General features: G+C 52.9%; 15 protein-coding genes and 1 long non-coding RNA gene across 26 annotated transcripts in view; 8 read left to right on the forward strand and 8 right to left on the reverse strand.

Moving 5' to 3' along the window:
- The first annotated feature begins 56,154 nt into the window (after positions 1-56,154).
- THY1 (Thy-1 cell surface antigen) lies at positions 56,155-59,110 on the forward strand. Its single transcript, XM_069876418.1, has 2 exons — positions 56,155-56,487; positions 57,108-59,110. Exons 1-2 carry the CDS (start codon positions 56,175-56,177, stop codon positions 57,218-57,220), a joined length of 426 nt encoding a protein of 141 aa, XP_069732519.1. The 5' UTR covers positions 56,155-56,174; the 3' UTR covers positions 57,221-59,110.
- Positions 59,111-60,860: 1,750 nt separating this feature from the next.
- USP2 (ubiquitin specific peptidase 2) lies at positions 60,861-77,266 on the forward strand. Of its 2 annotated transcripts, XM_069876286.1 has the most exons (13): positions 60,861-61,090; positions 65,287-66,026; positions 73,457-73,507; positions 73,788-73,911; positions 74,194-74,305; positions 74,383-74,493; positions 74,657-74,721; positions 74,809-74,912; positions 74,988-75,068; positions 75,188-75,266; positions 75,371-75,478; positions 75,826-75,946; positions 76,262-77,266. In XM_069876286.1, exons 2-13 carry the CDS (start codon positions 65,328-65,330, stop codon positions 76,347-76,349), a joined length of 1,743 nt encoding a protein of 580 aa, XP_069732387.1. In that variant the 5' UTR covers positions 60,861-61,090; positions 65,287-65,327; the 3' UTR covers positions 76,350-77,266. The 2 variants fall into 2 exon arrangements, with proteins under 2 accessions (XP_069732387.1, XP_069732388.1); XM_069876287.1 differs by lacking the exons at positions 60,861-61,090; positions 65,287-66,026 and adding an exon at positions 70,699-70,857.
- A 1,076-nt stretch (positions 77,267-78,342) lies between these two features.
- MFRP (membrane frizzled-related protein) lies at positions 78,343-83,548 on the forward strand. Of its 2 annotated transcripts, none has more exons than XM_069876320.1 (13): positions 78,343-78,562; positions 78,666-78,777; positions 79,007-79,135; positions 79,433-79,588; positions 79,662-79,905; positions 79,987-80,117; positions 80,272-80,397; positions 80,824-80,900; positions 81,037-81,185; positions 81,368-81,498; positions 82,224-82,358; positions 82,515-82,642; positions 82,722-83,548. In XM_069876320.1, exons 1-13 carry the CDS (start codon positions 78,509-78,511, stop codon positions 82,944-82,946), a joined length of 1,797 nt encoding a protein of 598 aa, XP_069732421.1. In that variant the 5' UTR covers positions 78,343-78,508; the 3' UTR covers positions 82,947-83,548. The 2 variants fall into 2 exon arrangements, with proteins under 2 accessions (XP_069732421.1, XP_069732423.1); XM_069876322.1 differs by having other exon boundaries at positions 81,052-81,185.
- Positions 83,549-83,612: 64 nt separating this feature from the next.
- On the forward strand, positions 83,613-87,808 carry C1QTNF5 (C1q and TNF related 5). The gene is made up of 3 exons (XM_069876583.1): positions 83,613-85,084; positions 86,020-86,252; positions 86,778-87,808. The coding sequence occupies exons 1-3, from the start codon at positions 84,963-84,965 to the stop codon at positions 87,293-87,295; spliced, it is 873 nt and encodes a 290-aa protein (XP_069732684.1). The 5' UTR covers positions 83,613-84,962; the 3' UTR covers positions 87,296-87,808.
- Positions 87,809-92,334: 4,526 nt separating this feature from the next.
- RNF26 (ring finger protein 26) lies at positions 92,335-95,927 on the reverse strand. Its single transcript, XM_069876452.1, has one exon. It carries the CDS (start codon positions 95,910-95,912, stop codon positions 94,485-94,487), a length of 1,428 nt encoding a protein of 475 aa, XP_069732553.1. The 5' UTR covers positions 95,913-95,927; the 3' UTR covers positions 92,335-94,484.
- Positions 95,928-102,379: 6,452 nt separating this feature from the next.
- MCAM (melanoma cell adhesion molecule) lies at positions 102,380-118,134 on the forward strand. Of its 3 annotated transcripts, none has more exons than XM_069876283.1 (15): positions 102,380-102,545; positions 110,259-110,386; positions 110,497-110,704; positions 110,817-110,887; positions 110,985-111,072; positions 111,226-111,405; positions 111,487-111,614; positions 111,773-111,935; positions 112,024-112,145; positions 112,811-112,949; positions 113,056-113,177; positions 113,888-114,023; positions 115,292-115,427; positions 115,975-116,092; positions 116,885-118,134. In XM_069876283.1, exons 1-15 carry the CDS (start codon positions 102,395-102,397, stop codon positions 116,912-116,914), a joined length of 1,920 nt encoding a protein of 639 aa, XP_069732384.1. In that variant the 5' UTR covers positions 102,380-102,394; the 3' UTR covers positions 116,915-118,134. The 3 variants fall into 3 exon arrangements, with proteins under 3 accessions (XP_069732384.1, XP_069732386.1, XP_069732385.1); XM_069876284.1 differs by lacking the exon at positions 102,380-102,545 and adding an exon at positions 105,278-105,368; XM_069876285.1 differs by lacking the exon at positions 115,975-116,092.
- A 1,407-nt stretch (positions 118,135-119,541) lies between these two features.
- Positions 119,542-162,470, reverse strand: CBL (Cbl proto-oncogene). Its single transcript, XM_069876282.1, has 16 exons — positions 162,218-162,470; positions 154,399-154,646; positions 139,299-139,445; positions 137,935-138,091; positions 136,564-136,685; positions 135,475-135,612; positions 134,405-134,492; positions 133,750-133,881; positions 132,879-133,082; positions 131,175-131,306; positions 130,102-130,479; positions 129,152-129,246; positions 128,067-128,222; positions 127,070-127,173; positions 126,426-126,608; positions 119,542-123,927 (listed from the first exon to the last, which is right to left on the reverse strand). Exons 1-16 carry the CDS (start codon positions 162,362-162,364, stop codon positions 123,647-123,649), a joined length of 2,712 nt encoding a protein of 903 aa, XP_069732383.1. The 5' UTR covers positions 162,365-162,470; the 3' UTR covers positions 119,542-123,646.
- Positions 162,471-166,556: 4,086 nt separating this feature from the next.
- NHERF4 (NHERF family PDZ scaffold protein 4) lies at positions 166,557-170,860 on the reverse strand. Of its 2 annotated transcripts, XM_069876295.1 has the most exons (10): positions 170,698-170,860; positions 170,096-170,123; positions 169,580-169,644; positions 169,176-169,387; positions 168,849-169,035; positions 168,574-168,710; positions 168,296-168,500; positions 167,932-168,128; positions 167,354-167,524; positions 166,558-167,159 (listed from the first exon to the last, which is right to left on the reverse strand). In XM_069876295.1, the coding sequence occupies exons 1-10, from the start codon at positions 170,711-170,713 to the stop codon at positions 167,115-167,117; spliced, it is 1,263 nt and encodes a 420-aa protein (XP_069732396.1). In that variant the 5' UTR covers positions 170,714-170,860; the 3' UTR covers positions 166,558-167,114. The 2 variants fall into 2 exon arrangements, with proteins under 2 accessions (XP_069732395.1, XP_069732396.1); XM_069876294.1 differs by lacking the exon at positions 170,698-170,860 and having other exon boundaries at positions 166,557-167,159; positions 170,096-170,228.
- Positions 170,861-171,099: 239 nt separating this feature from the next.
- NLRX1 (NLR family member X1) lies at positions 171,100-178,363 on the reverse strand. The gene is made up of 11 exons (XM_069876280.1): positions 178,341-178,363; positions 177,427-177,558; positions 177,089-177,362; positions 176,707-176,834; positions 176,544-176,604; positions 176,028-176,125; positions 174,876-175,492; positions 173,046-174,460; positions 172,229-172,315; positions 171,882-172,133; positions 171,100-171,727 (listed from the first exon to the last, which is right to left on the reverse strand). The coding sequence occupies exons 3-11, from the start codon at positions 177,100-177,102 to the stop codon at positions 171,409-171,411; spliced, it is 2,991 nt and encodes a 996-aa protein (XP_069732381.1). The 5' UTR covers positions 177,103-177,362; positions 177,427-177,558; positions 178,341-178,363; the 3' UTR covers positions 171,100-171,408.
- Positions 178,364-183,090: 4,727 nt separating this feature from the next.
- Positions 183,091-191,105, reverse strand: ABCG4 (ATP binding cassette subfamily G member 4). The gene is made up of 14 exons (XM_069876253.1): positions 190,563-191,105; positions 188,107-188,224; positions 187,894-188,026; positions 187,662-187,712; positions 187,341-187,486; positions 186,895-187,018; positions 186,572-186,686; positions 186,167-186,306; positions 185,773-185,871; positions 185,443-185,611; positions 184,619-184,719; positions 183,946-184,104; positions 183,658-183,776; positions 183,091-183,554 (listed from the first exon to the last, which is right to left on the reverse strand). The coding sequence occupies exons 1-14, from the start codon at positions 190,789-190,791 to the stop codon at positions 183,329-183,331; spliced, it is 1,929 nt and encodes a 642-aa protein (XP_069732354.1). The 5' UTR covers positions 190,792-191,105; the 3' UTR covers positions 183,091-183,328.
- A 4,393-nt stretch (positions 191,106-195,498) lies between these two features.
- On the reverse strand, positions 195,499-203,106 carry HINFP (histone H4 transcription factor). Of its 4 annotated transcripts, none has more exons than XM_069876410.1 (10): positions 202,458-203,103; positions 201,754-201,980; positions 201,473-201,584; positions 200,847-200,999; positions 200,367-200,444; positions 200,162-200,282; positions 199,922-200,060; positions 199,232-199,356; positions 198,056-198,579; positions 195,499-195,656 (listed from the first exon to the last, which is right to left on the reverse strand). In XM_069876410.1, exons 1-9 carry the CDS (start codon positions 202,618-202,620, stop codon positions 198,057-198,059), a joined length of 1,641 nt encoding a protein of 546 aa, XP_069732511.1. In that variant the 5' UTR covers positions 202,621-203,103; the 3' UTR covers positions 195,499-195,656; position 198,056. The 4 variants fall into 4 exon arrangements, with proteins under 4 accessions (XP_069732511.1, XP_069732513.1, XP_069732514.1 ...); XM_069876411.1 differs by lacking the exon at positions 195,499-195,656 and adding an exon at positions 197,225-197,573; XM_069876412.1 differs by lacking the exons at positions 195,499-195,656; positions 201,473-201,584 and having other exon boundaries at positions 197,051-198,579; positions 200,367-200,439; positions 202,458-203,106.
- Positions 203,107-205,223: 2,117 nt separating this feature from the next.
- On the forward strand, positions 205,224-213,792 carry POU2AF2 (POU class 2 homeobox associating factor 2). 2 transcript variants are annotated; one of them, XM_069876414.1, is made up of 5 exons: positions 205,224-205,360; positions 206,983-207,083; positions 211,206-211,248; positions 211,999-212,297; positions 212,878-213,792. In XM_069876414.1, the coding sequence occupies exons 1-5, from the start codon at positions 205,351-205,353 to the stop codon at positions 213,277-213,279; spliced, it is 855 nt and encodes a 284-aa protein (XP_069732515.1). In that variant the 5' UTR covers positions 205,224-205,350; the 3' UTR covers positions 213,280-213,792. The 2 variants fall into 2 exon arrangements, with proteins under 2 accessions (XP_069732515.1, XP_069732516.1); XM_069876415.1 differs by having other exon boundaries at positions 212,107-212,297.
- On the reverse strand, positions 205,333-211,756 carry LOC138730866 (uncharacterized). Its single transcript, XR_011339103.1, has 3 exons — positions 211,591-211,756; positions 207,725-207,820; positions 205,333-205,450 (listed from the first exon to the last, which is right to left on the reverse strand). It is a non-coding gene; the product is annotated as an uncharacterized lncRNA (long non-coding RNA).
- A 2,474-nt stretch (positions 213,793-216,266) lies between the features above and the next one.
- Positions 216,267-223,738, forward strand: POU2AF3 (POU class 2 homeobox associating factor 3). Its single transcript, XM_069876255.1, has 6 exons — positions 216,267-216,343; positions 216,968-217,147; positions 219,399-219,516; positions 221,757-221,814; positions 222,561-222,787; positions 223,314-223,738. Exons 1-6 carry the CDS (start codon positions 216,267-216,269, stop codon positions 223,650-223,652), a joined length of 999 nt encoding a protein of 332 aa, XP_069732356.1. The 3' UTR covers positions 223,653-223,738.
- Positions 223,739-228,738: 5,000 nt separating this feature from the next.
- POU2AF1 (POU class 2 homeobox associating factor 1) lies at positions 228,739-252,290 on the reverse strand. 2 transcript variants are annotated; one of them, XM_069876581.1, is made up of 12 exons: positions 252,075-252,290; positions 242,805-242,932; positions 242,260-242,302; positions 241,902-242,173; positions 240,194-240,465; positions 237,065-237,170; positions 236,319-236,465; positions 233,823-233,874; positions 233,267-233,433; positions 232,786-232,902; positions 229,320-229,484; positions 228,739-228,841 (listed from the first exon to the last, which is right to left on the reverse strand). In XM_069876581.1, the coding sequence occupies exons 1-12, from the start codon at positions 252,088-252,090 to the stop codon at positions 228,770-228,772; spliced, it is 1,557 nt and encodes a 518-aa protein (XP_069732682.1). In that variant the 5' UTR covers positions 252,091-252,290; the 3' UTR covers positions 228,739-228,769. The 2 variants fall into 2 exon arrangements, with proteins under 2 accessions (XP_069732682.1, XP_069732683.1); XM_069876582.1 differs by having other exon boundaries at positions 236,319-236,405; positions 252,075-252,288.
- A 19,689-nt stretch (positions 252,291-271,979) lies between these two features.
- Positions 271,980-276,691, forward strand: part of LOC138730778 (NF-kappa-B inhibitor zeta-like) — a 7,865-nt gene continuing 3,153 nt past the window's right edge. The window contains exons 1-5 of the mRNA XM_069876256.1: positions 271,980-272,455; positions 274,821-274,945; positions 275,493-275,541; positions 275,815-275,858; positions 275,998-276,650. Coding sequence (XP_069732357.1) covers positions 272,215-272,455; positions 274,821-274,945; positions 275,493-275,541; positions 275,815-275,858; positions 275,998-276,650 — 1,112 coding nt within the window. The 5' untranslated portion in view covers positions 271,980-272,214. The remainder of the gene's footprint in view (positions 272,456-274,820; positions 274,946-275,492; positions 275,542-275,814; positions 275,859-275,997; positions 276,651-276,691) is intronic.

Consider the following 276,691-nt stretch of genomic DNA (forward strand, 5'->3'; position numbering starts at 1 on the left):
CTCTAGGTTCAGACACTGCTCACTGAGAGCAGTGTAGACCAAGTTATCCTCATCCTGCTCCTCCTTGTTATTTTCCATTTCAACACTTTTTAAATCCTGATGCAACGTTGAGTTGAATTGACGTAAGTTTCCCACTGGTTTTAAAGGACGGCGACCCAACCTCATGGTCAACAGAGGGTGGAGTACCTGTGATTTCTGTCATTCCTGACGTGACTCTAGATTCTAAAACCTCATATCTAACACAAGCTGCCTGTTCACAAAAAAAGGGAAAAGCCAAGATCATGACAAACCACTTGAGATGGACTGAGAGAGGAGGAGGGAACTTGTGATTTCCTATTGCAATTTACCTAGCCAATGGGCAATGTGCTCTGTGGGCATCATAAGTCTAGTATCAGTGAAGAAGTTGAAGTTAATAAAGCCAGGAGATTCATGCTCTGCAGCCATGGGGGATTTGTTCATTGTATCGCACAGCTGCAGTCCCAGAAAGACTCACAGCTGATCTTCCTGTAGACCTTGGTTTCAAATGTCAGCTACTCAGGGGAAATCTGTCCTTATAGTTACGAGACTGGCTTCAGATAGAGATAATTACAGCCAAGCGTATGGCAATAAGATAGTTATACAAGCAGGGACACTGCAAGAGGCAAAAGAGGCACTAAGACAGGGAGTAGAAGTTATTTTTTCTTTCCCTTAGCCTAGATTTGCTGCTGGAGTTCTTACCTAAGCTGTGGCTGCCCCATCCCTGGAGGTGTTCAAGGCCAAGCTGGATGAGGCTTTGAGCTCCCTGATCCAGTGGGAGGTGTCCCTGCCTGTGGCAGGGATGGAACTGGATGGGCTTTGAGGTCCCTTCCAACCCAAACCATTCTGTGATTGTATGACGGAGCACACAAGGGACTGAATTCCCTCTCACTAACAAATCAAAGCTGCAGTGAAAAGCAGGAGGCTCTGTAGCTTCACTGCCTGGTGTTCCACTGTGCTCACACCTTCCCAGTGCTGTATCAGGCTTTTCCTTCCTCCCGGCAGATTTTCCTGGTCTTCTAAAGCTCCATTTGATTCTTGTCAAAGCTTGCACAAGTTATTCCCAAAGGACAAGCAAATTACTTGCAATTTCTCTTCCCTCTACAACATTTCTTCCTCTCATTTGTGCTAAGGACTGCAAGCTAGCACTTCCCAGCACTCAAATATCCCACCTCCAAATACACTGTAAGTCAATTTGCAAGTATAAAGCTTGCAGGTTCCTACCACTGAGGAGCTGTGGATCTTGCTTGGCCGATTACCACCCCTTTTGTCTCCTTCAAGGACGCTCCTCAACAAATAAACGATGACCATTTAGGAAAGGTGAGCTCGGGAGGGTTTCCAGCCCCAGAATAAACTACATACTGCCATCAAGCCTGTGGCTACCACACAGAGGTCCAACAGGCTGAGAACAGCATAGATTAAAGAACCCCCCGAAAATCATACCTCATCTCCTGTAAAAACAGGGTGAAAAACACATTATTCACTGTCCAAGGCACATAGTAACATTTTAACCATGCTGGAGAGAGAACTTGGAGTTTTGAGAGTGACAAAGAGTTTTTAGATTAGGCAACTAAACATTATTCTAACTTCTACCCTCTTTATCTCTAATTAATCTGGACTCCCACTCCTAGCTGAGATTCACTGTAGAATTTCCTCCCTGCTTAGGTTTCCAAAGGAGATTCCCCCATCCATCGGGGTGTGATAGCTTGATTCATTTTCAGCTCACTTCCCTGTCATGCCTAAGTGATGGACAACATGTCTGGAAGCCAGTGTAGAATAATAACATTAGCTCTGTTTCAAGCAAACAGACTAAACTTAAAAGAAGGCTGCCAAAGAAACCCTGAGGAAGAGAAAGTGATGAAAACATAAATGATTACAAAAAGATAAGAGACAAAGAGACTAAACCTGTCCAAGGAGAGAGGAAATGAAAGTGGGAAAGTGTTATTCAGTGAGTTTAAATCAACTCTCTGATTATCACAGATTGACACCAGCTGAAGATCTGTCTCCCTGGATGCTGCTGGGAGGAGCTCAGCCCTTACACTATGCAGGCTGAATCCTAGCAGCTTTTTCCAGCATTAAGATTATGGAGCCTGAGTTTGTTGTGTCTTGTACCAGCATGTGCTGATCTCTAGTGCAGCCCCTTTGCATCTCGTCTTCAGATGCAGGTGAAAGAGACATGAAAAGAATTTGGGAAGGGCCAGATGATTTTTGGTCCTCTGCTCTCCCAGCTTGGAGGCTGCAGAGACACAAACCCTTTCCCCACTTCCTGAATGAACAGACATGGGACATTGTCAGTGCTAGGCTAGAATGCTCAGTTTGCTTCACCCTGGCTTTTTAATGCCTTCTATCAAAGCTCTTCTTCAGGATGATCCCACTTGCAGCCTTCATCCCTGGGCTCATCGTTGCCTCCTCTGCATCTTAGACCCCAACACTGTGTTCCCTCTTTCCTTGCTCTGTGTGCTCAGTGCATCCTGAAGGATAGCTCAGGCACAAATACAATCAGATTTGTGAGCACATATGAGTGCTTGTGAAGTCAAGTTTTCCCTCAGAAGCATATTCCTTAGACATGGACACATCCCCTCATCCTAGAGGGAAGAATTTATGGAAGTGGAGAAAGTTGTTTTAAATTATTCAATATAAATGTAAATAGGAGAAAGGGTTCCTTTGAATAAATTGTGTTATTTATGCTCAGCCCAGGAAAAATGGGCAGCGGGTTAGGATCTGCTTGCAAATCGAAGGCATTAGTTTTCCTGGTAGTTGATGCAAATAACGTAAATATGCTTTACATTTTAGAAGGAAGCTTATGAAATATTAAAGCCAAATTCCCAGGTCCCATCTCCTATTGAAATAAAGTGCTCTTGAGGGAGACTCAAGGATTACGCTGTGGTAAAGCACAGGAAGGCTGAGGTGTGCGTGCAAGAGTGAGAGAGAGAGAGAAAGTGAAGTACAGAAGACTGTTAAGACTCTTGTGTTTATACAGAGGAAGAAAAAAATGGCTAGAGGGATGGATGGATGAGAAGAGAAGAGAAAGGAGCATATGTAGTATTTGTGCCTCCCATAGGGTCTCCTCTCCCATCCCCTCTGTGTGCATAGTGGTGACTGTTCACGGGGGTGGATTCTCCCAAGGGACAAAACCAAAAAAGAAACAGGGCATGGAAATCCCTTGAATTATTCAGTGTTCATAAATTACCATTCTTTGTTGTTTCTTTGTCTGGAGGATGCGTTTTCATTTTAGAAGATGAAGAAGTGTCATAAAACAGTGAGCCCTGACAGTGCACATGTTGTTCAGGGAGAAGACTGAGAACCAGGCAGGGAGAGAGAACAGAGAACACAACTTTTCAAGATTTCACCACGTTGCTATGGCATGAGGCTTATTTGTTCTCAACTGGAGTATGCAATTCACCACAAACAAGTAAAAAGTGAGGGCAAATCTCTAGCAAAGGGTGGGAAAACATGGCACAGTGGGAGAGAGTTATCAAAAACTATGTTGTTGTGGTGCTTTGCGACATGGCTTAGTAGGCACAGTGCGGTTGGACTGATGGTTGGACTGGATGAGCTTAAAGGTTTTTTCCAACCTTAAAGATTCTGTGGGTATCTTCTAGCAGATCTTTGGCCCAGGAGCATCACAGCACTTGGAGTGCTGCTTCTCAAGAGCCAGAAACTGCCCTAACTCACTCTTCCTACTGACTTTTAAACTCCCCTCTCTGAAAGCAGGATCGCTTTTGAAGTGGAGACCTTCAAATGAAAGGGACTGTTTCCCACAGGAGACTTTCTAGGCTGTTTTAAGAGAGCATCTCTTTCTCCCTCTTACATTTCTCCACCTTGTGTGGTCCTCTCACAGAGCTGGTAAGAGGAGAGCTCTGCCTTACTATCATTGCCACCATCTCCTGCTGAACTGCTGTAAGAGGACAGAGTGTAAAAGGTAGAGTCTATTATCACAGGCTGAATAACACCACCAGTGGTTGGGTCCCAGCCATGCACCACAGCTCTTTTCCTCCAAATCAGATAGACCATCACCATCTACCTTCTCACACTCAATCAGAGAGCCAGCATGAGCAGGGGTGATAGTCGACCCGTCAATTAAATCTGTGCCTGGTGACCAACAGGGTGGCAGTTGCCAGAGCTTGTGGCAGGGGAAGGAGCGTAATTATCAGCTGTAGCGGGGAACAGAAGCAATCGCCTGGCTTGGAGCTGTTTGATTAGCAGGCAGCACTGCCTCTTGAGAGAGCAGGGCCATGAAAAATGCAGGAGAGTGGATGTGCACATCGCTCAATAAACATCATTACTGCACCAGGAGTGGGGAAAGGCCTGTTTGTAAAAGGGGATGCAAGCTGCCCTGGCAAAGCAACCAGCAGTGATTCAGGGAGCAGAGACACCAAGGAGCACAGGAGAAAGGCATCAGGAGATAGGTAGCTGGAAGCATCCCATTGCATCGTCCCCATAATAGAGGGTTGGATTATATGGGACAGGCACATCTGCATGGGGATAGAGCTACATATGCGTAGCATATGTGTACATGCTGCACACCAGAGTACACCAGGGCATGCAGAACCTTCTCCTATGCTTTGCCCAGCCAGTGGGTTGGAGTGAAACGCAAGTCTCTGTCTTTAGCAGCCCCAGCCAAGGAAAGCTGGGATCTAACACACAGGAGCAAAGAGCAGCTATCAGCCATGGCACTGCCCTGCAGCTGAGGCAGGAGGCCATGCACACACTTCTCTAACACGCCTTAAGCAAACAACCCGGCTTCTATTCTGTCTGATTCATTTTCTTCCCTCTCAAGATAGGCAGCATAGCCACTTCTGATATTTCTGGGGCTAAATAAGGACTATAGTAAGAGGCAAGCACAATCTGGGTTTAAGCATCTGCCTTTCTTGGCTGAGTAGGGCCAGAGAGTCTGAAAAACTCCAGGCGCTCCTTTGAAAGACAGCTTCCTCGCTGCAGCAAGAGCAGAACGTCCCTCAGCAGGTCACCTTTCTGCCAGAAGATCCAATTTCCAAAGTTTTTACATATCTGAAACCCTTCATTAATTGCATGTACTTCTCAACTGTAGCACTGCCAGTGCCAACCCTCAAGACAGCAGAAAAGGAAAGGAAAGAAGGCGTTATTTACCTTCTGATTAGAGAGTCTGTCAGTCTAAATAGGGACCTGCAACTTGTATTGAATATTTTTATAACATGCAGCTCTTCCACAGCATTTCAAGTAGGACACCCAAAAAAAAGACGTTAGTTTGAACTCCTTGACTTGATGACTGATTGGGTCATCGCCTATGTCTGGAAGCTGTGTTTGTATTTACCGACAGAGTTTGAGATTCCAGCAATGCAATCATTTGCTTGAGTTCCCCAGGCAATGGCATATAATACGTGGCTGTGAATGGTAATGGATATAGAAGTATTAGCGTAGAGCCTGACAGAGAAAACACACAGCAACTGCTGCAGCTCTGGCAAGGACTGTGCATCCCAGCAGGATGTTCTGCTTGCAGAGGAGCAAGAAGGGAAGGATTCACCTGGAACCCTTGGCTAAATATTGCCGCAACAAGACATCTGGGCATGTGCGTGTTGATGTGCAGGCTCTCCGCTAGCCTTGTGACAGCTTGGTGGGAGACAGGCAACAGCCCCACCAAAGTTGAGGAGCACTCTCTGCAGAGACCAAGCATGTTTGCCAGTGCTGTGCCAGCTAACCAGTGAGTATTGGCACAACCAGGAGCACATCCTGCTTTATGGAAAGGTAAACAGGCTTGTGAATCAGCAGCATAACCATAAAAACATTCTGCCAACACACGCTCACTTTAGAGCCTGTCTAACCATCTCCTTCCCCAGCACATGGGATAGCAAAGAATTCATCCATCCAGCTCCCATTTCCATGCTTCTCTCCTCCCTGGCTGTGATCCAGCACTGGAGCAAAAGTTGCCCAGAATTCACCTGGGCCTCTGGCAGGAGGTCTACCCCTTATTCCTGTCTGTTATCCTCCATCCTCACAGTGCATCATCCCAGTCCCCTGCCATTTAACCCACTCTGGATTAATCTTAGTGAAAAGAGACCTTGCAAAATTAATAGGAAACCTAAAAGAAATTGCAATGGCTTCTTGCATCAATAGCAGGAAAGCAAATATTGCCACCTGGAAAAAACCCTTCCACCTCCTTTACACCTTTTTTCCTATAGGATTGGAGCAGCACCCTTAGTCATGCCCCCCTGGCTATGCTGTGCCAGCCCCAGAGCATGGCTGGATGCTGGAAGTGGATCACACAGGCTCCTCCTGCCAGCTGGATGCCGGTGTTGCCACCGGCTCAGCACCAATTATTTATGAAAGGAAATAGAAACAAAACTGCTTGACATTTGAAAAGAAATCATTACCACGCACTTGTGGCAAATCAGAGCTGGAGTGCTTTAAAGTTCCACCATCCCAGCACTTAATTAGAGACCAGGCAGCTTATGTTTAACTCTAAAGAAAAATTTAACCCCCGGATGCTTTGCTCCTTTCCAGTCAAATCCTGCTTCTGGCCCACCCCCTTCCACTTCATCTCCCCTGCCCAGAGACATCCATCTGAGCTGGAAGCAGCCTTGGGACTGCTCAGGGTAAGGATTTCAGCAGAGCTCCTGACCCTGCAGGAATGGTTTGGCAGTTCAAACTTGTGTGGAGTCTCTAGGATTCTCATTATTTCCTCCCTCTGGAGATATTCAGGCTGTGCCTGGACACCCTCCTGTGCAACATGCTGTAGAGGGAGGTTGGACTGGATAAACTCCGTATATCCCATCCAACCCAAACTGTTCTGGGATCAGAGCCTTTCCCCTTCTCCACATGCTAGGAGAAGACTTCATGCACCAAAAGCTGTAGGCGAATCTGCTTTAGCAAGGGAGTTGGACTGGATGAGCTCCAGAGGTCCCTTCCAACCTCAACCATTCTGGGATTCTGGAATCAGGGCCTTTGCCTTTTCTCCCTGTACCAGGAGAAGACTTGGTGCACCAGCACCACAGGTTCACCATCCCTAGGGCAGAATCAGGCTAAATCTGGCCTGTTTTCTTCCTTCTTTTTTCCAGAGCAGACTTCCACAACTGGCTGACCCCAAGGAGTCAATTTTTCCTCTTCCTCAGCAGCTACATGGGGCTGTAATTTGCACCTGCTTGTTTGGGGGTCTGGTCTCAGGTGCTCTACTCCTGGAGGACACCACTCGCCTATCCCTCATCTATAAAACAGGTGTAGCAGGTGTTGTATGAAGATAAATAGACTGAGTAGCACAAACTGCTCAGATAACGGGATCTGTATAAGCTTGCACAGTAAACGATCATCGTAGCTACAGCTGAATTTCCCTAATCTAGACAAGCCCCTGCTCTCCTGTCCTTCAACTCGCAGTTTAATTTGCATTAAAAAATCCTTCCAAGATTATGTGGATTGCACTTTCTTTCCCTTCCTCCATGCTTTACAAGATATAAACATTGCGTCTTCTCTTTAAACGTAGCCTCTGGGTAGGGATTCCTGTGAAACCGAGAGGCAGGCCATTTTTCAGATAAATGATTTATACAGAAGATGCTATGGATGACCTGATGCTGACCTGTTTGAATTAATTCCAGCATTTGAGCTTCCATTTCTATTAAAACTCCATTTACCAGGGAAGTGAAAAGGTAATTATCGTCCCCAGCTTTAAATCACTCTGCTGCTGAATTATTAAAGGCAAGAATTAAAAATAATCAGGCTTTTTCATTATACTTCATAGAGAGGAAATTAAAGGTGTAAGAATGTATTTTTTGCTTGAATTTAAGTATTCATTTCTGAGATTTATGTAGAAATTGAAATTATTCTCTCTGCGTGCCCGACTCGTTCTCTTTATGAAAGACACACAGACACACACATGGGGGGGAGGAAAAAAGTAAAAAATCTCTTGTACAATTAAAAGAATAGGAGGAAGAAGGGATTTAACATGAAAAAGTACAGGAGAGTGTTTTGCATTTTAATACCCTTTTTTTTCTGCACAATTACACCTCTGAGTGATCCAGCAGAGGGAGATTAAGCTGCTACTAATTTCAGATACACAGTTGTAAAATGCTAGGTTAGTTCTTATCAGGAGAGGCAAGAAAATCTAGCACTGTCAGGCAGTGGGAGATAGCTGATCGCCTCTGATGTCTGGAAACGCAGAGGAGAAATGCTACAGCAGGGACTGATGCTGGATCAGAGCAGCTTGGTAACGTGCCTCCTTGCTGGGAAAGGGACCACTACTTTACACTAACCCACATTTAAATCCTGGTAGGTGATAGTCTGTACCTTTGCAGCCTGAAACTAGGATGGAGACACTCAACAGAGCCAACACACCCATGTAAGTACTCAGTACCTCCAAAACCAGGCAGCTTTGCACAAGTTGCTGTCAGTATTTCACCACACTTCATATCTTGAGGCCAAGGATAGATGATACCTACAAACATGCCGTGCTACGCAGTGCGGTTGTAGCTGCTCCTTCATGCCAGTTCAATAGCACTTTGCCATGCCCTGAAGCAGAAAGACCCTTCTTAAAGAATTTTTCTCCTGTGCATTGAGTGGGAACTAGCCTAGCAGTTGATAAATTCTGTCTCAAAGCACGAACAAGCATCTTTGGGGCTGGTGTAATCTCTTGGGAGACCCAGGGACATTCATCTAAGTAGAAACAAGAAAAGGTGCAGCCCAGAAGGGAAATCTCCTTTGTTCTATTCCAGAGTCAAAAGCAAGTCCCCAAACACCGGGCTCCTTGTGCGATTACCCAGTTCTGCAGCCTCACGTTGTCTCTCCTGGGAAGCATGAAGGCAATCCCATCACTTAGCTCCACACTGCCCAGTCCAGTGGTGTCAGTATGAGACATCAGCCAATCAGGTGCAACATCAAGGTGACAGGAATGTTTATTTAATACTGGGTTCCACCTTCACTCCAACCCATTTCTGGCCATCACAGGTAGCAAGAAAAGGCAAAGGACAACCTTTTTCTACCACCTGCCAGCAGGGACACTGGATGCAAGTACATTCTTGGGACAGTGGTAATTGTGAAAGAGATAAGGTAGCACTAAGGTACATTTGGGTCAGAATAATCTTTGTCATTACAGAATCTGATTTCAAAGGCTGTACCCAATGCACGTGCCAGGGGTGTTTCCAGTGGGTTCTTGGGTGCTTCCATCACATAGAAGAGGTGATTCCCAGTGAAAATAGGGTCAAACAGCTAAATGTGATCCTGAATCTGTTCCAGTTTCAGGAAGCTTCCTGGGACTTACTTTCACCACATTTTCAGGGATGAGTCTTGGTAAAGTCAGCATTACGGACACACTAAACCACTAACATGCCCTGGGGGACATCCCAGCTATGGGGTAAAAGAGGCAAAGGGAAGACAACAGCAAACAGCCCAAGAGAGATGCTTTTACCCCCCAGATTATATGCATACAGAATGATTGCTCTCCTCTCCCCCAGCCATGCTTTCCTATAATTAGAGCTCACACCTACCCCATTCTCTGAAAAAAAGGAAGGAAAATACAGAAAGAAAATGTAAACACAGTGCCTGTATTTCACAACTGCCAAAAGAGCGAACCAGAGGATCTAGGCCAGACAACATCTGTCCCTGGCAAAGTAATCAGAAAAGTTGATATAAGATTCAATTGATAAAGAATTAAAGGGGAGAAATATAATTAACATCAGTCAACATGGTTTTATGGAAAATGGATCTTGTCAGACAAATCTGATTTCATTCTTTGATGAGATTACAAGTTTGGTTGATAAGGGTAGCTGCAAAGATGTAATATATTTAGCTGTTGTAAGATGTTTGACTTTGTATCTCACAACCTTCTGATTAAAAAATTAGCGCGATACAATATCAGTAAAGCTCATGTTAAATGGATTAAGAATCAGCTTTCTGGCAATTCCTTGGAAAGGGGTTGTCAGTGGAGGGGTATCACTGAACAAGGGAGAGGCACAAGAGGCGCTTCTAACTTTCCTACACTTGGACTCAATTTTCCTCAATAATCTTGACATGAAGAATTAATTTAATATTAATGAAATCTGCCAAAGGCCCAAAGATCTGAGACACTGGCACAGGCTGCACAGAGTTGTCGTGGCTGCCCCATCCTTGGGGGTGTTCAAGTCCAGGTTGGATGGGGCTTGGAGCCCCTGATCCAGCAGGAGGTCTCCACTGGGCATAGCTCCAATCAAAGCAATCAAACCCTGCTTCCCACCCTGCTCTCCAAAGGGTGCTGCAAACCTGGAGCCTCACAAATTATCTGACTAGGAAGGTGCACGGGCTAGCAAGCATCCATATAGCAGGAATTCACTGAAGCAGGGCGGGTATCTGGACAACAGCTTTCCCTGGTGAAGGCCAAAGGCGGATACAGAGAGCGGTGATCCATTGCTCCCTGGAGGGTGACAAACAGCTCAATCTGTTTACTTTATCAAACGGAGATTGAGAAGTGACTTGACTAGAATAGAAAAAAAAAACCTTTCTTGGGGAGACAATAGCAGGTACTAAAGGTCTCGTTAATCTACCAAAAAAGACAGGAGAGCAACCCAATGACTTCAAGATGAAGCCAAAGATATTCAAATGAGAAATTAGGCTGAAATATTGGACTAAAATGTGACTAAATACTAACAAACTGCTAGGTGAACAGAACATTCTCAAGCTTCAGACACATTTAGTTTATGAAAGGACTGCTTTAAACAATGCAAAGTTGGTGGGCTCATGTTCATTCCTTTTAGCGAGGAAGGGAACCAAAAGCTTCTTCAAGGGCTCCCTTTAATGCTTCCTAGGGAAAAACTGCTCTGTAATCAAGCAAGATAAAAATTTGCCCCAGGCTGTCCATGCACCTATCTGTCCCCTTTCCAAGCTGCACAACCCCGTCTTCATGGAGGGAATGGAGAGTCAGATCCCAGGACTAACACACAGCACAGCCCAAAGACACACACACGTTGACACTCCCAGTCTCCTCCCATCCCACTGACTTCAACTCAGAACCAGGATAACCCTCAGTTGTGACAACCCAGCCTATATTGCCCTTCCACTCAGTATCAATTTTTAAAAGCTCCTGGTCTCCAGCAGCCTTACCTTTTTACCCAGTTCTGCACAGAACTTATACTACCAGATCTCCTGGGCAATGAATTTATTATCCCTTTAACTGCCTGAAAAGAACTTACAGCCCTTATAATAATACTTTACATGTCTCCAGGGTTTTGCCTTTAAGGATCTCAAAGATCTGTGCAAATAACTATTGCTCCTTACCTTCCCACACGTGGTATTCCCTTCTTCCATCACAGATATGGAAAGCTAAGGCTAAGACGACACAGTTTGCTCTGTGTCATACATGACAGAGGAGGATTAGCTGCCACCACTATTCACCAGGTTGCACAGCCTCTCCAAGAAGCTGCTGTTGGCTGAGATGTTCAGGGCAGCCCACAAGAAACATGGGGACCTGGATAGATATTAAATCACAGGGCTGAAGAGGAAGCTTTGTTTAACCAAGTTGTTTCTGAATTAACAGAAAAATAGGACACAGCTGCCCTCTGAGGAGTCATTTCCCTCACTGACTATAGCAAGGACTCAGTCATTTCCCTCACTGACTATAGCAAGGACTCGGTCTCTGCTGTGATTGAAGTCAGGAAATGCAAATAACCCCACAGCAGAACCTTGTATCACTAATTTGACAAATGTGCTGTCACTGCTGCCACCAGCTCAAACTCTCTGCCAAATCTTACCTCTCTTGCTAACTATGAAACCTCAAACATGCAGATGTGCCATGTACTGTCCCACATGGCACTTACATGTAGTGGTATTTTAGGTTGGACACACCAGCATCCCCACATGCATCTTTCCTATCAAAGTCAAAGCTGTGCACATGGCTTTGTTTTTTGACACTAGGCTGCACCATGCATGAGGTCATGGAGACATTTTCCATGCTTGTTCTGCTGCTTTTCACCTCCAAGACCTGCACATCCATCAGTTGGGAAGAAATTTTGATTGAAAATAGGGAGAGACACATTTTGATAAAGCAGAAGCATAGTTTTGACACTGTTAAGAAGGGACACCTTCATTTTTCGCTTTAAAACTTGCCATGTCAGAACATGGCTTTTATGCTATTATCTTTTCAAGGCACAACTGAGAAGAAATATTGCAGTTGGCCCAAAACAATGTTTCTTTCAAAAAATTGTATTTCACAGAAAAGAGTGACATTGGACGCCAATTCAGAACAGAAAGACATCTGCATTCCCTGTTTGGATGGATGTTGCAGACAGGAATAGACAGAGAAGTTCACAAAGAGGTGAGCAGGTAAACAGAGATGGATGACATTTGTAAATGGATGAATAGATAAATTCCTAACTGGGAGAAATAGAAGTAGGTGGATGAATTGGTGTGAAGGGACACTCATATGAACATACCAGCATGTGTGGAAGGCTGGACACAGCAGAAAGCTCAGCAAGTAGTTACTAGCAAGAAATGTTTTCTTGTGAGGGTAGAGAGAGGCTGGCTCAGCTGGCCCAGAGCAGTGGAGGTGTTCAAGGCCAGGCTGGATGGGGTCTGGAGCAACCTGCTCCAGTGGGAGATGTCCCTGCCCATGGCAGGGCTTGGAACTGGATGGACTTTGAGGTTCTTTCCAACCCAAGCCAGTCTGTCTCTTGGGGATGCTCACTGGGGCTTTAGGTCCAAATGCAGCAGACACTACTGGGATCAACCACCATTGTGGAACCAGAAGGTTTTGTGCTGCTGTAGCAGCTTCCCACTCCTTGTCTGTCTGGTGTTTGCATCCACTGGCTGTTTTACATTTCCCCGCTGTGTGCAGCGGGTTGATTTCGCCTCTTCTCCCTCAGGGTTCCAGGAAACCATTCTCAGTAGCATTTCTCTTCTGTGCTCCTGCTCCTTCCACCCCCGCTACCACCTCCTGTTCTCCAGTCACTTCACGCCACAGCCTGATTAGCGTAAATGTTGCCACCAAACAGAAACTGTCTGAACAGATACCTTTCCATTTACCTCCCCTCCCTTCCCACCATGTGAGTCTGTAATGAATTAGGAGAAAACGCTGCTGAGAGGTGTCAGAACAATTTCTATTAAACATAATTTTCTAATGAAAAGGTTATAAGCGACTGTGTCAGAGCTAATCAAAATTCAATCCCCCAGCCACTGCACAGCACAATCCTCTTCCAGTAAGTCTGACTTGGATGGTTGCAAGCCCTGTGCAGTGTCAAAACATGGTCCTATGCCAGAGCTTGCTTTTGCAATGCCATCCTCTGTAGGAGTTGAGCATCTCCAGCTCTGGGGAGGGAGAAACTAGTGGCACAGTTGCAGGATCCAGTGCCTTGCAAACCAGTCCTCTCCTGGCTCCTCACCAGGGCATAGCCCGCTCTCCAGCCTATGGAGCAGGAACAGAGTTTGCTCCTCAGCAATCCACCCTCTCTCAGGGATGACTTTTTCCTTGCCTCCAGCGCTTCCCTTAATTTATCCCTCTCATTCCTTAGTGTCCCTCCTTCCCTCCCAAGATTCCTCTCTCCTCTGTCTTGCCCAAGCCACTAGAGAGGACTGGAGACAGGATTACTTACTGATAGCAACAGCCACCATCCTAAATCAGTCAGGGATGGTCGTTTAATCCCTTTAATGAGTTGCTTCAGCTCTAGCAGCATGCTAACACCCCAGCTCTCCTCTCCTCCCTAACAAGCTCTGGCCTTCACCTCCTCCCAGAGAGGCACAGATCAGAGGTCACAGACCAAGACATTGACCTTGGCAGTGGGGAATAAGCCTTAAAATACTTGGTTATTCCTTTAGTGCTACAGAAACAGTCTCAGAGAGCTGAAATCACGCTATGTCAGGCAATCTCTCTAGCACCCGGGGCTTGAATAGTGCCCGGCACTCATCAGCCTCGTGGAGGTTTTGTGTATTATGGGAGAGGGGCATTCCTCCACCAAAACAGAGGAGATGCTGTTAAAACTCCAAACAAGCATCAAAACACAGGATTATAAGATTGACCTGAAGCTTTCCTTGGTGACAATCCCTGCTGGGCTCCCCTCCAGGTGTCTTGGAGCCCAGACTGGGATCACATACAAGACAGGCTGCATTTGCAGGCAGGGTGACTTCTTCACCAAGCACAAGTCAGTGTCTTCCCTGTAGCAAGCATAAATAGGGGTGGAATGACCCTGGGCTATTCATACACATGAGGCTGAACTGAACTGCTCTAAATTAGGCTTTGTGCAAGGGCTAAAACCTCTTATTGATTCTGTCTCAGTCATTCATTCCCAAGGCTCTCTGGAGTTAATGACACTTCCTTCACTCCAACAGGCACCTGCTGAGCTGGGAAGGGCTTTTGGCTGGGTAAGAGAGCACAGAGCACCCCAGCCCACAGCTTGGGAACAGCACTCCCTGGAGAGGCACCAACACACCTCTGCTGCCTGGAGGTCTCTGAAAGGAGATGCTTTCACTGCAGGGGAGCAGAGTCCAGGTCAGAGTCCTCATTAGCCTGCTATTAGTCACTGTTCAGTCATTCAGTTCTGCTCAGAAGGAAAAACTGCCCGCTCACTGCCAGCACTATATTGAGATAGGACAGGGGAGGTGGGAAGATCCACTTCCCTTTCCTGCCCTTATGAGGACAGACTGAGAGCTGGGGTTGTTCAGTCTGCAGAAGAGAAAGCTCTGGGGAAACCTTAAAGCCATCCCAGCTCCTGCAGGAGTGTTGGACTGGGTGACCAGGAAAGGTCTTTTCCAATCCAAAGCATTCCATGAGTCCAAATAGACTGGGAAATGCTATTACAACATCCAAGGACAGAGTCTGGCAAGGTGCTGCCTATTTCTTACCCAGCTTCCATTGTCCTGCCAGCAAGGAGGAAGGGGATATGTTCTTCCCTCAGTCTCAAGGCAAAATTTCTCTGCATGGATAATGCATGGCAGTGGCATCATCCAGCCTTTAAGACTGGTTCTTCATTATTTCGCGCTGGTGCTATATTTTGTACTGATGCAAAGGAACAGTGTAAATCAGGCATAAACAAGGGGAGGATTACTGCTCCAGGAGCCTTCAAATGCCCCACATTGGCAGCTTTAATTGCTTTCACTGGGACTAGGCCAAATCAGACACATTCTGAGAACTGTGCCTCACTTATTAAATTTCCCATCCCCTGGTCATAACACAGCTACAGCATTTGTGAGCAGGAAGCCCACATACAAGGTCTAATGCTTCAGTTCTCCCACTTCGGTTACTAGAGGGAGTCTTCACTCCATTAAGAAATGTATAGACAAACTTAAAGCACCCCAATGCTACCTGCTTCCTTTTTGCCCCATAGGAACGGCCCTGTTGCTGTCAGCACATCCATCCTGTCCCTTACAGGCATTTATGCTCCCAGGCACAGCTTGGAGCAACGCTGTCTTTCCTTCTAACGAAGCCTTCCCTCTCTGCGGAACACGTGCCAGCTAGGTTTTTCCCTCCGTTTCCTTATTAAGATAAAGCTGTCATCAGCATCACCATTCCACTGGCTTGCTGGGACTTTCAAAGCCTAGAACCATATTAAATATTCCATCTGCTCCTTTGGACTACATTTCAGAGCATGTATCTGTCCCTTTAATTGCTCTGTCAAGCATAGATGAAAGTTTGATGCCAAGGCTTTGACTGGGACCAATTCAAACACTTTGGGCTCTGCTGATTTATTTATTTAAAGAGAAAATAACTGTATTACTCTGCTTAAATTAGGCCCTATGCAATTGCTAAAGACCTCTTTTTTCATTTGTTCTTTCACTCATTCATGCATCCTTCCATTAATTCATTCTTATCCCTGCTGGGTTTGGTTATGCTGAATTATATGCATGTGCTTTCCTTTATCCCTTTCTGTCTCCACTGTCACAAAGCATACACCTCCTCAAACACCTTTTCTGGAACAGCACTGTGCCCCGTGCTCTCATAAGAAGGGAGATGGAGATTTCTACCCAAGGGGATGCCTCCCTGGGGCATTGCTCCCTCTGCAAGGTAGAAGAGAATTTGGAAAGAACTTGCCTGGTAAAGTAGAAACAACCACAACATCTTCTACATAGCTTCAAAGGCTGGCCTTGATTTATATTCACCCAACAGAAGCTCGTTAACCTGCACCCCATCAATTCACTACCTGTCTCACCTTGGCTAACAGGCTGAGCTCTCAGCAAGCTCTCCAGGGACCTTACCCTCTTTTTGTCTTTCTTGAGAATCTTTGTTCTTGCTCCGAATACTGCTTGCTTCCCCACAGAGAGAGCCCAGCTTTGCCCATCTCCCCAGCACAAGAAAGTAGTTTTCTGTGCATAAATTCATCTCCCTCCATCTATTGTAGGCTGCAGCTGGAAGGAGACTTCGCTTGGGACTTTCTCCTTTGTTTTGTTCTTCTCTCCCCATAGCTGCATCTCAGCTGCTTTTCACTGAGTTCTGGAGTGTGTGGGTGAGCACATCTGTGCTGGGATCAAGGGTACAGGGTCAGCCCAAATTGCAGGGTGGCAAACAGCAGCCACTCCAGCTGCATTGCCCTCCTGGTTCCTTTGATGTAATTAACATCCCTTTGTTATTGTCTGCGATCACGTCTGTCACTGCTTTAGTCATCATCTCCCAGCAATGAGCATTCCTTCTCATTAGGGCCTTAAAAACCTCCATTATAAACATGTAAATGGGATGCAGTGAGGAGGGAAACATTTTACTACTCCAATTTCCTGTTGTGCCATTGCCAGCAAGTCATGATATTATTACCAAGCATCTCCAATCAGCACCAGCATCTCCAAGTCCAAACCTACATTGTGCTTCCAGCCAGCATCTGACAATACACTAGCACCCCATCGTATCAAGGTTTCCAGCCTTCAATGGTGGCTGGAGATTTTTGCTTTGGGGAAAGAGTGGAGATGAGATGGTAGACTCTGAAATTAAAGGAGAAGCCAATTCCCTCTCCTGAGATCCAGCTTTCAACTGGCAGCACGCTCTCAAGAAAAAATGAGCAAACTGTTCTATCTTTATAATACAGAAAGTAAAATCTCAGCCCTTCTGGCATTTAAGGCCTTTGACCTCTCCAAACTTTTCTATGTTGATACCAGCTGAGCTCAGGCCCAGCAGCTCTCCTGATCTGCTGGTAGACCCACGCTAACCACAAGCTCTCACTGCATTCCATGGACCTGTTGGATTCAGCCCACTCTCTTCTCAGCCAACTGCAGAGCTGCTCACAAATCCCCCTTGCCCCTTTCAGCACCAAAAAAAAACCCAAGAGTCTCCCAAGCACCAGCTTTGCAAGAAGAGATCTAAGGATTTTCCCCCCTTCTTTCAGTCTTGTATTTCAGAGGGATACTTATCTCCCCCTTTTCTACCCTCCTGTCCAGCAGGCATTTCACACAAGAAAAACCATGCTCTGTACCCCTGCATAACCTCTCTTACATCAACACAGCAGCAGCGTGCCAGCCAGGTCACTTTCAAATAGGAATTGTTCAACACCATAACATTTACATTGCAAACACCAGTTCTGTTTGCAAGCGTATCAGGCTTAAGGAGAAGCGCACAAGAGAACATACAGTCCATCTCCAAAAGGTGACGGGAACCACATCAAACCAGATGCTGATCACGGAGGCAGAATCACAGAATGGCTTAGGTCACAAGGGATCTTAAATCTCAACCAGTTCCACCCCTGCCATGGGCAGGGACACCTCCCACTGGATCAGGGGCTCCAAGCCCCATCCAGCCTGGCCTTGAACACCTCCAGGGATGGGGCAGCCACCCCTGTTCTGGGCAACATATGTCCAAGTTCTCTCTAAGAGCATCCATAAGCAGTTTAAGCTTCAGGATTCAACATTCCTTTGCCTGAAGCCCGTGTTACAATTTCTGTCCTTTTTACTCTTGTGGGGTTGTTGTAGAAGGGCACCATGGACACCTGATCCGATCTCTCCAGACAGGCTTTCTGCCATCTGCATACTAAGGCCCCTGCAAGCAGAAGCCATAGAATAGATATAACATATTTCACACCCAAGGTGCCTAACAAACCCCTAAAGGCAGAAATTGCAGCCAAGGTGCAGAGAAGAGATAGCAAATCAGACACTAGAGCGCTTTCAACTCCAATCTCCTTGTCCTACCTCCTGATAAAATGTTGCCGAGACTCCTTCTATCTCTCTAACATATGGATTTGGCACCCATGAATTTTTTAATTTCATAAGCCACCAGCGCTTTGCTTTCCCTTTTGCACCCCTGCGCCTTCTTGGAGCTCTCTAAGCTGGGTGCAACCACCTGATAATTCCTTGCAATGCGATCACATCTGCTGGAGCAGGGGCTTCTGTGCCAGAACTGAACCGCGCTGAGCTACAGCCCCAGCTCGAGATGATCACTATTGGTAAAAGAGCAGGACAGCTGGGAACTCAAACTCCCCTCCAACTTGAGCTGCATCACACAAACCACCTCATTCCCAACACATTAACATCCTCCTTTACAACAAAACTCAGCAGGGCTGCTTACCTTCCTTTCCCAGGCTCTGTCCATCTCACCTCCAAGAGCAATAACGCAGAAATGAGGGCTCCGTGGCTCTCTCAGGAGTTATTTCTACCCTCTGCGCACCTGAGCGAAGGGCACGCCCTGCCACTGCCTCAGGTGAAACAACCACACACCTGTTTGCACTTGAGTCATCAAGAGGGGCACGAGGGGATCGTGCTCCCTCGGGCAAAGGGGTGAAAGGCAGGGAAGCTAAAAGAGGTTAAACAGGCAAATGGCTGCTCTCAGCCTTCAGCATGAGGTCCTGTGCTTGGAGGCAACCTCATCAGATTAAATCCTCTTTAAGAACTGCACTTGCTTTGCTCCTGAAGCTTTCTATGTGTTCCCTTGGAGACAAGCCCCGAAAGCTTCTCTAAGAGTGCTGAGTGCTCATAGTTACTGCCCTGCCTGCTCTGACCAGGCCTTCGCCTGCCTTGGCTAAGTTGTGGGGCCGAATAAAACAAGGCAACTGGATGAAGGGACTGAAAGCAGCCCTGAAGAGAAGGACTTGGGGTGGTGGGGGATGAGAAGCTCAACATGAGCCGGCAACGTATGCTCACAGCTCAGAAACTACCCGTGTCCTGGGCTGCATCCAAAGCAGTGGGACCAGAGGTGGAGAGAGGGGATTCTGGCCCTCTGCTCCGCCCTGGGGAGAAACCACCTGGAGCCCTGCAGCCAGTTCTGGACTTCTCAGTATGGGAGGGATGTAAATCTGTAGGACAGAGTCCAGAGGAGGCCATGGAGATGATTAGGGGATTGCAGCACCTCCCGTACAAGGCCAGGCTGAGAGAGATTGAGTTGTTCAGCCTGAAGAAAAGGCAGCTGCAGGGAGACCTTAGAGCAGTTTCCAGTACTGAAAGGGGCTCCAGGAAAGTTGAGGAGGAGCTCTGGATCAGGGAGTGCAGGGATAGGATGAGAGGGAATAGTTTTTAATCTGAATGAGGGGAGACCAAGATGAGATCTTAGGAAGAAATGTTTTTCTGTGAGGGTGGGGAGGCCCTGGCCCAGGGTTGCCCCATCCCTGGAGGGGTTCAAGGCCAGGCTGGATGGGGCTTGGAGCCCCTGATCCAGTGGGAGGTGTCCCTGCCCCTGGCAGAGTGTTGGAATTGGATGGGCTTTGAGGTCCCTTGTAACCCATTCCATCATCCTATGATCACTGCCTGCAGCACCAGAGAAAGCAGCTCCCAGGTCCCAATCCAGCATTTCCTGCAGGGCCAGCCTGGCCTCCAGCCACCAGGTTGGAATTGTGGTGTTTATAGGACATGGAATTGTACTCCCCCATGATACAAGTGCATTACTAGTCCATGAACATCCAATAATGAGCCGTTTAGCTGGGAGTAGAGAGAGGGAGAAAGAAAGAGAATGAATGAGCTAGTAAAGAGAGAATGACTGCGGATGCAGTTAGTTAATAAAGGGATTGCGGAAAGCAAGGTGAAGAGACAGTGGTAATTTTATGCACTGCCAGTCAGGCCCATTTGTCCTGGGAGCAGCTCCAATTTCTCTCTGAGCTGTTCCTTTTCTTTAGAAATGGAGCTGTGAAAAGGAAAAAACCCACTGATTAAAATCAGCACCCAAACTGACAAGTAAAAAAAGCCATTTTAATCTGTGTATCCGTAGATGTATCTTTTCTCAAACATTGAAACAAAGGGGAATTTAGAATATTGGCCAGTCCTGCAGAGCAAAGGCTGAAATCATCCAGACTTTGGTGGCAGTCTTGTCATATCCCAGTCCTAACCACAACTGAAAGCCAAATTTCTTCTTTACAACTATTAATTCCAACTCATCTACGCATCTATCCGCTCCGCCCTCATTCACTCCCCATTAATTCATGATCATTTAAGAGCAAGCCTCTCTTAAAACCCTTAATAGCATGGTAATTTTGATGCCTTATCACTACAACTGGTTCGAGTCTCCTTCCCGCTATTAATTATTCCTCATGCTGTATCGTAACTCATACCCCCTGCCCTGGCCTGAGCTGAACCCAGAGGAAGAGACAGTTGCTACTCTGCCAGCCTCACAGCTGGGCTTCTATTGCTTTTAAATTCACCTTTTAGTGGACTCTTGAGCACCAAGGAGAGAGATGGACTGGGTGATGTTGCACCATCAAGTTCCTCTGGACTCGCTGCTGTGGTAGAGAGGTGCTGCAGTGCTCTGTGCATCTGGTCAAGTCTAAGGGCAGTTTATTTCTAGGATAAAGAGGAATCCTGCCCTCCTATGGCTCTGCCAGTGGCAGGCAGGAAGAGGATATGAACTGAAGTATGCCAAAAGATTCAGCTAGACTAGGATCGTTCCTCTAGATGGGCCTATGAGAATCATAGAGTTGTATTGATTGGAAAAGACCTCAGAGATCATAAACCTAACCATACCTATCTACTACTAAACCATCCTTGAGCACCTCATCTACCTGTCTCTTAAATCTCTCCAGGGGTGGTGTCTCAACCCATAATAGAAAGCCCACAAGCTGCCAGTAGAGTTTAGAAGCAACTTGTTCCTGTGCCCTGCTCCTACAAATGAATCCACTTTCCGTGAACTGTTGTCACCTCTTCTCAGAGTCCCTCACAGCGCCTTGCCATTGCTTGTCCTCATGATTGAAAATGCTGTAATTAACAGCCAACCTCCATAACTGTTCTCATTTCAGCCCCTAAAACCAAGATTCAGACACAACCTCCAGCTGTCAATCAAAGCACACATCCAGGTTGAAGTTCCAGGAAGGTAATTAATTTCTACCCAAAGACTGGAGGAGAAGTGTATTTGTTTAATGAATGCATTAACAATTTGTTCTTCTGCTCAGTATGTGTTCTGGCATTTTATTAAGACTTTTTTTAACTGGGGGTGGGGAACAAAGACTAATAAAATGTGATAATGACAAATACCAGCTGCGTGAAGAGAAGACATAAAAGGGATGAGATGGTTTGTGGGCTGAGTTGAAGGAGACTCTGAATGCTCAGTCCACAAACTGGGATGAGGAAGAGCTGACATCATCCTCACTTGGAAAAGGTGATGGTGTGCTTCTTGTACTTTTAAACCTTGCTTATTGGTGTCTATGTGTGGTGCGATGGCATCCAAAGGAGTGCAGCCCTCTCCCAGCAGATGTTGCCTGCCACTTTTCCTGTCTGGGCAGACCTCTTCTTCCTTGCCCTCATCCACCTCTGGATCCCCATAAACCTTGCTGAAGTGACCATGAGATTCCATTCTCTCAGCTGCTTTGGCAAACTTTCTCCAACCTCCTCAACAATTTTCTGGAGTTCTTGGGTCCCACACCCTTTTACTGACAGGGAAAGGTCCCAGCACCTCCAACTATACCCAGCCATGTTCCTCCTTGACTAGTGTGACCGGTACTGGAGGAGAATCCCACTTCTGGAAAGCTGGTGCCAAATTGCTCTCTGCCTTGCCATGGAAACCCTCTCTTCATTATTCAAACTTGCTGCTAAGCCATGTTTCCCTGTCCTATTAGTCTTAGTGGATGGGATCTAACACCAAGAGTGCTGGTGGGGATCCCATCCTGAGCATCTCCTCTGATTGTTTCCAAGAAGGGACAAGTTCAAGATAAACCCTTGACCAAAGCCCAGCTCAGGTGGGAGGAAAGGTTTCTGCTTCTTTCCAGCTCAACAGCCTCTTAATAGTGCTTCCAAAAAGCCAAGTGAGTTATGCAAAGCTGGCATTGGTCCCTCTGGCCATCTGCAACACTACTCGCAGCTTGTTTGTCCTCTTTGTCTGGTGAGGTGTTACCACTTCTTGCATGGAGTGCTCAGTTTCTTGCTGTGCTGAACAGTTCGCAGGGTGGGCAGGGCACACCCCACCTCTCTTTCCCATCATCATCTTTGCAAAGCACCTGATGGCACCGTTGCATGGTAACATGGAACAAAAGGCAGCAACTAGCCACAGGAACACCCTGTCTCAGAACAAGTGGGGAAAACAAGTGGAAGCAATTAGCAAAGAGCTGGGCCAAATGGGACTATTTTGTTTTCATTTTCTAAAGAAATCAATTCCTGGCACCTTTCTGTTCTTCCTGGACCAACTTCAAGTGGAGAGAAGGGACCAGTTCTGCTTTTCTCATTAAGAGGTTCTTTTCATCAGAGCTTAGGCTGGACTTAGGCACTTGCTTTCTGCACTGGACTGTGCAGGGAAGGAGGGATGGAGCCTATGGAGCAGGTACCCATGTTTGCCCACCTCCTTTTCACCCCATCCCTTGTGTCACAAACCTTTCCTTTCATAGAATCACAGAATTGTGAAGGTTCGGAGAAGATCTCTAAGATTATTCAGTCCAACCACCAGCCCAACCCCACTGTGCCTACGAAACCAAGTCCCAAAGTGCCACAGCCACACATCTTTTGAACTCCTTGAGGGACTGTGAATCTACCACCACCCTGGGCAGCCTCTACCAGTGCTTCACCACTCTTCCAGTAAAGGAATTTTTCCTAATATCCAATCTAACCCTCCCCTAACACAACTTGGGGACATTTCCTCTCGTCCCATCACTTGTTAGTTGAGAGAAGAAGTGACTCCATCCAGCAATGACTCCTTTCAGCACATGGCTTGCTTTAGAAGCCATCCACTCTCCTTACACCTGCTTGCTTGTGCATTCAGTTACAATACTCCAGGGCAGTCTTGTTCTCTTGACCACTCAACTACATCCAGGGTAAATTATAATTTTTCATTTTCTTAATATTTTGTAGCTGACACAACAATAAATAACCAAAATATCCATGTCTTTGTTGCAACAAATATTGTTTTACAGGAGATGAAGGCAGACATGACCCTCAACACGCTGCTCTTCATTGTGGTTATTTTCTCTTCTCTCTGTTTTTTCAGTGAAGTTTTCAAGACCCATTTATAATTTTCCATAGGTCACTTTAAAATCAGAAAGAGCTTTAAAAGAAAATTGCATTTTTCTCTCATCGCAGAGTCTTTGCTTTCTTATTACTCTTCTCTTTGATTTTTCTTTTTCCTAAAGTAAATAAAAAACAAATATTTTATTTTTACAGCACTCTCGAGGTTTTTTCTGGTCATTTCTCATGGTTTTTTTTCCAGTGTTCAATGACAATTATTACAAAAAAAAAGAACATTTTTTTCCAGCCAAGACCTGGAATGAGCGCAGTCATATAAACCACAGTTTCTAAAGGATGAAGCAATCTGGCTGGATTCACCTACTACAGAAATCCTGGGAGCCCCAGTGACCTTGACCACAAAAAGCACATTTGCAATGGCTGAAGAGATCTTGTGGTTTTTAACTTCTGTAACCCCTGCCACCCACAGGACCTTCTTAGTTTGTGCCTGATACAGAGAGAAGCTACTATGGAAGAATGTGAACAGAACATCTGTATTCCTAGCATTTCAAACTGTTTGGAGATGTTACCATCTTCCTCAGTGTTCCTTCAGCCACATACTGGTCCCTATCATCAGTGGGAGGTTAGAATCATACAATGGAATCATTAAGGTTGGAAAAGACCTCTAAGATCATCCAGTCCAACCATCAGACCAACCCCACCATGCCTACTAACCCGTGTCCAAAGGCACCACAGATACGATGCCTCAGCTGCCAGGATCCCTGGGGAGCAAGTTGGTATTTCTCCTGCCAAGCCTACAGAGAAACCAGTCGCAGCCGCAGGCAACCTGTCATTTTCTCAGCATAATGCAAAGCAGGATGAGACCTAGAGCAGTTCATCTTTCCCATCTGGAGGCAGCCCAAAGTTCTGGCTAAGGCAAAGATTGTCCCTTTGGAATCTTACCCTCATCCCTTACTGCCTCTGAGTTGCTCCTTCCATCTGTTGACACATACAGGGGTTTTATTTTAACTGGAAGTTCTTCACTGTTGAAGGAAAGAGTCTGCCCCTTGATACATGCAGCATGGCCAAGGCAACACCTCAGCTTTGATTAATGCCTCCTGCAGGTTCCAAGTGTCTCCCCATCTGTCACCAGCTCCATCTCCTCACAATGAAAACAGATCACCCACCTACATTTAATCACTCAGAATGAAAATGAGCCATGCAAAGCAGATAGGCTAGTCAGGAGGTGAAGCACTGCTCAGCAGTGTTCTCTCACTGTGCTTTGTGCCTTGGGATCCACCGAGAATTAGAACAGAAGGGCCTCAGGTATAAAATAGCATTCAATGAGCTCTTTGCTGCCTAGCCTGAAGGATGTCAAGCAGGAGAAAGCAGGAGGTGGAATAGCAACAGGTCAAAGCATAGCTTGTCTGCTTAAAAAAACACTTGGTTTTCAAGGGAGGAGGAATCAAAAACTTTCTTGTCCATCTGGTGAAGTCAGTTCCCAAAAGAGAGACTAAAAAGTTGTGAATTCAGATGAAAACAAAGCATGGTCGTAAAGCATGTTGGCTGTTCATGTGTGGACACCTCTGTCCTCTCCCAGAACGAGAGGAACATGTTCCTTTCAAAGTGGGAGAAGATAGGTAGCAAATGGGGGCTCTTGTTTCTGTATCAAAGGGCAGGCAGAGTTCCTCAGAAGCAGTTCACTGGGAATTGCACTCCGATGTCAAGCTCTGAAGCCTTTCTCTCCGTCTGGTCTGAGTTTCTAATGATCGCCCCATTACTGCTGGTGACAGGCTTGTGATAACATTGCCATTTCATTAGCTGGGTGTTGTTCAGGAGATTGATGGCTGGCAAGCTAAGAAAAATTGCATCTCCCTCTGCAGCTGTCTGTCCATAGACGGCATTCATCACAGAGATGGGGAGAGAAGAAAAAACATACGGGAGAAGGAACTGGATGGACTGGCATCCCACTGATGTCAAATGTCTGTCTGCAAGCATCCGTGAGAATCCTGGAGTCTAGGCATTTTGCCTTTACTGCTCCAACCCCACGAGAAGGTGTTCCACAGAAAGTAGGGAAAACGTGAGTGCTAGGATCACCAATCTGAGCTCTCAAAGCTGGTCCCAGAGGCCTTAGCTCTCCTCTGTGCTTGAGAATTATTATTAAACAGGCAGTTCTGAAGGAAAGCAAATATTGACATTAAGCATGAAAGAAAGTAAATGCCATTTTTGCTCCTGGATGCTTGAAGTGGGCAGAGAGGGGAGACAATGTAGAACAGTGGGAAATTAGGCTCTGGAAAGTTTTAGAGCCTTAGGCCTGCTTCCAGTCCCTCTTAGCATCTACATTCCCTCCTTTTGCTGGGAGAAAGCTTGGGGCTTTCTGACAACAAGACCGCAGATGCAAAGGAAGGCAGTACAGATAGAAAGCAGGCAGAGAAAAGGATAGAAGTAATATCAGAACATAGTTTTTGTGGTTGTCTCTAACAGTCCATCTTTCTTGACCAGATTCTGCAAGATTCTTCCAATATTGCCAGCCTGGATGACACCAACTGTCCAATTTCCAGAAGAGTTTCTCCCATGCTCAGCACATCTTTTCATGCTTTCAACACCTCTACTGAGCTGAAAGGGGGTCTACGTGGTTTTTCTGCTAGTACTTGCATGGTGTGTGATGCAAGGAATCTTGCATCATTTTGACACTATTCATAGAATCATAAAATTATTTGGCTGGAAAAGACCTTTGAAATCATCCAGTCCAACTGTAGCTGTCCACTACAATAACATATCCCTGAGCACACAGTCCACTCGTCTTCCAAACCCCTCCAGGGATGGTGATTCTACCATCTCTCTGGGCAGCCGTTCCAGTGCCTAAGAACCTCCTCGGTGAAGAAATTTTTCCTGATGTCTAATCTGAACCTCCCATGGCACAACTTGAGACCTCTTCTTCTCATCCTATTGCTGAGGACAAGTTTTCCTGAGTCATTCATCACGCAGCATCACAATCTTCAGCAACCAGGAAATCTCTGAGGTGCTAGAAGGGGCACGCTCTAGCACCGTGTGTTTGTGACAAGTATCTCCAGCTCATATTAAAGCCACAACCAATGCTGCCACTTCTGAACCATCATCCCAGTTTTGTCTGGTCCTTTCCATCCTTTGGGAGGCAGTTTCTGATGTGGGAGGCCTCAGTGAGCTCCTGATGCGATGAATAAAAACCACCTCGCAACTGTACACAAAAAATTAAAACCTCATTTGTGTCTGCTGAGCGAACAAACCACAGCTAATTAAATCCCATAACAATAGGACATTATACAAATGAGTACCGCCTCCTTAAAAGCCCAGCTGGGGACAAGTATGGTTATTCGTGCTGTGCTCCTCCAGAGTCACAGGGTGACAAGTCTTTCATGGCAAGGCTGTGCAGCAGAGGCGGGAGCTCCCTCACGCCCTGACAGATGAGTCAAGAAAGAGGTTTTTTTTAACAAAACACACAGATGCACACAGACAAACAGCGTGAATGCTCTCCCACTGCCTCCCTGGGGGGCACTTGAGCTCTCAGCGATCGCTCCCGCTGCAGGGTGATGGGGTCCTCTTTGTGCTCACAACAGGCTCTGTTTGCAGAACCTCGTGCCACGGCACCATGGGAAGGCTGGAGCCTGGGACGCGCAGGGAGCGGAGGCACAACCAGGTTGCAGGTGCTGCTGAGCACGGCCGTGGGCTCTGTCCAGATCTCTGTGTTGTATGAAAGGTAGAACTCTGACATCTAGGCCCATGAAAACATATCCATCTCCAAGGCCTAAATAATATCTTTTGCCCCTTTATTTCAGAGAGGAAGATGAGAAGCACAGAGAATCTAAATGATAAAACTAGGACCAAGAAACAAATCTGCATCAGTGTCAACGGCTGCATCCAAATCTCATGCTCCATGACTGCACCCTGCTAGTCTTGCTCCTTTGTGCTCTCTGCCATCAGCCTGGTTTGGCTGGCATCCTGCATGGATTGCTCTGCCTTTACCCAAAACGTCTGCTTGAGCAAGAGCATCACACACGAGATGCTCTGCTTCTACCCAAACACATCCACTTGAGCAGAGCTGCTTCACACACAAAGGGAAAGTTTCCCACCCTGCTGGGGACCAGATTACATGTCACAACTGACGCCCCACTTCCCATACTGTTTATTTTTTAACCTATTACCTGGTGCAATGTGTAAAAAGTTTAATGTGCCTGCTCACAGAACTGCCTTTGCAGGGAATGGTATTTAAATGTCTAACGGCAGATTGGAAAAAGACCTGCTTTGTGGTAAAAGGATGAAGTTCATTCAGCTGAGCGCGGTCTGAACTCCTTGAGCAGGCAGAGGACAAGGGCTCCTTTGCTATCTACAGCTGTAGAAGCTCAGCCTTTGTGATCCTTTTAGTAATATCTGTTAACTTATGTTTCTGAGAAAATTATGTCTTTTAATGTAAAGGGGCACACTTTTCCATTTTTGTAATGTTGAAATGGGATAATTCGCCCCTATCTTTCATTCCTCCCCACAGATAAATTTCTTATCAGGTTCCTTGTAAAAATTGCCTTATTTATGAAAGTGTCTTCTGCAAAGAATTTCAGTTTCATTAATGCAGTTTTCTGATGAGGATGAGATAATCAGAGAATACCTGACCTTACCCAGTTCTATCTTCTCTTCCCTCATTAGTACCGCGGTGCTTTTCTGACACCATCTGCCAGTTACAGAAGGGCTGGATTTCTGTGTTAACTCCTGGACCAGGCATGTTGGGGAGTCAAGGAGTAACCAGGGAGACAGAACCCAGCCGAGAACAGGCAGGAAGCAAAGGAGAAATGTAGCTTCTTTCACCTGGACTCTCCTCTGCTGGGAGCGTTGGCAGCATCGCTTCCCTCAGTGGCTTGCACGAGTTTTTTTTGGTCCCTGGGGGAACAAATTTCACTCCTTTCAAGCCTGTGGTTTGAAAGAGCCTAGAAGCTCAAAGAGAAAATTGAAACAGAATGCAAGGCTTCATCTGGGTTTGATGCAAAGCCAAACCAAGCCATGATGCTTTGTACTTTCTATGAGTAATGGTGACTTTGGCTACAGCCAGGTGAAACACAATCCACAAGCACTGGAACCTGGGTGAGTGTATTATTACTTGCTCCATAGACGTCCTGTAATATGCCAAGGCACAGATGCTCCGCTTTTCTAATCCTGCCCTTAAGTATCCACAATGGTGCCTTCTCTTAATGCTTTCCTCAGGACCATTTCTAAAGGCAGGATTCTGGTAGGAAAGGAAAGAAACAAAACTGAGGAACCAAGTGAATGCAGAAGACAAGCAGAATGGCTGTGAGTGAGGTGAGGGGGAAGAGGCTCAATTGTCTGAAATTGCTCTCTGCACTGAAGCCTGCGATGCATTGCCTCAGTTTGGAAGGGACTGTTCCACGTAGCTTTGCATTGAGGACTCACTTGGTGGGGTTTTAAGGTTTTCATCCTTGTTTTACCCTGTTTCTGCAGTTTCCAGGCTGTCTGATTTGTGGCAGAATCCCCAGCAGCCATGCAGAACTGTCTCTCTTCACCACCTTCTCTTGCTCCTAGGACAGCTTAACTAACTCACCTGGAAGATTATTTATTTAGCAGTAAAAGCCACAAATAAAACAGGGCTGCCTAATGAAGACAGCTTGGTAAGTCTGGCCCATTTTTAATTTTAATGTTGTATGTAATCTCCATTCCGGTCTATGGACTTGTCAGTGGTTTTACAGCTTCTGATTATACGAGCACAGTAGGGAGAGACAGCCCGGTGGAAGAGATGGGAGAGCAGCAATAACAACTGTCTCTGGGGAATCCAGCCAAAGGAGCCAAGGATTTGCTACACCATCACTGCAGTGACAGAAAGCAGAGGCTGAGCAAGCACTCTGTTGTGGCGTCCTTTTCACAACCGACTTGACTACTTATTTAAGGGGTTGTTGAGTAGCTCTGGGTTTTAGAGAGGAGACTTCTGCTTCACCATCCATGGGGAGAGGGACACAATTTGCCGGTTTTTTTAGAAGGGCAACTGTTACAGAAGTAAAGCAGATAGTGGAGATTTGACCACAGATATAGGATGGAAGGGCAGCAGCAGACCTTAGGGTCAAGCTTATAGCCAGGTTTGCAATCCAGGGCTATCCACCACTGCCCAACTCCTATCCTTGAGGCTATTTCCACCAGTGAAGGTTCCCATCAATATAAAGCAGGCCAGTCTCCTCTCCAGAGCGCCGTCATGCCAATAAAACCCTCCAGGCTCATTCACCTCCTTCCATTAGACAGGCTTGGTGCTAAACAGCTTACAAATCAGAGAGTAAATCTATTCACAGGCTAAAGATTTTCTGACACAAAGATGGATACAGAGAAAGCAGTTTCCTTCCCGGTATGAATAGAGGCAAGCATAAAAGGGCATGCACATAAAAGCTCAGCGCTGCTTGCGTTCAGAGCCCCTGCCCTCAGCTGTTCCTCCGCAGGAAAAGCCTGTTGGCCCAGGACTGAGGGACTGAAGGGTCTGAGAGCATCTTCTCTGGCCACTTTCCCAGCTGTGTAGCTGTCTGTGAGTCCAGAATCAGTGAGGATGCAGGGGCCCAGCAGGCTCAGGTGCTGTTTAGATGTAGATTAAGATGAATTGTTAATTAAAGCCTTGGTCCTGGGAGATTCTGGAAGCAGAAAATAAGGCAGACGAGGTAGAAACACGGAGATGTGCTGTAGGCTCTACTCTGAAGTCGAGGTTGGTATAGTTTCCCAGTCCCAGTTCTTCTATCCATAAAATCTGGGGCGCTTCCTGCCTTGTCTTTAAAGAACGCAACTCCTGAATGCTATGAGGGCTGGCAAGAGCAGTCTGAGCCCTGAAAGGTTTGCGTTCTTTAAAGACAAGGCAGGAAGCGCCCCAGATTTTATGGATAGAAGAACTGGGACTGGGAACTATACAACTGACTTAGAGTAGAGCCTACAGCACATCTCCGTGTTTTACCTCAGTCCTGCCTTATTTTCTCTTCCAGAATTCAGGACAAGGTTTAATTAACAATTAATTTAATTAATTAAACAGCACTGAGCTGTGGGCCTGCACTCATGATTTGGACTCACAGACAGCTACAAGCTGGGAAAGTGGCCAGAGAAGATGCTTCAGACCCTTCAGTCCCTCAGTCCTGGGCCAACAGGCTTTTTCCTGGGAGGAAAAGCTGGGGAGGGGCTCTTGATCGGGGAGTTCAGGGATGGGATGGGGGTGGGATGGTTTTCAGCTGAAAGAGGGGAGATTGAGATGAGATCTTAGGGAGAAATGTTTTGCTGTGAGGGTGGTGAGGCCCTGGCCCAGGCTGCCCAGAGCAGTGGTGGCTGCCCCATCCCTGGAGGGGTTCAAGGCCAGGTTGGATGGGGCTTGGAGACCCTGATCCAGTGGGAGGTGTCCCTGCCCATGGCAGGGGTGGAACTGGATCTTTAAGGTCACTTCCAACCCAAACCATTCCATGATTCTATGATTCCTGATGCTGGGCCCTTTTTCCTCATGTGGAAATTGCACTACAGTGCAACGAGCATTTGGATAAGGTCCACAGGCATCAACCCCCAGTGAGAAAGCAATGGTCTCATTCCCCTGGCTCCCCTCCAGGAATCAGCATGTCAGCCACACAAGATGCTTCTCTCATGAAGTGCAGAAACTGCCACCAGCTGTGGAGCTGGTGAAAACCAACCCAGCCATCGACGAATCTTCCTCTGGAGACGGCTGACTCAGATGCTGCTCTGCCTCCCAGGCGTCTCCTGTCGTGTAGGGCCTGTCACTTCCATGTCTCAGAATTAGCCAGGAGGGTTTTCTGCCATCTGAGATTGACCTTCTAAGGATGTTCAGCATCTTCCAGCATCTGGCCTGTTAGGGATGTGACACGCTCCACAGATGTGCAGGACAGCAGGCACAGGCTCTGCAGAGCAATAGAGACCTCATTCTTCCTTCTTGCTTGCCATCTCTTTCCAGGGCCTGAAGAAACACAGTCTGCCTGACTCCTTTGGATCCTGGAAGGCATTCTGGGGCAATACACAACAGCATACCCAGATGGCCACAACCGTTTTCCTGAAGGAAGAAGCATTGTCTCACCTTCCCCTCAAATGGTGCTCTCCAGTCTTCACACTAATCCTTCATGACCCTTCAGTCTGGTCCTTCCTGAGAAGGAGTGGTGAAGAGGATGGCTTTTGTTCTGCTCCTGCTATCCTGCAGGGCAGAAAAACCTGCAGTCAGCCCTGCTTTTAGCTTCTCGCTTGCCAGGATGCTGTTAAGAAGCATCTTTCTGCTGCTACCACCCCCTGTTCTGCAACCAGACACCTGGCAGGAGTTTCTGTGGGATTAGAGACATTCAACTACAAAGCCTGGTAAACCTCCCGCTGCCCATGAAGGGGAACCTGCCTCTCTCCAGTGCTGTATCACTGATTCCAGGAGCTGCTTAGTTCACTCCCTTGACACATCTTTCTGTCTCTATCCACAATGGCAATTCTTGTGTACTTCAGGGGCTCACCAACCTGGGCTGCACTTTGGCTTTCTACCAATACCTGAAGCTACTCTGCTGACTGCGCTTCCCAAGGGGCAAGGAAGAGGGTTGTTTGTCTTTACAGGTAATTAAATCCAGATTAAAACAAGATCTTACTAGAATCCAGCCTGGGGAAAACTCTAAAGGGCTTCCTGGAGATCAAGCTCTACAACTAGAATCCAGGTAGTGCGGTGGCCTTTGTCTGTCTCCTAAAAACACAGATTGGGAACCTGTCCATAGCCTAAGACCAGCTTGGATGGTCCGCATAACACTACCCATCACACACAGCTCTGTTCCACCTGGAGGAACAGAGGAAGCTGTAAGAGGGCCCTAACTCATGTCAAACCATGCTGTAATGTCATATGTTTGGCTTTGTGGGGCTCCTGGGAGCAAGGTAGCAACCTCTTCTCCCTTGCATAGCTTTGGAGAGGAACAGTCTTTGTCCCCTCAGCCAGGACCAGCGTGAGTGGAGCACTGCACAGTCCTCACTCCTGCTGGGCAGCTTCGGAGCCTGCTCAGCTGCCTCTCAGCACGGCCACTTCTCCAGCAGTCCCACTGCAGAGGAGTGCTCAGGTCACATCCCTCTCTGGAGGAGGGAATGGCTCGCTGGACCTCAGCTTCTTCAAGAAGGGGACCAGACTGGATTGAAGTGGTCTTCAACTGGAAGGACTGGTTTGCATAAGTGCTGGGCACTCTGCAGTTCACTGTCAGCACAAATGGAAGGCATACACCTTATCCCCAGAAAGGTTTTGCTAGGTGAATCAGTCACCTCCTTTCACCGTGCCTCAGTTTCCCCAACTATAAAATGAGGCATTTGTGGCCAACCTGATCTGGGCCCATTCCTTCCTTGGTAAATCACTTTGAAATGAAATGAAGAGGACAGGCTGCTCCCCCCCTGCAAAGCATAACGTCCAGCCCACCGCTGCCTTGCACATGCCTCTGTCACCAGCTCCTCCTCCTCCAGCCTGCTGGGCATTTTCCATGGCACGTCCTTGTGACCAAGCAGACATCACAGCTCATGTTCCCTGCTGGATTCCCACAGCACCCCCGCCCATGCGCTTCCTCCCGGCTGCTGCATAATGGGCCTGAAAACACAGAACCGATATGCAAATCTGACATTTAATTTGGACATGAGAGTTTAATGAGGCTGTAGAGATTCTGCCACTCGCAGCCTCCACATCCTGCAACCTGCAGTCACATTCCCTTAATTGAACACGTCCCCAGTACACATGTATGAATGCACACTCACGTGCACCAGCTCTCCAACACAATCCACCCTTTGCTGAACATTTGCTCCCGACTTCTCTCTCTGCCTGTGCCTCCTCCCAGGCTCCTGGGGCCATAGGGAAAACGTGGGGACAGTGACTCTCCAACAGCCACATCTGGTCTTTCCAAAAACATCTCAGGTCAGAGCAGATGCGTGTTTTCCAACCCCAATTTTGAGACCTCTTTTAGGATGGTGCTTTGGTTTGGTGCCTCATAAAGCACTTGGCTCGGCTGCAGGGCAGGCAAAGCCTGTTGACTCTGAGCCAGGGAGCTGGGGCATGCAGCTCATGAGCTACTGTGCTATCCTGCTCTTGAAGAGATGGACGATGTGCCGGGGATTGGTTCTGCTGAGAGCTGAGGTGAAGAGGGAAGGGCACAGATCACACCTTTCAAGGCTTCTCCTCCCAGCCCATGAGACCTGCAGAGCATTTTCATGCCAGAACAAGCACTTCAATCAGGTAGAAAGTCTCCCACCCACTAGCCCCTGTGCCAAAGACACCTTGCTGCTGGGAACAGGATCAACTCTTCACTTTAACAGTTCCATACCAGCCTCCTCCCTGACCACTTGTTAGAGCAAAATCAGTGTCTGGCAACCCTAGAGTCCCCTCTTTGCCACCCTGCCCTCCTCTGCAAGATGGGAAAGGAGGAAAAACACATCCATGGCAGAGGTTTGGAACTGGATGATTTTTAAGGCCCCTTCCAATACAAACCACTGTGATTTTATGACTGTATGATCCCACAGGCTCGCTCTGACATGAAAGGCACCCCTGGAAACTAGAGCTGGACTGTAACAAATTGAACTATAATTAATCTGCCTCCTCAACTGCAACAGCCTGGGATGAGTGCATGGCTGAGAACCCCAAATATAACATGCAAAGGATATATTGGTCCTGAAGAGGGCAGCCAGGAATGAGGTACCAGGCCTGATGAAGAAGTCTTAAAACTCCCAGTGAAGAAGAAAGCAAGTAATCAAACAACAAAGCCCAAGCAAAACCCAAGAACTCCTACATCCATCACGGAGATGCTCCTGTGTGCCATCTGTCTGAATGCAAAGGCTTCCACCAGCTCCCAGCGCAGAAACTTTACAGTCTTTTGATGTGAAGAGGGTTATGGAGCTGCCATTCAGTAAATGAAGTGCCACTCTTAACTGGCTGCACTGTGCCCTGCTCTTGTACCCTACACAGCGCCTTGCTGGGGCACAGAAGCTGGAGGCAAGGGCTGCTCCCGGCCTTGGAGCTCTGCAGAGCTAAGTAATGTCTGAGAATGCATGCACAGGAGCCAGCAGAGGGGTGAAAAAGCAGGAAGAGAGCTTCTTTTCCTCATTTCTGCTGCTGCTTTGACAGGTACAGCCAGGGTTTTCTTCTTCAGGAGCCACCTTTCCCGTCAGGTTGCAGCCACAGCACAGAACTGCTCCTCCAGCAACTGAAATACAGGTCCCATTTTCCTTGTTTCCCCGGGAGGGGGCAGAAGGATGAAAGAATATGGGTCATTCCCTTTCCCTGCTGCTTTAGATCAAAACCAGTGGCTCCCAGAACCCATTATTGCTGCTGTAATCACAGCACCCTCTGCACAGGGCTGATTACCCAGTGTCACAGAACACAAAGAAGTGAGCTCCAAGCCCCAGCTCTGAGTGTGCCACGTTTAATTTCCATGGAATAAGATCTGGGGAGAGGCTGTGCAGCTGGTGAAGAGGCAGAGAGACCCAATCTGGAGCTGGAAGAGAGGGTTGTGAGCTCGACCAGGGCAGGAGATCTGTGGGAATAGGCAGATATGTGGGACATGAGCTTTTTTCAGCTTGAACAGGCTCTGGGATGAAATATTAATGCCAGCATCCTGAGAAGGCAGCAAGCAGCCAAGTCTGCATCATTTAGCCATGAATAAAAGATGGTCCTGAAAATGGGGAAGAGCAGCAAATTAATTAATCGAAGCAAAAGTCTCTCCACTCCCATTAACGAACAAGCCTGGAATCCTCCCACATGCAGCTCAGCTCGGGGAACATGCAGAGGCACAGAGAGGAGGCAGAGAGCATAGGCAAGGTCTTCTCCCAGTGACCTGGGTGTCTCACTGCCCAGCAGTACCTTTGAGCTCAAGAACAGGTCCTGGTCTGGATTCCCATCATGTCTAGCCTGCCAGCTTTGAGGGTTCTGCTCACATTCCTCGCCCATGCCCTGGCTCCCTCAGGTTTTAACTCCAAGCCCGTGAAGGCTCCTTCTCCAATTGCTGTCCCTCTAGTGACTCTGAAAAATGGCCATCATACCCTCATCACTCACCTCCTCCCTTTCGCTGGGCCAAACTCCCCAAGACTAAGGTCAGGAGGTCCCTCTGGTCACTGGGGTCCCAACAACCCCCAAGGACTCAGGGCTGTTGTAGGAGGAATGGGAAGGAGCAGCCACAGCTGAAACAGTGACAAGCAAAGGGGTGAAACGGGAGCTGCAGCTCAGATCCTGCTCCTAACCCCAAAAGTGGCTGGCAGGAGAAGGTAGAGCAGCTACAAAGCTGCTGTTCCACTCCAAATATATTGCACCAAGGATTGAAGGAAGGCTGTGGATTCCTAACCCTGTACTCCAAGAGCTGCACAGGCTGAAATAGCCCAGCTCTGAGCCAAGCCTTGCGGCCCAGCTGGCTGCTCCCAGGAGAGCTCGGGGACCACAGGGCTCTCTCGCTGCAGAGTTGTTCCCGCAAAAGAAAATAATCCGGTTTCTCTTCATTCAGAGCTGGGAATTGCCTTGGTGCTGCTCGGTGTCTGCCCTGCCCTAGGCTGATCCCTTCTGCCGTGCCAGTTGACTGGAGACAGAGCAGTGGGGGCTGCTGCAGATGGAGAGCCACCCTCGGCACCGAGAGATGACTGATCTCCTCTTCTGAAGCTTTGCCCATAAATTATAGATTTTAAGCAGTGTTTGTTTAAAATATTCAGCTTGCCACTTAAAAAAGAATACTCATACACACCGGGAACGGGGAGAAGGATAGGAGGTGGTGGCTGCATTCACACTTGGAGGAGGGGGAGGGAAGGAGACAGGAGAGAGGTGTTTCCTCGACTAATGAGCCAGCATCTCTCCCGGTGGATGTGCAGTCCAACACGTGAGCCACCTGCACTGCAGCTCTGCCTGCCCCTCCTTTCGGCACGCAGCAAAGGTCTGCGGGAGCTACAGCTTCTGCTTCTTCCACCCCACATCCCGGTGTGCAGGTCACGCCACCAGCTTCCCTTCGAGCCTGCAAGACAGCATTGTGTTTGCAAAGTCAAAGCAAAGACAACTCAGGTGCTCTAAGGGCAAGAAGGAGGTGAGAAGGTAGGAAAACATCCCCCTCTACACACACACACCCTTCCCTAAAAGCACAATCATTGCTTTGATTAAAAATTCAGCTCTTCAGCTGACACAGCCGAGGGGCAAGGGTGTAAAAGGTGAGATGCAGGGAGCAGTAGTAGAGATATTTCTCATCAATGAAAAATGCTCCTCTTCATCTCTGCTCTGAGCTCATCCCAGCCCTGCCACTCACCAGAGCCTGCATTGCCGCCCGATGGTGAAGGAGAGTCGGGGCCCTTCTGCACTGTGAAAGGATTTCTCCTCTAGGTTGCAGCACTTCCCAGGCTAAGGAAAGCTCTTGAAGTCTTCTGGGGTGGAGTTTGCATTGGAAGAGGCTGCAGGTAGCTCTGGTGAAGAGACAACCGGACAGCAGATGACCGAGAGCACAGCTCAGCTTCTCCTGCCCTAGGGAGCTCACTCATACCCTCAGGTACATCTTGCAGCTGGGTACAGGGAGCAGCAGGCCGGGTGCCTGGTCACATTTCCAGCGTGACAGAGACAGGGGGAGAGGCCCCTGCAAGCCCTGGGGGGAAAAAAGGCAAAACTTCACACACCAGTTGCCTCCAAGGGTGCTCAAGGGCTGAGCCTCCTGCATCCTCTCCTCCTGTAGCGCTCAGAGCATCCTGCAGGGTTGGAGATCTTGGGTCTGCCTGGTCTGCATGCCTTTTCTGGCACTAGCATTTGGGTTGGCTGGGGTCTCCAAGCTGGAACCAGGAGTGTTCTGGCTGGAACATTTTTTTGAGTAGCCAACTGCCAGCTCTGACCAGCTCAGGCCCAGAACAGGGACTCAGGACTCCTGGTTTACCCATAAGCGATTAAAATGCACCAATGAGGCCAGGAAAGGTCTGCTGCTGAATGAGAAGTCTGCTGAACACCTCAGAGATTCAGAAGCAAGGCATGAAAAAAGCCCACAAGATCAAAGTATCTGCGAGCGCCTGCTGATAATTATTACTAGCCTGGCTGCTCCTTGCAGCAACATCTGTCTTCAGGGATGCCCAGCACCTGGACCAGGCTGGAGCATCTCACGTTGGCAGCACACATAAGGAATGTGAACATCCCTGCTGCAGCCCATGTGTCCATCAGCGGAGCCTGGATCCCTTTAGCCTCTCAGCACTACCTGCCTCCCTCAGGGCAGAGAGACCCAGCCCTCCCTGGCCCAGCCGGAGCCCCACTCCCCTCCACGACCCTGGCAGAGACTGTTCCTTGCTCTCCCTCCCAGGAGACACTGACCATTCTGGCAAGCTCTGCACTCTGTTTTTAATGAATTAGCCCCAAACTCCATTTGTGTGGATAAATATAGCAACAACCGCTCTGCCAAGCCGCTTTTCTCTTGGTTAACACATTCATCCAAGCTGCTCTATTTGTCTTTTCTCCACAGACTCATATTCTTCTGGATTCATTTTGTCAAACAAATTGCACAAGCTGGACTGCCCATTTACCCAGTGCTGTTTGATTACGGGCGTTATTTATGAAACAGCAAGACATATGGCATTAAGCTTCTTAATAATAATAATAACGAGAGAAGGGAAGGGGTAAAGCATTAGAAGAGAGGAAGGGGAAAATGTTTTTTTATTATAGACAAAAGCTCCCGCCACGGGTGAGAAATTCCAGACACTCTTTTCCAGTTGCTCTTGTGCTGCTGGCAGGAGGAACGGCACAGGCACCGGCACACAGCTCAGCTGTGGGACCGTGGCCACGGGCGGCAAGGGAAGAAGGGAAGCGCTGGAGCACACGCGTGTGGTGGGGCTGGACGAGGGCTGCTGGGGCCACCGGCCACCACGCAGGTCACAGTCAGGAGGATTCGTGTGGCAGGAGTGGCACAGACCTCGCCCAGCCCCGTGGCCATCCAGCACCTTGCCAGTCCCCTGCTGGCACTGCAGCATCTAAATCCCAGCTGAAGTGATTTCTAGATGATCTTGAGTTAGGGAGCAAGTTATCCTCCAGCTCTGTGGTGGCAAAGCAGGGCCTGAAGAAGGAACAGAGCACAGAGGAGAGAAAGACTCACACTACTGGGCACTGATCTCAAGGTCTGGAGAACAGCAGCAGACTGACTCCCACGGGTACAGAGCAGAGCCCTGCCACACCACCAGACGTCTCCAGGGATGGAGCCAGGGAAAGCACCGGGAACTGGACTTAATACACATCAACCTGCAGAGCTGCTGCATCATCTCATCATTCTCCCTTAAGGAAGCAGCCTGGGACAGGGCTTTCCCCTTTCACCTCTGTCATGACCAAAGCTTTTGGTCTTCTCTTTTCAGCCTGTTCCAGAAAAGGAAAACCCACTAAGTTTGCAGTCAGAGACAGCCTCAGTCTCTGGAGAGAATTCCTTAGCAGCCCAGACTCCCCTATCTGTCTGACAGGGAAGACCCTGTCAATAGGATAAACAAGCTCAAACACCAAGATGAAAGGCTTTTCCCTGGCAGATGAAGATGATGCTGCTGGAGTAGCCTCAGCTTCTGCCTCCTTGTTCCTCAGCTGGCTCAGACCTGGGGACCCGGCAGAGTTAATCAGGCCTCGTTTGCGATTGCAATGAACTCTTACATTTCATGGCCTGCATCCTAAACCTGCTTTCTAAGTCCCCAAGGGAGAGGGATTTACACGTTCAATTTTATGTCTAGTTAGTTAATGGTCCATTACTGTCAAAAGGATCAGTAGCTAGAAGTTAAATCCTACAGGATTTATGATAAGGAAGAACCAAGGGCTGCAGAAGAAGCCGTGCCAGAGAGAGGGCACAGGGAGCAGGGGTGTTCGCGTGTCCTCAGCGCTGTGACACTAGAGACTGGACACTGGCCTGGTGACAGCTCTAGAAGTGCCCCCCTCACTCCCTCCTGGCTCCTTCTCCCTTATACACAGCACCAAGGGTCTCTGTAACCAAGCGGCACTGTAAAAGGTCTTTAATTCCTTAGCAAAAAAACGTCTTCTGTGAAGAGTACACCAGGCTGCCAATAGCAAGAAGTGTCCGTCTGCTTCTGATCCCGTCCCCCGAGATGCTCGGTGCTGCTGCTGTCAGAGCAGAGGTATTACAGCAGCTACACTGAAAGGTCTGTCAATATTACAGAGCTTGCTGTGCAGAGGTTTATAACCTGCCCATAAAACCTCACTGCAGGCTGAAGCAGGGCAAACAAGGTCTTCGTTCCCCGCAAGCAGGGAAGTGTTATTTTCTTTTTATTTCACAAACAAGGAAACAATATTTTCTGCTGCCTGAGGTTTTTCGAAGTTGTACACGGTGCCAAAGAGAGCAAGTTTGGCCAGATAGGGAGCAGGAAAACATTTAAGTGATCAAAGAACAGTTATTGATTGTGTTGATAGGTGCTGGTAGCCTGAGCTGCAGCCAGCGTGGTGCAGCTCTGAGCTCCTCGGCCATCAGGGCAGGTTCGGGGTCATTCCTCAGCCTGGCCCATACCTGCAGGAGGAGGACGTATTAGGTCTGGAAAGACAATCCAGGAGAGCTCCTCACTCCTTTACCACCAAAACAAGGATGCCTGCAGTGCTGGTGACCCTGCAAAGGCAGAGCAAGCAGGCTTAGACACTGTAGAGACGCCACCTGCTTGGCTTCCCAGCTGCTCTACCTGCCTGCAATCCCCACTGAAGTCTACCTTGCCCCTTTGATGCCACCTACAGCTTTGCAGAACCCATTATGCACACATCATTGCTGGTGTTCAGAACTTGGACTGCTGCTATTTTTAACCCTTTCATCTAGTAAGCCTTTGAGATCAGCATTTTGTAGCTCCTTCTCATTCCTCCTTTCCATACAGCCAGGAGCGCTCCTCTCTTCTGAAACCTGCGCGTCTCCACTAAAGCCTCGTTGCAGTTATTTAGGGCTGCTAACATACACACAAAATATTTCTGCCTTATGGCAAGATAAGTCCATAAAGCTCATTTTCTTCCTTCCTATCTGCCCTACCAGGGAAGTCAAGGCTAAATCCTGAAAACAGAAAGATAATAAAAAATACCCAAGCTCACACTACCATTAGAATGCAGTGTATAAAGAAAACATGGGGTTTGGGGCTACTACAATGCGTTTCTTCTCACGTGGAGGAGCAGACCCCTGCAGGAGCTCAGGATGCAGCCTGCTCCAGCCCAGGAATCCTCTCTGTGCTCCGGGAGAGCAGCAGCGCTGGTTCCCTCGAGCTCCAGCACAGGGCAATGCTACCCTCTGCTGCTTCTGAGCAGAACAACCGCTCTGCCCTCTTCCCCAGAGCCAGGGATGCTGCCACACTGCTCCCCCACATCCCTCCACACAGACCAGCTGCCCTGTGGCACACAGCTCCATCACTGAGACCCATAGGACCCCAGAGTCCCTAAAATACGGTGCTAGAACAACCAACTCTGCTGCCCAGCCCACCCCTCACCCCCATAAGAGACCACATTTAGCACGGAAACACGTTAAATACATTCAGTGAGGGGCTGTGCCCCCACTCGCTGGTGCAAGCCAAGGAGCTCCTTTCTTGCCCTCCCCCTGTTAAAGCAGTTTCTGACTCCTTTGAGCTGGTTTCAGTGTAAACTCCCTCATGCACCTCCACCCAAAAGCAATTAATGTAGTAATAACAGCAACAGAGGAAGAAGTTAGCATTATCAAGTCATTTCTTCGTGTGAGGAGGACGCATAGAGACTTCAGGGCAGCCTGTGTTGGCACTTCATGCTTGATTAATTCACATTACCGGGCTTTACTTCTCTTGAATCGAGCTTTTTGTGATTTATTTCTCATACATTTTCAGAAATGCAGCACTGGCAGACAGGAATGGCATTGAAATAGGCTGTGATTTGCTCGCTAGTATTTATTTACTATTCTTGCCCTAAACAGCATATTACAATGTTTGTAATGCTTAATAAATCCCCTTTTATTATGCCAGTGTTTGTATGTAAGCAGACCCTTTCTCTGTGTCTGTATGCATGCATGATTATAATAGCAACGTTTCCTCTAATGGCGCGTGTTTTTCATCTAATTCTTTCCCTCCCTTTCTCATTTTGCCCATCTTGCTGTCTCTGCCTCAGAATTTCACCAGCAGAACTTCCAATTCCTCATTTGGTTGCAAAGAACTCATCATAGAATCACTAGGTTGGAAAAGACCTCTTAGATCATCGAGTCCAGCTTGTTCATAAAGGGTTTGTTATTTACTAATGTGACACCTCAGAATCATAGAATGGTTTGGGGTAGAAGGGACCTCCAAGCCCATCCAGTCCCACCCCCTGCCATGAGCAGGGACACCTCCCACTGGATCAGGGGCTCCAAGCCCCATCCAACCTGGCCTTGAACCCGTCCAGGGATGGGGCAGACACCCCTGCTCTGGGCAGCCTGGGCCAGGGCCTCCCCACCCTCTCAGAAGAACATTTCTTCCCAGTATCTCATCTCAATCCCCTCTCTTTCAGCTGAAAATAAGAAATCCATCCCACAGAAAGAGTAAAATGGCACATCACATTGTGACTGACTCATCACAACCTCCCCTCACTGCTCGCTTAGTAAAGAACTATGTAAATAAACAGTTTATGTTTATATATAAATAAACATAGTAAATAAACTACTTAATCCATGCAATAAAAGGCCTTAAAACTTACTTCTAAAGGTTTCTAAGCCACCAGGTGAACTTAAATAGCAATTTCTTCCTTTTTTTAATATAATCTCATGTTTACAAGGTTGTTTTATAAGTTTTATAATCTGATGCTTCATAATCTTATTTCAGGACACTGAATATCTTAGAGGGCTGAAAAATACAAATCCAACTGCAGGGAGGGGAAGGATGCAGACTGGGGAAGTGGAACTGGAAAGAGACAGCATAAATCTTTTTTTCCCACCTTTTTTCCTACCATTGCACAGGAAGGGGAGAAAAAGGGGGCTTCTTGATTTTTTTTTTTTTTAAAAAAGACCAAGACCACTGAAAACTAGTGATAACTTCCTGGTCATATATTCTACACCACACTTGTTGTGCGTAAAGAGCCTGAAATATTTTGTTTAGCATTCCACTCTAGAATGCTATAAATGCAAGGGTTAAGGGGTTTGCTCAAGGAATCAGGTGGGGCAGCACCTGTGGGCTGTGAGCTCCCTCTCAGGTGCTGCCAATGAGGGTTCCTGCCCCCCAGCACCTTATCAGTAGATCCTCAGCAGGAGATGGAGGTTTCAGTCTGCGGTGGAGGAGCTGAGATGTGGTGGAAGGGGCCTCAGTATGTTCAGGGTCAACACTTTGGAGAAAAACAGCCTGATACAGGTATTTGGCTGGAGGGGGTGGGATGGGTGGGTGTAAAGGCTTTCAGGAGTTCCCAAAGCATCTTTTGGCATTGTTGGCTCCATAAATAAGCTTCCCTTTTACTCAATTGGTTACGTAGCATGAGGTAGGGTATTCTTTGTGTTTTCTCGCTCAGACTTAACAATTATGATGTTGAGGGAGGGAAAGTGAGGGTGGATGATGATCCTGGAAGTGTTGTAATGTCAGTAGGAGCCATGCTGGAGCAGGGAGGTGAGGTGGCTCATGGAACAGGTTCAAGGAGATGGAGTTGAGCTTTAGTTTAGTCTGCTCAGGAGACCTTGGGGGCCTCAGGGAAGGCTGGGGCATGGCTGAAGGGAGGCTGCTCTGCTCTAGAATTAATCACCGCAACAGATTATGATGACGTGCCTTCCCCTTGCTTGGTAAGATTGGAGGGGGGCAGCTGCTCTGTTTGTGGTGTGGTGGAGATCTACTCTCTGGGCCACATTTGTCAGGGAATATAAATGTTTCTGGAGAATCCCAGGGGTTGGAAAAGGCCTCTTAGGCATGTGCAGGGCGCCCACCAGCTCTCCTGCCCACCCTGTGCTGCACAAGCACCACAGCATCTTCCCAGAATCCTGCCCTGGTGGCACCATCTCCCTGCTTCATGGAACATCATCTGTCCCTGCTCTGCTGCCACGTCTGCGTGATCCCTTTCCCCACGAGGACCCTGGCCCCAGCACCTCCTATCTCCTTTCCCTTCCTAGCTAGACCCCAGTGGCATCCCTCTTTTTCCCATGGGCTACCCTGCAGCTCAATTTAACGCCAGAGCCCCTCTCATTTCCTTCATTTATTTTACTCTAAAGACAAAATAAATGATATGTGCTCTGCAATTTCCCCAACTCTTCAGCCGTGCGCACCCACTTAAGATGATTTTCACATAAACACATCCATTTTAATCTTTTCCACATTTGTGTCGCTGCTGCTTTCCCAGAACAAATGCTTTGTCAGGAGCGTTCCTCTGCCAGTGAGAATTCCAAAGGAAGTGTGCTGGTATGTGTGGTCAGAAAGAACTCTAAATGGTAAGGAAATAAGGCATTTTTAAGCATTTTTCTTTCATAGCTCTCTCCCATCAGTGTTTGTATATCCCACCTCCCTCAGTGCAAATCTTGGGTTCAGTTCTGGGGCCCCCAATACAAGAAGGACATTGAGGGGTCGGAGCGTGTCTGGAGAAGGGGAACAGAGCTGGGAAGAGTCTGAGCCCAGGGGTTCTGGGAGCAGCTGGGGGACCCAGGGCTATTTAGTCTGGACAAGAGGAGGCTGAGGGGAGACCTTGTCGCTGTCTACAACCTCCTGGGAGAAGAGACCAACACCCAACCTTCCCCTGAAAGGAGGTTGTGGTAAGGTGGGTGTTGGTCTCTTCTCCCAAGTAGTAGTTGATAGGATGAGATGAAATGCCTTTAAGCTGCACTGTGGGATGTTTAGACTAGACACTGGGAAAAATTTCCCCTCTGAGAGGGCTCTCAGACACTGGAAGAGGCTGCCCAGGGAGGTGGTTGAGTCACCATCCCTGGAGATCTTCAAAAGATGAGTAGATTTCCACGTGGGGATGTGGTCTGGTGGCAGACTTAGCAGGGCTGGGTTGATGGTTGGACTTGATGGTCTTAAAGGTCTTTTCCAACTGGAACTTATTCCATGACCCCCACCAGAGCCAATCCATGATTTGTTTTCTTGAGAGGCTTGGCACTCATATGAGTTTATAAGCTGTTATTTAGAGGAACTAGAATCTTGCATCCAGTCCTCGGCTGCCTGCTACCAGGCTGGAGATACTGTGCCAACATGAAATGCTGAATCAGTGTAAGTTCACCCTGCTGACTCAGGTGTGTTCCAGTGTTTTTTTTTCCTGAAGGAGGAAGCTTTGTCCCTGCAGGTTTATGCCAGCTGGGCTATCATCTGTGCTCCTGCAGCTGACACAGCCAGTGCGAACAGCTCTGCGTGTGCCAGCAAATGGGACTGAAATCTGTCTGTGCGTTGGGCTGGGCAATTCCTTCCTTGCCTGGTGATCCACCAACCTGTGGATCCAGCACTAATCAATGCCAAACTACTATGTGTGGCTATATTCTAATAAAGTACTAGAAGTTTTGTTGAAAGGAAACAGTCTCAAGGTAGGGGGCAGCTTTAAAGCAGGTGATATGCAGCGTTTTTCCTGGTATCCATGATATCTTCAGTCTCCAGGACTGCCCAGGGATGATGTGGATGCTCCCCATCCCTGGAAGTGTTCAAGGCCAGGTTGGATAGGGCTTGGAGCCCCTGATCCAGTGGGAGGTGTCCCTGCCCATGGCTGGGGGAGGTGGAACAGACCTTAAAAGCCCATCCAGTTCCAACCCGAACAACTCTCATCGCTCATGAGGGACCTGGGGCTTTTTAGCCTGGAGAACAGGAGGCTGAGAGGAGACCTCATCGCTCTCTGCAGCTCATGGAAGGAAGGTTTTGGTGAGGTGGGTGATGGTCTCTTCTCCCAAGTGACAAGTGATAGAACAAAAGGAAATAGTCTCAAGTTGCACCAGGGGAGGTTTATATTGGATACCAGAAAAAAAAGTTCTTTACCAAAAGAATAATGAAGCACTGGCAGAGGCTGCCCAGGGCAGTGGTGGAGTCTCCATCCCAGGAGGGGTTCAAAAAACATGTAGACATGACACTTCAGGGCATGGTTTAGTGGTGTTGGGTTGAAGGTTTGACTGGATGATCTTGGAGGCCTTTTTCAACCTCAACGATTCTAGATTGTTGTGTGTTTGTCCTAGGTGCCTCCAAGTGTCATCGTGGGTATCGTGAGGAGGTGCCCAGGTAAGTGACACAGCAATACTACACTGGGTGTGTTACAGGGCAGAGCTCAGGGGTGGCTGGGGGGTGTCCAGAGGTGCTCTGGTTTCTTCCCAGCTGGTGCACAGGGTCTGCCTGGGAGTGATCCTCCCTGGAGGAGTTTGTGTACCCACTGCAGCAGAGGATTTTCTCAAATAGGACGCATGAATTCCTTTTATAATAATAATAAAAGGGAGCATGGCTCCACTGCTGCACTTGGGGATATTTATATACGCCTTCTATTCTGCTCTTGCTTGTAAATAACTCCCAAAGCCTACAATCACAAAAATACTAGAGCAGGTAAGCAAGCAGTGAAACTGCAGCGTTTTGGGGGTCTGGAATGAAATTGCTTGGCTGAACGCACCAGAAAGCAGGTGAGGTTCTGCCACGCTGACAGAGTCACAGCCTGTGGCCGGGGGGGTTGTTTACAGGAGAATATAAAGCTGTGTATTTAATGTACAGGACATTGTTGTTGGGAGCAATACACAGATTAATAAACCATGTAAATGATCTTAAAAGAATAGGAAAGTAAGCTAATTGTAATCAAGTGCCGGCTGGCAGGGTCCCAGACTCCCATTAGGAATAGATGTCTGGCCAAGTGGTGCGGAGTTCCTGCTCGAGCGATCTGATGCCCCGCAGAGAGACTCCTTCCAGCAACCACAGGCGGGAGGGTGTTTACTTTTTGCAGTAAAGGCTTTTGAAAAGTTGCAGAGGTTTATTACTTATGTGTTGTCTTTTCACTTGTTTATTTTTGGTAAGGGTACACAGCCATACAGGTCCCCAGGTGTTGGTATCGGAGAAAAGCAGCTGGGCTTGTCCCAGCACCTGGTGTCCCTGCCTTGCGCTGGAAAATAGGAAGGGATTGGAATAAACCCAGTGTGCTAGGAGTGTCAGCTTTGATGTGAAACTCCCTGGGGAGAGGTAGCCCTGTTGAAGTGGGATCTTGCACAGTGGTGGGGGCACAGCTGTGGGACCCAACACACTTTGCTCTATAGGGATCATAGAATCATGGAACTGTTGGGGTTGGAAAGGACATCAAAGCCCATCCAGTTCCACCCCTGCCACTGGATCAGGGGCTCCAAGCCCCATCCAGCCTGGCCTTGAACCCCTCCAGGGATGGGGCAGCTGCCACCTGGGCCAGGGCCTCCCCAGCCTTGCAGGAAAACATTTCTTCCTAAGATCTCATCTCAATCTCCCCTCTTTCAGCAGAAAACCTTTCCCCTCATCCTCTCCCTGCAGTCCCTGATCATGAGCCCCTCCCCAGCTTTCCTGTAGGCTTTGTTTAACTTGATGTTGGTGATAGAGTGAAATTTAGAGCTAAGACAGATTCTGCTGCCAATTCACACTTGCAGATGGCTGCGCTCAGTACAACAGCCAATGAGGAAATATGTTTTATTGACTATTTTGGGAGCATTCGAAGCTCACTGTGGAGTTGGTTTCCCAAGTTGAAGGTTGGTAACAGCATTGTATGAATTAGGCTTATGCTAAATCTCCAAGTAAACTTTCCTGTTGATAATTCAGCTCCAGGGACTCGAGTTCTTCCAGCATGAGTATTCTCAAAAGGATACTTCTTGGTGTTATCATTTAATACAATGTGGGATATCCAGCCCTTTCCCTCACATCTCCTCTTTGGCAAAAGGCAGGACCTTTAGACCCAGCCTCATTCATTCTCTTTCAGCATCTTAAAGGTGAAGCAAGCCCCATTGTGTCTTGAACCTCCTTCTGCTTCTCTCTTTGGTTAAGTGCTGAATTATGAAGGCAGGGCTGCTCCTGGCCCTCAAGACCACAGCCCTGGCCGAGCGCTGCCTTTCCCTGGCAGGACCCCACCTCTGAGCAGACTTTGGCTCCCTGGAAGTGCTCATTTTTGGTGCTCCAGAGGTGCAGAAACACCTTGGGAGGTCTCAGAACTGTTGTTTTGCAGGGTGAGAGGCTGATGCTGAGCTAAGGCTGGACCCTTGTTCCTGCCTTGAGTGACAGCATAATGGAAAAAGCCCAGGACGGCAGCATTTTCAGCCATTTGATGCTGCACCATGGTTGGAAACCTTCTTCTGTGCTGCAGCATAAATGAGGTGATCATGACTGTTTGCTGAAGAGCCTTCAACTGCCACCTTGGTACCCGCAGTAGCTCTGTGATGTATTGAAGAGCTGTCACACCAGGGTAGCTCTTCAGTGGGTGCCTGGGTAACTCTTCTGCTGCTACAATCAAGGTTCTTTCATGCCCCTTTTATTTCTAACTTTTGCCCGTAGCTTTGGGCTTCTCTTTACAAAAGCTCAATGATTCATTCTGGCTGTGCAGTCTTTATCTGCAGTCTGTCTCCTAGAGACCTGTATTTCAAATCAGAGGGCTTGCCTGGCCAGGAAAAGGGTAGGAATTTCTTCAGGACGTGTTTTTCTGTGGCAAAACTGATGCACAGAGCTATGAAGTGACCCACTTTCCATCCCTGAAGGAGGCTGTAGAGAAGACAGGGACTCAGGCCGCCTAGCTTTGCCTCTGGAGCCTGGAAGCAGGTTCTCCAGCCTCCTCAGCAAACAGAAGCAGACAACAACGGGCAAAAAGCTGCCTGGGAAGCACTCAAAAGACTCCCTCTGCTCCAAACAGTTTGTCATCATGGACTGGGAGGAATTGTCAAGTGACTAAGGGCAGCACAAGGCTGGTCACGCAGCCAGAGGCGGCTGGAGAGATGCTGGTGGTTGTGGATTGATGCTGAGAGGAAGGGAGATGTGGAGAGCAGGGCTTGCGTGTGTTTGGAGCAGGAGAGTGAAGGAGGCAGGCGGGCAGCGCAGCCTTTCTGGCTGGTGTCGGAGCAGAGGGAAGCCCTTCAGCAGTGGGAACAGGCTCTCTTTGTCCCCACTAACAAAGAGGGAGATGAGCGAATGCTGGAGCTGATGACACACACCCAAGTGCGGGAAGCAGCTGGCTGGCTGCTAAAGGGAAGCTCTGTGTGTGCTGCAGCCACAGCTCTGCCCTTCCAGCACTGCTGGGGATCATGCCAGGCCTGGGCATCCCTCCCTCACCAGCCTTCTTGATGTCTCCAGCCTCAGCGTGGAGCCGAGACGTGTTCTGTGCCTGAAAGGGGCGAACCTGCCTGCCTTTATGTAACTGCATCTCTCCAGAGTGAGGAGCTGGCTTGGAGCAGAGCAGGGACCCTGCAGGCAGCTCCTTCCAGCTGCTCTTCTCCTCTGGAAACATCTGCAGGAACCAGTGTGGTGAGGGTTAATGACCCTGGCTTGATGGCTTTTCATAAATAAGGAATGCTAATAAACAGTTTCTGTTCCTTAAGGCCCAGCAGGTAGGAGGAGAGAATTCAGGGAAGCTATTTCCATTTTCTGTAGCTTGCATTATTCATCCCTCCTGAGACAGAGAGAGGAGAGCTTGGCTGGGGATGGTGAGCAGAAGCAGAGCTGTGGTCTACACCCCTTTCTCTGTCCAGTATCTTCCCAGCAGTGCCCCCGATGCTTCTCTTTTCCCACATGGGTAAATTCCCTCAAAACAAAGGGGTCTAAAGTTGCTCTGAGAATTGACTGCCTGTCTGTGGCTTCTGATGCTGCACAACGCAGCATCTCTCCCCATCAGTGCTCCCTTGATTGCCTTCTAAAGGGGCAGAGGTTGCTGTGTCACAGAGCAAGGTGTTCAGCAGGTAGAGGGGGGGCGTTTCACCATCTGGAGTGGCATCTTTTCCCAATCCAAACACTGACAGCTCTTGTATAAAGAGTCCATGGGATATGGCACCCTTGAAAAGGGATTGAATACAGGCCCTCTGGCCACTTGCCCTGCAGGCAAGAGCTGAGTCTGCAAACTCTGAGCTAGGAGCTGAGTTACCTGCCTGGTTCAGCTGGCAGAGGTGTTTCTCCTTCTCCCAGGAATAGGTCTCCCTCTAAGCTCCCCAGAGATCAGGTTTGAGGGGCAAGGGGCAGAATACAGCTCCCACACCCTAACTGCTGTGTAGGAAGAAAACCAGCCCCCGCCAAGCACCAGCAGGATGCATCGCTGGCTGTGATGGGAGGCAGCAAGGAGGAGGCTGGAGCAGGCAGCCAAGCACTGTTCCCACTCAGTCTGGGGAGCAGATGGAGCAAGCTGAGAGCTCTGTGCCTCAGTCAACCCCCTCTTTCAGGCTGAGTGTCCTGGCTGGCTCCCACAAGCATTTCCAAGTGTCTTCCAGGAAGATTTTAATTGCCTTGAGTAGGAAGGGCTAAAGGCAGAGAGAGATGGTGACCCACTCCTCTCAATGGGCAGCAGACTCCAAGGACAGTTACTCTGCTCTGTCTGGGCAGGGAAGCTGCACTGCTGGGATCTTTCCTGGTGGCCCCCAGATTGCAGTAGGGTGGAAAATCAGCAGTGCCAGAAGAATCAGGGGTTAAGAGGGGGATCCTGCAGTGCATGCTCACTGCTGGCAGCCTCCCAGAGAAGCCTCCCTTCTAGGGGAGCCACCACAACAAGCTGGAGGGCATGAAATCCCCATGGTAGGTGTGAGCACAGAGCCAGGGCTTTCTGCTAGCCAGAGTGCGCAGGGAGGAAGGGAGGGATGTTCCTGCTGGCGGATGTGTCAGTGCAGGGTCTGGAGCTAATTCCTCAATTCTAGTCCTCCATCCCTCTCTGCTAGGCTGAGGTCTTCAGTCTCTGGGGCTTCTCTGTACCCAGGGTGGGGCTGTACAGCAGGTAGAGGCTAAGGCAGCGCCCTGCTTGCTGCAGGCAAACCACCCTGGCAGAGCTGGGGTTTTGTGCCCTGTAGGGTTTCTCCTGGGCTGATGTAGCTGCTCAAAGCACAGCAGCCCCCAGGTCAGCGCTGCAGCAGGAGCCCTGCCTGCCCCTGTTTCCCAGGGCTGCGTGCTGGAAGGAGGGGAGCAGAGTCTCCTCCACCCCTGCTCTGCACGGTGGTGCCACAAAGCCCAGGGGCTTCAAATCTGGGCCAGGCTACATATAGCATCCATGGGGCCTCGCTGAGCTCCCAGGGGCTGCTCTGTCTCTCCAGTCAAGGGCAAAGCTCTTCTGCAGCCTCCCTTTCTTGTCCCTCAGAGGTACGAGGACGGCGGGGCCTGGGTTTGTGCAGTGAAAGGGATGAATCCTTTGCAGCCCTGCTGGTGGCTGGAGCTCTGGGGCCTGCGGGGATGTGCAGGCGCTGCGAGGTGAAGAGTTTTTCCATTAGTCAAGCCCAGAGCTGTGATCTCTGCCAGGTCTGTCGGATCAATAGCTCTGATTCTCGGATGCCCTCCCTCGCTCCTCCATCCTGTAACTCCCCAGCTCTAATGGCTTTGGAGAGGATGCCAGGGGTCTCTCTCCAGGTGTTCTGCTCCCGGGACCTCACATCTCCTCCCAGCAACCAGCAGTGGGGGTGTAAATGGTTCCTGGCAGGGGCTGGCTGCTGCACGGGCATCCTGCTGCTGCTGTTTGAGCAGGACCCAGCGTGCGCTGCAGCAATTCACGAGCAGGAGGGAGAAGGAGAGATTGTCTCTCTTCTTCCTGCATTTGGAGGATGCGCACCCACCTTTCTACTAGCAGGCGGCTGTCCCCTGCTGCAGGATGTCCTTGGGGCAAGGCCAGGTTTTAATTGCTGCAGCAGCACCAGACACCCGAGTCATGGTCAAGCTCGGTGCCTCTGCTCCCCGCCTGCCTCCTGCAGCTCCTGGGCATGGTCCTCGAGCTACCAGGAGCAGTGATGCCCCTGACACGCTCCAGCAGAGCAGAAGGACTCTCTGCATGACCTGGCTTTCTCTCCAGACAGGAGCGAGGGGCCGTTCAGCCAGTCTGAGCCCCTAGGAGTCTGTCTGTGCCCTGCCTCTGCCTGCTTGACCATCTGTCCCACCACAGCGTGCTGGTATCTGCGCTGCTGGGCTGCACAGTGCCTGTTTGGCTACTCCCTTGCCCCTGTTTGTGCTTGTCTGTCTCTCTGCCTGACACTGAAAACGCTGCCTGCCCCCCCTCTCTGTTTGTCTGTCATGAGGTTCTCTCCTCCCCACCCTTTTCCCTTCGGCCACTCTCCAGCGGCCTCTGCATTAGGTGTGACTCGGGGACTGATTTTCTCTGGTTCGTGGATGGCAGCCAGGTTGCAATCTGCAGTGAAGGGACTATCCAGCTGGAGATCCTCTGCAAGGAGCCTCCTGCAAATACCTGGCAGGACGCCTGCTGCCAGCACTGCCCAGAAACTGCACAATCACGCCTGTCTCCACAGCACCACCAGCCAGAGATTTAAAGGGAGCTGGAATCTCTTGCAATGGGACTTAGGCAACTGCATGTGCCCCAAACCCCATCGTCAGAGCTTGAATTCCCCGGTTTCCTATTCTCACATCGCTATGGGTGTGAAGGAGCTCATGGAGATGCCGGGCTAGGTGTAAAAGGGACCCACGTGTGCGTGGTGACGTGTGCTGCCCCTACATCATGGTGGTGTTTGGAGCAGACCGTGTGCTTGTGGTTTTCGCATTCTGACAACGTGGCAACGTGACGGTGTCTGTTTGCATTGCGTCTCCCTGCTTCCATTCCTGCACTGGTTTGCTGTGCGTTTAATGCTGTCCTTCACCTGTTGGTTTGTGCCATCCTGGGTTGCTGGTGCTGTTGTGCTGCTGTGCATGTGCAGCTGGGTTTGACCCCCCAGCCTGGGTCTGGCTGATGCAGGAGGAAGGGTCAGGCCTTTGCTCTCCAACTGGCAGCACGTTGGGAACCCTGCTGCACCTCCCTGGGCATCACGAACACCCCAACCAGCCTGGGTCTCCAGCCCCTTTGGGGCAGCCCATGGCCCATGCAGCGAGCAAGCCCCTGGAGCCAAGATTTTGTAGTATTGGCAAATCCTTGCTACACAGCCAGCTTGCAAAACCTCAGCACTCGAGTGTCACTGGGGATCAGGTTCTGCTGGAGCAGAACATGACTTTTCATCTCAACTTTCACAGTGCCAGCCCTTTTTGTAGAGCCTGGATGGGGGCTGTGAGAAGAGGTGAGGACACGGCAGGTGTCCTGCACTGCTCTGCTCCCTCCTGGGGTGGCTCAGAACCTCCGGGGAGAGCAGCTCCCTGATGCTGCCCTCCTCTCCAATCCAGTCCCCTTTGCCCTGAGAGCAGGGCAGAGATCTTTTGCCAGGCTGCTTCCTGGGCCCAAAGACATTTTGCCTGTGCAGAAGTAGGTCTGCTTAACCCCTTCCCAACCACGCGGTGATGGGAGCTTGCAGGGAGCAAGGTCTTGTTTAACTCACAATCATTTGGTAAAGACCTTTGAGATCATCGAGTCCAACTGTACCTGTCCACTGCTAAACGATCCCTGAGCACATCATTTACTTCTGTTTTAAACCCCTGCAGACTCAACCACCTCCCTGAGCAGCAGTTCCAGTGCCTGAGAGCCGTTTCAGGGAAGAAAATTTTCCCCATATCCAATTTAAACCTCCCCGGGAGCAATTTGAGGCCATTTCCTCTCATCCTATCACTTCTCACTTGGGAGAGGAGACCAGCACCCACAGCATCTCCTCACTGCCACCGGCCCTGAGCCTAAATCTTAAGGCTTGTGGCCAGTAGCACCCCAGGCAGGGATTCAGCTGTGTCCTGCACCATTTCCCCCAGGGAGACCTGCATTGCACCGGATTGTGGTGACTTTGTGCACGCTGACCTCGGCAGGTATCTGACCCATAGACATATGGGGAGGGGGAACGCTTCCCCTCTCCTCAGCAAAGCCCAAGATGAGCTCTTTCTTCTTTTTGCCTCCGAAGCATCCTCTCTTCCCAGCAAAACAACTCCCACGTTGCCGGGAAGGATGCAGCTTGGCAGCTCTTCTGCAATATGGGATGTTCCCATGGCAATGGGGGATCTGTCACCTTTTCCAGCTTGCAGAAAAGAGGGGAAAGGGATGGGGGAGAAGGATGGGGAAGGGGGCTGAGTGCAACTCCTGGTACCAGTGGATGCCCTGGCCAGATCTGGGGCTGGGAAGAGAGATGGGGAAGGGTACTAGTGGTACTGGGGGGCATCCTGTCTGGATCACAGGGATGGGGACAAGGGGCTGAGTGGAAACTTTGGTAGCAGTGGGTACCCTGGTTCTATCCTGGGGGTGAACGGTGCCAAGTAGGTTACAGGTTCATGTCCTGGGTAGATCCTGGGAGGGGGAGAGGGATGGAGAGGGGGTTGAGTGAGACCCCTGGTACCAATGGGTGCCCTGGCTGATCCGGGGGTGGGGGAGAGGGATGGGAAGAGGCTGAGTGGGTACGGGTGGGCATCCTGGATGGATCTGGGGTGGGGGAGAGGGATGGGAAGGGGTGTGGGTGCCCGTGCCGGGGGTGGGGGCAGAGCCCGCAGAGGCAGCCCCCCCATACACACACACACCCCCCACCCCCCCTCCCTCGCCGCAGGGCCGGGGGCTGAGCCCGAGTGACGCCTCCCAGCCCTGATTTGCTGGAGCCGCCCGGCCAGCCCTCCCCAAACTGCGGGAGCCCCGCGCCGGCACAGCCCCGCGGGCAGCGGCAGCGGCAGCGCCGGGCAGGTAGGGATGGATCCGACCTACCGGGGGGCCGGGGCGAGGCGGGGGGGCCGGCAGGGGGCCGGCAGGGTCTGCAGCCCCGGGGGAAGCGGCTCATCCCTGCCCGAGCGGTACCCGGCGGGGAGCGCCCCGAGGATGCTCGGAGCGCCCCGAGGATGCTCGCCCCTCCCCGGCAGGAGATGCCGCACCCAGGGACCCGCTCCCCGTTTGTTTTTCGCGTCCCCGCGGCTCCGTCTGCCCCTCCCCGAGGATGGGGACTGCGGCATTCCCCCTGGGCGCACGCGGGCACCGGGAGCATCCTGCATCCCGACCCTCCTGCTCCTCCCGAGGCCCGAGAGGCGCCGCCCGCTGCGCTCTCCCTTGCGCATCCAGGACCCTGTGTGCCCCCCAGTTTGCCGGCAGCCGCCCCTGAGCGCAGCCGGGCTCTTCAGGCGCTGGGTTTCCCTCATCCCATCGCTCTGGCTCTCCCCTTCTCCCCTCGCCACACCCACAGCCTGTTTGTCACCCCCAGCTTGTCGCGGTGGCACGGAGAGAGCACCCTGGGAAGCTCTGCAGGGTTTGCTCTGCAGGCTCTGCTCTGCAGGGGCTGGGGTCCGCGATGCTGCTGTCCTCACCAGCCCTGTCCCTGCGCAAACCCCAGGGATGGGCAGGGGTCAGAGGTACCTGGGTAGCTCTGCTCCAGGCACCAATGTCAGGAGGAGATGGGGGTACAATGGTTCGGGAGCACAAAGCTGAGAGGATCTGGGTGCTTTTCCACCTAGGTGGGAGGAAGCCCCCCACTCCAGGAGCTCATTTGCACTGGTTTTCTGAAGGAAAGCCTGGCTGTGACCTAAATAGCATCCCAGGACATTCAAAGAGCGGGGAAATGACAAAGCAGGGGACAGGGGCCGGTTTCTAGGAACCCAGAAGAGACTCAGGTCGCCTCTTCCAACACGCCTTTGCCTCCATTTGCAACCTCTTGGTTGCCAAGACCAAACAGAAAGGATTTTTTCTTCCTGGGCAGTGATTGGGGTTGCGGATATAGACTTTTAACAGCTTTGGGTGAGCAAATGGGTTTGGAATTTCCTCCTAAATTGTTGTATGAAAGACACAGAAAACGCTAAAAAGAAAAATCCATCTGGCTGTGGTACAGGCAGTTCCTAGCTCTTCCCTGGGTGTTTACCCAGGCTCAGAGAGAGCAAGCTGAGGGTCTGCTCTCCCCTCTTCCAGCCTTGAGTCCCAAAGGGGCGATAATTCAGCTCCTCTTAGACCTGGCACTGCAGCCCCAGCCTGGAGGGCTCACTGCAGGGTGCTCCCTGTGTCCTTCAGCCCTGGCGTCTTCTTTGCGGCTCCCCCACCCTCTCCCTCCATTCCACATGTCTGCGGCTGGATTCCCAATGTAGCTGCTTGGCTGGGCTGCAAACCTTTAATTGATTCCTTTCAGCTGTATTGGACTGTGAGCAGCCCTGGGGATTTGACAGCACATCCCTGGGTCCCTTTCTCACAAAAAAACAGGAGGCAGCACAGATATAGACGAGGGCTGGACCAGGGGCGTGGAGGGCGGACTCTACCACGCCAAAACCCTTCCATCCTGCACCCTGCCAGGCTCAGTTCAGCTCTGGGAGACTTGGTGCCATCCTCTGGCTCCCTGTCCAGCTGCCGGGTCCCTCCTTCTTGCTGCTCTTGGCCCCTTTCCCTCACTGCATCGCAATGACTCATCTTTGCTGAGCTCACCCGCTGGAGCTGCAGCGGGGCTGGCCGGCCTGGTGCTCGCGGGCGCCAGGGAGGGTCCCTCACCGGGCAGCACCCTCGGCGTGAACCGCAGCCCTGAGGTGGGTGCACCCCAATTCCTCCTGCCCATCCCTCGATGGGGCACCCAGCCTGGCCATGGGGAGGAGAAGGGGAGGGCAGCACGCACAGGGCTCAGCTCATTTAAAATCTGTCGTGGAGGATTCAGACAGGGAAAGGAGAGCGTGGCTGACATTGCCTGGAGATAGAGGCAGGTGATGCTGGCCAGACACACAGCGCCCGGTTCCCGAGCTCGTTGCAGAGCCAGGGCTCAGACGTCACAATGAGGAGCAGGCTGTGCAGCATCGTCAGCGAGAGGAGAGGCAGCCTGCACGCCTGTGCCCGCGTCTGCACCACCCGCGTCTGTGCACCAGGGCGACTGCCTGGTTAACCCCCTCTCTCTGTCCCTGCCCAGGCTCTCCTCTCGGTGACGGCCACCGGCGGGCCCCTCCGCGCAGAGATGAACCCCACGGTCAGCATCGCTGTCATCCTGACAGGTACAGCCAGCGGGCGCGCGTCCCCTCCCTGCTCTCCAGCAAGCTTGGCCCACAGCACCGTGCAGGGGCCAGGAGGCTGCGTGGGCACCCCCAGCGCTCACTGATCCCTGTCCACCCCCTGCTTGCCTCTCCCAGTCCTCCAGGCTGCCCACTGCCAGATGATCAAGGACCTGAGTGCCTGCCTGCTGGGCCAGAGCCTCCGGGTGGACTGCCGCTACGAGAACAAAACCAGCAACCCCCTGACCTACGAGTTCAGCATCACCAAGGACAACAGGAAGCACGTCATCCACAGCACCATCAGCGTCTCCGAGAACATCTACCGGAGCCGAGCCAACGTCACCATGCACAAGAACCTGGTCTGCCTCTACCTGCAGAGCTTCACCACCAGCGATGAGGGCGTCTACATGTGCGAGCTGAGGGCCACCAATGACTACACCGGCAACCAGATAAAGAACATCACTGTCATCAAAGGTGAGATGGGCAGCGGAGCCTGGCCTCAGTCCCTCCTTCCCATCTGTTTTACGCTTGGCAAGGCCTACAGAGAAATCCCTAACCTCCGTGGTGACCTCAAACCCTCCCTGAGCCCCAGAAATGTTTCCCACCCCTTACGTGCCCTTCCTGCTGTAAGCAGAGCAGTCAGCCCCGCGGACACTCTCACTCCACCCATTCCAGACTGCTCACCCCTGCTTCCCGGGGTTCCTCCCATAGATGGTGCTTCGTAGTCAGCCTCAGCAGAGGGGACAAGTCTGCTGGTGAAGGATTGAGGATGTTTGTGATCCAGAGCCAGAGCACAGTGGGGATTTTCCACAGTTACATCGCATTGCAGAGCCCTTCGTCTCGCCTGGTGCCCATCCCCTTGCCACCTCAGGCAGGCACAGGCAGGGTTACGCTCCCCAGGGTCTCTGTGCCCCTAAAAGTTCTGATATTCCATGGGTACAAAGTGGGACGGGAAGCAGGCAAGGGTCTAGGGTGGGACTGGCTGCATTCCTGTGGCAGAGAAAAGACAAGAAGCTGAGTCCCAGTACCCCTTGTAATCCCCGGGGGGATTTCATTGCTGCTCTTCTCTCCCTCCCCATTCCCTTTCCTCCCAGACAAACTGGAGAAATGCGCCGGCTTCAGCCTCTTGATCCAGAACACTTCGTGGCTCCTGCTGCTCCTCCTCTCCCTGCCCCTCCTGCAAGCCGTGGACTTCGTGTCCCTGTGAAAGGAAAAGCACACACATGCACGCACACGCACACGCGCACGCACGCACACACACACCGAGTACCCCAGCGAACCCGCCGTCCCCGCCAGAGCGCAGCCCTTGGAAAGAGAAGCCGAAGCGTTTGGAACAAGCGACACCTCTCTCTGTGTTCTCTCTATATAGCCGTGTATCTAACGCTACCCACCGTCCTGTGCCCAGCCCCGTCTCACGCACACGCGCCCTGCTCACAAGCATGGTGGCTCTGCTAGGCAGCGTCGCTTCTCCCATCGCACCTCCCCGCTCCGCAGGCTGCCTGGTTTGCTCATACTGGGAGCACTGGAGCCTCAGCCCCACCCCCAGCCTGCTTCTCCCATCCCTTTTAACTTTTGGGGTTTGCCTGTTCTCACCTGGGGAAAGACAGCTGGACCGGCAGGTAAGAGAGAGAGAGATGATGCGACAGCGTGCGGAAGGGTCCGTGTGCCGGGGGCCGTGCCCGCAGCTCCGGGAGGAGACGGGGCTGCCAGCATCCCCGACCCACCCTGCCCGCTCGCCGGGTGACTCGAGGGAGTTCTCAGCCTGCTCCTCTCACCCTGAGTCACCCCAAGCTGGTGACCAGGAGGGGACACGAGGCGTCCTGTCTCTGAGCGAGGGAGAGCCAGAGGGAGCACGGGAGGCACAGGATGATGCTGGGGGAGAGAGGGGAGCAGGTCTGGGAGCCACCCGCCTCCTTAGGGCTCTTGGGCCCCTGCAAGGAGGCTCAGCGCAAAGTGCTTTGGCACCAAGTTTTTCCCGATCTGTTTTTGACAGCTGAGCTGGAAGTGAGGCTCCTCCTGACATCGTCTGGTACCTTTGTGCTGCCCGAGACACCGCTTGCTCTCCCAGGGGACTAACCCTTAGCTGTGACGAGAGCACTGCTGCCCGCACCCACTCGCAGTGGAGGCAAGCAGAGCCTCTCTGAGCTAGCCACAGCCTTGCCCTCACCCCTGCCCCCCTCCCCGAGGCCCCTGGGGCTGGATCCAGGCTGGTGGTGAGGGGGCTCCCCTATGGGAGTGTGCCCCAAGGTCTCCACAGGGACTCCTGCACCATCGCCCTGTCCCTGAGGGAACATCGGGGGGCTGTGACCCTTCCTTGTGGCACACACCCCGGTGCCTGGTTCTGGGTAGGCTCAGCAGCCTCCCTCCTCCAGCACAGTCTTCTTTCAGTCCCACCACCCCACTGGGGGTAACCCGGGTGCCCCATCCCTTTTCCCTCCTCCCTTTCAGCATTTCCCTGTCTCCTTTTGAGAGCCAAAAAGTTGGGAAGGGCAGCCCAGCTCTTGGCTGCCCACGGGTCAGCGAGAGAGGGGAGGGGGATGCTAAGCACAGCAACATCCCAGACCTGCCTGGATGCCCCACAGGACCCCAAGGAGCTGATGGGCTCCTGCCCCGGCCTCCCCAAAACCTGGTGATTCCCGGGAAAGGAGCATCCATGGGGAGAGAAACCAGAGGGCAATTCCTGCTGCCCCAGAGGGGGGCACGAGAAGATCCAGACAGAAGCATCAGGGTCCACAGAGTAAACCCCAGCCCCGCGGTGCTCCTAGTGCAGCTTGAGCTCGGCCACCACGGCTGAGAGCAATTCCCAGCAGCCTCTCCTTGCTCTTCTCCAAACCCCGTGAGCTGCCTCCTACCTCCATGCCCGTTCCCTGCCTGCTTGCTTGCTGTCTCGTGCTGCTGAGGCCGTGTAGAGCTGCGGGCGGCTGCGCCCAGCGCCCTGGGCTTGCTGGTGAGCACTGGGGCAGGCGCAGAGCCCACCCGGCAGAGCGCGGATGCGTCTCGACTCTCATTTTTTTGTGAACATTTGTAGTTGTTTCCACAGCTTGTCATAAATGAAATTCTGTTAATGGGGAGAAACGAAAAAAAAAGAAAAAAAGAACCCTATGGAAAGCAACAACAACGACAAAAAAAAAGAACCAAACCCCTATCTTCCAGGAGTGTTCCTCTGTCTGCACAATAAACCCTAGGTTGTGTGATGGAGCCGTGGCCACCCGTGCGTGCAGTGATGGGGTGAGGGGCCGTGGTGGGGCTGCCGTGTCCCTGTTTTGGGGGGTCACCGTGCGTGGGGAGCCCCACCGTGCATCCCCAAGGCATCCAGCAGCCCAAACCCTGTGGGAGAGAGAAGCAGGCAGGGACAAGACTTGTCTTCCCCGGGGAGGGCGAAGAGAACAAACGCCCGCACCCAGACCCTTGCCCCCATCCCTGTTCTTACCCTCAGCTCCATCCTGGAGCCCCCGTTCCCCCAAGTCAGCTCAGAGCCAGGCTGTCCGCCCTGCCAGGAGAGGAGCAAGCAGGGTGGGTACCAGGGGCACCCCAGGGCCAGTCCCAGCCCAGCCACCCTCGGAGAAGGGGGTTGCCAGTGCTGGGTGTGGGGATGAACGTGCAGACGTGTCTGGAAGCTCCCTAGAGCAGCGTGCCCACCGTTCCAGCATCCTCCGTGCCAGCACGTGGGGCTCACCAGGTTCCCCACATTGTCCAGAGCAGCCACGTGCTGCTCCCTGCCCTGGGTCAAGATGCTGCCCTGGGTGTTGGGGACCATGGGGCCCTGGGTTTGGGTGCAGGGCTGTGCCACCACCCCCTAAAACCCTGGTGACCGCACAGCAGCCTCCCCACGTCACGCCCAGACGCGTCCCTCGTGCAGCCCTTCCTGTTTCAGGGCCGGAGCTGAGCAGGAGGGAGGAAAATGCCATCGTAATTGCATCCCTCCTAATTATCCTCAGCAGGTGCTCGCTGAGTCACAGCTGCCCAGGTGCCGGCATACCAGGAGGTCACGCTGCTCTGGGTGGGTCAGGCCTCAGGGAGAGGTGCAGGGTGGGAGCTTCAACATCCCTGGGGAGCCAAGAGGGGAGGGTGCCCCAGTATCCCCAGGGAGTCATTCAGGGTGCCCCAGTATCCCCAGGGAGTTGTTCAGGGTGGATTCTCCAGTAATCCCTGGGGGAAATCATGGGGTGGGTGCTCCAGTATCTCTGTAGAGCCATGAGGGGTGGGTGCCTCAGTATCCCCTGGAAGCCATGAAGGTGGGTGCCCCAGTAACCCTGGGGAGCAGGGGTGGGTACCCCAGTATCCCCATGAGGAGTGGAGTTCCCAGTAACCTTGGGGAGCATGGGTGGGTGCCCCAGTATCCCTGTGGAGCCATGAAAGTGGTTGCCCCAGTATCCCTGGGGAATGGTGAGGGGTGAGAGCTCCTGCAATCATCTTTCCTGCAGGCTCACAGGATTTCTCTCCCTACAACCTTCCCCAAAGGGGCTAAAACCCAAACCGCCTCCTCCCCTCCCCTCGATGCTCCAGACCCTACTGGCAGCCACGGGCACCCCTCTTTCTGACTCTCCGACCCCTACGCCATGGTGTGCCCCATCCCACTCCCTCTTCCAACCTTCCATCAACCCTTTAGCTCCTGGATCTCCATCTCCCTCCCCAGATTTCCCCATCCCCACACTTACCCTCAGTCATCCTTCATTCTCCACAGCCTCCCCTCCCCGCACCTCCTCACCACGGGTTCACGTTCCCTTTAAGCCTCCCCGAAGCTGGAATGCGAGAGGAGCATTTCAGCGACCTGTGAGGTCAGATAAAGACACTATATTTATCTGGTGGGTAACCCGAGCCGTGAATTTCTGCGGTGGCGTTTTTACGTGGCCCCACAGCCCTTCAGCTCAGCTCCCTCCAACCATCGTGTCCTCTCCGTGCGGGGGACGAGCTGGGCTGTCCCCTCAAAGACCTTGGGTGCCACCAGCCCCTCCGAATCGCTCGCTCTCCTCCTGACGTCGAGGAACCAGGATCAGCTCCCGGCTCTCATCACCCCATGAGGAGCCCCTCGCCACCCACCCCGCTGGCCTCGCGCCCCTGAGCCGTCACCACGCGGGTGAGTGGGGGGTGAACGTGGGGAGAGGTTTGGGGAGGGGGGTGGAGATCCAGGAGGGAAAGGATGGACGGAAGGCTGGGAGAGGGAGTGGGGTGAGACACAGCGTGGGGTGGGGGTCAGGGAGGCAGAAAAAGGGGGTGCTCGGGGCTGCCAGTGGGGTCTGGAGCAGAGCACCGAGAGGAGCTGAGGAGGTGGTTTGGGTTTTGCCCTCCCTGGGGCAAGCAGTAGGAGAAGACGCCAGCCCAGGGAGGAGGCTGTGGCATCAGAGACTCGGAGGTGCCAGCTAAACTTCCCTCATCTTCCTTCAGCTGGGAAAAAACACAGTGGGGAGGTTTGCAGCCTCTCCATCCCCAGAGAGTGGGTTCAGAGTTCATGCGTGAACACTCAGCAGCCCTGCCAGCAAAGCTCCCCAGCACCCTCCTCCTCCTCCACCCTGCGCAGAGACGCGTGCCCGGGCGCTTCCCTGGGTTCCTTTCTTTTTTTCCCCACTCACAGACCTCAAAACAAAAACACGTGCTGGGTTTTACGTCAGGGTTCCCCATGGGCTTGGGGTTTCAGTGCCTGGGGGTGCTCCGGGAGTGGTGAGAAGCAGGTTCAGCAGCCAGGTGGGGATGTGTCAGCAGCACCGAGAGAGGCCAGGGCGATGAGTCCGGGGCAGTGAGTCCTGCCCAGCACACGTGGCGTGAGTTTGGAGGGTTCTCAGGCCCTGGCCAGGCTGGTTTCACGTGTGACCTTGGGCAGGTGCCATCGCTGTGGGGTGTGTGAGTGGTGGGGGCTGTGCTGGAGCCAGGGCGGCTTCTCCAGGGCTGCGAGAGGGGGTCTGGGGGCAACACTTGGTGACTCCAGGCCCTTGCAGGGAGAGATCATTCTACCCCACGTTCCCCTCAGGGCTGTGTGGGGGCAGCCTTCCTAGAGGGAAATGCAGGAACCTGGGGGGATCCCTTCCCTTGTCCCCCTCGGGGAACGGGCAGGACAGTGTCCCAGCACTGCAAGGTGGACACAGAGCCCCTCCGTCCCCAGCCTCCTGGGGGCTGGAGTGGGCAAAAGGTCTTCGCACGAGGTTCCCCCCTCTTTGCCTCTGTTGTTGCGGAGGGCTGGGAGCACCCGCGTCACCTCCAGGCTGGGACATTGTGTCTCAGGGACAGGGGACGCGGCTCCGAGCCTGCGTAAGCGAGAAGCAGCTGTGCCCTAGCGCCTTGGATGGAGCCCGTGGGGTGTAAGCTGAGCCCGCCTGCGGCTCCAGTGGCTGGAGAAGGAGCGGGGCCTCCTTCTAGGCTTTGCCTCCCAGTTTGGGGCTGAGCTTCCCATCGGGAAGGCAGCTGGAGGCCAGGGCAGGAATCCCCTGCAGCATCCCAGCTCCAGGGCCCTTGGCCATCACGGCAGGCCGGACATTCCTGTGCCTCAGCCTCCCCCGACGCCCCACGAGGATGATGAGGGTGCAGAAGACCTGACTCAGCCCTGCCAGCCCCAGGCAGCAGGTAAGCTCAGCACTATTATGGACAGGGAGGGGCCAGGCAAAGAAGCATGGGAGGAACCGGGGTTTTCTCACACCCCCTCAGCTCCTCCGGCTCCTGGCACGCTCTGCTCTCCGGGGATCCGCTCTGGTGTGACGTGGGGGCTCGGCAGCTCAGGTGGTCCCAGCAGATGTGACTGTGGTAAGACCTCGATTTCCACAATGCAGTGGGACGGCTGCTCTGCCTGGGGCAGGTGCCCATCCCGGGCCCCACATCCCTCCACCGGCACCCTCGCAACCCTCGGGCACGTGCCGCCCCGCGGAGACCTGTCCTGCTGCCAGAAACCACCTCCTGCTCCCGAGCTGGTGGCTCTGCCGGGAAGCAACTTGTGCAGATCCACAGGGAGCCCTGTTGGTGCCAGCAGTGGCAACACACACTGGGCACCACTGGCACTGGGTGATGGCACGGGGTGGCACTGGAAAGCCTGGGCACCGCTGGCACTGGGTGATGGCATCACGCTGTCTGTCCTGAGCCAGACTGGCCAGGGGCAAGCGAACAGCAGCCCAGCGAGGGTCCCTGTGCCGCGCTGCCCCATATCCCAGCAGGGCAGGCAGCCAAACGTGGTCTCCCTGGGAGCCGAGGGCTCCATCGCTCTCGCTCTGGTGCCCATGGGGAGGTGCCAGTCCCTTGGCCAGGGTCCCACATCCCTCTCAGCAAAGTCTCCTCCGCTGTGCATGGTGAATTCTGGGTGGCAGAGCTGCTGCTGGGCAGGAAGAGCTGGGTGTCTCTTGGAGTACTCGCCTGGGAGCAGATTATTCACCCCAAACAGGTCCGTGCACTCCACCTCGCTCTCACTTGCCAATAGTTTTCCTCTCTGCTGCGGGATGGTTGCTCCCTGGGTGATACCAGCAGCTACTGGGATGCAATTGGCTGGCCAGAAAGCCGAGCTGTGGGTCAGGAGGCCACAGTGGCTGGTTGGTGCTTCTCACCACCTCCCAAAAACCATCCCAGAGCATTTCCACGCCAGGGGCCACTGGAGGAGGTGACACCGCAGCCACCTCACCTCCCACCCCAGGGTCTTTGGAGCCAAGGGGTCTCATCCTCATAACACGCAGCTCCCTCCCACCGCTCGGGTTTCATGGGGATCGCTCTTGGCCGCCTGCCGTGGCAATCGCAGGGCATGAACACTGTGGCCATAGCAGGGACACTTTGGGCAGCTCCCATCCCACGGTGGCATTTGCAGAGGGGGTGATGCCACTCCCAGAGGGCAGGGATGCCCAGGGATTCCTGGGGTGTGAGCAAGAGCTTGTGTCCCCCCGGGGTTCAGGCAGGGGATGATGCTGCGGTGGCTCCTCTTGCCCATCCCCAAGCCGGACGCGCCCCGCGAGCTGCCAGGGCTGCGCTGGGCACCGTCTCCGTCACCTCCTGGCTTGGAGCTGGGCCAGAGCCCGCCCCGGCTGGGCTGGGAAAAGCCTCTGAATCAGGGTCATCTCCTGGGTGACTGGAGACTCTCAGAGCCACATGAGCCACTGTCCTGCCAGGGAAGGGACGCGAGACACCCAGGGAGCTGAGCACCAGGACAGAGGAGCCGGGCTGGGGTCCTGCCCACCCCGGTACCAACCGCAGCCCCAGGACAGGTAGGGAACCAGCGTGGCTGTTGGCAGCAAACTTTCCTCTGGCTCTGGTCAGCATGTGTTTGTAGGCACCTGGGCTGCTGGCTGCCACACGGCCCTGTCCCAGCTCCAGGCTGGCACTGCCTGTGCCCTGGGGACCTCTATCCCTGTCCCTCGGTGCTCCTCTCCTGTCCCCTGTGGGTGCCATGGGGCAGAGGCCACCAGCTTCCCATGGGGACTGAGAGCAGGGCTGTCGCCCACCCCTTCGAGGGCTTAGCAGCCACCTCAGCGGGAGGACTCATGTCGGCTTAAATTCCTGTTGGGAGGGCAGCAGGGTGATGCCACGGCCAGGAGACAGACTGGCTGCTTGGGTGGTAAATGAGGGGATCCCTGGCTGTCCCCACCGTCCCCCAAGGCCCCTGGGTGTTCACAGCTGCCCCAAGGTCTTCACCCACTGCCTGATGCTGAGCACCAAGCAGGGAGCAGGGATGGGCATCCAGGACTCCTGTGCTGACTTTCTGACCTTGCCTCAGTTTCCCTCTCAGCCAAACAGGGTGTGTGTTAGCAGTGAGCTGGGAATGCCAGCCCCTTGCCAAGCCCAAATGATCGCTCTGAATAACCAGGAGAAGGTGCTGGGCTGGCTGGATCAGTCCGTCACATCTGCCTATCTCAGCCAGAGTTGGGCTGAAGCATCATGACTGTTACCAGGCAACTGCCTCCCATCTTGGGGGGATGCTGGGGACACCTCTGTGGCCCCAGGAGCAGGACAGCCAAGGGACGGTGTGCCAGGGGTGCCAGGGTTGGAGCAGAAGTGACTGCTGCGGTCCCTTGGTTTTGGTTACTTGGGATGGTGGGTGCCTCTCACTGTGCCCTTGTCACCCTGCCAAGCTTGTCACTGCTGTTCCAGGCTCACCAGGACAGCTGGCAGGAGGCAGGAACCATGGTCGCACTGCACTCCACACACCCCCTGCACCCTCGATCTCCTGGGCTCCTGCTATTGCCTGCTCACCCCTCCTGGGGTCTCCAGGCGAGGCAGGAGCCAACGAGCTGCTGGGTGGGTGCTGATGGTGGGTGCCCCATTGTGCTGAGCACGGCTGGTGGAAGCTGACTCTGGCCTCTTCTCTTGCAGTCAATGCCTCCAGGAGAGCCCCCTGAGCCCCAGCCTCCAGCATGTCCCAGCTCTCCTCCACCCTGAAGCGATACGTTGACTCGTCCCGCTATGCAGAGACCTCCTACAGCAAAGCACCCAGTGGCTACAGCCCCTACACGTCCTATGGATCCACCTTGACCACATCCTACGCCGACCCTGACAAAATTGGCTTCAAAGCCAGCTACCTAGCGTCTCCCCGGTACCACCACACGGGGCTGTCCCCGACCAGTGGCTACGACAGCGGCCGGCTGCCCCTGTACCCCGACTCCAGCATCCGCCTGAGCCCCTCGTACATCCGCACCCAGGCTCGGCCCTCTGGCATCGGGCTGAGCGGGGGCACATGCTACACCTTCGCAGGGACCCCCAGCAGCCCCTCGGGCTACTTGCCCACCTCAGCACCCCTCAGCCGCCGCAAATCTATCAGCCACTCGGACCTGGCACGGGAGTTCTCGGGGCTGCACGCCTCGGACAGCAGCTACGCGCCCACCCCCAGCCCCCCGAGCCATCAGGATGCCGGGGCCCTGCAGGGTCTCTACCAAGCTGCTGCGCATTCCGACTACGTCCGAGGCTACCTGGAGGGCTACGGGAGGAGAAGTAGCCACAACAGCCTTGTCACGGCACCCCTGGGCTCTGCCCTGCCGCCCTCGGGCACCCGCTGTGCCAGCCAGACCTGTGAGAGGAGCGACAGCTGCTGCGACGCGCCCGCCCGGGACCCCACGGTACGTGTTGCCTGCTGGGGCTGGAGGGTGAGCTGGGTTGTGGTGGGTTATCTGGTCTGTGCCCCCACGTGCTGAGCTGGGGAGAGCATTGTGGTCTCTCCTGGGGGATCTCAGTGTGCTGCTCCGTGCCTCGATCTCTGCATCTGTGCCGTGCAGGGCAGCTGCTGCCCCTTCGAGCCGCTCTTGGTGGCACAGCTGGCTGGGATGAAGCTGCTGAGACAGCCGTGTCCTCACAGGAGCTGCGCAGTCCACGGGGCTCCACACAGGCGTCGGGTACCAATGTGCTGGCAGGAGGGTGCATGCTGCACCTTTCTGCATGTCTACATGAGAGCAGGTGATGACACATGGGGAAAAGCTCGCACCCCCATGTGCGCAAACCTGTGCGTGGGGCACACCTGTGCTCACACACCCCTGTCCTCTGCTCCCTCCCAGCTCAGTGAAGGTTCCCTGCTGCCTCATCCCAGCTGGAGATGGTGACATGACTGGGATGGGCACTCCCCTTACTGGAGACACCCAGCTGGGAAGGCTGGTTGGGCTGGTGCTGGCTCTGGCGCGGTGAACCGGTGCCCGGGTGCCACTCGGGTGTTTCACTGCTGCTCGGTGATGTGTGATCCCTGGCGCGGTCTCTTGCTGCTATCCTGGCATCCTGGGAAGCAGCGGTTTCCCTGTGGCCGGGCGGTTCGGGCGCTGTGCATCCCTCGCGGTGGTGGCACGCGGTGCCCCAGGTGCCCCAGAGCCTCGGTGCGGGCTGCGAGCAGCATCACCCGCAGCCAGCTCAGGCGTGCAGGGGAGCAGCCTGGTAATTTTCCATTCAGATTTCCTTCCAAGATCTTGTCAGGCTCTGCCTGTGTTGTCTCCCGCTGTCTTTCCAGTCACCCATGGTGGAGGCTGCTCTGCCCCAGTGCAGGGTCTGACCTACCTTTTGCTTCCCTGCGCCTCTGTCCCCCCTTCACCCGCCGAACTGGGAGGAAAAGGGTTGGGGGATTCATTTCTGCTTCCCCGTGAGCAGGAGAGGAAGGTATTTCCCTTAGCAGCCAGTGCCCCCACATCCCTCCCTGTGCCCAAGGGGCTGTGGGAGCAGCCTGGAGCTGGGGAAGCTCAGCTGGAGGCGCAGGGTTTGGAGCAGAGGTGGCTGCTCCTGCTCACGCGTGTTTCCAGTCAGGGGTGATGGGTTGCAAATGGGAGCAGGGCTGGCACAGGGTGCTGCGTTGGGCACCCGTGCAGGTGGGGCGATGGGATCAGTGACACCGCTTTAGGTTTCCTTGCTGCGTTGATGGGCACGCCTGCTATTTTCCATTCCTCTGGGGTATTTTTCCCCCTCCGTTTCCCAAGCTGGGAAGCAAATGTACCCATCATAAGAGACGTGGGCGCCTGCGGTCGTGCCAGGTGCCGGAAACGAGCGCCTGTCGCTGCCCCATCGGTTCTGCCCCATTACCCGGCCTGGGGGCAGTGCCGGCAGCCACCGGAGCTGGCTCAGTGCCTCCTTCCATCCCTTCTTCCCCAGCCTCCTCCTGCCTCTGCGCCACAGGAACATCGCCCAGAGCAGTTTGCTGCTGGGAGGCGAGAGCGCCTGTGTTAGTTTCTACCCACACCATTGCTTTGTGCCTCAGTTTACCCTCCGGCAGGGCAGAGCGAGGCGCGTGGGCTGCAGTGAGAGGTCCCCAGCTCCACGCGGGACCCTGCTGGCGCCTGGGAGAGGGGGGCTGGCAGGGGCAGGACTGGAGCTGTGCCGCCCCATTAAGCTCTGGGTGAACATAGGGTCAGAAGGGCAGAGCCACCCACAAAATCGCCGGCAGGTCTCCGCAGCCCCATCCTGAGCAGCTGACGTCTCTGGCCCGCAGCCAGTCCTGGCCCTGCCGGCTTCTGTGGTGCCAGCCTGGCCCGTGGCAACCTCTGCCCATGGTAGAAGGTCACCACTGCACAGGGGACATCTGGGGGCAAGGAGCTCTCTCAGCAATGCCGTCCCACTGGCAATCCCCCTCGCTTTCCTGCTCCAGCCGTGCCTCAAGAGCCCGCGTGCTGCTCTGGCTGGATGGGGATTTGGTCCTTGGCCCAGGGTGCTTGATGTCACCGGGGCGAAAGGTTCAGCTGAATGCTGCCTCTCTAGAGATGGAGCTGGCTCTGCCGGGGCATGAGGTTCAGCTGAATGCCACCTCACAAGCGATGGAAGTGGCTCTGCCAGTGCAGCACGTCCCCAGGGAGGGTGCTTGGGGCAGGCACCGGGGCAAACGGGGCTTGGAACTGGATGGTCTTTAAGGTCCCTTCCAACCTAAACCATTCCCTGGGTGGGGAGGCCCTGTCCCAGGCTGCCCCATCCCTGGAAGGGTTCAAGGCCAGGTTGGAGGGGGCTTGGAGCCCCTGATCCAGTGGGAAGTGTCCCTGTCCGTGGCAGGGAGGGTGGAACTGGATGATCTTTAAGGTCCCTTCCAATTCAAAACATCCTATGAGTCTATGGTTGTAAATCTGCAGGGCCGGTGGGTGCACCCCCAGCCTGCACGCTGTGTCCCGGGGTGTTTACGGTGCACACACCGCGGGCTCTGTGTGTGTATATATATACACATGCGCACGCAAGCAGGGATTACGACAAGCATCCTCTTGTGATGCAAAAAGCCCCGGCCCTGCAGATGAATAACGCTGCAAGATGCCTCCTCGGATATTTTTGCTGGTGCCAAAAATAGTCTCCCTCCTTCCCTCCCCCACCCCCGAGCCAGCCCCTCCACTGGCTGCGCCGAGCGCCACGCGCCAGGGAAGCTGCAGCCGCAGGAATTGGGATTCACACAGCCTGCACCAGCTCGGGCTGGGGGGCACTGGTGGGGGCTGGTGTGGGAGGACAGCAGCCTCCGCTCGGTGCCCCCAGCCCTTCGGTGAGGCTGGAGGCTCTGGGTGTCCTTGGAGCAGCCCGACCGCGCTCCCTGCGTCTGTCACCCATGGAAATTTCCCTGAGCAGGCGGGTGAGACACCTGGGCACGCACAGCAGGCGCAAGCCTCCTCGCTCGCCCGGCTGCGGTCAGAGGGGTGAAGTAGAGGGAGATGCAGGACGAGGATGTAGGACTCCTGGGCTCCCTGCCAGCCTCCGCGTCCGCCCTTGCTGGAGGAGAAGAGGCAGAGCCCTGCCTGCTCCGTGCCTCAGTTTACCCAGTGCTCAGAGGGTACCTTTGGTCCACACGGAGTTTTGGGGGGAGCTCTCCCCCAACAAAGGAAGCAAGGCACTGAAATACCCTCTGAGCTGGGCACTAATGCATCCCCCAAAGACGAGGGGGTTGCACCGTCTGTTCTTGCTCAGTTCCCCCCAAAATGGATGTGAGCCTGGCGCTGGCCCTGCAGGGGAGGCAGGAATGTGGGACCTCCACAGACTTCTCCAGCAGCCCCCAGCCCCATACAGGGCCCCGGGCCCCACATGCTCTGGGGTTGTCCTACTTTTACTGAGCCCGTTGGGGCCAGTGACCCCTGGCTGGGCCAGACCCACTCTGTGCCAAGCACCCACCCGGCTCTCACCCAGCACTGTGCTGGGGAGCCGAACCCGTCAGCCCTGGTCCCCGGGAGCATGGGGGATCCCTGGGGAGCTGGCTCTCCTCCAGCTCGGAGCCCCTTGTGCCAAGGTGCTGCTGCTGCCACGGATCCAGGGAGCCAGTGGGACAGGGGGACAGCACTTGGGGAGGGCACCCCCATCCTTCCCAGAGACCCCCGGACAGAGGCGCTGTCACTACCAAGGCCTCAGGGTGTCACGAGCGGTCTCAGGCCACATCTTGGGGTGCTGGGAATATCCCCAGTCCCTGCTCAGGATGCAGGGAACAGCCCTGGGTCTCAGTTTGGGATGCAGGTGGTGACCCTGGTCCCAGCTCGGGATGCAGGGATATACCCTGCGTCCCAGTTTGGGATTTGGGGAGTGGTCCCTGGTCCCAGCTTGGGATGCAGGTGGTATCCTCTGCCCCATCTCGGGATGCAGACGATGTTCTTGGTCCCATATCAGGATGCAGGCGGTGTTCTCGGTCCCAGGTCGGGATGCAGGCGGTGTCCTCTGCCCCATCTCGGGATGCAGGCGATGTTCCCGGTCCCATCTCGGGATGCAGGCGATGTCCCCGGTCCCATCTCGGGATGCGGGCGATGTTCCCGGTCCCAGGTCGGGATGCGGGCGGTGTTCCCGGTCCCAGGTCGGGATGCAGGCGATGTTCCCGGTCCCAGGTCGGGATGCAGGCGATGTTCCCGGTCCCATCTCGGGATGCGGGCGATGTTCCCGGTCCCATCTCGGGATGCAGGCAGTGTTCCCGGTCCCAGGTCGGGATGCAGGCGGTGTTCCCGGTCCCAGGTCGGGATGCAGGCGGTGTTCCCGGTCCCAGGTCGGGATGCAGGCGGTGTTCCCGGTCCCAGGTCGGGATGCGGGCGGTGTCCCCGGCCCCAGCCGGGTGTCGCCGCCCCTCGCGGCCCCCCCTGGGTCCCCGCAGCCCGTACCACGCGGTTCGGGGGGGGTTGGCCGTCACGGAGCGCGGCTGCCTCCTCTCCACCCATTTGATGTCACAGCAGCTCAGGTGCCGTCAGCCCCAGAGCCGGCACCGGCTCAGCTCCGCGCAGCCCCGCTGGGTCCCTGCCCCCTGCCCTCCGCTGGCCAGAGGCGAGGGGTGAATCCTTTGCACCTTTGGAGCCCCCCAGCATCCCTCCTGGCCACCACCTCGCCGAGCCACCCAGGGCCACCATGAGGGACTCGTACACGGTGACGCTGCCCGAGGAGCCCCCCGCGCTCCCCGACCTCCACAAGGAGCTGCGGCCTCGCGCCTCCATGCCGGGGTCCCTCCTGGTCTCCACTTTCGTCGGGTTGGTTCTCAACAAGACCAAGGTACGAGCCCTGCAGCCTCGGGACTGGGGGCAGAGCAGGGGGGTGTGGGGAGGTGGCAGCCCCTGGCCTTGCCGGGCAGCGTGGGGCGCCCACAGCACCCCCCGAGCTGCAGGATGGGGTGTCTGGGGTGCGTGTCCAGCCAGGGTGGCCGTGGGGCTGGGACACGCCGGTGTCCGGTGGGAGAAGCAGGGAGCTGGTGAGAGCACGTGTCAGGACACCTGGATCCCTCTCCAGCCCTACCTCTGCGGTGACCTTGGCCAAGTCTCGTGCTCCAGCCTGCTCGCTGCAGGGAAGGGGCTCGCTGCCCCCTTGGCGGTGTCACCGTGCTGGGCACGGGTGTCCCCAGAGCCACAACGCCGGGCACGTCACCCGCTGCGGGAGCAGCAGGGGCAGGGGGGCAGGGGATGGGCACTTACGTAACTCCGGCTCCTCTGGCCCTCGTGCTGCCGGGCACTTGGCGTGTGGATCAGATGGGGCAGGACGGTGCAGATCGTGTCCCTCGTCCCCATCCCCTTCTTTGCTGTCCCCCTCCTGCAGTGCAGCCTCGGGGACTCCCCAGCCGCTGCCGCGTGAGCCAGCTCTCCTTCACCCCCTCCGAGCAGTCCGTGTCCTAGATAAAGCCCTGGACGGGCAAGGGGATTAGCTGGAGTTGAGTCACCCAGAGGAGGGAAAACCAGGGTGGTGGGGGGGTGGCAGTAAATAAGACCTCAGTGCACACAGGCTTGTGCCACCGTATGGGGGCACCTGCCCCCAATTCCCCCCCCTCCACCCCCCACCCTCCCCTGGGGTGGCTGGAAGGTAGAATCAAAGCATCAGAGAATGGTTTGGGTTGGAAGAGAGCTTAAAATTCATCCTGTTCCAGCCCCCTGGGTAGTGCAGGTCCTGTCCTGGCCAGGACCCTGGCCATCCTGGGTGGATGCCGGGTCCATGGGGAGGTTTGCCCTGTTGGTGGGACATTCTGGTCCCTCCTGGCACACAGCAGGAGGTGCCCAACCAGGGCACCTGGATGAGCAGCGCCCTGGCGGGGATGTCTGGGGTGCAGCGGGGATGCTACCTGCCCTGGCACCATGGGGACACGAGCAGCCAGCCCTTGGGGGTGGCCCCTTCAAGGGATGGAGGTTGTTGGGGCACAGACCCAGCTCTCCTACTGCCTGCTGGGCCCCGTCTGCTCCAGGGTGGGAGCCAGCCCAGCTCCTCCAGCGAGGCACCGGCCCACACAGCCTGCTGCCCCCCAGCCTGGGGGTCCCCGCTCAGGGATAGGCGATGGCACTTTTACACAACCACCCCCTGGCACTGAGCGCCGCTGGGGACACCCCTGGGGGCTGCGGGGGCACTCGGTCAGTTCCACAGAGCCATGTGTGCCCACACAGGGTGGATAAATCCCGGCTGGTGCTGGTGCTGGTGCTGGTCCCCCCTGCGGTGGGTGATGCCTGCACCGTCGCTAAGGAGAATGTGTAACTGGATCTGGGTTATTTTGGGCTGCTGTCAGGGTTGGGTGCTCAGCAGCTCCCACACACACACCAGCTGCTGCTATTTTGGAGCTGCTGGGCCCCCTCCTCTCCTCCTCCCCCTCCTCATCACCTTGGGTGGGCAGCTGGGGCGTTTGCCTCTGGGTCCTTAAAACCTGGGCGGGGGGCCGGATCAGCAGTCTGACCCTGTGAGCCCTGTCCTGCTCCGGGCACAGCTCCGGGGAGGTTTATCCCACCACTGCCCTCTGTCCTGGGCTTGGAGCAGGACCCCTGGCCTCCCACACTTCATTGCCACCAGCATGGGGTCCCTCACTCTGGGAGAGGGATGCAGGACACCCCCCACGCTCTCGGTCTCTCCAGCAAGGACGATGCCTCCTGGCACCAGCACCCAGCTGCCTGTGCCCATCCCTGCGCGGTGTGAATCCAGGAGCACCCGGGGACCTGGAGGGGCCCCAGGCACAGGGACAGCTCAGCCCGGGCAGCGAGCGGCTGGGAGGGCACCGCGGGGCACGCAGCCCCGTGCGCTGGGCTGACTGCACAGGGCTTGGCTTGCACATTCCCAGTGGACTTTATCCCACAGAATGGCTGTGCCAAAGCCCGGGCTGTGCTCATGCAGGACACTGTCCCCTCCAGGACACCCGGAGCAGACAAGGCGAGCAGTGGTGGGGCACTGTGCTCCTCCTGCAGCTGTGGGGCAGGCTCGGGGCACTGCCAACCCCCAGCTTGCCAGGGCACAGGGCTGGGAAGGGGAGGCAGCAAGGGGGGCTGCCCTGGCTTGTAGCCCAGGGCACGGGGCAGCGGTGGCACCCAGCAGGATGGACTTTGAGCCCCGTGCGTTGTCCTGGGCCAGGGAGCCGAGAGGCAGCAGCCAGGCAGGGAGGATGGAGTGGGAAAGGAGGATGGGGCAGACCAGTTGTGGCTTCCCACCAAGTCCTGTCCTGTGCGCAACCAGTGCAGAGAGCAGCTGCGGTGCTGGCTCTGCCTGTGATGCCCGCAGGGACGGGGCCTCTGTTTGCACTTGAAGATCTGTTCCACGCGGATGCCCGTGGTGCCGTGGCCTCAGCGGGCTGCCCACAGGCACAATCCACCTATGCCAGGCACCGTCTCAGCCCTGTTCCCTCTCTCTGCAGAGCTCCAAGGCGGTGCAGGGGCTGACCGGCTTGCGGAACCTCGGCAACACGGTGAGTGCTGACCTAGGCACCGGCTGCACACCCCCAGCTCACACCCTGCTCTTCTAGGGGCACATCTGTGGGGCAGAGAGCAGCCCTGTCCCTTCACCTCGCCCCCCAGCACCCACACACTTGGCCCTGCCTCCCACTCCCAACGATGCTGGCAGAAGGAGTTTCCCTGCCCCGTGCTGCTTCGTCCCCATCCTCTGCCCGCCCGCCCCAGGTGTCCCCCTGCCACCGCCTGCCTCCTCCTGCCTCCCGTTGCCATGGTTTTCTCTTCCGCCTCCCCCAGTGCTTCATGAACTCCATCCTGCAGTGCCTGAGCAACACCAAGGAGCTGCGGGATTTCTGCCTGCAGAACCAGTACCTGCGGGACCTCAACAACAACAGCCGCATGCGCACCGCGCTCATGTCAGGTAACCGCCACTCACCAGCCCCTGGCTCTGCACCTTGTGGGGCTTCCCTGCCTCCCAGCACATCCTCGCTCCCCTGGGCCACCCCACGTCTTGGGGAACCCCCACCCGAGCGCTTCTCCCCAGCCTCGCTGGGGCAGGTGCTGGGCTGTGGGTGCCCAGCCAGTGGGAAGATGAGGCCCAGAGGGGACGGGGCTGGCCCTGGGGACCCCAGAGTGGGATACTGAGCCCTCCCTGGAGGGCAGGGTGATGCCTCACCGCTCTGACCTGCTTCTCTGCCCACAGAGTTTGCAAAGCTGATTCAGGTACTCTGGACCTCATCCCCCAACGAGAGTGTGAGCCCCTCCGAGTTCAAGATGCAGATCCAGAGATACGCCCCGCGCTTCGTCGGCTACAAGTAAGGGGTGTTGGTGTGGGGGCTGCAGGGGAGCTGAGCCCCGTCCCTGCTCACCAACCATGCCCCGTGTCTTGCAGCCAGCAGGATGCACAGGAGTTCCTGCGGTTCCTCCTCGACGGGCTGCACAGCGAGGTGAACCGCGTGCTGGTGCGGCCGCGGGCCAGCACAGACACCCTGGACCATCTCCCGTAAGTGCTGACTGGGGGAGGCAGCAGACAAGCCCCTGGATGAGCTGCTGCCTGCGAGCCTGGCCAAGGGACAGTGACCACACGGGTCCCCTGGGGCGGGGTGGTGGGGACTGGCACTCCCCAGGCCACGGTCAGGACCGCGGTGTCTCCCCTTCTCTTGCAGGGACGATGAGAAGAGCCGCCAGATGTGGAGGAGGTACCAGGAGAGGGAGGACAGCCGCATCAGCGGTGAGCAGGGCTCTGAGACAGGAGGGCTGGGCTGGAAGTGGGGCTGGGAACCTGGGGTCTCACGCTGCTTTCTCCCATCCCCACCAGACCTCTTTGTTGGGCAGCTGAAGAGCTCGCTGACCTGCAGCGAGTGTGGCTACTGCTCCACAGCCTTCGACCCCTTCTGGGACCTGTCCCTGCCCATCCCCAAGGTAAGGGGGTCCCCTGCTGATCCCTGACCCCCTGCCCTGTGCCCCCTCTCTCTGACCCACTCTGTGCTCCCACAGAAAAGCTATGGGGAGGTGACACTCATGGACTGCCTACGGCTCTTCACCAAAGAGGATGTGCTGGATGGAGACGAGAAACCGGTACGGGACAAGGGGATGGAAGGAATTGCCTTGGTGCTTCCCCCCATGGCCAGAGCTGTGGGCTCAGTGGAGCTGAGCTCTGCTTTCACCCTCCTGCTCATGGTCTTTGTCTCCCACAGACGTGTTGTCGCTGCAAAGCCAGGACGAGGTGCACAAAGAAATTCAGCATCCAGAAGTTCCCCAAGATCCTGGTGCTTCGTATCCTTCAGGCAGAGGGACGGGTCTGGGGGGCTCTGGTGGGTGGGCTTGTGGCTCCTCGTGGGCTCCCTCGTGTCCTTCAGCTCCTTGACGTGCCCCGTCAGACCTGAAGCGCTTCTCAGAGGCCAGGATACGAACGAGCAAGCTCACCACCTTTGTCAACTTCCAGCTGAAGGACTTGGACCTCCGGGAGTTTGCCTCGCAGAGCTGCAGTGAGTGTCAGCCCGGCACGGCTCCAGGGGTGGGATGAGGGGGGATGGTTTTCAGCTGAAAGAGGGGAGATTGAGATGAGATCTTAGGAAGAAATGTTTAGCTATGAGGGTGGGGAGGCCCTGGCCCAGGTTGCCCAGAGCAGGGGTGGCTGCTCCATCCCTGGAGGGGTTCAAGGCCAGGTTGGATGGGGCTGGGAGCCCCTGATCCAGTGGGAGGTGTCCCTGCCCATGGCAGGGGTGGGACTGGATGGGCTTTGAGGTCCCTTCCAACCCAAATCGTTCTATGATTCTGTGCTGGGGGCAGCAGGGCAGCCAGCACAGCTGAGCATCACCCTTGCTCCCCACAGACCACGCCATTTACAACCTCTACGCCGTCTCCAACCATTCGGGCACCACCATGGGGGGACATTACACTGCCTACTGCAAGAATCCCGTCTCCAGCGAGTGGCACAGTTTCAACGACTCCCGGTGAGGCTGCGCGTGGGACGGAATGGCTGTGAGGTTGGGGTGAGCAGGGACCCCCTGCCCAGGGCATCCCTGTGCCTCGTCCCCATTGCTCACAGCCCAGCTCCCCATCTCTAGGACGTCCCCATGCCTTGTCCCTATTGCTCTTAGTCCATCTTCCCATCTCTAGGACATTCCAGTGCCTTGTCCCCATTGTCAGAGCCCATCTCCGGGGCATCCCAGTTTCTCGTCCCCATTGCTCACGGCCCAGCTCCCCGTCTCTAGGACAGCCCCATGCCTTGTCCCCATTGCTCACAGCCCACCTTCCTCTCTCCACAGCGTAACCCCGATGTCATCGAGCCACATCCGCAGCAGCGATGCCTACCTGCTCTTCTACGAGCTGGCGAGCCCGTCCTCCCGCATGTAGCCTCCCTGGGCACCCCCGAGCCGCCCCTCCGAGCCAGCCCGCCGCGTGCAGGAGGGAGGTGAAGAGGAGCAGCCCCTGAGGTGGCTGCAGTGGGAAGCAGCCAGGAGCAGACCCCAGGCAAGGACAGCCCAGCTCCGATCCGAGGAGGGCAGCTCGTGGCAGGGCAGGGCCCGTGAAGCTCAGGCTCCTCCTGGTCGCTGGCATTTGGGGTTTTTTTGCCTTGGGGTACAGTTTAGTTTATTTTTTTGTTGGTGTGTAATAAAAACACAGAGGAGGGGACTCTGTGGGCATGGGGACACCTGCCCCATTGACTTGGCCAGGACCTCTGCCCCCTGGGGGAGCACCCGGAGCTGGGGACCCAAGAGAGCATCCCACGTCCCTCCTGGCCTCTCGGCACTCCTGTTCTGCTTGGCCATCTCAGAGGATTCATGAACTGTTCCCGGCCTCTTCCCAGCACTTCTGAACCTTTCCGATGCCTCCGTCCCCACCAACTGCCCCGTGCACACTCCTCAAAGCAGCCTGAGCTCAGGCCCGGACTCACAGACAGGAAGGAAGAGAATATTTTGTGGAATTTATATGTATTTATAGTGGACTTTGCTCATCCTGGAGCACTCCAACGCTTTCTGGCTCTCCAAGGACTTGCGTCGGGGGAATGCTTCGGGTAGGTTTTTACCTGCCTCCTCATACGACGGTGCCTTAAACCACTTCGGGGAGCGGGAGGCCACTGGGGTTCCAAGGGAACGTCCATCCTGGGGGTGAGGGAGGGGAGGACAGTGGCTTTCCGGGACCATCTGCAATCGGGGCTTTCTTCTCCCTGCGACCAGGAGCCCCCTGGGTGCCCGGGGATGCGCGTCCCCACCAGCCCTGCAGCTCAGTCCTCCAGCTAGCAAACGCCAGTGGCCTTTTTAGCCTTTTCTCTAATTTATTCTCCTACCCATCCTGCCTTGCCTGAGGTGCAGCGGGATGAGAGATGGACCTGACCCAGCACCATCCCAGCCCCAGCCTGCAGGGCAGCTACATCCAAACCCAGCAGCGTGTCCTGCTTTGCCCTCGCTGGCCCTGCGGGTGCAGGCTGAGGGCTCTCGCGCATGAGCATCCCGCGGGGCTCAGGGAGGCTGCCCACAGCAGGTACCCGACTGGGGCAGTGTTGCTGCTTGGCAGGTGGCTTGTTTACTGTGTAAGCAAGAAGGGCAGGAAGTGTCTTGTACAAGGGAGACTCGTGCAGGAATAAATTTTAGCTCAACCAGAGCACAGTGTGTGTGTGCTTGTCTCCAGGTGAGCAGGCGAAGGGCTGGGGCTGCAGCAGAAGGGAAACTGAGGCAGGGCGGTAACACCACGGGTGCTGGAGCAGCCTGCTGTGTGTGGCTCCAGAGGTCCAGGAGCACCCACACTCCTGGGATTCCCTGGTGCGAGGGAGATGTGGGTGCACGCTGCAGCCCCTCTCATCCATCCGTGTTGCTCAGGGGCAGAGGGAGCCTTTCCTCCTCCTCCAGCTGCGCGGAGCTCCCGGTGCCCATGCTCTTCCCCCAAAGCCCCTGAACAATGGTCCCTTTCTCCCCTGCTTAGGGATGGAGACGGGAATCAAGGCATTACGGGGCAGTGGGAATGCGGGCGGTGGGGCTCTGGCACCCAGTGCCTGGGAGGTGGAAGGGAAGGAGGGACGCGCTTAGCCTGGGCTCCTCGATGCAGCCTCTTGGGCTGGTGGGGAGCCCCGGGGCAGCGGGCAAACCAACAGCCACTCCGTGCACCCAAAATGAGGATCTCTGGGCTCCCGGCAGGATGGGTGCGAGCACACCGTCCCCTTTAAGGCGCTGGTTCTCCGTGCCAGCGCCTGACCTCTGCATCCTCAGCTGAGCAGGATTAACGGGGCGAGGGGGAAGGGGCCTGCAGAGGGGACCGGGGACGTTGGATTCCCTGGGGCTCCCAGCACTCGTGGCACGGTGGGCATGACCCTCGGAGCTCCGCGGGGTCCGGCGCTGGGGTGGTACGTGTAGGCACAGCCAGTGCTGCTGCTGCCCAGGTGTGCGGGCACCTCACGCTGCCTCTGGGCCGATGGGCGCAGCCGGCGAGGAGCGGGTGGCGGGGCAGGCGGCTGCGCCGGGGGGCAGAGAGCACTGGGGAGGATTTTAGCCGGGCTGCGCTGGAAATCACTCACCACCATGAAAGACCTCACCGAGATCACGCTTTGCCCTGAAGCTCTGGACCACAGCAAGGTAAGATGGGGGTGAGGGTGCTGCCCAGAGGGACCCCTCTTGGCCACCCAGGGGTCCCCACAGGGCGATCTTGGTGATGCTACCCACACTTGCTCTCCTGCAGACCGAGTTCTGCAACCCTGTCTTCGAGGGTGAGGAGTCCCAGGCAGCGCCAAGCGCCAAGCACCTGCCAGAGGAGGATGGGACCAGCCCTGCGTCGCCCCAGGACGCCCTCGGTACCAGCCTGGGGGTTTGTATGCACGCCCCGGTCCATGGGGCCACCAGGAGCAGCCACGGGTCTGGGAGCGGGGTGGTGAGGCAAGCTCCACACTGGATGTGGGGCTCTTTAGGGGACTCACTAGCACCCCAGGGACAAGAGTCCAGGGCTCAACCGGCCATGAAGGGAGGTGGCAGGGTGGGCACATGGCTAGCTGAGCTCTGCCCCCCTTCCTTGCCCTCCCGCAGGCCAGCGGCCCTGGGGCCAGGCGGGCTGGCAGTACCGCCCCGACTGCAAGTTCACCTGGCTCTGTGTGGCTCTGATGAGCACCATCCTCCTCTTCCTCATCGCCCTCCTGCTGGGCGTCGTCATCCACCGTGAGTGCCCAGCGGGGCTGTGACCATGGGGTGGGGGGTAAAAACCAGCTCGGAGTGGGAGAGGGGCACAGGGAGGGCATCCACCCTGCACAGGACCTCACAGGGTCTGCCCATGAAGAGAAGCAAGGAGCATCTCCACCTCCACGGGATGGGGCAAGGACACTGGGACCCGCACATGTGTGGCACAGGGTGGGAGCACAAAGCATGGGATAGGGTGGGCTTCCTAAGCCCCCTGGCTGCCCCCCAGCCCTTTCTCCCCGCTGGGGCTGAGCGGTCCCTGCTCTTCCTTGGGCACAGAGCTGACGACCCCGCAGACGCCCAGCGCCCCCGCTGCAGCCCTGCCCGCCCGGGCCACCAGCCCCGCGAAGCCCACCCGCAGGGCCCCCCTGTCCCCCAGAACCGCTGCCACCCCAACCCAGAGCCGGCTGCCCGCAGCCACCACGCCAGCGCCAGGTGAGTCCCACGCGGGGTGGTACGTGGGGTGGAGATGCCCCGCAGCACTAGCTCACACTGACGCCTCGTGCAGCCTGCGGTGGGATCCTGCGCGGTCCCGAGGGCTCCTTCAGCTCTCCCAACTACCCCGGCCCCTACCCGCCTGACGCCCTCTGCATCTGGCGCATCGAGGTGAGCCCCGGCTTCGCCATCCAGCTGAAGATGGAGACGTTCAGCGTGGAGGGTGCAGCCTCCTGCTTCTTTGACCGCGTGGAGCTCTACGAGGAGCAAGGGGCCAGCAGCTCGGACCCTGCCCCAGCTCGGGGGGGCCCAGCCAGGTAGGTTCTCGCACCTGGGGAGCACGGTAGTGCCGTGGGGAGGGGGGCAGTGAGCACCGTCACCCCTTGTTGTGCCCCCAGGTTTTGCGGCAACGTGGTCCCTCCGACCTTCAACACCAACTCCAACCACTTACGCGTCATCTTCGTCTCCGACAGCAGCGTGGGAGCCCCAGGCTTCAGCGCCCGCTATCGCGCCGTGGCTCCCAGTGAGAGTGAGTCTCCCTGTCCCCGGGGGCTGCTGGGGCTCCTCACCATGGGCAGCAGTCAGGAGCGCTGCTGGGGTCTCCGTCGATGCCCGGGGCACCGCGACACAGAGGGTGCCCCACGGACATAACCCCATCCTGGCCATTCCTGCCTGTGCTGCAGAGACCTGCGCCTGGGACGAGCACTTGTGCGATCAGGGGCTCTGCCTCCTCCTGGGCTTCGTCTGCGACGGGTTCCACGACTGCGAGGACAAGAGCGACGAGGCCAACTGCAGCCTGAAACACAAAGGTGGGCTGGGAACCCGCCTGCAGCCCCCAGCCCCTGGGGCACTGAGGGCACGGGCAGGGACACCTCCACTAGATCAGGCTTTAAATTGGAAGGGGGATAGATCTAGACTGGACATTAGGAAGAAATTCTTCATGCTGAGGCTGGGGAGGCCCTGGCCCAGGCTGCCCAGAGCAGTGGTGGCTGCCCCATCCCTGGAGGGGTTCAAGGCCAGGTTGGATGGGGCTTGGAGCCCCTGATCCAGTGGGAGGTGTCCCTGCCCAGGGCAAGGGGGTTGGAATTGGGTGGGCTTTAAGGTCTCTCCCGACCTAAACCGTTCCATAGTTCTGTGAGAGGGTGATGGGCAGAGGGAGGCAGGGGTGAGGGAGCGGGGAGAAGGGGTGAAGGGCTGGGGTCAGGGGGTAAAGCTCTGTGTGTGTGTCCCTGCAGAGTGCGGGGGGCCGCTGACCACCCTGGACGGGCACTTCTCCACCCCGAACCATCCCCAGCCGTACCCGCACCAGCAGGTGAGAGCAGAGATGGCAGCGGGATGGAGGTGGGGGGAGGGCGAGGGTGGCCAGGGAGGAAGGCAGCCTCCCACGGGAGAGCCGGGGGTGCCCCTGCCCGGCTTCACAGATGCCACCGGCTGCTCCCGCCCTGCAGCTGTGCCTCTGGCAGATCTCGGTGCCCGTGGGCCACGTCATCGATCTGCACTTCCACAACTTCAGCCTGGAGTCACACGAGGACTGCAGCTTCGACTTCGTGGAGGTGCACGACAGCGCGGGCACGGGGGCAGCCAGCCTCATGGGCAGGTACGGACGCACCCCTGGTGTCTCCAGCCCTCCTACAGCAGCCTGGGTGTGCTGGGGTCCTGTGGCCCAGCTGGGGAAACTGAGGCATAGAGCGACCTGGTGAGGAGGAGCCACTGGAGAACAGGTTTTGGTTGGCCCTGCTACCCACCTTGACCCCATCCCACACCCCATGACCTTGGCAGGTTCTGCGGCCACCAGCTGCCGCCCACCCTGACCTCCTCACGCCACGTCATGACCGTCCTCTTCGTGGCAGACGAGGGAGTAGCAGATGATGGGTTTTTCGCCACCTACCAAGCTCGCAACGCCACCGAGAGTAGGTAGCCAAGCAGGGGCGCTGGCTGCCCCAAGGGGCTGTGCGGTCACGGTCATAGAACTATGGGATGGTTTGTGTTAGAAGGGACCCCACAGCCCATCCAGTTCCACCCCTGCCATGGGCAGGGACACCTACCACTGGATCAGAGGCTCCAAGCCCCATCCAACCTGGCCTTGAACCCCTCCAGGGATGGGGCAGCCACCCCTGCTCTGGGCAGCCTGGGCCAGGGCCTCCCCACCCTCACAGCAAAACGTTTCTTTTTAAAATTTCATCTCAATCTCTCCTCTTTCCTTGGGTGTCTCCAAGGCCAGATCTGATAAAGCCCTGGAAAAAAAAGCTGCTTTCACCTCATATCTGACCCTGCTTGGAGCAGGAGGTTGGGCTGCAGACCCTGGGGTCCCTTCTCACCAGAATCACCCTGTCACCCAGCTGATCCCAGCCATGGGAATGTGTCCTGGAAGGGCTCCCCTGCACACGGGCACAATCCATCACCTGAGGGCTGCCCTGAATAACCCAGGGAACCCGGCATCCCCCTAAGCTGGGACATGGGTGCTGGGTGGCTGTGCAGCCACTCACCGGGGTGTCCCCTGGCCAGGGACCAAGCAGAGCAGGGACGGGGTGGTCAGCACGGGAACACGCTGGCTCCTGGCCACAGGCAGCCTGTTGTCTGTCCGTGCCCATGTCCAAGCCCACGTCCTGCCGCGCTGGCCCCTCTCGCCTTACAGAGACCTGCAGCCCCGCAGAGTTCTCCTGCGGAAACGGTGAGTGCCGGGCGCTGGAGTCGGTGTGTGACGGCTGGCACGACTGTCCTGATGGCACCGACGAGCTGAACTGCACTGGGGTCTCCTACCCAGCCTTTGGTGAGTGCTGAGCACCCCTGGGTGCTCCGCTCACCCCCTCTGAGCCACCGGGACCAGGAGATGCACCAGCAGCTGCCCCACGGCTCCCACCTGCCCAGGGCACACCTGGTGGGTATTACCACTGCAATAAAAGTGAATCATCTCCTCTGCTGGCAGGGTCTGTCTGTGAGCCTGTGGAAGTGGAGATGTGCCTGGGGCTGGGCTACAATGCCACCTCCTTCCCCAACATCTGGCTGGCCATCCCGGACCAGGAGGGAGCTGCCGAGGTGCTCCAGGACTACCAGGTGAGCTGCCCCGGGGGCTGCAGGTGAAGCTGCCTGCACCACACCACACGTTGCCGTGCTCACCGCCGCTCTCCCGCAGACGCTGATGGAGCTGCCCTGCTTCCAGCACCTCCGCCTCCTCATCTGCAGCCTCTTCGTGCCCAAGTGCACCCCGGACGGGGGTGTCCTGCAGCCCTGCCGCGCCGTGTGCCTGGCTGCGGAGACGCGGTGCCAACAGTCCCTCAGCCTCCTCGGCATCCTCTGGCCCATCAACTGCAACATCCTTCCCGATTCCGATGACCCCATAGAGTGCTTCCAACCCTGACCTGGCAAAGGAAGAGGAGCAGGGTCTGAAGGAATCTGCGAAGAGCCACCCCTCCACCTCAAATGTCCTTCCCACTCTCCTCCCGTTGCAAACAGCCAGCAGCTGGTGTGTCCAGTGCCAGCAGCGCCCCGTGGCCCCGCTCCGCACTCCACTCGGTGTCTGGAGGCCACAGGCTTGCCCACGGGACCAAGTCCCTGGAGAGCAGGTGCCCCTTCCCAGCCTTGCTCCAGGGAAAGGCTTATGCTGGAGGGGCTGTGTCCCTGGGCTGGAGCTGGGCTGGGGACAGCATGCAAAGTCCCCCTGCCAAGCAGCAGGGCAGTAGCAAGGTCTGGGCACTGTCTCCTATCCTCAGCCAGCCTCGGCGTGCTGGCCAGAGCTGTGTATGCTTCCCAGCTCACTTCTTTCAGCCTCTCCAGGCTGTGCACAGCCTCTTGGCTGCAGCCCTCATGCAGCTGCTAGCCTGGCAGGGGAAGGGTTAATGCTCCCCAAGGCTGGGCCAGGCTGCAGGGAGAAGAACAGCCCTTAGCTGCCCACATCCTGCAGCCCAAAAGCCAGGAGAATAAACCTTGTGAGCAGCCAAGAGTCCTGATGGAGCTTGTTGAGGGAGGGTCTGCGTGGGGGTCAGGGAGACTGAGGCAGGGGAGGGGTGGGGGCTGAGCAGGAATGGAGGGGGCAGAGACCCCCTGTCTGCAGCAGGGAAAGGGTTCTGGCTGTGCTCTCCAAGGGCTGCAGGGCTTGCAGGACCCCAGGGGGATGGTTGGCTTCAGAGAGGGTGAAGCTGGCAGCCCCACGGAGCAGGGAGGACACCCTGTCCCGGCCAGGGCTGTGGTTCTGCTGGCCCTGCTGGCTTTGGGCCACCCCGATGGCCACAGGGCTGGCAGCACCCAGCGGCCACAAGCCAGAGCCCAGCTGGCCAAAAACAACAGCTTCTTCACACCTTGGGAGAGAGAAGGCAGGAGGCTCCGTGCCAGCACCCAGCCTGGCCCCGGGCACGCGGCGAGGACGGCTCAGCCCGCGGTGTCACCGGCACACGGAGAAGAAAGCTGGCAGCACCACGCGCTTCCCACTGCCTGTGCCCACCTGGATGGGATTCCTGGGAGCAGGACCAACTGGGGTCAGCCCATCACAGCCACCGCTGCTCCGGGGACATCGAGCCCACCCTGCTCCCTCGCTCCCCAGCTCCGCAGGCTGGCTGCAGGTCACGAACACCCCACCCCTGGGGCGCCTGACACTGTCCCTTGGACGCACTCCATGCTGGAACAAGTGAAAGGCAAACTGGGAGAGCCCTCGAAAGCCCGGCACGGTCCCAGCTTCGCCATGGGCTGCAGTCCCCAGGGCTGGCCCTGCTTCCCAGCAGGCTGCAGCACTGCTCTGCCTGGCGCGATCCTGCCTGCTCAGCCCCACAAGCTGACCCTGCACCCCACGCTGCCCCCCAATTGCCTCCTACAGCACCCCAAGAGCACCCTTGGGGCTGGCACCACCAGCCTGTGTGTGTCCCGTGTCCCCTTTCCCTCGTCCCTGCTGCCAAGGACAGCCCCATGGCTACCAGGCAGGGGACCCGTGTGCCTGGAGGACTCTCCCTTCTGCTCCTGAGAGCCACGAGCAAGGAACGAGGATCAGAGCAGTGGGATGGAGGGAGTGGGGCTGCCCCACTCCATCCACCCTGCACTGGGGTCACTAGAGCTTGCTGGGGTCTTGGCTCTGGTACATAGGTGGAGGAGAGGCACTTTTCCTCTCCCTGCACTTGCTATTCGTCCCTCCCTTGGCCTTTTTCTTGTTCTGCTTTCACTCTACTGCCTGTTTTCTCTCATTTCCCTGTCCTGCTGCCCAGATGTGTCCAGCTGAGGTGCTTGGCAGCCCGTGCCTCCTCTCCCTTTGCCAGTCTGTTTGTCCCGCTCTCCCTTCCCCCTCCTTGCAGCACTTCTGACACCATGGGATTATTTTCCTTTTTCCCCTTGTCTTGTAGCTTTTGGCTCCCAAAGCCCTTGATTTCCTTTTGAGTTTGGGAGGAGAGACATGAGGAGGAGGAGAGGGGGGGGTGGAGAGGCTGCCTTTCCTAGGGCCTTCGTCAGAGCGAAGTGGTCAGGAAGAGCAATCGGAGAGCAACGAGGCGCTGGGATCGGAGCAGCGGGATCGCGGTGAGTGGGGTTACCCAGCTCCATCCACCACACACTGAGGGGAATGGGACTCGCTGGGGTCCTGGCTCCAGCGCATGGGTGGAGGAGAGACACTTCTCTCCTCCTTTTCCTCTTTGTTGCAGCCATCGCGTCCAGGAGGGGGAAGAGAGCGGCTTTCGCAGGACAGGGCTGGGAGGAAGGGGCCAGCAGGGGCCGGGGGGCTCTGGTGCGGGATGGGATGGGAGCAGCGGGTGGTCCAGCTCAGCCAGGGATGCTGCTGCCCCGGGGACCCGAGCTGCCGGCAGCAGGGATGCTGCCAAGGGTTGGGCCACGACGCAGCCCCACGCTCCCCAACTGCCGCCCCACCGCACACCGTCCGGAGGCAACAGCCCCAGCCCACGCGCTGCTCACGGCTCACGCTGCCGCTGCCACCTCACCAGCACCCCCGGCAAGTCCCGCAGCCGGGCACGCTGCCCATGGAGCTCCCACCCCAAACAGCCCCAGATGAGATCTATCGCCTCCCGTGCACCCTGCAGCTCCCTCCCAGCTCCTTGGCCCCAGCATCCCCCTGAGCCCCGTGGTGGGACGCACTGTGGTGGAGCAGCCGGTGGTGGGGATGCTGTGGCAGGTGCAGACAGCAGTCACAGAATGGTTAGAGTTGGAAGGGACCTTAAAGATCATCCAATTCCACCACCCCCACCATGGGCAGGGACACCTCCTGCTGGATCAGGGGCTCCAAGCCCCATCCCACCTGGCCTTGAACCCCTCCAGGGATGGGGCCCCACTTCTCAGGGTGACCTGTTCCAGCCATGCTGTAGGGAGCAGCCAAAAAGGCAAAGGGAAAGAAGGGAGGAACATTCTCTTGTGACCCCCTGCATCCCCTCTCTCCCAAGCCCACTTCCCAGCCCTCTTCACTGAGGTCCTCAGAGCTGTTATCCCTCTTTGCTCCTCTCCAGCCCCTCCACAGCAGATGAGATGAAGCAGCTCTTCCTCCTCTTCCTCCTCGGGCTCATCGCCAGCTCCTTGCAGATCGAAGACAACAAGATCCCTGGGCTGTGCTCGGGGCAGCCGGGCATCCCAGGGACACCAGGCTTGCACGGGGGGCAGGGTCTGCCAGGCAGAGACGGCCGAGACGGCCGGGATGGAGCGATGGGGATGCCAGGGGAGAAGGGAGAGATGGGCCCTCCAGGTAAGAAGGGAGACCTCCTGATGGGGAGGGGGATGTGCTCTGCCCTGCCTGTGGGGAATGTCCTTGTGCCAGGGGTGAGCCTGGGCTGCTGGCACAGCCCCACATTGCCAAAACAAGAGTGAATCCTACCAAAGTGCCCCTTCCATGCCACCACCTCTGCTCTGGTCCTCCCTGTGGTGACCCTGTGCTCCCTGACACCAGCAAAGCTGCATTTCTCTCCATCCCCACTGCCATCTCTCTCTGCTGCCCTGCAATTATAGCTGCACGATCCCTGCCCTGGCTCCTGGGCTGGTTTTTTTCCCAGCCTGTGAGGGTTTCTCCAACTCCCTGTTGCCACCGTGCCCAGTTAGCAGATCCACCTAGCCCTGCTTGCGCTGGTTTCTCTTGCACATCACTAGGCATGGTGGGTATTCAGCACCCGCATCCCATGTGGTGGGTGGGATTGGGGCTGGGAGAGCTCTGGTGGCAAGGGGTTGTGCTGGTGGTGGCTTGGAGGTGACCCTGTCCCCGTCCTGCGTGCCCCAGGAGCTCCGGGTCCCCGCGGAGAGGTGGGCAGCCCCGGCGCGGACGGCATGCACGGTGAGAAGGGGGCGCAGGGCGAGTGCGCGGTGGCTCCCCGCTCAGCCTTCAGCGCCAAGCGCTCCGAGTCGCGCAGCCCGCCGCTGCCCGACCAGCCCATCCGCTTCGACGTGGTGCTGGTCAACGAGCAGGGCCACTACGACCCCGGCACGGGCAAGTTCACCTGCGAGGTGCCCGGCCTCTACTACTTCGCCGTCCACGCCACCGTTTACCGCGCCAGCCTCCAGTTCGACATCATGAAGAACGGCCACTCCATCGCCTCCTTCTTCCAGTACTACGGGAACTGGCCCAAGCCCACCTCGCTCTCGGGGGGAGCCCTGGTCCCCCTGGAGCCCGAGGACGAGGTGTGGGTGCAGGTGGGTGTCGGGGACTACATCGGCTTCTACGCCAGCGTCAAGACGGACAGCACCTTCACCGGCTTCCTCGTCTACTCCTACTGGAAAAACTCCGCTGTCTTCGCCTGAGCCGGCCCTCGGCCGCGGCCAGAGCCAGCGTGGGAGCCCTTCTCACCCTCTCATCCCCCGGTGAGGGCAATGCCAGGGTCTGGCCACGTCGTAGCCGGGACACCAGGACCCCTCTGCGCTGCTGCTGCCCGGTGCAGGGCAGGAATACGGCCCCTCTGCCTCCCCGAAGGTGGCTGGGAGCATCCCTTCAGCAGCCCTGTATAACGGCTAAGTTTTATCTCGGGCACTGGGTTCTGGGGCAGGATGGCCATGCCAGGGAGCTGCAATAACCCAGTTGCCATGTATGGTCCCCGTAGCCGCCTTGGCTCACAGCGTAGCCCCACTGGCCTGGGCACAGCCCCCACCCTGCGCTTCTCCCCCTGCACAGAGCGACCCCGGGCTGCCTGGCCGCTGGCACGGTGAGGGTCCTGTCCCCCCGTGGTCCTGGCATGCCCCAGGGCCAGCTCCGTGCCCTTTCCACCCCCCCACAGCCTCCCCCTCCTCTTTCACCCCAATAAAGGGCTGCTCAGCCACGTGTGTGCCTGCTGCCTGTGTGCCCATCCCTGCCACCCGGGCTCCTCGGGGGCCATCGAGTGCGGGGAGGGCTCCGGGGGTGACGGGGACCCCGTGAGAGCATCCTGGAGAAGAGGAGGCTGAGGGGAGACCCTGCTCTCTGCAGCTCCCTGAGGGGAGGTTGTGGTGAGGGGGGTGCTGGGCTCTTCTCCCAAGGAACAAGTAATGGGACGAGGGGTAACAGCCTCAAAGTGCACCAGGGTGGGGGTTAGATGGGATATTAGGGAAAATTTCTTTATGGGAAGAGTGGTGAAGCACTGGCAGAGGCTTCCCAGGCAGCGGTGGAGCCTCCATCCTTGGAGGGGTTGAAAAAACTTGTGGATGCAGCACTTGGGGACAACGGTTTAGTAGACACAGGGGTGTTGGTCTTAGGGTTGGACTGGATGAGCTGAGAGGTCTTTCCACCCTTAATGATTCCACGACTCTTCGAGGGGTGCAGGGGGTGTCAGGAGGCCCTAGTGGGGGGATGAGGGGGCTGGTTGTGGCCACCCTCTGCAGCAGCGTGGCCAGCAGGAGCCACTAGATGGAAGCATCGTCGTCCCTTAGCGAGGGACCAGAGCTGCGGCAGCGCCCGTGCATCCTCCCCAGAGCCTGGGGAGGGGAGCAGAGGCAGGGGACCCCCTCCTCCTCCCTGTGAGGACCCACCCCTTGTGAGAGTGAGGGTCCCATGGGCCTGGGGGCCACCCCGTTGGGAGGCAGCTTGCCCAGGGCGAGGAGGGGTCCCTGGGGAGGCAGGGGGAGAGAAATGTTGGGGGGTTATGGGGATGTTGGCTACATGGTCCCGAGATGAGTCTTGGGGAGACCCTTCCTCCCTGCCCCCTGCCCGCTCCAGCACGAACACGGTGACCCAGCTCCGGGAAAAGTCCCTATTTTTAGCAAGGGAATGAAGAGCTTCCTCATTCCTGCCCCAAAATAGGTCCCTGCAGGGACCAGCCAGGGAGGGGGCTTTTTTATTTTTCTTTTGGCCAAGAATTTAACTTCTTAACCCGCTGCACAGCCTGAGCAGGCTGGGAGGGATGCTTGGGGTGGCAGCTGAGCTCTTCTGGCCATGCCAGCAGGACCTGTAGGTGGCCACTAGCCCAGGGCCACCTGCCCTGGCTGCAGAGACACCCTCTCCTCTGGCTTCACTGCCCCCAAGCCCTCAGGACCACAGCCTGTCTGGGATGAATAAACCCTGTATCCCCATCGCCCCCCAAGACTGCCCACAGCCCCCCACCCTTGGACCGGGACCAGGCAGGGACCTGGGGCCAAGGGCATGTCCTGGATGGGACTCGAGGAGGATGCACCCCCCAGCAGTGCCAAGGGCCACCCCCAGCCCATTAGGGACCCACGGAGGTGCTGGGATGGGGGTGCAGCCTCGCTCTGCCCTTGGGGTCCCAGCCCCAAGTCTGGGTCTCTTTGGGTTGATGGCCTTTTCTATAAGCAGAGACTCCAAGGGGCAAACAACCCTGCAGAGCCGATCGATAGCCAGCACTGTCTATTCTGGGAGGAGGAAAATGGCTTTTTCTTGAGGTGTGTGGGGGCTGGGAGTATCCTCTGTGGGGAAGCACAACTGACAGAGGCAGCCACAGCCAGAGCCCCTGGCACAGCAGTTTCTGGTCTCTGCTTTCCTTGAGATGCTCTTGGTCCTCTGGACGCTTTGTCTGGGATCATTGGGGGATGCTGGGGATGCCTGGAGGAGCGTAGGGCTGCCTGCAGCTGCCTGGGGAGGATGAGGAAGAGGACAAGGGGAAGATACGGATAAGGGAAGGAGAGCCAAAGGGGACCTTGACTTCTGGCGAGTTTCTAGTCAGCTCCAGCTGCTCCTGATGAGCTCTACGAGCTGCCCTTGAGGAAGGAGTGCTTGAGGACCCTGGTCCAGCTGAGCCCAGCTTAGGGAGGGGCCAGGACCCTTAGCCAGGGTGAGGAGAAGCCCATATAAGAGCCAGGCTGAGCACACAGGTCTGCAGAGCAGCTGGCAGCGGCAGCGCTTTGTGTAGAAAGGTAGGATTTGGAGGTTTCTGCAGGGGGGATTTTCATTTTTAAAACGTGCCAGTGCCTCATTTCAGAGCAGCACAAACATCTTTGGCACACTGAGGTCGTGGTCCCCAGCAGCCCCTGGAGCTGCGATGCTGAAGGACGCAGCGGGGCCAGCCCTGAGCTGCAGAGGGTGCTGGGGGCCTGGGGCTTCTGCCCCTGGCTGGCAGCGGCGAGCGTGGCCGTGTGCGTCCTGGAGCTGTGCTGACAAGTGGAGGGGCTTCTGGAGGGGGTCAGCGGGCTGAGGGGCATCAGGGAGGGCAGGAAGGAGATCAACAGGGTCATCTCTAGAGCTGCAAGAGCCCAAGCCTTCACCTGCGGTGGTAGAGCGTGCACCTGCCAGGTTCAAAGGTGGAAATGCCTCTGATGGTGAAGGTCATCCTGGTGATTCCTGGAAGCAGAAGGAGGGATCCTGCTCCACCTGAAAACTTGCAGTTGTGGCACAGGTTCAGCGTCCTCGTCCCCACAAGGTGCAGGGAGCACTTTCCAGCCATCTGCAGGTGACCTGTGCCAGCAGGGCGGCCAGTCTGGTAAGGAGAGATTTAAACCGGGATTGGCGGAGGAGGGATGGGGCGGCAGGCAAAGGGCTCGGGGGTGGGAACAGTAAGGACTCTGTTACCAATATAACAGGACAGAAGTGCACAGCATCTAGAGGAGGGCATGAATGTGGTGAAGGGTTTAGAGGAAAAGCCATGTGAGGAGCAGTTTAAGTCACTTGATCTCTACAGCATGGAGGAGATGGAAGGGAAACCTCATCACGTTCTGCAGCTTCCTCGCATGGGGAGGAGCAGGCGCTGAGCTCTTCTCTCTGGTGACCAAGACTGGGACTCGGGGCCAGTTCAGCAGAAGGAAATGCCAAGTCCTGCACCTGGGAAGGGACAATCCTACACACCAGTGCGTGCTGGTGGCTCACTGGCTGGACAGCAACCTCCTAGAGAAGGTCCTGGGGATCCTGGTGGGTCTGCTACAAGCCAGCAGGGTGTCCTTGTGGCAAGGAAGGCCACCACCCTTCTGAGCTGTGTTAGGAGGAGCATCGCCAGACAAGGATGCGCTGGAGAGAGCTCAGCAAAGGGCTGTCCATCCTCTACAGTCAGAGGGATCAATCCCTGGCACAGGCAGCTCAAAGAGGCAGTGAAGTCTCTATCCATGGAGATGCTGAGAACCTGCTGGTCTGCAATCCTGTTCAGCCTGCTGTAGCTGCCCCTGCCAGAGCAGGGGGCTGGGTTGGGTGATCTCGAGGTCCCCAAGGTTTTGGCACGATGGTGCTGGGATTGCCGCTGCGTTCGGGGAGCCTGTGTGGCTTCCCATGCCGAGACACTAATGAGTGAGCAAAGCTGGTGCCTGGGAGCAGCCCAAAGGCCTCCCGCAGCTCGGCTGCTGAGCATCACCTGCTCCCTCCCTGCCCGCCTGTATCATGAGCTGCTCATGCTGCTGCGCATCTGCAGCGAGCGTCTGTCACGCCAGCTCCCTGCTGTCAGGCAGATGATGGCTCTTGTCCCCTGGGCTGGAACTGGCAGCTCATTAGGTCGCAGCTGGGCTGACAAAGGGATCCCGGGGATTTTCCCAGGGCCTGGAGGGGTCTGGTTTCATCAAGCTGTCAGCCCCCACTGCACCAGTGCTTCTGAACCACAGTTACTGAGCAGCATCACGATCCTCCCTCCTTGGGGAAGGGTCTTGGCGTTGGGATGGGCTGAGACCAGCCCACTCGGCTCACGCCTGAGGCTCCCAAGCAAGCTCTGGAAGAGGGGACAGCCCTGAGGACTCCAGATCTCCTGCGCTGGGCTGGCCTGCGAGTGCTGCTGCTGCTGGACACCCTCCCCAGGCAGCTCAGCACCAAAATCCACGGTGCCCGAGCGAGCAGGTCTGGTCCAGCTGTCCATCAGCCCAGGGGCGGTTGCATTTCCCTCCGTAATTGCTCGCTGTTTGGCCAGTAAGCGAGCCAAGCGCGTGCAGGAAGGCTTCTGGGGGAAGGCTGTGTCCTTCGCATCCTGTCCTTGCTCAGCAGGCTCGGCAGAGGTGGCTGAATACCCTCCATGCCCTGGTGGGGGTGGCGGGCTGGGGGCACACTGCCCATGCAGGACGTGGCAAGTTTCCTCTTGGCTCAGGTTCTCCATTTGGCACAGGAGATTCTTTCCTTAACTTACTTTTTTTTTTTCTTCTGAGTGTTTTTGGATGCATTTGGTTGTCTCCAAGTCCTCCTTGTAAACTGTTGTTACTTTGGCTGAGCTCAAAGTAAACGATTGTTACTCTGACTGTGTTCGAAGTGTGGTTTGGAATTTTGAGCATGACTGACCAAGCCCAAAGTAAAAGACTGAGGCTGTAAATCGTTACTTTGACCTCAAAGTAAATATTGGGATTTTGAGTAAACCCCTCAACCCTGCCAAGCAGGTCTGTTGGGCTGGGCTGTAACCTCATCCCTCCAGAGCAAACCATTCCCAAGAATGAGGCAGGAGGCAGCTTTTGGTAAAGTAGACTTTAATCTGCTCAGTATCTAGTTCATAGTGCAAAGAGTTAAACTTAAGGCAAAGCTTTCTCTCTCTTTTTACAAACAGGCGGCAAACAAACGGGCTTTAAAACAGTAACTGTAACTGCTGTAATAGAAAAAAAAGGGTTGAGGGGAGAAACTGCAGTCCTGGGGAGGCATCTTCCCCACCGTAATTCATGTAGGAAACATTGCGCCTCAAGATCTATGGGCTGGTTCCAACCAAACATCACCACCTGCAACCAGTCTGGCTGCGTTCCCGCTGCCGGGTGTCTCCAGAGGCACAGCCAGGGAAAGGCTCCCTGTCTTCTCTTGCAGGAGATCCAGCAATTCCCTGGACAAGCTGGACCCTGGGGAGCCCGGCCTGTGGGGCGGCACTCACTGCTCTGGCAAGGGCTTGGCTATTCAACTCTAAGTGTTGTTGGAGAGAGAAAATGCCAACAGGGGTGGTTGGGAGTCTGGGGAGCCACCAGGACAAGAGGTTGGAGCTCTGCATCTCCAACAAGCGAGCTGACAGTGCTGGGAGCTGGCCCTTCCAACACCCAACAGGAGTCCCTCCTGTCCCCAGCAGATGTGAGGGCAACCAGCCCCAGCAGTGCCTCTCGGAGCAGAGCCCCTCTCCAACTCGATAGCATCTCACCAGAGCTCAGTTTTAGAACAGAGGCTCTCCCAGCAAGGCCCGGCCTCTCTGCTGCCTCTGTTTTGGCTTAAATTGCTAATCAAGAAGGAGAATGGAGAAGGAAGACCCTGCCAGCTGCCCTCAGGCTCTTGGCTTGCAGTCCAGGAGTCAAGACTCTTTCCAGTCTGGCTCCAGCCAGCATTGGCTGTGGCGCGTGGCTGACCTCGGGCAAGCAGCTGGAAAAGGAAAAGCTTATTAGCACAAGGCCCTCTCGCAGCCCAGCAATTTCTGGAAATGGTGCTTGTTGTCCAAGCTGGAATAAGCCATCTCTGGCCTCCCCAGCCAGGATTGGATACCCTCATTAAATTTTGGGGGATGCTTTCAAAGCAAACTAGCTACGTTTCTGAGAAGACAGTAAGACAGAACATCAGCATAACCCTACTTTAACCAAAGATAGCTCTGGTCCCGGTACTGCTCCATGCACACAACAGCAGATCCACGGAACTTGTGCCTGGAGCTGGAATATCTCAGTGGGCTCCTAGAAGCCTTGGGGTGTCCTCTCTCTCTCTCTCCTCCTAAACACTTATTCCCTATAGCCAGCCCAGCCTGGGAAGCAGCAAGCCAGCTCTGGGGTGAACCACCCACTTCCATGGCCTGAAGACAACATGTATCCTCCAGACAGGATGTTCCAGCATGTGCTGCTGCTGCCAGGGCTGCAAGTGCTGGCTGGCCAGCTGCTCCTCAGGTTCCCCAAGCAGCATCACTGCCCCTGCTGAAAGAATAAATCCCTAGCCTTGCACAGGCAACCCGTGGAAGCGGCAGCAGCACTGAGCTCTGCCTGCAGGGAGCCCGCGTCCACCACTGCTCCTCCTTGTCCTGGCAAGTGGAATAGGAACCTCAAAAACCAAAGCTACAGTGGCTGAGATACTGAAACAGCCCAGAAACCCTGCTTTCCTCCAGCTGAGCGCCAGACTTCTTTTAGGCATCAAAGCCTAATACTCTCAAGTGTGCTCCTTGCTCTCCTAGGACATGCTCTTCCCCTCCCAGGGAGCTCCCCAACTTAGTGGGAGGAGGAAACACAGGCTTGAATGCAGTCTGCCAGGTATTTTTCTAGTTACACCTTGGGGAAAATCCTTCCCTTGCTCTGTGTCAGCCCCTGTGACTCCCAGGAGGTCACAGCCTTTAACCTTTCCATTAGCTTTGGCTAAGAGGGCCCCAGAGCATCTTTCTGCACTCTGTTTGGGGTCTCAGACTGCTGCAGGCCCCAAAACAGCAAAAGTTGTCAACAAAAAAACATGGTAACTCTTCAGCCTGCTGCAAAAATCTGTTATTGTGCTTGGTGGCAAGAGCTACAACCTAGTTACATAGCAAAAGTGGCTAGCGGACACCCCCAATAGTCTTTTGCCCTTTCAGCACCATCCTTAGCTCTTTGGAAGCTGCTCAAGGCAGCCCTAGGATGCTCTGCTTCCCAGCAAGAAGCAGACAAGGGTGCCTCTGGAAAAGCCACCCGTTCCGAGGGCTCACAAGTACACGTTGAGTGTCCGGAGGATCATCTGGCGGCACAGTGGGCAGTTGCGCTGGTAGACAGCCTGCTGCAGGAGGACTTCCGTGCACTCCTCGCACAGGCAGAGGTGTCTGCAGGGCAGAAGCACGACTGTCTTCGTTTGGTCCTGACAGATGACACATTTCTTACGTTCCTCTTGTTCTTTCAGGAGCATCCAAGGGTTGCTGTCTGGAGCGCCCTCGCCATCGTTAGCTGCTGCATTCAGCTGCTGCTTCCTCAGAGCTTTGCCCTGCGAGGTACTTGGCTCCTCCCTGGGCGGCTGGTGATGCTGTCCGGCCATGGCACGTCGACTCAGAGCAGGGCGCGCTTGCACTATCTGATCCACGATCAGCTGCTCCTCCAGCAGCTGCTCGAGGGCTGGTGGTCTCACGGTGGGCACCGGTGCCCTTCGCTGGTTGCTTTCCCGGTTCATCGTTCGGCCTCTTCGTCTCCAGTTGGTCACCTGCCGGCTCCAGCTGGTCACCTGGCGACTCCAGTTGGTCAACTGCCGGCTCCAGTTGGCCAACTGCCGATTCCTGCTGGTCAACCGCTGGCTCCAGTTCACCAAACCGCGCCAGGTCTGGGAGGTCACGGCCACCGCCATCAGCGTGAACGCCAACAGATAAAGCTCCAACCGCTGCCGGCGCTGCGAGGAAGGCATCAAGTCAAAGTAGTCCAGCACGTAGTTCGTCAGCGGCCGCAGCAGCCCGGGGTTGAGGACGAAGGTGCCGACGAGAATGATGAGGAGCAGCAAGCCCAGGCCGTAGATATTGACGAAGAAGACTCTGACGAAGAGCTCGGCAACGGACGCCAGGAGCTTGAAGACCACCTGGCAGGGCGACCAGAGGAGGATGGAGAGGGCGATGGCGCTGCTGGAGACGTGGGCCAGGCAGGCGGCCGCCAGCTCCGCCGCCCGGCCGCACAGCCCGGCCAGCGCGTCCCAGAGCGCCGCCGCCAGCGTGAGCAGGTTCTGCGCCCCGAGGAGGCACACGTTGACCAGGCTGTTGACCAGGTAGGCCAGGAGGCTGGTGGCGATGGCCACGCTCTCGCCCAGCTGCCTGGCCAGGGCCTGCCCCGCGCCCAGCGCCCCGCACAGGCCCCGCAGCGCCAGCTCCCGGCCCCGCGCGCCCTGGTGCAGCACCAGGTTGCCCAGGGCCCGGAGGCCCTCGAGGCCGCCGCCGCAGCCCCGGAGCAGCCCCTGCAGGGCGCTCAGCCCCGCGCAGCACGCGGCGCGGCCCGCCGAGCACAGCGAGAGCAGCAGAGCCTCCCCGGCGGCGCAGAGCGCGGCGGGCAGCCCGCAGACGGCCGCCAGCAGCCACAGCAGCGCCGACACCAGCGACGACACCACGAAGAAGTTGAGGTCGAGCAGCAGGGACAGCAGGTCGAGCAGCGCCCGCAGCGCCATGGCGGGGGGCGGCCCCGCGCGGCTCCCGCAGCGCCGCCGCTACCCCCCAGGCCGCGGGGGCCTGGGCGCCGCCATCTTGGCCCGGCGAGAGCGCGCGCCGCCGGCGGCCAATCGGGGGCGAGGGACGAGCCGCGCGGGCCAATCGGAGGCGAGGGCCGGGCGGGACCCGGCCGCTGATTGGTCCGTTCGGAGGACGCGGGGCGGGGCCTGGGGAGCGAGCGACGGGCCCCGCCCACCGCGAGCCTTTAAATGGGCCGCGCCGGGACTGGGCGCGAGCGTGAGGGCGGAGCCCTGGGCTGGGGGTTGAGGGGAGAGCTGCTCCCTCACCCCGGTCCCAAGTGGGGGGGTCCCCACCGCCCTCAGGACCCCCGAGGCCGCGTCTATGATGAGTTTGTGTGGCCCCAGCCCCGGTAGGGGGAGGTTTGTCCTTGCCGGCAGGGTCCCCGGGGAGCTCAGGGCAGGGCCGGCCCGGGGCAGCGCCGCTCCCGCCCCGCCAATCGGTTTCCTGCAGGACATCCCTGAATAAACCCGTGGCCCGGGGTTACAGCCACGGAGCGGCTCCTGCTCTCCTTGCCAGCACCGCTCGGCAAAGGTGTGGGGGCTGCCGGCATCCCTGGCCTTGCTCCGCGGTGCCCCGGGGACAGCCCAGCCCTGGCGGTGACGACGAGCCCTGGAAAATCCAGCCCTGAACCCAAGGCTTTTTAAGGAAGGGGAGAGCGAGCGAAGGGGATGACCCATGGGACAAACATCTGCAGCCCCAGCAGGCACTGACCCAAGCAGGGCAGCGCTTCACCCTCGGGGAGCAAGGAAGGGAGCAGGATGCTGGTGTCCCCATCCTGCAGCCACCTGCCCCCATAACACCCTGAGCTGGGAGAGCAGCCAGGGATCCCGTCCTGGCACGCTCTGCTCGTGCCATCCAGCTCTCCTCGAGCCGCTGGGCTGCCGGGATGGCAGATCGTATGTGTCATGCCTCGTGTGTCCCTGCCTGGTGTCTGTCCTGCCAGCTGGCCCTCCGCCAGCCCTATCCCCTTCCTTCCAGGCCGCTCTGGGCTGTGGGCTTCCTCGCAGCAGGTCCCTGGATCCCCCGGCCGCGGTGTGAGCGCCTGTGCCCACGTGACAGATGGAGCCACGATGCTTTCAGCATTTATGGTAATGTTTGGATTTCTCATTGCTTTACCAAACAGGAGATGGGGGGGAAAAAAGAACCGAGCCAAGGTTGGGTGTGTTCCAGTCATTCCCTGCCTTCGGCTCTGCACCTGCCTCCGCTCCCGGGGCACCGTGCCCCCGTGCGGTCCCCGCTGTGGGGCCAGAGAGAGAGGCGGGGGCTGCAGGTTTTAAAGGTCGCAGCTCCATAGGGTTTCTCCATCATTGCTGTTGTGCTCTTGTGCCTGTTTTCCCTTGGGATATGGTGTCTGGCTCTACAGCATCCAAATCTGACACTGAGGCAGCCTGGCATGGGCCAAGGAGGGGCACAGGGGGCTGGGAGCAACAAGGGGAACGGGTTTGGTTGGAGCAGAATGGAGCAGGGATCCTAGTGGAGGGGCAGCAAGGCTGGGGTGCAAGGATGGAAAAGGCTTCCTCAGAGCCCCGCAGTGGGGACAGAGGTTCCTGACAGGGTGCCCAGCAGCTGGGCTGCGGCCAGGATCCCTCCTTGTGAGGAGGCGTCCCCCAGCTGTCCCTGCTCCATGTGCTGGAGGGCCAGGAATGATGCCACCGTGATCCCAGCTGTGCCCTTGTCAGCTGCCAACAGCAGGACAGGATGGCCCCCACTTGTGAGTCCCCTCTCCAGCCTTTTGATGCCCATTTGGCACAGGATAGATGAGGCTTTGCTCTAAACTGGGCTGTGCTGGTGCTAACGGGGGCCACCACAGTCCATCTTGAGGGTACAGGAGTCCTGCTTGGAGACCCACTGCCAGCCAGGGGCTCAGCCATGCTCTGGCTGCACTGGCACCAAGCCTGACTGTAGGGCTGCTGCTGCATCATGCTCTGAGCTGCTTTCCCGCTGCTGAGCTCACTGCAGCCGGGCAGCTGCCCACATTTCAGGAAAGACAGCAGCCACAAGAAGTCAGCTACAGGGCTGCCTCGGCTCCCGTAGCCACTGTGTCCTTGCAGGTTTTATCTGGGAGCAGAGGGAGGGTCGGTGTCTCAGTGCTTGAGGAGCTCTCTGCAACCACACATGCTTGAGGGGGGATCAGGACTCTGTGTTCTGGGGTCCAGGCGAGTAGTGCTGGGGCTGCCTCACATGGCGTCCCAAGCAGGTCCCAGCAGGATGGCTGGGAATGGCTAAAACTAGCAGAGGAATTAGAAAAATGAGGCAGACAAAGGGCTGGCAGCAAAGCCTGCAGCCACAGAGATGGGAGATGGCGCTGGGAAGCACTGTGGCCTGGCTCTGCAGGGGGACACACGGCTTTTCCAGCATCTTCCCTGGCCTCCCTAGGCCCTGGCAGCATGGGCACAACCTGCCCTTCCTGCAAGCATGCTGGGGCAGGAAGGGTGTTTCTAGGTGGGTCCTGCTGGCATCGCACCAAAGCTCCCAGCATGCTTGCGGCTGCCCGGGAAGCTGAGACCATCTCAGGGTGCCCTGGTCTGCGGACGCCCAGCTGTGCAGCATCCACAGCGCCTGGGAGAAGCAGCCAACGCAGTCCTCCTGGGCGCTCCCAGCAGCCTTACCCTGCGTCCCATCAAGATGCCCTCCCTGAAAGCCAGGCAGATGCCGCAGCGCAGCAGCCGGCGCCTGCAGCCCTGCGCTCATGGGCCAGGCTGGAACAATAGCTCGTTCCTGTGCATCCGCTCCAGCAAAGTCCCCCGTCCCCACTCGGGCTCAGCTCCAGGGCGGTGTGGCTCACTCTTCCTCTGGCCTTCGCCTACCCTTGAAGGTGCAGGTGCTGGTGTCTCCCACCACATGCATCCCTGCTGACAAGGGAACAACAGCCGACATCCGTCCTGTCTCCTGCATGGCTCTGGCTGCTGGGGAGAGCCTGTGGGAAGGCTCAGGAGCCAGAGGGTGCCCATCGCCTTGGCACCCTGACTTTGTTCACCCTGCAGGCTGGTGGAAGAGTGGGAGCATGAGAGCAGCCCTACCCACCATGTTTCTGGAGGGCTGCATGGCTCCTCACGAAGGGAGCTGGGATATCTCTCTCCTCCTGGAGCCTGGCCAGATGGCCCTGGGAAAAGCAAGTCCTCTTTCATGGGAAAGTCCCGCAAGGAGAAATCCCTGCTCAGCCTGGCCAGCCTCACAGTTCCCTTGGGCCCCTGGTTCTCCAGGGCTGAGAAGGGTGCAGTGGCAGGGGGATGTGGCATGGAGCTGTGCCCTGCTCGCTGCCCTCATCTGCCCCTGCTCCGTGTGCCCTCACAGCACTGGGGAACCTTCCCCAGCCCCGCCAGAGGGATCCTCCACAGCCCATGGGTGCGAGAGGGGGCCCCCAAAGATGGGACTGGCCTCGCCACCAGCCTGGGGCTAATTTCTCATTATGCTTTCTTGCAGATGATCCTAATGAGCTGTCCTGGGGGAGCTGCAAGCCCTGCAGACAAAGCCAGGATAGGACTTCACTGCCTGGAGCTGCAGGAAAGCACAGGGCGTGATGCTGGGCACCCATGCTGGCTTCTCTCCCCTTCCTTGGCGGCAGGGAGCATGCAGCTCAGCAACATCGCAATGAGGTGGGAAAACTGGGTGACACAGAGCGTGGGGCAGGGGTGTCCTCCTCCCTATTTCTCCAGGAAGCTGTGGTGTAAGCAGGGGTGATAAATAAGCGTGTCTGAGACCTCTGCTGCCTCGCTCTTGGCCCGGCAGCCTGTGCTGTGGGGTTGCCTCATGGGCGCTGGTGGCAGCTGTTCTTCCCGAGTGTCCTGCTGCCATGCCCCTGGTGCCAAATCCCCACCACCGCGCTGCCGGACCCCGCCAACCAGGCACACAATCCACCCCATTGTGTGCAGGAGTGCCCAGCCCTGGTCCATCTGGCGCTGAGATAATGGAGCCTTTTTCCAGCTGGCGCTGGGGAGAAATGAACTCGGAAGTCTTCCGGAGGAAAAGGCCGGTTTATAAATAGCCGTCCCTGTGCTTCCAGCTTCTCCCCACCCCTGCCTCCACTGTCCCACTAGCCCCCAGCCTCAAAGTCTGCCCAGGGCTGGAAAAGGAGCCGAGGGCACAATCGTGAGCAGCCCATCCCAGCTGCGGGCGTGCGAGCGAGAGGGCAGGACATGGCTGTTTGCACGCAGTCCAAGGGCTGCACCTGCTCTGAGCCATGCGGAGCCTGTACCCCCAGGATGCCGAATGTCAGGTCATGGAGGGCTCGCACGGAGGGCTCCTTCCCCTGTGCCTTGGCAGTGGCTGTTAGCTGGCTAAGGTTTCCCACAGAGTGCTCGTTCCCCCAGCTGTCCTTGTCCCTCTGCCCTGCATACAGCGAGGATCGGGCTCCTGGGCAGGGTGCAAAGGGAGGGCTACAGGGCTTCATAGCTTTCCTGGTCACCCCAGCGCTGCTCACAGCTCCACAGCCTTCCTTGCCACCCCTGCACTGCTCCCTATGGAGTGTGACCAAGCCTATGATGCTTGCGTGCCACCGGCCAGCCCTCACAGAAGAGGTGGAGCGCTGGGGCTCCTGGTTGCATCCTCTGGTAGTGGCACCATCACTGCGATGGGTGCTGGGGTCTGCTCTTTGGACGGCGTGGGGCTGGGTGACCCCCGCTGGCTTGGTTTCTTTTTGGGGCTTCACCACTTCTCTGCATGTGAATTCCTGGCCACCTCTGGGCAAGGGCTGTGTTTTGGATGGCGTGGGGCTGGGTGACCCTCACCAGCCTGGCTCCTTGAGTCCCTGGCCATCGCCACACAGCTGCCTTGGGAGATCTCGCTCCTCCAGCGCAGAAATCCAGATGTCACCTTCCTTCCCCCCTTCCGCTCACGTCCTTCCTTCCTCCACCCACCCAGCCCTTAGTCCAGCTCCTGCTCCTAAACAAAGGCCCCGTAGCCATGGTTAATAATCCCTGCAGAAAGGCCCTGCAGAAGAGGAGGGGAAGGAGAGGGGGGGCACCAAGAAGCCGCTGGGAGCCCAGCCCAGGAAGCAGGAGGTGCAAGAAGGCGGTTTCCTGAGCTGTAGGACAGAGGAGTCAAAGAGGTGGACTGGGATGGGGTGGAGGTGCTCCAAAGCATCTTTGCCCTTGTGGCAGATCTTGTCTTCCACCCAGGGAATGGGGAGCTGGAGATCAGACAGCCCAGGCTGGTCCCTGCACTTACCCCAGGCTGCAATGCATTGCTTGAGCCCCAAAGTGCCCCAAACTGTGGCACCAGGGGTGGGTGGGAAGGTGTTCCCGTGATTTCTGCCATGCCCCAGCGGCAGGGAAGCAGTGAGCTGTTCCTGGGCAGTGTGGGAAAGCACGGCGCTGGCTCGCATCCTGTCCCTTCCCCAGGGAGCAGGGCCCCCCTTGGCTGTGACGGTGTTGTGTGAAGCCGTGCAGACCCGTGTGGATGCCGCAGCCGCCTTCCGTCCTGCACATCTGCCTTTCATCCACCCTGGAGCTGTGCAGGAAGCCCGCGCCAGCCCACAGCTCATTGCTCAGTGGTACTGGGCTTGCTGGGAGGCAGCTTGACGCACAGAGCACCCAGTAAACCTCTCCTGAGACACCCACACCACTCTGGGACACTTTGGCATTGGTTAGAGGCTGGGGAAGTCATGGGGCATGCTGAGTGGTGCATCAGGGCAGAGAGCAGAGCAATCACTGGCAGCACAGCTGGTACAGGAGCATCAGCAGCACCCAGTTGACCCGAGGGAGCTCACTGGGAGGGCAGGGAAAGGTGGAAAGGGCTGAGGTGTGTGCTGGGATGCAGCCCGTGCTCAGCCTCAAGCCCCGTGCCTGGTTCTGCATGCTGGCCATTGCTCCCCTCTCGTTTTGGAGAGCCAGGCTCAGCGGGAGCCAATGGAGAAAGGGAAATGCGATTACACGCTTCCAGGTGGATGCTCAGATAATACCAGGGCAATCAGCCCTGCCCTGGGCAGGCTGTGGCCGTGAGCTGCCTTGTGCTCCTCAGGTTTCCAACACGGAAGAGCGGCTGTCCAGTAGTTCTGCCAGGGGCTGGCAAGTCCCACAGCTCCAGGAGGAGGAACGCTTGCCTGGGCACAGCCTCTCACCTGAGAGGCACAGGAGGGTTGGAGAAGGTGAGCCCTTGGAGCCATGGGGACTCAGATGAGCGCTTGGAGCCACAGGGCTCAGAGGAGCACTTGGAGCCTGGGGGACTCAGAAGAACACGTGGAGCCGCGAGGACCTGGACACCTGTACTCCTTCAACTGCCAGAGGACGAGAGCTGCTCTGCGCCTCGGTTGGAGCTGGACCTGTGTACCCTGACCTTCCCACCCTGGCTGTGCGTGTGGGACTGCGACACGGGAGCCTCATCCACACTGTTTGTTTGCATAGCAGAGAACGGGGGCCGAAGCCAAATCCATTAAGAAAGCAAATAAATAAGAAGGCGTGAGATAAAGCGGCAGAGAAGGAAGATGAAGGTGATGAGCGGCTGCGCTCCCCAGGCGGGGACCCTGAGCCCACCGGGTGCCGCACACAGCGTGTCGAGGCAATTTCATTCCAGCTGGGAGAGCAGCGGGGCCGTGCTTTCAAATCCTGCCCATCTTCCCCAGAAGCACCAGTTTGGTAAGGGGAAAAAAAGACTTTTTCTTCTAAGTTAAAAGCAGAATCCCCACCAGCTGGAGGGTTGGCCCTTGCAGACGCAGGAGAATGCTCTTTCAGGGTGGCAGCTCCCCATTGCAGTGGTTTGTCAGCCTTTTTTCTCCAGGGAACAGCGTTGCCTTTTCCAGCTGCTGGGAATTTTCTGCAGAGGTTTTATTAGCCATGTTTTGCTTTGGTTTTGGACACAGAATGAAAGTTGGGACCAGAACAAACTGCACCAAGCACTGCGTTCTGGGTTCTCCTCCTTGTTTATTTGACTCAGTGGATACTTTCCTGCAGGAAAACAGGGGCTCCCGTGCTCTTTTCCATCACAGGGTGGCATTTGTGGGGCTTAAATCATGATATTTTGGTCAATATGGGCTATTCCTTTCCCTCCTCCAAGCAGAGCAGAGCCTGAGGCTTCTCTGATGCCCTTTGGAGGGAGAGGAAAGCGTGAGCGCCTTGTCAGGGGATCCCCAAGGTGTTGGCACCCACTTGGAGGGTGGCTTTTTGCACCACACAGGGACCTCCTGCCATGTGAGAGCGTTCCTCTCCTGCAGCTGTGGGGCTAGAGAGTGGCTCGTGAGTGACCTGAGCGTGAGGACCCAGCTCCCTCGCACTTGTTCTACCCAGCAAACACACAGCCTGGGAGGAACCTCCCCTCAACCCAGCAACGTGAAGGCTACGAGCCTTATCACTGCCCAGTGTTGCCATTTTAAGCAGCTAATCTCATGGGGAAAAAATGGAATCATTTCTGATTAATCACGGCTATTTGGCTGGGAAAGTGGTGTGGAGGGGCTGGGCAGGCACAAAGCTGAGGCAGGAGGAGAGTGGGGAGTCGCTGCATGGCACCGGCCGGGGCGCGGGGCTGGGGGCCAGCACGGGGTTGCTGGAGCGGGAGGAGCTGGCAGGGTGAGAGGATGCTCTGGTTTGACCTCAGAGTGGCTTGGGGTGGTGGGAGAGATGCAACTCACGCGGCAGGAAAGGGAAACAGAGGAGAGAAGGGGATCTGCAAATGTTCAGAGCCCCAGCGGTGAGAGGTGGAGGAGAGCGCTCTTGCTGCTGCTGAGAGGATGCTGGGGCAGCCCTGGGCCTGTCCTTAGATGGGGTGAACGTGGGTCAGTGAGCTTTGGGAGTCTTGTGTGAATGGGAAGCGAGAGTCGTGGAGGCAGAAGGGCTTTGAAGAAGAAAATCCCAGGGCTTTGTCCTCCGGTGCAGCCCCTCTGGCTCTGATTGACCCTAGAGGGGAAACTGAGGCACGGAGCCAGCGGGGGGGCAGTGGACCCAGCTGTTCTGCATGGTTGTTTGTGGGCAACTCACAGCACCTGGGGGGGTTGCTGTTCTCTCTCGGGGCTGTGTTTGGGCTGGATGATCACCCCCGGATAATAGCAGCCTTGTGCATCGCCGGGAGCCCCTCTGCCCCCGGCCAGGCGTGCAGCCCCGGCCACCGCAACGAACGGCTTTTCCACAGCCTTTTCCACAGCCACCCTGCTCAACAGCTGCACGGGGGCTCGGGATGCAGCTCCCTGTGCCCCACAGAGCGGGGCTGAGCCTTGGGGCCCTGCCTCGGGGATGGGGCTTTGTGGGGATCTGGGGGCACCGCAACAGGGAAACTGAGGCAGAGCAGGACTTGGGGTGCAAACCCTGCAGACCTTGGTGACCTGCGTGGGATGGGACCTCCCTTGTATCCCTGGGTGTCTCTCGGAGCCCAGGCAATGATGAAGAGTGGCTTTGTCCCCTGAGTCCACTTGTGTGGCTTTAAGGGCAGCTAAGAAGCTGTGGCTGGACTTTGGAGCAGAGCAGTGAGAGGGGCTGGGGGAGGGGGGTCAATTCTGGAGCACATCCAGGCTGGGAGTGTTGGGGTTGTTCAGCCTGGAGAAGAGAAGGCTCTGGGGAGACCTTAGAGCAGTTTCCAGCACTGAGAGGGGCTCCAGGAAAGCTGGGGAGGGGCTCTGGATCAGGGAGGGCAGGGATAGGATGAAGGACAATGGTTTGCAGCTGGAGGAAGGGAGATTGAGATGAGATCTTGGGGAGAAATGATTTCCTGTGAGGGTGGGGAGGTCCTGGCCCAGGCTGCCCAGAGCAGGGGTGGCTGCCCAATCCCTGGAGGGGTTCAAGGCCAGGCTGGATGGGGCTCGGAACCCCTGATCCAGTGGGAGGTGTCCCTGCCCGTGGCAGGGGTGGGACTGGATGGGCTTTGAGGTCCCTTCCAACCCGAACCATTGCATGGTTCTGTGAATTCAGCCGCAAAGCGCTTCCAGAGCCAGTGCTGCTGGAGATGTGGGACCCCAGGGTGATGCAGAACCCATCCCCACCCCAGAGCTCTGGCTCTGCTCAGTGTTTTCCACCTCCAGCGCCCGGCTGTCTGCTCCGAGCCGCCCCTGCAAGCCCGGGCAGGCGGCACCTCCAGATTCCAGGTGTGCAAGCAAAGCCGGGAATGCACGGAAACCACAGACCGCTCGGGGTTGGAAGGGACCTCTGGAGGTCACCCAGCCCAACCCTCCAGCGCAGAGGCAGGGGAGGGGGATTCGCTCGGGGGCTCCGGGCTGGGGGGGGCGGGAGAGGGGCCGGTTCCCTCTCCCCCCACCCCGGGGCTGCCCGGCGCCCGCCCGGCTGCCGCTGGGGGGGTGCGGAGGGGCGGGGGGCAGGCTCCTCGCCTTCCTCCTCCTCCTCCTCCTCCTCCTGCTCCTGACGTCAGCCCCGGCCCCGCTCAGTCGGGAGCGGCAGCGGGCATGGCCGGGGGGCGCGGGGCTGCGGGGCTGCTGGGCTGGGGATGCTGCCTCCTGCTCGGCCTCCTGCTCGGCTGCGGTGAGTGGGGTGGGGAGGGGCGGGGATGCTGGGGCTCGACAAAGCCCCTGCTCTCTCCACCTGCGGGTTTGCAGCGGTGTTGAGCCCTGCGAGCCCCCGGGGTTCCAGCGCTGTTGGGGTCTGCAAGCTCCTTCCAGCTCCACCCCGGCGTTTGCAGCAGGTTTGGGGGTTGCAGCAGGTTTGGGGGTTGCAGCGGGTTTGGGGGTTGCAAGCCCCTGCCCTCTCCGGCCCCGTGTTTGCAGCGGTTTTAGGGTCAGCAAGCCCCTTCCCCTTCCACCCCTGAGTTGCATCAGCTTCGGGGTTCTCAGGCCCCTGCCCAGCCTGTCCTGTCCACCTCCGGTGGTCTGAAAGCCCCTGTCTTGCCCGCTCCCGGCTTTGTTGGGGTCTGCAAGCCTCTTCCCTGCCCACACTCGGGTTTGCAGCAGTTTGGGGGTTTGCAAACCCCTGCCCTGCCCACCCCCGGGCTTGCAGCAGTATGGGAGCCGGGGAGCCCCCTGCCCATCCCCTCCCCAGCCCGGGGGAGGCAGCCGGAGGGGTCTGTCCGTCTGCAGAGCCGGGGCAGGCAGCAGGGCTGACGCCCTTTGGGTGCCGCCTGGCTGAGGGCCAGGAATGCTAAAATCGCAGAGCTGGGTGGGAGCAGCCCCCTCCCTCCAGCGATATCGCCTGCCGGCTCGGGGAGCAGGGAGTGCCCCGTCCTGCTCTTGGGACCCCCCTAAAGGTAGGGTGAGGGGTCCCCTCTGCGTCCCTGGGGAGCCAGGAGTGCCTCGTTCTCTTCTTGGTACCCCCTTTGCAGGGCAGGGTGGGGGGTGCCTTCTGCACCCCTGGAGAGGCTGGCACGGGTCTGGAGGTGTGGGGGAGCAGGGAGTGCGCCGTCCTCCTCTTGGGACCCGTTTGCAGCCCCCCCCCTCCATTGCAGGGCACGATGAGGGGTGCCCTGTGTGTCCCCTGGAGAGCCGGGAGTGCCCCTTCTGCTCTCGAGACCCACTTTGCAGCCCCCCCACCTAATGCAGAGCAGGGCGAGGGGTGCCCTCTGTATTCAGGGAGGCTGGTGTGGGTCTGGGGGAGCTGGGAGTGCCTCATTCTCCTCTCGGGACCCACTTTGCAGCCCCCCTGCCTAAGACGGGGCAGGGCGAGGAGTTCCTTCTGCATCCCCAGGGAGCCAGGAGCGCCCCATTCTGCTCTCGGGACCCTCTTTGCAGGGCAGAGCAAGGGGTGCCCCGTGTGTCCCCCAGGAGGCTGGCACAATGGCCAGGAAGGGACTGTCACCGTGCTCCATGGGGCAGAGGCGTGCGGGGCGCGATGTCGAGGTGCCCCGATGTGTGTGAATGGTGAATTATTGGGTAGCATCCACCCCTTTCCTTCTAAGGAGTTTTCCCCGAGCACTCTGTTTCTCTTGGCTTTTTTTTCACACTTTCTTTTTTTATCCTTTTTCCAGTCCATTTTCATCCTCTCGGGGGGCGGGGGGGCTGTGTTTCCTGCCCTGCCCTGCTCCCTCTCTGTGCCCTCCCCTCGCCAGGGACCAGGGAGCGTTCCCGCTGCGCTGGCTGCTCCCCGACACCTTCTCGCTTCGTGGTGATGATTCCAGGCGGTGGGGAGGCTCGCTCTGGCCAAGGCGTTGAGCACCCGAGCCAAAGGTGGGCTGCTTCCACTCCCAGCCCGTGCTGGGATCCCTTTCCTCGCAGCACATGAGCCGAGCGAGGCGTTCATTTGTTGGCGGCATCGCTGTGTTTGCGAGCCCAGCCGCGGTGAAAGCGTTGATGCTTCCCAGAAGCACGAGGAGCTGCGGCCAAGCCGTTCGCCGTCGGGCTGGGGGCTCGCGGTGCTTCCAGGGCAGTGGGCTGGGCTGGTGCCACCTTGGCCTCCTCTTCACTGCCGTCACCAGCTGATGGAGAGGTCTCTTGGATGTTGTCAGCTGGATGTAGCCCTGAGCTTGGAAACCTTTCCTCTCCTGGTGCACAAAGCTGTGTCCTGATGGGTCGATGGAGGGATGTTTGGGGTGCGTGGTGCTGATTCCTCCTGGGCTCCCTCCCCATCGCCCCCACCGCGAGGGCTGGGTTAGGGCAGAGGCTGTTGGGTGTTGGTGCTCCCATCTCCAGGACTGGGGCTTTGCCCCCTGTTTCTCCTGTCTCTGAGGAAGAAGGGGTGCAGGTGATCCTGCTCCATGATTCACCCCGGTTCAGGGGTCCGTGCGGGAAGTGATCTGCCAAGGCAGAGGAGGGGAGCATGTGGTGGGAGCAGGCAGGATCTGGCCTCAGCTGGTTTCTCTGAGAGGGGAGCAGAAACCTGCGGAAACCTCAAGCATCCCATGTGCGGCTCCAGACCCCTGTGGTGCCCCTCATCTCGCTGCTCAGCGCCGGGGGCTCAGCGCCGCCAACGCAGCCGCACTCCTCACCGGCTCGGTTCCACAGGAGGCTGGCGGAGGGGCTCCCCACCCCCTTCCCCGTCTCTAAAAGCAAATCTTTGTTCTTGTGGAGCTCTGGCTGCCGGCCGGCTGTTGGCCAGCCAGATGGAAAGGCAAGGGGGGCTCTCCTCCCTTCCCTGCTTGCTTGCTTGCAGACGTCCTCTCCGGATCTCGAGGTCTCCGGCTGGAGCTGTGCCAGACACAGGCTGGAGCTCAGTTCTGCGGCTGAGCTGCTCCACGCGTGGCCGGTGGGTCTCCAGCCCTGACCAGGTGCCCTCACCAAAGCGGTGGCTGCAGCCGTGCTGGGTGCAAGGAGGAATCGCTGCAGCTGGCGGTGCCAGGGTGCTGTGCCCCATGCCTCTCCAGCCTGCCCACGCACATAACGGGCTGGGAGTCTTGGAGCTGCAGGAGGAAGCCTTGTGTCCCCAGGGTTGTGAGGGGCTTTTGTCCACCAGCTGGCCACGGTTGCGGCATCTCTGGGTGCTCCTTCCAGCCCTGGGGAGGGCTCCTATCAGTCTGTCTCGGAGGAGGAATGGGGCAGCGAGCCCTTGTTCCAGGCAGGGCTGGGGCTGCAGCGTCCGTGTGCGCCTCCTCAAGGGCAGGGGGTGGGTGGGAGGGCGGGTGCCTGATGCCAGCCCCAGATGCCAGCCATTCTCCAGCTCTGAGCTCAAGGTTTTGGCTGCTCTGCTGCCTGCATGAGGGCTCTCATGCCGAGCAGGTCAGCGGGGCGGGCCAGCAGCAATCCCTCTCCCCAGGGCTGACTCTGCTCAGGTCGCACGCGGAAGGTCTGTAAATGACAGGGGGCAAAGCCTGGCCTGGCTGCTGCAGCCCAGAGGTGTTGGGGGCCCCAGACACATCTGTGGGTGCCGGCTGTGCCAGGCAGCCCAGCTATCGCCACGCAAGTGCCTTGCTGCAAAATTATCTCTTCCCACACACTCGGTCTGGTTTCCTGACCCCAGAGCGTGCTTCTCTCTGGGGTTTTCACCTGTTTTTCTAGCACCTCCTTTCCTGTGCGGTGCTTTGCACGTCCCTCTGTGTGCCGATGGGATGGGTGAGGGACAAAAGCTGCCTGGTGGAGTGTCCTCTGAGCTGGGACCTTTGCTGTGGCAGAAGAGCTCCTGGCTGTTTTTTTCAGGGTCAGGCCACCACATGCCTGCTCCAGATAAAGAGGATTTTGTGCGTGCGGTGTTGCCCTTTGAAGTCGCTGCCCTTGCGAGGCTCGGTGGCTGTTACCGAGCGGTGCTATCAAGGGAGCTGTTGACACAGCTGGCTCCCTGCAGCCTCTTGTCCCCGTACCTGGGCTGGGGGCGCTGAGCCAGCTGGTCCTGTTGCTGGGGCACAGTGCTGTTCCCTCCCGTGAGGTGCGCAGACGTCCCTTGCTGTGTCACCCAGCAGCGATGCTGTTCCCAGCCTTGCCGTGACTCAGCCCTTGTCCGCTGTGCCCCCTGGCCCCTCACGATCTGCTCTGCTCCGTGTCCTCGATCGATAGGCATTACCTTGCGCTGCCGCTCTGGAGCGTGGCCAGCGGCTCCATTATCGCTGCGGGCAAGTGGACAGGCTCCGCTAGTGAGGGTGTGAGTCCCTGGGGACACTTGTGCCATGGGTGGCGAGCAGAGCAGCAGCAAGGGGTCACCTGTTGTGGATGCTCCAGCTGCTGGGTTTGGGGTTCCAAAGGGTCAGAGCTCAGGGAGGGACTCGAGGGGTCCTGGTTGGGGACCTTCCTGACCAGCACTGCTGCCTTGGAGGGGGGAAAGGAGCAGGAGGCAGCCGCACAGGCTGGGGTGCCGCTCCAGAGCTGCTGCCCGCGTGCCCCAGCCTGCTGTGGGGAACACAGCACCCTGTTCACGCCCCAGCTCCTGGGGCTGCTGCGGGGGCAGCACCAGCTGACGTCAGGGCTCGGTCCCAGAGCGCGGGAAGGTGCAGCCTTTGTCCTTGCCAGCTTCAGGCTCCAGCACCCAGCGCCTTCCCCCACCTCTGCTCCCCATCTGGCACCTCCTTTTGCCTGTGAGGCGCAGGGGGAGCTGCTCTGGGATGCTGATTCGGACCGGGGGGTCGATCCGTGCTGCCCTGGACTTGGATGCAGAGCTCCGGCGAGGCCATCTGCTCTCTCGTGGGCTGTGGAGATGCGATCCCTTCCATACCTGTTCCCAGCTCCCCACCGTCATGGTGTCAGGGGATTTGGAGGCACAGAGGTCCTGCTGCCCACGTCCTGGGATGCCGTGGGGACTGACGGCAGTGGGTTGTCTCCAGGTGTCCTGGACGATCGATGGTGTGAACATGGGGTGCCTCGTCCCTCTCTGGGAGCAGGTTGGTGGCCTCAGCCCATGGCTTGCTGTGGATGCAGAAGGCATCGTGGTGGCCAGAGCGGGACTGGGATGCAGTGCATCCCAGGGGATGGAGACGGGTCTGGGCCTGGGCTCAGCTCCCTTGCTGGCTAAGACACTGAGGTTCCCTCGTTCTTCCTGCCCCTGACGGGCTCTGTCCCACAGCTGCAGCCAGCAAGGTGGAGGTCTCCATGCCAGCAGTGGTCGAAGCGGAGATCGGGAGCACGGCCAGGCTAGAGTGCAACTTCTCCATCCCTGAAGATGGTTCCTACACCTACATCAGCTGGTTCGTTGTGAGTGCTGGCGAGGGAGAGGAGCTGTGGGTGGTGGGCTGGGGTGGTAGCTAGTCCAGAGCTTTCTCCTGGGCTCCTCATTAGCCCAATCTTGGTCTCTCACCTTACAGGTTGACCGCCACAGCGAGGTGAAGCTGTGCCACATCACAGACGATGTCGTCCTGGAGGACACGGAGTACAGGGAGCGGCTGTCGGTGGGGGAGGACAAGGCTCTCTCCATCAGCAAGGTGACCGTTCAGGATGCCAGGACCTTCAAGTGCCGGGTCGGGGCGGCTGGCTACGACGTGGGCGAGAACCACACCGAGCTCCACGTCTACAGTGAGTGATGGACAGGGCAGGAGAGCAGCGCGGCCGTGCATCCTCTCTGTGGGGCTGGCGGGGGATCCCGTCCCATCCCTCCTAATACAGTTGTGGGGCCTTCTCTTTCCAGAGGTGCCTGAGACCCCTGAGATCGTGGCCAACACGGGAGGCGTCTCCGTGCAGAGCAGTGAGATGCCGCAGGTGAGGAGAGGCCCCACGGGAGGAAGGGGGAGGCTGCAGCCCTACCAGGCTCCCTGCTCTCCTCTCCCCATGCTCAAGGCTCTCTCTGCTGCTGCAGATCGCCCTGTGTGTGAGCAAGAACAGCTTCCCACGCCCCAACATCACGTGGCACAAGAACGGAGTGCGCCTGCAGGCGGAGGAGAACAGTGAGTGGGGCGGTGATGGGGTCGGGGATGAGGATGGGGATCTGTGCCTGCTCGCTTGGGAGAGGGGCTGGGCACATGTGCTATCCAGAACCTCATTCACGGTCTGGCAGCCCATGACCACCCATGGTCCCAACACTGCTGTGTCCCCTGCAGAGGTGAAGTTCACGGCCACGCGGACCCGCGAGTCGAGTGGGCTGTTCACAGTGAGCAGCACCCTCTTCGCCCATGTCACCCGGGAGGACCGCGACTCCCGGTTCCACTGCACGGTGCACTACTGGCTGCAGGGGCAGAGACGTGCCGTGGAGTCGCAGCCGGTCAGCGTCAAGGTCTTCTGTGAGTCGGGGGCTGGGAACTGCGCCTGCTGCCTGGTGCTGTGAGACAGGGGCCCCCAGCCAACCCTCCCTCCTCCCGCAGACCCCACCGAGCACCTGAATCTGCGTGTCACACCGTCCCCAGCGCTGGTGAAGGAAGGGGATGACGTGAAGCTGTTCTGCGAGGCTGATGGGAACCCGGCACCTATCTACTCCTTCTACAAGAGAGAGGTGAGACCAGAGGGGGCTGTGGCTCCTCTCCCGTGGTAGACATCTCGCGTCGTGGCTGCTCCTTGTCCTCTGCCCACAGGGTCCTGGGCAGTGGGACACAGCAGCTGGGCTGCAGCGGGGCGGCACTAAGGGCTCTGATTTCTCCCCATTGTCTGCAGCTGGAGGACAGCTGGCAGGACCTGGCGTCGCTGACGGACGCCAACCATGGGGTGCTGTCCCTGCACAATGTGAATAAGACCAGCAGCGGCCTCTACAGATGCCAGACCCTGGACTTGGATAGTATGAAACAGCTGGAGAAGGACATGGAGCTTGTTGTGAACTGTAAGGCGGGGGACGGGACCCTGCGCACCTCGTGCTCAGTGCTCTGTGCCCCCTGCTCACCTTGCCCTGGTCTCCATCCTTCTCCTAGACATTGAAGAGGTCCACGTGGAGATGGAGCCGTCCTCGCCTGTTATTGAAGGGGGCAGCGTGAAGCTGAGCTGTGATGCCGACAGCCCCTTGGCCCTGGAGTACCAGTGGAGTGATGCGAAGGTGAGCAGGCGTTTGGCTTGATTCGAAGGAATCGACTCGTGGACGGGCTGTGAGTCAGTGCCTTTATTTAGCCAGCCTGGAGGGCAGGATCTGTGTCTTGTAAAATGCACACGTGCACACCCATAGAGGAGTTTTGGCGTAGTTTATATAGCTTTTTAATCAAACACTCCATACATCTTGTGGTTAGTCTTGATAATCAAGCAGTTAGGTTATATAACTTGTAGGTCCCCCTTCAGCCCCCCTTCTTACTGAACTGTTTGCTTCAGAAATTGCTGCACTGTAATTTTACCCCTTCAGGTCCCTGTTTGCAACAAGCCAGTTACAGAAATGCTAAAAGTGACCTAATTTTGTCACGTTATCCCTTAATTTGGGGTACTGTCACGCTCAGGCTTGGTGAGCCTGGGCTTTGTAGCAAACAGGGCAGAGTCAGGGGCTTGCTGAGTTGCTTCTGAGAGAGGCCAAGGGGCAGGTTTTCCCCCCACATGGACCTGTGTTGCCCATCTCTGCCTTTTCACCTCCTGGCCAGCACTGCAGGACATCCTGTGCTTGCCGGTTCCGTTGCTGTGCGTCAGAGGGAGGTTTGGGACCCTCTAGGAGCCTCGCTTTGGGTGCAGAAGGGTCTGTTGCTCCATACTTGTTTTGGGGGGGGCATCCCTTCCTAACAGGGCAAGAAGATCGGACAAGGGAACCAGGTCCTTCTGAACAACGTCACCTTCGAAACCTCCAGCAACTTCAGCTGCAAAGTGATGGCACCAAGCGTACCAGGGCTGGAGCAGAGCAAGCAGGTGGCTGTGGCTGTTCAAGGTAAGAACCAGCACGTGTGGGCGCACTGCCCTGCGAGAGGGAGCCCCATCCCGCCCAGCACCGTTCTCCCCAAGAGCCGTGGGCGCTAGAGGTGCCTTCCCCACAGGGAAGCCGCGGATCGTCTCCATCAGCTCCCCGCTGTACGTGCGGCATGACCAGGTGGTGAACCTGACCTGCAAGGCCATCGCCTTCCCCAGGCCCTCTGTCCACTGGAGCATCAATGGGACGGTGAGAGCTGGGGAGGCTGCTGGGTCGGGGCTGTGGGCTCTGAGACAGGCTGTGCCTGTTAGTTGGCAGCGGCTGAGCATGAGCCAGCAGTGGCCCAAGTGGCCAAGTAGGCCAGTGGCATCTTGGCTTGGATCAGGGAAATGATTGTGCCCCTGGACTCAGTGCTGGTGAGGCCGCACCTCAAATCCTGGTTTAGTTTTGGGCTTCTCACTGCAACACTGAGTGTCTGGAGCACATCCAGAGAATGGAACGGAGCTGGGAAAGGGGCTGGAGAACAAGGGTTATGAGAGGCATCTGAGGGAATTGGAATCTGGAGAAGAGGAGGCTGAGGAGAGAGCTCATCACTGTCTACAACTGCCTGAAAGGAGGTTGTCATGAGGTGGGTGCTGGGCTCTTCTCCTAAGTGATAAGTGATGGGATGAGAGGGAATGGCCTCGAGTTGCACCAGGGGAGGTTCAGATTGGACATCAGGCAAAATTTCTTCACCATAAAGGGTTCTCTGGGCACTGGCAGAGGCTGCCCAGGGCAGTGATGGAGTCTCCCTCCCTGAAGAAGTTTAAAAGACAGGGTGGATGAGGTGCTCAGGATGGTTTAGTAGAGGACAGGTATGGTTGGACTTGATGATCTCAAAGGTCCTTTCCAAACGAGTCATTCTATGATTCTATGATCGCCTTGGACACTGAATCCTTTGCTGCCTTCCCCACTCTCAGGCTCACGAGTACATTGAAAACCAGCACATCGCCAGCAACCTGACGGTGCGCGTGAACCGCGACCTGCTGCAGGCCGGAGCCATGTGCAGGGTCTCCAACGAGCTGGGCATCAGCGAGGAGCGCATCCAGCTGCTCGGTGAGTCTTGCGCGCTGCCTTCTGCCCCAGGAACCCAGGGAAGTATCAGTACCCCTCGCAGAGGCACTGCGTGTGCTGTGGTGTGGCTGAGCTCTGTCTCTCTCCCGCCTTTCCTGCTCTCCCAGTGGAGTCCATCAGAAAAGGTCAGTCTGCGTGGTGCTGGGTGCGTGCGTCTGGGAGCGCAGGCTCTGGCAGGAGCACGCCTGCCAGCGGCACGAGTCACGCTCGCCTCTGGGGAGGGAGCCTTGGCTGTTGGCTCTTGCACCGCATCTGTCACAACTCCTCTCCCCGTGCCAAGCTGCAAGGGAAGTCGAGGCTCTGTTTCTGCAGCAGCATCAAAGCTCCCTGCTTGCCCTCAGCCCAGCAAGGCCAGTGAGAGCAGCTTCCTGCAGCCCTGGCCCGCTGGGCACGGAAGCAAAGGGGTAGCCTGATGTCTTGCAGGAAACCTTGGAAGCCATCATAGAATCATGGAATGGTTTGGGTTGGAAAGAACTTCAAAGCCCATCCAGTCCCACCCCCTGTCATGGGCAGGGACACCTCCCACGGGATCAGGGGCTCCAAGCCCCATCCAACCTGGCCTTGAACCCCTCCAGGGATGGGGCAACCTGGGCCAGGGCCTCCTCACCCTCACAGCAAAACATTTCTGCCTAAGATCTCATCTCAATCTCCCCTCTTCCAGCTTAAAACCATTCCGAAAAGGAGGTTGTACCAAGGTGGTTGCTGGTCTTCTCCCTGGTAGCCAGTGACGGGACAAGAGGAAGTAGCCTCAGGGTGCACTAGTAGGGATTTAGGTTGGACATTAGGAGGAATTTCTTTACTGAAAGAGTTGTGAAGCATTGGCGGAGGCTGCCCAGGGAGGTGGTTTGAGTCGCCATCCCTGGAGGTGTTTAAAAGATGAGTAGATTTTGTACCTGGGGACATGGTCTTGCAGCAGACTTGGGGAGGGCTGGATCGATGGTTGGACTCAGTCTGAAAAGTCTCTTCAAACTGAAACCATTCTATGATTCCCGCTTGTCCTATCACTTGTCCCATCCTCCTGTGCACATGGGAGCACGGCAGCCGGGAGCAGAATGCAAAGTGCATTCCTACAGAAATTGCTCTAATGGAGCACTTTGCATCCTGCAGGAGCTGGAGAAGCATCAGAGCCCCCGTGGTGCTTTCCTGGGGGAAGGAGCTCCTTTCTTTGCTCAGGGAGGTACAGGAGAGCAGAAGCTGGGGAGCATCGGGGTGGGACTGGCATTAACTTCTTCCTCTCCTGTTGTGTTTAGAGACACCAGAGAGCAAGGGGGTGATCATTGTGGCGATCATCGTCTCCATCCTTGTGGTGGCCGTGCTGGGGGCCGTCATCTACTTCTTGCACAAGAAAGGCAAGCTGCCGTGTGGCCGCGCTGGAAAACAGGACATGTAAGCACAGGCACGCACCCTCTCGGGGACCCGCTTGCCATCACTCCTGCTTCCCATCTCATTGCACTAGCCACCCCCTGCCCGACGCGGAGGGAGGCGATAGGGCAGCCTCGGGGGCACCGCGCTGGGCTCTCGGCAGCGCTTCCAGCTTCCCACAGCCTGGGGTCCGCACAGGGAGGTGATGAGGAGGACAGCAGAGTGGTAGAGCAGCCAAGGGACCCCTTCCCAGCAAGGGGCTGGGCAGCCCAAATCAAGCTTTGGGCTTGAGCTGGCTGAATGTGAGGCAGTGGTGGCCCAGGTGACCAAGAAGGCCAGTGGCATCTTGGCCTGTATCAGAAACAGCGTGACCAATAGGACTAGGGAAGTGATTCCACCCTGTACTTGTCCCCTGAAACTGGAACCTCTTTGACCCCTGGCCTTCCTGTGCCCCATCCCCACTCCAGAGCATCCCCAGAGATGGAGCCCCAGGGCTTGGCCTCACTCAACAGGCCACGTACCCTCCTTGGTGTCACAAACATGTCTCAAAATTGTCACCTCCCTCCCCTAGCACAAAGCCAGAGGCACGTAAAGACAAGATTGTAGTTGACGTTAAGTCAGATAAACTTTCCGAAGAGGCGGGGCTCCTGCAGGGCGCCAACGGTGAGAAGAGACCTGCCGCTGACCAGGTAGGACAGAGCGTCGTGCGCTGCCCTTCCCCAGGCTCAGGGCTGCTCCCGGGGCTGGGCGCAGCGGTGAGGAGCGAGGTCGCATCGAGGTAACGCTTTGCTCCTCTCCCAGCACTCCCCACCCTGCATGGGCCTCCATCATCCATCATCAGCGCTCGAGAGGGGCCGAGGGAGGGAGGGGAGGTCACAAAGCCGCCCGAGAATGTAGGAGCAGCCTTGCTCTGCGTGCACACGGCTCCGCTCCGTGCCAGCCCCTGGCACCTCCTGGGAGCGTGCTGCCCGCCCCGCTTGGCACTGCCTCCTTCCGCGCCTCTTGGAGCAGGAGCCAAGTTCCTGGGTGGCTTTGGGAGAAGGAACTGTATAAACAGCTCTGGCCAGGAGTCAGAGCAGAGGCTGCAGGACCAGGTTGTGCTTTAACACCTCTGAGCAACGGTCAGCACTGGGTGAGATAGATGAGCTGCTGCGTGCCAACCTCTCATTGAGGGCAGGAGCTCACAGTGTCAGTGCGGAGCTGTCACCGTGCTAGGGCAGGGCTTGCACATCCTGCGGAGCCACAGGATGCAGCATCAGAGCCCACTGCGATTTTATCTGCCTTAGAATCATAGAATGGTTTGGGTTGGAAGGGACCTTAAAGATCATCCAGTTCCACCTCCACTCATGGGCAGGGGCACCTCCCAGTAGATCAGGCTGCTCAAGGCCTTAACCCACCTCTGTCTATGGTTCTATGATTCATGTTCACCCCTAACTTCTTTTCTTGCTCCCCCCTCCTCTTTCTCTTTCGGCACACTGAAGAGCGAGAAATACATCGATCTGAGAAACTAGAGGGAATCTACCTAAGTGCTTTCTTCCTTCAAACCTTTCCTGCTCTTGGATTGCCTTGTCCCACCCTTGCTCTGGTCCCTGGGGAGCACGGCCAGAGACGCTGACCGCCTCGCAGCGCTGAGCGCCAACGCGTGGGGGACCCCCCGACTCACCTCTCTGTTACCTCAACCGTGGGCTTGCAGGTTGTCGACTTCGCAGCAGCAAAGCTGGATTTGCTTATTTACTCCAGAGAAGCCAAGAGCGCTATTGGAAAACATATCCCGCTGTGCTGCCTGGGGGAAGGACTGGAGGCTGTGTCGGGAGATCTGTCCTGGATGCACGTGGGAAGGTTTTGATGTGTTTTGCCCCTAAACTTGTTCAGAAAGCTGGTGAAATTTGTACTTTTTGGGCTGTCCCAGGCACCTTAGATGTAGTGGCGTGCAGGTTAGATGAGCGAAGAGTGGAAGTGGTTGTGGTAGAGTGGAAGTGGTGTGGCAGAGCGGCGATGCCGGCTGCCAGGGAGGGCTTAGTGCTTTGCTTTTCCTTTTGGAACGGTGTTTTGGTTTAATCCGGCGCGTCCTGGCGGCGCTGGGCACGCAGGGAGCTCTGCAATGGGTGGTCGCGTGGGGGGCGAGTGCCTGGCAGAGCACAGAGGGGCTCCCGGTTCCTGGGCAGAAGCCACATCAAGGGGTTAAACTCTCTGGTTTGTGGTAGCGTGAGGGCTTCTCCCACCCCACGCCCCAGGGAATTGGATCAATTCAGGGGGGGCTGCAACAGCAGGTCCTGGAGCCCCCACCCAAATTCAAACCTAAGCAATGACTCGATCGGGGCCAGTCAGTGATGTCTCAGGGTTTTTATTTGCGCCGAGCAGTCCCCACCCCCTGGTCGAAGTGGTTCATTTCTATGCTTGGGTGGCACCTCTGAGTGACGGAGCAGGGAGCCCAAGCAGCCTTCGCCTCCCACAGCCCCAGCTCTGCCTCCTCCTAAGCCAGAAGATCCACCAGCCGCCTCTCCTTCCTCCAGGCCCCCTCTCCGTGCGCGCTGCCCACCAGCCTTAGCTCCCGGCCGCCAGGGCCGCGTCCCTGTTCCCGTGTTGTCGGAAGCAGAAGCTTTGGGTTCTATATATATATTTTTGTTGGATTGTGTGTACATTTCCAGGAGTTTTTGTCTGATAACTTGCCAGGTTGTTGGGTTTTTGTTTTTTATATATATATATGTGAAAATAAAGTACCACGTTCAAAGCCGGGCTTGGAGTTTGTTCCCACCAGGATCATAGAATCATAGAGTAGGTGGGTTGGATGGGACCTTAAAGATACTCTAGTTCCAACTCCCCTGCCCTGGGCTGGGACACCTCCCACTGGATAAGGGAGCTCAAAGGTCTTTTCCAACCCAGCGATGCTGTGATTCTGTTAAATAGGGGCAGCTTCTATCGCTTTTCATCGTTCTTCATCAGTGATCACGGCAGGGGGGTCAATCACCTTCTACAGGGGTGACCTCAAGTAACCCCTGTGACCTCAAGTAACCCCAATTAACCTCAGGTAACCCCGTGTCCTCGTTTGACCCCACGGTGTCGTTTTTGCGGGGTTCCTTAACCTCAAGTAACCCCTGTGACCTCAAGTAACCCCCGTGTCCTCGTTTGACCCCACAGTGTCATTTTTGAGGGGTTCCTTTGACCTCAAGTAACCCCTGTGACCTCAAGTAACCCCAATTAACCTCAGGTAACCCCGTGTCCTCGTTTGACCCCACGGTGTCATTTTTGAGGGGTTCCTTTGACCTCAAGTAACCCCTGTGACCTCAAGTAACCCCAATTAACCTCAAGTAACCCCCATGTCCTCGTTTGACCCCACAGTGTCATTTTTGAGGGGTTCCTTTGACCTCAAGTAACCCCTGTGACCTCAAGTAACCCCAATTAACCTCAGGTAACCCCGTGTCCTCCTTTGACCCCACAGTGTCATTTTTGAGGGGTTCCTTTGACCTCAAGTAACCCCTGTGACCTCAAGTAACCCCCGTGACCTCAAGTAACCCCCGTGTCCTCATTTGACCCCACAGTGTCATTTTTGAGTTGTTCCTTTGACCTCAAGTAACCCCTGTGACCTCAAGTAACCCCAATTAACCTCAGGTAACCCCGTGTCCTCGTTTGACCCCATGGTGTCATTTTTGAGGGATTCCTTTGACCTCAAGTAACCCCTGTGACCTCAAGTAACCCCCGTGTCCTCATTTGACCCCGAAGTGTTATTTTTGAGGGGTTCCTTTGACCTCAAGTAACCTCTGTGACCTCAAGTAACCCCAATTAACCTCAGGTAACCCCGTGTCCTCGTTTGACCCCACAGTGTCATTTTTGAGGAGTTCCTTTGACCTCAAGTAACCCCAATTAACCTCAGGTAACCCCGTGTCCTCGTTTGACCCCACGGTGTCATTTCTGAGGGGTTCCTTTGACCTCAAGTAACCCCTGTGACCTCAAGTAACCCCAATTAACCTCAGGTAACCCCGTGTCCTCATGTGAACCCACAGTGTCTACTTTGAGAGGTTCCAAATGATTCTGTGAATGCAGAAACCACCTCCACGCTCCCTCACAGCCCACACATCTCGGGCCAAGCTGGAGGTTCCTCCCCAGGGCTCACAGAACCAACACCACGCAGACCATCAGCTACAACAAAGGAGATTTTATTTAAAAATAAAACTTTTGTTTTCGCTTTCTTTCGTTTGACGTAGGGAATCCCGAACACAGGAGCTCGCGGGGGGGCAGCGTGCGAGAAGGGGAACAATTAATAAATAACATTAGTAAAATCTCTAAACGTTAACAATGCACCTGCAACCGAACCGAGGACTTTAAACCGAGTGAACCTTAAAGCTCAGCTACTCCGTTAAGAATATTTACCTTCTGTTTTGCCTTATTCTTTACAGATCTGAAAGGATTAAATACTGCTGTTATAGTTTTATATTAACGACACTATTATAGCTTTTTATTTAAAATAGTTTGTGAAAATCTCAACATTTTTAACACTGACATCACACAAAGCGGTCAGTCGAGAGGAAGAACCAACTTCTCCTCTCCCGCTGGGAATTTCAAGAAAGATTTCTATCCAGAACGGGAAAAATAAGCACTCTTATCCCCCTCTTGTTCCCAAAGGGGCACCTGGGAGCCGCGTTTTTCCTTGCTGAACCCAGGAACCACTGTGAGGAAAGGGTGCAGGGAAGGGCATGTGGAAAAGGGTGAGTGCCTCGTGGGATCCCAGCGGAGACGCGAGGGAGCACAGCAGGCAGGATTCACCCCAGCCCTCCTTTCAGCTTCCCATCCCGCTGCGGTGGCACCGGACAAACTAGAAATCCTGCTCGGAACAGGCAGCACTTCCTGGCTTTCCCAGCTCCCTGCTGCTGTGCAGAGATCCATCCCAGTCCCGCAGCCAGCTCCTCCCTGCCTTCCCAGTTCCCTGCTGCTGTGCAGAGACTCCTTCTGCTCCCACACACCTTGTGCCCTGTGCCTTTACTCTACAAAGTATTTTCTGCTTGCCTCGTGCCCACACTGGGGGAAAACCAGCACATCTTACGAGCAGAACTCATATTTCCTCACAAACCGAACCTGTCCTACAATTCCATCATCTCCACGCCGAGCTCAGCACGGTACCAGCCCAGAGAAGTCACCGGTAGTAACGGATACAGTAGGAAGCCTCCACAGTTAAAATGCTACAAAACGCAGAGTTGAAGTGACATCCCTCTTGCCCCTTTTTCCCCCTTTCCAAGCAGCCTTGTGCTCAAAGGCATCATTACAGCTTGTCCAGTTAGGGCTTCTCAGACCCAGCCTAGCGACATGGTGTTCCCTTCAGAAAGGCACTAGATATTTGGGGTTGTATTTTTCTTCTTAAAGTAGCATCATAAAGTTAACTTCTTAGGATTAAAGATCAAGGAAGTGAAGGGGAAACAAAGAGAAATCCATCTCAGCCTTACCCTTCTGAAAGAACAACAAGAAATACACGCTGTGCTGCACAGATCACGGTCAGGACTCTGCCGCGCTCAGCAGTACCAGCAAACACATCTCTAAGGAAGAAAAGCCACAATTTAAGTTTCTTAAACCAGTTTTGAGACATAAACAGTGCACAGGAAGGAGACATGCAGAAAAATCAGTGATACATGCCACAAAGATTGCTCTCTCTAAGCTCTAATACCTGAAAAATACACACAGGAACGCCTCTCAGCACACAAACCCCAAAGACCAGGCTGTAACAGCTCTGCTCGGCCTGATCGAACTCAACATCACAACAAGCCTGGAACAAAAGGCTTGTGCGGGACAGGGCAGCATTAATCTGATCACACACACTGTGCAGGACAAGAGTTAAGGGTTTCTAGCTGTCTGGACTTGGCTCTCGCGCAGCCTTGGCAGCAGCAGGAGTCACACATCGCACTTGAACACACTTCCACAGAGTTCGCACATTAAGTCAGAAACGAAGTGGCTCCAAACTCAACACAGAGTTGAGTGGCAGCTTTGTAAAGAGTAAGAAAAAGAGGGAAATAAAACCATAGTGCTCCCCCCTAAAAGGGTTTCTACCAGGTTCTCCAGGACAGAGTCAGCAAACACCTCTCATGCACCAGGACTGAATGCTCGGGCTCCCCAGTGTAACACGTGGAACTGCAGAGACAACAGCCAGGGCTGCTCCGCGTTCCTGCCGCGGGAACATGAGTGCTGGGCTGCTTCTCCAGCAGCTCCCGTGGACACAGCAGCCGGGGCTGCCACGCAGAGCCCTTCACACAGAGCAGGCACTCGGCACTGCATGTGTGGGCAAAGGAATGAGAACAGCTCTTCTTCCTCGAGTGCAGCATGCGCTGACATCACCTTCCCTGTAAGGCAGCTCCTTCGCTGCGGCCAGACCCCGCTCCTGGCTGTGCCTGACCTCTCTCTGCGCTGCTGCCGAGCACCGTGCCCACCGACATAAATCTCTTCCGTGCGCTACACTGGCAGCTTTCAGCTCTGGCCCCAAAATAGCCGCGGTGGTGACGGGCTGTAAGTGCGGCAGGAGATCTCCTTACCTTTCCAAGAACATTTTCTTTGCTACAGGAAGGAGGGGAGCGGAGAGACACTTCATGCTTTTACACTGCCGAAACACACCACGTCAATTTATAAAGTTTCAGGGCTAGAGAGAAGCCTCTGCTCTACGAAAAACAAACATTTCATGCTCTGTTCCCTTTGTTAACACTTAAGTCCTCTCTGCCAGTTCCAAGCTGCGTCTCTGGGGCCAGCTATGAGGTTCTTCAGAAGCCTAAACTGCATCCAACTGCCCTCAGCACTTCAACATCTCCAGCTGCGACCCTTTGCCCAGTGGCTACTGCTGCCCACAGGGAGATGCAAACGCCAGACACGCTTCGGAAGGCCAACAGCCTCTTGGAACACACAGAGCACTTGTTTCTCTTGTCAGGCTGTGATCTACAAACCCTCACTTCATTTAAATCCTCTTAAAAGGAACCACGCTCTTCTCACACAGCAAGTGTGTGTAAACAGAGTGAAGTTGCCGAGCACGCAAGTCAGGTTTTCCCGAAGTCCTGACTTTTAAAGCTGTGTGATCACTTTATAGACACAGAAGTTTCCCAGAGCTGTTTTAACACCAGCTCTGAAGTAATGGAAATGGAAAGAGGACCCCCACGCGTTTTGATAGCCATGCAGAGAGCTGCTGCACTTCTTTTACTGCAAAGCAGGTAAGATACCAACAAACACATCGGCCGCACCTACCAATTCCACAAAACAGCCTGGCACAAAGACAGTTGGCTCCTGTAGGAGCTCTGGAAGGAGACGATGGAATGCACGTGAAGGCCTCTCATCTGCGACAGCCACCATGCAATTAAGATAAATAAAACAACCTATTTACCAGATGCAACATTCCTAGAGGAAGAGCACATGGGAGTGTCCAGCGATGGCTGCTCAAGCCCTGCAGGGCCACAATCCCACCTGAGCACCGAAGCGCAAAATGCTCAAGGCTAAAAAAGGGAGAAGCGGCAGCTGGTTTTTTGCTCCCACTTGAATTCTTCCCACCCTCTCCCAGCCCTCAAAAACAAGCAAAATTTTCAGCACATCCAGCAGCCTGGAATGTGGTGCAGCCAGTAAGAGGACACGCATGAGAGAAACTCAACTCCCGGCACGGCCGAGATCGAAATGCCTGACAGAAGCAAGTCACGCTCTCTCCAGGCCAAATGGGAAGGCTGGACAATAAATGCTATTACTACAGCTAGGAGGGAAACGCCATGGCCAACAGGAAGCAATCGCAAGATTCTTCCAAGGTCTCCTATTTATTCCCAGCAGAAAATGACCTCCCGGCTGCTCTAAAAAGCCTGAGCCAGACACACAGCAGCGAACAGAGCCAAACCCAGTACCATGAACCACAGGACACACCACACCGACCTCGAGACTTTGCTTCTCAGAATATTCACTTAGAATTCACAGCACAAAACGCTCCCCCCACAGCCTCCAGGGCATCAGCTCAGGGATACCTTTCTCTGCCAACACCCTGGAAATAAATCCGTTCTCTCAAACAAGAGATAGGGGGAAAGGACTCCAAGACATACACTGTATAAAACACCATTCTGCTCCATTTCATTCCTCTGCTTTGAAATCTGGAACCACAAAAACCTGATAACTGATTCTCTGAAGAGGCAGGACCGACCTCAGCACGAAGTCTCTAAAGGAACCCCCTTCCCCTTTGGTGCGTGGCTGGGCTACGCCCGCCCAGGCAGTTGGTCCACAGAAGCTGTAGGTGTGCAGGTAATGTGCTATGTGGCCACATGCGCAGGGGAGGAAATGGAAACAAACTCCCGGAGAATATTCTTGGCCATTTCAATATTGTTATGTGCAATGACCAGGGCTTTCTGAATGTCCTGATATGAGTAGCCTTGGCTCATTAGGTTCTCGATCTCGCTGGAGAGCTGCAGTGACGTGCTGGGCCCGCTGCTGGCTCCTCCTGCCTGGCAGCTCCCTGCTTTCCGCTCAGAATTTATTCGCCGTGGTAGAGGTTTTGGCGGCCTTTCTGGAACTTGAGAGCCGTCTGAAAAACCTGGAAGGAGAACCAAAGGCAGTACTTCAGAAAAGAACATGTGATTCTTGCTTGGAACAAAGCAGGAATGACATTAGACTGATAAATGGTGCTTTAAAACACGCCACTGAGAGCCACGCCGCTTTCTCCAACCAGCCTGTCCTCCCACACAGCAGTACAGATGAGCTCAGCCTCCCGTCTCATATGCAAAAACAGTTATGGAGATTTATTTTAATTAGGAGGCCACTTCAGGCTCATTTATTAAGATAAGACCATGTAAACAGAAAATCCTGACCAAGGATGTATGTGTGTGTGTGAAAAGAGCTCAGACATCAGTCCCAGAATAAGCATCATAGAATGGCTTGGGTTGAATGAAACCTAAAAGGCTCCAGGGAGACCTTAGAGCAGCTTCCCAGCACAGAAAGGGGCTCCAGGAAAGCTGGGGAGGGGCTCTTGATCAGAGACTGCAGGGATAGGATGAGCGGGAATGGTTTTCAGCTGAAAGAGGGGACATTGAGATGAGATATGATGAAGAAATTGTTTCCTGTGAGGGTGGGGAGGCCCTGGCCCAGGCTGCCCGGAGCAGGGGTGGCTGCCCCATCCCTGGAGGGGTTCAAGGCCAGGTTGGATGGGGCTTGGAGCCCCTGATCCAGCGGGAGGTATCCCTGCCCAAAGCAGGGGGTGGGACTGGATGGGCTTTCAGGCCCCTTCCAACCCAAACCACTCTATGATTATATGATATAGCTAATGCCTTGAAGAAAAGACACATTGCTTAACGTGTGCATCCAGCATCTGGTAATTTTTGAGTCCTTACCTCCTGTCCCATTGCAGGAAACATTTTTTCCTACTTTACGTATCACAGGAAACTTTTCCGCACAAATACTTGACACGACCTTAAAGAAAACACTTGTCTTCTTGAGAAACTCCTCAGGGCACTCAAGATAGAGCTCTCTAGCAGGAGAACGGGGGTACAAGAGACAAAGCCACAAGACTAAGAATGTCCAAACCATCCCTTTCTACGATTGGGCAGTGCAGCACCACTCAGAAAAGCAGCAGTCTTTGTGAAGCCCTCCTTATACCAAAAGCACTAAGACACAGAAGGCTCTTCAGGAGACAAATTCATTGAAGCTTTCTCACCAACCACAATGCAGTCCAGCTCCCCAGTCTTCAAACTACAAGCTTCTCATGCACAAAAAGCTTTTTTGTGCCTTGGAGAGAAATGACTAGTCTCGTCTCTCCCCTGAATTGTCTTTTGAAATAGCTGTTTCAGCTTGAACTGGATTGAGTTTCACAGTCTGTGTCTCAGTTTGAAAGAACAACTAGTAGCACAGCTTTCATGGTTGAAGATTAAGAAACTAAACTGTAGGACGCAGTGCAGGAGAACAAATGTGTCCCATACTGGTCAGGCTCGCTTAACACCAGGATTCAGCAGTGGCCAATACCCAGTGCTTCAGAAAACCACATATGCTTCCCAGAGCTGTAACAAGCAGAAAGGCCACAGTGTTTTTCATCGCTGATCTTTTAACACTGCAAAGCAGGACAACAGCACTGTTATTTCAGAAAACAAAGAGGGGTCAATGATTAAGCTGAGCACTTCATCTGGAAGCAGGATGTGAGCTCTCTCTGCCCCTAATGCCCCTCAGCTGCATTCTACAGACACAGTGAGAGACTTAAAAAGTGAGGCAGGGAAGAGGGGTAAAAGCTAAAGATCTCCCTGCACCAGTGAAACCTGAGAAAAGGGCAAGCTCGGGGAGTGGAGGTGGGGAAGCAGGTGAAGAGGAGACTCTGGAGCAACGGTCCCAGGTGCAGGAAGCTCTGTCTCCCACCTGCCTCCAGAAGGAACGAGAAACTCACTCCTCTTACTCGGAACATTGCCAGGGTGTCCAGGCATGCTGAAACCCCCCAACAGGAAGAACTTCCTTTAAAGATGCTGAGCTGTTGTAGGGAATAAGTCAAACATTATTCAGAAAGGCTCTTAGAGGGACGAGGCTTTGTTTTTTCCCTTCAGAGAATTTGCCTTGCAGCCAGAAGGACAAGATGTCCTCTACTCCCCAGGGACAAAAAGATGACCTTGCAGAGCAACCGGGTCCCTGCTGGGAGGAACTGACAGCAGCAAACAGCGCACTTGTGCCATCTGCTGACAGCTACCACAGCCGAGCCTGAGCCAGACAGAAGCTGCGCAAGGCCGGCCACGTCATCTTTCACTTGGAACCCTGATAAGCAGTAATGGCCTGAAGTCCTCTTTGGTACGCCCTCGTACCAAGCTATGCCATGCCCTGTTGGAAAGAGTGGCTAAAAGAATAGTCTTTATGCTGAGGAAAGGTTCTCCTAACAGTGATTTAAGTGTGATTTGATAGCTCTGTGATTAAATGACAAAGGCAGAGCCTTACAAGTTGTAAACCAAACTGAACACTTACGAACCAGTGCCTTGGTTTATAGACAAAACTCAGAGCCAGTGGCAGAAGTTTCAAACACTCGAAGCAATCCATCATTTCTCACTACAGCAGGTGTTTCCTAACCTGTTACGGGGTCATTTTCCAAAGACATTCGGCTGAAGGCAGGCGTGGCATTGGAGATATCAGACAGTGTGCGACGAGCAGTAGCAACCGGTAGCGGTGGTTTGGGGATATCATAACCATCTTCTTCATTTTCTGACTCTTCAGGGCCATTGCTGGCAGTGGCTGCTGCCAGATCCCCTTCATCTGGAACAAGAGGCACACTCTGAGGCGCTGGGACTGAACAGAGCCTCTGTCTTTCAAGGCAGATGCTATTTCCCTGCAGTCCACAAACACTGATGGGACACAGGACTAAGGTTTTGCAGCCAAAGACCCACAAGCTCTTTCCAGAAGGTAGTATTAGGTTATAAATACTTGAAATAGATGTGGGCTGACAACTGCTGCCCAGAAAATAAATGTAATCTTCAAACCAGCTTTTTTTTAAACAACTGTTGAAAATTTTTACAGTGCATTCCAACCAGGCTTCTCAACAACATTCCCACATGCAGCCTGCAGTGCACACACCCAGATGTTTCTGCACACATCTTAGCTATTTTAGCAGCAAAAGCAAATAACATTTACATTAGCCTAAAATGCTGTTCCACTTGGGACAGGGACCAACTGTTTTTATCTCAGGTTCACAGTTGTTTTTTAGGACGCCCACTCACCAGAAGCATTGACAGTCTCGAAAGCAGAGGATGCTGCTTGGGAGTGAATGTTGTACATTGCTTCATACATACAGCCATCAGCCTGCAGGTCGCAATCTAAAACTCTGAGGGAGAGAACACATATTTCATAGAATCACATAATGGTTTGGGTCAGAAGGGACCTCAAAGCCCACCTGAAAACCAGCTGAAAATCATTTCCCCTCATTTTATCCCTGCCCTCCCTGATCAAGAGCCCCTCCCCAGCTTTCCTGAAGCCTCTTTCTGTGCTGGGAAGCTGCTCTGAGGTCTCCCCAGAGCCTTCTCTTCTCCAGTCTGAACAACTCCAACTCTCTTCTCAGCCTGTCCTCGTATGAGAGGTGCTCCAGCCCTCAGATCACCTTTGTGGCCTCCTCTGGACTTGGTCCAACAGCTCTGTGTCCTTTCTGTGCTGAGGACGCCAGAACCGGATGCAGGGCTTCAGGTGAGGTCTCCTGAGAGTAAAGGGGCAGAATCCCCTCCCTCACCCTGCTGGTTCCACTGCTTCGAATGCAGCATTTCCCTCTAGACAAGTGACAGTGGTCATCCACCACCACCCCGCCTCTGCACGTGAGTTTCTGCACAGATCCCTGCTTCAGAGTGAAATCACTGCTGTTCTGCAACAGAATATTTGTTCCAGAAAATGCTCTGGCTATGTTTATTGCACTACAGCATATCAGCTGAAGAGAGTTCAATTGATACCACCAGAACAGAACCCCTTAATAGAATTTTGAACTCCAATTTCTGCTGCTCTCATACAGTTACCGGCAGGAAGGGGTGGGAGTGGTTATCTGATTTCTTTGATACTCTATAAGGGTTCTGCAAAAGAGCAGCAGTCACATTTTATTTACAGTTAGCTCCACTCATCTCAATCTGGTGAATATCACTGGGGGAATTTAGCAAACCCTGCAAGCAAAATCTCCACCCCAGTAAACAAATATGCTGGGAAGAGGAAGCACAGCACCTACAAACAGAATCTCACCGTAAACTCTGAGTCATTTCCAAAGGCATTTTGATGTCTGGTTTTTGTACAGCAGGACCTGGAGGCACCACAGGCAGGGAGGATGGTGACATGTATTCAGTGTCTTCATCGCTTTCAGACTGTTCCCCAGGAGGCAGTTTTGGTACGGGCAGTGGTCTGGAGGCAGAGGAAACAAGATATAAACATCAGAAAAACATTTAGCCCTAATCTAATTATTACCAAAGTAGCCTTTAAAATCCACAGCAGACTTAATGAGCAGTCATCTTGCAGTGATTCTGTCTAAAGAGATAACCTGGCTTTCAGGATTCTGCAAGGTCACGCTGGCATAGGGTCCTTAGGCAAGAGGAAAATGTCAATTTCAGACACATTGTACATCACCTACAGCACATAAGGACCAGTTCAGAAGTGAATTTATTAAAAAGAGCTAATAGCAAGCGTAGCCTGCTTCCCACTGCCACAGCCAGCTACCATCACGATTCACAGACCTTTAGGAGGCTGATTCCATAGAATCATTTGGTTAGAAAACACTTTTGAGATCACTGAGTCCAACCCTACCTGTCCACTACTAAACCATCTCTGAGTACCTTGTCTGCCCAGCTTTCAAACCACTTCACAGACTCCATCACTGACCTGGGCAGCTGTTCCAGTGCCCGAGAACCCTTTCAGTGAAGAAATTTTTCTTGATATCTAATCTGAAATTCCCCCAACGCAACTTGAGGCCAGTTCCTCTTGTCCTATCGCCTGCCACTTGGAAGAAGAGACAAACACCCACCTCACCACAACCTTTCAGGTTGCTGTAGACAGCAATGACGTCTCCCCTCAGCCTCCTTTTCTCCAGGATAACAACCCCAGGTCCCTCAGCCACCTCTCATAAGGCTTGCTCTCTAGCCCCCTCTCCAGTTTCGTTGCCCTCCTCTGGACTGTTTCCTCTAGATCGTGTACTTGAAATCTGTCAGAAATTGAAACTTAGACTGACAGAATTGTGTCCAGTTCTGTCCCTGGCACCAGCATGGAGACAGCCCCGCGATTCCCACTCTGTAAGTTACAGAAGTAAGTTATATCACTTCTCCTAGAAAACAACAGACCTGGCAGCTAAGGAGTAGATCGCATTGGCAGATGAGGAGGGTTTAATTTTGGGGTGTTCACACTCCGGAGTTGTTGGAGGACCACTGTTCAAGCTCTGAAAGAAAAAAAAGTCAAACCATGAATCAGAAATACCACACACAACACTGTAATGCAGTCGCAAAGGAACACATCCTCTGGGGGAAGGAAGCACCTCTGTCATTCCAATGCATTTACTGCCACCTTAGAAACCCAGTAGGTCTGTGACAGTTTTCCCTCATGAGGACGCAAGCAGGGTTTTCTCCTGTAGCCAACAACTTGTTCACACAAAATATGCAGGAACTGAGATCTCTCGAGACTCCAATGGCTTTGGCAAATTCAGCCAAAATTGGCCTGTTTCCAAACAGGAGCACCTCTGCTACGAGGCCAGGCAAGAGAGTTGGGGTTGTTCAGCCTGGAGAAGAGAAGGCTGCACGGGGACTTTAGAGCAGCTTCCAGTACTAAAAGGGGAATGGAATCAAAGAAAGCAAAATGGCCTGGGATTTCTCTGAGAGAACAATATGCTGGACTACTAAGTTACGCATCATGACATTGGTAACAGGAATAGATTCAAATTTGACTCAGACTTTACTGTGCTAAACTAAATATGTGCAGGTTTTACAGCCCTGAAAACTGCACTTTTTCAGCAGGCCAGCTCCCAATACAAAACAACCTCAGTTCTACAAAACTGAAAGGTGACCAGTGATCCGGAAATTATGGCTCCAAACAGGGATTTCAGCTTTGCTCCCAAGAGGCACAAAGCACCTCCCTAAGAAGTCATCCCATGATTCTGCTTTCCCTGGCATTCACCAGTTCCTTTCCATCTCTCCCTTGGCACAAGACCATCCTATTCAGATGTAAACTATAAGAAGAGGGCATCCTGGAAGACTTAATTCCTCATGAATTACTTTGGCCACCAAGAGGCCTAACTCACCACTTGGTTGTCCAGGCTGAGCGTGCTCCCGAGTCGATGGCTGTCAGCCCTAGAGTCCATCTGAGAGGGCAGGGAAAAGGGAAGCGAGTGTCTGTTTGACAGTTCTCTCCCAGCCCAAGGGTCACCAGGGCTGAGAGCTACAGGTGGGGCTTTTGGCATCGGCCTGGACGGCCACAGCTCGGCCTGACGGTTGGAGGGCACAGGGGGTGGTTTGTCTCTCGAAGGACAGTCTCCCGGCGTGCAGGGCAGGGGACGCCTCTGAGGTCGGCCTTCAGTCCCAATGGAATGTGGCCTGTCCGGAGGCGGTGGCGGCGGGAGATCTCTGAGCGTGGGTGGGATGGGCAAAGGTTTATCCTTGTGAAGAGGACCAGGTGCAGCCTGGAAGGCAGAAGAATGTAAAATATTGCTTAACAAAGGTATTCTATCAACAAAACATAAAAAGGAGGGAGGCGAGAGGCAGGGTAGTGAGTCCTGGTTTTCATTTTATCTTTTTTTACAAGAAATTATCTCAAGAGACGTGGAGATCTCCACATCTTCCCACAAGTTAATCCTGCAGAGACACCTCCTCTGCAGGCTGGGAGAGATAACAGAGTCCCTACGTGCAGCTACAGGAGGCACTAAACACCCCAGGTTATTTTTTCTTGAAGGGAAAAACAAACCTTACAGCAGCATTGGATGGGATTCCAAATAAAGGACACCCGTTGTATAAAACCAAGATTCCATCGTGGTTACTTATATATGTTAACGGTCAGCAGTCAGCATCAAGTATTCATAGAATTGGATATTTTCTTCTACCTGAACTTTCAAGCATGAAGTCCCATCCGACCTCGCCTTTAACACCCCCAGGGATGGGGCAACCACAACTTTCCTGGGTAACCTCTTTTCGGGACAAACTAGACTCGTGTGGGGAATGGACGGAAAGTGGCCTAACAGGACTACAGAGAAGGAAGAAGCACAAGTCTTGTGTGAAGGTACTTAGGAATGTCACAGAGAACATGCAGGGTTCACCAGAATGCTCTCTTCCTGCCTGCCCCACCAAAATCACAGCTGAAAGGGCAAACAGTGTGTTTGACCTTTGAAGTGGTCCCAGGACTGGAGGCTCCAGGTGGAATGGACACTCGCTGCTGCAAAAGATCCAGCCGCGGCGGCACAGGAGGAAGGGTGGCCTGTGGAGCCACTGAGAATGGAGAAGGTGGACGCTCGACCTGGAAAAGAAAAGAATGGGAAAATCAACAAATGACAAAATCCTGCAAAACCCATTATGTCTAGAGAGGCTTTTGAACTCTGTGACCTGTATGGGTTTAATGTCACTACTGGTAATAAATCACTGTATTGGTAAGGATCACAGATCAGTAAATGAAGGCAACGTTACAGCAAAACAGCATTCAAATTGCAGCAAGCCTTGAAGATCACCAGCGGATTTGCTGTACACACAACTCAAGAGCACAATAAACGCAAGCTGAGAGGCTGCAGTAACAAACCTGCCTCGCCCAGCCCTGCGCAGAAGCAAGTTTCGTTTTGACACAAGAGGGCAGGATCTGCTGCAAATCCATCTCTGCAGGCACTGCTGTGCAAACCACTGCACAGCATCAGCAATCGCCACTGTGCACCAAACCCTGACTTCTGTCCCCGGAAAGCTGTTTTTCCCAGAACAGCACCTGTTCTTCTCTTTTCCATAAATGCTTTTCTACTAGCAAGGCTGGTGCTTTCTAATGCTGAAAAGCTTTGCACAGGTCCAAACTCACAAATACGGAGTACTGCAAACCAGGACAGGGTGTCACACTGAGGAAACAGCTTTGCTTCCCCTAGAAATGGAAATGGCTTTGCTATGTATACAAAAACCAACTCCAGAAATAGAGTTTACTGTTCAGGACGCTATTTCTCAAGGTGGAAGGTAAAGAGAAAGTTGACTATTGGTAAAACCAGTAGAGAGGATTCTTTCTATCCAGGAAAGTCACTTATTTTAGTGAGTTCAAACGTTAAAAATCAGCCAAATTCATGGAATCATAGAATGGTGTGGGTTGGAAGGGAACTTAAAAGATCATCCTGTTCCAACCCTGCTGTGATGGGTAGAAATACCTTCCACTGCATCAGAGTGTTCAAAGCTCCATCCAGTGGGTTCAAACTCACCTCCCTGTGCAGTAAAACCCTGCTGGGTGCAGATGTACAAGAGCAACACACTTTTAGGAGAAAACATGCAGGGATATATAAAGAACGCCTGTCTTGTACCTGTCTCCCGCAAGGAAGCAGCACTGGAAGAGTTATCACACCTTTATCATACAAATTTATCAGACACCATATAAAAAGATGACAGTCTAATTGACTTCCTCAGCAGAACAGCCTGCCCTCCACCCCATTAGTCATCAGGACCTTGGGAAGGCTGTATCTGTATTCATCACTGGAGAAAACGGATCAATTTTTGCTGATATGAGTGAACTATGGCTAATAGATCAAAAGCAGCAGAGCTAAGCACGCAGATAAGTCTTATAGACACAGATCTTATGTTCCAATAGGTCACTGTTCTCAGAACTCTTTGAAGACAACACACAAAAGACCAAAGATTCTTACCAACTGTGGTCACCATTGCTTAACAGAACTGACAGTGTGTGCAGAACTGATAAAACTGAACCTAAATCTTCATTTTCCATGGAGTAAAACCTTTCCTGTTTTAAGATCTGACAACCCTCACAAGCATGAATCACTAACACCACAGAAAACTGATGGAGAACATGTGAGCTTTGTACAAACTGCCACATCTCCTTGCAGCATCTCCTTACCTTGCTACCAGCGAGTTCCTTCATCATGAAGAGGGAATCATCAGCTCTGTCATCATCGTCATCGTCATAATTGGGTGAGGGAGTCCCTTCTGCCCCTTGCCGGGATAATCCTCCTCCTCCTCTGGGGTCAAACGGGTCTACTACAATCGGCTCCGTGCCTTTAATTTCACAGCGGCAAAAAGGGCAACCCTGGCCTTCTGATTCCTTCAGGGAAGAGAAGAGATCTGTTAGGACAGTCGCTACGATGCAGAAATTAAACACAGTTAACATACAAAACAGTTCGAACCTGCATTTTTGGCAGGTACCTTTCAACTGAGAGGAAGACAGAAAGGCAAACTGTGCTATAAATATGGAGTATTTTCTCTCTGAAGTAAAAATCCAGTTTTTTAGCAAGTCATAGAACGGTTTCAGTTGGAAAAGACCTTAAAGATCATCAAGTCCAACCATCAATCCAGCTCTGCTAAGTCTGCCACCAGACCAGGTCCCCAAGTACGACACCTACTTGTCCTTTAAACCCCTCCAGGGATGGCGACTCAACCACCTCCCTGGGCTGCCTCTTCCAACACCTGACAACCCTTTCAGTAAAGAAATTCCTCCTAATATCCAACCTAAATCTCTCCTGGAGCATCTTGAGGCCTTTACACTTCTTGCCTTTCCCTAGATTAAGAAATCAGGCATCTCAGCTTCTCCCTGCATGCGTGAAGCTGGCACCGATGCACTGATAGCAATGAACAATGAGCTTTCATCCTCAGCAACACTGTTTTATCTCCCTACCTGAAGGAGACTGGACAGTTTTGAGAAGAGAATAAATGGTTTCTGTAAAAGAGCAACCAGTTTCGCTTGGTGAGATTAACAAGAGGAGGTGCCTCACCTGCCACGCAGTGAGACAGGACGTGCACATCAGGTGGCCGCACGGTTCAATCTTCACATCCTTGTCATTCTCAGCACATATTTTACACAGCTGGAACGTGGAGCCCATCTCACAATACAGTTCATATTGTTCCTTTGCGGAAAGACAGACAGACATGCTTCATAAATAACAAGCATGATTAGGCAGAGCTACAAGAAACCCTGCCCAGGATTTGCAGGAATAAATTAATTCCAAATATAGGAACACAGGGCAAAGAAGAAGAAAAGTCTGCAAAGATTTCACTATGGTTTTATGTATTTGATACCTCTGCCAAGCTCTGAAAAAAGTAGACTTCAATTATCTTAGACTTTCATTTAGGTGTCCGAAGAACAGCCTAGGAAAGCAGGGCTCAAGACACGCTGGATGGCATAAACTAATGAATATTTGGCAGAACACTCTAAATAGTAATCTTAAATCTGTCAGCCCTGCATAAAGCATGACCCAGCCTTCACAACCTCCTCTGCCCATTCCTACCACTTCAAGATTCCCGTGAAATTCAATACATCAGCCTTACAAACAAGCCTTGGGGATTACAAGTGAGACAGAACTGTGTAATAGCTAAGGGGGTAGAAATTAGGAAGAAAGTGAGTTTGATGGGACAGAACACGTTGCTCACCTGCGTAACTTTAATGTGGTCCTGAGGTGTGGGCTCACACAAGCCAGTCAGGTCAGGATTCTGATTCCGGCCATCAGGAAACAAATAACTGTAAGCAGTTGAGGGGAAAAAAGATCTCTGTATGTGAACACGTACACACACATATACACACACAAAGAATCATACAGTGGGTTGGGTTGGAAAGGACCTGAAAGCCAATCCAATTCCAACCCCTGCCATAGGCAGGGACACCTCCCACTGGATCCGGTTGCTCCAAACCCCATCCAACCTGGCCTGGAGGATCCCCAGGGATAGGGCAGCCGCAACATCCCTAGGCAACCTGGGCCAGGGCCTCCCCACCCTCATTGTGAAGAATTTCTTCCTAAGGTCTAATCTTCTCCCTTCCAATCTAAAGCCATTCCTCCTCATCCCATCACTCCATGCCCTCCGCAGCTTTCTTGGAGGCTCCTTTCAGGAACCATAAGGCCACTCTGCGGTCTCCCTGGAGCCTTCTCTTCTCCAGGCTGAACAACCCCAACTCTCTCAGCCTGTCTTCACAGCAGAGGTGCTCCAGCCTCTGGATCATCCTTGTGGCCTCCTCTGGACCCATTCCAGCAGTTCCATATCCTTCTTAGTTTGGGGATTCTAGAAGTGGACACAGGATTCCAGGTGAGGTCTCACCAGAGCAGAGTAGAGTAGAGGGGGAGAATTTCTCCCTCGACCTGTTGGCCACACTTCTCTTGATGCAGCCCAGGACACGGTTGGCTTTCTGGGCTGTGAGTGCACATTGCCAGCTCATGTCGAGCTTCTCATCAATCAGCACCCCCACAGAATTAACTGGTTTGCTGAATTGAGGTTTAAATGTAAAGGAAGAGCTGAGATGTCCAAAAGGGGCTCGGTGATGTCCATAGTGATTGTCTGACTCCTGCAACATCCTACCTCTCCTGTGAGACGGACAATGTGTGATGGCTCCAGAGGTTTTACCTTCCAGCTGACCTTAAGACCTCACCACAGGATGAAGATTTATAAAAAAAATTCACACTGAAAAAGGGCAAAACGGCAAAAAATGTAATTTTGATGAAGTTACTTACAAGCCTTCCCTGAAGCCATCAATCAGTGCTTGAAAAAGAGGTTTGTTGTGGGGGATTGTCTGAAGGATGTTCCCATCTGCAGTGACATAGCCGATGGCCCACTGCCCGAGGCGTGTGCAGCTCAGTCGGAAAATATAACTGAAAAACACAAAGGAAAAGAAACTTCAGTTTGGACCAGAACAGACAGGAAAGATTAAATGTCAAGTAGGCAGCCTTTTTCTGGCTATCTTAAGACAGAAAATAAAAAATAGCAAGAATAATTTAATGATTCATAACAGCTTTCCTCAATTTACCTCCAGGCAAATCAAAGGAGAACCTTGAATCTGATAGACAGTGAGAAAAGCATCCAAGCATGGTGAAATTAAACCAGAATCCAGAGCGAGAAAACTCAGAATCATTAAAAGAATTTGTTTCAAATTAACTTTACTCAATAAACAAAATCAACAGACCCCACTTTTAAAACCAGCACAAACTAACAGCATAATAACAATCTTCAGGAATGCGTGTTTGGCCCTTCCTGCATAAAGAGAAATCTGGTGCATCAGGTCAAGCCCAACATGGGATATCAGGAAGCCCGAAACTGCTCAGCTCCGCAGCCTCCCGAAGCAGGTGTTGCCCTTCCAGCCTCTGAAGTCACCCAGCCTGCAGCATTATTTTCCAGCCTACTCTGCCTACCACGCTGCTTTCTGCCAGAGCACACACTGCTCAGCTGCCTTGTCTGCCTGAAGTTGGCTTCAAACGTGTGTGATGCTTCTGGGAGCTGCGATCCACTCCTCAATCCGGGATTTATGCATATACAGCAGAAAGTGATGGGACCTATAGACACGTCCCCTTATTCATGGTCTGACAGTGTCTGCCTCTGCGTTCCACTCATGCCTGGGGCAGCTGTTGTCACAGCTGGGTGATGAGCAGGAGGGAAGTCTCACCCCACAAGGATAATCTCCAAATATAGGACAAACTAGGGTTCTTCACCCTTTAAATTTCTAAGGAAGGAGGACAAAGACAAAATAAAACCACTCTCCTCAGCCAGGGCAGAAATTAGCGATGTTAGCAAGAATGATCAAAAAGCCACTGCTGCCAAGCACCAACCTGCCAGGTTTGTGAATGAATTTCTGAAGCCGTGCTTTCACCTCGTCATACGTTAGGAATGCCATATAACCAGGATGAGTCACTGCTAGGCTATTCCAGTTCCTGAGCAGAGAGGACCACGGCTGTAGAAACAACAAAGAAATACATTAACTGTGCACTTCTAAAACGTATCCACACATACCCCCATTCCCTAACCAGAGATATCAGTTCTTCAGTCAAAAAAGCAGGTTTCTCATCCCACCATAAATCCAGTAGAGGAATTAAAACCTATATCCTCACGCAGCAGCCTTCACGTTTGAGTTTCTCTCTTGCCAGTGATAAAATCACCACCTAAGATAGCCCTTAATCAAAACACCTTTAATGAATGTCAAGGGAGAAGTCAGTGAGGTCACCAAAAGGCAGCTCAAGAACAGCCACCAATTTATGCTGCCTCTGCAGAGACAGTGACTCATTCCCGAGACAGGGATAAAGCCAGGAGCTTATAAGGATTATTCACAGGACCAGAAACCATGACGAGTCTGATCTCTAACACTGACTTCCTTCACGGCCTCAGGAAAGTGACCTCCCTTCTCTGTCTTGGTTTCACTGGGTGTAAGAGGCTTGTGACTATTCCTAAACCACCAAACCCCGCTTGGGCGTGGCAAGGACAACTGGTTGGCCTATGATTTGAATGGATAAACAAGCAGATATGTGTTAAATGTTCTTCAAAATGATGCACATAGAATCATGGAACGGTTTGAGTTGGAAGGAACCTTAAAGCCCATCCTCCTTTCAGCACTGGAAGCTGCTCTAAGGTCTCCTCAGAGCCTTCCCTGTCCAGGCTGAACAACCCCAACTCTCCCAGCCTGTCCTCGTATGGGAGGTGCTTCAGCCCTTGTATCATCTTCGTGGCAATCATGTGAAAGCTCTCAATCCTGAGAAGGGCTTGGATGTCTACATCTCATCCAATTTCTCCAAATTTCTCAGCCTGTCTAGAAAATATTGGCTTTTCCTAAGAAATGTGCATCTCCTGAAACTGCAGTGGCTCTTGATTTGCTCTTTATACACTACAGTTGGAAAAAGTACTGAATGAGATCAGCTACATCGCAACATTGAACATGGGAATTTTTCATCTAGGCATATCTTAATTACAACCCACCCTATCACATGGGAAAAGGCAAGTCAGAGCCAAAGAAATAAGTGTTTGTTCTTGTAAATTCCCAATTGCACCACGAGAAGCTGTGTTTTTGAGTTTAGCACTATTAAAGACTGTAGCTTAGAATTTTATCTTCTATTATTATCACTTCAGTCATATCAATATCCCTTGTGCACAGAACACAGGTGTGTTCACAACTTCCTGGCTGCACCAGATTCATACCTCTCAATTCTTACCTGAAAGAGTCGTGTGAAGATATCGAATTCAAATACTGAAATGTAGTCATTGCACGTCAAGTCAATCGTTGACTTCAAGGCCATGGCTTCCAGCCCTGAACTGATTGGATGCACTTCGTGCAAGGCCTGACGGAAGCTCTTCCAGGGAACAATAGTCCTGGGGAAAACCAAGGTAAATGTGACATGTTCAAAGACCACCACCATGCACACACCTTATTTTATTTATTCATGTCCTGCAAGCACAGGATTACTTGGTACTGCAAGAAATTAGCAGCCAAATGAACGTTGGACAATTTTCTCTGCAAATACAAAAGTCTGGAATCTGAAGTCAGCTCCATGTTCTCCTTTCCCTTCCTCTGCAGTCCTACCATGACAATGTTTCTCTGTACCCTGGGCTGCATACATCACTGCTTGATGGGAATCCTGGCAGAGGAGGACTTAACTGCAAGGTTACAGCTCAGTGCAGGTCTAGACAGTTAATAAAAAATTAAAAGAGCTGCAAACAATTCTCTAAAGAGGGATTAACTGGAGAAGTCAGATAATCAGAAGCCAAAACAGAGGCTCCTGTTTAAAGGAATATTTTCCTTCTTTTAAAATATCAAATGGAAAAGAAACATTGAAAGAACTTCCCTAGCTTCAGATGACTGTGTTATTCCTGAGTAAATAATTACTGCTTTCTGTTCTGACAGCTACTAATTAAACTCCTGATGTGTACCTTCATTAGAAAGCAGTAACCAACTCCATTTACTCTAATCCTCCTCATTTAGCCGGTGTTTTATTAGATACAAAACCTAAACCTGACATTTCAACACTTTGCGTGCAAACATTGATGGCACTTCACTTTCTCCTTCATCCTATCTTAACAAAGCCACTACGCAAGCTGACAAAGTTCAGAGCAGCCAGAAGAAAGGTGGTGAAGTGATTGGAAAGACAAATTGGAGGGAAGATTAAAAGAATTTAATATAATGACTTAGCTAAAAGACAACTAAAATTGGGAGCATGGTAACCTTTGAAAGAAGAAAGCAGATTATTTGGCATACTTAGTGGCGCTTACTTAGAAGTTAAGGCATTAAATTAAGGAGAGGAAAATTCAAGCTGAATAATCGAGGGAAACTGTGACAATACAAGAGTCTCGTAGGGAAATATCCACCACTTGGCACAATTAAAACAAGACATGACAAAGAACTGGGAAATGTAATGTAGGAAAAATCCCATATCTCACCCAAATAACAAGCAGGTCTCGCTCATCATTCAGTATAATCTGACAAAGACCTTTCTGAACAGCAAAACAGAGTTTATAAACACGCAGTGCTGCGTGCAGCGTGTTCCCAGGGCTTTATTTTTAAGCACCATTGGAAACTTACTTTTCACCAAATGCCTTTCTCCAAAACTCTGCAGCATCCGCCTTGGTGATGCGGAAGGTGTCTCCTTGGAAAAGGCCGCTTGGGAAAATGCCTTTGAGTTCTGCCAGCATGTGGCTGAATATCAGGGACAACTTGGTCAGGTTGCGCCTACAAAGGACAAAAAGAAACAGTTCTGTTAACAAAGACAGGTGCGGTTTTGCACTGAACAAAACAGAAACGGGACCTATTGCAATTCAAGGAGTCTCCCAGCCTAGAAAACTCCTTTTATTTGGGATCACCTTCCAAGTGCTCGCCCGCCATTCAGAACACACCCATCATAAGGTACCTACCAGCAAGGCCTGTGTTTGTCAAGACATCTTCTACCAGGAATAACTGTGCACAACCTCATGAGGTGGGCAGCTTATTTCCAAAGCAACCCCTCCCCAAGGAAATATATCCACGGAAAATGTCCAAACCCAATATTCAGACCCTACCTATTAACAACAGCATTATCAGAGCCAAAATAATCATCAAAGTCTTTTGCTCGTGGGTCTGGAAATTCCTTATGAGAGCACATAAAACTACTACTGACTCAGATTACAGAAGCTGAGTGTCTTTCCAAGTCTCTGGAGGGTCCCACCACAGTAGGTTTGCTCGGAGAACATCTAACCGATAACAACAGGCCCAGCTCCCAAAGGAAGGTCAAAACAATTTGAAGTACAAATTGGTACCCTCAGTCCTTCTCCACCTGAGGACATTCCTAGATCAGAAGTGTTCTAGTCCTCTTATAAACCGGAGAGGGAAAGTGGGAGAAGAGATGTTCTGTGCTTTGGATTTATTCAATGCTCAAGATCTCCACTACAAGAAGACAGGAGCATCGGTGCCTGTAGCACTACAGAATACCCAAATAACAGCCTTCCAACTTAGGAGCTGAACAACAGCACTATTAAACACCAGAGGTCATCTTCTACTCACAGATGGAAAACCAAATCTATTCGCTAGTGGCACCTCTTTCTCTCATTCCTTTATCCAAATAAAGGATGACTCTCTTCTCCTCCAATCCACTGCATTCTCCAGACCATAGGGAAATGAGTTCCTCAAAAGAGACAGGGATATTTCTAGTCCAGAGGCTTGTTTTCACCCCCACATCACATGCTTGAAGGTAAAAGAAGGAACCAGTATCATGTGGGAAAGGCCAACTTCCTAGTTATGTCCAACAGACCGGAGACGGTCAGAAGTCGGTGTCAACCACCAAGACACTGCACAGCCTCAGTTAAGGTGTTGAGCAACAAATTATTTTGCAGACAGCAAAATACTGAACCAGAGGCTAGAAGCGTTCCCAGTCCATGGTATTTCTTAACACCGTATTTTCCAAGCTCTCTCACCAGTTATATGGCTATTGCCGTGGGCCATCTCCCTGAGGATGGCTCTCTTTGGCAGCAAACTTTGCTCCACCAGCTTCAGTCCTTCACCAGTTTCTAGTGTTCTGATTGGACTGGTCCCAACTACTTAACCTTGGACATTTTTGAGAGAGGACTTGCTGCAGACATTCTATTCCTAGCTGAAGCACTTATCCTGTTAACCTGCCTGATGGCAGAACTGACCTCCTCCTACTGGAGGCAGGTAACTGCCTCAGCCTGTCTGCAAAGACTTCCCTGGACAGCTGGGTTCAGGTCTCTGAGCTTCGCGTCACACTGGCACAGAGTCTGAACACTGGAAGTGACCTGCTTTGCTTGACATAAACACTACGATTTACTCAGCTCCACCCGAGCCCTTTCTCCACACAATGATACAGTTGGGGCAGACTAGAAGGTATGCAGGACTACAGACTATAAATGTTCTTTGGCAGTAGTTCTCCTCTCTTACCTTCATTTATTCAACTCCATTTTAATAAAAAGCTGATGAAAGCATCTACATAAGGTGCCAGCCATACAGCAAGGGAGTCTGGGTTTTGATATTTCATACCTGTCCAATAACAACAGGAGCTCAAGGCGAACCAAAGTAAAACCCCCTATGCTCTTTGTTGGCTGCCCCACGAGGCAGCTCTCTGCTGGATGGATCCAAGCTGTGTGTATGCAAAAGCAGCGACAAGGTTTGGTTGTTTGATTCTATAAAGCTTTGTTGTTGACCACTCTTTGTAGTTAACTGGCCTCCACAGAGAGGGGCTGAAAAAGTCCCCTTGTCTTCCTCGTGCATCAGCATTTCCAGCCTTTGTTAAACCTTGGGAGTGTTACTGCAATTCATCAACTTCTGCTTTTAGCAAGGTTTATTCAGCACCTCTTAAAATAAACTATACAGGATCCTGTGTGTAGGAAAAACTAAGCTGGATCAGAACAGCAAAGTAATGGCTTCCTGTGCAATCACAATCCCCGTGCCTCAGGACCTGGATGTATGGATACACAAAGAAGTGGCAGCAGCACAAAACCAGGCTGTTACCTTATCAGCACTATCTGTGCATCTCCCCACCCTGCTGTAATGTTAAGTAACCCAAAGTTGTGTGTTCCTCTTTCCAGGACCAGATAAGGAACTTTGCATTTACCGGAGGAAGGCTCAGCCACTGCCTAATTCTAATCCTCCAGAGAAGATGATTTCAGTAAACTCACACCCACTTCCCTTCCTCCCTCCAGAGTCGATTGCCACCTTGTCCCTGCAACATGTTCGGCTGAGAAACACTACAAAAAAGGCAAATGAGAGGTTATAGATTGGGAACAAGTTCCAAGCTATCTTCTGAAAGTCCTCACTTCCATAAAACGACAGAAAACAGGAGCATTTACAGCAGCACAAGGGAAAAAAAGCAAACACCACGCTAATAAAATTCATTTAATCCATCTACAACAAAAGACAAAAAAAGATGGGATGGGTTTTTACTAAGTTTGTAAAAACAGAAGCCAGAGCAAAACCCGCTAATCAGTTTGTCACACTGATGCGGGGCTAGGCGAATTAACCATTGATGAACAGGATAACCATTGTTTAGCAGCTCGAGATAAACACAAAGAAAAGACTAACACTTAAGGGTAAACAGAATAGTAATAATTTAGCCGAAGCAACTGACACTTAAAGAATAGCGGAATAGAAGCTGCTCACACTTAAAGAATACACAGGATGACAGTTGTTTAGCTAAAGCAACATATTTCTATAAGCCTTTATGTAGGAAGGGGGTCTGTTGCTAGAAGATTTCTGATAAGCAGGACAAGTCATCTGGACCTGTGATAAGAGCAAAAACAACACTGATAAAGATGACAACGATCCGGAGAACACGGACGCAGACTGAAGCTAAAGAAAGTTAAGACAACTGACTCCATCCCTGAGAAAACCCTGCACAGGCACAAAACAGGAAGAAGACTCTTCTCAAACTCATTATAATAAGAAGTGGGGAAAGGTTATGAATACGTATAGGCGTTTTTGGGAATATCTAACAGTTTACTGTATAAAGCCAAGACAAGTTGCCACAATGGGCACGCACGTTGTTTTGGAGAAATAATTCTCCCGTGCGTCTCAGTGCTGAATAAACATACCTACTTTATAACTTTATAAGTTAGAGTCTTGATTCCGCATGTCAACACTAACATGGAAGTAATTGGTAAAAATTCAACTCTGACTCATTTCCTGGAAGGCTTAGCATGCGGTATTTATGTGCAACCTCAGCAGGTGAAGTGGCATCTCGCAGCACAGCATTAACGTTAGCGACCCTAAAGCTGTTTGGGTTCATGGGCACAAGCCAGCACAGACTTGCTCACACTCTTAACACTTGAAAAATCATGTTCTATTTGTGAAAACACTCTAATTATGCTTGAAACTAAAGTATGTGATACTGGGTAGATAGAAGGAAAGTAATTTTAGGTCTCTAATGTCCTGTTGCTGCCCAGCACAGTGAAGATTTGGGTATTACCAGGCAAGTGTTCAGACACTGGAACAAGAAGTTAAGTGAACAAGTGTGTGGTTTCAACAAAGCAACAATTATCACTGCAAAGACAAGGTATTTTCCTGTGTCCTGCGTCTTATCACGTCTGCCTGAGAGCCTTCTCCCTTATCGGAGCTTCAGGAAGCGCTCGCCCTCAGTTGAGCACATCACTTGAGCGAGAGAAGTAAGAACTTCCGCAGGCTTTAAGAGTGATAAACAAATGATTTTACACACAAATATGTACTGAGGGACTTGGTTTCCAAAAATGTTTCTGATACCTTAACATTTTCAAGTCTTATAACATTTGTTAAAAATACTCAGCTGTATCTTAGGTAAATAACATAAAAAACACAGGAAGTGAAAATAAAGAGCAGCAGAGTACTTTATGTTAGTAACCAGCTTTTATATAGAGCAACCAGTTATGGATCCTCTGCCTCTTTTAAGAGCACACTCCTTTATTTTAGCAAGCCAAGTTACACACTGGTAAATTAATACAAGTCAAATAAATGCCTGCAATTACAGCACACGTTTTTATTGACATATGGAAGTTCAACGATTAAGACTGCATTTCCTTTTCAGCACCAGCAGCAGCTGTCCTCACTTCCACTGCTTCAACTAAACAGAAGCAAGAGTTCTCCCAGAAAAAGGGTAATATTTTCAAAGAACACTTAAGTCACTACAACCAGAGATTCCCAAACAGCTTTGACCGCAGACTTCCAGCGATCTTCCACATTTCTTCTACGCCAAGATGGCCTTCTTCCAAGCTTTTGGCTAAGCACAGGAATGAACACAAGAACTGCTCCTAAGAGTTGAAGCAGAAGCACACCAACCGCAGTTTGGGAATCACTGACTTGGGCACCTCAATCCCATTGGCAGCAGTTGGTGGAATTTAAACACCTGTCACACGAGCACTTTTGGCAACGTTGGATCGGGCTTGGAGCAACCGGATCCAGTGGGAGGTGTCCCTGCCCATGGCACAGCTGGAACAGGATGGGCTTTAAGGTCGCTTCTAACCCAAACCATTCTAGGATTCTTGCCAGACAGTGAATCAACCGTACATGTGAAAAGTGAAAGCTTAGAAAGCCAAATACTTTTCCACTCTACACAGCCACCAAGTATTTCACTCAGAAACATTTCAGTCCTAGCATGGAGGTGTTATTCCTTCTGCACACCCAACATTAACAGAGAATGGCTTCTTTAACAGCTGAGAAACACCAACAGAGCCTGTTCAGCTGCAATTACAGGTGCCTGTAAAGCTGGGCTACCTTGACACTGAGAGCGTTCTAAAGATGCAGGTCTGGAGCAACCGTTTTGGGGAAGAAAAACTAGCATGAAGCAAGAGTGTTTCTTCACACTCCCAGTGCTCCCCAAGGCTGGGTCTGCCGGCGCCTCTGTGGGCTGAACATGCATCTTCCCTCGTTCTCCCTCCTCTGTGCCCCCTCCACTGTGGTCGTGCTTCTTCCTTCCTCTTCGTGACTGTGTTTGCTCCATGCATCTTAGCGGAAGGCGAGAGGTCGAGCAGGCACTTCCATGTGCACCGCAGCCCCTTGGGTTTTCTGCTGCCGTTGCCTCCCCCAGACCTAGGGCAGATTTTTTCTTCTCCAGCTTCCTGTTTGCTGGAGAAAAAGCGGTTTTCCACCGTAGATGCTGAGCCTTGCAAAACCATTAACAGCAAAGGAGAGGTTTAATCACAGCATTGCATCTTCCCGTTATATTGACACAATTAGTTAAATTAATGCAAGTTGAAGTCTTACAGCACATATTGCACTTCAGGTTTAAAATGCCTTTCTTACCTCAAGGCAATTTTAATACAGCATGACCGTTTCTGCCGCTTCCAGCTGAAATATTCACTTTTCCCCAGTATCTCTCCTAGCCCCTTGACACAGGATAATTGTGCTCCTCATACAGACCAGGGTAATGGCCCCACTGGATAATTTAGTTACAATATTGTACTCAACTGCCACCCCTGTACAGCTCATTCTGTTGAAACCCCACTACAAGCACTGCTCCGCAGGGAATTAAGGGCTGTAACACAAGACAATCAGCTACAAACTGTTCCCGTTTCCTAAGTTATCATGCGTGTTTCTTATATATGACTGAGTTTTCAATGGGATTCTTATATTTGCAACTTCAGTTACACTTGTGGACACTGAGTATGAACAAACAACGTTCAGCCTCTCCAAGAATGGGCTGCACTTAACACAGATCCCTCACAGGAGGCTCAGGCAAACAGAGTCACACCTCCACCTCAGCCCCAAACCAAAACCAAGTGGAACATGCCTCGACAGATTTCACTACAGCACACTTTGGAGAAAATGCTTTATTTCATAAAATCAGCCCCAAACTGGCTAAAATTACACACGGAATGGTTTGGGTTGGAAAGGACCTCAAAGCCCACCCAGTTCCAACCTCTGCCATGGATCAGGGCGCACAAAGCCCCATCCAACCTGGCAATGAAGATTCAAGAGGGTGAAAAGAATTCAAGCCATAGGACCTACGTTACTGTAAAACCACCCTACCTGAAACACTCTCTCTACATGGCAACTTGGCTGTTTAAAGGGCATGACTCAAACACGCAGCTCACACTGAGAAGTGCAATCTCAGTCCACTGTAGGAGTGACCAGAGAGCATTTTTTAAACAGTATATCTGTTTATTCTACTGGAAAAAGCATTACAAAGGATGTGGGAGTGTCTGACAGCCCTAAACTCATTGACTGGAAGTCAGCGGCTCCTAGAGCAGCTGGCACAGTTTCTAACAGCTTCTGCCCTTTCAGCACTGCAGAACAAACCCGTAGCCCAGGACAAGGCAGAGCCACCGCTTCCTTTCTGCACAAAGTCTGTGCTTATTTGATGGAAGAACTACAAATTGATGGCTTGGAAGCGAGACGATTACTCAGTTAACCTGAGAGAAACCCCACTCTATCTGCTGCACCGTTATTCACTGCTGCTGCAGAAAGCTTGTATTAACTCACAGCTCCAGACGGCTTCTGGGGAATCGCAGCCTTGAGTTTCCAGTGGCTCCCCATGTGAGCTCATGACACACAGAGCTGCAAGCACACCCCAACTGTTCTACTTGTTGAGCAATTAATGCTTGCTTTTCTGTCAATCACACCTCCACAACCCTATTGATGCATAAAACTTCCTCCAGGACATGAGATCACATTAAATGTTCTGAGGTTAAAAAAAAGTTTTAATCTAATTTTGCAGCTGAAGGACAGAAAGAAAGAGAAGCTAGAATAACAGGTACGGAATTCCTAATTCCTCGTCTCTTTATTGCATAATACTACCCACTTATTAAGTGCTACTGCAAGAAACAATGACTAAGGAAGAAAAAGCTTCCAACCTTCTTACTTCTGGGGTTACTGTAAAATTACACCCCACTAGCTGATGCCTGAGTGACAGGGTCAGCATCCACTGCAGGTAAGTGCAGGCTCCAGTACTTAAGGAAAGAAACCCCACAGTTCCTGGATCCTGCAAACAGCTAAACATTATTTCTTCCCGGGAAATACTTCATATCTTAGAATTCTATACTTTGAACATTTAAGAGCTAGGAAAAAAAATATCAGCTTTTTTAATGAGTCTCCAACAAATAAACTGCACCTTTTTGAGACCACAGAAGTGTGAGGTTACCGCATAATCCAGGCTGTTCAGGACCATGCAGAAATGAGCAGTTTGACCCGATTTCAGCAGAACTGGATCCTACACCACACCAGCAAAGGCCTCTGCATGCTCAAATAAAACCCCAGACTGTGCATAAAAGCTCTAAGTGAAAATGTTTGAGGTGATCCCAAGGCGTCTTTTATAACTCTGACAGCTTCATCATCCCCCACACAGCGATTGGGTTTGAAAATAGCAGCAGCGGAACTACTTTCAACAAAACTCGCAACACAGGAAGCGAATGAAATTCCATTTAACTACTACTGGCGTAACAGCAGCCACCTTTGAGCTACACTGAGCCCCGCTCTCTTATAGCACTTCCACAGGACAACCAATATAGCAAAGCAGATAGTTTAGAATCAACAAATTAATTGCACTGTCCAGTTCTGCAGCATCAGCTAATGTTACATTGATTTTGTAGACTCATCTCAGCACCCTTTGGGAAATGGGAAGCACACACATATAACATGTTTATCACCTCTTGTTAACATGAGGTTCAGCTCCAAACATACTTTTCTATTTAAAGAACTACAGGCTTTGCTGTTTCATTCTTCGCAGAGCAATAAAACCAGCTGGCTGTTTCTGCAGCTGCAAGGCTTCTTTTCCCAACTTACCACAACCACCTTATCCTCCATGGTAATTTCAATTCCTTCAACAGTGACACCACCTGAGCCAGCTGTGAGCCCCACATGCCACTGATCCCCCTTCCAGAGACAGAAACAGGGCAAAGCCCATTTCACAGACTGACACAACAGAAGGTTTTGTTTCAAACTGTTGGGAAGCAGCTGCCCTGATTTTATTCAGTGCCTTTATTAAGAAGAGTTTTTTTCAACATTATCTTAAAGTTGAGAAAAGCTTTCATGCACCAAACCACAATCCATATTCTGGCTGAAAGGGCCACAACTACAGACTTCTTCAGCTCAACAGAAACCCAAACCATGGCATGTCAGCCCTTAACACGCAAGCCAAGCACTTGAGAAATACATTACGGTTGCCAAGTAGCAGTAACATTTTTGCCAGCACCAAGAAATCTATCCCCATTTCAAATGATAATCACTACAAATGAAATAACATGCTTGCACTTCCATCCACAATCTCGCACCCACTGTTAGTCTTCCATAACGTTCTATAACTTTATGGGCACTGAGTGCAAAGAATAATAAAAATCTCATTTCCTCATTACACGATAATCCAAAAGCTTACATTTACCCATAAAGGGATTTTCAAGACAGTAATCCCATTTTTGATGGAAAGAAAGCTAAAATAACTGCAAGCTCACGCCAATTATGCTCAGTGCTACTTAAGTTCCACAGCTATCACCTAAACTAGCAATTTAAAGCCAAATCAAAAAGAAATAATTCACATTCTTCTCTCCAACAACATTTAAATGATAATGACTTTCTTCTTGGGCAATAAGCAGTGAGTTAGTGTTCATATGCTGGAGCCTGGCAAGGAAACCTTTCTCGTGGGCAGCTTTGGAGCCTGCTCTTTTCTTTACGATGTTCTAATTTAAATGCAGATGTAGACTTCACACTAGTGGGTTTTGTTAAAATAAAAAAAAAAACCAAACAAAAAAAAAAACCAACCCAGCTCTAGCCTGTATTAGAAGGAAGTGACAGAAGGAGAACTCGCACACACCATGCACCGTTTCAGTTCCAAATTCTACACTCTCTTTCGCTGGCCAGGAGTGTGTGCAAGCGCTCTGAAAGAGATCAGAGCACTAACCTCCCTCTCCCCCAGAAGGCTTTTCTCATTCACGGCTCAGCACAGTGTTTTTCAACTTTTTCCTCTTTAAAATCCCATTTGCCCCCCCCACCCCCAAGTCATTCTTCATGCATTTCCTTTCCCTTTAGAGATCTGCATGGTCATTTCCAGTAGACATTAAATATTGGTAGCTTTTTCCTGTCTAAATTTGTAATTCTTCACGTTGGAGCAGGAGAAGAATACAAAATCCTGCTGAGCCAGCATCCCTTAAGGCTATTGTCCAAAAGACGACAGTTAAATGTGGACTAGTCTCCTAAACCCTTTATCTAACTCTACATTGTATGGAGAAAGTTTATAATTCTCCCTTCCTAATCTGCTCTGCAGTTCTGTTAGTTTTGGTTACCAGCTCTGTTAACAGTTTGCTTTCCAAAGCACACAAACTAACTAGGAAAATAACTCAGGCTGTTTCCTAAACATCCAGTCCCCATCCTGAGAAATTCCTGCTCCTCAGCCTTTCACCTCACTCCCACTCTCCAGCTGACACAAAGACATTCTCACACAGAAACATTTGCAGTGGTCTGAATTTCTTTAGAAACTACAGTTTCTGAATTTTCACTCATCAGGGACTGTTTTAACAGAAGCAGTGAATTTGGTTCACGGGTGAAAATGTCTCTTCAGCCTAATCATAGAATCACTTGGTTGAAAAAGACGTTTGAGATCATTGAGCCCAACTGTACCTGTCCACTACTAAACCATCTTTGAGCACCTTGTCTGCCCAACTTTTAAAACCCTCAAGGGATGGGGGCTCCACCACCTCCCTGGGCGGCTATTCCAGAGCCTGAGAACCCTTTCAGTGAAGAAATTTTTCCTGAAGTCTAAACTGAACCTGCCCTGGTGCAGCTTGAGGCCGTTGCCTCTTGTCCTATCACCTGCTACCTGGGGGAAGAGACCAACACCCACCTCGATCCAACCTCCTATCAGGTCGTTGTAGACAGCGATGAGGTGCTCCCCTCAGCCTCCTTTTCTCCAGGCTGAACAACTTCTGGTCCCTCAGCCGCCTCTCATAAGGCTTGTTCTCCAGTTCATCCTTTCCCAATAACAACTTTTCTCCCTGCCTCCTGACCATCAATCTATTTTTCTGTCCTGCCATGTGAAGGAGAATCTATTTACACAACTGCAAAAAAGCTGCTGCAACGAGCAGTTTATGTAGTGGGGACAGCTGATAAGCAACAGCTCCTCTGTGCACTGAAGAGCTCTGCAGGGGTAAAAGCTTTCTGCAACAGAGAGAAAAAAAAAACATTCCAACAGAACCACTCAGCCTCTAAATTACACTGTAATCAAGAGCATTGGGAAGTCCAGCATGTTCAGAGTAGCTGTGGCATTAATGGCACTATCAATGGGACCATTACATTGCAGAAATAAAATAGGTATGTTTAACCAGTTTTTGCTACTACTGGTTAAAAAGTAAACTCAAGAAGCTCACACTATCTGCAAGGTCAGAGTATTTACTGCTGTGGGCAGCGCAGCAGCCACTAGGTGCAAAGAAGGTGTACCTTCCTCCTGCTAAGTACCTTTTATTGCACTGTTTCACTACACAGGCTACAAACTTCACCTCTGAGTGTTGTGTTCATAACAATTCAAGTGACGAGTCTTAAAATGCCTTTTGAATTAGAAAGCACTGTGAACCAAAGCACCACAGACCTATAAAGAATAGGAGCCAACAGCTTTAGAAACATTCATAGCCTCAAGAATACCTGCAGCACAGCCAAGCAATTACTGACTGCCTTACCTTTAGCTTCCTGCAAGCATATGGCAAAATATCCATCACAATCAACTCTTGAAACACTATTTGATTCCAATATCAAAGCCTGTATGTTATCCTTTTATTTTAATACATATATACAATTTCTTTCAAGGGACCACCCTACCGATTAACAAGGACAACCCAGATAAGCCTCTAAGCCATCAAAACTCAGAGGAGCAATATAGGATCTCCACTAAGAAACCCACACCTACTCAGAGTCCCCAGTTGAACCAGATACACTTGCTAAAGCTCAGCCTTTAAACAGTAACCAGAAGTTACTCTGTATACTTATTAAGTCAAGAAGCATAAGTGGCTTTCAAAGCACCCTCAACAGCATTAATTTTTAAACAGCTATGGAAATGAGCTAAAGCAGGATTTAAACAGCATCCTTAAAGCTCTCCTAAAAAAACCAAGTGAGTTTTCTTCACAAAAATCGCCATATGAGTTTATGCAAGAGGCAAACAAATCCATCTGAGTGACTACACACAAAAACCACAATGCTGGGGAGACAGAACGGCCGTTACAGTCCTACAGAAAAAAAGGAAGCCATGGAGCTTTCACAGCATTGGACATCACAGTCGTTGCGGTGTTCGCCGCAGCAGGGGATGCTTTTAGTGCGATGACGGTTATGCTGTGACACAGGAGAGCTGCAGGCACTTCTAACAGCTCTCCGGCTGCGATGCGTTTAAAGCTGAAGGAACAAACACTCACCCACATCCGTAAGCACGAAGAGCGTTAACACCATCCTTCTCAAACCCTGTGCTCAGCACCCATGCTCCTCTACTGCAGTTTGAGAGGCAGAGAATCCATCGAGGCACGTGTTCTCTTCATAAACACACCTTCCAACATTCAGTAGGCAAATGCAATCTTATTTTGTACTACTGGATGTTAAACTGCCTGCCTTACAGCAACCCTCTGCTCCTCTACTGCCATTTGAGAGGCAGATAATCCACCAAGGCATGCATCCTCATTACAAACACACCTTCCAACGTTCAGAATGCAACTACAATCTTATTTTATACTACTGGATGTTAAACTGCCTGCCTTACAACAAACCCCGAACAGCATCCAGATCATAATTCTGGACTGCTCTATGCTAGCTGACACACATCTCCCAGCTATTACCAACTCTCAAAGCAGCACAAGAAGCTACAAGAAAAGATGCTCTCTGCAGCTGTGCTCCAATCCTGCCTTGGAGGAACACGTCAGAGCAGCTCTACAAGGTTTGAGAGGAAATACATAAAGAGTAATTTAGAAATATCAAAACAGCAGGGTGATGCTCAAGTGATCAAGACAATTCTGATCCTACAAGCTAAGGGAGACTTCAGTAATTTCTAATTATTTGTCTCTTTGTTCACAAACACCTGCATAGCTCCCACGCTGGCCACGCAAATGTGAGAACAGTGCATTTGTTCTACGTCAAGAGGCAGTTGGGGGAGGAAAAGAAAGGCACGCACAACAGGAAACAGAATGAATGCTAAATCTGGAAGGCAGGAAGAAAGAAGCTTCAAGGACAACAGGGAAAAAAAGTCAGGAAAAAAAGTCAAGACAGAACGATTATTCAGCACACTGGATTGGATATTTTTAAAGGCGTGTACTTTAAAAGATGCTGCAGACCGACAGTGGCTGCAAACTTGCATGAGATCAAAAGCAAACCAGACTGTTTTCTCTATACGTACAGACACACACTGCCCCGAGTTCATACCCAGTGAACACCAGATTCCGGTTATATCCTTTGCTTTACAGGCTGCTGACAACCTTCCGGAAAGCTACCCCCACACTTTGCATATTTGAACCCACTAATTCTTACAACAGAAAGCACCAGTATTTTCTTCTACTCCTAACAAGGCAAGAAAATAGCTTAAATTCTCATGCTTGTGTTTACAGCTCTCACCACAGTTGCTGCCCTGGCAAGCTGTTTATGGTGCAATTAGCAGTTCCCCAAAGATGCCTGTCACCTCGGAGAGAAGGGAAGCCTCTACTGGAGCCCCATTCCTGCTGTTCACATTGATCGATCTGGACTTCCCCCGCCCCTGTTGTCAATTAGTTTGACCACAAACTGCCTGGGATGATTAACTCTCCGGAATTACCTCTTCTCACTGAAAAACACCAAGGGACTGGAGGTGAGATATCAGACTTACGATCAACACAGACATTTACTGATCAGATGTTCCATATTTATGACGGATGGATCCTGTTAACCAGAGCAAATATCTCAGAAGGGTTTCACGCACTATCTTACCCTTCTTACTTCTGGAGGCAGCAGTAAGTATTGTAGAAAATAACATCAACACTTACATGGGACCAACACAAAAAAAGCATTTAAGACAAATGCCACCTATATTACCAGAGCAACCCACTGCATTGTAAAAATCAGTCAGGAACAATAATCCATGTTTTTAAATCTCAAAGGATGGCCCAAGAAAGTGTCCTGTTCTAGCAGAAGATCCAGAGATTCATATTGAGTCAATTAAAAAATGTATTCACAGAAAAAGTGCTTCACACAGTCATTTTGATCTGAGTGATGGCTAAAAAAATATCCAATTTTCCAAATGGCGCTAGGCTAATGAACTCTTTTCTCTCCATATTTGTTATAGCCATTATCTTCTACTATACTTAATGAAAATTCCAGCCAGCAGCATCTCCCAAACCCTGAGAAAAGCCAACTGTGCCTAAACTACGCCCCTTCTCCAAGGGTGGGGAGGGGGGTGGGCAGGGGGTAACATTACACCAACTTCTGTCTTCACACATCACATTGAACCTAGTTCTTGAAGGTTTCGTCTTACAAAGAAACACTGCTAAACAACAATCCAGAAACTTACTTCCATTTCTTAATTCATTCACTGTTGCCAGTGAAATAAAACACAGCATTGACAAAGCCTCCTGTAGCCTCTGTCACAGCGTTATGTCCACGTTCAGCATTACAGTACATGCTACATGGAGTTCAATATCACACCAGAAACATGTACCAGCACTTCTCCACCCACCCCCAAGTAATTCAAGCAAGGAGTTGCCAGGGCGTTAACCACAGATTGTCCCCAGAGCAATTCTCTTCAGCCGCTGGGTGGTTTTCATGTTTTTTCCACTCTTTTGTCTTTTTTTTTTCCCTTCAATTCAGCACCAACTCCAAAATCACAAAATGAGTTTTGAGTTAGAAATGTATGCTTTGTATATATCTTTGCCTGTTACACCTGCTGCCAGCAGTTAGACAAATACTTAAGATTAACCTTTCCCAGAGCTTTATTCTACTCTTAGATCACCTTGGCTCTCCTTTCCTTAAAGCCGCACCTCTTCAGGTACACCCCAATGCTCATCAAATTCATGCTATTGTGTTCAAGACAGCCCTATATTAAGGCACAACTGCAGTTTTCATCCTCACCTACCCTTTTCAGTAAGCACTGTTCACCTTGAAGGTGTCCCTTGATCTCAACTACACCTTCCGAACAAGAGTTCCTAAGTGTGGCACCTGCCCCACTCTGCATAGGAAGTTTCCAATGTATGGAAATGATGGGGTTTTAATACAATTTTTTATTCCCTCCCCATCTCTGGAGCCACTGGACAGTTTCTGCTTCCAGAAAAAACGGAAGTTCTGTAAAGGCTAAAGACCAATTACAAGTATTACTCAGGATAACCAGTTCGCTATGTAGCATAAAATCATAGAACACCCTCAGCTGGAAGGTACCCACAAGGATCATTGAGTCCAACTCCAGCAATATTCTACTGCTTCCTAAAATTGCCAGAAACATCATTCTGAATCTCACCATCCTCTCTCACAAGGCACATGATAACGCAGGAACTGCAAAACCTTTTTGCAGCAGACTGTTGTTATATTAACCCAAACTACACCACAGCTACACAGGCTCTGAACACTTACTCTGCTCTTAGATTCCAACATTACCAAGTATAGTTTACTTTCAACTTGACACTTAAGACTTATATCTCTTTGAAGTCTGATTTCATGTACAGACATCATCAGCCAGCAGGCATTTGCTGAAGCTCTTGTTCACTGAGGCAAATTTATACCATAAATAACTGAAACCATTCCTCCCCATTACCTTGGCTGAGAATTCTCCTCGTACATCCGCTCTTTCCCTTCCTTGAAGAGGCTGATCGTCTGCTTGGTTTTCTTCATCAAGTTCTCCATGAACACGCGGAAATACTCGTTTTCTCCCAGAGTCTCCATCTTCCCCTCATAGCGCGACAGGATGGTCCGTAGGTGCTGGTAGGTGTCAGGGAGCAGGTCTAGGATGTAGGGGGGGCTGTTCTTCAATGCCAGTTTTGGGTTCTGACACAAACGAACCACCTGTGTTAACGAAGAAAACATCAGTCTGAAAACTTAAAACCATAAGTAGTGATCAGTAAACGTAAATAAATTGTTATTTACGAACAACCTCAACAAACCTCATTTGTTGCTCAAGTCCAGAGTGGGAGACCAAGCACCATAGAAAGAATGGAGCTTATGGACTGAAGTGCACATGGACTGATGGAATTCGCAACACATGCGTGATTGTGTTTCATGGGGCTGCCATTCACCCCAAGTCCACTTTCAAAAATGACACAAGAAAATGCAACATGGAGCTTGTAAACAGCAAGGATTTAAGTTATCACATGGGTCCCCAGTGCCTCCTGCCCTGCTTCAGACTCTGAGCATGCCCACAGGCAGAACATTTACCTGTCCAGCTGCCCTGATTGAGGCTACAAAAGTGACTTTTCACACCAGCCATGTATTTGGGACAAATATGACCACAGGGGAAGCCCCACTGCTACACATCCCACTGATATCAGTGAGTGCTCCCAGACTGAAAGTCTTTTGGAGGCAACGATGCTAGGAAGATCTCCTTTTCTTCCTCCTTTAACACATACAAGGACTAAGAGGAACAATAGCTTCTAAGAATAAAGTTGCCCATCAAGAAAGAATGAACGCAAAGGAGATTTACTGTGCAGAGATGAGAAATAAGCTGTAGCATAACATATCTGGCAAGAGAAGCCTGGGTAAAATTTAACTCGCCAAAACTTGTGTCCCCAGTTACGCATCAACTTTGCTTCTGTTCAACGAAAATCATAGCAAAACTAGATTCTTCACAATAATATCTGAGGTTTTGGTTTTTAAAAATAACACACCCACAGCGATACCAGTAATTAGATGACCTCAACCTGTCTTCCGCTTGGCACATAACTAAACATCTCATTTTCCTTCCTTCCAAGCCACATGTTCTCTATTTATTTTTTTAGCAGCGAGATCACATCTTCTCCAAGTGAAGAACTTGAATCAAATTTTGCCATGTACAGTGAATTCATTGCATCATCAATAAAATAATGCAAACGTAGGTGCCTAAAATTACATGGTTAAGGCACAAGTAACAAGTGGAATATTCCTGTTCAGAACTCACAGGTCTTTAACATACAGGAACATAGAGCTGATGTGTTAAAAGCTCATAAGAACCTTATGTGATAGGGGAGGATAAAGGAAGCCACTTCATCCACCATAGCCAGAATTTTCCATGACCTAGACTGAGAGAATGATAGGGAGGTGAGGCCCTGCCCAGGCTGCCCAAAGCAGTGGTGTCTGCCCCATCCCTGGAGGGGTTCAAGGCCAGGCTGGATGGGGCTTGGAGCCCCTGATCCAGTGGGAGGTGTCCCTGCCCATGGCAGGGGTTGGAACTGGATGAGTTCTGAGGTCCTTTCCAACCCAAACCATTCTACGATTCTATGAAAACGACAAAGTGGCAATTTTAATAATGAGCCGTGCACTTTCAGTTATAAAAAGTGCTGAAACTCTCAAGTTGTGGTCAGCATCAGATGAAGTTCACAAGCCAAGCGCCAGCAGCTGGTACAGGCTCACAGCTCTCTTGCTTGCTAACAGCTTCTAGCTTCTGCAACCTACGTCAAACTTCAGAGGAAGGCTGGTCCAAAATGTAGACACCGCTTCCTGAATTTCTTCACAACCATGAATGTTACTTGACTGCTTGATACCAAGCACATGAACGAGGTCTAAACTAATGACACCACCAGGTACCAAACAATGTAGGGCTGCAGAATACAACACTGAGGGGAAGTGAAGAGGAACAGGTAAAGGAATAACCTTGCGTCCTTTTGCAGTACATCATTTTCACAAGGTCTTGTGAAACCTTCAAGAGGAATTGATGAGGTCCCTACAACGCACTCCAACACCTACTTCCCTTAAACACTTAAGTGCTGCTTCTAAACAAGGTAATTCATCTCAAATAGTGCTTTAGCATTTAACTTTGCCATTCAGGGTACATGTAAAGATCAACCTTACTGAGTTAAGTGATATCTCCAATTCTACCTGACTTACAGCACAGCTGGAATAAGAGCTGACCGAGAAAGACTCAATTTCAGTGAAGAGAAGGGCACTCAGCATATCAAAACTCAAACAGAAAAAAAGCTTGACTGCAATTAGAATGACACGCCTAAAAAAGCCTCTGCAAGAATAAGTGGAAAAAACACCACCAAAATACTCCCTTGATTTTAAAGAGGCTGCCAAGGATTAGAAGGTCCAGATAAGGAGATGGATGCGCATAGAACTGACTTATCCAACTGATTCTGGTGCCTCAACTACTGCTTCCTCAGAGCCAGTGAACATTGCACAATGAACCATATCAACAAATTGAGCCAACGCATTTGACCCCTAAATAAAACCAGTTTCACTAAGCATCATGAACAGGTTGTAAATACACTCCCCAGACACAGGCAAATTGTGCTACAGATAGCAACCCCTGTTCTTCAACAGAAACTATCAAAAAGTGGGTTTAAAACCTTAAAAAAACCAAAGTCGCCTCCTATGAGGAAGCCACATTAAGCAAGCATATGAGTCAGAGTATGTACTTCTCATCTGCAACAGAAAACGGTTTGCTTGTTACCCCTTGAAAGCACCCAGAAGAGAAGAAGCAGACCCACTGTGTTTCAATAACGTCACAAACCTCAACAGCGAGTTCTGCAAACCCCTCATTCTCACAGCCTGCAGAAAACATTCCCCAAGGAGTAACTTGCAAAGACACCTCAAATAGTTAACAGACAGGCCAAAACTGCTCAGATTTTATTATCAAACGAGCATCTCTGTTTACCAAGTAGACCAAAATTAGCCAAGATAAGCATTCAAACAAAGCTACGTAACTAGGAACGGCTGCCTCTTGAGCAAACTCGGACATTTTGTAGCACGGTAGTGACAAAACCAGTTGTGTTTTGCTTGTTTCTCTACGTGTGCACTTGCAGCATCATGAAAACGTCCAAAGGAATGTTCCCAACCCTGGGAACAGCCGCCCCTCAGCGAGCAACTCTGCCTTCCTCAGGGACCAGCAATGGGGAAGGCAGGGAAGCAAAAACCAGCAAGTATTTTAGGTGTGATGGCAACACACACAGCAATCAATGTTTTTAAACCACCACCCAAATGTCCAAGCTTGCCTGGCTTACGCTTCATTCCCTCAGGAAGAAGCCTTTTACAGAGACATTTTGGGCTTTAAAAATACCAATAAAGCATTTCAAGCTTAGCATAAAGATTCTGAGAGACTGGCCTGCAAAGAACCCTAAAACTGACTTCATTGCTTTTCATTTTCCAAATTCAAGAGGCTGAAATAACCACCCTCTTGGTTCGCCACTATCCCCATTCTGCTCATCCCCAACCCTACCCATGAAAAAGCCGGTGCCAGCCCACGCGCTGCAGCCATTGACAGGGCACCCCACGCTTGTTCCAGCAGAGAGTCCCCTGCACGGCCACCACCACCTTGCCTCAGATGGGGACAGGGTCACAGCTCCTGGCTCAACAACTCCCAGCAGCTACAGTGCCAGATAAGTTCTTCCCTTCCAGCTCAGAGCCCTTTACACAACTGGGAAAAGTCATAGTTCCTTCCTTCCAGACTTACTTTATTAAAATCCCATCTCATTTCATCCTAAGCCAACAGGGAAAGCAATCCTACTCAAACATCTCTTATCTCCTGCTGAATTTGTGTTTGGCCTCTCTTCTGCTCACAATAAAGGTGACCTATGGTGGCATTGCTCTACATCCGTTTTAAAAGCTGAATGGCATCCGTACCCTATTTACAAAAGCTTTATCTCAAAGCTTACACGTACTCTACCATTCTTCCGCCTCATCCCAAGCAGTTGCTGACTCCACCACCTATTCCTCAAACACAATCTGCAGCAATGAACCCATTATCTGCTGCTGAGACCACATCTGTGAGAACCAATCCACAATCTCATGCTTTTGTACAGAAACTACTAATTGTTTCCACCAGCCAAAGCCTTCTTACACTAAACACTGCTTTATTTGCTAAAGACACTGATAAGAGGAGTGAGCAAGACCAAAACATATGAGCAGCAGCTCTCCCCATCTGGTTCAAGGCACTGCAAGGAAATCGTCCAGCTGAAGGTGAAAATCCTGCTGCGCAGAGATGGAAAGGGTCATTTTCTGTCCATCCTCTACATGGCCACAGGCAGCTGCAGGAGGAATGGTTAATACTGACAGAAAGAAGAACCTGAAGTGAGAGAGGCTGAAAGACAGGAAAACGCCAGGCAGCTTATGGAGAACATTATGGGGAAAATATTTGGACAAGAATCAACTCGCATAGGAAATTCATCAGTCACATCCGAAACCAGGGATGCACGAATGCTTTGACAGCGCCAGCTAATTATGCAGACTAACGAATCGGGTCGCAAATAACACAGATACAGCACACAGATACAGCACGTGGGTCTGAAAAGCAAACACATCAGCTACTAAACATGCACACCAGTATTTTTTTATATGCACCTGTCATTTCATTTACTTGGCCCAGAAAACTGCCCCATTTCCAACGTCTTCCATTCGCTCAGCCCCTCTTGCCACTGGTTACATGAGCACTGTGTGAAGCTGGCAATTTGCTACACTACTAAAAAGACTTTAAATTTGGATGTGTGTGTAAGTACAGCTAAAACCTGACTGATATCCAAAAGGCTTTTCACAGCCAAAACTTTCCTCCTGTACTATCAAACTGAACAACTCTCAGATTTTAAAAGTAATGCCAACTCCCAAGAGCTTTTGGATGCTGCCTATGAGCAGAACTGTGAGCAGTGCATGTTTAGAAGAGGTTACTTTAACTTGTAACGGACACAAGAGCAGCCTTGGCTTTGTTGGTGACACCGTGGCAGAGAGGGGCCACAGCCAAAGACTGTGGACGTGAAGTTGTGACAGCACCCCCCAACACAACCCTCCTGCAATTCAAAATGCCAAGGTGATGGAACCTTTTTTCAGGCCAACCTTCTCCTTTGAGCAGATGAGGCTGTGTGGCCAAACACAGGGTGACATTCACACCTACATCACAGGCACAAGGATAAAGATGCGCATTCTTACAAGCTGTATCTGCAAGTTAAACTGATTTTCCCTGCTCCAACTACCTTTCCCACAATTACACCCATCTTGCCCTCAAAGAGCCACTGGCACCTCCCAAAAGACTTTTTTCTTTATCCCAGCCTCTCTCTGTAGAAGGTGATCAAAGCTCATCACAAGCACAGCAGGGTGCAAATACAAACCTGTCTTTTGTTGACCCAGCCAACACAAAGTGATTTCTTGGCATGGACATCATTTAATGTGTCTTTAAAAAAGTCACCTACCCTGCCTGCCTTAGCAACTACTGCAGGAGATTCAGACACCGCATGCATAAACGATGCAGAGAAAGGAGAAAGAGAAGTTGAATGCACAAGCCTGCAGGGCAGTTGGATGATGTTTGCCCAGCAGCCCTGCTGCTCTGCTCCCAAAGGGGAAGCAAGTGTTGAGGTGACAACTCTGGTGATGCTCTCGCTCAGTGCTACTTTTAGGGCCCTGAACCCAGGATCACTAAAGGCACTGCACATTTTAGACTCCAGCACAGCAAGCCGGGCCTTGATTCTCAGCACTGAACAGTGGAATCGTTTGGTTGGAAAAGACCTTGGAAATCATCAAGTCCAACCCTACCTGTCCTCTGCTAAACCCTTCCTGAGCATCTCATCTACCAGTCTTTTAAATCCCTCCAAGGATGGGGACCCCACCACCTCCCTGTGCAGCTGTTCCAGTGCCTGAGAACCCTTTCAAGTGAAGAAATCTTTCCTAATAACCAAACCGAACCTCTCCTGGCACAACTTGAGGCCATTTCCTCTCATCTTACTACTTGTTACTCTGGAGAAGAGACCAGCGCCCACCTCACCAGAACCTCCTTTCAGGTCATTGTAGATAGTGATGAAGTCTCCCCTCAGCCTCCTTTTCTCCAGGATAAACAACCCAAGGTCCCTCAGCCACCTCTCCTAAGGCTTGTGCTCCAGCCCCTTCACCAGCTCCCTTGCTTCCCAACAGACATCACAATAAGAATCAAAATGCCAGGAAGAACATTACAAGATTTTTATTTTATGCTCTCTACTAGATGCCTGCGTTCACTCCCCAGATCATCCCATAAATAACGCTAGATTTCATTAACAACTCACCAGGATTTCTTCTAACAATGGATGTGCCAGCACACCTAGCTGGGCTAGGAAATCAACTGCCAGGCTAGTAAATCAACTGCTGTAGCCCATCACACCATCAGGCCAAAAGGTCTGGTGTCCTGCCCCCGGCAAAAGCTATTTCCTGGCCTTTTAAAAGGTGGAGGAGGGGAGAGTTTCAGTGAACCCAGTGCAGTGAGTGGGACTAGGAAGTGGCCTTCCGAATTCCCACATCACTACGTTTCGTTGCTTAACGTTAGATTTCGCACTCCTGATCTTTGTGCAACTACACACATTTATCACAGAGGGTTTCATTCAGACTTTTACTGGCTTTGCCAGTTTTAAGGAAAAGGCTTTGTGCTGAGGTCGGTAACACATCCCTGTTCATTCAGAAAAGGATAACCTGAGCGGCCACAAAGCAGATGCTCAGCCTCACCAGTCAGTATCCAAACATCAGACTCACCATCAGACAAGCACATCCCAGATTCCTCCCCTGTCCAGTTTTAGGGCTGCTGGCACACCAGGATACACGTACAGCTACCACCAGGCCTTACACACACCCAGCCTCTTCCCCAACCAGTGACCACCCCAGCATCTACAGGGACACAACAGCACAGAGCCAGATCCTCTTGACCAGGTCTGCATCCTCCAACCCAAACATTCCCCTCTTTCACCAACCTGTTCAGCTCCTGCACTGCTCACCCGCACCTCCCCCCAAACACTTCACCCTTCCCTGCCCCTTCTGGCTTTACCTCACCCCCCACTCACATCCTACACCCTCAATCCCTCCCTGCAAACCCCACACCTCCAGGCTTATCCCCCCTCCCCATAACCCCACCCCAACCTCCACCTCGGACAAACATTTCACCTCCCCATCCTCTTCTCCCCTCGCAAACCTCCCACCTCCAGGCTTTGCCCCCACAACCCTCTCCTGCCCCACAGCGCCCCCTCAACCTACCCAGCTCTCCCCCCCAGCAAATCCCTCACCTCCAAGCTCACGCCCCTTAAAAACCCCACTCTGCCCCATAACCCACTCACTCCCCCCCTAATTTCCCCTCCCCATCCCCTCCCTCTCTGCAAACGCTTCCCCTCCAGGCTTTCCCCCCCAAACCCCTTCAGCCCCATAGCTCCCCCCCTCCTACACAGCTCTCCTCCCCCGCAAACCCCTCTCTGCCCCACAGCCGCCCTCAAACATCCCACCCCCCTACCCTCTCGTCCCTACAAACCTCTCAGCTCCAGCCTTACCCACTTGCAGACCCCCCTCTTCCCCCCCCAATCCCCTCCCTCTCTGCAAACGCTTCCCCTCCAGGCTTCCCCCCCGCAAGCCCCAGACACGCCACCCCCCGCCCCCCGGGTTACCCCCAAGCCCCCCCCTGCCCCGCAGCCCCCGCTCACGCCCCCTCTTCCCGCATTCCTCCCCCCTCCAACCTTATCCATGAGCTTCCAGCACTTCTCCACCATCTTCTTGTCCACAGCGCCGGGCTGGTGCGGCCCGAGGTGGTGGTGGTGCGGCTGGAAGGCGTCCTTCATCAACCCGATCAGCCCCCCGGGGCCTTTCTTCAGCGGCGCCGACATCGGGGCCCGCGCGCCGGCCCCTCGCCCCGTCTCCGGTACCGGGCCCTGCGGGGGAACCGGGGCGGTGGCGGCGGGGGCGCCGGGCGCTAGGACCGCTCCGCCTTCCGCCCCGCGCACGCCGCGCGCTGATTGGCCTCGCTCCCCCCCACTCCCGCCTCCCGCGCGCGCGGTGACGCCCCGTCCGCCGGCGCTGATTGGTCGCGCTCTCCCCCGCGCGCGTGGCGACGCCCCCTCCGCCGGCGCCGATTGGCTGCGCGGCCCCGCCCCCTCCCCTCCGCTCGGGAGGAGCCGCCGCTGATTGGCTGCGCGCCCCACTCCGCGCGCGCGGCACCGCCCCCCCCGCCCGGAAGGAGGCGGTGCTGATGGAGGGGGTGGGGGCGGAAGTAGCGCATGCGCAGTGCGGAAGTGACGGCGCTGCGGCGGCCATGTTTGGTGCGGGTGGGGCGCGGTCGCCATGGGAACGGCGATGGCCGCGGTCCCCCCGGGGCCGTCCCCATCCCGGTCCCCATCCCCGGCTCCAAGAGCTCCCCGGGGGCAGGAGCATGTGCAGACCAGCAGGGGAGAGCAGGCAGAACGGGGAGAGAAAGGAGAGCAGGGAGCAGGTCAGGCCTTTGCCAGAGCTGACAACACAAACCTTCAGAAATTCCGACGTGGGCCTGAAAGTAAGTTCAGTTCTGTTTCTTCGTTGCCTTCAGAGCCTCTTTTCAGCCCGCTTCCCAGGCAGAAGAACACTTCCTTTACGTAAAACCAGCTCGGGCTGGTACATCACGGCACCAGTCTGACCACACGGGCTTCGAGGACGAGAGAAGGGAAACCAGAACAGGTGCTGCAGTTTGAACCAGAACAGCAGATGCTGCAGCTTGGCCAACCTCACCTTGGGAAGCGAGAGCGCCTGGAGACCGGGTTTGAGCCTGGAGCAGTGACAGCACAGCCTCATCCTCGTGGAGCTGGGCAGAGCTCACCTCTTCACTTCCCCTGCAGCACCCACGCACCCTGTCTCACGCAGGAGCTGGAGGCTTGGAGATACGGTTTAGCAGCGGACAGATATGGTTGGATTCAATGATCTCAAAGGTCTTTTCCAACCAAACAGTTCTGCAATTCCCTGACTCCTGCGGTGCTGGCAGCAGGGACATGGTCCAGGCTGTTCCTCTCCTCCCATCCCTGCACATCATAAATCAACCTGGTTGTGTCACCGCAAAGCACTGTGCTGCTTTCTTCCACTGGCTGATGCGCCTCCAGAGCTGATGGTTCATGATGAGTTCCCGCATCACACACCGTGTGTGCTGAGCTGTCAGGGGAGCAGGAGTGCTGGAAGCAGCACACAGCGCTAGATATAGCGAGGGAGCCTGGTGTAGCTGGGCTATAAAATTCAGTCTTGATTTTATTGCCTTTGGTAAAGGTTGGTAAATATTTCTGGGACAGGCCACTCCTTGTCTGGCTTTAATTACCTGCGCAAAATTTTCTAAGGATTATATTGACCTCAAATATGTCAACATTTATTGAGGCCGTGTTTCTGAGGCTTTCCCCATTAGATGCTAATGGATTCTGGCTAATAATCAAGCCGGATTGACCACTCGAGGGTGCCCTGCCCAGCCTGGGGATACCACAAGTACCTGGGGAGAGGAATGGGGAGAGTTACACCAGCTCTGTGGAGCCAAACGTAAAAATCACCATGGCTCCAATCCAAAGAGATCAGGGAACACACTTGAGTAATTGCATTCCTAAATATCTGCTTCTCTGGGGATGATTCACTCCACGTCGTGGCTGTATTTACATGTGAGGCTTCAAGCAAAGGTTGCTTTCACTTGGGACTCTCCTCCCTGCGGGAAGGATCCCAGCACCCCTCTGCAGGGCTCCCAGTTGCTTCTGTCCCTTGGGCCCTGCCGGAGTCCCTGCAGCACCACTGCTGCTCCGGAAAGACACATCACGCTGGTTGTTTTGAAATCACTTCCCTCAAGCTTGGCAGATTGCAGCGGAGAGTCCACCCAGGTGCCTGCACACCTCTGGCCCCTCCTGTCCCTCCCCTGCTGATTCCTGACCCCAGCAAGGGCAAGTCTGAAGCAGGAGCTGGGAGCACTGGGATGAAGGATTGCGCTGCGGCCCCTTGGGACAGCCTGACTGCAGCTCTTGCTTCTCCCCCAATCCTGCTCACCCTGCACCAGGGCAGCAACGCGGTTACACTTGATAAGATGCAGGAGGCAAGGGGGCCCAGGGCTCTGCCTGAAGCACCCTGCCCCCCACCCCACCCTCCAGCCCAAAGAGAGCAGCTCTGCCAGGCCCCAGTCCCTTCTACCTGCCCCTGAAAGTGCAAGCATGCACCAGGCTGGAAGAGCACCTGGAGTGGGGTTTTGGAAGGGGTTCCCAAGCCTCTGTGCACCGTGGCTCCTGCCTCATTGTCACTGCAAAATCCCAGCCCTCAGTCCCAAGTGAGCGTGCATCTCTGCGGGGCAGCCGCTTCAAGTTAAACCGGCTGCGCCTTGACTCCGTGTCTGACAGGTGTCTGCACAAATACAGCCCTGGTGCCAGTGTCTGAGCTGCAGCTGTATCCCAGCCAAGTTTTCCTGCGAAAACATCCCAAGGCAGGCTTGCCCTGGGACATTGGACAGACCTTGATGTCCCTGAGCCAAGCTCCTTTGGGGAGCTACTCTTGCCTCTTGTCCTTTCCTTCTTCCCTCTGGCTGCAGAAAGCCAAGCTGGAGAGAAGCTCAGGAAAGCAGCACTGGAGGCTGTCATGCTGAAAGAGCATTTGGGTGAGACTGGGAGGAGCCAGAGCCTGGAGCAAGCAAGGGATGCCCCTACCCTGCATGTAATTCCTAGGGACTAGCGCTTCCCGGCTGCAAGGGTGGCACGCAACCTCCCTGTGAATTCCAGCCCTAGGAGTCCCCAGAGGGCAGCACAGAAGCTGCTTCGAGGCCAGCAGAGCTGCGGAGATGGCAGAGGAGGAGAGGAACAACGATGAAAGCAGATGGGAGGTGGTAGGGATGCTGCAGTAAGGCACCTCCCTGGAAACGCTTTTCCTGCTCAGCGCTGCGCTGAAAGGAAGGGGAGGCTCCTTGCTGTGAGAGTCGCTTTGATTCTGGCAGGGCTTGGGGAAGCGCCCACATTCCCCTGGCTTTAGGAGCAGAGAAAGACTAGGGATACGTCACAACTGGGCCAAGCCACCAAGGAGGTACTGGATGGGGAATTGCCACCAGTATGGTCTGGATAGTGCCCTTTGCCTGTGCTCAGGCCAGGGTCACGGTGTGCGGTACCTGTCAGGATGTCCTGCGCGTCTCTGGCTCGCGGTTCCCCGGAGGGACAGGACCTGGCAGGCAGAAGCTGAAACCAAAGAGCTTAGGCAGAGGCTGTGGAACCTGGAGAAGGCACGGGAAGACAAGCGAGACATTCATGAAGGTGGGAGGGGACAGCGGCACAGATGCAGAGACCTTGCATCTTGGTGCCAAGCTCAGCCCGCCTCCCGCTTTGGCTCTGACTGCTCATCCCCAAACCACCCTGCTGTTGGCTGGCGCTGCTCCCTCCGGTGCTGCCAGGGTGCAAAGGCTCTGAGCACAGCCCCGCTGAGGTGACAGAGATGGAGACTTCCCTGCCTGCAAAAGCCATTGCCTCACTGTTTCCGTTAGTGCTCAAAGGGGGCTGATACTAGCAGAGGTAAAACCTCAGCCAGAGGTTTGCGGTCTTTGCCACATGCAAAATTCTGTGCTCATTTTCACTCTCCCACGCTCAACAGAGAGGTAAAACTTTCCCTGCTGGGCTCCCTCTTTCCCTCCAGGGCTCCCTCCTGCCCACCCTGGTGTTGTCGCAGCCCTGCCTGGCAGCGAGCGGAGACATGCACCGCAGCACCCGTGCATCCCGAGGTGAGGGCATGGCCCGCTGCCGTGGCTCTGCTCCCTTGTGCTGCTGGGGCTGAACAAGAGAAAAGCAAGCTGAACCAACATCTCCTTCACAGAGATGGAAACGGGAACAGCCGATATCGCTGTGGGGCACCTGGAAGGCTCCCAGCTGCTGTTGGTGCCTTTGAGGCATCACCCTCTGCAAAGGCACAGGGAGGAAAAGCCCTCTGGAGCTGCTCTCCCTGTTACCTGCAGCCCAGCTCCAACAGGGCCCCAGGGCAGGAGCACACGTGGACCGGGAGGGTGAGAGCAGGCAGAAGAACAGGGCAAGAAAGGAGACCAGGGAGCAGAGTGGATTTGTCCTTTAATCACACCTCAAACGGGTGACACAGGAACAGTGCTGTGATGGGGTGAACACTCACTGCCCACAGGGAGGACGGGAGGAGGAGCGCAGGCGAGATGTCCGTGCAGGAGCAGACTGCAGCCAACAGAGAAGTGCAGGTCCCACCAGCGTCCTGCTGGCCTCCGTTGCTTTCTTTCCCTTTTGCCCACTGGCCGTGGGCTGCGGCCCGCTCTGGGCTCCCCCGTCCGCTGGTCACAGTGTAGAGGACAGTGCTTTGGCTCTCCTGGCAGCTCCCAGAGCTGGGCAAGGGCTGCAATGCTGGGTGGGCAAAGGCACAGCTCTGTCTCCAGGCTACAAGAAGCCACCACCGAAGCCTGGGAAGAGTCTTGGTCAGTGGAGGTGAGTCTCTAGGAGGTGTGATGCTGCAAGCCCATCGCAGGCATAGAGGCACAGCAGCTGTGCGTGCTGTGGCCACGCTGAGCTGTGCTGTGCTCTTTGGGAAGCCGGGCAGGGGCCACGGGCAGGGTCAAAGTGCTATGTGAGGGAGCGTGGCTGGAACCAGGGTGCTCCTGGGCTGCTAAAATGCCTCGTGCAGCCTTCTCTGCTCCTCGTGGTGCGAGTTCTGCAGGGACAAGGTAGGGTCAGTGTGGTCAGCACCCAAACACCCACCCACTCCACCTTGCCCCACAGGCAGGTAGGAGGGGTGTTTCTGCCCAGGGGACCACACAGCCCCCTCCTGCCAGTGTGAGGGGTCCAGGACCCGGGGCAGCAGCAGGCTGTGAGCTGCACTGCTGAAAGCCTGGTGAGAGGCATTACCTGTGTGAAGCCTATACTGTTGGCAGCAGACACCAGCCAGGAACCAGGGCCCTTTGATCCCACCTCAATGTGACAGAGTCCAGGGGAGCCTCTGGGAGAGGGCAGAGAGGGTGTGGAGGAGCCTGAGGCAGGGTCACTGTCCTCAGCAGACAGCAGAGGGGACAGCCCAATCTGGAAGAGCGGAAGGAGGATTGTTGTGCAGCTCCTGGTGCTCCACAACAAGCCAGGACCTCTGGGGAGGACCTCACTGTGCAGGCCTGGGGGCAAGACTTAGAATCATAGAATGGTTTGGGTTGGAAGGGACCCCAAAGCCCATCCAGTCCCACCCCTGCCCTGGGCAGGGACACCTCCCACTGGATCAGGGGCTCCAAGCCCCATCCAACCTGGCCGTGAACCCCTCCGGGGATGAGACAGCCAGAACTTTGCTGGACAACCTGGGCCAGGGCCTCCCCACCCTCATCATGAAGAATTTCTTCCTACTGTCTAATCTAAATCTTCCTCCCTCTAATCTAAAGCCATCATTCAACCTCGCAGCACCCCCAGCCAGGGCAGGTCCACGCTGGGTCCTCAAAACCTACCGAGTGGTAGAACTCATCTCCAGCAGGATCGATGACCAGCATCGTCACCTGGTCATCATTGGCACGGATCCGGAGCACCGTCTGCTGGTGGTCCAGCCCCTCGATGCTCTCACCGTTCACAGCCAGGAGACGATCCCCTTCCTTCATCCCTGCCTGTTCGGCCGGCAGCCCCGCGTCCACGTCCCACAGGAACTGACCTGGCGCACAGGGCATGGAGGGAAGATGCTCACAGAGCTGTTCAACCAGGGGGAACTGGCACCGCTCACCCCCAAATGCACTGGGGAGAAGGTCCTGCTGCGGGCACAGGGCTTGCAGCCATTCCCAAGCCTCAGTCGTGCCTTGCTCAGGTACAGCGTCCCCTCACCTGTGGCCCCTGACCTGCAGTCATCCTCCTTGAGCAGAAACCCGTAGCCTGCCGGACCCTTCACCATGTGCAGCTCTCGGGCCTTGAAGGGGAGCCAGGAGGTGTCTGCCGCAACGGCCGTGACCCGTAGACCCCGCAGGCGGTAAAACTCCTCCACGGCACTCGATGCCACCAGCAGCGTCACCTTGCTGCCACTTTGCTTCAGCTGGACGGGAAGCACAGGACGCTGAGGACGAGTCCAGCTGCGGTTCCCCACCACCCCCTCCAGGAACACGCACCTTGCGGGTGAGCTGCATGTACGAGGAGCTCCTCACGCTGGCCCCGTTCAGCTCCAGGAGCCAGGAGCCCTGCGGTACCCCTGCCTTCTCCGCCGGCCCATCCTGCCGCACCGACAGCTGGAAGGTGCCCTTCATGCCTGCAGGGAGGAGAATCGTAGAACAGAATCACCAGATTGGAGAAGACCTCTGCAATCATCGAGAAGAGTTAGTCTGGGGCGAGCAGGGCGCTGTGCTGGGGAGGCTCACAGAGCCAGCGTCCCTACCACACACTTCACCTTCCGGACTAGACACGCTGAAGCCAAATCCGCTTTTGTCCCGCGTGATGTGGCAGAGGCGCGGGCGGATGTCAGCCGGCAGCATCTGGGACAGGTCCCTGCCCAAGGCTTTGGCTGCTTCGTAGGAGTCGCCATCCAACACCGCCAGCAGGACCTGGTTCCCACTGGCCTTGATCTTCTGCACCACCTGGAAGGGCCCAGGCTGTGAACGCCGGGCAGGGCTCTCCAAACCACAGCCTGGACCCCGGGGAGCAGTGGTTCCCGCATCCTCTGCGCCCCAGGGGAGGACTCAGCTGCTCCCACAGCTCCAGGGTGCTCCCGGCTTACCCTGTGGTGCTCCATGTGGTCCACGAAGCGGCCGTTGACCTGGAGCAGCCGGTCGCCGTCCTGCAGCCCCCTGCGCTGGGCCACCCCCCCGAGCTCGACCTGCCGGATGATGTGGCCCCCGCAGCCCAGCTCCTCGTGGAGGCTGAAGCCGAAGGTCTCCGCGCTGCCCTTGCTCAGGAGGTAGAAGCGGGGCTCCTCCGTGCCCTTGGCATCTGCGTGGAGGTACAGCCCATGAGGAGGACCCTGCAGGGATCCTAATGTGGGTTCTGTAGCCATCCTGGGCTGGCATCTCTCCATCCCTGGCGCTTTACACGTTCTCCTCCCCACAGCTCCCTGCGAGAGAGCTCGAGCCCCCAGAACCCCACACTGACCCAGGGCAGCCCTGGGGAGACGAGGGTATTTACCCGTGTCCTCAGCCAGCGACAAGGCAGGGTTGTCAATTCCATCTTTGGGGTTAAATTCAAATTTTCTGCAATGATAAAGGGCAGGAGAGGCCACATCAGTGGTGCAGCACGGCTTTCCCTTCCCAGCCCTGCCACGGGGAACCCCATTCCTCCCAGGAGGGGACAGCTCGGGCCACAGCTCCAGTGCCTCCTCTTCCTTTGGGAAAGCCAAGGGGGGATCTCCCAGGTTGGATGGGCCTTGAGCAGCTTGGTCCAGTGGGAGGTGTCCCTGCCCATGACAGGGGGTTAGAACTGAATGGGCTTTGAGGTTCTTTCCAACCCAAACCATTCTATGATTCTATGGATGTTCCTCATGTCTCTCCTGAACCACCAACTCAGGGAACACCTTCCTGGGGAGGCAGCTGAGATTGGCAGCTGTGACCCACACCACTTCAGCTGAGGATGTGCCCCAGCACAGCCCAGTTGTGGGACCATGAGCCCCAGGAAGCCCCTGGCGGGGGGGACCTCAGGACTTACATGATGGACTTCTTGTCACCCTCAAGCCCTGCAGAGGGAGAGGAGAGGTCAGCGCAGGAGGTGGCAGGGCCAGGAGCAGACCCCACCCTCGCGAGCACTCCAGGCTTGTCCAGGCTGAGCATGCCATGCCAGATTGGTGGGTTTCCTGAGCCCACGCAGCCCCTACAGCTCAGCCCCTGGCCCCACCACCAGTGTCCTCTTGCATTTCGAAGCAGCTGCTGCTTGGGTCCAACAGGCACCCCCCTACCCAGCCAACCAGCCAGCCAGGTGGAGGTCAGTCCTGGGAGCTCATTGGGCTTTTGAGTGAGGGATGAGAAGGGTCACCAAGGCCCCAAAGAGCCAGCTGGAGGAGGAGATGGAGACCTTCCCCTGCTCATCCTCCCTGTAAAACACCTCCCCACCTCCTCCAGCACAACAATCCCCAAACCCAGGGAAGAAGAGATTCCTGCCAAGGCTTCCACAATGTCCACGTGCATTGTCCTGATGCCTCTAGCTCCATCCCACGACTCTGACATCGCCTTACTCCATGTGGAATCAGGACCTGGAGATGTGCCCGTGGGAAGGGTCTCCAGAAGATGAAGCCCCACTGCCCCAGCACATACCTTTCGTTTGCTTCATGGTTGCAGGGAACGGGAGAGGGAGCAAGGTACAGGGTGAAGTGGCAGGGAAGCCAGAGTCCCCGCCTCTTCCAAGATGCTGGAGTTTAATGATTAAACATCCCCAAGTCTCCCCTGCCCTCCCAGCCCTGAGGCACTGCCAGTTGCCAGCAGAGCTTGGAGGGGGAACAGCGCCTGGGCACCCCAAACTTGGGAACAGATCCTGGTGTCCCAGCTTCCAGCTGCCCTCCAAGGGCAGGACATGATGGGAAAGACCAGCTGAAGTGGGCTGCCCCATGCTAGCCCTGTGAAGTGGGAAAGGGCTGGAGGAAGGGCTGCAAGAGCACCTCCATGTTCCTCCCACAGGAAGGACCCAGCAGAGAGGAGATCACGTCTCAGCAAGGGTGCGTTTCACTGGAAACAAAGCGGTGCGCTTTAATGCTACCAAAGGTTTCACAAGCAAGCCTGAGTCCTGCCACCCTGCCGCTTCTGCAGCTCGTGGCTGGGTCTCTACAAGCCCAGAAGAACAAGTCCCATGTGCTCCTGGCCTGTTCTCTCTACAGTTTTCCCTCACTTCGGCCTTGCCCGCAGATGAGGGCTGAGCCCCACGTACCCAGCACCTTCGACAGCCTTGGCAGCACCCAGCCACTGGGCATCTCCATGTGGAAAAGGGTGCAGGGGGCACACTCCAGTGTTTCCTCCTCCTCCCTGGATAGGTTAGAGGCTCCCATGCTGCAGCTTTCCCAGCATCTTCTTGACCTCGCTCTCGACTCGCAGGAACTTTGCTTTCCTCCAGGGGTTGGGAGTCTGTCTCCTGCTGCTCTCCAGGTCCTGCAGGAGGAGGGCAAGGTGCTGCTGAACCCGCTCGCGGTCCCAGAAAGGCAGGTTCCTCTGTACCACGTTCAGGATGTTGGACCAGTAGTCGGAGACGTCGGTGCCTGCGGTGAGGAAGACCAGTGCTCTGACACCGTCGCGGTCCATGCGCAGGCTGTGAAGCGCCCGCTTGCCGCCCTCGCTGATGTCGTTGAAGTACAGACTGTGGGGGTGGAGAGAAAACAAACAGGAGATGCTGTGAGGGCTCCGGGCAGGACGTGGAGGTCGGGGAGACTCCCCACTTGCTGCCACAGGGAGGGAAGCAGGGTAGGAGGCATCTCCTGCGAAAGCGAGGAGATGGGGCAGAGTGAACTCACTGCACTTTGTCCAGCGTTGCGTGGTTCTTGGCCACCTCCACCACGCGCAGGGCGGCTGCGTCCGTCAGCGAGTCGTAGCCCAGGTTGAGCTCCTGGAGATGCTGGTTCTTGGCCAGGTGCTGCGCAATGACTTCTGCGCCTCGGTCGCCCAGCGTGGTGTGCAGCAGGGACAAATAGGTCAGCGAGCGGTTGCCTGCCAGCCCCTCAGCCAGGTATCGTGCCCCCTGCTCGCCCACAGGGTTATTCGCCAGCCTGTGAACACAGGAGCTCAGGGCAATGCCAGGGCTGGGAAGGGGATGTGGGGGGCAGCAGAGGTGGCTTTGTGCAAGGACAGAGGCAGTACTCACCGCAGGTTGCTCACCGCACACTTGTCATGCAGGAGCAGGTCACGGATTTCCTTGCAGGCATCAGAGCCCAGGCTGTTGAGCTGCAGACTGAGGCGGAGCGAGACATGGGGGTGGCAGGACCAAAACGACCGTTATCTTTCCATTTTCCCCGGTCACCCCCGTCGCCACCCTACCTGGGCTCCTCTCCAAGAGGGGGCTCACTGAAACCACCCCAGAGCTTGGGTGGCACCGGCTAGCGCCAGCAAGGGAGGGGAAGGGTCTGTGGGTGAAGGTCTGAGGAGGGATCAGGACCCCACCGAGCTCTCCTGAGCCTCTGGAGGGAGGAATGGCTGCACAGCCCTGCTGCACAGCCGCATCCATCTCTGCTGAGCACGGCTCGCCACCGCCTGGGCGGCAGCAAGAGTGCAGATCCACAAATGGACTGGAACGGACGCGACCCTTTGCGCAGCCCAGACTCCCACCCCAGGCTGCATGTCTCCTGCCCGGAGTCAGCAGAACCAGCTCCTGCGCGAGGATGCTGGGTGGCTCCTGGAGGCCAAGGAATGGGAGGGAGCTGGTCTTGCAGGGGAACCTGCGCTACCAGATGCAGGAGAGCTGCCAAAGAGCCTGCAGGAGGGTGTGCTGGGACTGCAAATCCCAGCATGCAGTCCCCAGCGAGGCTGCTCAAGGAGCCTTGCATCTTGGAAGCTGTAGTCCTCTACGTCTACACCGAGGAGAAACAAAGGCCATCCCTGCCTTTGCCACCCGGTGATGGGTGGAGGGGAGGGGGCACCCAGTTTTTTAGCACTGACCAAGGGTAGAAGAAGGTGGTACTCACTGGAGAGCTTTGCATCGCAGCAGGACGGGGAAGAGGATCCTCAAACTGCTTGCATCAAGGTTGCAGGAGGTCAGGTTCAGCTCCTCCACCTCATGGCAAGTGGTGCCCATGACAGACGCCAGGACAGAGCACTTGAGAGGAGTCATCTTGACGGATGAGAGGTTGACAGTCCGGAGGGAGCGGATGGCCTCCACGGTGAAGCGCTCGTTCTGGAACTCGTGCAGGAAGAAGAGGTAGTCCATCAGCTCGGACGGGGGCAGCCCCTTGCGGCTGTTCCTGATGACCGTCTTCTTCATGGCCTTGGCAATCTCAAAGGCTGCCAGGTTCTTGATGGAGCAGCCCAGCTGCTGCAGGATGGCGCGGTTCCGGCGGGACAGTAACCCACCCATGAAGATGGGGAAGAGCTCAAAGACCTCATCGTCAGCAGCCTCGTCAGGGTGGCGCATGGGGCCCTCCACACCTAGGATGCTGGAATTTATTTGATCCAAGACATCGTCGTTGTAGTAGTCCTCCTCCTTGAACAGTTCCTCTGCCATGGTGTGGGCGATAGCATCGCGCTCCTTCCCGCTCAGCCGGGAGAAGTAGCGAGGGAAGATTTTGAGCAAGTTGAAGAGCACTGGCAGGAAGCGCAAGGGCAGCACCTTGGAGATGATACTCAGAACGACGGTGACCTCTTCGCTCACCTTCCCAATGACCTCCGAGAGCTCCTTTCCCACTCTCTGTGCCAGGGTCTTCTTCTCACCCAGCACCACGTACAGGGCTGCCAGGTACTCCTGCATGGCAGGGATGGTGAAGACAAAGGTGTGCTCTTTGCCTGGCTGCACACATGGAGTGAGGAAGAAGCGGAAGACGTCACTGCGGAAGACCTCCAGGAGGTTGAGCTCGCTTTCAGTCTTCATCTCCACCTCAAAGCACCGCTGCAGGTCATCCTCCGAGAAGCAGGTCTTGCGGGACATCACCCCCTCGTAGGCCAGCTTCCCCACTGTCTTGGCCACATACTTCATCATGGAGATGTTGGTGGGGTCCGTGCTGTCTAGGACCTCCCCGCTGAAGTTGAGCCTGAGGAAGCTGGTGTAGATGCCAGTCAGGGTCTGGCTGGGAGGAACCGTCCTGGTGAAGTAGAGGAAGTGCAGCGTGGTGCACACCAGCCAGCAGTAAGAGGGCAAGAAGCAGGCGGCAGCTATTTGGTTGTGGCGCTCCAAGTTCCTCGACAGCATCTCCACCAAGTTCTCCTGCTCACCTGAGCTGCTACCCACTCCGTCCTCTCCGGCACAGCCAGGCTGGCTGAGACGCATCTGGAAGTACAGCTTCTGCAGGTTGGTGTCGGAGAAGCCGCAGATCTCGGCGTAGCGGCCCACATACTTGCCAGGGATCCGACGCACCGCTGATGGGCGCGTGGTGACGATGATGCTGGCCTGCAAGCAGAGGGCTGCGTGAGTTTGGAGGTGCTCCCCGAGCTCAGCAGAGTCCCAAGCATGTAACCCACACAGAGATGCACAAGGCTGACACCATCCCCGGGGCTGGGGTTCAAGGAGCTGCTGCGCAAAGAGTGCTGGGTCAAATCTGACCCAGGCAGAGGAGACAGAAGAGCTTTCCCCATCCCCTGCCAGACACCTATCAAGTCTGGGAGATCACAACTGAGCAACCTGGGACCTTACCAGGACTCTCCAAAGATTCCTCAGAGACAAACCAGTAACAGAGACATGAGGACACCTTGGTTAGTCCCCCTGGGAACAGAGGCTGCTTGTATGCTCACAGCCAAGCCGGACTACAAGCACTTAGCACGATGGCCACTCAACGGCCCAGGGTGAGCTGGAGGGAGACACTGACCTCTGGCAGGAGATATTTTCGCAGCAGGTTGACCACGATGGCAGAGGGAGGAACGGGCTCGTTGGGGTCACAGCACAGCTCTGTACCAGCCAGCCTGAAGTCCAAGTTGAGGCGCTCCAGGCCGTTGAGGATGAAAAGCACCTTGAGGTTGGAAGTGTCCAGCATCGGCACCACGTCCCGGAGGTGCTGGTACTTCTTGGTTATGAGGCGCCGCAGTGAGATGGGGGCATGACTGTGGGACAGGTCCTCGCAGGAGAAGGGGATGACCAGCTCGAAGCGGGGTAGGCGACCGTGGCACCAGTCCACCACCATCTTCTTGATGAGGGTGCTCTTCCCTGTGCCCACGGTGCCGTACAGCACCACGTTCTTCACCTGCCGCCCACAGGCATCCACATCGAAAAGGTTCTGGAGGCTGATAACCTGGCTGCTGGGCTGCTGGAGCTGGTTCTGGATGGTTAAGTCAGGTGAGGGCTTCAGGATCTCCTCCAGGGAGCTCTCCCGGATCACCGGGTCCACATGGACCGCATCCAGTGAGAAGGAAGGGCCGAACTGCCTCTCTTCATTGGGCTGGTGGCTGAACCACGCAGACAGGCTCTTCTGGTGTTTCTTGATGGCATCTGGGAAGAGGAAAAACAAGGGCTTCTCCCTAGCAGGGGACTGGGGAATATGCCTGCCCCGAGCCACTGCAGTGAGGTGGCTACGGATAGAAGGATAGAACCCATTTCTTGCTAACCCTTGCACGTAGAATTATTAAGGTTGGAAAAGCTCACCTAGTCCAGCTGTCAGCCCAACCCTGCCGTGCCTACCAAACCATGTCCCAAAGTGCTACATGCACATGTTTTTTTAACACCTCCAGAGATGGAGGCTACACCACTGCCCTGGACAGCTTTGTCCAATGCTTCATCACTCTTTCAGTAAAGACATATTTTCTAATATCCAATCTGAACCTGCCCCAGCACAACTTGAGGCCGTTTCCTTTCCTTCTATCACTTGTTACTTGAGAGGAGACCAGCACCCACCTCACCACAACCAACTTTCAGGCAGTTGTAGAGAGCAATGAGGTGTCAGCCCTCGCGCTACCCAGGACAGCAGCTTCCCCCAGCCCACCGTTTGAGACCCCCCATTCTCTCCAGTGCAGGGCTGCAAGGTCACCTGAAGGAGCCACGTTCCTCAGCCGGGACGGCCCGTGGCGAGAGGAGCTGGGATGGGCAGAACCATCCTGGGAGCCTCCCTGGTAGCGGACGCAGCCCCTGCGAGAGGAGGGAGAGCGTCAACGAGCAGGGCAGGGGCCAGCAGCTCCAAACCCTGCTCGAGGCAGGGTGGACAGGACGCAAGGGAGAGCGTGGGTAGCGGTGAGTTGAGCCAGCTCACCCTTTCCTTCCTCAATACCAAAGGAGAACACAGGGCTGGGGCAAGGGCAGGTCAGCGAGCCATGCACCGTGCATCCCACGCACGCCATGCATCCCACGTGAAGCCGAGGCGAGGCAGAGAAGCTGGGCTGAGTTCAGAGCAGGCAGGGAGCTGGGTCTGGGTTGGTTTACAGGTGGAGGCAAAGCAGCATCCCTGCCCGCAGAGCCCCAGTGGTCCCAAGGCTCAGCTCAGCCACCCGTGCCCGCGGCAAACACCCGTGGGGCAGGAGGAGGCAGCTCTCCGCTGCGTGGCACTGACCTGGGGAGGGAGATGCCGCTGGTGCAGAGGATCTTCCTGAGGAAGGAGCTGCCTGCAATGCCTGGAGGGAGCAGAAGATGGTCAGGGATGGCCATTTCCAGCTATCACTGCCCAGCTCTAGCTCTTCAGGGTCACCGTCCCCCTGACGCGGAGCCCAGCTCACCTGGCACGGAGGCAGCGCACAGGTACATGCTCCGGGTGCCCCTGCTCCCTGGCAGGGACCCACACAGCTGCGTCCACCTGCCCCAGGGCTGGCAGCTCTGGTGTCGCACAGCCCGCGACATCCTCTGCCTGAAAGAGAGGGGACAGCCCAGGAGGCAGGCTGGGTGTCTGCACCCGCTGCTCCCCTGCCCCAGCACAGCTTTGCAGCTTGAGGATGTACCTGCCCCCTCCCCAGCCCGGGGATGCCTGGATCGGGAACCACCTACACCCACGTTGGGCCACGCAGACCCTCTGGGGAGCAGCCTCGTGCCAGCTGGCAGGGGGGCTGGAGCAGGGCTGTGCCAGGCACCCAGCAGGGCGAGGGAGGGGACTCTGCTCCTCACCTGGGGCCCTGCATCCAGTTCTGGAACCCTCAGCACATGCAGGACATGGAGCTGTTAGAGCGAGTCCAGAGCAGGCCACAGAAATGATCGGAGGGCTGGAGAACCTCCCGTACAAGGACAGGCTGAGAGAGCTGGGGTTGTTCAGTCTGGAGAAGAGAAGGCTGCGGGGAGACCTTGGAGCAGCTTCTAGCACTGAAAGGGGCTCCAGGAAAGCTGGGGAGGGGCTCTTGATCAGGGAGGGCAGGTGGATAGGATGAAGGGGAACAGGTTTCAGCTGAAAAAGGAGAAATTAAGATGAGATCTGTGCCTGGCTCTGTGGGGCAGAGTGGGATCCTCACCTGCCCCAGTAGGACACGGTCCAATCCAGCAGAACTGGCTGTGCCGGCGCTGACTCAGGCTCCCACCCCAGCTCAGCAGGGTGATCCTTCAGGAGCAGAACTCGTGTTCACAGCTCCCACCATCCCGAGAAACTGAGGCACAGGGGGAAGGGGGTTAGCAAACCCTAGCAGCGTGTGAATCTCTGCATTTGTCTGCCCCAGGGCAAGGGATTGGTCGCATCTCCCACAGCCTGGGCTGCTTGCAGTCTCTCCAGGTGGGGAAACTGAGGCACGGGGGTGAGGGCAATGGAAATGACCTTGAACCTCAATGTCCTGCCCTTGGGGCCTTTGCAGCAAGAGAACGTCCGTGCATCCCATTCCTGGCTCCCAGCCCCTTCTGCCGCCTGGTGCCGCCCGCCTGCTGCGACCCCCTTCAGGGACCCCTCTGCACATCTGGCCCTTGCTCCATCCCTCCTGCCTCCCCGCTTCCATCCAGAGGGACACAGCAGCTGAAACCCCGGTGGTGCTGAAACCTGGAACCCAGGGCAGCGGAGAGGCTGGCACTGAGCAAGATGAGAGCGACGGCTAAGGTTACCTCCAGCAGAACTCCTTGCCAGGAGGGGCTGAGCCTGCATCCCTCTACTCGTGCTGCCAGGCACAGAGCCCACGGAGGAAAGAGAGCTCAGTTCTGCTCAGCCACCTCCTTCCCTCCGCGTTTGGGGAAGAAGCTCCTCTCCGTAGGTGGCTGTTGTGCAGCTCTGACTTCCTGCAATGCCGTCCTGTCCCATCCTGCCCTGCGCACGGCGTCCGCGGAGCAACGTGGGAGAGCGGCCACGGCCAACGCTCCGGGGACGCAGCAGAGAACCCGCGTGGAAAAGCCCCTGTGCCCCCACCACCGGGACCGATGCAGCGTGGAGAAGGTGCTGGGCCCTTACCAGCAGCGCTGCCAGATGAGGTTTGCTCTGACACGGCTCGTGGCTCCACAGCCCTAGCAGGAGCCGCAGGGATGAGTGCCAGGAGAGAAATCCCCTCGTGCTCAGCTGCCACCACCTCACACAGCGCAGGGAGCGGGACAAGAGCCACCCCGCGGGGAAAGGAGCCTGGAGGAGCTGGCAAAGCAGCAGCGCCGGGTTTTGCCTGGCTGTGTAACACACACAGACATGCGCAAACACACACGAACAGATCCACCTACCCTCTTGCTGCCTGCAGATCTGCTCAAGAGATCCAGCTGAGCACAGAGCTCGCGGTGTCTGCAGGGTCACATGCACCCTGCTCCATCCCTGGGTGCCATCCTGGGAATTGCCAGCCCACCCCAGGGTGCTGGGGCCAAGGATCCACTCCTTGGGAACCCCAGAGGACATGCTCGCACCCCAAAACCCTACACATAACCCACATGGACGCGAGCATCCCTGTATATCTTGGCTGTGCAGCCTGCGTCTGCCCCCAGCACCCACTGCAGACCCCGGTACAGGGACGCTCGTGCGTCTCCCCCTTCACACAAACCTTCAGGGAGAGGAGGCATCCAGGCAGTACACTATAAATATAAGTTTTATTGATGTGTGAAATCCAACAAGTACAGCTGGCATCTCAGAAAGACCACAATAAGCCACAACACCTCCACCTGCCCAGCAGCTCCCAGGGCCCTCCTGGCACTGGCGAGTACCAGCAGCAAGCAGGGACCTCGACACCCTGTCCTTGCAGGGCACTTACCTGCGTGTGTGGCCCAGCCCAGGGAGCCAGCAGGGCCCTGCCAGCAGCCCCGAGAGCCCCAGGCTCCCCTCCACCCTGCCTGGGTCCTGCCAGGCTGCAGCCGTGGGCAGCAGTGCCCTGGCCCCTTTGCAGCCTCACCGCACAAGTGGCACCCACGTGCTGCACCACATCAGCTGCACAAGCACCTTCCCTCAGCCTTTGAACTGTTACCTGCATCCTAGTTTGGCAAATGGTCTCAGGATTCCAGCAGCTCCTCTCCGGTCACGAGGCAGCGTGGGTTTTGACACCTGCCCCCCTCCGCACGGTCCCCCCTGTCCTGTATCACACCTGCACCCCACCAAACACCTTCCTCTACGTGTGAGGACAAGGTGAAGGCTGGAGAAACCACAGGGTGCAGCGTGGTGGGGATGCGTGCAGAGACCCCAGGCTGCTCGTGGCCCCAGGAGCTCCCGTGGCAGAGGGACAAAGAGCGTCCACACCGAGTGAGAACGAAACACGGGTTTATTGCCTGACGTGAGAGAGGGGTGAAACGCTAGGAGAAGCCCCATCCCCTCCCTGCGCTGGCCCAGCCTCCCCTCCAGCAAACCCCAGCACCTGCCGGGTGACGATGCAGTCGCTCTTCTTGTGCGTGTGACAAAGGTGGCCTGGACGTGCGTGGAGGTGCGAGGTCCTGCTTGCCTGAGAGGAGGTTCCTGATACAACCATGCCTGGGAGCTTGAGGGAGCCAGGCTGAAGCAGTTTTAGATGAGTTGAAGTTCAGCTAGTGCTCCCAGGGAGCCGGAGCCAAGGCCTGGATAACATCCTCATCCATTCAAAGTGCATCATGAGGGAAGGCAGGAGGGGAGAGGAGGTGTGGGGGAAGAAGCCTGCTCTCCTCCATCACACTCCTCCAGATTGTGCCCCGCTGGGATCCCTGCAGTCAGAAGCTCCCAATAACCCCGCTCCCCTGCTCTGATAAAGTGCATCCTCACTGCTGTGTGCAGCCCAATGCACGGATGCTCCACACACCCAGGACAAGGCGAGACCCAGCCTGGGCACTCCTGGCCCCACACCACGAAATGACCATCGTTATCGCCAAGGGGTCCTGCCCAGCCCAGCTCAGTGCCTGCTTACCCTAAAGAGACATCCTGGAGCGATGACCACTAGCCACCAGGCTGGAGCAGCCCAGTCTTGCTCCACCACATTCCCCCAGAGCAGGGGAGCTGCATCCCTCCCTCTGCCAGGCCAGGGCAGGGAGAACCCCTCAGGAGGGCACCGGAGGGGCAATAAACCCCCGGTGCCTGGCCCAGCCGTGCAGCCTGCTGGGCTCAGTGCAAACACGTCCCTCAGTCCCTTTGCATTTCTCTGTGCCTTCCACCGTCTTTGGGATTGTCCTCGCTGAGACAGAAGGTGCAATCGATGGTGATGTTTTGGTTCCTCAGCTGCATTCATGCCTTGGGCACCACTGAGGGTGCTTTTGCCTGGCTCAGGGTCTCTATACCAGAAGGTGCTCAGTCATCACCGCCCCTTTGTGCCAACACTTTCACCTGCTGGCCCTGCTCGAGTGCCAGTGCCCTTTCTCTGAGGCACCGGAGGCCACGGGGATGAGGGATACCTGCCCCATGATCTTACTCCCCACACCCTTGCCCGGTGGGAGATCGGAGCCTTTCTCCATCCCCAGAGCTTCCCCAGCCCCCTGCCCACGGTGGCCGTGTACCTGCTCAGCCGCGGCTCTGCACCCACGCGCTCGGCGGCGCAGGGGGCTGTGCTGGACTGTCCTGCAGATCCTGGGGGGCTGCTGGTCCACGGAGGCCCCTGTGGAGCTGCCTCCCTCCAACTGCCCCGAGCCTGGGCAACCTGCCCCACAGGTTTCTCTGCCAGCAGCAGAGACTGGGCGGCGAAGGCTGCAGTGAGGCTGAGTGCGTGAGGACACGGGTGCCTGCTGGTCCCATCTGCCCCCCACATGAGTCCATCTGGTCCTTCTGGGAGCAGCAGTGGCTGCGATGGCTCAGGGGGGTCCCAAGAGGCACCGTGTCTGGGCGCAGGGCACAGCGCTGGAGCCGTCGGTGTGCAAGAAGCTGGACCCACCACGGGCGGGCAGGAGGCAGGAGCTGTGCAAAACACCTCCTGCCCACTTGGGATCCATCTAGGAGAAAAACCTCAGCCTGGCAGTGCCTGCCCTGTGCTGGACAAGGCTGAACTCACCACAGCCCACCAGCAAGACAGAAGTGGATCACTGGTCCTGTGAAGGTGGAGGAGGGCGCCAGCCTGCATCCTCCTGGCTCCCTGTCCATCTGTCCACCTCGTGACAGAGCAGACACGGGGACCATTCCCCACTTGGCCGTGTCCCCGTGGCTTTGGTTGGCAGCGTTGAGCCCGGGAGGCTGGCAGGGTCCATTGCAGAGCGCGGCACGGGGCTGGCAGCGAAGGAAGGTCCAGGAGCCGAGGGGAATTTTGTCAGGGAGAGCAATAAGTCAGACAAGAGCCCCTGAGGAAACTCCCGATGCTCAGCACGGAAAGGTCACCAGGGCACGTCCTGCTTCCAGACCCTCTGTGCAGGAGAGCCCCGGCAAGCTCCTCACAGCGATGCTGTCCAGGCAGGGGAAACGCCACCTTGCTGAGTGCCCAGCGCCACCACAAACCTGGCACCTGCCTGCAGGCCAACCGGGCAAAGCACAGAGCAGTCTCGAGGATTTCACTGGAGTCTGGCCTGTGCCCCGCGATCCCCTGCTGCTCCGGGAGAGCCGGCAGCAGCATCTCGCAGCCGGCGCTTGAACTGGTGCCCAGGATGGGGCAGAGCTGCCCTCGCCGTGTCCGTGCTCACTCGAAAGCAGCAGGTTCCAATGCGCAAGGGCGACCAGCACAGCCCCAAGGACAGGGCTGTGCCCCCAGCATCGCGGCGTGTGCAGATGCCCCACCGGCTCTGGGCTCAGCTCTGTTCCTTCGGAGCCAGCGAGGGGCCAAAAATGCCCTCCCTCCACAGGTGGCGTGGAGAGGGAGGAGACTTGGAGGAGCCACCAGAGACGCTTGCCAAAAGGGATCTTCTGATGATACCAGTCACAAAGCGCAAAGCCCTTCTCGGTGTCAGGGTGGCCCGATGCAAAGAAGCTGCTCTGAGGTCTCACCTGCTTCCCAGCTCTGGCCCTGCTGGGCGTGCACTGGACTGACACCCCCAGCCCGTGCTGGGTGAGGCTCGTCCTCCCTGCTCTGCTGAGGGAGAGGCATGAGGAGTGAGACGGTGCGAGGGAAGGGCTCAGGGCCAGCTCTTCTCCTGCAGCAGAGGCTCCAGTGATGCCACAACAGAGCCCAGCCCTGCTTTTCATCCGCCTGGTGCTGGCAGGGCGTGGGGACATAAATCCTCCTCATTCTGTGCATCGCTTGAAGGGAGCAGTCACTTCTTTCCATGTTGGTTGGTTTTATCCTCTTGGCTCAGGCCCCAGAGACAACAGGGACTTGTGAGGTCTGAGAACACTGCCCTGTTCCCACAGACCCTGCCACATCCCCCGGTTTGACGATCCCATCTCTGAGGATGGCATCTCAGCAGAAGTCTGAGACAGATTCCCAAGTTCTTCTGTCCCCAGTGGCTCCCTTTCCCATCCATGCAGTGGGGTTTGTAATGAAAAAAAAAAAAAAGAAAGAAAAGAAAAAGTGGGGGGGGGGTTATGGAGAACAAAAAGAGGGGATGCAGCAATTTCTGTGGCTACAGGAAACACTAAAGCCTTGTGCAACTCGACCTATTGCATCTTTGGGCTGTTCTTCGCGCTGGCACTCGTGCTGCTGGCCGGGGCGAGCTGCGGCGCGGCCGATCCGAGCTCTGTGGGCTTCTCCTCCAGCTCCAGCCCCAGGGCACTGCCCCATCCTGCCCGCAGCCGCTGGCTCCTCTCAGCCTCGCGCAGCAGACAGTGACCTGCGGGACATCCCCGTGTCCCGGTGCATTCGGTGGAGACGGGCAGTGCTGGGCGGGGGAGCCGAGGGGGGACCCGAGCTCGGGGGGTTCAGCAGTCCTGGAGGAGAGGGTGGCACGTGCCACGGCTGTACAAAACTTTCGCAATGAAGAGTGTGTGGCAAGGTTAAAACAGTTCCGAGATGTCTCAAAAACCCTTCTCGACTGAGCCAGGCCTGGCTGGCACCTACTGACGCCTCCGCCACGGTCCGTGACCTGCTAGGAGCACCGTGTCCATCTGAAGATCGTCTCTCACAGCAGGCCAGGCCCAGGAACGGCGCTGGAGCCCCTTTATCTCTCTGATTTGACTTTGTACCTGAGGACCAGGTAAGCCAGGAGCCGCAGGATGAGGAAGAAGATGCCCAGGATGAGGAAGTCCAGGTAGAGCTTGGCCTCCTCCACATCCAGCTCCTGCAGGATCTTGATGGGTTTCTGGAAAGGGCAGAATTCCTCGAGGCACTCCAGGTCCTCCCGTTCCATGGCGTAGATGGTGAGAATGACGCCCTCAAAGCCGTACCTAGCGCAGAGCACACCGCGAGGGTCAGTGCCGGCCCCAGGGAGCTCAATTCCATCCCCAGCCCATGGGCGGCCAGAGCTGGGAGCTCGTGGTTGGGTCCTACCTGACGTAGGAGACGTAGGAGCTCCACTGCAGGTAGGTGGGGATGGTCTTGAAGCTGACGAAGAATCCCGAGAAGAGCAGGACGGGGATGGCGGTGACCGGTCCCACAAAGGTGGCCACCTGGGAGCAGGGAGCACTGGGTGTCACATCCCTGTCCCCGGCACAGTGCCCACAGCACCCACACCTCTGCCCATGGGCAGCACTTCCCTCCACCTGTCCTTGTCCTGAGACCCCTTGCAACTCCCTCCTCCGTCTCCGCACGAAAGGCAAAGCCAGGACCACCACTGACCTGCAGGGAAGTGGAAGCAGCTCCGATGAGGAGCCCGAGGGACTGGGCCACCAGGGCCGTAGCGGTGGCCAGGGCGGAGAAGAGGAGGAAGCGTGTGGCTTCGGGCGGCTGCCCCGTCATCCAGTACACGATGCTGCAGTACGCGATGGGGCAGATCACCTGGAGAGGGACGAGCACAGAGACCACCCTGCTGGACCCACAGACCCTCTCGGAGGGCTCGGGGACCCCTCAAAGGGCAGCGCGGGGCGCTGGGGTAGCCGGGAAAGTGGCTGTGCCAGGGAAGGCACCGGGTCTGTTCAGCCTGGAGGAGACTGAGGGAAGACCTCATTATCACACTCTGCAGCTTCCTCACGTGAGAAGGAGGAGGAGCAGGCACTGAGCTCTTCTCTCTAGATGTGAGGGAATGGCAGGAAGGTGCCAGGGGAGGGTTAGGTTGCACATTAGGAGAAGGTTCTTCCCCCAGAGGGTGGTGGAGCCCTGGAACAGCTCCCAGGGAAGCAGTCACAGCTCCAAGCCTGACAATATTCCAGAAGCATCTGACCAACACCCTCAGCCCCACACTGTGAATGTTGGGGTGTCCTGTGCAGGGACAGGAGTTGGACTGGATGATCCTTGTGGGTCCCTTCCAACTCAGGACATTGATTCCATGATTCTAATCCAGGCAAAAGCTCACCTGGAAGGGCACATCTGCCATGGTCTTCGCCAGATAATAGGCTTTCAGGCTGTACCAGTAGTTCAAGTGCTCTCGCAGGAACACAGACATCTCCTGCGGGACTGCACGGAGACACGGAGTCAGCAGCCAGCGGTGCCCTGGGCTGCTCCAGCCCCAGCTCCCCATGTCCCGAACAGGCAGAGGCTGCCCTGACCCAGAGCACCAGGCAGCCTCATCCCAGGGAAAAGGGTCAGGGACCAACGTAGGAACTTGCTGCATGGGAAGGTCAGCTTGGCCAGGGTTGGTTTTTTTAGGCTAACTCTTTGAGGAAGTGCAAGAAGGTGAAGCAGCTGAGAATGAAGCTTTATAAACATTTTCTCAGCAAAAAAAACATCCAGCATTCTGCTTTGAGCTGGAAAGCATGCTATAGCCAAACATCAGCCTGAAAGAGGGGAGGCTGAGATGAGATCTTAGGGAGAAATGTTTTGCTGTGAGGGTGGGGAGGCCCTGGCCCAGGCTGCCCAGAGCAGTGGTGGCTGCCCCATCCCTGGAGGGGTTCAAGGCCAGGTTGGATGGGGCTTGGAGCCCCTGATCCAGTGGGAGGTGGGACTGGGTGGGCTTTAAGGTCCTTTCCAGCCCAAACCATTCTGTGATTAAATAAAGGGAAGAACTGCAATACCCAAACAGAAGTTTCCCCTTCTCCTCTCGTTTCCCCTTTTGTCCAGCTCATCTGGCTCCACCACACACACCACCCAGCAGGCACAATCCACACAGCCGGAGCATCCCGCTCTGCCCCAGGGTTGGGAGCAGCCAATGGGGGCTGAATGAGCGAAAAAGCTCCTTACAGGTGAGGATGGTGGGCATCAGCGCGGCGAACATGAGGAAGAGCATGGAGAAGAAGAGGAAGCCAGTGTTGTTGAAGACTTTGCCGGCGTCGTTGCCAATGTGCAGGTAGAGCAGCCCGATCAGCACACCAATGCAGATGTGGGACATGAACCGCAGGTGGGTCAGCACCTGCAGGTAGAGAGGGCACAGGGGCTCAGTGAGCCAGGGACACGTTCCATGAGCAGAGAACAGCCTGGCTGCTCCTCAAGGGAAAGCTGCACTGCAGCCCACATCCAACTCCCGCCCCTGCCCTTCCCTAGCCCCCAGCCCCGGCCCAGACTCCTCCTCACCGTGTCCCTCAGGATGCAGGTGAAGGTTCTCTTGAAGAGGATGCAGAACTGGGTCGAAGTGCTGGTGGCAAACGTGTGGCTCTCGATGTGGTCCACGTCCTGCAGGGCCACAGACAGGGGTCAAGTTGATACCGTGGGGTCTGTGCTAGGATGGCACCCAAATTCTACCAGGGTGCCCCTTTCGAGCACCCCTGTGAGAAGAGACACTGCCAGCTCCACACACAGGACAAGCGGAGGCTGAACACCTCTGTGCTCCCCGCCGTGTCCAGGGGGCTGTAGGCACTGCGGGATCTCTGTGCAATGTGGGACAGGGGATGCTGAGGTGCCTGTGGGAGGACACCCTGCTGCCAGCCTCTCCCCGTCACCGCAGGAGGCTCCGCTCAGCCCCACTCACCGTCACGCAGTGCGCTGGGCACGAGGGATCCGACTTGTCGGGGCTGCTCTTCTTCTCGGCCATGGTGCACATGCCATTCTGGACGGCACGGAACAAGACAGGGTTGAGGTCTCCGTACTCTCCAGAAGCCACCTCGATAACTGTGGAGGAGAACAGGGCCCGGGCGAGGTGCTGAGCCAGCCTTTGCCATCACTCTGCTCAGCATTCCCAGACCATAACCCCAGCACAACCTCCACCCCATGGTGCTCCACCACACGGCAGCGCTGCCCAGCCAGCACCTCACGGGGAGGACACGAGCATCCCAGCTCCCTGGGCAGCCCAAGGGAATGCCAGCCAACCCCATGGGCTCGGACACCAGGCTTGGACACCCCCTGGCTCCCCCCACGGCCCCACTGGGGCACTCACTGAAGTCAGCGGGGTTGTGGTACGTGGGGCAGTGGAGGCCAAGCCCCTTCAGGTAGGGTATGAGGTTGGTCACAACGCCTTTGAAGATGCACTGGCCCTGGCTCAGGATGTACAGCTGTGAGAAAAAGAGGATACGGTGGTTGCAGAGCAGCCAGAGGCACCGTCCCCTGCTCCCACCCACCTTGTTGTCCTAAGGTGACTCAGGGCACCCGTGCCAGACTCCAGCGATCAGGGCTGGTGCTACACGAGCCCCGGGTCGAACGCCTGCAGCCCCCCCTCCCACAGCCCCAGGGACCCTGCACCCCAAAGAATCCAGAGCAAACCTTGTCGAACATCTCGAAGAGCTTGGCGCTGGGCTGGTGGATGGTGCAGATGATGGTGCGCCCACCCTGCGCCAGGGACCGCATCAGCGAAACCACCTGGAAGCAGGAGGCACTGTCCAGACCGCTGCGGCCGTGCAGGGTGGGGTGGAGGAGAAAGAGGCAACAGAGAGAGAAAGGGAGAGTTAAAAGGGGGAGCAGCATATCCTAAAGGTGCCACCATTTGCCTCTCCTCGTGGGAAGCCTCAGACTGATGGAGAAGAGCATCCTCTGCAACCCCAGCCCTGCCATGACCCAACCTTCTTGGAGCTGTGGTGGGCACAGCCACATCCCACCCGCAGGTCCCCAGCCCTGCTGTGCTCCAGAGGCTGCCGGCCACCCCAGCATCCCCCAGCAGGGAAGCACAGCTGAGCAGGCAGCGCTGGAGAGCCCTGGCCCCAAAGTCTCACCTCGTGGGCTCATCGAAGAACATCACCGGAGGGTTGTTCACCAGCTCCAGGGCGATGGCCAGGCGCTTGCGCTGCCCCCCTGACAGCGAGATGGTGCGGGTGTAGGAGCAGTCCAGCAGCCCCAGGGCCGTCAGGATCTCATTCACCTGTCAGACAGCCTCATTCACCACAGGGTCTCCCATCCGTGGACCCTCAAATCCATCCCTGCCACCTCCCTTCAGACCTCCATCACGGAGAGCCCCTCAGCATCTCCTCAGGTCCCTTATGGTCCCCATCTTGGCGGAGATGAAAGGGTCTGGACCCACTTTCCTCTGCACTTACCAGCTCCTTCTTCACCTCCTGCTTCTCACTCAGCTTCAGGTTAGCAGAGACCTGCAGGGAGAGGATGAGCAGGGAGATACGACTGTTAGATGCAGGGGACAGAATCAGCTGCACCGTGTCCCCATCCCATCCCAGCCGAGCAGCGGCTCAGGACGAAGGGTGCAAGAACAGAGCCCTTGGCCATGCCTGGAAGTGCCCCAGGGCTCGGTGCCCTGGGTCCCGCATCGCTCACCATCATCGCCTCCAGCACGGTGAGGTGCGGCAGGAGCATGTCGTCCTGCATGATGTAGCAGGACATCTTGCGGAAGGTGCGCAGGTCCCGCGGGCGGCCGTTCACCAGGATCTGGCCCTTCATGCCGGTCTCCCTGCAGGAAAGAGGCGTGGGGGGATGGAACACGGGGCCCCAGCCCTCCACCCCCGCCCTGCTGGCTCCCCCCAGCCTCACCTGTAGCCAGCCAGGATGTTCATCAGGGTGGACTTGCCAGCACCCGAGGGCCCCATGATCCCGATGAGCTCCCGCTGGCAGAACTTCCCCGAGAGGCATTTGAGGAGAGTCTTGTACCCTGCAGGGAGAGAGCAGCGTGCGCTCGGCTGGAGCAGGGGTGGCTGCCCCATCCCTGGAGGGGTTCAAGGCCAGGCTGGATGGGGCTTGGAGCCCCTGATCCAGTGGGAGGTGTCCCTGCTCATGGCAGGGGTGGGACTGGATGGGCTTTGGGGTCCCTTCCAACCCAAACCATCCCATCAAGCTGTGATTCCAGAGCAGCAGCACTATAGGCACTGCGATGCCATCCCAGCACCTGTGGGACCTCAGGACATCTGTGAGTCCTGCCAGGGGCTGCGTGTGCCTGAAGACCCCCCAGCACCCCCAGGGCTTTAGCCACAGTGACTGCATCTCCAGCACGATCCCTGACTCTGATCCTTGGCTGACTCTGCTGGTTTCCTGCGACCAAGAGCAGAGCACGGACCTGGACACACTGTCAGGTCCCAATCCCTGGGGCTGGGACGGGACAGTGAGAACCACGGGAGCCCGCTGGGAGCCTGGCTGATGCCTTCATTGGCATTCAAGCAGTGACGCCCGGCAGCAGCCACTGCTAATCAGACCTGGAATTATCTCTGCTTTAAACGCAGCTGATTAGCATTTTCTGGCAGAAGGAACATGATGTGTCGGGAGCAGGGAACAGGCACAGCCTCAGGCTCTCAGGAGCTGCCCCCAGACACAGCCCCAGCAGGGCAGCAAGGGCATACGGGGTGCTGGGACCTCACTGAACCACGGACCAAGTCTGAACATCTCCCTGCTGGAAATCTGTGCTCCCTGTGCCCTATGGTTGCAGCTGGTGCTGGGCAAGGGCAATGCACACACCCCAGCCCCAGGATGGCGCAAACCTCAGGGCCAGACCAGTTTAAGGTCCTAGCACCACTCTTGGGGGCAGCCCCTCTGCCTCATCCATCCCCAGGACAGGTTCTCCAGCTCCCGGTTCCTCTCCTGCATCCCTCACAGGCAGGTGCCCGACACCCAAGAGCGAGCGCAGTGGCCGAGGGGCAGCAAGGGATGAGGAGGGGTCTGCGTGCGGTGGCAGCAGAGCGAGCTGCCCCGCAGCCCCCCCGGAGCATCCCAGCACCACGCACTCCGCTCCGGCACCGCGCATGCTGCTCACGTCGGCGCCACTGCAGCTTGCGCAGCGGTTACTCGCGTTCATTGACTGCCAGTAACCTCCTGCTTCAGCAGAGCTGGGTGACCCGGGGATCCGGGGAGCTGCGGCCACAGGCACCAGGATCTCCCCACCAGCTGCTCCCCCAGCAATGCCAGCACCCCACAAAGTGCTCTACCTGGTCTCCCCGCCCCGCAGGGCACTAGCCCAGTGGCAACCAGCCGGTTCCTGGGGCTCCTCGTGGCAGCTGCGGCACATTCTGCACTGGGGAACCTGCACTTGTGCCGTGGCTCATCCTGGGAGGCTTCCTCAGCTTCCCAGACAAACAGGGAGACTTTACACAGAGGGATGCTGCGGCTGGTCCCACTGTGCTCAGGTACCTCGGCTTTCAAAGATGCTGAGCCTGGTGTGGGACAGAGGCCTCACCCAGTCCTCGTGGCCGTCAGAGCATCCCACCGAGCAGCCCCGTGTCCTTGGTTTGCTCACCCCAAGCCCCCGCTCACCCCTCCTTGCCTTCAGCTGCTGCAGATCAGCTTCCCCTCCATCTCATGGGGCTGCCTGATTGGCATCCCATTAACTTAGAGAGCTAATTAAAGCCGACTGCCACCCACCAGCCACCATCTGCCTCCCCTCCCCGCCCTGAGCTCTTGGACAGAGTCACTCACAGGCAAGGGGACGTCGCCCCTAGAGAGGAAAAACCCTGCAAACCACACGTGTTCTCCAAGCTAGGGCAGCACTGGGGTGCCCGCAGCCAGCACATCGCACACAGCCCACGGACCCCAATAAAAGTGCTGGGGAAAATCATCCACCCTGGCAGCCCCTGGAGCAGGAGGTCTGCCCCATCTCCACCACACAGCCCTGGCCGGAGATCTCCATCACCACCAGGCACTTCCCTGGGTTGCGTTCTGCATCCCCTGGGCAAGAACAGGCAGCCCCAGCCGGGCTGCAAACAGCTCCTGGTGCTCCCGCAGACCACGCGTCACTCATCCCGACCACCCATCCAGCCCCCATCACTGCAGGACCAGCCCCCCCAGCACCTCCTGCCACGCACCGGGATGAGTTCTGGCTGGCAGGGAGCTGAGGAACTCGGTGCCTGCAGGCGCTGGGGCTGCCTGGAGTGGGAATTGGCACAGAAGAGATGAACCCAGCACAGAGGGAGATGCTGGGGACCTTGTGAGATCGAGGCATGGGGAATGGAACAGGGATGCGATGGCCCTGCAGGTCCCCTCCCCTGCCCTTCCCCAGCTCCTACCTCTCTTCCTCCACCAGGAACCTTCTCGCACAGAGTAGGACAGGTCGATGAACTCGATGTTGACCGCCGAGCGCTTTGGGAGGTGGGAGAACCTCTGCGCCTCGGTGATGTGGTTCTCCACCTTCTTCAAGTGGGTGGTGAGGAGCGGGGCGTCGGGGGGGCTGGCGTGGCACACCGTGTCCTCCAGGGCGATGGAGACACAGGCGGGATCCATGCCCTTCTCTGCCATCCTGCTGCTCTGTGGGAAACGCGCAGGGATCCACTCGCAGCGGGAGAGGGACCAGCCCACAAAGCCTCTCACACCCTTTCCTGCCGGCCTCCTGCGATGCACTGTCCGGCATCCATGGGTGGATGGAGGGATAGATGGATGGATGGACGGACGGACTCAGCCAGGGCAGCCAAGCTGGCACCAAGGGGCTCACGGCAAGGAGCAGCTGATCAGCTCCCCGGTCAATAATTGATGCACCTCCTGCGGCTGGGCCCGGCGCTGGCAGCAGAGCTGGCAGGCTCTTCAGCTCCCCGGGCCCCGCTCGCATCCACCACGGTGGGTGCAGGACAGGAGGGGGGAGAGCTGATGTCCTGCCCTTGATGGGGAGCACCTCACTGTGCCTGGACATCCCTAAAGACTCACCAGGAATTACCCCTGCCTGGCCTGGCCAGGGCCCAGGGGACATAAGTGCTGGAAGCCAAGCAAGCAGAGTGTTCCAGCGAGGTCCTAGCTCTGGAGGCAGAGCCCCCTGGATAGATCAGACCCTCTGCTGGTGCCCAGGGTGCTTGCTGGGACAGAGCTAACAGAGCGGGGCGGGGGGTCTGCTGGTGCCAGCCCTTCCCTGCCTCCCTTGGCTTATTTCACCTTCCCAGCTCCCACCAGCACGGCTCGAGAGCCCAGGCCAGCGCTGAGCTGGGGCCGCTGCACGATGCCAACGCAGACGCCCCAACGCTCTCCTGCCGGGCAGCATCCCTGCATCCCTGCTCCCTGCATCCCTGCTCCCTGCATCCCCGCCGGGCGTGAGGGCTCTGCGGAGATGGGGATGCTGAGCCCCGCAGGGTAGGGAGCACGCGGAGCCCAGCTCCCACTGCAGCCCAGGGATGGATCGGGGATCTCTGCATCACCGGGAAGAGGGTCCCGAGCTGCTCCTGGGCCCAGCACCCCCTCTCCCCAGGGCTGGGGTCCCTGTCGCTCGGCTAACCCACATTTTGCTGAGGCACGGGCTGCGGCGGCTCTTTGGCCGCAGCTGCATCACACACACCCCGATCCCCAAAAAGGGAATCCGGCTTCACAAGGAGCTGCGCCCGAATCTTGTCCCCGCTGCAGGCAGAGCCCTTGTCGAGGCTGGAAAAAACCCATCCCTGAGGAAGGAGGGGAGGGAGGGATGCGGCACCCGGCGCTCGGGTCCCCATCCCCGCGATGCTCCCGGCGCCGGGTCCCTGGGAACAGGGGCTCGGGGGCACCGAGCACGACCCCCTCCCCGGCTCACCTTGACTCCTCGGGCGTTCCAGCACCGATAAAGCCCCGAAGAGCCGCTCCGCCCGGCTCAGCGCATCCCCGAGGCGGTGGGTGGGGAAGGAGCTTCATCCTCCATCCCTCCATCCCTGCCTCCTCCCTCCCTCCCTCCCACCCCAGCCCCTCTCTCCATCCCTGGGGTCTCACCTGCAGCTCGGGGCGGCTCCTCGCCCCCCTGCTCCTCCTCGCTCCGCAGACAAAGGGGCGATGCCCGAGGGAGGGGGGGTCGGGGGGGGCTCGGAGGCAGCCGCTCCGGGCTCAGCACCGGGAAAAAGGCTGGGAGCGGCCCCCGCGGGTCCCCGGCCGGGATCCCCTCCCCATCCCCGCGCGGGGCCGGCCAGCAGGGGGGTGGGGGGCTCCGCACCCCGAACCCGCAGCGCTTCGCGTCCCCCCAGCGCCTCTCTCGCCGGCTCCGTCCCCGCTGCGGGTCGGGGCGGGATGGGCTCCCCGGGCCGGCAGCTCCGCCAGGCAGAGAAAAATCCTCTTAAAGGGACCAGGCGGTTTCCTTTCGCATCCTCAGCCACCCGGCATCCTCAGCGAACAAGCCTGGGGGCCGCCAGCCCTGCCCCCCAGCCCCCCAGCATCCCTCCCTGCTGAGCACGAGGCGGGCAGAGCCCCTCGAGCTCCCCCATTTCCATCCCGCTCCCCGCCCCCAGGGCATTCCTGGCACCCCCAGACCCTACACTGACTCGGGGTGGGGGACACACCAGCACAGAGCCACCACAACTGGGGCTGCAATGGGTGAAACTGGGGCTGTAAAGGGTGAAATTGGGGTCATAATGGGTGAACTGGGGCTGCAATGGGAGCAGCTGCTTGGAAAGCCGACCTGGGGCACCAAAAGGCTGGGCTGGGGCATCTCATCTGGCCCCGAGGACAGGACGGTGCCCCCCAGCCCGGGCTCTGTCCCCACCACACAAGCCCCTGTCCCCCCAGGCTCCAGCACCACGCCTGGCTCCGTCCTCGCTGTTACTCACACCTCTCACCCACCACAGCACTTAAACCTGAAAGACATATGGAAATGAGTGGCACTAACGAGAGTATTAATTAAAAATCCATCTGTTGAGCCAAGGAAAGCTTTCGCCTCCCACAGCCAGGCTGGGGCTGGGACAGAGCTTAGGAGGGATGGGGAATTGGGTCCATGGAGAGCAGGATGGAGCCAGTGGAGAGACTAGGGCTGGGCGGGAGGAGGCTACAAGGAGGTCACCATGGAGCAAGCTCCGTCTGGAGGTCTGAAGTCATCACCTCACGGAGCAAAAGGCGTGACAGGCACATCCATTGTAGAGAATTGCAGAATTGTGGAATGGTTTGAGTTAAATGAGCTTAAAGACCATCTAATTCCAATCCCACATGCCATGGGCAGGGACACCTCCCACTGGATCAGGGGCTCCAAGCCCCATCCAACCTGGCCTGGAACCCCTCCAGGGATGGGGCAGCCACCCCTGCTCTGGGCAACCTGGGCCAGGGCCTCCTCACCCTCACAGCAAAACATTTCTTCCCAAGAGCTCATCTCAATCTCCCCTCTTTCAGGTGAAAATCGTTCCCCTTCATCCTATCCCTGCCCTCCCTGAGAAAGAGCCCTCCCCAGCCTGGTGCTCCTCAGGAAGGAGAATCAGCATGAGTGCAACCTCCGACCGTCGCCCTCCTGAGGAGTGAGGGGCCAGCGGGGAGAGTGAAGAGATTGAGGAAGGGAATCTGGTCAGAAACCCACTCCTGAGAGGCAAACCCCAGGGTTACAGCCATGCTCCCAAGGGCCCCACAGGCTCGCAGTCCCCATGGCAGGCAGAGAGCCCACAGCCCCAGCTCCCTTCTCAAGCACCTGGAACTAGTCTTGGTGCACCCACACCCCAGGTCTTTTTCTCCAGCTGCAGGACCTGCTGTGCTCAGGACACCTCCCTTACAGCTCCTTACCCATCAGCTGCCGGGCATCAGCTACCGCATCTCTTTGTGGCCCCAAGAGGAGTCCCTGGGGAAACGGGCTCGCGGGGCAAGACTGTGGATCCTTGGAAGGAGCATGTCCTGCAGCCAGTGTGCAAACCAGGCCACGGGAAGGGCTTTTCACTCAGGAGCTGAGAGCTTCCCACACACCGCTGGCTCCCAGGGAGGCTCGTTTGTCCCGCTGTAACACTCCATTCCCCAGCTCTAGCCAGGCTGCAGAGCCCTGCGAGCTCTGCACGTGGAATGGGACGATGAGCAGAGCCCTCTGTCCAGCTCTGCCTTGGGATGGATGGAGCTTGTGGAAGAAGCACCGTGATGGAGATGGTGAAGGCAAGAAAACACCCAGGGTGGAAGCCTCCCTCAGCGTGGGGCCAGTGGTCACAGCGATGGGTGGTCCAGCTCTGCCTGAAGGAAGCTGTAAGGGCAGCAAGAGCAGCAGGTCTTGAGCTCTCCGGCAGCCCCCCAGCCCCCAGCGCCAGCCCTTCCCGTGAAACAGTGAGCCAGACTCTTACCAAAGGTGGAAAACTGCTACCAGGAGCCACCGCACGGGACGTGGCAGTCGCACTCGCAGACATCACAGCGCAGGAACCAGCGGGCCCAGCCTGAGTACTTGGTGACACAGGCTGAGATCTTGATGCAGCCCCGGTTGAGGAAGGCTCCCAGGTGGGTCTGGGAGCTGCAGGACGAGGAGCACTTCCCCGTTATATCCCGCTCGCTGATCTCGATGCGGCCACGCAGGCAGATCCCTGCAAGAGCAGGACTGGAGCGTGTCACAGGGTGCCCAGCAGCGGGCTGGGGGGACAGGGGGATGGGAATCATAGAATCCCTAGGTTGGAAAACACCTTTGAGATCACCGGGTCCAACCATACCTGTCCACTATTAAATCGTATCCCTAAGCACATAATGTCCCAGTCTTTAAACCCTCCAGGGATGGTGACTCCACCACCTCTGTGGGCAGCTGCTCCAGTGCCCGAGAACCCTTTCAGGGAAGAAGTTTCTCCTGATGACCAACCCAAACCTCCCCTCGCGCAGCTTGAGGCCATTCCCTCTCGCCCTCTCGCGAGGTGGGAGCCGTGCCCGCAGCCCTCCCGCCCGCAGCCCCAGGTACTCACGGAGGCAGGTAGGTTTGGGCGTCCAGCGGCCGTCGGACTGGCAGGCGCTGGCCGGGTCCCCCAGCAGCAGGAACCCGGGGCGGCAGCTGTACCGCACCACCGAGCCCACCCACCAGTCGTTGCCGTGCACCACCGAGTGGAAATCCGCTTCGGGCCGCCCGCAGTTCACTGGGGACACGGAGGGTGCCGAGGGCAGCACGGGGCCAGCGCCATGTGCAGCCCAAGGGGATGCACGCAGAGAAGGCTGTAGGTCTGGGGTAGGATCTATGGGTGCCCCAGGCTGCATCCAGTTGTGCTCCCAGGACCCGGCTGCTGGGAGACTCCACGGACACGTGCGTGGCACACAACCTGCCCTCCCCAAGCCCTGCAGCCCCCCCGGGTGCCCCGCTGTCCCCGCTCTGGCTGTACCTCTGCAGAAGGACTTGTAGCCCAGCCAGCAGCAGCTGCCGTTCCCGCACTGGCTCCTCTTCAGCTCCTTGTGCTTCCCCTTGCAGCCCCCCACGCAGATGGGTGCTGTGCCAGACCAGTAAGTGTCCGGGTCTCCTGGTGCCACAGGGAGCAAGGCAGAGCAGGGTTGGGCTGGCGGCCCTTCCCACCAGCTCCAGAGCCCTCAGAGACACACACTGAGGTGGGACGATCCCAGCTCATCTCAACCCACCCTTTGACTCCCTTTGTGGTGAGGAACACATCCTCTAGTGGCCCTCAGGTCTTCCGAAAGCCAACTCCTGCTTTCCATGTGCCAAGACAGCACAGGGACAGGACAAAAGCTTTGTTCACAGCTGGGGAAGACCAACCCAGCCAGGTGTCAGCAGCTCTGGGCCACCCTATAAGCCCTTCTTGCCCTAAACACCCCATTACCTTCTGGGTCCTCGCAGGAGACCAGCACGGCCAGCGTGGCAAGGAAGAGGAGCCCCAGTCCCATAGCGCACTCTGCCCTCCTCCCCTTGCCCCGCAAATCAAAGGCCCCCGCTCTGCTCGCCAGGGAGAAAGTGAAGTTGGTTTTCCATACACAGAGAACAGGAGATGCTATAGGACATGGGGGAAGGGAGGAGACATTCCCCTTAATGCCAATCCTCTCCCCAGCAGATAATCTCTGGCAGATTACCCTCCCTGGACCCGGTGTTTAAAGGGACATCTCCCACCAAGCGCTGCTCCCTACACCTCATGCTCAGGGAGTGCAGGAGTGCTGCAGCCCGAGATGCTGCAGGCGCGGCCGGGGCTTTGGCAGCAGAGTCCCGCATGCTGGAAAGAGCCAAGCTGGAAGTGCTGCGAATGCACGGCTGGCACGAGGCCCTTCTCTCGAAAGTATCCTTGGCCCAGGCCTGCCAAGTACCAGGGAGCGAGGGCTGGCAGGGGCGGGAAGGCTGGGGATGGCCCAGGGACAGCGCATGACCTTAGGGTGGCTTCCAGTACTGAAAGGGGCTCCAGGGAAGATGGGGAGGGTCTCTTGATCAGGGAGGGTGGGGACAGGACAAGGGGGAATGGTTTTCAGCTGAGAGAGGGGAGGTTGAGATGAGATCTTAGGGAGAAATGATTTCCCGTGAGGGTGGGGAGGCCCTGGCCCAGGCTGCCCAGAGCAGTGGTGGCTGCCCCATCCCTGGAGGGGTTCAAGGCCAGGCTGGATGGGGCTTGGAGACCCTGATGCAGTGGGAGGTGTCCCTGCCCAGGGCAGGGGTGGGACTGATGGGCTTTGAGGTCCCTTCCAACCCAAACCATCCCATGGTTCTATGCACACACATCACCTCCACACACACGGCAGTGAGGCCCCAACCGTCCCTCTACGGACACCAGTTTCACACTGTCCTCATCAGAATCTCTTGCCAAAAGGGCTCTGCCCACAAGCGCGGGCTGATCTCTGTGGTGTAGCAGGCAGCTGACAAGCACGCCCTGAAGGAGGCGGTAAAAATAAAACCTGCATCATGACAGAGGGGAGCCACCATGCCAAAGCTAAACCTGGTCATCAGTGCAGCCTCTGGGGACATGGAACAATGCCTTCTCCAAGACAGTCACCAGAAGCACCAAGTGGCAGCATGAAGGACATGTCACAAGATTCTGGGAGGTGCCCAGTGCCCACCTTCCACACTGCAGGCTCCAGGCATTTCTCACCCTCTCCCCACAATGTGCCACGGCTCACAATGATGGGGCTGAAACAGATCCCAGACGCCGGCTGGCCTGGCAGGACAACTTTTATTTGTCTTGCCAAAGTACACTTTGCCCAAGCAGGAGCCCAAACCCCAACGTGGGGAGGAAACCCAGGGCAGGACAAAAGCAGGAAGCTCCCAATGCCCCAGAGCTGCAGGGGAGTGGGAGCCTGTAAGCAGCCCCCTCCTCCCAGAGATCAGTGCACTGAACGGCAACAGCGGCGCAACCACCACCAGCTGAGCTGTGCAAGATGATGTGTAGTAAAGTGCTGATGAAGGCGGAAGGAAGGCAGCCATCTCTTGGAGAACACTGTATGGACTGGGGAGAACAGGCCCACTAAGGACATCTCCCCAGGGAAGAGGCTCCAGCCACAGTGTCTGCTCTTCCCTGCCTGGGAAGATCCCAGGTGAGGATCAGGCTCAGTAAGGGCTGACATGGCCACCACGCAGCAGCAGGGACCACAGCACAGCAAGTGACCAAGAGGGGACACCTGCATCAGGCTACGGCCAAACCTCCCAGAACCGTGAGACAATCTTGCTATTCCCTAATCCCCAAATGGAGGAGACAGCTCTTACCAGTTCAGATCTCTTGACCCACAACTGAGAGTCCTGCCCTTCCTCTCTCCCACTGCTGACCAGAACCGGCAGCCAACGAGGCTGGGGCAGCCGTGGGGGAAGCCAACCAGCTGCAGGCAGGTGAAGACAAGCTCAACCCTCTCCCTCCAAGCACTTCCCTGCCTCCCCCACCAGTACATCCCACAGAGACCACAGTTTTCCACGTGCAGAGAGGAAGGTGAGCACCTCACACGATCTGGATGCCCAGCTCCTCAGCTGTCTTCTGCAGACGGTCCATGACGTTCTCCTCCTGCTCCACAGCCAGCCCGCTGGGTGCTGCCACCTGCTCCTCAGCGGATGTGCGGGCCATGACATAATACACAGTCTCGCTCACCCCGTGCTCGTTGGTCCGGTTCACCACACGGATGATGGGGTTGGCCGGGGTGCCAGCTTCTTGTTCCGATGCCAGTGCTGCTCCCGGGAAGGCACTCAACCACGCTGGCTCAGGGTTGTCAGCAGAGCAGGCTGCTGGGCGTAACGGGACCGTTGGCAGCTCGGTGACCCTGTTTTCCGCTAGGGGAGCCTCTGCCGGGCCCTCCAGAATGATGCCCTGGAGGTTGCCCTCACCCTCAGAAAGCACCACACACTCAGCTGAGCCATCCAGTGCCTCCCCTCGCTTCTCTTTGTCCTTCAGCAGCTGCTCCGTGAGCTCCACGCTCTCGTAACGCACCAGCTGCAGCCTCATGTAGCCATCCTCGTGTTCCTTGTACCTGAGCGGAGACAGGCAGGGGTGATGGAGCCAGCCACCACTCAGCCCCTTCAAGAGGCCAGCAGCAGCAGCCAAGGAAGGGGCACTGTATTCCAGGTTGCAATACCCAGTGCTATTCAGATGATACTTGGCAAGTAAAGTAAAAACCCTTCATCCTCTACCCCTAAAAGCACATCCACGTGGCGGCTTCTGAACTTCCTTCCATGCCTCTCTAGTATATCCCAAGCCCACCCCCTTCCACCACTCTGCTTTCCTGGGCACATTTGAAGTCCATCCTCTTCCATCTTATAGGTTCCGGAAACCCTTTGGAGCTTCCGAGAGGATACAGCAGAGGCATCTGTCAAGAGACTGATCTGCAGCAGCTCCCTCTAGAGTGGGAAACCTGGACCTGGCCCTTGGTGAGCTCAGAAACATTACACCAGATGCAGCTGCAATGGCACCACTGCTGCCCTTACCCCAATTTCTGATGCAGTGCTAGAGCTGCCACCCAACTCTGCTGTTGTTGTGCCAAATCCCACGGAACGCTTGCTGCCCAGGTCCTGAGCACATTACAGGCAAGCACCAGAACCCAAACACTGCCAAGGCGCAGGATGGAGCCCCAGCTGCCTCCTGCACCAGAGAGGAGGTAGTGAGGAGCTAAGGATGGGCAGTACCTGAAGCGAGGATGGCCTGAGGGCCATTTGAACTGGTGTTTCTTCCTGAGGTGGACAGTGAGGTTGTTTCCACGCGTGAAGCACTTGTCACAGACATGGCACTTGTACCGGGGCTCTGCGTCACCCTGAAGGGCAGAGAGAGGTATGTGAATACCCAGGTGAGGCCGACTAGAGGGCCTGGCACCCATACGTATGTGTGAAAGGAGGAATCCGGTTCTCTGAGAAGACCGACATAAAATTATAAAGTGAATCACAGAATCATCATGACAGCATCAGCAAGAGAGGAATGCAACCTGACCTCTCACTCCTACAGCCCTGGTCAGCCTGGGGCACTTCACAGGACTTCAACTTATTTCCTTATGCATCACAAAATCACATAAGAATTTTGTTTGGAAAAGAGCTTTAAGATTATCAAGTCAAGCCATCGATCCAGCCCTGCTGATACCACCTGTCTGTCCCCTGGTACAACACCTACTCGTCTTTAAAATACTTGCAGGAATGGGACCCAACTACCTTCCTGGGCAGCCTCTTCCAACGCTTGACAATCCTTTCAGTAAAGAAATTCCTCCTAACATCCAAACTAAATCCTCCCTGGCACATCTTGAGGCCGTGCTTCTGTACAGCACGTTGCAGTTCTCAGCCTCACTGGGAGAGAGCACACCACAGAACAGCCCTCTGCCCCCTTCCCACCTCATGGACTTTGCGGTAGTGCAGTTTGATGGAGCAGAGGGAACGTGCGCTGAAGCTGCAAGCCTCAAACTCGCAGCGATAGGCCGGCTCTTTGCTGTGTGTGTCCAGATGTTTCCTCAAGTCAATGAGATTCTTGCAGCTAAAAGGAAACAGTAAGAGAACAAAGCTGAACACTGTGCAGCACGTGCACACGCTTCTGGGTGCTTCCAGTCTGAGAAGACGGAAAGCCCTGGTCCTCACCTGTAGTCACAGTAGTCACACTTGAATGGCCGCTCCTCGCTGTGCCGAAAACGGATGTGATTGCGCAGGGAGGAGGGCAGCGGGCAGGTCATGTCACACAGAGGGCACTTGTAATGGTTCACTGTGCAAAAGGATGGGTGGGGAACATGAACATCAAGCAGAAGAGAGCACAGAGCTTCCGCCAGGAGAAGGGGCCGTCACTCACCGTGGTTCCTCATGTGGTCACGGAGCAGCCTCTCCGTGGCAAACCTCTTGGAGCAGTGAGAACATTGAAACCTCTGCTCTGCAGCATCGTGGCCAGGGAGAAAGGGGAGGGGGTGGTGAGAAAAAGAGATCAAAGCATAGAAAACAGCACAGAGAGCAGCAAGTAAGAAAAAGAGGTATTTAAGAGGAGCTGGGAACCCTTCTCTCCAGGCAGAGACAGCAGGCACTGACTACAGTAAACAATTACCACCCACAGTGAACAATTTCTTCTCAAGATCTCATCTCAATCTCCCATCTCTCAGCTCAAAACCATTTCCCCTCATCCTATCCCCGCACTCCCTGACAAACAGCCCCTCCCCAGCTTTCCTGCAGAAGCCAGGCTGTTTCCAAGCACACTCCTGCCCTTTGCTCGCAGACAGCAGGCAGCTCTAACAAACCGACTGCTCACAGCCCCCTCCCTCCTCCACCCGCAGCAGCTTACGGTCCAGCGCAGTCTGACGGCGGATATGGTCAAAGAACTTGGTGTTGTTGGCGAACATGCCCCCACAGGTGGGACAGGCCACCACCTTCTCCTGCGTGTGGCTGCGCAGGTGCTCCCGCAGTTTGCAGCGGCCCTTGAAGGTGCAGTCGCAGTCTAAACAGAAAGAGAATGCCATTAAGATCCTTCACACACGGGTCACGAACCACAACCTGACTGCACAGCAGACTTCTTGCTTGTTTTGACTAGCAAGGATCAACTCCCAGCTCCAAAAACCCCACAGAGAAGGGTCACAGCAGGTTAAGATCACCAGGGTACAACTGGCACAGGCTCTCCTCACTGCAAGCAGCTACGGCAACTGTACACCAGGGAGACAAATTACTGAAAATATTAAACTGGAGCCTTTTCTTCTAGGTAACAATTCAATATAAATGAAAAATTCAATTTTAAGCACATAACTGGATCCCCAGAAGGAAATTCTACAGGAATATTTCACTGCTAGGACCACGCGCACATATTTTTGAAGCTCAAGAGGCTCTGTGAAACCCTGCCAAAGAGCACAGGGTACAACACTTGAGATCCAGTCCAGTGCAAAGCTCTCTAGAGCAGCCTTGCATGCACTCACTGACCTTTCCACCCACAGACGACCACATGGTTCTCCTTCCCCGCTGCCTTGTACTCCGAACAGAAGCTGTGATCCTCCACGTGCCGGTAGAACCACTCAGGATTGTCAAAGGATCTCTGTTGGGGAGCAGGGATGGACAGAAGAGGGTGAAAAGAGCAGGATGAGCTGACCTCAACCAGAGCACAACAGACGATTTAACAGGCGAGCTGCAGGGCATAAGCAGCTTGCCTTCCCTTGGCCACTACGTCACACACAGGAAAGGGAAACTGGGCCCTCCGTCCTCACCTCGCAGTACTCCCACAGACACAGAAAGTTCTCCTGGATCTCGGGGATGATATTGCGGCTCTGGAAGTCCAGCTGGCAGTGGCTCACATCTGACTGGCTCTGCAGGGCCCGCAGCCCCCACTGCTTCAGCTTGGTGTGGTAGCAGTGGAAATAGACGTGGCGGATGAGGTCGGCAGAGCTCTCTGGGGAACAGAAACCACATTCCTGCCACAAACACGTGTATTCCTCTGCAAAACAAACAGGAGATACACAGGACATAATGATCTGATGGAAATTCATAGAATCATTGAATGATTCTTTGGGAATCATTCAGTGGGTGGGAAGGAACCTCAAAGCCCATCCAGTTCCAACCCCTGCCAGGGGCAGGGACACCTCCCACTGGATCAGGGACACCTCCCACTGGATCAGGGGCTCTAAGCCCCATCCAACCTGGCCTTGAACCCCTCCAGGGACTGGGCAGCCACCACTTTTCTGTGCAATCTGGGCGAGGGCCTCCCGACCCTCACAGCAAAAACATTTCTTCCCAAGATCCCATCTCAACCTCCCCTCTTTCAGGTGAAAACTGTCCCCTTCATCCTATCCTTGCACTTCCTCAGAGCCCCTCCCCAGCTTGGTGCTCCTCAGGAAGGCAGTGGACGCTGCTCGCTCCTTACTGAGCAGTTCCCCCTCTTCCCAGAAGGTGGTTAAGGCTGGCAACTCCTTACCAAGTGGGTCCACCTCGTCCCGGTGCTCCCCGGGAAGGTGCTGCTGCAGGTGCTGGGCCACGTGCTCGCAGAACTCTTCCATATTCGAGGCCACATAGCTGCACAGCTCCCACTCGCACTGCAGCGCCAAGGCACCTTTTCCACCGGGCTTGGTGGGCGGCATGATTGGGGCTGCCAGCCCCAAGGGGCAGGGAGGGAACCCCAAGGGCTCCCCTCACCGTGGTGGCCACCACAGCCTGAAACTGGAGGGTGGGGAAGCGGGGAGCCCCAGGCAAGCAGGTGGGGTAGTAGGAAGAACCCCAAGGAAGGAGGAAGAGCCCTGGCAAAGTCAGCAGGGAAGCAGAAAGAGCCTTGGGGAAGCAGGCAGGGACGTGTGGGGGGGAAGATCCTCAGGGAAGTAGGTGAAGAAACGGAAGGACCCAGGAGAAAAGGGCAGGGAAGCAGAGAGGGGGGCAGGGAAGGGGGGCAGAGCCACCAGGGAAGCGTGCAGGGAAGGGAGGTGGGAAGAGCCACGGGGAAGCGGGTGAGGAGGCAGGGAGAGCCTTGGGGAAAAGGGCTGGGAAGCGGGAAGAGCCCCAGGGAAGAGGGCAGGGAGGAAAGGGGGAGAGGAGCCCCGGGGAAGCGGGGAGAGCCGCGCGGGGCCTTCTGGCTCCGGACCCGCCGGGAGCCGCGCGGAGCAGCGGCCGGGCCGGAAACGGCGCCCGCGCACAAAGGTTCCGGGGCGGCTCGTCTCAGTGTCCCCCTCTCATCTTAAAGCCCTTCCCCTCATCCTCCCCGCGCCCTCCCTGATCCAGAGCCCCTCCAGAGCTTTCCCGGAGCCCCGTTCAGCACTGGAAGCTGCTTTAAGGTCTCCCCGCAGGCTTCTCTTCTCCAGTTCGAGCAACCCCAGCTCTCTCAGCCCCCCTGTAGAGCTGCTCCAGCCCTCAGATGCTCTCTGCGGCCTCTGGCCTCGCTCCAGCAGCTCCACATCCTTGGACATGGATTTCATGACTTCAGTCATCAAGGAAAAGTGGGATTGAAAGGACAGTTTGAATTAAGCAGATGCACATCGGCCATTACCTCTGCTGTTCCAGGCTTTTATAACACAAAACAGTCACACAAGCCCCAGAAAGTTTTCTTTGGCACAGGCTAAAACCAAATGAGATGGTATAAACCACGCCACAAACCGTGCCCTGCCAACACACGGCTGCTCCTACTCCTGTCACACGCGCTGGCTGCTCTCCTCGCGGTGAGGAACAGCAAGTCCATGCCCAAATTCACTAAATAAGATCAAAAGTCTGAGTAAGGCACCTTTTCAAATGGAAATGTAAGGTAAAAGATGGATCTCATCTAAAAGAAGGCTGGCTGGGGTTTTATTTTCTCTCTATTTATTTGTGGCTTTTTTGTAGGATCTGTTGTTTTCAATGTAATTATTGTGCAACCAGTACAGAAAACACCTGGACAGTGCAAAGCCCTTCGCTTGAATGGGACTGTGATTTAACTTGTATATCCCAACCAAAGTACGTAAACATCCGGCATAGGAGACAAAACTAGCTGGGAAGTCTGCCAGGAGGCAGGTGGCAAACTAAGCCTCTTGCTAACAGAGCGAAGACAGCCGTCTTCTGTTGTGGCTTCACATCTGCCCCGGCTTCCCTGATCCACCCACCGCCTCGTGCCCATTCGGGTACTTGTCAGCCGAAACCGATACACCTGCGAGTACCAGGAGGGGGTGGGTGAGAATGGATGACCCAAAGTAAGGCTTGTTTTATAAGCTGAAGAATGTTATATAAGCTAAGAATGCTGGGAATTATCCAGAACATCATTTCAGCTCTGCCTTCCTCACTTACCTTGATGGACGGAGCAGATGCAGCCTTGGCCAGCCGCTGCTCTTTGCATTTTGTTTTTCTCCTGAAGAAAAAGAATAATCACAATTAAAAACCCAACAGCCTTCCTCAGGAAGGCAGTTCACATGGCAGGCCAAATTAATCTCCAGGCCAACACTTGGGAAAGCACATGTAATTACCAAGAGGGACCGATCTTACCTAATAGACCCGCAAGCTGGCAGCAGACTCCACATGAGGAGAAATATTTAATTATGAGGGATGCATTGGCGCCAGTCTTGTCCTGCTCCTGTAAGATGAGCACGGCAATGCTGCACGCCAGCTCACTCTGCTTGTAGACAAACCGCTCCGATGATCTGCCTCAGCACAGCCTGTCCTCGCTGTATTGATACGCTGTGCTAGCCACGTTCTGGGGAAAATGGCTCTCGCAGCCAATGTAGATGTTTCAGAACTGGGATATAAGCTGTGGTCATAAGGAAGAATTTAAAGGCGCTCTTGTCCTAAGCCTTGATTTTCCAGCTACATTCCTCACCTGTAAGGAGATGGTTGATCACCACAAGACTTACCAACCTTGCACTTCAATCCAAGATTTTCCCAGAGCAGTGGTGGCTGCCCCATCCCTGGAGGTGTTCAAGGCCAGGTTAGATGGGGCTTGGAGCAACCTGGTCCTGTGGAAAGTGTCCCTGTCTATGGCAGGGGTGTTGGGCTTTAAGGTCCCTTCCAATCCAAACCTTTCTGCGATTCTATGATTTTCCTGTCCATAAAGCTCACCTCAGTTTTCGTCCATGAAATGTCAGCTTAGGCAGGAAAGAGAATCTTCGGGAATGATCCACGCTGACCATGCAAATTGGAGGGAAACACACATCAAGAGATTTGCATTTAAGCAAATCCCAAACAAGGCATCATGGAGACATCTCTAAACTGTAGAAAACATATATCCGTCCGGCTCAGCTGGAACTTTACCAGTGGAGTATGAACACTGACTTCACTCTGCTCTGCGAAGCTCATGCTGGTCGGCCCTTCTCCGAAGTCCTGCAGAACCCAAGAGCTGGGACTTGTCAACAGTGACAACAATGGAAACAGGTGAGTTTCAGCACCTTGACTTTTCACAAGGGTAAAGATGCATCTTCATGGAAATATCAGGGAAAGAACCATGCCATCCTTGGGCTCATACTAAAAAAAAGAAAATCAGAAAGAAGAATTGTCTAAAATATGACTTGTGGCATCTTTACTATCTCAAGAATTTAATACTACTTAATAGCATGTTCCATCTTCTCTAGACTGAATTTATATTCCCTTCATAATGCAATATTTTTCCAAAAGGCAGTTCAACCAAAATTATGCAAAATATTATTCCATTTGCTTGAAACTTATATAAAGACGAGCCTAAATTAGCATTCCCTTCCCCAGTGCTGCCAATAGCAGAGTTATGTGGAGTTTTAATAGCTGACTGTTTTATCATAAGCTTTTTGGGGCAGTCTCTTGCAGTCTGTTTGCCCTGTGCCCAGTCTTGGCTGAAGTCTCTCTGGTTAGAACTCAAACACGAAAACGAAGTTGCAGTTGCCCCAGATTTCAATCGCTATGGCCCAACAGAAAACATTTGGGGTAGCTGCAAGCCAGCACTGAGATTTTGTGGTGTTTAAACCCTCTACTCTTCTCTTTCTAAGCTCTCCATGGGTATGTGCACCTGGGGACATGATGCACCCTGAATAAAAGTGACAAGTGGAGCCAGTGACACATTGTGAAAAGCAGAAGGGGCAAATGATAAATCACAACTTTAGAGATCAAACACATCAGCTGTGGAATGGCTGTTGGTGTTCCCTTGGGAGAACACAACTGTCTGTTTTCCAAGGGATTAGCTTCAAAGTGAAGTTCCTCCCTGGAAGATCTCAATAAAAGCCCATATGGACATTCCTCCCTTGCTCCGCAGGTGTGAGTGCTCTGTTCAGGCACAGCCTGCTGGCCAGGATAAAAGAGCTGTCTCCAGTATTGTTCCTTGTGCCGCTCTGCCCTCGTGTGCCAAAGCATCTGCACACAAGGCAGATGTCACAAAGCTTTGTCCAGGCAGAGGAAGAGAGATGTCTCACACCAGCAGTCACACAGACCCTGTGGGCAGGTTGAGCTGTATTCCAGGCAGGTCAAGAGAAGGGAGCCAGCTCTGCATCAGCCTCTTGGGCGATGTGGCTGAGACACTGTACCCCTCTTTGTGTCTTCCTCAATAAAACAACAGAATCCCCAGGTGCCTGTCAGGATTTGCTGTGGATACAAAGCAGACTGAGCAGTCAGCTCCTTTTCCTTTCCCAAATCTGCACTGTGATTTACATCACCATTCAGAGGAGCCACCCCAACCATCCAGGCTGTTTCCATCTTTGCTGCATTAAGATCAAAGCTCACAGAGGGATGTGCTGAAAGCCAGCAACTCCAGAAGGGCAAGGAGGAGCTAAAACACAGCATCTCTGTTGAAAGCAATAGAGGCTGTAAGGTTAAATCAAATTTTGCTGATCCACAGAGGAAATGTAGGACCCCACAGAGCTATCTTTGGAAAAAACAAAAGCCCAAACCCATCAGCTTGCTGTTGGTCTCCTAAGGAAGGATTCATATTAATAAAAGCAGTCTTAGAAGCTGCTCTTCCGTAACAACCTCTCCCAGCTGCCCTGTGCCTTCACTGAACTCTAATGCTTGTTTCATTCCCTCAATCCCTACAGATTTTGGCAAACGGGTGTACCAAGGAGTGCGAGTGAAACACACAGTCAAAGATCTTCTTGCTGAAAAACGCTCCAGGCAGAGCACTGGCTCCCGCTTCAGCGTAAGTCGCTTCCCACCCACCTACATCCCTTCCTTTTTAAGCTAGAAAAGTCATGTCATGTAATCCTCTGCTTTAAAGAGCATTTGTTGTGAGTTCAGGGCACTGCCAGTATTGACAGGGAATGGCAAAAGTGTTTGGAACACTAGTATTTGCCCCAAAAGATTACAGATGGCTCCTTGATTTTTTACACCAGTGAATCTTTGAGGGATTAAAGTCCTTTTTTTCTTTCTAAAAGAAAATCAGTAATGCGGTATTTTCCACTCCTTTCATATCCTGTGTATGACACCTTTCCAAGTCAACTTCCTTTTCCACCAGCCACGCTTGAACAACTCAGCGCAACAAAAATAGATGTTCTTCACTGAATGCTGTGCTCCTTCCAGCTCCTCTCTGGCACGCTGGAGCGCCAGGGGAGATGCAGTGATGTTATGGTCTGGAAAGAGGCCAAGCATCAGTTCGTAAGAGATGGTTTCTTCTTAGAGTGGTTCTATGGCAACAGGAAGCCTACATCAAATTAGAGTACACTACATTGTTTTCGCTCAACCACCAGCCAGAAAAAACAATGCTGTCCCCAGAAGAGGACACAATATTGCAGTGCCAGAGCTGGCACACTGAGCCATTCCCTGTGTGCTTTCACAACTCACCTTTACCAAGCAGAAGCGCCTCATTTCCAGGCTGATTGGGAGCAATGGGACCACTGACAAATGAGGAGATGCAGTGAAACTGCTGAAGCAGTTGTCCTGGAAGGAAAGGGTGGGAGTGGAGACTTGAATTACTGGCACATATTAGTTTTGTTGCTCTTTCCCCCCCGAAGCCATTAGCCTCAGGCTTTTTGCCTTCAGCAAGAGACCTCAAAGGGCCTTGCAAGTATTTATTTTCACTGTTATTTTCATGAATGTTAGCTCTGTCTAACACAACAAGCAGAAAACCAGCATGGCCATTACCAAACAAAGCGAGATGTAGCCATAGATATCTTCCCAGCCTCCAGCTAATGCAGAAAGGCAGAAGATCCCTTGAGCTATGGACAGTCACTGGGAAACACATGCTCCCACCATGAAGGCATTCAGGAAGACTGCTTTGAGGAGCAGCAGGCAGCAATTACTGTTTTGCACTCACTGAGAAAACAGATCCTTGTTGATTACAATCATGCTTTACCTGCTCCCTTTCTGGAGGTGGCAGCTTCAACGGCTGCAATCAAAAGTCCTAGGAACTGTAAAAACACTGCTGCTTGCTTTATTGCCCTTTGCTTTGTATTCCAAAGCTTAGCAGTTGTGTGTCTGTCTGATGCAGAATCAGCCCTGTTGCTAATTCCCCATAAGAGACAAAAAATTATTGTGCAGGGCAAACATCCGTATTTACTCGAACGTATTATGGAAAGAACAGCTGTAAGTGCAGCTCCGTTTATCTGACATAATATAATCTAGAATCAAAGCAAACAGCAGATAACTGAACACGCCTTTGTATATTTATGATGCAGTGTAATTTAGCTGCATCATTTGTTTGAACGTGATCTTTGCTCCAAAATCAGGAAGCCTTTGTTGTGCCAGGGGAGGTCTACGGAGGAGATCTGTGCTGCGCAGGAAAGGTCATTGCTCAGCAGAGGAGAGCTGCCAAGCTGCTTACAGAGGCAGCAGAACAGCAATAATTCCATGACAGCCAGTCTCTGCACACATCAAATGATAGGAAAGCAGAATGTGCTGTGATGAAAACCACACAATCTGGGCTTCTGGGATCTCTGGGCTTTAGGGAGGGTTTGACTTATTTTCTTTTGTTTCATCTACCGCGTAGGCATGAACCAGCAGTTGCCCTCTGAATGATAAAGGGATTACTCTCATTTCTCAGACAGGGACACTGGTAGGCACAGAGATGAAGCGTTGTGCCCAGCAGCACTCAGAGGCCAGGGACAGATCACTTGGCAAACCACTGAGGTGCCCTGCCCAGACTAAGCTTCACTTTTATTATCAACTTTTATTACTCCAGCTGCTGTAGTACCGATTGGGCCCACGGAGGAGACAGACTGAAGCCAAAGGGCACCCACGGTCCCCATTGCAGAAGCAAGTCATTATTTTGACCTCGATTCATACATTTAGTCCCCCAAGGCAGCCTCACAGCTGGACAATACTCCTGGGCTACCAAGGCAGTGAAGCAACACAGCTCTCTGGAGCACCCCCAGCCAGTATCGCTGCCCGGTCATGTGCAAGCAGGCTGAGACCAAGCTTATCAACAGCTGAATATGCTGTGGGCTCAAGTGATGCTAAACAGACATGCTGCTGTGTTGCAGAAGACCCGGCTACCCCAGTCCCACGGCACCGAAAGGAAATAAGGCAGGGAGGAAATGAACTAATGGACTTCAATTAAGCCTAGCCATTCGCTGCCTGATAAGGAGCCAGGAGGGAAGTGAAATGTAGGTCTTTGCAAGTATGCGGGTGCCTGCTGTGAGGAAGGCCAAAGATGGGTTGCTGCAGAGGCTCTTGTGATTGCATTAAGGCAGCTAAAGCCCCTGCAGCCAATGCTGACTGTGGCTGACCTCATAGGTGGGCAGGAGAGGACCTGCTGCCTGTGACACCTGCTGCCTGTGCCTGTTGAAGAGACAGATCGAAGAACAACTTAGATGCTTCAGTCATTTGAAATGCTCCATGCTGGAGGCTGGCAGCTGTGCCCAGGGGCTTTCTCGTCCCTCTGGCAAAGCATCCCAGCTCTCATCACTGCCGCCCGTTGACCTGTAGGCAGCAAACCTGCACCTCCTAATTCAACTTCTTTCTCAAACACAGTATTAAGAGTGCCAGATAACAGAACTAAACTACTGCCTGGTGAGGTGTTAAGACTGGGGTCTAAGCATTAGTGCAGAGGCCCACACCGCGACTTTCAAATTCCTCCTCTGTGCATGCAGAGAAGAGCTGCAGGATGCGATGGCCAGGGGAAGGCAGAGGAGGTGGTGGGAAAAATCCCTGCAGTAGGAGAAAGTATTACTGAAGTGCCATGGGTGCGGAGAGAGTGTGAGATCAGATTTGCATGTGAGGGGCTTAGCTTTGCAGGGCAGTGTGCACTACCAGCTAAGATCCACACCAAAATCTGCAGCCAAAAATGGCCCAGCCGGAACCAGGTGCAAACTCCAACCCTGCAATGTGAAAGCTCGTCTGCCTGTAAGCCAAAGGGCTCCTTCCTCATCCCTCCTATCGCTCCCGCAGCCCGTGTGACTCGTGTGGGCTCAGAGCTCATTTTCATGATGGAGCAGGGAGCAGCTGCAAATCTCCCTCAGCAGTAAAAGGAAGTCCTAGCACTGGCAAATTTAATTCAAATCTAAACCTCTAAATTTGGTTGCTTGCTATGGCAGGAACCTCCTGTTTGCACTACGCAAACTGAAAACAGCAAGTCACCATCACTGGCCAGGGCGACGGCACTGCTGAAGTGAATGCAGCAGTGGATGCTGTGTTCCTGCTCTTTAGGTTTGGAGGTCTGGAGGAAGAACTCAAGGAAACTCTAGGTATGAGCTCTGCTCCAGAGGAGCAGCTGCCTTCACCACAGTGCTTTGTAAAGAATTAGTCACCAAGAGCACCAGGGTCACTCAGGGCTAATTCTCCCTTACCGAGGGGCAAGAGGAGATTATTATTATCAGTATTGCTGTAGCACCCAAATAGGAGCTAGGAACAACTGCCTGCTACACACAGGCTGCTTGTTCTGCTAGGAGAGGCCAGCTGAAGTGGCTCTGTGGCAAGTAAATGCAGTGCAGGAGAGCTGAGCTAGGACATGGGCAGTGTGGAATTCACTGTTTTGACCAGCCAAGGGTTTAAATACCAACTTATTGAGACCAGTTTTGTGCCAACACCAAAAAGACAGCTCAGCATTCTGCCTACGTTAACGGACCCTGCAGTACATAAGAAGCCAGTTATCTTGATACTGCTACTCTTATCAGCTCCACACAAGACCTTCAAAATCTCTTCTTAACCTACATCTGCTAATACTTCAGAGGCCCCAGGCTGGAAATCTGTATTTAAACTCTTCATACTGATAGTACCAAGCTCAAAGAATGCACCTGCATTATGCCAACGCCTTCCTAAACTACATGCTTAGTGAGCTGCCTTGATTTGAAAAGACATTTTCTTAACATACCTTTCTCTTTTGCAGGGCAGCACCAGCGCAACACAGTCACCGTTCGTCCAAATGCCAGGTGAGGTTTCCCTCCACTGATAAATCCTTTCCATGCAGGCTGAACAGTTGATGCTGCTCCTGTTTCTTCTCCTCCAAGGAACATGAAGTGAGCAAAGGAGCAGGGCCATCACTCAGAGAGAGCCCAGGAGGAAAGGAATTGAAAGAGCCAAAACAGGAACAGCAATAATAACAGAAGGGCCCCTGTAATCTTGTATGAAATTCCCAAAAATGGGAAAGAGAGGGAATTAAAGCAGTCTCCAGCTCCTCTGACAGAGGTGCCACAAAGAACTCCTCCTTTTCCCTTCGCATCTTTCAGTTTTCCCTGGAGCTGAAGGGAGAAAGTAAGAAACCAAGAGCTGACCTGTTTTGTCCCTTGAGCTCTTGGGCAGGGAATGGAGGGTGAGGCTGGAACAAAGGCAGGTGGTTTTGCAGCTGTAACCCCGTCATTGTGCCCAGGGGCTGTAGCAGAGCAAGGAAGAAGCACAGGCTGGCACAGCAACCTCAGTCCCTCGGGGCTGCTACTTGAAGCTTCCCAGAACACACTGGTTTGCTGCAGACAGGGGTCATCATCTCAATTCAGGGCAGTTGGAGGTGCTAAAAGCACATGGGCTGATACAGCTGCCTTTAAGGCAGGACTGATTCCTGCCCTGGGGGTTGCTAGAGAGAAAAGGGCTCTGTTTGCACCTGCATCAGTGCCCATCGTTCTGTGGCTCCCCAGGTGCTGCTGTTACGGTTTCCCTACAGCCAACGTTTTTTCTGACCACCACAGGCTCACCTCCCACAGCTGGTTACTACGGCATCAGGAGATCCTTCACAACTGAGGTGGATTTCCACAATACAAAGCAGTTTGTCAGTGATGTCTACTCATCCCCTCTAGGGTCCAAGCCCTTCTCGTGTGATTCCTCTGCCACACAAGGCTACCCGGCACTTCTGGACCAGTATCTCGGCGACCAGTATGGGGACTACCGTCCTACTTCCCTCACAGCTGGTGCCAGCTCCTTCTTCAGCCCTTCTGCTGTGCCCCCTCTCCTGCCATCCTTCCCTAACGAGACTGCACATTTCCTACTAGTGAGTGAGTCTATGGTTCTCAGTCCCCAATGAAAGATCCCTCAACTTAAAGCTGGGGATAAGTTAGGGGGATTCATCTGGGAAGGATGTGGGTGTTCAGGAGGCAGCCACGACAGAGCATGGTGCAGATGGGCTGAGAGGGAACTCTGCTTCTCTTTGTTCCCATTCTCTGTCTCCTTGACCCCTCTTCCTGGTGGAGACCAGTTCCTAAATTAACAACCCACCCTGTTCCTCAAGACAGAGACTCCATTGAGATCCTTAACTTTCTAGAATCATCCTTTGTCAGCTTCAGGCAGTTGCCAATCCCAACACCAGCTATTTCCTGGGAGCCAGCTCCATTCGCAGCCCCAGAGCAGAACTGCTGGGCCCTGCAGGTTCAGTCCCTGAGCCTGTTTCAAGGCTCTTTTCCCACTCTTGACATCATGGATGTTTCCTTTCAACAATTTTAACACCAAATACTGCCCCAGAGCAAGAGAAACTCTTGTGAGCGTTCCCAGCTAGGCTTTGGGGATAGACATGCTGTTACCTTTGGGACAAGCTTTTATTCTTAAGGGTCTCTCTTGCCTTTTCTCCCTGCCAGAGAGAGCCCTGGGAGCAGACCTCACCCGACAGTCTCAGCCAGTCGGACAATACATGCTCTGACCCTCTGCAAGCACTGCCTGCCAGCATCACCTGCCTCTCCTCACATGAGTCCGGAGGTGTTTCCCCGTACCGAAGCTCAAGCTGGACCCCAGCCATCCCTGGAACCCAACCCTACCCTTTGCATCCTCTTGAAGATGTCCACTACTCCTCCAGCTACGCCGCCACCTCATCCTACTCCTTCTCACCATTCATGACTGTGGCAAACGAGCTTACCTCCAGGATGAGCCACCTCTCACCGGAGCAGTCCTCGGAGATGCTGCCCCTTCATGAAAACTCTGCCTGGGCAAAAGAGGATGGAAGTCCCATCTGGGGGACTTCTGAAGGCCGGAGAACTTACTGATGAGAGATAAGAGCTGGAGAAAAAGGAAAAATGGACCATTATTGAAGCAAATGAATTACTTCAATGCTTTTGCCTAAAGCTGGTCCTTCAAACAGAGGATGCTAACACCATGCAATGCTTTGTGCCCTGTTTAGAAATACATTACTTGGACAAACCACATTTAGCTTATAGTGGTGCCTTCTGAAAGACATTTCTCCCTGTCCCGCTGTGCTACAAGTGAAATACACAGCCTGAAAAATACCTGCACTCTATGAGCCTTTCCTACAACCAAGATTTTGGGAGAAAACAGGTTGCTCTGACCCTTAAACTACATGAGCAGAGTGATGTAACCAGGCGAGATTTGGGAAGGCTGGGGAGCAAGCCAGGGGCTGGAGGAAGCCCTCCTTAATATCAGAGTCTGTATAATGGCATCTGTTACCTAGTGGCATAAATGTACATCCCTCATGCTGGCACAGTGTGAACGTGGCACTATCTTGGGTGACAATTATGGCCAGAGCAGCAAAGGCACAGCACGTTTGAGCCTCCCAAACCAACTAAACACAGCACACCGTGCGACACCAGCGCCTGGCAGACAGCTTAGGGTGTTGGCAGGGACTGCTGAGGCACCCTCCTACCTGCACGAAGAAGCCTCACCTTCCCTCCCACCTGCAATGCATCCTCCCCAGGGCTGGGATGGGGACCGAGGCCGATGTGATGTCCCCGTGCCCACGGCCACTAGAGGTTGCTCTGCACACACAAACCCACGCACAGAGCAGGGCTGGGCAACCCTCCCAGTCCTGCCTGCTGCACCCAGTGGAGGGTGCCCCCTCTGTCCCACCTTGTCCCCCGGCCTGGCACCCACAGTAGCAGAAATAAAAGCCTCACTGAGGAAGAACAAGAGCTTTAAGGCCCTCCTTTGCCTTTTCTCCTCAAATCCTGGTGCTGACAGGGCATTTGGCACCTTCTCAGCACCCTCCAGGGACCATAAATGGCTCTGGGATCACAGGATCAGGCTCAGGGCATCGCTACGTGCCGTGCTGCCTGCAGGCACCTCTGTGCAGGGGAATGTAAACTGGGGACACAGCTCAGTACTGAGAAACAGGCGGTACTGAGCCCCTGTAAGCAACACTGCTGGGAGCTGCCAAGCAAGCCAGGTCAGTCCTTCGACACAACCCCCTTTCTTTTACAGGTGTAACACCCAGCACCATCCCTGGCACCTTGCATCCTGTACCCCAGGTGCACACACAGCAACCATCCAAGCCCCTTGCTCAGCCCACACCTGGCAACAACACCTCCCTTGCTGTTCAGGCATCTTCAGTCCATCCAGCATATGTTCTGGTATCAAAGGATGGAACGCGCATTCCCAGGGATCTCGGCGGCTGCCTCACAAAGGAAGGCTATGCGCAGGCTGCCCAGGGACAGACCTCAACCTGACCCCTCACAGCACAGCTCAGAAGCAGCTGCAAGAGCTGGAGCACCAGTAGCCTTGGTGCAATGTGCCCAGCAGTGCCCATTTGTGTCTTTAGGGACTCAGCGCTGCCCCTGCTTCTACCCCACAGGGGTCCAAACCCTCTCCCTGAAGCTCTTGCTTCACTCCCGGGGCAGCAGCCACAGAGCTGTCCTGGGGGTCACAGTCATGCAAAGCTCACCCCTGCAACCCTGCTGCCGCGCTGGGGTCCCACCCAACACCTCTTGATTCCTCAGCCTTGTTCAGACACGCTTAGGAAGCAATTCCAGTGGCTCTTTGAGCCTCAAATATCACCTCCGACCACTCCATGGGCTGCACTCCTCTTTTTGCTAGTTGAGGCCTGGAGAGACAGGGAAAGCTCAGGGCAGAGCATGGGCTGGCAGCCAGGGCTCCTCTGCACGTGTGCTAAGCATGGGGTGAGGCAAGTTCAGCTGCCTCCCATTTGGTCCACAGGCACCACGAGTGGCAGTTGTGGAGCATCCCCAGGTGGCACCTGCTCAGCGAGAGCTGCTCCCCTGACCACGGGCCAAGGCAAGGCAACAAGCCCCAGTGCATCTTGGAGTGCGTGCACTTCTCCTTGCCCCATACCAAGCCCCCATGCCCACAAATTTGAGGCTTGCATAAGCCCACAGCCTTGTTCCACACCACAACTGACAATATCACCGGGCTGAATTGCTGTTCATCACAGTCACTGTGAGCTGTTTCAGCTGTATCCTCTTCCAGGGCTTCGCACGGAGTGGGACACCACAGTCGGTCTGGCTGTATTCCCATCTGGCTCTGAGGGAGAAGCAGGGACAGAAAGTTTTTGAGCTGTCTTGGAAGTGTTCGACCCACCCTGGCATTTTGTTCTTAATTGATGCAGGGTCTCTGTGAGCCTCACAATGCTCTGAAACCCAGGACGTGCAGGAGCCCCCCAAACACAGGTGCTTAATGTTTCCTTAAGGCACACGGCTCGGTCACGGTGGGAGCTGGGCAGCCTGCACGCTCTGGTCTCTGGTTACAGAGATAAACATTTCCCTGGCTCCTCTGCGCAGCACCCGCATCGTGCTCTATCCACCCACCACCAACGTTTCAGCGGGAAGCAACCCCAGCAACACAAGGGCTTCATGTCCCAAACTGCTTCGTGCAGTTCTCCCCTCCGACCCCGCTCCTGTGACTCCTCCTGCCCAGCACCCTGCTTTTTGCTGCCTCTCAGGCGAGGGGAGAGGGCTCCTTCCCCAGGATCCCACGGGGAGCATCCCTGCAGAGCCATCCCGAGCAAGGCTTGGCCCACCGGGAGCTGCAGAGACGCATTTCAGCGCAAGGAACAGCATCGCCGCTGCGACCGCTCCCCACAGATATCAAGTGCATTTCTTCATTTTAAAGGAAAAGAAAGGATTCAGCAGCAACAATAGCCAAACCAAACTGCTGGTAGATTATTAACAGCCTGGCCTGCTTTCTGCCTCAGCCAGGTATTCCCGGGGCACGGCAGAGACCGCGGTGCCCAGGGGAAGGTTTAAACGCAGCCTCAAACCCCCAACGACACCAGTGTGGTGCGGTGATGAAGGGTTATCCAAAACCTGTGTCATCCTACCATGCGCTGAACCCCATCACTCGCAGCCCACAGCCCAGGCCTGCGTGAGAAGAGAGGGGCTGACGCCTGTAGCGAGATAAAATAGTCTAAATTAGGGGAAAACACAAATAAACTCCAATATAAGGCCAGCATGGGGCAGAGGGGCAGGAACGCTGTGGGGAGAAGAGGGATTCAGGTCGCTTCAGCTCCCTGGGTGCCCAGGGCAGCCTCCTTGCTCCATCACGCCTGCCCGCTGCCATTTTGGCCCAAAACCTTTAGTATTTAGCCTTAAAATGTGAAAAATCGTACAAAAAGCAGCTCAGCCCCTCACAGAACCCTCTCTGCAGGTAGCAAATGAAATCTGAGAGGGCTGGAGCCCAGCCTGGGCGTCTGAGGGGAAAACACTGAGCTGGTTTCGAGGCATCTGCTTTGTTAGGGGCAAGATGGCTAAAACCCTGCAAATGCCCCAAAAAGAGAAGGGTGGGGTGGGTGGCCCCAGCAAATCTTATTCCCCCAGACCCTCTGCTAGACGGGGATGTGCTCGGCTCCACAAAAAGATGGCCCATTTTGTGGAGCCTTTGAATATTCAAATTGAAAGTATCGCGCAATCATTGATTGTCAAATCATTGGTTTCTAGAGGTTTTAAATACTTGGCATTAGGGGAGAAAAACTCAAACTTATACCCGTAGGGATAAAACATTAATATTGTCGGGATCCACCGGGCGAGGCCGCCGGGCAGCGCGGGCCCCTCGGCCCCCACACTCGGAGCCAGCGGCCCCCCTGGGCTGCTCTGGGGCCGGGGCCGCGGCCGCCGCCGCTGCTGCTCGGGCCGCCGACCAGGCGCAGCCCGCAACCGCTCAGGATGTCTGGTAAGCCCCGCCAGGCCCCCCCTTGTCCCTCAAACCCTGCTTTGGGGCCGTTTTGGGGCTCCCCGGGGTCACCCCCGCCCGCCGCCGCCGGGCAAACCTCGGCTGCCAGGCGAGGAAACGCCGGGGAGGGCGGGGAGGAGGCAGGGAGGGAGGCCGGGAGAGGGCTCTGCTCGCCCTGCGCCTCCCCGAGCCGCCGGCCCCCGCGGCCAACAGCACCCCGACCCCGTCCCTGGGCCCTCCCCAGGCTGCCCTGAGCCCCCGACCCCGTCCCCGGGCCCTCCCCAGGCTGCCCTGAGCCCCAGAGCCGGTCCTGACCCCCTGCTCCCCTGACCCCCCGCTCCCCATCCCCAGCTCGACCCTCATCACCCTGCTCCCTGACCCCAATTCACCCTCAGCCCCTGCTCCCCATCCCCAAGTTCTCTCTGACCCCCAGTTTGACCCTGACCCACTGCTCCCCATCCCCAAGTCCCCTCCAACCCCCAACTTGTCCTGATCCCCTGCTCGTCACCCACAGTTCGACACCAACCCCTGCTCCCCAACCCTAAACCCCCTCTGACCCCCAGCCTGTCCTGATCCCCTGCTCCCCATCCCCAGCTCGACCCTGACCCCCTGCTCCCTGGCTCCAAGTCCACCCTGACCCCCAAGCCTGCCCTTACCATCCTGCTCTCGATTCCCAGCCCTCCCTGACCACTACCCCACCTCACCGCCCTGCTCCTTGACCCACACCCTCAGCTTTATCCCCCAGACCCTTCCCACCTGAGCATTTGGGGAGCTGTGCCGTGGCAGCCCTGCTCTCCGCTCTCCATGCTCCAGCTGCACACAGACCGTCCTGGGGCCTCCGGGCACTAGGAAAGCAGCATCCTTGGGGCAAAATGCTCTGCCAAGGGAGCTGGGGGTCACAGGTGTGTCCATACCCCACCTGCTAGTTTATCTTTAGCTGCTCATGGTGCAGTCCGTAGCCTCGTCCAGCTTCCAGCACAGACAAGAGCTAAGAAGCTGTGCACAGCATGACCCCAAATTTGCAGAAGGGACTGTAGCTCAGGACTCTCTCTGGCTGCAGGGACCCTGCTAAGAGGGTGTTCTTGTTAAATTCAACCCTTCCCTCCCCTTGTTTTCGCCATCATCAGTTTGTTGAATGGAAAGACGAAGATATGATCCCCAACTGCCAAGAGCAAAGCTGAGCAGAATCCCCTCCAGGCTCACCTGGCCTTTCTTGAGGGACTCGTGCGCCTGCTCCAGCGCATCCTCAACCAGAGCACCAGGAGGGCTGGGGTGGGGACAGGCAGGACAGCGAGGGTGATGTATGACCATCCACAATGGGGACCGGTTGTATTGGAGGAGGATGGTGCCCACAGCGAGGGATTTCTTGGCTCTCTGAACAGAACCCACAAACCCAGCCCTGTCTCCTTGCCGCGTGCGGCTGCGATAGGACAGGGAACCTGCACCCTGCTGCTCCCTCTGGGGAAGAGCCGACTGCAGGCTGACAGGACACAAGCGTTTGTTGGATCTGCTACTGGATGAAAATAAGAGGAGAAAGTCAGGACAGAAACAGAACTGCCAGAGGCTTTAAATATTTCACCCTGAGCACAGCGAGTGAAAGTGATTTTTTTTTTCAGAGTAGGTAAATCCTTTACCGTTTCCTGTACTAAATATCCCTCATCAGGCTGCAGCTGGTGGTTGCTATTTGATTTTTGCTGGATTAAAGACATCGGAAAGGCTTGTTTGAAATAAATGGGACTTGTACAGAATGAGCAAAATGAAGAGATAATCTAGGCTTTGTAAGAAGTGATTCATGAAAGCAGGTATTTTATTTGTGTTTTGTTTAGCCCGCTGAATAACTGCCCACGGGTTTCCATTGTTTTATTCCTGGTCTTCAGCTGCCAGATGAAGTGCTTCCCACATCTATTTTCAGGTCTTAAGAGTAGCAAATATGATAGGAATTTAAATAAATTCAACAGTAGCACCAGATGGAACTTGGTATTAGGACACCTGGAGAGGGGGCAGGGGGAAGGAGGGCATAGAAAACAATAAAACACGTGTGATTACTAAATATTATCAATACCAACTTCTTAATAAATGTCTGCTTATCACAAGCTTGAATAGCAGGTGTTAAAGAGGGCTGTAAATGTTGATTACAAGTGACTTAACAGTGACCAGTTAATCATTTGTTAACTCTGGGTAGACTCCGCGTAGAGCATGCTTGAAAGCGTCCTGGATTTGCTGTATGCTCTCAGTCTCCTATCTCTTAAAGTGTTTTTCCACACCTTGTTTCAGGGAAACCCAAGGTCTATCAAGGTGTTAGAGTAAAGATTACCGTCAAAGAGTTACTGCAGCAGAGGAGAGCACGGCAAGCAGCAACCGGTGCAGCGGTAAGTAAAAATCGTTTGGTGACTATTTTGTCTCTTCTCTCTTGCGTTTTGCCAAGACTGTAATCTTTGAGCCAAGAAAACTACCAGAGTCTGAGTGCAGCAGGCTGGAAGAACAACATTCAGCCAGGGTAACTACAGCAGGGATCTAAACAAGTGACAGCTTGAGGCATTAGTGCAGGGAGAGAGCAGAGCTGGTGCTCCAGAGACTTAATTCACTCTGGGATGGAAGCACCACATGGACAGATATCAGTCAAACTTAGAGATATCACAGCAACTCATGTATCGTTGTGCTGGACAAGCAAGGCAGACTGTGGTCACTGTGCCCCACTGAAAATGTGGCTGGGCTGAAGCATGCACCAAACTGGTTTGCAGCATCAGGGGAAGCCCAGGGGACCTGTACAGCTCTGAGGAGCAACAGGAGCTCTGTCACACTAAGGCTCCCCTAATCCCCCCTTTTCCACAGGTTTCAAGCCCCCTGACAGCTGCTTCCAACCTCCCCTACCCCTGGAGGCTTTCTCTTGCCCAGCTGGATCAGAGAGGGAATGGAGGCACCAGAAATACTGTGCCTTCAACAGCTCCCAGGCAATGGAGAGGGTTTGGGAATTCAGGACTTTGCAGCAGCTAAACACCACGTTTTGGCTTGGAGAAAGGAAGAAAACAAGGCATAGGCAAAGACCCTGTAAGCAGGGCTCCATCCTGCTCTATTAGGGCTCCTTAGTGTAATATTCAAGCATGTTTGCCTGAACTCAGGTCTCTGACATTTTCCAGGACCACCTGGGCAGCTCCTAGCCCCATCCCTTCCGAAGAAGGGGGTGGAGATGTGTGTGTACACACACGCACGTGTACACCCTGACTCACTCTTCCAGTCTTTGTAAGAGTCCTCTAGCTCCAGCCACTCTAAGGATTTGCATAAGGAGGGCGGTAAATCATTACTCCTTCCTGGTTCATGACATTACAGCTTTGGAAGGATTTCAGATTTCATCTCCCACCTCCTGTACCTCATCGTAGCCGATTGCACGAAAAGCTGATCAACTTGCAAGCCACAGGCAGGGAGGCCTGGCTGAGCAGAGCCCAAACCTGCTGGGCTTCAGAGATGCCGGGTCACTCCTCCCCTAACAGAGGCACCACGGGGCTGTGTGGAACTGGTTTTTGCTCCCCACAGCAAGTTTACACAGCATTTGTTTTGCCCACAAGGGAAAAGCGAAGACAGGCAGTGCAGGAGTTACCTTTGTGAGCTGCAGAAGGTCTGCGTTGTCCGGGAGAGGCTCCAAGGGTTAGGGCAGCAGAAACTGCACTGCAAACTCCTGCTGCTGGTGGTGCGGCTCTGCCTTGTTAGACACCTGCAGCCAAAGGGAGGAAGAATCATCCTAGAGCCACTTTCATTCCAGAATAGCCACTTCTTAATGAATTAAATGCGCAGGGATGTGCTAGGAAGCTGTTGCTAGGGAAATGAGCCACTACCCTGAGAGGATTTTGAATGGGAAAAAGAAGTAGTATCTGTACTTGCAGAGTAAAATCTTGGTCCCAGTTGACAGGCTCCGGTTGCTTTTGGGGTGGATTTGTCTGCTCTGGCAGGTCAGGTTCCTCAAAAAGAAGCTTCTAGCATCCCTCAGAGAATGAGAGTGTCTGTTCCGTAGGGGCAGGCGGCTGTGTTCGAGTGGGGAGCGGTATCAGAGCTGCTTCTCAAATGACATCGACACCACGCACGGCGACCTGGTCGGATGCCCAGCTGTGGGGAGACCTGCAAATGTCTTTAGTCACATCCTGAGGTTATCATAGAGTTTGTTAATTGCTTATCATATTTATATATAATTATATATCATTATGTATCGCAGTTATAATGTTTATCCCCACAAATACTTTGTGATACCCCCACCATGGAATTCATGGTCCTAGAAGTTAACACATTCATTTCAAGGGCTAATTAACAATAGTTAACTAGCTGAATTAACAGTGATAACGCAGTAGGAAGAGCGCACTAGCAAGATGCTGTATCAAGGGCTTTACACCGGGCTGGTGTTGTGCTCCTCCAGTGCCGTTGTAGGCTTGAGGCAAAACCACATTGTGCACCTTAATCGTAATCTGTCGATGCCGGGGAAGTTCTCCATATCACAGCCGTGAGGTAAACAAGGTTTACATACACAGGTTGAAGTGAAATCCTGACTTACCTCAGTGCGCAGGAAACTGTTCCCCTGTGTTACCGTGAATACAATTCCTTTTCTTCCCTTTTTTCTGGTCAGGTTTCTTGGGGCGGCAGCAGCATCCCGTTTTCAGAGTCTGCATCTCCTCCTCACGCAGGTTGGTACAAAGCCCATCCACTTGTCCCTTCCCATCCCCTTCCCAATTTTTCCCCCAACGTGGAGTCTCTCCAGCCCTCGGTTGAGGCAGGCACCACCAGATAACCCGCAATGCAGCCAGTCAGTACCTGAAAGGAGCCCGTGAAATGCAGATGAGATGCCGTGAGGCCAGCAGGGTACATATTACCCTGCTCAGGAGCATGCTCACAGGCTGTCACGTGTGCAGCTTATTTTTCCCACAGCAAGGTGGAGATCTCCTTCAGGAAGGGATGCTCATCCCCTGGGGAATAACACTGCTGGCATCACCTTCTCCAGGCTGCAGTCTGGAGGTCTGATTGGAGCTAGAGGGTCAGGTCACCTTGCTCCACACTCCAGCAGAGTTGGCTGTTCTCACTCTCCTGGCAGCATCACGAGGAGTGAGAGGGGTGTCAGGTTTTCAGCAACACAAAGCATTTCTTCCTCCTCCTGTGTGTGAATTGTCCAAGGAGAGGGGTGGGAGGAATAGCACGTTGGGCTCACAGATCCTTCAATTATTCTGCAGCCAAAGCAAAGAGACCTAAAAAGCTGGGCAGGTGTGAATATATACATTGAACAAGGAAATGATTAAATCATCAAGATTTAGGAATCAATTTGCATATGTTATATACAGAAACGTGAGACATACCAAAGCCTTTTCAGGCTGGAAAGTCACCATCTGTTTATGTATTTTAGGTTCCTTACTGCTGTCTCATTTACCTTCTCTCCTAGCACCTTTTGATGCAGAACCTCTCTCTTCCGTTCCCAACTATTGTCCTTCATGGCAGTTTTCAAACTGCCTCTCCTATGAGGAAAGCCCTGGCTATTTGGAGCAGCTGGTAGATTCCTGTCTTCAAGCAGATGCACCCTTAGACCCAGCCTTCAGTGCTTTCCAGCCATCTTCACACTACCCCTCGGATGCCTTCCAGCAAGTCCCACTCTGCTTTAACCAGGGCCTGGTAAGCTCTGTGTCCCAGGGGAGCAGCCACCGGCACACTCCGAGGAAGGATGGGGAAGGGAGGCACGTCCTGGGGTGCAACAGCAGCAGGGTGATGTGGAAAGGTGGCTGCTTTTGGGGACATGGGGTACAGCCACAGAGATACAGGCTGCTTTTGTGGACTTGTGTGTGGCTTCCATTGGGACAAGCCAGACCTAGAGAGAGGCTGCAGAATAGAGAATGTCCCTTCTACAGATCCTGTAGATCTCCTGCAAGTAACAGCCCGGGTACTGCTCACAGAGAATCATAGAACAGTTTAGGTTGGAAGGGACCTTAAAGATCTTCCAGTTTCAGAGAAGTGCCCTGTTACCTTCAATATCACAGGAACTGCCTCTTGGGTTTAAGCTTCCAAGGGTCAAACCATCACCCTGGGTAGCCAGACCCTCCTGAGAAAACCACCGGTGTGGAAATTCTGGCTGCCATCCACATTTCCTCAAATGACACCCTGAAACGTCTTGATGTTGGCTTTTTTTTTTTCCTCTCTCTAGGCTGCCGGATCTCCCAATCCCACTGATCTCTCCAGCCCATTAAACTATAGCTGCTCTCCTCCTCAGCTCTCCCCTTTCACACCGCTGCCCCACAGCGAACCCTCTGCTCTGGACACCAAGACCTCTGGCTACCCCATGGAGGAGTGGTCCTGCCATGCCCCCTCCCCGTGTCCCACCTCCGCCTGCTGCTGCACCGCCTGCAGCTCCCAGCACGCGGACGACAGGGTCCAGCAGTGCTTCCCCTGCCCTGGCATGGACTGCATGGACTACCTTCCACCCATGGCCATGGCCGAGGGCTTCTTCAGGAGGGATAGGAACTGTGACATCTGCTATAGCTAATGGGGACTGTGGTTTTACACATCCACTGTATCCAAATCAGATTAATTGCCCATGAACTATGCAAAGTTGCACTAACACAGTCCAGTTTATTCTTCTCTACTCACACCTTTTCTATACAACGTTGGCACTACATTAGCCCTCCTGTCTTGTACGGTCAGGGGTGTTCAGTGGTGGTGGTTTGGAGGTTTCTCCTGTTTGGTTTTGTTGTTTTTTACAGAAATCCTAACCTCCCTTCCCAGATGTGTTAAGCCAGCTCTTTTTGGTACAAATAAATCATTTGATACACATGCTGAATCTGGTCATTCCTCATGTGCGAGATGTCATTGTTTTGCTCTTCTGCTGATGATCCAGAAGCCTGTCTCTCCTCTCACAAAGATGAGGAAGAGAAAATCTCAGTGACCTACACAAGGAGCAGTTACTCAGCAGTATGAAAGGTCTTGTTGACTCTTTCAGGTTGGATGGGGCTATGAGCACTCCTTCAGCCAGGTGTCAAAGCCCCTTATCGCCAACATGAAAAAGCCACAAGGCGATAAGGTTGAGGCGAGATCTTTGAGGCTTCTACTGGAAATGGGCTGACCACATCCTCCCCATTGGCCCGAGCTTGACAGAGACAAGCCAAGAGGATCTGTTCTCATACAGCAAAGGAAACGATGTGTGAAAATGGTAAGGAAGCGTTCGACAAGGAGAGTGCTAGTAGGAAGACACTTTACAACAAGGTTATGTCACGGTTTAGCCCTCCCTAGCTGGGTAAAGACAGACAGTTGGGATCCCAATCCCCCCCACACACAGAAAAAGAGAGATGAGAGAGAGACTTGTGGGTTGGAAACCAAAACAAAAACAGCTTTAATCAAATAGTAATAAGGAAAAAATATTAATAAAATATATACTAACCTGAACCTCCGATGATTCTGTTACCACTGATTCTGCAGAGCAGGCACGGGGACAGGTCCAGGACTGGGCTCAGGAACTGGATTCAGGGACACACAGATCCAGGATTGGGGGTAGAAAGACACTTGGAGTTCTCACTGGATGCCAACCATCAAAGAAGAGGGCTTGACCCTTGTGATCCCTCAGCTTTATTCTGAGTATGACATGGATGGGATGGGTTATTCTGTTGGTCAGGTTCGGGTCACCTGTCCTGTCCGTCCCTTTCCCTTACAGCATTCCACCAACTTGCCTGCTGCCTTGGTCGCCACAGGGATAAATACAAATAATGGCCTTTCTGCATACCGACGCCCCGTTACTTTGGTGATAATTACAAATTTTAAGTATTATTGTTTCTAGAGACAAACAGTGCCTGAAAAACACGCAGTTAACTTTCAGAAAATGAAGTCATTTAGAAGAGGCTGAGCTGAGCAGTTAAAGAATTGGTTCTGCTTTAGCTCAAACCAGAAGGGGTTGATGACATCCCAGCCTACGTAACAACGCCAGCAATGACATCAAGAGTCACAGTCTAATAACGTGTCTCTTCCCTCTGCATCAGGTGGATGTGGAAATCTGATATGTTGTCAGCAGATGATCTGTACAGTGACCAGTGGTTACGCTGCTTCTCCAAGGAGAACTGCTCTGCAGGGACCGTGCAAGGCAGTGGAGAGGTTGTGCCCGTCATCGTACCTGTGGCTGCTGTTTAGGCATCCTCAGGGATGCCAGAGTGAGCATGAGCACTACAAACCCTGCATCCCACTCTTACTCCTGCTCCTTGGACACTGCCTGACCCAGGGTAAGAAAGGACCTCGCCAGTGGAGAAAACTGTCTCTTGAAGGGCTGGGCTGGTCTCACCACTGAGCTTCTGAGGCTCACGAGTGGCTGAGGCCCTGAGATGGGAGCGTGCAGCACATTCTTAGAGGCAGCAGGTATCTAACAGCCCTCAAGTGCTGCATGGGACCAGCTGCTCTGAAATTACTGCTCGACTGGGATAAGGGCATTGTCCCAGTACACAAGGTATCAACAAGGTTCAGCAAGGGGAGTTGTGTTGGTCCCTTCCAACCCAAACTATTCTATGATTCTATTTCCAGCGCAATGTTTCCATGCGCTTCCATCAATAGGCAGTGCTGTCCTCCGTCCCTTGCAGCCTCTTCCTATTTCTCTGCTGCTCTCTCTCCAGTTGTTTTGCAATCTCCCGTGCCAGGGACTGCAAACAAGCTTTAGACACTGCTCCCCAGCTCCATGTCAACAGCTCCAGGTGACACAGGCAGTGCAAGTAAAAGCTTGCTGACTGTTGACACAGTGATGCCTCGTTGACATAAGAAAGGAAACAAAACACAACAGAGGCGTATTCAAAGGCTATTTTTCTGTCTATGAGAATTATTATTTCCCTCCTTTACAGCCTCTACTTAAAAAGGAGGGGGTTAAAGTAAAGAACCTTGGTTCATCTCTCTGGCAGAGCTGGGACAGCCCAGCCCAGGTGAAGTCCTGCCAGCCTCTATAAACACACCGTTACACAAAAGTGAGGATCGCCCCATTCTTCCAAAAGCCATTGATAACTGCAGAAATAACCCGCAGCTACAGAGAAAATAAAAGGTCTCTATTTTCAGGCTCTTTTAACAGTTACTGAGTATTTGATCAGAAAGTTTTCCTTGCCAACCGACTGGCAACTTTGCTATGGTGCCACTTCAGAACTTTTGTTTGGTGATAACGAGCCTTTGTTATTAGCAACTAACCCAAAGCCACAAGTAGGAAGAGATAAACTGCGCAAATAAAGGGGTATCGCACACTGCCAGCCCTGCTAAGCTTATAAAAGCTGTATTTTCCCTCAAACAGCCATAAAAAAATTGAGGGGTTAACTGCAAACCAAGATACTGCTCGAATCAATGACATTCAGTCATTGACAAGGGACAACGCTCAGGCCACTTTTGAGTCTGAAAAGGGATTTTCATGATACACTGGCCAGGAGTGGCTGGCTTGATAGGGAAAGGGAAAGGGAACAGGAAAGGAAAAGGTGCCTCCAACAGCAGCTCCAACTGCCTCATGGATCCAGTCCAAAGACAACAGGAACAGCTTGTTGACTGTGGCTGGCTTCAGAGGAGGCCTCTAGAGCACGAGCATTGGGGAAGATGAGCCTGAAGAGAGAACGAATCCTTCCTGGGTCAAACAAGGGATCACCCCTCTCCAAATCTCCTCTATTGACTCAGTAACACAAGCTGCCAGGGTGATGCTTTGAATGAAGCCACATCCATCCCTTCCCAGAGCAGGATTGTCCCTGGTCTTCTAGGGATGGAGATGTTTATAGACTACAAGTCACCAATGGCTTCGCTCTGTACTAACCACCTGGCAGCAGGCAAATGAAACAATAAAGAGACAAGCCTCTCATGTATTTATTTCACATGCTGCCAAAGGATTTCCTTTATCTCATAGATATTTCTGGATGGCAAAATGCTTTTTCCATCCTCCCTAGTGCACCACACGCCACACGCTGGTCACAGTTTCATAGTTTTGTTGCTAGAAAGCCCAAGAAATGGATATTTTATTGACCATTTTGTCTTGACACACAGAACCAACTCACCAACGCAGTTAGCACTCAATTCAGGGCTTGCATGACATCCAAAGTAAGAAAGCACATACTTTTTGTGCCCAGATATACGTAAATTTATGCAAATACATGCAAATACATGCCTGCTTTTTTTGTGAGTGAATGTTGGCAGGTTTGTAGGTATGATGCGGCGAGAAGCAATAGCAAAACAGCAGAGAGGAGGGTTGAGAAAGTCGAGATCTCTGCATTTCCTAAGAGCTTTTGTTCCAATCTGCTAAAGAATTGTTTAAACAGTCCAGGTTTGCAAGACTGACAAGAGCTTTAGAAAACTCCGTCCCACTGAGTCAGTCATTGGGTGATCAAGGAAGTTACTGCAGTGATTTAAGACATCTGCCCTTCATCTCATTGTTCAGTCCTGATAGAAAAAAATACCTTGTGTAACATTGAGAAATCAGCAAGCTATAATTCAGAACATGTCCTGAAGATGAGACGCCCTCTGTGAAAGGGTTGTCAAAACACGGCTTTCACTCCCTCCAAGCATCCACCTTCAATCCCACTGACCCGGCAAAGGCACTGTTGCCAGTTGATTGCACAGCAATTCACAAATCATTTCACAGAAAGAATAAGAAGAATCCATTAAAACGCTCCCTTGGATAAGAACAGGACAGGAGAGCACTCACCACATTGCACTCTGACCCTGCTGCATTCAGCCCCATGCTGCTTAAAGGTTCTCTACCCTGTCCATGCCTAGAAGCTATTAAGACCCAAAGGAAGCCTCCGTCTCCTACAAAGGCATCAGCTTGGGAGAGGGTCCAACTCCCTGCTCTGAAATGTTCCCAGAGCTACTCTTTGCCATCAAAACTGGAGACTCAGATGGCTCAGAGAGGAATCTCTTCCCTAGGAAGCACTCGGGAGCCACACAAACCCGCGCTGCTGAGAACCTTCCCCATGTACTCGCGTTTAGAAATGTCTGTTTTCTTTTCTGGGTTGGCAGTGGACGGCTGCTTCAGGTTTCCTCCACAAAGTGCTGAGAAATGAGGTGGTAGCAGCTTGCAGGAACCCTCGCTGGGAGCTCTGAGTTCGGATGTCCGTTCACTCAGGTGAAATGCAGCCACACATCAGACTGACTTGAGTCTCCCCTCAGGTTTCCTGCATTCCCAGGCCAGCAGGAACAATGGAGGTGATTGCACATCACAAAGGCTTTAGCATTTCAACCAGTACCTCTGTGCAGGACCTAACAAGAGGCACAGTTTAAGCATGTCTCAGTGTTTCTCAACCTTTTACAGCCAATACAGCGTCCAATTTTCCATCACCACCATGGGTTTCAGTTGCCACCAAACGAAAGGCTGGCTCTACTTAACACATTTGCCTATCTATGTAACAGCCAAGTGCTTTGCTTGTCTCCTTGCTCACAAGCAATGCCTCAGGTTTATCCTTATCCTTTATCAAGAAAATTAATTTTTTACTCATTTGAAAGCACATCTGCTGATCTCTTACTCGCTACACCATGGTCCACAGGTTGACAAACACCCTGGTTTAAAGAGTCTAGGAGCAGGGATGTGTTGGTTAATCATCCTCACAGTTTTTCTGAGAGGCTTCGTGCAATCAGCAAGCTGAAGTTGAAGCTGTTCCAGAAACAGCAGGCGACCTAGGATCTGGCATTTCGGCGACAGGAGATGAATGCAGATGCAACTTTCCCTTTCTTCAGCAAATGCCGAACCTGCCAAAAAATGTAGATGTTCATAACACATCATCTGAAACTGTGTGCAGACACCCCGATACCTGCAGAGTCCAGTACACGTGTACATGTGTGACTAAATACACACACAAACACATCAGTGACTACTAGATTTGGAACTAGATGATCTTTAAGGTCCTTTCCAACCCAAACTATTTTATGATTCTGCAATGAGCTCCAGGAGCCCGTTCACACCTGTAGGCATGACACCTGGTCCTGCCTTGAGATTTGGTGCCATTATGAAAGCACCGCACGGTGGTACCTGCTCAGATGTAGCTGGAGCACCAGCTGGTGCCTGCATTGTGCTCCTCAATCACTTATCGAAGTGGGGAACCCCCAAGCCTACACCACAGCATCAGACCCACCTCATACAACTTGTCGTCGCTGTTCCCCAGGTAAGGACAGGCGGCTGTGGTGTGCACACCTGTTCTGAGAAGCAGCCACAATGTGGATCACGTACCTGGTCTCCAGCTTTCCCAGAAGGAGCCATGTGAATCGGCTGATCATTGTCCAAGTTTCGGATGGTCGGGTCTGCCCCGTGGTCGAGAAGTAACTGGACGATTTCTTTCTGGTTCTTGTCACGAGGCAATGCAGCTGCCATATGCAAAGCTGTGTTTCCATGTGCCTAATGCAGTGGAGGGAAAAGAAAAAGAAGAAAAACAATACAAATTAATAAAATACAAACCTCCTGACTGGTAGTGTCCTGGTGGTCCACCCGAGCCAGTAGTCCAGCCGTGTGTGCCCCTCAGTGACTTTGTGTCATGGACCAAAGCAGGGCTGCAGGTGTCTTGGCTCTGCTGGACTCCAAACCTTCTCCTGGATCCTTCCCAGATTGCTGAAGGTGCTTGGCTTTATTTTCATGGTGCTGGCATTAAGTCCTGAGGTCAAGACCCTGCTTAGGAATCACAACTCCAGCTTTTTCAGTGACAGGATTTGCACAGAAGTAATAGACAAACTCTGTGGTGAAGCCACGGGAGGGCGCAGGATGGAACGTGCTGCAACTGGTTGCAGAAAAACTCTGGTATCATCAGACCGTGTAGAAGTCTGTGCCCCTGCCTAGTCAGGTATGACTGGTAACGGTTTGAAATAAGACAAAACTAATAAGCAAACACATCAGGCAAGGTATTTTTAGCCTGCAAGAAGCCTCATTTGGGCAGGTGTGTAATTTCTCTTTGAAACTATCATATATTTGTCACGAACTTGGAAAGGTTGGACACAAATCTCAATGTGTGTTACTATTCCAGTTGTTAAAAGGAATACATGTGATTTTGGGGTCCTGGTTGCCACCGAGACTTAAGGGACTTTGAAGCACAAACCAAACCAGCAAAATCTGAACAGCTGTTCTCAGATAAGACGCTTTTTACAAGCCCTGAACAAGCAGATCCTTGTCAATTTTATCATCTCATAGAGTCAAGGGGTAATTACAAACTCTTTATAGGACTTCTAGTTAAAATGGAAACATCTGTGTTTGTTTGCTGTATCTTTATGGCAGGAGCACTTGATAGCTTCCAAATCCAGGCATGGGGCTAAGAAAAAGAGGCAATCTGACAGAGCCTGATCTTGAAGCCTTCTGAATGACTTTAACAAGGTTTATGTGAGACGATGGCTTTAGGAATCCTGCAGGTGGAAAATACCTCAGAGGCATAAATACTTTTCTCATTGTGAAATCCACAGAGAAATAGATTTGAAAGACATGGATCTATTAGCACGAGTCCAGGGGAGGCCATGGAGGTGATTTGACCTCCAATATGTGGACAGGCTGAGAGAGCTGGGGCTGTTCAGCTTGGAGAAGAGGAGGCTCCAGGGAAACCTTAGGGCAGGGGTAGGACAAAGCGGGGTTGTTTTCAGCTGAAAGAGGGGAGACTGAGATGAGATCTTAGGAAGAAATGTTTTGCTGTGAGGGTGGGGAGGCCCTGGCCCAGGCTGCCCAGAGCAGGGGTGGCTGCCCCATCCCTGGAGGGGTTCAAGGCCAGGTTGGATGGGGCTTGGAGCCCCTGATCCAGTGGGAGGTGTCCCTGCCCATGGCAGGGGTGGGACTCGATGGGCTTTGAGGTCCCTTCCAACCCAAACCTTTCTATGATTCTATGGATTTGGAAGGAAACAACCACAGAAAGCAGCAAGAGACCCAGAGAAGCCAAAACATGGACTACAGCATCTCTGTTTTCTTATCTTCTTCATACTTGAAAGAGCTGAAAAGCCAGAACGGGTATGAGACAACCTTGCTATCACATTTCTCACTGTCCCAGACAGCTCACCAACAAGACTCCAAATGATCCTATCACAGTAGGAACCTTGAACAGGATTGTGATCAAGAGACAACAGCAGACTCCCACGGACAAGCTAGCACCTGCCTAATGGCTCTTAAAAGATAGAGAAAGAATGCAGTGAAAAGGCAGCATAAGACCCTTCACTGGACAGAGAGACAGAAACTCAGTGTTATTGCCCATATTCAGAAAGCAAAACATTTCCTCCAGAACAACAGAAATCTACTCAGTCTCTGCTTCCCAAGAGAGCAACTGAGTTGATAGAAGCCATTGAATTCCTGGACGTGGATGCTCCAAGTAGGGCAAGCAAGGCTAAGAGACTGAAATAATTGAAATGGAAAGCTGATGCTCTCGAAACAGGGAGCTGTAGCCTTGTCCTCTCCCCTCTGTCTGTCCTTTCCTGCTCAAGGGTCTCCTACAGCAGCACCCAGAACTGCCTGCTGAGAGGGGCAGCCGGCCACGAGGCGAAGCTCCGGCTGATGGTGCAGGGCGATGTCTCAGTCTCAGCACAGGAATGTCAGGATTTTTGTTTAGGAGGATGGGTGAAGCTGATACATCTGTGAGATAGTGTCACTGCTTGTTATCTGCTCCAAGGTGAAGTACAGGGCAGCAAGAGGATGGTGACACAACAGCAGCACTGGGAAGGTTTCTAGCTTGCTTTATACAACTTAGGAAGGGCTGTGCCCCCCAAACCCCTGCACCAAGGAACCAGCACTCACAAGTCTTCAGCTCGGTGAGCAGAGTTGGATAGAAGGTCTAAAGCAGGGGTTTGAGTCCCCAGGGGCAGAGGGTCTCCTTGCCACAGTGCCCGGGCTCCCGCACGCTCAGCAAGGACGCTGCCTCGCTTCAAAGAGCTGGTTTCACCTGCCTGGCAGCGTCAGCCACCGGTTCACTGCCTGCAGCACGTCTGTGTCTCCTGTTATCGCTCCTGGCAGCTGTTGGGCTTGGTGGGCCCCGAGAATATTTTGGTTCTCCAGGCTCAAACTTGCAGGCAGTCATCACAACAACCAGTTTGCACCCAGGCACAAAGAGAGCCAGAAGATTGTAAACAGCGTTTAAGACAGAAAGAGTCGCAATCATCCTTAACTGAAACAGGGGGTTTGTCCTTCCTACGGGTGGCACCTTTGGCAGGAGGAATCACTGGGTACACAGCCACTCTAAACTATCATCTTTCAGCATTATGTTGCTGCCAACAGCAAACCATTGCATCATCGTGGATCTGTCCTCTCAATCTTCAATCTAAAGTTGCAATAAAGTCCACGTTCCTCCTCAAGTAACTCCTTTCCCATCCGTTGTCCTCCCTGATTATCTCACTCCCTCATTCTGTCAGCTTCTGCCTGCTGGGAGAGGGGTTTGTGTCTTACAACACAACTCAAGTTCAAGCCAGGCTCTGCTTTCCAAGTGTCTATTTACTGGAAAATGAGGATTCAGGTTAAAAAATAGAGCAGATTGCCAAACTCTTGCTCTTTCTCTCCAGAAAAAAATGTGTATGTGAAGAGAATAACTCACTTCTGCAGGACCTCACAGATCTCCTAGCGCCTCTGCCTGCATGTGGCCTCCCACACAGCACGGTTCTCAGCTTCTCCTCTGGAGAGGATGTGGGCATGTCCCTGTAGGAGAGATCTGTGCACACAGATGCTGTCCACGCACGGCCTGTCTCACCTTGTTGTTGACAAAGTCCTTGGACTTGAAAGCATTCAGCTCCAAGAAGTATCTCAGCAGGGAGATGTTCCCATCCTGGACTGTGTAATGAAGTACTGTCTTATTGCTTTTCACATCCTAATTAAAAACAGAAAACCCAAACAAAATAAGATGCGTTCTGCAGAACAACACGAAACGCTTCCATAAGCCCATCTGAGAAAAGTCTAGGCCAGCTCTACAGCTCATGTGGAGCATCTCCTTCCCTTCTGTGGCCCATCTCCTTCCCTTCTGTGGCCCTATTCCCACCCAACGTTTGCTTCAGGCTGCAAGACTTCAAAAGGCAACAACTAACTCTGCAACCAGTCACTTGAAAGGGGAACAGGCTTAGTCCTCTGTCCGCAGCCCATTCCTTCTCCAGTTCTACAGTCTGAGCGTGGCACAAGGATCAGGTGGGGTGAGTTTCCATACAAGCAAACAGCAGGTAACTGAGCCGATGCCTTACCCGGCTGTAGATAGAGGCTCCCGTCTGCACCAGGAGGTGGATACAGCACTCCAGCTCTTCTCTCTGGTGTTGAAGATCTTTCTGTTTCTCCTCCGTCACCACCTGGCAACCTTGCTCCCGGACCAGGGCGTTGTGGGACAGAACAGCGCAGTGGAGCGGGGTATGGCCTGGAAAACAAGCACAGGAGGAAGGTAACAACAGTCCCCGTGAAGATCTTGATGTACAGAGAGGAAGAGAGGGCTGGCAGGGAGAGCATATGCCTCTCTACATGTGCTTTGTTAAGACACAAGCCCTTCTCTGGTTTCAAAGGTGCCACGTTGGCTGCATAGACACTATACGGGGCACTCCACCACGTGCTCGGTTCCACCTGCACTTTCAGTCACCACTGAATCATCAGTGTGATCGAACTCTGTGGCATTTGAGCACACAACTCTCCCCTAGGCAGGTTCTAAGGCCACTGACGCCCTCCAGCAAATACAATGGACATCAGCCCATTGGGAAATACAGGTTCTCTTTTTATAATACCACTATAAAACATTTGTACAAAGGGTTTTACCTTCAAAATCCTTCATTTCTAGATCAAGAGGAAAACCTAGGGACAGTATAACCTAGAAGCAACGGAGAAATGGAAACCTTTAGGTTCAGCAGAGCACTGTCCAAGACCAAAATATTCAAAACTAATAAAAATTAAAAACAAAGAAACAATCAGATAATTATCAATTAACTACACACCAAGCCCTTATTTGACACTAGACATCAGTGCTCTGAATCTATTTCCTAACAGGGGCATCAAGGCTTACACAAGATCATCCCACTACCTCTTTCCCCAAACCGCACCCAAGTACAGCATCCTATTAGATTCTCAGTTCAGAACAATAAAATTAAGTCACTGCCCTCAGCTCAAAACTCCTTGAATTAAGCAAAGGCACCAAGAACACCAACCCATACCCATTCCAAGTTATTCTTGGTGAGGATAAATGGAAATCTCTCCTTAACATCTACAGCCAAACTTTATTAACTAAAAGTTTGCTGACACTGGAGATTCTCAAATCGGATTTGTTTACTTCTAATGTGCAGCAGTGTAACAGCTTATAAAACTCATGAAATGTTGGCCTGGAGATGCTCATTGCTTGGATTTAGCAGAGAGTGAAAATTTCAAGACTCTCTAACTTGAGGAAATGATAGATTTGACGTGATGCAGCCAAGCAGCTCTTTGTCTCTGTTATTACAGACAACATATTTTATTCTTTTATTTTTTTTTTGCTCTTGATTGAATGAAACGAGTTGTTCACATTACAGAATCTTGGCTGAGAATTTTTTGCAGTTCAGTGACTCATCCGCAGCCTTGTCAAGCCAGGTGAGGTGCAGGACAGAAAGGTGATCCTGAACGGTTAGGGCTTGTGCTCTCTTTTCATAACAGTAACATAATATATATAGATCAAATATTGACAAGCAGCTCTGAGCTGCCTGGTGATTAGGGATTAGATGTTTAATCCAATAGAAAAAAAAACAATTCAAACAAACAAACAAATAAACCAACCGTAAAGAATTTCATGGCTTTGCGGGCACAGAGATGCGAGCACGTGTGCCTTTCCCCTCCTTATGCCAAGGGGGGAAAAAACCCAACAAAATCAACTAAAAAACCCCCGCTAACTAGCACAAGGGCCTCTGGGGTGTAAAACACTTTGTCCATGGGATAAAACACCTGCTTTCCAAGGAACTCGCGGTGTTACACATTAACTGCCTGCCCACGGCTTGGCCCAGGGCCATGCCAAGTGGAGCTGAGGAGGACCAGCCACACACCACCTACCCCGAAACCTGGACCGACACATCCCTCCTCCTCACCAGGGGACCTGGGAGGTAAACCTGGGGGAATTTCGAGGTGAGATCTTGAGGAGAAATGTTTTGCTGTGAGGGTGGGGAGGCCCTGGTTGCCCAGAGCAGGGGTGGCTGCCCCATCCCTGGAGGGGTTCAAGGCCAGGCTGGATGGGACTTGGAGCCCCTGATGCAGTGGGAGGTGTCCCTGCCCATGGCAGGAGGTGGAACTGGATGGGCTTCCAACCCAAACTAGCCTATGATTCTGAGACCCAGCAGCAGCCACGCTGCCGCAATGAAACTGCATCCAAGCTGCCTGCGCTCAGTCCTGATGTAAATCAAGGGTGGCACATTGTATTAATTCCATTTAGTGGTCCACAGTTAAGCGTTTAAGAGACGTGTTCCACTATGCTTATCTCTGCCGTGTAATCCCTTCCAAAAGCTCCCACAGTGCCTTTCCTAATGCCCTGATTTGTCTTCGGGGCTGTTGGAGTCCAGCTGGCACACAGCTGAGATGTAGACCCTGTCTACAGAATAATCTGTGGAGGAACAGGGAAACAAAGATCTGATCACCTCATAGATTCTGGCCATACAGGAGTGTCCAGTTTCTCTAACGCCTGGGAAAATCTGCTTGCTGGGTCTTGGTTTTGCATAAAATCTGAAACCTGTGCCTCCCCTGAAGGCTGTGCCTGCGCCGGCTCTGCCCGCAGGGTCACGTCTTCTCTCTTCAGCTGGCTTGGGTCTGGACACAATCCATTGCTCTCTTGTGGACGGTGCTGGCAGCAGGGAGGGCGTTTCACGCTGCTCCCTCTCCTCGCGTCTGCCTGCAGCCTTGGGGAATCCTCCCAGTACTGTGTCAGAGCAACACTGGGGGCTCAACCCAGAGCAACCCCCCTGCCTGCCCTGCCAGCAGCAGAGGCAGAGCTGTGGTCTGCAGAGCAAACTTATTTACCCCACAGATAGGCTAAACCTCCTCTGTAAGAGGAGACTGATGTTATTTTCAAGTGTAATCCTAAACCAGGAATTACCTGGGAAGTCAGTTCCTAACACAACAGAAAAGGAGATTTTGGTCAATCTTCATTGCTTACTGGCATCTTTAGAGAATCTTTAAGGTCTCTTAACACAAACCATTCTATGACCTTGCCTTCTGAGACAGTTATTTAAGGATACCAATACTGAGATTTTATTGCATGTTTCTATTGCTAGCAATTAAAACCATAAAAGTTTTTCCTCCTACCTGAAGGACTTGGGCATACCCATATGTCGCCGCGAGATGCAAGGCTGACTGCCCTTTGTTGTCAACAGCATTGACATCTGCTCCTGTCTGGATCAAATCATAGACAATAGCTGCCTGCCTGGCAGTGACAGCCACCAGCAGAGGAGTCTGAAAACAGCAGCACAGCAGATAAAACGTGAGAGGACAAAAGCAAACACTGGCACAAAGCAAGGAATGGGGAAAGACAGTCTGGGCTGAATGGTATCTAGAATCCCAGCGACTGTGGTACAGAAACCAGAGGTGGATTCTGAATTCCACATATTAGGACCCAGGTCATCATGAGGTGGGGGCATTTCCCAGCTCCTGCTGAACTCCCTCTACTGTTCTTTGGCCCTCGTTGAGATGACAGCCCGAGTCCAGCATTTTTGAATGTTGTTGATGTCAGGTGCAGCACTCCTAGCATAAATCTGTTGTTCATAAAACCTCTGCCCTCAGGGGCTGCTGCCAACACAGACATACTTTCCTGGGCTGGTGTTGTCTTAGATCACTCAACAACTGTGGGCTGAAATGAGCAAAAGCTCATTCTCATCCCACCTGTTCTTTAGGGTCCTGCCAGAGGCACCTAAGCGAGGTACCCGTGCCCAAGGCTCCCTTTGCAGTGACAGAGAGACAGAGCTGGATTTTTCTGGGTATCAGGTGCTCTCAGTCATGCAAAGCCCATGCCCATCCAAACACCACTGTTAGCAGGAGAAAGTGGTCCGTATTACCTTTCCTTTGTGTTCCTTGGCATCAAGTCTTCGCAGAAGTTTCATGCGCTCTGCAGCTGCCAATGTATACGCCCTCATACCTTTAGCTGCATAAATATGTAGAATTCTAAGACAGTAAATAAAGACACTGATCACTTCTTAGCCATGAACCTGGGAGCAAACAGTTTAACAGGGGAGCATCGCCACTTTGGGGTTTTTAGACCCAGTGCTTCACAAAATCATTATGTAAGGCTTGACTTTGAAAGCACCCACTCCCCTGGAAAGGGCTTTCTACCTCAAAATAGCTGCAGCTTTCAAGAGCCCTCAGCACTCCTGAGCCTTGACCTGCAGTTTCCTTTCCAAAGTGAGACTCATCCTTGTGCTGGGGGGCACCTGTGTCCTCTAAAAGCCTAGAGTTAGGGCCAGCGTGCCAAACCGTATGGGTGTGTCACTTGTAGGGGTCACACAGCCTTGTGTGCGTTGGTGATGTCTCACCGTCCAGGGTAACAAACAGCCTCTTCTAAATGGTGTATTTGTAAACAGCCTGTTAGACTCCACCTCTTTATTAAAACTACTGTCGAGAAGGACCAAGTCCTTGCCTGGTGTATAGCAGTTGTCACAACCCATAGTATTTGTGTGCCCTTAGCACAACTCCCCTTGCACAGGGATGGTCCCCTTGACCATCCTACCCACAGTCCTACCAGCCCAGGGTTTGTTCGGCTCCAGACAGCAACATTTGGTGTTTTTTTAATCAGGTGTTGGGCAGTTGATTCTTTCCTCAAGTAGCTTTGGACCCAAGAGCCACACCTTGCAATTTCAATCTTTCCAGCGAAGCTAAGAAAGGGTTTCCCTATCTTAGGGTGGGGAGGCCTTGGTCCAGGTTGTCCAGAAAAATTGTGGCTGCTCCATCCCTGGAGGGGTTCAAGGCCAGGTTGGATGGGGCTTGGAGCAGGATGCTTCCACCAGCAAGGACTGCTTGAATAAACAGTGCATTCAGGTCATGTTTGGATCATGGTGCTCTTCTTTATTCTACCTTAATGTATAAAATCAGCAGAAAGTCTAAGAGCCAATCTGTGGTTCTAACCTATACGTATGGTAGTGAATCAATTGATTGCTAAACCAATGCTGGGTTACCCTTTTGGATAGGAAATAAAACACTCTAGTCACATGGAAGTTACTGTAGACCTTTATTGAAAAAGATTTTGTCTTTATCTAACCAGAACAACCCAGAAAGAAATTCTGAAACAGTTCACTAATGTTTTATATTCACACACAGAATTTACATACAGTGGAGTGAAAGGTATTTAAAAGCAATCTTAGCAACCACAGGCTCGATTCACAACTGCGTTATCCCAGTTTTACCTACTGAATGTCTTTGCACTTATAAAACTGGAGTAAGCAGTGGTGAACTAAGCCTCTTCTAATTAATTTCTTTGCTGGGTTTTTCTGCAAATGTAAGCCGCTAATTTCAATGCACCTGAACTACTGCTATTTTCAGACATGATCACTTCCATGATTTATTGCTTATGTCTTCCAGATTTGTCAATATTAAACAATGAAATGTGCTTTGAAAGTCCTCAAGACTCTCAACCTGAGCTTGCAAACCTCACTCAGGCATAAACTGTAAGGGCACTTGAAATATTGCCTGGGTGGCAACTGGAGTTCTAGACACCAGGTAATAAAGAGTGCAATAAATTATATTGCAGTTAGTCTTGCAAATAATAAAATCACCTAAGGATCCTGGGCTTTAGCAAGCAGAAAAACCCAGAGAAATTGTATTTACCAGCCAAGAATCCCTTGTTTATTAAGAAAGCAATAGACAGGGTTTGAAGGGGATAAATCTCCTGCAAATGCATTTGGGTGTGACACGACACTCCTGAACATCAACAACCATCTTTACAGTTGTGTCAGAGGAAAAAGTGAAGCTACTTGTCTCCAGGAAAGAAAATCAGAAAGCTACAAAGAAAATGTGTGAACCTGCAGGCCTGGGAGACTACAGCACAGAGAAAATTTCCATAGCAGGAGGGCACAAGAGACATCACCAAGGGCTCAGCGTGACATCACCAACTCGGTACTCAAACGCCACAGGACAAACTGACGTGTTGCTTGCTAATTCCTCGTTAGACTGAAGCGCAGGTTTTGGAAGACGCTGTCTTCCTCACAGACCCTGTCTTCTCAGTGATCTCCATGTCCTGCAATCCTGACTCAGGCCAAACTCCTGGTGACTTTAGTGGGACCAGGATCAGTCCATTGGCAGAACACGAGTTACCAGCCAGCCACAAAAGCAACGCAGGTGGGTATTTTACAGTCCAAAACCATTCTATAGCTGAAAGGCCACGACTCCAAAACACTGTCTTACATCCACATGGCTGTCTTCCAATGGCAGACCAAGTGAGACCTTCAAGTTACACCTTTGCATGGACTCAAACATTTCACCTAGGCTAGTTTGTGTTGCTCTGTGGATGGGAATGTCTGACTGCACTGGCACCTAGTTTAGCTGTGTTGACTTTTTGTCTTCAGAGCAACGCACCCACCTGCACCAATCGAACAAAACTACAGTTTGCATTTTCCTGTTTTCCAAAAGATCAGCTTCACTTAGGAAAGAAAAATACCAATTTAAGCCCTAAAAACATTTTCTAGTGGCCTAGATTAGGCAGAGGTTCCTCCATGGATAGAGCAAAACCGCACGAACAAGGCATTTATACTGAGCTCAGCAAAGCAGCGCTATTGAACGAGGTCTCGCAGACATTTAGAGGCAGTGTGCCCTCACCAAATTCTACAATTGGCCACAGCCATGCTATACTGAGTCAATTTGAGACCATGTGTCTGAGGATGAAAGTCAACTTGCACTGATGCTGAGCTCAAGAACTATGCAGCATCTAAAGCTTGCCCAGGAGAGGCAGCAGGAGCTCTAAGAGGAGGGAAATCTTGTGCTGAGCCCCAGGACAAAGCAAGTTTCACACAAGGCACAAGCCACGGTGTGCTAGAAGTGGACACCAAAATCTCAAGGGAAGTTCCCACCCCAGCCTGCTTTTCCTCTGTACTCAAAACTCACTGTGGCGCCAGGTAGAGTATTGAGTAGGTGAGGATCAGGCCCCTAGATGTGCAACTTAAAGCCCTTCAACAGAGAGAGCATGGTTTAAAACATACGTATCATTGTCTTCGTCTTCGAGGAGCAACTTCTCAATGGGCAGCGTGCCGATGACTCGTCTGGCATCCTCCAGCTCCTGGGGGGCTGGCTCGGGGATGGAGATGGGCAAGGGCACGAACTGCGGCCCGGGAAGCGTGGAAGAAGCCGGCTGGTACTGCAGGGTGGAGGCTGGCAGCGCAGAGAGGGGCTGCGCCCACGGGAAGTACGTGAGAGGCGGCTGCTGCTCCGTCACCTCCAGCTGAGGCACTACGGCAGGGGGGGTGCTCCGGGGCTGTTAAAATAGAAAAGAAAGACAATAAAATAAAATAAAACAGCAGGGCGCGTAGGGGCAGGGGGAGGACACGACGCAACAGACTAAGGATGCCGAGCCTCGCTTTTAGCATCCCCTTTTCCTGTCTCTTGGAGTGAAGTGTGGCAGTTTTCCCACGACAGCGGTGGCTGCGGGTGCCCCAGGTGCTTGTTGCCTAGAGCTCACGCTCATGTTGAGGTCATCCTAGCTTCCCGTTCCCGCTCCCACCCTCTCTGTAAGCCCATCAGGTTCCTGTGCTGAGCGCTGTCTCCTTTGCCAGCCTGACTGCAGGAGCAGAGCTGCTTCTGCTCTCTGCCACAGCCCATCCTGAGCAGCCCCGGCCACCCTTTGCTGATTTGGTGCATCCATTTCAGCAGCTGAACTGAAACATTAAAAGGACTATAAACTCCTCGGGTTCAATTGAAACAAAATTCTCTGCCCTTCTCTGAGGAAGAATGAATCATCTTGGGTCAGTCAAACTGATTTTATCCAGCCTGAAACCAAATAGTCTGCTTTGTTTCCTTGCCATTTTGGCCTTGCTCTTTCATCTTTAAATAGGAATTTATTGCCAAGTCATTCTTCCTGCTTCACCAGGTGGATACAGTTCTAGGAATCCCATTTACTTTTTGAGTTTGGAATACAAGAGCGAAGAAAGCCCTGGATACCTCTAAGATCTCTGGTGAGCTGGGACTGTGTCCTGAGTACTTGTCCCAAAAACAGCTTTTATTGACTATAATGCACATCCATTCAGTGAAATACTTGGATACTGCTTCCTCAGATATTCCAAATCCAAGCTGAAGATCAACACCTCTGGTTGGAAGTCATGACAACATTTAACATTCCCGATTTATAATCCTGGAGCTGCAAACCCTGTTCTCCTACTGCAAAGGTTGCCCAGAGAGGTGGTAGGTGCACCAACCCCGGGAACATTCCAGGTCAGGTTGGATGGAGCATTGAGCAAACTGGATGAGTTGAAGACGCCCCTGCTCACTGCAGGAGGGCTGGACTCACTTCCAACCCAAGCCATTCTAGGACTCAGAATTGTTCATAGACATGAACAAACTCAGAGCAAAAGCAGCCGCTGCTGCTGATTTGATAAGAGATGACTCATTTCCCAGGACAAAGAACAGTGAGTGTCTTAATGCAGTAGAAAGTGTGGAGGAGAGCAGAGCCAGGGAAACAGCAGAAACGATACCTGATTTCAGAGCAACCGTAACTTCTTACCCTGGCTCAAACCACACCAGCATCCAGCATGGTGCAAACAGGACCAGTGCTAGAGCAACCGGTGGCACGGATGCAAAGACACACAACATGATAGCAATTAAGTAAATTATACTAATTGCATCGGGCACTGCCCACAGGTCTTGGTAGAAGGTGGGCAGTTTGCTGTCATTTATACCTAGGTGGCTTTGACTTACGGCAAAATTGGTGATGAGCGGTTGAGAAGCGTAGGTCAGAACGGATGAAGGTCCAACCAGGGTGTAACTGGGACACACGGGCTGGACGTACATATCGGCCGTGTACGGGCAGCTGGCTGCGTCGTGGGACACAAACTCGGGGTAAGTGGTCCACTGAGTTAAAGGCTGTAAGGATGTGGGAGAGGGCTGAGAGATCCAGCCAGAGCAGAGTGCTCCTTCATCTGTGACAGGCACTGCAGAGGCAGCAGCGTCCGTGTCAGCGCAAGGCTGGCCTGGAAGACAGAAGATTAAAGCCCAGTTTAGCAGAGCCGTCCCTGCAGCAGAGCTGGCAAAGGCTTAGAAAGTGAGGAAACATTACCCATTGGTGAGTAGGAAGGAAGCGGCTGATGAGGCAAAACAACCTGGAAGAGAGAAGAAAAATATTCAAGGATTAAGACCATAAACGTGAAGTTCAATCCCTTCTGAGAAGCACAGAGCACATGAGCTGTTAGCAGCGGATTATCAGCTGCCCCTGCAATGTCAGTCCCTGTGCGTTAGAACAGTTGTAGAATTGTTTGGGCTGGAAGGGACCTCAGGATGGCTCTTCCTGATCCATTTTTGCACTCTTGAACAAGCTGCTTAGCTTCCAAGTCACTTTCTGTTCCTGGGAGTTAGATCCTGCCAGGTGAGAAGCACCTTCACCCCATCATTAAGTCATTGGTGATGATGGTGTTCAGCACCCTGGAGCCACTCCACCTAAAGATATGGTTAATGGCATTTCTAGGTAACCTGAGGCTGCGTTGCCTTCCAGATGCTTTAGAGATGCACAGATCTCTTTCACTGCCAAAGCATTGCCAGCTGGTGCCAGGGCTGGTCAATCATTTAGCGACTGAGGAAGAATTTTGTGTTTATTTTTTCTCCTACCGTTGCAGCCGCCGTTGCACTGGCATTATGAACATTTCCCCGTTTCCTTTTCAATAGCTCCTTCACTGGCTCTTTGACTCGGACACCTTGATAGGGGCGAGGCTGCGGCTGCTGTTCAGGAGCAGAAGCTGAGAAAATATAAAATACAGGTGACATTTATTTTCCTCCCATACCATTCGCACAGAGCCAAAATTCCCGAGACAACCTGCGTGTCTGCGGCTGTACTGGTCAACGTGGCTGGAGTCAGTACTCATAAACATTTTTCTTCCATAGCTAATGATGTCTTCCAGCCCATACGTGACATCAGCTGGCATAGACCTTCTCTCTAGCTTGGCTGCTGTGATCACATAGATGGATTATGGGGACACAACCTTGCTTGCAGTTCCCTGAAACTGTTAAATAGCTGCAACAACACTCAGAAATTCAGCACTTTTTCTTTGCAGAAGAGCATTCATACATAATTCACCATCATTCTTGTGTGCCCTTGCCCCCAGGATGGTTTGGAAGCCAGAGCTGGTGGTTTCCCTGCCGCACTGGCAAGTGGTTTTATTGTCTGCAGAAACCGCATCCTATCAGTAACGAACATGTGCTGTTAAATAAATAGACATATTGCTCTGGGCATTAGTGAAAGCCAGGGAGGATGTAGCACGAGGAAAAGGGTTTGCTGCCATTCCACAAAGGACAATATTCCATCCTAAAAACCACTGCTGCCAACCGACCTTGACCTCTCTACGGGGATGTATTTTGTAGGTGTGAAATGAGAGCAGTAGTGGTGAGCCACACACCCCAAAGGGAGGGGAGAAAGGGCATCCATCTTCAAAACTTACGAACTAGGTAGGCAAAAAAAAGAAAAATAGAGAGGCAACAAACCTCTAACTGTCTCTAGGCTAAACTTTTCATTCTGCTACCTTCAGTGAGGTTTCAGTTCAGTTGCTCTGGGCAACCTGGGCCAGGGCCTCCCCACCCTCATAGCTAAATATTTCTCCCTAAGATCTCATGTCAATCTCCCCTCTTTCAGCTGAAAACCACCCCCCCCATCCTATCCCTGCCATCCCTGATCAAGAGCCCCTCGCACTACCAGAGGCTTATAGCAACCACAAGGGTTTTTAATACAGTTGACATTGTGCTTCTCAAATTTAATTGTTAATTTTTCAGAGTACAAACCATAGACAGTGCTAAGTTCTATTATATGAGCAGCACAGAGAATTCTGTAAAGGAGCTGTATATTAGACAGAAGGCTTGAAGTAAAGACCATCACAAAGGTGCTTTCCTGGCTCTAGAAAAGATTTATTTACATTCAATATTATTTATTTGTAGTTCAGTTAAAACTCTTCATTGCCAGCGTTGTTTGTGCTGCGTGAAAAACATCAGCCCCACCACAGCAGAGATGGGCTCTGCTATCGATGGCTCGAGAGGCAGCGCCGCATCTTTGGGCTGCGCCTTATCCCTGAGTCATCACAGCGACCTCAAAGGGCGTCCCTGCAGAATTAGGGTGGGGAAGGACAGCAGTTTCTGGCTCCAGGTTTAGGGCCTGGGGGATGGGGAAGAAGAAATTTACTGTAAAAGCTGACAAATATACCTATTCAGAGTTTCCGGTGTAAGCAGAGTAACCAAAAAAAAAAGAAAAGAAGAAAAAAAAAAAAAACCAATGTCTGCAGAACATATTTCGGTTCCCCCCAAGCTGACCTCCAGAAATAAAAATAATGCTAGCACAGCTGCTTTTCCACTGTTCAAGTGTGTACGGGGTCTGAGCATTACAGACAAACCACAGCAAAATGGCTTTTGGCTTCAGTGCGCAATTCCTCATAAAGCAAAAGAAACAGGGTCATTTAAATGCATTTTGAGAAATAATGACAATTAAAATATCCTTGTAAAGGAAGCACCTGGATTGAGTAGCCTCCAACTCCTTATGTCACACTAAAACTATGAAGCCTGCCTTATATTGAGTTTCAAACACATTTTTGACTCATGAGCTTCAAATGCATCAAAGTCCACAGGCCCAAATTTGATTTAAAACTAAGGAACAGCAGCGCGTGTGCTCCAGTGCACAAGTGCTCACTCTGCTCTAGCTCCTCTCGTGCAATTCAAGGAGCACAGAACAGCCCCATGCTGTTCCTCAACAGGCACCTCGGCTCCATTTGCAGCTGCACTCCGAAGCTGGAGCAGTACAACATGCCAGAAGTCAAGAAAGAAGAGAAGGAATCTAATCCATCCAGTAGGAAGCTTTGCAATAATTTCTATGTGTAAATATCTTGTCGCTCATTGCAATGCTTTCCTCAGGCTGCCATGGAGTTTGTATACACTCAGGCTCCTTTTATCAATATTATCACTTATTGTATTTGGTGAGTGTCAACAAAAGCCTTGCACAAACCTTGAAGACTTCGGAGTAATCGTTCAAAGTGGCTGGTTAGCACAACAGCTGATGAAAAGGTACCCAGCGCAGCAGTCCCACCAGCTCTAAGCATGAAGCCTGTGATGATGTTTGATTCCAGACTGCTCTGCAACTCAGCCTGGAAGTGCTCAGACTGCACAGGCAGGTTCGAGGCTGCCAGGTTTAGTGGACACTGCATGAAGGTTTGACCACCCCAAGCATGCTGAACATCACAGACCAACAGGGATCTTGCTGTTTGCTTTCAGAGAGCAGCTCCAGCCCAGGCTCGTGGGCTGACAAGCCTCAGGAATGTGCTTCACAAGCCTCTTTGCCCAAAGCGAGCAAAAAGCTGAGCAGAATAACGCATTGGGCAGTAATCAGAGTCATCATAGAATGGTTTGTGTTGGAAGGGACCTTAAAGCTCATGCAATTCCAGCCCTGTGACACGGGCAGGGACGCCTTCCACTAATTCTGACCTTCAGGTGTTTGTGCTTTGCAGAACCTGAGACAGCAGCACCTAATGCAACAGTGAGCAGTATCCCATTTTCACATCCCAAATCCCCAGAGTTTTATCAGTACGGTATCTATACGCAGACACAGCCTTTTAAAAGATACCCTGTTCTTAATAAACATCCATAAACTACACGTCTGCGCAAAAGATCCGACAGGGAAAGCACACCAAGGCGCTGCCAAACAATTCAACCAAGGAAGCTCAGCGTGCACCTCTACGCTTTTATTGAACCATTGCTGAAAGTGGAGGGAAGGTAATGGGAAAGCAGCTGCTGGAAGCCGGCAGGTATTGAACCGTGACGAGTTTCAGATCACTAAACTTCATATTAGCACCACTGGTCTTCACACATTCACATGAACTGCAGAGCGGTTTAAACCTTCATCCTCTTAAACCAGTGAGAAACATTTCCCATTGGGCCAATTTTCAGTTTGAAATGCACTTCTAATCTTTCAGAGTTGCACGGTTACCTGCCTGCAGCAGCCAGTGACGCGCTTGTCACTGTTTCAGAAGATTTACTGGTACTTTGCTCACACACCGATGTGATAAGCTTATCAATTGATCAGTGTTAACAGGGCGAATATTTTTCTCTTTTCTTCTTTCACCTCCGGCATAATAAAAAATTGAAAAGAAACACAATAGAAAACTTATTCTTATTTGCAGTAACACCAAAAAGCAAACAGTTACTCTTGAATAACAAGAAAAAATAGTTTTCAATTAACAAACTAGTGAGTTTCTGGCTTGGGTATCAAATACCAAATTACATTAGGCTGCTGCTGACATTTTTATCAGACACGGTGAACTTGGGCTAATAAAGAAAAAGGTGCTTAGCTCTGTGTACGCTACTTGGATGCTTTGACTCCAGCCAAAACCTCTTTACAATCAGACGTCAATGCCCATTTAGCAAGAATCTAAATATTTCATTGTGGTTGACTGCATTTCACATAGACATCAGATGCAGAACCCTTCAAAAATACCTTTTTCAAAGTATTAAAGTGAGAAACCTTTTGGATCTGTTGCTGCTTTGGAAATAAATTAGGTGATCGGAGCTGACAACAGAACTAAAAAGGCTGTGATATTGATGATACTCCACAGGACATCATCAATCGCTGTGTAAAGCATGTTGATGAAGCATAGCTCTTAACAGCCAGGTGGGCAACCCTGCATGTAAGCGATTTAATCAGCTTACACACAGTCTACCTAACCATTCATAGTGGTGGATCAGCAAGGAAGGACATGGAAATCTCAGTCCAGTTCTTAGTTCTGCCAGGATCCCTGTACAAAGTTGTGGGAAGGGATGCACCCAGCTGGTGGATCTCCCAAGTGATTTGGCTGCCTAAGGGCGAGTTCTCTATTAGAACTGTCCAAAGCACTTTTCAGTGGTTTTAGAGATCCCGGCAAAGGATGATCTGCAGTCCTGAGGCTGTTAGATTCTTCTAGAAAACTCAGAACTTTACAAATCTGCACAACCAGGAGAATCATAGAATAGTTTGGGTTGGAAGGGACCTCAATGCCCACCCCTGCCACAGGCAGGGACACCTCCCGCTGGATCAGGGGCTCCGAGCCCCATCCAACCTGGCCCTGAACCGCTCCAGGGATGGGGCAGCCACCCCTGCTCTGGGCAACCTGTTCCAGGGCCTCCCCACCCTCATAGTGAAAAAATTCCTCCTTACATCTAGTCTAAATCTGCCCCTCTCCAGTTTACATCCATTGTCCCTAGTCCTATCACTCCAAGCCTTTGTGAACAGCCCCTCCCCAGCTTTCTTGTAGCCCTTTTAGGTATTGGAAGGTCACTATAAGGTCTCCCTGGAGCCTTCTCTTCTCCAGGTTGAAAAGAAATCCTTATAAGTGACCCATCTGCAACTCATGTCCTTGGAAAAGAAAATCAGTTCTTTCTACCAAGATCCATCGTAGCAAGTTGTGTTGGTGCTAAGAAGCTTGGTTAGTTACTACTTACCGGGTCCCTGCTACCTGGCCTAAATGGACTAACACAAACCTGACTAACACAGCCCCCAGCTGGCCCCAAGAATGAATAACCTGCCGTACCGCGCTCACACACAGCGTTGCCAAACACACCATGAAGGATTCATCACCGAGTGGTCAAACACTGGGAGAGGTTCCCCAGGGCAGCGGTGGAGTCTCCATCCCTAGAGGTGTTCAAAAAGTGTGTAGATGTGTCCCTTCAGGACGCGGTTTAGCAGGCACGGTGGTGTTGGGCTGGATGAGCTTAGAGGGCTTTTCCAACTTAAATGATTCTATGAAACACCTCAGAAAACATTCTTCCATATTCCATTTGATTATTACTTGATTTATTATCTTGCCAATAGCCTTTCCATCCGAAATGATATGCCTCAAGGCCCCAGGCTTGCACATTCAAAGCTCATTTGAAGGACTGAACATGCAGCTCTTTTTACTCGTCTGACACATCCCAAATCTCTTTTGAAGTGCACCATTATTTTTTGTTGACAACCCTGACAAGGAAAGCTGGACTGGATTATTGTCAGCTCTGTTTGTCACACTACGGGGTGGTATTTCAATAAAGATTTAGTTAAATGCAAAGCGCTAAGCAAACATGTGGGCAGAGAATCTGCTCCACAATAAACAGAAGGACTCAGAGCATGAGCAGAAGAGCTGAGTGATGGTTCATTGCTCAGCATAAGGAAATGAACTCGGGAGGGTTCGGAGCATAATTAAATCAACAGACTAAATATTTTGCTTGCTTACCAACAATTCTGTACAGCATTTGACTGGGTCTCCTTCTGCTCTCTTACTACACTGTAACTACCAAAATCAGTGAAATGTATTAGTTTGACAATATATTTCAGAATTATGCCCCATACCTTTATTTTCAGGTGTTTATCTGCAGTTGGAAGATGGTTGAGAATCAAACCAGCCTTGGATTCTAGCAGATCCATGTGCCCTTGTACCCTGCCTGCTCTGTTCTCGGGGGCCTGGTATGTCTTTGACTACTCTGTTTTTAAAACAGTTCTCCTCTGGTTGAGCTAAATGACTTGACGTCAGGAGAGCCCTGTGAAGAACCTACATTCTATTCTGACACAAGGAGGGCATTCTGGATTGACAGATAAATGCTAATTTTGTATTTTTCCACCTGGATAGAAACAAAATCAAGGGCGTGTCTGAAGAAAAGAGCTTCCAAGTCCCAAATAAGAGTCAGATGCATTGGCCATAAAGCAGTGAGGGCCACCCAAAATCATCTGTTTCAGAGCAAGAGAACCCCTAGCACAAAGGGGAAGCTGAGATAGACAGAAAGTGTCTTAACCAGAAGTCTCACCCTCATGTCCTAATTCCTCCTAGCCCATAATACTCTTTCCATTTTAGTAATGCAAGCTTTCCATTTAATTGCTTCTGTGGTCATTTGTAGAGCCTGACACCTGCTTCGTAAAGCATGGATGGGCTCAGCTTTCATACGATCCATCTTTCCCAGTGGGTTTTACCAAAATTAAAACTTGCAAGGTGCAGCGTGGTGCAGTTTCACCTCTCGGTCTCATTATCTGATATTTTCAGAAAATCTGTATAGAGCCCCACATCTGTTGTGGGCAGAAAAAGCTTCATGCACTTTGAAAACCTCTTCCCAAATGGCTTTTAAGGTGTAAATTCAAACATCTGAGTTGCATGGGAACCCAAGCAGCGAGTGGAACAGCTCAGTAGCTGAATATCCACCTTGTGTGCCCAGCTCCCATGGGTTGAGCATCCAAAGTACTTTGATGTGGCCAAAAGCATCACCTAAGTGTGGAATTCTTGCAGGATTTCAACCTGCTTGCATACCCTCTCCTAACAGAAACCCTTAGAATGTAAGGTACGTTCATTTCTGTTTTCAAACTACAACAGGAAGGATTGCATAGAGAGAAAAGGAGCTGGTGCTGCCCATGAGAAATTTCCCAACCCCAAGCTGCCTCTGGGCTGCTGTGGGGCTGCTTCCATTCAGCAGAATCCTGCCAAAAGCTGGGAAGCCCCAGACAGTCACTTCTCTTCTGCCGTGGGAGGGGATGCTTTCAGCCTGAACCTCCCTGGGGTTTTGCTGAGCGGAAGATCTGGGCCCCACTCCTGCAAAGAAACGCACTGCGCTGTGACCCCCAGGGAATGATTTCCAGCGCGCAGGGCCAGCCATGCGAGACTCCCTGGAGAACAAGAGCCTCTGACCATAGCAGCTGCGGGCAAGCTCTGATAGTTTTCCTTTTGTTCTTGCAGGGCTTTCCACAAAAGGGTCCCCTGAAGGGGTGTGAAAGTGCCCTTCAGAAGGTGCCCATGAGAAATACCCTCTGCTGAGGTCACACCTATTTAAATGAGTTCTTATATCACTCTTAGGCTTTCAGTTCGGGAGAGTATTTTGTTCTTTGGTGGGTTTTTTGACGTTGTTGGGGTTTATTTTTCCATACATTTTCTACAGCTATAGAAGTTACCATGTCTCAGTGCATGTGGGCACTGGGACATCCATGTGGGCACTGGTTATTTGAACCAGTTGGTGTGGGAAGCTTGTTGGTCACACCAACAGGAGATAGAGGTGCACCAGAGATGCCAGAGACACTCAGAGATACCAAGAAGTCTGATTTCTACTGAAGGCTTTGGGACGCGGCACCTGAACAGCTGTAATGACCTGAGCAGTTGACCTACAGATGCGCAGAGGGTCTCCAGCAGAGACAAGCTGCCTGCATCCCGAACATCAGAACACTCCTCCTACCCACCTTTAAAGCCAAAGTGCATTCATCACTGTCAAGGTGTAGACAAGAAGCAGGGTTAATAAGAGAACAGTTCCATGTTGGAAAAAGAACCCTAACCATGCGATGATACAACAAAGACAGCAATGCCAACAGTGAGCACCAACTCAGGTAGGCAGCCACCTACAGAAATTTCCCCTCAGCCCCTTCTCCGTATTAGCAAACATTGCCAGGCTGCTCTAGCCACCAGCACAGGAGTCAGAGAGAAGCCTGGCTGCTCCACCTGACTGGCGTGAAAACGATTTCCTCAGCAACAGAACTCAAATCAAAGCAGTTACTGTGTCTCACGCAGGTTTTCCAAACAGCCGGGAAGCATTGCTAAGAAGAGGTTCTCAGGTCTTGAGAAGCTCAGGAGGCATGGAGGAACGGGTAGGTATTGGCCAGAAGTTGTCCTTTCCAGAAACTATCAATGGGGAAGGGTTGACATCAAGATAAAGGTTTTCATCTCCTCTCACGCAGGCTTGAAATTCCTGCTCACCTTTGAAACCACTGCACGTGTCAAAGAAAAAACGCAAAGGAAAAATATCATCAGGTTGTTAGTATTGCTTTGTCATTGCAGAAGAAAAACCCCAAACAAGGGACTTCTGAGATGGAAGATTAGAGTCAAGATCTGAATTTAATCAGCCTGCAATATGCTCCACATCAGATACCTACTGATTCCGAAAACAGCACGAGATAAAGAGGAAAACGAGGTGTGTTGCCATAGTGCTCCCGCTTGGTGCTTAGTACTTGACAGACAAATTGAAACACGATTGAATAAACAGTCAGAGCTTCTGCTAGAGGACATTACAGTCCACAATATGATTGCACAAATAGACATTTCAGCTTCCAAAGCGTCCAGCTGAAAAAAAACGGGGAAATATGTGCAACAGAGGAAAGAGACTCAACTGCCAACAAGCTCAGAAAGGCCTAAGCGGTGTAAACCAACCCTGAACAACCCACAAGCTGTTACATAAAGATTAATAATAGTTCCATATCAGATAAGTCACTGGTAAATGGTTAAGAAATAAGCTTCTTTCATTCAGGTCTGTTGTGTTATTCCAGTTTGAGAGAACAGCAAGGTGAAATGCAAAGAACGGCAGCGCAGTTGCAAGTGAGCATCGCTTGCCGTTCCCCCTACAGAGAGAATGAGAAACTTGCAAGAAGCAAACACCTACCTGTATTGTGATCAATAAACTATCTGAGCAAAGGTGGGCCAAGAGGAATGATACGATCTTGAAAACAAGAAAATTTATTTCCTGTCAAGTCATAACTGTATTGCCCTAAACTGCTTTGTTCCTTATCTTTTTTATTAGCTGAAAAAAAGCACATATCAAAAAAGGCACAGAAATAAGATTTCTCACAGGTTTCACTTTTCAAAAGGAAAATTTGCTGGTATGTAACCACCGTAACCTTTGATACGATACCTGCATCCTGTTATTGTTTTTATGAATCATAGTCTTCCACTTGATTCATAGTGATGAATGCCAACAAAGCAGCAATGCTGCCCTGCGCTAATATCCCTGCTGGAAAATGAGCATCATGCCTTATCATTTACCTCTCTCGAGCCATGCACGTCTTCACCAGTCATCTCTCACGTTATGCTAGTGCCTACTTATTCGTTACGACTTTCAGCTTCTATCGCGGTTATGAAAAGCAAATCAGAGCTCACTTACATTTTTGCCAGTGCATATTCTGTGTCAGGATGGAGACGTGGTTTCTCTTTGATGAAGATAGGTTGGCTTTTTAATAGCTAATGTGTGTTTGGCTCCTTTACGGGGATGTGACAACTGACTGTCAGGATGTTTCTTTCGGCGTTTTAAAAGCCCCATGTTCCCGCTGAACCCTGTGATGTCATCACATCCTCCAACCACAGCCACTTCTATATTTTCCCTTGCTCTATGCCGTTCTTTGTGACGCTAACTAGTTCCTCCAAGAGCAGCGAACCCTGGAAGATATTATGCACAAAAAAGCACTCGATATCACCAAAACGGAGCGGAACAAACAATCCAACCTGGAACCTGCTGCTCATGGGGCTTTTACCACCCGTTTGCAAAATCAGGTCAAAAAACCTTGTACAGTAGAATAAGTACATGGGTCTTTGAGGAAGATTTGGACCTTCTGTGGCACTAACGATGGTCATGGTTCATGGAAGACAGCATTCTGCTGCCTCAGATGGCATAACTGCCAGCCCCGTACACTCAGCTGGACTGGACCTGCCCCCACGTCGGGTCTGCCTGGCCCTTTAAATGCACAAGACACTTAAAATACAAAACTTGAGTGTTTGCTCCCACCTTATGAGAATCTCAGCTCCCTGGGGCCACTAAATTTGAACTTATCAGGAAACACCTGTAAACACTTCAAGCCTCATTAAACGGGGACGTCCATCATTTAAAAAAGAAACCCCTTTTTCTGTTTTGTTTTTTATCAAAATACAACATTTCCTACTAAAGAAGAGACGGCCCTTTCAGAACAGCTTGCAAAGCCGAAGGAAGGCTGAGAGGGACCTGGTGTGGGAGTTCAAACGCACTCTTAGCATCAATAACAGCACCATTGTATCTTACCCATTCACACCATTGCATGAACATAACCTCTTAAACCTCTTTACATTCTTTCCTCTTAAAATTACACCATCGCGATGAATTTTCACAAGTAACGTGGACTTAGGAGCTTCATTGCCAGAGAAATATTTGTTGCACACTGCACAGTGAGTTTAGAATTCTAACATCTCTATCTTCCCACTCAGTACTTAATCACCGTGGCTCCAAAGTTTGCCCTCACCAATTTCTCTTTCCATAAAAAGAACAAAGCAGGATCTGGTCAAATCTTTGGCCAGGATATTAAAGAATTTCATACATTCAGGGATGCCAAAAACCTCTCTAGAACAGGTTCGCTTTGCAAACCATTTTGCAACCTACCGTTAATCTTGTATTTAATAGAAAAAACATCAAATGAAGATGAACGCTTAGTTGTATTGTCTCTACTTCAAAGATTTCTAAGAACACCAAGTGGCAAATTCCAAAGCGAGCACAACGGAAAAGAATAAGGAATGTGCACATCCACAGCACTGCCCTGCAAAGCAGCACCCACCTCCTTGGTTTTCAGCGCAAGGGCATCGCTCAGGCACGCTTTGCGTATCTGTGTTAGTGCTCAGTACACAGGACGATATCCTCTCTGCTGCTGAAGTGCTTGGTAATAGCAGCAATCTGTTAGATAACAGCTCATAGATGGACAGGTAAGCTAGAGCCAAACTCACAGAGCTGGAGGGAAGGAGGAAGAATACTGAACCAGAGAATGATGAATTTGTGGACTCTCCTATCTCTGATACAAAAGCAGTATTGTATTTCATAGACTCATAGGATGGTTTAGGTTGGAAGGGAACTCAAAGCCCATCCAGTTTCACCCCCTGCCATGGGCAGGGACACCTCCCTCTGGATCAGGGGCTCCAAGCCCTGATATCCCTCTAACAAAACATACACTGCAAGGCCAGCCCAGGAGGAGAGCTGAAGTAAGGGGTCCACACATCTCACCATGCAACACAGGCTGAGGCAGCTACCAGGAGCTTCAGCGCTGCTCAAGTTCATGTAATAAATGTGTCGTAAGGTTGGGAACAGAGGGCAAACTTGTGGGGACAGCCTTGTGTACAAGTCCTGCTCACTGATCTGGTGCTCCCTGCAGAGTCCATAGCTTTTTTTCTTTTAGTTTTGTAAGTAACATTGAAGTAAGCGTGGCACAATAAACTCAGTGATTTCTCTTCTTTCTAATTTTCACATGAGCCTCACACCTCCCACTTAGCCCTCTGAAACAAGCTCTGATTCATACCTCAGCTTTGATGAGGAACAAATGATGCAGCCTTCACGTATGCTCGGTGCTAGAGGTGAAGTCCTTGGGCAGTACAAATCACCAGAGCCCTTATGACCTCTCAGACAGTGAGGATCTGACCCTAGGACATTCCACATACATGCACATATTTTTTCACACGAAGAAATGTCCCAAACTTACTTCACAGTCCTAACAGGGCATAAAGGAGGGCGCTAAATCCATCATAACTTCTGCACACAGGTGCCTGGGCGAAGCTACTTCCTAGCAACCTCAAGAAAGTTCTGAGTTCTAGAGTGAAAAGAGAGTTAAAACCACCAAGTTGAACGCGTTTGCTGTGAGGGTGGGGAGGCCCTGGCCCAGGCTGCCCAGAGCAGGGGTGGCTGCTCCATCCCTGGAGGGGTTCAAGGCCAGGTTGGATGGGGCTGGAGCCCCTGATCCCGTGGGAGGTGTCCCTGCCCGTGGCAGGGGTGGGACTGGATGGGCTTTGAGGTCCCTTTCAACCCAAACCATTCCATGATTCTATGCTGTTTCTCACACCAAGACTATTTCTTCATACTTGACACTTTTTAGAAGTTCATCAGGCCTGTTCCTGAGCTCCAACGTATGATTGATTCAATCGCCTCCAAAAAACCCCTCAAAACCCAACCCCACCCTACCGCTTCTTAAAGGTGGAGATGCAGGCTCCTTGCAGTGGTCGCACACTCAAATACTCTCAGATCTGCCCTGTTCTTGCTCCTCCCTTCCTGCTACTCACCCCGCTGTGCTCAGCGCTGTCTGCTCACAGCCTGCCCCTTCTCCCCCGACACTCAGGTGTCTGTGAAGCGGCAGCAGGCACGTTCGCTGCAGGTTTCTGGTGGGGTCAGGCAAGAGGAGCAGCAGCACCGAACACCGCGCGTGTCCAAGGCTGCTGCTGAAAGCAAGACACCAACTAACCTTGACTGAGCCATCACCAAGAACGGTGATGATCCCACAAGCCTGGGTCTCTGTGCTTGCCTACAAAGCCACCTTGGGGCCACAGCCCTGCTAGCACGTAGCGAACGCGCGCTGAAGTCCTTGTCACTGCAGCTTCGCTCTGCAGTTAGGTGTTTAAACCAGTCTGTGTTTGCCTGGGCGTCCTTCAAGCTCACCTCTGACTGTAACACCGACAGGCAACCTTGGGTGAGCTGCCGCAGAGCCTCTGTCCTTTCACGTGTCTCAGAGTGGCTGCGAAAGCAGATGGGGTGAGAGGAGCAGGGCATCTTTGTAACTTCCCCACCTACAGAAACACCAGTCTGGTGACCCGCTGGCTTCCAGAGTTTGTGTGCACCAACAAAGCAAAAACCACCCGTCCCAGCTATCTGTTGAGAAATTACACACAGAACCACCCCCAAAATAAACCTGAAATTGGCAGAAATCAAAAGCAGATTTGAAATGATTCATGAAAAGAAAACAGGATTAAGAATATCATTGAATGTTATGCACGTAAATGGCATGACAAGCTCTGGAAGTTGGCAAGGTGAGACTTCAAGAAAGCTTAGGGTTTGATCAGTTATGAAAGCGATACAGTGGAAAGCTTTGTTCCATGTTCCCACCAGAGCCTCCTATGTGCTTCCTTTTGCAGCAGTCCTTGCAGAAGCCAGGAACGCGGTGCACTGAAGACCCTCTTTGTTGGGTTTGCTGAAGAAAAGCATTTCTCTGAGGAGCTCGTACCATCACAGTTTTCATAGCCCCTCTTTCTCCTCATGGAAGTGAAATTGAAGAACAAGGAAGACTTTGTGTAACATGAATTCAGCAATACTTCCCACGACCTAGATTCATCATTCATAGAAGTGGGGTTCACTCTAAACTGGTGTTACTGTTGAAATGAATTTCAGACTAAACCAGCTTTCTGAGAATCTCTCTTTTGACTGAATGCACACTCAGGCAAGTCCTAGAAAGGTATTTTAGTTAGAGCTCACACTCTGTACTCAATGGAGTGGAAGTAACTCAACGCAGTGGAAGTAACTCAACTCAAACAGAAGTATTGAAAGCTGAAAAAGCCGCGCTCAGCCACGCCTTGTCCCATCTCAGCAGAGTAAACCATGGACTTAAACACCTCCTGTCATATTCACATATTGGCCCAGGCTTGCCAAAACCTAAGAACCAGCATTTCTTCAAGCGAAGGGCTTTAAGGAGGTGCTAGATGCTCCACTATCAAATCAGACTTTCAGAGAGAAAACCTGCTGTCAGGCTCTTTCTAGCCAGCTTGTTGAGAACATGAACCTTGCCACTGTTCCCAAGGCAGAGCTTGAGTCTCAACTGTGTCTCAAGGAAAGTCAAGTCCCCAGTGCCTCGTCCCTTCTGGAAAACACTCATGTTGAGAGCACTCTCTGAGCACATTTGCCCCCAGAGTTTCATAGAGAAACAGGACTCAGCAGCTTTGGCAGCATCCTTGTGCCTACCTTACCCTGAAACCCGTGATGTTCAGCTGCAGAGGAGTGGGCAGAGAGTTACAGAGAACAACAGCACCGTACTGCGCTGTGAATCTACACAGAACTTCCCATTGCTTCATTCAGCATTTACTTTTCTGTCGTCTCCTTCAAACACCTGGGAAACCCCCCTCAGGGTGCACTTGGTTCTGACAACTCGGGACGTTTGCTTTTCCCAGGACACAAGCAGTATGGGAGGATAGAGGGTTGTCTCTGCTGCCTGTGGATCCCAGCTCAGCTCTTCACTCTGGAGACTGATTCTGCACTTAGTCTAGGGGAAAGGACTCCATTGGGAAGTTTGGGGAAGGAGGGAATAGGAAAAGTTTGAGGGAATTTCTTGTCAAGGACCTCTGTTTTCATCGACAGGGAGGGTACAGGTTTGTGGCCTCTGCTGGCTACTAACCAGACCTTAGGATAGTGGAAATGTTGAATGCTCTTGCTAAAGGCACCGACCTCCACCCATAAAAACAAGACCTGTTGCATCTTCATTTGCCCCTCATGATTAAGCACTATGTTTTCAAACTGATTTCACACCCAGATGAAGGAAAAGGAACTAAAAACCTCCTCTCTACTTTATCAGCTCTGGCTCCCGACCAGGCTACACTCAAGAAATCTGACTTTCAGTTTGCAAAGTCGCACCAGGGGATCACAGGGAGAACTTTTACCAAGGTCCTTGACTATTAGGCAAGTGATTAAAATGAATGGAAAAAACCCCAACCATCTAGACTAAAAAGCAGAATGAAAATCTCAGTGAAGCAGAAGCATTCCTGTCGACTCGAAAGAAGAGTGCACAGCCAAAAGCTATGCACTGGAAGGCAAATTACGAGTGTTGGCTGTGGCTAGCAGGAACAAGATGAAATGCAGATTTCTGGGCACTGCCATGGGAGTGACAACCACCTGGGTCTGTTCTAGAGGCAAATAAAACTCCAGGAGCAATTACTGGAACTCCTTCTGCATCCTCACACTGAACTGACTGCAGACACTGATTGTGGCTTCTCCATTTCAACCCCCTGCTACGGGCAGGCTGACTCTGTGGGGTCTCTTTAGCTTCTTCTGAAATACAGTGCTTCCAGTCTTTCTGAGGAAAGGAGCCTAGAGGGAGTTGGTCTCAAGTCAACTCTTGTTTCACTAATATTTTATTTCCCTCCTAGCAATGAGATCTATTTGCCCAGAGCCATCGTGGCTGCCCCATCCCTGGAGGGGTTCAAGGCCAGGCTGGATGAGGCTTGGAGCCCCTGATCCAGTGGGAGGTGTCCCTGCCCATGGCAGGGGTGGGATTGGATGGGCTTTGAGGTCTCTTCCAGCCCAAACCATGCTGTGATTCTCTACGTAGAAGTGGACAAAATTTCAAGATGGAAATATTCATAAGGGCAAGAAGGCACATTTCTCTGGCAGCTGAGTGAGTTACAAGTGATTAATGAGTCACTCCAGGAATCTGGATCTCAGACGTGTGTCACTATCCAGGCCACTATCCACAACAGAAGCCTTGAAGAAGAACGCTATGATGATGATGAGTGAGTCCAAAGACTCACCTATTCTCACCCAAATATTCTCCTTGCAGTGCTTTATACTACACTCACTATTCTCTGTATGTTTAATTTTTGGTTTTACTGCGATAGTACAAAACTGTATTTTCACAAAAAAATTCAACCATTGACATTAAAGAAAGTCCTCAACAGCAGCTGCGAATAACGAATTTCTCTGCCCTTGCATAGTTAGCAAGACAAGGGCTTCACGTCATGTAGAAAACTGCAATGCGTTTAAAAAAGTAACTACTTCAGAGTGCTGCAGCTCTCTTAGAGGGTTCAGTAAGATGAGATCTGCGGTTTCTGCAAGTCAGTGGAAAGATTTCAGCAGCCGCATGCAGAAAGATGCTCAAACATATTGCCAGCCTTTGGATGCAGAGACCTGTATCGATGTTTGAATGATCTGTCTCGCTTGTCTAAGATAAACAGTCCCTGTACACTCAGAGCAGTTCTTTCCCGAATGCAGAAATAATTTATTTAGGGTTCAGTCCCAAGGACTCCAGAAGAGCCGTGGCAATCACTTACTGGCAGGTGTCATTGGCGCTGTCATCAGTAGCATTCAAAGGGGCAGTGAAACACAACAAAAGCTAGAATTTAGGTAAAAGCAAAGGAAACCTATTTCTGCAGTTAGCATTTACATACAAATATATTTATTTCTTAGCGGTTTGCATTAGCTGGATGGAGCTGCCACCTGCTGGTCCTGTCCCTGGCAACCTGCGTGGGGTTTGGGGCTCTGCACGTTGTTCCCAGACTGAGAGAGGAGCACACCACAGACACCACATCTGGCAGCTCAGCCTTGCGCACATCTGGCTTAGCTCAACCTGTTCTCTAAAACTCACCACTGCCAGGAATTGCACAGCAGCCCCAAAGAGACAGCACTGCCTAAAACCCTCAAGTTTCTACGCTGGTAACAGAAATTATTCTATGATTCTATGAAGAACATTCTGATGTGCTCTGATTTTTTTTCCACTTTGCTCTATCCCGCAGCTTCAGCAAGGAGTTCTCTTCAATCATCACCAACCAAGTGTGTCTGGAATAACAAGTCCTGCACAGGGAAGGGTTCCAGTGGTGGAGAAAAAGCCATGTCAGGCGTACCACTTGGCAAGCCGCTCGCCTCGGGAGTGACTTAAAGCTCGCAACACAGGAGGTGCTCCACCCCTTGGATCATCTTCATGGCCCTACTGCTCCATTTGGGAGACCTAAAGCCAAATATCAGGAGATTCAGCTGTGGGATTTTTTTTTTTCCTGATTAGACAAGGTCAGGTGATTTCCAAAGAAAGAATTTTAACTTGCTTTTATGTTTACAGAAGGGGAGTATTTTCATATTGGACAGAGCTCCGCAGGGTTTGGATTACACATTAAACAACGCCAAAATAATTTATTCCTTTACAATTGCAGATAGCGAGGGCACAAAGCCTCTGACCGTTGGCACACGAGCCCATCGCGCGGAACCGTGCCAGGCGCAGGCGTGCCACGGCCAGGTGAATAAACGACAGCTCTCGGGAAGGAGTCACCAACGCTGCCCTGAGAGCTATGGGAAACACTTGGCTATACATCACCCATGTGCTATGCCTGACTTCCCCTCCGTTCCTGGTACAAAACACGATCTTGGCACAGGCGCCCACCTGCAGAGCCTATTGGAAGGACTACAGCAGCTTTCCCACTCGCGTCCTGCACGCACGCACTCCCGCAGCTGCCCTTTGCAAAGGAACAAGTATGGAAGTGAATGTTTCATAGAATCCTGGAATGGTTTGGGCTGGGAGGGACCTCAAACCCATCCAGTCCCACCCCTGCCATGGGCAGGGACACCTCCCACTGGATCAGGGTCTCCAAGCCCCATCCAACCTGGCCTGGAACCCCTCCAGGTGGGTCTCACAAGAGCAGAGGGGCAGAATCCCCTCCCTCAAGCTGCTGGTCCCACTGCTTCGGATACACTTGGCTCCAGCCAACAATATTGCACGTTTATCACAGCCAATCCTGTGCAATGGAAAAGGGAAAAATTCCCTCGAACTTTACAGAGAGAAAAAGGAACTTCACGTATTTTTAGAACAATTTTCCCTGCAGCCAGCAGCAGAAACCACCCTTTGGCAAGCACGAGGTCAGGGTGCAGGGCACAAATACCTGCGTGATGCTGGGGGTGCTTAAGGCTCTCTAGAATTTGCATGAAGTTTTCTGTTCTATCTGATAACACAACAACAGAAAACCAAAACAAATCCAATCGCACTCTTTCAATTATAAGTTGGTACAGTGAGGTAAACTTGGACTTTCCCAGCTAAACACCTCTATATTGTGAAAATATTATGATTCAATTATTCTGATTTCTTTCTTTGTGCTTTGTAGCATCTAAATGAAACATTTGAAACAAAACAACAAATACTGGAATGAACTGAACAGAGATGCTAAATATTCTCACGTAAGGAAAAGCATTGTTGTCAGTTTTCCTTCCAAGCTTTGCCAGTGCTTGATTTAGTCAAAACTAAATGTATTTTCTTACAAGTCATAACAAATGGAACATTTCAGCATAAAGATTTAAAGCACAACAGTAAATCCTGCCTTGTCATTAAACCACTGAACACTCAGAGACTGAATGAGCTTTGGGATTGGTTATATCAAAGAAAAAAAAAGCCAACTGGACCCCTGAAAGCCCCAAGCACAACGCATCAGCCAAAGCCCAAATGCACAGACAAGAGCGTATCGCGTCCAGGAGCTGGGAAGGACCCTGGGAGGGCTGCGCACTGTTCCCACCCTTGGTGAAAGAGGCTTTGTGGAGATTGCCAGCGATGTGCATTTCTTACAGTTTCTATCTCCTAACTGAACGTCTCTCAAAGGTCCCAGTACCTGTGGGGCAAGCATTCTGCTTTTTGTGACAAACAATCCCTGTTAAAGTATTGGAAAACAAACACCAACCAGATTTCACTCATATAACAATCATGTACGATACAAAATACTTAAATTTTTAACACAAGCTGACCAGCCTAAACCTCTCGTGACACATCTGATCCCTTTCCACAGAGATCCTGATCATCACAGTAGCGTTTTGTTGTGACACTGCACTTTTTAACCCTGTTGACAACAAATTACGTCCTTTAATTCTTCATGAGCTTGAAAAGGCACTCCTGCTGCTTTTCTCACTAAACGATTATAGATGAGGGTACTAAATACTTTATCACAACACCATTAAGTCTTCGCATCATTTTGAGTATGCAATACGTCAGCTGGGATGAAAGCCGGCGCTGGTCCATCGTGTTAAGCGAATGCTTCGGTGATGAGTGGTTGTGGTTTAAGTCATTTGACTGCAGCCAGGCAGGGATTTCAGCCTCATGAGATCATAACCATTGCATGAACACAGTTGCTGAAAGTGCCTTATCAGACACTCCCATTAGCAGACTGGAATGCACTTCTGATAACTTTTAAGTCTCCATAAGGGTATAGTGCTCTCCATCCCCTGGAAACAACAGAAAATCCTGGTTTATATCCTGCCCTTGCTGCTTTGGGAGAAGGCTTAAGGGAACCATTCAGGAAAATAAGATTTGGGAAGAGAAAGCCCAGCAGGCTGAAGCCTTGGAAACCTGTCCCTTCAGGAGGAAGTTAGTTTACTTCTTCCCAACTTGGACAAAAGCTCTATTGTTCTACCTGTTGCCACTTTCCTCCTACCTGGAATTTCCCTCAAGCATCAGCTATCAAAAAAGGGAAGATTTTTGCCATTTCATGTATGTTCTGCTGGAGAACAGTGAATTAAATCTCCAATAACATTAACACTGGTCCCAGGGCTGCACAAAATAATCTGTTTCAGGGGTTTTGCAATAACATTCATCACCTTAGGAGATTATAATCTTGCTGGTAATTAATGCTGGCAAACAAGGCTAGAATCATAGAAACACAGAATCGCTTGGTTGGAAAAAACGTTTGAGATCATTGAGTCCAATCATACTGGTCCACTGCTAAACCATCTCTGAGTTTGCTGCGTGCTCCATGGTTTCCAGGACCCGTGTCTACTCTGGCTCTGGGCAACTCCTGTTTCTGGAATTAGTAAAGCACAAACCAGTGCATTAAAGCATGCAAAATATTCTGGGTATCTCATCAAAAGCCAAACCAAACCCAGCCGCTGACAGCAGAAAATAAGTGAGGTGGGAAGAAGAAGACACTAAGAGCAGACAGTGCAGATGGAGGAAGGGCCAGCTCAATAGTAAAGCAGCACAGCTCCTCTTCACCCATCTGTACTCAAGGTTAAGGCCACAAGGTTGCATCTCCAACCCTGGATGTGTTCAAGGCTTGGCAAAGATAAATCCTGTCCCTCTCTAATGCTGGTTTCACAGCCACAGCAGATGGGCCCATCTCCTAGAGGAAGCATGAAACCCACTGCCCCAAAACATCTTGATTTTTCCACTCCACGCAAAATGAAGGCAGGCAGCAGCGAGGGATGTTGCACTGGAAGCGCAGCAGGGCAGGACACAACGTGTTTTATGGAGACCACTGCAATTTTTCTGACTGTGACATGTTTTATGGGACCATTACATTCTTCTGAGTGCTTGGAGGTCAATCCTAGGGACCTAAACTGCAGAGAAGTACTTGCAAACATGAGCCTGAGCTTTTAAAATACAAGAATAGACTACATACATAAAAAAAAAGAAGTTTATTTTATCTCGCTAATCTCAAGCCAACGAATTTCAGGATCAGATTTAGGATTTTTAAGTACTTAAAGATGGTGATGTCCACAAGAGCTGGAATCTTATTATGAGCATCCACAGGCTCCGATTCTTGCTGCCAACTGCAGCAAGCTTTTTGACACAAGCTTTTTGGCAGGGTGGATTAGTTCAAGTCCTGCATATCCACAGCTCTTCCTGAGCACATATAGAAAGAGCTTTCAGCACGGCATAAACCACCCCACAGCCATCATTCCTCCTCTAGCAGGTTTCTCCCACAGGAGAGAATGACCAAGGAAGTGGCACCTTTCCCTAAAGCCCAGTTGAGCAGGAATGTAAGAGATTAAAATGACTTCTAATAGTGGCTGAAGGTTAGAGACCCAAAGTTCTAAGAAGCAGCAGGTTTTGGAACGAAGCAGTTCGATGGTATCGTACAGGCTCTGTTTTCTGTCTGTAAAACGTGCACAGAAGTTACCCTGTTGAGCAATATCCACAGCACCATCCATTGATTTGTTAAACCCTTCTCTCCCTGGGAAGAACAAACACGGCAGCCAACGCAAGTTACAGCCCCGCAGAATTATTACTCTGAGTATTACTGATTATATCAGCTGCCATTCAGCTGGCTGCAACCAAAACAATTTGTCCTGAGGGAAAGCAGCATGTACAAGATGCCAGAGAGCAATGAGGATTGGATGAAGCTCGCGGTTACTGAGAGGTGTAACGTTGCTCCACCGCCTTGCTGACACTAAGTCTTACCTTAAGTTTTGGCAGAACAATTGCCTCTTGAAGCTTGCCACGAACATTAGCATTCATCTGCCCTCAATGAGCCATGCAAATCAAAATGCTCTCTACATACAAGATGTCATTCCCCATGCAGATAGGACCCAGGTCATATATTTTCAAAGGAGAAAGGCCTCCCAGCCTACACAGGAAGATATTTCTTCCCAAGATCTCATTTCAATCTCCCCTCTTTAGGCGGAAAACCGTTCCCCCTCATCCTCTCCCTGCCACCTCATGGATCAAGAGCCCCTCCCCAGCTTTCCTGGAGCCCCTTCCAGGACTGGAAGCTGCTATCACATGGCAAGAAGGTTAAAAATTTAACCTCAGGTGGAAAAGGATGCAGACGGCCTGAGAAACAACTGCAGTGTTTCAAAGGGATGCCAGCTCTCCAGAGAACTGCAGGTGCTAAGTCTCTTCTTGCTTTGCACAGGTGTAAGGCTGGTACCAGGCATTTGCTCCTCCTTCAGCTCTGACTTTTTGTTCTGGAATTATTGGAATGAAAACAAAGAGCCTGCATATTTAATCTGGCAATTGGCATTTCATTTACTAGGTAAATATTTAATTCTTTTTTTTTTCTTTTGTATTTTTTTTATTAGCCAGGTCTCCTTGTGTGGGTTGTGTTTCCATTAGCTTCTTAACCCTGGATAAAGAGGAGCAAATTCCAAGTAACACCTGTATTTTTGCATTTTCTCATTTCCCTACACAAACTTGCCCTCAGTCAGTCAGTCACATATCCCAGAAAGTTGAGTCATCTGCCACCTCTGTTCCTTGAGAAGCGTAAGTTTTCGGAATGCGATACTGTTTACCGCAGGAATACAGCACTCCCGCAGCGCACATCAGCTCAGATAGAAAAGCCTCGCTGCAATCAGTGCAGCTCAGAATCATGGAATGGTTTGGGGTGGAAGGGACCTCAAACCCATCCAGTCCCACCCCTGCCATGGGCAGGGACACCTGCCCCTGGATCAGGGGCTCCAAGCCCCATCCAGCCTGGCCTTGAACCCCTCCAGGGATGGGGCAGCCACCCCTGCTCTGGGCAACCTGGGCCAGGGTTTTCTCACTTTCACATCAAAATGTTTCTCCCTAAGATCTCATCTCAATCTCCCCTCATCCTATCCCTGCACTCCCTGATCCAGAGCCCCTCCCCAGCTTTCCTGGAGCCCCTTTCAGCACTGGAAGCTGCTCTAAGTTCTCCTCGGAGCCTTCTCTTCTCCAGGCTGCACAACCCCAGCTCTCTCAGCCTGTCCTCATACGGAGGTGCTCCAGCCCTCGGATCATTCAGGGCCTCCTCTGGAATCACTCCAATAGATTTATTTTTCTGTGTTGAGGACTCCAGAACTTGTCTAATTTAAAGCAGCTAAAACTGATCCAAAATGAGAGCTGTGAACCTTTTTGATGAGCACTGCTAACCCAGGGAGCCCCAGTACAGCCCTAACCCTCAGCATCACACCGTGGGGTTATTTGCCTTTTCCATTCCTTCTGTATCCATGCAGCCCTTGCTGACAGAGATAGGAGCGCTGAGACTAAAGAATAAAGTCTTTTTTTAAGAATAGAAATTGTAGAGGCAGTGGGAATAGCATAAGGAAGTGGCACTGGAATTTAATCAGCAATACAAATAACAAAATGGGATTAGATGCAGGTTTGTCCTCATGGAGAAATTAGGTCAGACTCCACAAGAGAAGAAATGATTTATGCTAATGAAATATTCACTCACAACAAGGGGAAATATGTTGGCACTTTCATGGGAACTTACGGCTCAAAAAAAAAATAAAAATACAAGTGGCAAGAAACCAAGCCAAACAATCGCCAGGTTAGACTGGTTTGGTCAGAGAGTCTGATCCACAAAAGCTGGCCTGACAATCATTTATTTATTCATGGCTCAAACAAATGATACAAACTATAGCAAGAACAATTCTAAGTAAATCTCTCCTGTCACCGATTAACGTATTGCCTTAAAACACAGCTAGGCAAGGGCAGCAATAAGATAGAAGTTACTCTCCACATCTGCAGCACAGAGTGTGCTTTACTTGACAAATCACATTGGACACAAGCAAAACCTGATTAGTAAGCATTTTAGAGCCATCTCAGTCAAGATAGGACAAAGGATTCACAAATAAAAGAACCGTATGAAAACAATCTGAGTATTTAAAGGTTTGGGTCTCAACTTCCCCACCTCTGTTCACGTGAAATAACTCACTTCCCAATGTAAGCAGGGAAAACGGTTTGAGTAGCAACAGCCTCCCAGCAGAAGAAGAGCAGGTCCCATGTGCTCGTGTCGGCCAGGGACACGACTTAAAGGGTGAGAGAGATCATGTTGGGAAAGGGTTGAAGAAACAGTTTTTTGACTGACTGCCAGCCATTGTATTTCAATAACTGAGCAGATAAATAAGCCTTTAAAATGAAAAAAAAAAAAGGACTGTAAATAGAGAAGAGTGCTCAAGTACCCAGTCTTAAAAAAAAAAAATACAAGTTTGTGGCTCTAGTTCACAAACACAAACTATTAACCCTAACTGCTCATCCTCAAATCGAGCCTGTCCTCTGCAGAGCCAGCAAAGGGCTTCTCTGTCCACTGAAGGCTGGTTTGGTGCGGATGCAGAGGTGTAAATCAAACCAGGCCAGGCTGGATGGGGCTTGGAGCCCCTGATCCAGGGGAAGGTGTCCCTGCCCAGGGCAGGGGTGGCACTGGATGGGCTTTGAGGTCCCTTCCAGCCCAAACCACTCTATCATTCTATGCTTTCAAACCTTTATATCACCTTTCATGCTGCCCCTTGCCCATCTCTGTAGCTGATGTTTTTCTCCCCAACGAGGGTTTCCCAGGGTGTAATTCACACCCCCATCTAGTGACAGAACTCGGGATACCCGGAGCAACATTTTATATCGCTCACCCGGTTTTATTTGTTGCAAATTAAAAGGCTGATGAAAAATTAAATACAAACAGATGGTCAGTGAGTGAGTGAAAGCGAAACTGTGTGCACTGAAACCAGCTTAGTGCTTGGGATTGAGAGTATTGAAATCACTGAAGAGAGAGCTCATTAGGTCACGTCTAAATTCTTTATTGAATTAGGGGATTTTTAAAATATATTCTTAAAATTCAATTTCACTTCTAGGCAGAAATACTTGAAAACGTTTCTTTTGTCTTTGTATTGAGCATCAGGCCCTAAGTCTATGCTAGAAAACTGAGTGAACAAGGTTAATACCACATTGTTTGGAAAGCTGAGAATCTTCATACGGTTTGGGGTAAGGTGATCAATCCCATAGTGGATTCCTGGAGTCAATGAAACAGAAACACAGCACTGGCAGCTCCTCTGTGCCCACGCGAGGTCACTATTGCTTCACAGAATGCACCAGGGGAGCCAGTTTCAGGTTAGCAGCACAGGTCAGATCAGGAATATTAGCAAAGCACTTTCTCTATAGTAGCTTGGAGTTTCTCTCCTTAAGTAGCTCTACCAGAAATACACCAAAAGGCAAGCACTCAAAAGTCTGCGATTGTGTGGAGAAGGATACTTCTCAGAGCTATGATAAGGGGAAAGCAAATCCCATCTCCAGATGCCCCAAAGGCATCAAAAACAGACAGCCGACAATTCTTCCAGACCTCACCACACTACCTAGAAGAGAACCAAGTGCGGTCAACAATCAGCTGCATCCAATCCCTACACGCAACAGCATTAGAAACTGCTGGCACACGGCAGAACCAGCTTGACTTAGAATCATAGAATAACCAGGTTGGAAGAGACCCACCGGATCATCGAGTCCAACCATTCCCATCAATCACTAACCCATGTCCCTCAGCACCTGGTCCACCCGTCCCTTAAACCCCTCCAGGGAAAGGGACTCAACTCCCTCCCTGGGCAGTCTCTGCCAGTGCTCAATGACCCTTTCTGTGAAGAATTTTTTCCTAATGTCCAGCCTAAACCTCCCCTGGTGGAGCTTGAGGCCATTCCCTCTCGTCCTGTCCCCTGTCCCTTGGGAGAAGAGCCCAGCTCCCTCCTCTCCACAACCTCCTCTCAGGCAGTTGTAGAGAGCAATGAGGTCTCCCCTCAGCCTCCTCTTCTCCAGGCTGAACACCCCCAGCTCTCTCAGCCGCTCCTCGTAAGACTTGTTCTCCTTGTCATGGTCTGAGGAGGTGCAAGCAGCCTGGGAAACGTCTTGGTTCATAACTGTGGGGGACTGAGTCAAACCAGCAGTCTGACACGAGAGACATTTCATCACAGTTGAATAAGAGGTATTTCAGGTAGGTAAAAACAGTCCGAACACGCCATCTCTGTTATCTCTAGCGAGCTCTGATTCCAAGGAAAACATTTAGAAGTAACCATGGAGCATTGTTAGAGATGAGTCAGTAGCAGACATCTCTTGGAAACGTACAATAAAAATCATGCAAAAGGTGACAATGACATTGCCAATCACACCTTCATCAGAGCTGCAGCCTACGCTTACTCTCCTGCCTTCACTATTTTCATCTGCAGTGAAGATCTCTCTGCAGACTCCAGACACTTTCACAAGATCTGATGCCTTCTGCCCCCAGACACAGAGCTGTGTGGGGCGGGTGGAGAAGCACAGATCCCCGTACAGAGCAAGTCACGGGGCTTTGTCAGGACTGATAAGCTCTGGTATAACTGAGCAAATAAACAGGAACCCTTCTGCTACCTTTCTTAGGAGAGATGGTTGTTATGAGGGAAAGCAGAGACAAGATGACATCGAATCACAGAATGGTTTGGGTTGGAGGGACCCCAAAGCCCATCCAGTCCCACCCCTGCCATGGGCAGGGACACCTCCCACTGGATCAGGGGCTCCAAGCCCCATCCAACCTGGCCTTGAACCCCTCCAGGGATGGGACAGCCACCCCTGCTCTGGGCAACCTGGGCCAGGGTCTCACCTCTCTCATGGTGAAGAAATTCTTCCTAATGTCTAGTCTAAATCTGCCCCTCTCCAGTTTATACCCGTTCCCCCTTGTCCTATCACCACAAGCCTTTGTGAACAGTCCCTCCCCAGCTTTCTTGTAGCTCCTTTCAGGTACTGGAAGGTCGCTGGAAGCTACTGGAAGGACATCACAGAGCATCCCTAAGGAAAGGTGGAACGTATTTAGAAGGCACGAGATAAAAACTGACCTTTTCACATCCTATGTTCTATTTCTATCACCTGAGGCAAAGCAGAGCATGAATGGATACTGGAACAAAATAATTACCACCAAGTGAAAATACATCATCTTTCACCTAACAAGTCCAAGGATTTCAGAGCCTTGGGAGAGCAGGACATCAGTCACCACAGTGGCATTCTAAGAAGATCTGAATGGCTGCGATTGCTGAGAGACATTAATTTGGTCTTGCAACACTGTTTGGTACTGCAAGCAAGAGGTAAGCAGAGTTCCTATTTCATGGTCATCAAAATGACTAAGAGCTGCTCAGGTTCTCTTGCTCAGCACCGATATCTGTCATTAATGTTTGCTTCTCTCTGAAGCACCATGTATACAAGCCACTGCCAGGAGATACAGAATCATATAATCACAATCCAGGCATGTTCTGCGCTAGTTCTGAAGTTTATATATTATTTATATATTTTTATATATTATTTATTTATTTATATATAATTATTCAGTGCCTTTAAAATTACTAGACATTCACTTAGCTCAAACCTACGTACACAGTACAGTGCTCACCTTTAAACAGAATTATATGCATACGGTTGATATTTTATTTGTATTCCAATCAGACATGAAAAGCACACGTAGGGGAAAGCCTTGCGCTTGCTTTCCACATTAGGGCAAATGCAGCCCCGCCAGCTCCTGATCCCGACACATGGGAAAGAGCATTAATAAAGGAAACCTTTTCAACAAAGGATTTCACAGTCAGGTGAGTGAACAGTTGGCAAAACATCAGCATCAAAAGGGAAAGACAGTCAAACACCTAACCCAGCAAATGCCGTTAAAGTGGGTGTGTGCTCTAGAGAAACATGTAGCAACAAAGGATGAAGGAAGCTCCAGAGCATTCATCCTGCATCCAAAGATATAAAAGGGGCTCCACCCCCCAGCAGCACAACCTGAAAGTTTACATGGAGAGAGATTGGCAGAGCTGCCCATCACAGATCGGTAGGAAAGGAATTGCTTTAATTGCAGTTCTCCACCAGGAACTCCCAGATGGTGATGGTCATTTTTGCTGAAAATATTACACCAGTAATCAGGGCACCTGAATCAGGATGCCTAAAAGGGAAAAAAAAATCCCTTGATATAATGATCTGGCATGCAAGGGAGCGTGAGCAGAGGGCAAGAAGTACAAACCAGTCTTTCCTAAAGATTCCAACAGCTTTGTTTATGGCCAAACCTGGGTTTTGACTTCAACCCCTTCCCCAGATGACTCTTACTGAAGACCTTCATCCAGATGTTCATATTTGTACCTTCATTTCTTACACCTTCAACACCTGAAATGTCCTGCCTTTCTTAGAGTTGATAGTACAGGGTAGGTCAAAAAAAGCAGAAAGCACTGAAAATGTGGAAGATAATGAAAATATTCTATGCCTCTGGGTAGAAAATATTTTCCCAGACGAGGTTTCAGTGGGTTAAAAGCTAAATAGTTCTGTCCACAGTTATCAAGAGGTACCAGCTGAAGCAGTACCTATAGATCCTAGAAAGACACATCTGCAGGCTCTCAGCTTGCTGTGCATGCTGAAACTTGCCCTGCCACATCTCCAGGAGGACATGATGCAGCACTATTAGCAGGTCCAAATTTAAAATTGCTGTTGGAAAAACAGAGGTGAAGCTGTAAAAGCACAGCTCGTTTCCAGTAGTACTTGTTTATAGAGTAAAGCTCATCAGCTATTTAAAATTAGAGTAAAAAAATATTTGCCTAAAATATCAGGTACCTATTGAAGTTGGAAGCGGGAGAACCACACAATTCACAGTTAAACAAATACAAAGCCCTGGAGACCACTTCTTGTAATGGCCACATTCCAAGATTTTTCTTGCTAGTTTTGGAAACCTGTTTCTCTCCTCACAGCTACAGGGATGCATTTTAGTCCTTTCTGCATTATACACCCAGGGTAATTCCTGCTTTCACTGTGAATGTAAGAGTGTATTATAAACAAGCAGTGAAAACTATCTGATATATGGCTTGGAGTACGGGAAGGAATAGAAAGATGAGAAATCTCCACCATGATTTACTGCCCCATAAATGCCATGATTCACCACAGTAATTTCCTGTTTGCTGTTGGCCAAGTTCTCCCACCTGTACAAGTTGAGTAGTTCCTCAAATGATGCCTCATCCTACTGATCTGACCAGCACTATGTACAGAATAAAGTAGTTTCACATCACTGAGGAACTGGACTCTGGCTCCAGCTTGTCCTAAACTCATACAATCAACAGTCAAAGTGGGAGAAACAGAAGGAAAATATTTAACAAAGCAGGTGATTCTATGATTCTACATACATAACGTTGTTCTTTCTGCTTGTTCCAGAAAACCTCGCTGCTTTCTGCTCCGGCTGATACACGAGATGATTCTTCTTGGGACTGAAGCTGGAATGCTTTCCAAGACACAGCTTAAGGAAACTGCTGTGTTTGATAACCATCATGATCTTTTCCCAAACCAGCTACTTGAGAGAAATATCCACTTATTGAGTTGAAATGGCACAGCCCACACGTAGGATTGTACAATGAAATACAGTTCCCAGGGGCACAGGAATGGATTTTATATCTGGTAGGGAGCATCCTTCTGACAAGGAAATGGGCTTCCAATTAGAAGAGCATCCACCCAAATAGGTTCTTAACCCAATTGAGGTGTAATGGTTACACCTGTGGCAGCATATAAGAATCCTTTTTTGTTAAATAAAGGAAGAAATACCCCTAAGCCTCACACACAAATAGAGACAATATTATCCTCAACAGAGCACATAGCTTTGAATCTGTGAAGAGGGAGAAGCGCAGTGGATTGCAGGGAATGTCCTTCCTTAGCGTAAACATTGTGATAAGGGAAAGTTATTTTTGCTTCATGAAGGCTGTGAGCAAGACATCCTTAGCTCCTCTCACACAGCCCTGGCAAACCTGCCATTTTAAATAAGTTTCCTTTTGAGAAAAGAACCCACAAAGCCTTTACTCCAGGACCAGTCACCGGGTTGCACAACCCTGCCAAGTGGTCCAAGTCCAAGGTTGCTTTTCCCTGCTCACACCATTTGCAGGAAATCATCCAAAGGTTGATTTTTTCTCTTCAGTACCTAACGAAAAATGTTTTTCAGCCTGTACTCAACCTCTTCTTGGGAAAAGTCATTTCTTCATCAGCTGCTGCTGTGGATTGTTAGGAAAGAGGGTGGGGCCTTCCCAGGCTGCCATCCTTCACGCTATACCCGACTATAAAGGATGAGTGAGAACTGCAGCCAAGAAACTCTCAAACCCTGTTCCAGGGACTGCTGGGATTCCAAGGCTGCCTTTATTCTGCAACTGCTAGAACCTGCTGTGAAAAAGAGAAGAGGGAAGCTGGACCCGACTATCTACAGTGGAGAATTCAACACGATTATCACGTTCTCAATGTGAAACTGGATTAATTATTTTTTTTTTTCTTTAAACACGACCAAATACACTTGGTTTCCTCCCCTTCTCTCTTCCTGCACCCGCAGTGGTCATGCTGCAAACAGCCTGCAGGAGCCCTGAGCTGCTGGTCAAGCAAAACATCAGTGAGAATGAAACCTGTGCCTACAGCCCAGGCCAGGGATCTCCGCTGCCCGGAGAAACCGCCAGTCCCAAAAGCTATTTTCAACAGAGCCCATCACTGCCAGACTCTGGATTAACTGAACTTAATGTTGCAAGCCCCAAGATCTACCCTCCTCCTTCCCAGAAACCCCAAGAGATGTCTGCTCCCACTGGTAAGACTGAATTTTTATTCACATTTTCTCTTTTATAAACTATTCTGCTTTTGCACAGAGATAAAAAGCAGTGATTTGAAATGCCTTTGCTGTTGGCAGCAGCACGTATTAAGCTTCCATGGCAATAATATAGATTATATACAGCACATCCTCCTTGTCTCCTGTTTTTATTTTGTTGTGGTCTGCTGCTGAAGTCAGAAATTGTTCTGTTTTGCAAAGCATGCTCAATATTCCATCATCTTGATCTGTCTGTAGCATTTTGCTGCTTGTTTATGTTCTAAATTGCAAGTTTGGTTCTGAATCTAACAGCAATATAATAGGTATGACCTGAGTTAGTAACATCACAGAGTGATATGAAAGTGTATTTGGAGAATCGCTGCCTTGGCAGAGTTCTTCAGTTCCAAGGATACATCTGATGTGGTCTAATCCCTCACATAGCATTTTTACAGTAAAATAACTTGAAAGATAATAATATATTAGCAATTCTGGTTTTTCAATAAAACTTTTTCAGAGAGGCCTTTGAAATACTCTACAAAGTAAATAATTCATCATCAAAATACCAGCTTAACAGAGGAATTAGTCCTATTACTCAAACAGTCTGAGAAATACGCTACATTTTTTGAGGTCCCAATGTTGTAATTATTCTGTGATAGATTAAACATCCAGAAATGACAGAAATCTTTACGCAAAAAAGATGTTTCAATATAAACCCAAACCACCCCATTTGCTCCTTGGGATTCAACACCACCTGCTGAAGGGGTGTCAGGCTCTCATTGCCTGGAGCAGGGAAGAGAAACAATAGCACGCATCTAGAAACACATCTTGTGTGGCTGGTTTCCATGCCAATATTGTCTGCTCTGAGACATCTCAAGTTCGGGGAGGTGCACGCTCCCATCTGCTGGGCTCCTACAGTTCTCCTCAACAGGACTCAGCTGCTGCAGAGCACAGAATTGTAGAATAGTTTGGCTTGGAAGGGACCTTAAAGATGATCCAGTTCCTCCTTATGTCCAGTCTAAATCTGCCCCTCTGCAGTTTACACCCGTTGCCCCTCGTTCTATCACTCCAAGCCTTTGTAAACAGTCCCTCCCCAGCTTTCTTGGAGCCCCTTCAGGTACTGGAAAGTCACTCTAAGATCTCCTCAGAGCCTTCTCTTCTCCAGGCTGAACACCCCCATAGACAAGCGCATAGGCTTGGGTCAAGGAGGAATATTGGTACATGCATCTCATTTTACTTAACGCTGACTGCTCCTGTAATAGGAGCTGCTTGCCCAAGCTGCATTCACCTTTTTCATTTTAGGCTGCTGTGTTGTTTAATTACAAGTGTGTTTTAATCACAAGCGCAGTTTTCATTCCGAATGCCATGAGCTGTGCTAGGAGGAGAAGCTTCTCTCTGCTCCAGCAAGCGTTGCTGCTGGATGACTCCTTATTCCCAGCAGCCCACGCTCTGACTCCCAGCGCTCGGGCATCTTGGGAGCAGCGGCTTTTTGTCTGGTGTATTTTGGGAACAGGGAAAGCCCTGAGCCAATGCAACAGAAATATCGGTTCATAGTGACATCAGCTGTTAATGAATGCATTTCATATGAGGATCATTTGGCGGAGGACAATGGGGGGATGCAGTCACATAAAATGCATTTCAAACCCAATGCATTTCAGCTCCTAATTTGAGCAAATCTTTCATGTTTGGGGGCTCACCCACAAGATACAGGATGACACAACAGAAACAATTAGAGAGCAGCTTGTTTTAATATATATATCCATAAACATATATATGTCTTCATAAATATATTCATATATATTCATAAATAACTATTTCATTTTGCTACAGAAAATCATTGCTTGCATCTGAATCTCACCACATCGACTTGCAAACACACCAAGACCCATTGGAGAAAGGCATTGCGCATCACATCATTATCTCAATCCTGAAATAATTCTCTTCCCTGTTCCATTAATACCAATATTAAAAAACACCAGACGGGAAACTACTGAGACAGGTTTACTGCAGCAGATGAAACTTGGAATAAGAATACAAGGGGCAGTGATCTTGTCAAGGCTGTGCAGCCCCTGCTCTCTCAGCCTGCCATAGCCTGAGAAGCAATGCATGAAAGCAGCTGGTGAGCAGTAAGCAGCCAGAGCTCAGGAACATGCAGGGTGATGTGTGAATTTTCCATCATTGATGATGAACTTCAGGATCACAGGCTGCCTCTCAGGGCGACCTTGTCCTCCCGCTATAGGAGCTTGAGAATTATGTTACTTTAAGCATCATGTTATGATGAATGGTTTAGTGTTTGATAGGAATGGTTGGACTCGATGATCCGGTGGGTCTCTTCCAACCTGGTTATTCTATGATTCTATGACTTTTCCAGACTCCGGACACAGCTCTGACCCCCCTCCTCAGAAGCGCTACATGGGTGTGAGAGTAAAGATGCCAGTACGGGAATTACTGAGAAAGATTCGGCTCTCCAAAGGCCTGGACCCAGCTCAGAGCAAGGTGAGGACTCGTCTTGAGTTTAGAAAGGTTGCTTCCAGAGGGAGCATCCTGGTGAACACACATCACACTGTGACTCAGTTCTGGAGAGGTTATGCCTACAGCTGCCACCCCTTCCATATACCACATCAATGCTTTTGAAGAAGGTGGAGAATATACCAAAATTAGATTTGTTGAGGGCCTGTGCTAGAAACGTTTCTGAGGCAGTAACCACAGGAACCCATCGGTGCCCTCGATACCACACATCATGCAATCAAGCCAAAGAAAGCCCAAGAACAATAACGATTTTGAAGTAGCAACCCAGGTTTCTTAGCAATCTGCTAACCCAGCCCAAGAAGCTGGAAGACTCCCAGTACCTCGTATGTTGTAAAGATCTAAGGCAGCCATGAGCTACCTGCTCATGGAAACTCAGTCACCTGCGGTCTCTGCAGTGTGAAGTACATAGCAGAAGGGGCACAATTTACTCTGTTCACATTACATTATTTATCACTGTTTTACTCCTTACATGCAAGCATCTCAAATCTAGTTGGGTGGTTTTTTGTCTCCTCAGGAAGCCTGCTTAATGAAGATGGTAGCCAAAGGATCCTCAGGGAAAACAGGTTAGCAAACTCCTCTTTTGGTAACGGAGCCTCCTTTGCTAGTAGAATCATCACTGTTAGGTACCCAAAGAGCTGGACCACATCACCCCATGGTCAGTGATACATGCTGGTTCCTACCTTCCCTTAAATTACAGGAGCAGGCCAGCTGTACATCTCCAGCACATACGTGACATCTATTGGTTATCTGGGGCAAAATTTCCAACGACAGTATCTTTTGAGTCGGAGGGAGAAGACACATTCAAAATAGCTTATTTCTTCCTTTCTTGCCAACAGAAAAGAGAAGAGTTCACCCTTATACAGAGAAACAGCTTAGACAGGTATGCATAACACCTTCGACTGCATGCTGCCAGCCTCCCCAGGCATATTTCGTGTTATATCACTCAGTGAGAACAGGATGCTTCATGTCTGATTTCCCTCCCCCATCTTCCGCCCTCCCCGTTTTTGTTGTTGTTTCAGAGCAAGCAGAGCGCTGGGCAAACACTGAAAGGCTTAGAGGACCTCGATATCCTGGTGGAGGTGCTGCAGGAAGACTTGAACAAAAGCCAGTTGAAGAAGGGATCTCTGCACTCAGTGCAAGAGGGCTTCTGGCAAGGCTTCTCCACGGATCTCCAAGGCTGCTGGTGGGAAACTGAAGGAAGCGAGCAGGCAGCTGGTGGCCCCCAGGAAAGATGCCACAGCTCAACCAAGCTGCGTTCACACTGCTGTTATAAAGATTTTAATGCAGTATCACGGGGAGAGGTAGAGGCATCATTTCAGGGTGATCAGAAACCCATGCAAGAGTTCGACTCACCAGTAATATTCTCAAGGACAAGAGAGAAAGAGAGTAGCTGTTGGATACAGGACGCGTGTTCCCAAAGAGATTTTTCAAGGCATTATTCACAGAACACACCTCCACGCTTTAGCCCCTCGGAAGGAAGTTCAGGGGTGCTTCTGGAAGCCAACACAGGCTCCTCAGACACTGAGGAACATCTGAAATCAGTCGTGGTTCCTTTCACACAGCAGGATCTCTCTGCCATCTCTTTCTTCCAGTTCCAGCTACACAGGGAAGAAAGTTTGCTGAGAAATATCCCAGCAGACAAACTGCTTGCGCCTGACGAACATGGCAACAGGTCTCCATTTTTCTATTGAATTCTATGGCTTTTGGTTTTCT

Source organism: Phaenicophaeus curvirostris, chromosome 25 (assembly GCF_032191515.1).
Source record: "Phaenicophaeus curvirostris isolate KB17595 chromosome 25, BPBGC_Pcur_1.0, whole genome shotgun sequence".
In the NCBI taxonomy this organism is placed as follows: domain Eukaryota; kingdom Metazoa; phylum Chordata; class Aves; order Cuculiformes; family Cuculidae; genus Phaenicophaeus; species Phaenicophaeus curvirostris.

Coding starts and splice junctions, on each gene's coding strand:
- THY1 (XM_069876418.1), top strand. CDS start 56,175: ATGATCAAGGACCTGAGTGCCTGCCTGCTGGGCCAGAGCCTCCGGGTG. Junction 56,488..57,107: donor GAACATCACTGTCATCAAAG/GTGAGATGGGCA, acceptor CTTTCCTCCCAG/ACAAACTGGAGAAATGCGCC.
- USP2 (XM_069876286.1), top strand. CDS start 65,328: ATGTCCCAGCTCTCCTCCACCCTGAAGCGATACGTTGACTCGTCCCGC. Junction 73,912..74,193: donor GCGCACCGCGCTCATGTCAG/GTAACCGCCACT, acceptor CTCTGCCCACAG/AGTTTGCAAAGCTGATTCAG. Junction 75,069..75,187: donor TGGATGGAGACGAGAAACCG/GTACGGGACAAG, acceptor TGTCTCCCACAG/ACGTGTTGTCGCTGCAAAGC.
- MFRP (XM_069876320.1), top strand. CDS start 78,509: ATGAAAGACCTCACCGAGATCACGCTTTGCCCTGAAGCTCTGGACCAC. Junction 80,398..80,823: donor CTGCAGCCTGAAACACAAAG/GTGGGCTGGGAA, acceptor GTGTCCCTGCAG/AGTGCGGGGGGCCGCTGACC. Junction 80,901..81,036: donor AGCCGTACCCGCACCAGCAG/GTGAGAGCAGAG, acceptor CCCGCCCTGCAG/CTGTGCCTCTGGCAGATCTC.
- C1QTNF5 (XM_069876583.1), top strand. CDS start 84,963: ATGAGGAGGAGGAGAGGGGGGGGTGGAGAGGCTGCCTTTCCTAGGGCC. Junction 85,085..86,019: donor ATCGGAGCAGCGGGATCGCG/GTGAGTGGGGTT, acceptor GCTCCTCTCCAG/CCCCTCCACAGCAGATGAGA. Junction 86,253..86,777: donor GGGAGAGATGGGCCCTCCAG/GTAAGAAGGGAG, acceptor TGCGTGCCCCAG/GAGCTCCGGGTCCCCGCGGA.
- RNF26 (XM_069876452.1), bottom strand. CDS start 95,912: ATGGCGCTGCGGGCGCTGCTCGACCTGCTGTCCCTGCTGCTCGACCTC.
- MCAM (XM_069876283.1), top strand. CDS start 102,395: ATGAAGGTGATGAGCGGCTGCGCTCCCCAGGCGGGGACCCTGAGCCCA. Junction 111,936..112,023: donor CATGGAGCTTGTTGTGAACT/GTAAGGCGGGGG, acceptor TCCTTCTCCTAG/ACATTGAAGAGGTCCACGTG. Junction 112,146..112,810: donor ACCAGTGGAGTGATGCGAAG/GTGAGCAGGCGT, acceptor CCTTCCTAACAG/GGCAAGAAGATCGGACAAGG.
- CBL (XM_069876282.1), bottom strand. CDS start 162,364: ATGTCGGCGCCGCTGAAGAAAGGCCCCGGGGGGCTGATCGGGTTGATG. Junction 138,092..139,298: donor AGAAAGGCATTTGGTGAAAA/GTAAGTTTCCAA, acceptor GGTTTTCCCCAG/GACTATTGTTCCCTGGAAGA. Junction 133,882..134,404: donor ACCACATTAAAGTTACGCAG/GTGAGCAACGTG, acceptor CTTTCCGCAAAG/GAACAATATGAACTGTATTG.
- NHERF4 (XM_069876294.1), bottom strand. CDS start 170,217: ATGCTCAGCCTGGACAAGCCTGGAGTGCTCGCGAGGGTGGGGTCTGCT. Junction 168,501..168,573: donor ACATGCAGCTCACCCGCAAG/GTGCGTGTTCCT, acceptor CTTCCCGTCCAG/CTGAAGCAAAGTGGCAGCAA. Junction 167,525..167,931: donor GAGATGAGTTCTACCACTCG/GTAGGTTTTGAG, acceptor CCGCTCTTCCAG/ATTGGGCTGTCCCCTCTGCT.
- NLRX1 (XM_069876280.1), bottom strand. Junction 176,605..176,706: donor GTGCGCTGCCTCCGTGCCAG/GTGAGCTGGGCT, acceptor TGCTCCCTCCAG/GCATTGCAGGCAGCTCCTTC. Junction 174,461..174,875: donor GAAAATATCTCCTGCCAGAG/GTCAGTGTCTCC, acceptor CTCTGCTTGCAG/GCCAGCATCATCGTCACCAC.
- ABCG4 (XM_069876253.1), bottom strand. CDS start 190,791: ATGGCAGAGAAGGGCATGGATCCCGCCTGTGTCTCCATCGCCCTGGAG. Junction 187,019..187,340: donor TTCTTCGATGAGCCCACGAG/GTGAGACTTTGG, acceptor GCACGGCCGCAG/CGGTCTGGACAGTGCCTCCT. Junction 183,777..183,945: donor CTGCTTCCACTTCCCTGCAG/GTCAGTGGTGGT, acceptor CCCTGCTCCCAG/GTGGCCACCTTTGTGGGACC.
- HINFP (XM_069876410.1), bottom strand. CDS start 202,620: ATGCCGCCCACCAAGCCCGGTGGAAAAGGTGCCTTGGCGCTGCAGTGC. Junction 200,283..200,366: donor TGACCACATGAGGAACCACG/GTGAGTGACGGC, acceptor CCTTTTGCACAG/TGAACCATTACAAGTGCCCT. Junction 198,580..199,231: donor TCAGGCCATCCTCGCTTCAG/GTACTGCCCATC, acceptor GTCTCCGCTCAG/GTACAAGGAACACGAGGATG.
- POU2AF2 (XM_069876414.1), top strand. Junction 211,249..211,998: donor ACCGTTCGTCCAAATGCCAG/GTGAGGTTTCCC, acceptor TGACCACCACAG/GCTCACCTCCCACAGCTGGT. Junction 212,298..212,877: donor AGACTGCACATTTCCTACTA/GTGAGTGAGTCT, acceptor TCTCCCTGCCAG/AGAGAGCCCTGGGAGCAGAC.
- POU2AF3 (XM_069876255.1), top strand. CDS start 216,267: ATGAAGGGTTATCCAAAACCTGTGTCATCCTACCATGCGCTGAACCCC. Junction 219,517..221,756: donor AAGCAGCAACCGGTGCAGCG/GTAAGTAAAAAT, acceptor TTTTCTGGTCAG/GTTTCTTGGGGCGGCAGCAG. Junction 222,788..223,313: donor TCTGCTTTAACCAGGGCCTG/GTAAGCTCTGTG, acceptor TCCTCTCTCTAG/GCTGCCGGATCTCCCAATCC.
- POU2AF1 (XM_069876581.1), bottom strand. Junction 242,303..242,804: donor GTGCAACGGCGGCTGCAACG/GTAGGAGAAAAA, acceptor TCTCTCTTCCAG/GTTGTTTTGCCTCATCAGCC. Junction 240,466..241,901: donor CGCTCATCACCAATTTTGCC/GTAAGTCAAAGC, acceptor CTATTTTAACAG/CCCCGGAGCACCCCCCCTGC.